Below are 257,832 nucleotides of genomic sequence, written 5' to 3'. Positions count from 1 at the left end.
CACCCCCACCCAACAACCCCCCAACAACCCCACCCAACAACCCCCCAACACCCCCACCAACAACCCCCCAACACCCCGCACCCAACAACCCCCCCAACATCACCCCACCCAACAACCCCCCACCCAACAACCCCCCCAACACCCCCCCACCCAACAACCCCCCAACACCCCCCACCCCCAAACCCAACAACCCCCCCAACAGCCCCCACCCCCCCACCCAACAACCCACCCAACAACCCCCCCAGCACCCCCCACGCCCCCCACCCAACAACCCCCCCAACACCCCCCACCACCCCACCCAACAACCCCCCCCACCCAACACCCTCACCTCACACCCAACACCTCACACCCAACACTCCTACCCCCCACCCCACACCCCCCACCCCCACCACCATGTCCACCCCCCACCCAACACACCCCACGCCCACCCACACCCCCACCCTCCACCGCCCACCCACACCCCCACCACCCCCACCCACCCCCACCCCACCACCACCACCCACCCCCATCCACCCCCACCCCCCACCCAACACCGCCTACCCCCACCCCCACCCCCACACAACACCCCCACCCAACACCCCCCACTCAACACCCCCACCCCACCCAACACACCCACCATCATCCAATACTATTCAACATCACCCAAAACTTATTCACCATGGCCCAAAATGTATTCATCACCACCCAAAATCTGCTCACTATCACCCAAACTCTATTCATCATCACCCACATTCTAGTCACCATCACCCAAAATCTACACATCATCACCCAAGTTAGATTAGTCGCCAGGACCGGATGGGATGTACCCCAGGTTACTGTGGGAGGCGAGGGAGGGATTGCAGAGCCTTTGGCGATGATCTTTGCGTCATCAATGGAGACAAGAGAGGTTCCGGAAGATTACAGATGCTGTTCCTTTATTCAATAAAGGGAGTAGAGATAGCCCTGGAAATTATTGACCGGTGAGTCTAACCTCAGTGGTGGTAAGTTGAGAGGCAGGATTTATGAATATTTGGAGAGGTATAATATTGAGAATAGTCAGCGTGGCTTTGTCAAAGGCAGATCATGCCTTACGAGCCTGGTTGAATTTTTTGAGGATGCCACTAAAGACACTGATGAAGGAAGAGTAGTAGATGTGGTTTATATGGACTTCAGCAAGGCATTTGATAAGGGCCCCCATGCAAGGCTTATTGAGAAAGTGAGGGGGCATGGGATCCAAGGGGACATTGCTTTGTAGTCCAGAATTGGCTTGCCCACAGAAGGCAAAGAGTGGTTAGAGATGGGTTATATTCTGCATGGAGGTCAGTCACCAGTGGAGTGCCCAGGGATCTGTTCTGGGACCCTTACTCTTTGTGATTTTTATAAATGACCTGGATGAGAAGTGGAGGACTGGATTGGTAAGTTTGCTGATGACACAGAGGTTGGAGGTGTTGTGGATCGTGTGGAAGGATGTCAGAAGTTAGAGCGAGACATTGACAGGATGCAATACTGGGCAGAGAAGTGGCAGATGGAGTTCAACCCAGATAAGTGTGAAGTGGTTCATTTTGGCAGGTCAAATAGGATGGCAGAATATAATATGAATAGTAGGACTCTTGGTAGTGTGGAAGATCAGAAGGATCTTGGGGTCCGGGTTCATAGGACGCTCAAAGCAGCTGCGCAGGCTGAAGCTGTGGTTAAGAAAGCGTATGGTGTACTGGCCTTCATCAATCGAGGAATTGAGCTTAGGAATCACAAGATAATGTTGCAGCTGTATAGCGTCCTGGTCTGACCCCACTTGGAGTACTGTGCTCAGTTCTGGTCGCCTCATTACAGGAAGGATGTAGAAGCCGCAGAAAAGGGTGCAGAGGAGATTTACAAGGATGTTGCCTGGATTGGGGAGCATGCCTTATAAGGATAGGTTGAGGGTGCTTGGCCTTTTCTCCTTGGAGAGATGAAGGATGAAGGGTGACCTGATAAAGGTGTATAAGATGTTGAGAGGTATTGATCGAGTGGGTAGTCGGAGGCTTTTTCCCAGGGCTGAAATGGTTGCCACAAGAGGACACAGGTTTAAGGTGCTGGGGAGTAGGTACAGAGGAGATGTCAGGGGTAAGTTTTTTCACAGAGTGGTGAGTGTGTGAAATGGGCTGCCAGCAGCGGTGGTGGAAGTGGATTCAATAGGGTCTTAAGAACAGAAGAAATAGGAGCAGGAGTAGGCCATCTAGCCCTTCGAGCCTGCCCCGCCATTCAATAAGATCATGGCTGATCTGAAGTGGATCAGTTCCACTTTCCCGCTTTCTCCCCATAACCCTTAATTCCCCTGTCTGTCAGAAACCTCTGTACCCGTGACTTAATATATTTAGCAAGGTAGCCTCCACCACTTCAACGGGCAGAGAATTCCAGAGATTCACCACCTTTTGAGTGAAGAAGTTCCTCCTCAACTCCGATCTAAACTGCACCCCTCCTTATCTTGAGGCTGTGTCCTCTAGTCCTGCTGTCCTTTCTAAGTGGGAAGAATCTCTCTACCTCTACCCTATCCATCCCCTTCATTATCTTATACGTCTCTATAAGATCCCCCCTCATCCTTCTGAACTCCAACGAGTACAGACCCAATCTATTTAGCCTCTCTTCATAGTCCAACCCCCTTATCTCCGGTATCAGCCTAGTGAACCTCCTCTGCACTCCCTCCAAGGCCAAAATATCCTTGCGTAAGTGCGGCGACCAAAACTGCACACAGTGCTCCAGCTGCGGCCTCACCAGTGCCCTGTACAGTTGCAGCAAGACCTCCCTGCGTTTATATTCAATCCCCCTCGCTATAAAGGCCAGCATCCCATTTGCCTTCCTGATCACCTGCTGCACCTGCAGACTGGGTTTTTGCGACTCATGCACAAGGACCCCCCAGGTCCCTCTGCACTGTAGCCTGCTGCAGCTTTTCGCCCTTTAAATAGTAATCCCTCCTACTATTACTTCTTTTAAGAGACTTTTCGATAAGTACATGGAACTGAGTAAGATAGAGGGTTATAGGTAAGCCTAGTAATCTCTAAGGTAGAGACGTGTTTGGCACAATTTTATGGGCTGAAGGGCCTGTATTGTGCTGTAGTTTTTCGATGTTTTCTAAAATCTCTCCACCACCCAAAATCTACTAATCACCACCCAATATTTACTCACCAACACCCAAAATCTACACATCATCACCCCAAATCAATTCGTCATCACCCAATCTATTCATCATTGCCTAAAATTTCACCCAAAATCTAATCATCACCCAAAGTTAAAGCTTCGATGCTGCTTTTGGAACTGAGGTGATGTGGAGATGCCGGCGTTGCACTGGGGTAAAACAGAAAGAAATCCCACAACACCAGCTTAAAGTCCAAACAGGTTTACTTGTAGCAAAAGCCACAAACTTTCAGGTCAGCCTGTCCCTTCATCAGGTGGGTGGGAATTCTGATCGTAAAAATGACACAAAGACACAAACTCAGTTTACATGCATAATGGTTGGAATGGGAGTCTTTACAGCTAATCAATTCTTAAAGATACAGACAATGTGAGTGGAGAGAGCTTTAAGCACAGGTTACAGAGATGTGTATTGTCTCCAGACAGGAAAGTTTTTGCAAACCCAGGCAAGTCACGGGGGTTACAGATAGTGCGACATGAACCCAAGATCCTGGTTGAGGCCGTCCTCGTGTGTGGAACTTGGCTATCAGTCTCTGCTCAGCGACTCTGCGCTGTCGTGTGTCGTGAAGGCCGCCTTGGAGAATGCTTACCCGAAGGTCAGAGGCTGAATGCCCGTGACCACTGAAGTGTTCACCAACAGGAAGGGAACAGTCTTGCCTGGTGATTGTCGAGCGATGTTCATTCATCCGTTGTCGTAGCGTCTGCATGGTCTCCCCAATGTACCATGCTTCGGGACATCCTTTCCTGCAGCGCATCAGATAGACAACTTTGGCCAAGTTGCAAGAGTATTTACCATGTACCTGGTGGATGGTATTCTCACGTGTGATGATGGTATCCGTGTCGATGATCCGGCATGTCTTGCAGAGGTTGCTGTGACAGGGTTGTGTGGTATTGTGGTCACTGTTCTGCTGAAGGCTGGGTAGTTTGCTGCGAACAATGGTCTGTTTGAGGTTGTGTGGTTGTCTGAAGGCAAGAAGTGGGGGTGTGGGGATAGCCCTGGAGAGATCTTCGTCTTCATCAATGATATGTTGAAGACTCCGGAGAAGATGTCGTAGCTTCTCTGCTCCGGGGAAGTACTGGACGACGAAGGGTACTCTGTCCACCGTGTCCCGTGTTTGTCTTCTGAGGAGATCGGTGCGGTTTTTCGCTGTGGCGCATCGGAACTGCCGATCTATGAGTTGAGCACCATATCCTGTTCTTATGAGGGCATCTTTCAGGGTCTGGAGGTGTCTGTCACGATCCTCCTCATCTGAGCAAATCCTGTGTATACGGAGGGCTTGTCCATAGGGGATAGCTTCTTTAACATGTTTAGGGTGGAAACTGGAGAAGTGGAGCATTGTGAGATTGTCTGTGGGCTTGCGGGACAGTGAGGTGCTGAGGTGACCGTCCTTGATGGAGATGCGTGTGTCCAAGAATGCAACTGATTCCGGAGAATATCCATGGTGAGTCTGATGGTGGGGTGGAACTTGTTGATGTCATCATGTAGTTGTTTCAGTGATTGTTCACCATGAGGCCAGAGGAAGAAAATGTCATCGATGTATCTAGTTTATAGCATCAGTTGAAGATTCTGTGGAGTGAAGAAGTCTTGTTCGAACTTGTGCATGAAGATGTTGGCATATTGAGGTGCAAATTTGGTCCCCATGGATATTCCGTGTGTCTGGACAAAGAACTGGTTGTTGAAGTGAAGACATTGTTGTCCAGGATGAAGCGGATGAATTGTAAAATTGCATCTGGAAATTGGAGTTGTCGGCATTGAGTACTGAGACAACTGCAGCAATGGCATCGTCGTGGGGGATGTTGGTGTAGAGCGCCGAGACATCGACTGTGACGAGGACTGCTCCTGGTTCAACTGCTCCATGTGTGCTGAGTTTCCATAGGAAATCCATAGTGTCATGACAAAAGCTGGGAGTTCTTTGTACAATGGGTTTCAGAATGCCCTCGACGTAGCCGGAGAGGTTCTCACATAGGGTCCCATTGCCCGATACGATGGGATGGCCGGGTGTGTTTGCCTTGTGTATCTTTGGGAGGCAGTAGAGGTCTCCAATGCGGGGAATATGTGGAATGAGAGCACGGAGGGTGCTCTGAAGGCCCGGATCAAAGGTCTTGATCAGATTGTTGAGTTGACGAGTGTGTTCTTTGGTCGGATCTGCGGTTATCTGTCTGTAGTGTTCCTCGTTGTTTAGTTGTCGGTACACTTCTTTACAGTAATCCGTTCTGTTCAGGATGACGATGGCCCCTCCTTTGCTGGTTTGATGACAATGTTGCGGTTGGTCTTGAGAGCGTGGATGGCGTTGCGTTGTGCTTGGGTGATGTTCGGGGCTGTCTTGTGAGCACGGTTGATGAATCTGGTGTTGACGCACTGCCTGATGGTTTGGGCATACAAGTCCAGTCGAGGGCAGCGGCCTTCCGGAGGAGTCCAATTGGACTCTTTCCTCTTTGGTTGCTGCACTGTGGATCTGTCGGTTCATTGGCTGTCTCACTGTATTCGCTGTTGGCCTCTTGGGGTTTGTGGAAGAACTCCCGCAGCCTCATTCGCCTGATGAATTCCTCTGTGTCCGCTGCGAGACTGATGGGGTTCATTTTGGTGGTGGGGCAGAAATTGAGCCCTCGGCCGAGAACTTTGATTTCATCTGGTTGAAGTGTGTAGTCCGACAAGTTGACAATAGACTTCCCTGCGGTGGTTCTGTTTTCTGCTGTGGTGCCGGGGGAGGCTTGGTTGCTGCTGGTGGTGATGCCGAGTTTCTCAAGTTTCCTGTTTTTGGTGAGCATGTAGGTGGTGAGTTTCGCAGAGTTTTGCAGTTGGTCTGTGACCTGAGCGCAAGTTGAGAATATGAATTCTATCTTGGCTTCCAGGATGCGGCATTTACTGTAAATCTGGTGTATGGGGTGGTTGAGGAGTGTGAGAGAGGTGCAACGGCAAAGTCTCTCAGCGTAGCCTGTGTTATAGGTTGACCTGAGTGGCTTCATGATTTGTAGTCCTTTCGGTATCTTGTCTGCTTTTTTGCATCTTTGTAGAAACTTGATGTCTGTGTCGATGTGCGCGATCTTTTTGGAGATCCTCTCCACTTGGATCAGGCAGTTTGCAGCGTCGATAGTCGTCATGATGTGGAGATGCCGGCGTTGGACTGGGGTAAAACAGAAAGAAATCCCACAACAGCTTAAAGTCCAGACAGGTTTATTTGTAGCAAAAGCCGCAAGCTTACGGGACAGGCTGTCCCTTCGTCAATTGGGAACTCCCAGCTACCTGACGAAGGGGCAGGCTGTCCCGAAAGCTTGTGGCTTTTGCTACAAATAAACCTGTCTGGACTTTACATAGAACATGTAACACGTCTCCTGAAGGTCCACGTCTGCATCAAGTGTTTAGAGCTGCAGCGTTTGAGGGCCCAGGTCAGGCAGTTAGAGCTGCATTTAGAGGATGTATTTCTGGTCAGGGAGAACAAGGCAATAATGGATAAGAACCATGGACAAGTGGAGATCCCAGGGCCTGGGGGGAGGCAATGGGTGGGTTATCATTAGGAAGGGGAAAAAGAAGAAGAGTCCTGGTCCAAAGACCACCCCAGTGGCCCCCCAAAAGGCATCAACAGGGGTACAAAAGGTAAGACAGGAGGACCAGAATGCCTCAGAGGGAAGGAAGGGGGCAATGAGATAGTGGTGGGGGATGGGAGGGTCAAAGGAATAGATAGGCGGTTCTGTGGACAAAGGTGGGACTCCAGGATGGTAGTCTGCCTCCCTGGAGCAGGGGTACAGGACGTTTTGGAGAGGGTAGAGGGAATTTTGAAGGGCGAAGGAACCCAGACTGATGTAATTGTACATATAGGAGAGAAGGACGCAGGAAGGAAGAGCAGGGAGTTGGGGGCCAGGCTGAAGAGCAGGGCCTCCAGAGTGGCATTCTCTGGGCTGCTACCAGTGCCTAGTAACAGTGGGGCTAGGAATAATGAGGTCCTACAGCTGAATGCGTGGCTGAAGGATTGGTGCAAGACAGAGGGTTTTACATTTGTAGATCATTGGGAAGTATTTGTAAGGGAAGGGCACCTGTACAGGAGGGATGGAGAACATTTAAATGGGAAGGGCACGAATATCTTAGCTGGGAGGTTAGCTGGAGTGTTTCAGCAGAGTTTAAACTAATATGGAGGGGCGGGGGGGGTGGTGTGACCAATAGCTCAGTAGGCACTGGGATTGGGAGCGAGTTGGGTGCCAGGGTAAGTTTGGATGAGAGGAAAATTCTCTGGGAGAAGGAGGATCTGAGTGGGGGAGTGGTGTTGTTAGTTAGGGAGCAGATCACAGCAGTGCAGAGGGAGGATAATACAGAGGAGTTAGGGATTGAGTCACTGTTGGTGGAGTTGAGGAATAGGAACGGGGCAATTACGATGCTAGGGGTGTACTATAGACCACCCAACAGCCCGCAGGCAGTGGAAGAAGGTATATGTAGAGACATTTTGGATAGGTGCAGAAAGAAAGGGGTTGTTGTAGTGGGAGATTTTAATCTCCCTGGGGTAGATTGGAAGGTGCCTAGAGCTGGGGGTTCGGACGGGGAGGAATTTGTAAAATGTCTACTGGAAGGGTCCTTGGAGCAGTATGTAGATAGCCTGACTAGAGAGGGGGGCTATACTGGATTTAGTTCTGGGTAATGAGCCAGGTCAGGTGGTTGAGGTTGCAGTAGGTGAACATGTGGCTAATAGTGACCACAACTCTGTCTACTTTAGAATATAATGGAAAAAGATGAGTGCTGTCCTAAGGGGAGGGTGCTAAATTGGGGGAAGGCTAGGTACAGCCAGATTAGGCAGGAACTTAGACATACTGATTGGGATAGGCTGTTTGAGGGCAAGACCACGTTCGGCATGTGGGAGTCTTTCAAGGGAAAACAGAAAAGGTTGCTGGAAAGACATGCCAATTAAGAGGAAGGATGGGAAAGGTAGGATTAGAGAGCCGTGGATTACTAGAGATATTAAGGACTTGGTCAGGAAGGAGAGAGAGGCGTATGGGAACGGAGAGAGCACTGGAGGAATATAGAGAGAGTAGGAGGGAGCTCAACAGGGGAGTTAGAAGGGTGAAATGGCTTTGGTGGATAGGATTAAGGAAAATCCAAAGGCATTTTACTCATATGTTAGGAACAAAACGGTGGTTAGAGGGAAAATCGGTCCTCTCAGGGACAGAGGAGGGGAATTGTGCTTAGAGTCCGAGGGAATGGGGGAGATCCTGAATGAATACTTTGCATCGGTATTCACAAAGGAGAGGGGCTTGATGCCTGGTACAGTCTTGGAGGGAGCTGTAGACCAGTCGAAAGAAATATCCATTACGAGGTAGGAAGTGTTAGGGCTTTTAGGCAGCGTAAAAACTGATAAATCTCCGGGGCCCGATGGCATTTATCCCAGGCTGCTTAGGGAGGCGAGAGATGAAATTGCTGGGCCTCTGACGCAGATCTTTGTCTCTTCTTTGGACACAGGTGAGGTCCCAGAGGACTGGAGGATAGTGAATGTGGTACCATTGTTTAAAAAGGGTAGGAGGGATAACCCGGGTAACTATAGGCCAGTGAGTTTGATGTCAGTGGTAGGAAAGTTGTTGGAAAAAATTCTTAGGGATAGGATGTATGAGCATTTAGAGCGTTGCAATCTGATTAGGGATACGCAACATGGCTTTGTAAAGGGGAAGTCTTGCCTTACGAATCTGGCAGAATTTTTTGAGGAGGTGGCAAAAACGGTTGACGAAGGACGAGTCGTTGATGTCATCTATATGGATTTCAGTAAGGCGTTTGACAAAGTCCCTCATGGTAGGCTGGTAGAAAAGGTTAAGGCACATGGGATACAGGGACAGGTATCTAGATGGATTGAGAACTGGCTAGGTAACAGGAGACAGAGAGTAGTAGTGGAAGGGTCCTTTTCTAGCTGGAGGTCTGTCACTAGTGTTGTGCCGCAGGGCTCAGTACTGGGACCTCTTCTATTTGTAATATACATAAATGACTTGGAAGAGGGGGTTCATGGTGTGTTCAGCAAGTTTGCAGATGACGCAAAGATGGCTGGATTGGTGGACAGTGAGGAGCAGTGTCTGGCAATACAGCAGGATATAGATAGGCTGGTATATTGGGCAGATAAATGGCAGATGGAATTTAATCTTGATAAATGTGAGGTGATGCATTTTGGAAGGAACAATGTAGGGGGGAGTTATACGATAAAGGGTAGACCTATAAAGAGTATAGAAACACAGAGGGATCTGGGAGTGCACGTGCACAAGTCTTTGAAGGTGGCAACACAGGTGGAGAAGGTTGTGAAGAAAGCTTACGGTATGCTAGCCTTTATAGGAAGGGGTATAGAGTATAAGAGCTGGAGTCTAATGTTGCAGTTGTACAGAACGTTGGTTAGACTGCATTTGGAGTACTGCGTCCAGTTCTGGTCGCCTTACTACCGGAAAGACATGGAGACCCTGGAGAGAGTGCAGAGGAGGTTTACCAGGATGTTGCCTGGTATGGAAGGACTGGGTTGTGAGGAAAGATTGGGCAAATTGGGGCTATTTTCCTTAGAAAGACGGAGATTAAGGGGGGATCTAATAGAGGTGTATAAGATAATGAAAGGCATAGATAAACAGTGGCAGGCTTTTTCCTAGATTGGAGACAAATATCACAAGGGGTCACGGGCTTAGGGTGAGGGGGGAGAAGTATAATTTGGATACTAGAGGGAGGTTTTTCACACAGAGGGTCGTGGGGGTATGGAATGCGCTACCAAGTAAGGTGGTGGAGGCAGGTACGCTGGACTTGTTTAAGGTTTACTTAGATAGACACATGAGTGAAACAGGGATGGAGGGTTATAGGAGACGGTTTTAAAAAGGGTCAGAGCCTCGGGACGTTACTGGAAATCTAATGCTACGTGTTGATGTTTTTCTCTTTTACTCCGCGGGTGTGTCAGTCCACCTTGTTGTCTAACGAGGGGCATGCACACGGTGGGTCGTGCGTGGGCTGCTCTTGGATGTTTCGAGAGTAGCCTAGTACTTCGCGTGGTGGTGTGTGCTTAAACCTGGACCAGCAGATGGGCACCACAACAGCTCAGTGACTAGCACTGTTTGCTGTGCAGATACATGGATTTGGGCCGGTGTCTGTGGGAATTTGCGCATTCTCCCCGTGTCTGCGTGGGTTTTCTCCGGGTGCTCCGGTTTCCTCCCACACCCCAAAGATGTGCTCTTAGGCTGATTGGTGTAACAAATTGTCCCTAAATTATTCTCCCCTTAATCTGGTTTCCAATGGGGGGACCATAAGCATAGACACGGGTCAAGGGTGGAGGAGGAAAAGCACAATGTTAAAATGGCGGTGTGGGCTCGTTGGGCCAAAGGGCCTGTGTTCTTTGTTCTAACATTGAACATTCCAGCACAGTACAGGCCCTTCGGCCCTCGATGTTGCGCCGACCAGTGGAACCAATCTAATGACCCTCTAACCTAAACTATCCCAATGTTATCCATATGTCTATCCACTGACCATTTGAACGCCCTTAAAATTGGCGAGTCCACAACTGCTGCAGGCAGGGCATTCCATGCCCTTACTACCCTCTGAGTAAAGATGGGAAAGAGATTCACAGTGCCCATTCACAATGACATTCCCGGTTGTATTAACCCACATTGGGAAAGGGTGCCATGGTCACTTACTGGTGTTGTGGGATTTCTTTCTATTTTGGGATTGAGAGCAGTGTCTCTCTTTTCTCCTCTGAATTAGGAGTCTCGTCACTGTCTGGAGTTGAGTTTCTTGGAGATTCTTCTGTATGACAGTAGATCATTCTGTGAGAGGTGCTGTTTTGAAAACTACTGTATGGAGCTCTGTCCAGAATGTTAAAAGACTGAAAACCCAACATCATGTGAGCATATTTATTTTTGTGCTACCTAATTCTGTATGTCTATGGGGATATGCTTTAAATTGGAACAACAGAGATAGCTAGCTGTTAAGGATCATGCTTTGCCATGTCAATGTATTTTAATTGATTAAAAAGCTATGCTATTTATTTTTGTTGTATTCTCACTGTTCTTAAATGATGTTTATTATGTTAAAGCTTCCTGGTGGATCACTTGAATCATACCTGGAGTGAAAAATCTTATGCTCACCCTGATGCCAAAAATCAAACTCAAAAGTTGATGTCTAGACTCATACTCCTTGGAGTTTCTGAGAAGCAGCAGTGTAACCACTGTGCCGTCTAAGTAACCCATCAAGTTCGTACAGGTCCCATCTCCCTCAGAACAGTTCTAATGTCCCAGGAATCTGAAAATCTCCCCCCACGCTTTTTTTTAGCTATATATTCATTTAATATATTCTGCTGTTTCTACTCTATCACATGGCACGAATCGTAATGCTGAGGTAACTAACTTGAGGTTCTACTTTTCAACTTGCTTCCTCAATCCCTATATTCTGTTTTTAAGCCCTCATCCCTATTTTTACCCATGTTGTTTTGTGACAATGTGTACCATGACCACTGGCTGTTCATCCTGCCCCCTTCAAAAGGTCCCCTAGCCACTCTCAGATATCCTTGACCCTAGCACCAGGGAGGCAACATATCATCCTGGAGTCTATTTTGCAGCCACAGAAACGCCCATCTATTTGTCTTATAATTGAATCCCCTGTGACGATTGCATTTCTATGCTTTTTGCTGCTCCCTTGTGCAACAATTGCCAGAGAAGAGTTCTGCACTGCTTGCCTACTCCTCTTACTTTGCCTGATGGTCACCTATTCCCTTCATGCCTGTGGTGAGCGAGCTTGCGGTGTGATCACCTCTCTATATTGAAAGTATCTACAATACTTTCAGCCTTACAGATTATAGATAAAATGCCTACAGTGCAGGAGGCGCAATTTGGCCCATCAAGCCTCAACAATCCCCATCCAGGCCCTATCCCTGTAACCCACGTACTTATCCAGCTAATCTCCCTGACACTTAGGGCCAATTTCGCACGGCCAATCCACCTAACACACATATTTTTGAACTATGGGAGGAAACCGGAGCACCCGCAGGAATCATAAAATCTACAGTGCAGCAGGAGGCCATTTGGCCCAATGAGTCTGCACCAACCACAATCCCACTCAGGCCCTACCCCACAACCCCATGCATTTTACTCTAGGTCGTCTCCAACACCAAGGGGCAAGTTAGCATGGCCAATCCACCTAACTCATCTAAACTGCACATCTTTGGATTGTGGGAGGAAACTGGAGCACCCAGAGGAAGCCCACACAGACATGGGGAGAATGTGTAAACTCCACAAACTCACCCAAGCTGGGAATCGAGCCTAGGTCCCTGGCACCGTGAGACAGCAATGCTAACCACTGTGCCATCATGCTACCCCAAACCCATACAAACTAAAGAACAACTTACAAACACCATAAAGATAGTCCTTTGAGGCCGGAATTGAACCTGTCTGCCTGGCTCTGTGAGGAAGCTGTGCTAACCACTGTGCTGCCAAATGTGGATGCTTCATGGTATCCCCAGCTGCCGCTCCAATTCTGAGACCCAGGCTTCCAGGAATTGCAGCTGGAGATACTAGCTGCACATGTACTGGTTCTGGGAACTGGAAATATTCCTGGCCTCCCACATGGAGCAAGAAGAGCAGATCACAGTTTGGAACTCTCCTGCCATGTCTTACCCTTTAAGTTGATTTATTATTGTCACAAAGAATATCAGCTCAGGCCCTTCTTCTCCATGCTGTTATTATAGAATATATTTCTTACAATCAATAAATCACAGAATAATATCTTAACAATTATAACCAATAGCAGTATCTACCTAACTACTCACCCAAGCAGCCTTTTGGATTTACTTAAGACATGTAAACTTGCACTCCACTCTTTCTCACAGTCTTTAACGTCAGCTCTTTTCTCTCCTTACAGATGCTGCCAGACCTGCTGAGATTTTTCAGTGTTTTCCCTTTTGGTTTTAAGCACTTGGTTGACAGAGGGGAACCAGTGGATGTGGTGTTTTTAGATTTCCAGAAGGCGTTCAATAAGGTGCCCCACAAAAGGTTGCTGCAAAAGATTAAGGTGTGCAGAGTTGGGGGCAAAGTGTTAGCGTGGATTGAGGATTGGCTATCTAACAGGACACAGAGTTGGAATAAATGGGTGCTTTTCCGGTTGGCAGTTAGTGACTAGTGGCGTGCCGCAGGGATCGGTGCTGGGGCCTCAACTACTTACCATTAACATAGATGATCTGGAGGAGGGGACCCAGTGTAGGGTAACAAAGTTTGCAGATGACACAAAGATGAGTGAGAAAGCGAATTGTGTGAAGGACACAGAAAGTCTGCAGAGAGATTTGGATAGGCTGAGTGAGTGGGAGAAGATCTGGAAGATGGAGTTGAACGTTGGCAAGTATGAGGTTATCCACTTTGGAAGGAATAATAGTAAAATGGATATAAATGGTGAAAAATTACAACATGCTACTGTGCAGAGGGACCTGAGGGTCCTTGTGCATGAATCGCAAAAACCCAGTCTGCAGGTGCAGCAGGCAATCAAGAAGGCGAATGGGATGTTGGCCTTTATAGCGAGGGGGATAGAACATAAAAGCAGGGAGGTCTTGCTGCAATTGTACAGGGTACTGGTGAGGCCGCAACTGGAGTACTGTGTGCAGTTTTGGTCCCCTTATTTGTGAAAGGATATATTGGCCTTGGTGGGAGTACAGAGAAGGTTCACCAGGTTGATACTGGAGATGAGGGGGTTAGCTTATGAGGAGAGATTGAGTAGATTGGGCCTGTACTCATTGGAGTTTAGAAGGCTAAGGGGTGATCTTATGGAGACATATAAGATAATGAAGGGGCTAGTCAGGGTAGAGGTAGAAAGATTCTTTTCACTTAGAAAGGAAACAAGAGCTAGAGAGCACAGCCTCAAAATAAGGGGGAGTCAGTTTACAACAGAGTTGAGGACGAACTTCTTCTCCCAGAGGGTAGTGAATCTCTGGAACTCTCCGCCCATTGAAGCAGTGGAGGCTACCTCATTAAATGTGTTTAAGTCACAGGTAGATAGATTTCTGAGCAATAAGGGAATTAAGGGTTTATGGGGAGCAGGCGGGTAAGTGGAAATGAACCACTATTAGGTCAGTCATGATTTTATTGAATGGCGGGGCAGGCTTGAGGGGCTAGATGGCCTACTCCTGCTCCTATTTCTCATGTTCTTATGTTGTGATTTTAGGTTCTTCTTTCCTCCTTTGTCCTTCTGCTTTATTCTCTAATTGTTATCTTCTTTAGTTATTTAAGTTTCAGCTATTTAAACACAGTCCTAATATCAGTCACTTACCAACCAGCTGACCACTTTCCTGCGATATCACTCTTGGATTATTTTCAAACTCAGCACATTCTCTCTATCAATATCCTGGTGAGGCGTGTCCCTCACTGGTCCGGAGCTCTCCACTGCCCGAAGGTGAGTGAATGCCCCTCCCCTGTGCTCTCCGTCACTGTCCCAGTGAAGCATGTCCCTCGCTGGTCAGTGCGCTCTGCTAGCCGAAGATAAGTGAGGGTCCTGAGCCTCATGCTCATAATGTCCTCCGCTCTCCAAAGATAAGTTCTTCAGTGAAATAATTAACATCTTCAACACTTTCTCAAAAATGTTTTTATTCAATAGTATTTAAACATGGTTGACTAGTATTTAAAACACTGCTAAGCAGGCTGTTTACATGTTCGAATACCACCCTGTAATAAATTGATGCATGTAGAGTGGATATTACAGAAAAGACCCCATTGCGCATGCTTGTAACACAGTCTGCTGCCCTTGAAAACAAACAACCATCACCCGAATTACCATCATATTGTAACAATAACTGAATTCATGCACTGATGGCCAACATCAGATGAGACCAGGTCCTTCCCCACACTGCACATGAAGCAGACACTGTGCCATACCTGGCAGTTCTCTGAGCAGCGTCCCTGTTCAGAGCGATTTTATCATTGGCACTGGTCTGAGTTTGGCTTCAAACCCAAACTCAATTTACAGTTAACTTGCTCAACCAAAGCATGAAATTCAGATCCAGTGATACCCGTCAGTTGGGTTGATCCAAACTCAAGCTCCAGGAGTGCCATTTGTGCCAATAAGAGGACTAGTCCTCTCACTGCTTTCATTGATTTCTGTCTGGGGGCTCTCCACCACCAAAGTTATTTCATCAACTAGCTCACAGTTAGGGTTAGAAAAGGCTGACAATGGCAACATTATACGATGCATTTCTCTTTCACTGGCTCGCTGCTCCTGCTCTTTCTTTAAGTCTTGGACCCTGAAATAAAATTAGATCAAAGCGCTTTAATCCCACAAACTGTAGAAGTATTTACATGGCACATTTAACAGAGTAAATTGTCCCAAGTTATTTACAGGAAAGGTATCAAACAAAACGTGGCAATCAACCACATAACTGAATACCAGGACATATAGCCAGAAATCTGAGAGAGGTTGTAGGCGGTACCTTGGAACCAGAAGAGAGAATTACAGAGGGAGGCACATCTCAGAAGACTATGCGGTTGGAGGATGTGGTGAGGAGCCTTGGAAACATACAAAATAGGAGCAGGAGTAGGCCATTCGGCCCTGAGAGCTGACTCCACCTGCCTTGGATGGGTAAGTGGAGCTGAGACCATGAAAAGATCAGCAATGATCTTACTGAATGGCAGAGCAGGCTCGAGGGGCCAGATGGCCTACTCCTGCTCCTTGTTCTTATGTTCCACCACTCATGATCATGGATGATCATCCAACTCAATAGTCAAATCCTGCCTTACCCTATCTATTTCTGTCTTCAAGCTATTCAATGACCTGGCCTCCACAACCCTCTGTGGCAATGAGTTCCTGATTCACCACCCTCTGGCTGAAGAAATTCCTCCCCGTGTCTGCTTGGGTTTCCTCCGGGTGCTCTGATTTCCTCCCACATTCTGAAAGATGTGCTGATTAGGTGCATTGACCTGAACAGACACCGGACTGTGGTGACTATGGGAATTTCACAGTAACTTCATTCCAGTGTTAATGTGAGCTTTACTTGTGGCTAATAAATAAACTTTAACTTATTCTAGCCCTTTAGAAATGAATGCTAACATTGAATTTGCCTTCCGAACATCCAACTGAACTTGCATGTTAACCTTAAGGGAGTCTTGAACCAGACTCCCAAGTCCCTCTGTGCATCAGATTTCTGAAGCTTTTCTCCATTTAGAAGATAGTCTACGCCTCTATTATTCCTACCAAAGTGCATAACCATTCATTGAGTACTTTCTTGTCAAACTACTCTTTCCAAATGTATCAACTCTCACTTTTCAGGGTTAAATTCCACCTGCCACTTATCCGCCCATTCCGTCTATATCTTCTTGTAGCCCAGACACTCCATCTCATTGTTAACCACCCGGCCAATCTTTGTTCATAGAATCATAGAACCCTACAGTGCAGAAAGAGGCCCTTCGGCCCATCGAGTCTGCACCGAACACAATCCCACCCAGGCCCTACCCCCATATCCCTACATATTATACACACTAATCCCTCTAACCTATGCATCCCTAGACAGTAAGGGGCAATTTCTTGGCATGGCCAATCAACCTAACCCACACATCTTTGTTCATCTGCAAATTTACTAATCCTATCCTCCACATAGTCATTAATGTCATTAATATAAATGATAAATAATAGCGGACCCAACACAGATCCCTGTGGTACGCCACTGGACACTGGCTTCCAGTCACTAAAGCAGCCTTCTGTCATCTCCTACAACTGAGCCAATTTTGAATCCACTTGATCAAATGACCCTGTGTATCCCATGTGAATTTACCTACTTTACAAGTTTCCCATGTTGTCAAAGGCTTTACTGAAATCCATATAAACTACATCAACTGCACTATCCTCATCTGCACATCTGGTCACCACCTCAAAAAATTCAATCAAATTTGTTATGTGTTACTGCCCTCTGATGATACCTTGCTGACTATCCTTGACCAAGCTTTGTCTCTCCAAGTGGTGATAGATGCTCTCCTTCAGAAATTTCTTGAATCGTTTCCCTACCACTGACATGAGACTCACTGGTCTGTAGTTCCCTGGTTTCTCTCTACAACCCTTCTTAAATACAGGAGCCACATTAGCTGTTCTCTATACGTATGGCAGCACCCCTGTAGTCAGACAGGAATTGGAAATTTGAGTCAGAACCCCTGCAAATGCCAAGCAGCCAAGGTCACAATTCATTTGAATCTGGAGATTTATCTATTTTAAAACACCTTCAATATCTTGTCCTTGCCTATGTCAATTTGCTCAATAGCCTCAAAGTCTCTCTGCCTGAATTCCACACCATCGTCCTCATTCTCTTGGGTGAAGATGGATGTGAAGTATTCATTTAACACTCCACCAATGCCCTCTGGCTCCACCCACAGATTGCCCACTTGGTCCCAAATGGGCCCTACTCTTTCCCCTTCCCATTGATATATTATAGAATATTGTGGGATTTTCCCTACTTTTACCAGCCAGGTCATATTCCCACTTTGCTTTTCTAATTGCTTTCTTAAGCTCCACTCTGCACTTTCGATACTTCACTAATGCCTCCAACGATTTGCTCCTATTGCACTTTTTAAAACCCTTTCTTTTTCTCATTGTATCCTGAATATCTCTGGTCATCCATGGTTCTCTGGGCTTGCACCTTCTCTACTTCATTTTTGAATGCCCCCCCACCCCTGCTATCTTGTACATTTTCCCATTAGTATTTGTTCCGGTCTACCCTGGTCAGTTAGAACAAAGAACAACACAGCACGGGAAACAGGCCCTTCGGCCCAAAAAGCCCGCGCTGCCATTTTAACATTGTGAGTGCCCTCCTCTACCTATGACCTTTGTCTATGCCTATTGGACTCCACAATAAAGGAATTATAACCAGATTGAGGGAAGACTAATTTAGGGACAATTTGTTACACCAATCAGCCTAAGAGCACATTTTTGGGGTGTGGGAGGAAACCGGAGCACCCAGAGAAAACCCACACCAGCACGGGGAGAATGTGCAAATTCCCACAGACACCGACCCAAATCCATGTGTCTGCACAGCAATAAGTGATAGTCACTGAGCTGTCATGTTGCCCGTCAGTTGGTCCAGTTTAAGCGTACACTGACGATGTGAAGCACTATTCCCTGGTAATGTAAATGGGTATAGTACGATAATAATGTTTTTCTCTTTTCATTCACAGGTTTTAAGTCGGTCCACCTCGTGTCCAACGAGGGGCATACACGCGATGGGTCGTACTGGGGCTGCTCTTGGTTGTTCAGGATTGGCCTAGTGCTTCATGTCGTTAGTGTGTGCCTAAACTGGACCAGATACTTGCGTGGGTTTTCTCCGGGTGCTCCGGTTTCCTTCCACACCCCAAAGATGTGCTGTTAGGCTGATTGGCAGGAATAAATTGTCCCTAAATCAGTTTCCCTCAATCTGGATGGCCATAAAACATTAGACAGGGGTCGTGGGTGGAGAGGGGGACTGGTGGTGTTGAGAAGGCGGCGTGGGCTCGTTGGGCCGAAGGGCCTGTTTCCCAGGCTGATTTTGTTCTTTGTTCACTAGGCAACTCTCGAAGCAACATCCAAGAGCAGCCCTCGCACGACACACCACGTGTATGTGCCCCTTGTTGGCAGTTCCTGTCTTATTTTACCAAAATCCATTCTCCCTCAATCCAAAACCTTTCTTTGCAGCTTATCTATTTCCTTGTTCATAACAAGCTGAAATGTTGTGATCGTTATCACTCAAATACTCCCCCATCACCTCAACCACCCGTCCAGCTTCATTCCCCAGAATCAGGTCCAGTACAGCTCCCTCCCTTATTGGACCCTCCACATATTAAGTTTAAAAAGTTCCACAGCACCACATTTCAAGAAATCTACTTCATCCAAGTGCTTAACACTATGTACATCCCAGTTAATGTTGGGAAAGTTGTAATCACTGAATGTAATAATCCTATTACATAGAACCCTACAGTGCAGAAAGAGGCCCTTCGGCCCATCGAGTCTGCACTGAACACAATCCCACCCAGGCCCTACCCCCATATCCCTACATATTTTACCCGCTAATCCCTCTAACCTAAGCATCCTAGTACAGTAAGGAGCAATTTTAACACGGCCAATCAAACTAACCCACACATCTTTGGACTGTGGGAGGAAACCGGAGTACCCGGAGGAAACCCACACAGACACGGGGAGAATGTGCAAACTCCACACAGACAGTGAACCAAGCCAGGAATCGAACCTGGGTCCCTGGAGCTGTGAGGCAGCAGTGCTAACCACTGTGCTATTGTTATTGAGTTTACACACCTCCAAAACTGAGCATATATCTGCTCCTCAATCCCTTCAAGAAATGTTTCCCAATCCACAAATAGATTGTCAATTATTCCTTTCTTGAGGTTCAGGATCCTAGTCTCAGAATCAACGACACCACTCTCCATCTTAATGAAGAATTCATAGTCAGAGAGTTTTATAGCACAGAAAGAAGTCCTTTGCCCGTGTCCATGACAGCTACCAAGCACCTATCTATTCTAATCCCATTTTCCAGCACTGAGTCTGTACTCTTGTATGCTGTGGCATTTCAAGTGCTCATCCAAATGCTTCTTAACTGTTGTAAGGGTTCCTGCTTCTCCCATCCATCATATTCTGCCTGCTCTAATATTCAGTGCCGTGCTTGATTCTGGCCCTTGATTTCTCTGCTTATTACTCTTCTTATTCCCCTTACTCTCTTAGTTATTGTTAGTTTAAATACACACTTAAACACACAGTTAGGAATCTTAAAACAGGTTTTCTAGATAGTGGAGCACATGGTGACTGGACAAATAGGACATGGTGCATGTTAAGATACAGTCAGTATAGTTCTGAATGAACTTCAGTTCATGGAGGCTGCAAGGTGGGAGATTGCCAAGGAAAGCAGTGGAATAGTTAAATCAAGAGATAATAAAGATACTGATAATGGTTTCGGCAAAAAATGAGCTGAGACAGGTCAGAGATAGGCAAGACTATACAGCTGGGAGTAAGCTGTGTTGTGATGAAACATTTATAGGCTTCATAAGGTCACCCAGGATGCCAAAGTTTTAGGCAGTTTGATTCAGCCTCAGGTTCAGGGAGAGGAAAGGAATCAGAGGCTAGGCATCAAAAACAAGCCCTTCAGTCTCTCAACATTTAGTTGGAAAAAATTTTTGTGCATCCAGTATGGATGTATATCCTTGGACTTTCTATCTGATATTCAAGAATGGCTGGGGACTAGTTCACAGATTAAAATGCTGACATCTGATTGACACTTTGGAAGAGGAGGTCATTCAAGAATGAGGTAAGATGGAGCCATGTTTACCTATGCAGGGCAAAACTAGAATACTTCAGTGTCATACAGCCTCTATATCAGACCTCGAATAGAATAAGAGGACTGAGTCACAGCCCATGGAGTGTAATTCACCACCGATTTTTGGAAGAGAGAGGAAGATTGATGTCGACATTCTGGACTTCAAAAATAGCAGGAATCACCAAAGTACTGGGATATATTTGAGGGAACAGGCATAAGAATGGAGAGAAGTGGTTGAAAGGGGACTCAGACTGCATTTAACACCGCAAGAGTTACTTGCCAGAAAGGCAGTCACAGGAGGACTCAGGCTACCGTGGGAGGCCAAGTTTAGGAGAGCAATCTCTCCACAGGGAGCGCCAAAGCCACTGAGAGGAAGCGATAGCGTGGAACATGCCAAGAGCAGCAGAACTGCACAAAAGGTGGCTAAAAAATATCAAAGGAAACAGGAAATGATGGGCTGATTCAGGACAATGGAGCCTTTCAAAGAAGATATGGAAAGCTGGACGCTATACATGGGCTGTTTCAATTCTCTTTAAAATAAGAAAGAGGAGGAACTTACAGTCACAGTGCTCATAAGCACTACAGAAAGTAAAATGTTCACAAAATTAAGAAGCCTCATACAACCACAGAAACCTGCATTAACACAGAATCCTGACAGTGCAGAAAAATGCCATTTGGCCTGTCGAGTCTGTACCGACCACAACCCCACCCAGACCCTATTCCCGTAATCTCACATATTTACCCTGCTAATCCTCCTGACAGTAGGGGCAATTTATCATGGTCAGTCAACCTAATCCGCACACCTTTGGACTGTGGAAGGAAACCGGAGCACCCAGAGGAAACCCACGCAGACACGGGCAGAATGTGCAAACTCCACACAGACAGTGACCCAAGGCAGGAATTGAACCGACATCCCTGGCACTGTGAGGCAGCAGTGCTAACCACTATGCCAGCATGCTGCAGAGAATCCCCTAGCAGAGTTCTGTGAGATAGTAAGGATTCATTATGCCTCAAAGCCACTTCTGATAGCAGAATGGTTCCAATTTTATAAGAGAATGCAATTGTAAAGTGAATCCATTGTGCAGTTTGTGGCTGGATTGAAGAGACAAGCAGAGCACTGCGCACTTGCTGCTTTCCTACAGGATGCTTTGAGGGATTGTCTGGTGTGTTTGCTTCACCACAAAGCAAAACAACAAAAACTGCTGACAAAAAAAGTTTTAATTATATAGTGGTTTTTGAGGTGGCTACTTCCATGGTACTGGCTGCAAATAAAGCAACACAGTTGGGTGTCAGTACCTTAGTACAAAAGTAGCTGAAGACAACAGAACATGGTGTCAACTACAGCATGTCACCACTGTGGCACGTCCAACCACAAAGAGCCCACATGCTGCACTCACAAAGCCCCAACTGTAGGGTGGAATTAAAAGAGGAAAAGGGGAGTTGGAGAGACACAAACCTGAAGACTAAGCACGAAATATATGCTGCTAGGGGGACAGGGAAGAGGCATGAGAACCCAAATTGACAGAATTTCTTTTAAATATTTTAGCGGTTAGAGAAGAAGCCAATAGATTCTGGGACTTCGCAAAGTTGGAAGGGAAGGTAATGAAAATGGAGGTAGATATGGGGGGGGAACTGGTACCACTGATCCCGGACTCAGCGAACAGATACAAGCTAAAAACACTGCAGTTGCCTTCAAAAATCACCTTACACACTTACATGGAGCAAATAATGCCACTGAGAGGATATGTGGCAGTAAAGGTGCAACTGAGAGACCAGAGTGAGGAACTAACATCGTCAAGGGTGACTACCCTGCCTGGTTTGGATATTCATGGCTACGTAAATTAAAATTAAACTGGAGCATGGTAAAAACAAAAGCTGGCAGATTCAAACACATTCCAAGAAATCCTGAAAAAAAGGATATATTTAAAGGGACCTGAGTGAGATGAAAGGGGTCGAGATAAAGATTCAACTAAAATCAGTGACTCATCCAAAGAGCCTGAAGGCACATCCGGTGCCATATGCACTTAGGCCGGAGTAGTGTGTCTGTTCAATGTAGGGACAGTGGAAGCAATGTGGACCAGCAAATGGGCTCCCCCAATTGTGCCATTTTGAAGACTGACAGCCCGGTGAGGATCTGTAGGGATCTCAACTGTAAACCCTGCACTTGGTGCAGACCAATACCCACTTCTTCTTATCAAGGACTTGCTTAGTAGGTTGGCAGGAGAGGAGAAATTTTCAAAAATGAACAGAGAAATGGGGTAAAAAGGAAGATGGTGTTGCACTATTAAGGAGGCAATTACTGCCATAAGGAGAGATGATATCTTGGAAGCACCTTCAAGCGACGTTTTGTGGGTAGAACTTAGGAATATAAAGGGGGCACCCAAAGAGTCCGTGGGAAATAGAGGATTAGATATGTAGACAGTTCACTGAGGCAGTTTGGTTGGTAAAATGGGAAGGTGACTTTTTTTCTAAATGGGGAAAGACTTTGGGGTGCTCTGCTGCACAGGGATCTGGATGTCCTCGTTCATGAGTCACAGAAAACTAGCATGCAGGTACAGTAGATAATAAAGAAAGAGAATAAAGTGTTTGCATTTATAGCTGAAGGAATAGAATATAAAGCTAAGAATATAATACAAGGCATTGGTGAAGCTGCACCTGGAATATTGTGCACAGTTTTGGTCCCCTTACTTGAGGAGAGACGTAGTGGCATTGGAGGCAGTTCAGAGGAAGTTCACTAGATTGATTCCAGAAACGAGGGGTTTGCCGTATGAAGAGAGATTGAAGAGTTTAGGGCTATACTCTCTGGAATTCAGAAGAATGAGGGGAGATCAAATTGAGGTATTCAAGATGATAAAAGATATGGATAAAGTAGATGTGGAGTGGATGCTTCCTCTTGTGGGGCATCCTAGGACGAGAGGTAAGGATAAAGATAAGGGATAGCAAATTTAAAACAGAGTAGAGGAGAAACTAGTTCTCCCAAAAGGTTGTGAAAGGCTGTGGAATTCGCTACTCCAAAGAGCGCTGGATGCTGGAACAGTGAGTAAATTTGAGGAGTTAGGCAGATTTCTAATTGGTAATGGGTTGAAGGGTTATGGGGAGAAGGTAAGAAATGCGGATGAGGAGCATATCAGCCATGATTGAATGGCGGAGTGGACTTTATGGGCCGAATGGCCTAATTCTGCTCCTATATCTTATGAACTTAGGGTGTGTAAGAATAATAATCGGATAATTATACATGGAGATTTCAACTTTCCCAACATAAATTGGGATAGTCATACTGTAAAGGGTTTAGAGGGGATGGATTTCTTAAAATGTATCTGGGCAGTTCAATCTGCACAAGGCCCAACGGGGGATGAGCAGTGCTGCATCTGGTTCTGGGGAGCAAAGCCAGACAAGTGTTTATTTTGGCAGTGGGTGAGCATTTTGGCAATAGCAATCACAACACGGTATGGTGCAAATTTGTTATTGTCAAGGAGAAAGATAGCCTGCACAAGACGGCTTTGAATTGGGGGAAGTCGAATTTTATTAAAATATAGAAGGAACTGGTCAAAATTTACTGGTAACAGCTCCTTGCAGGAAAGTCTACAACAAGGCAGTGGGGGCATTCAAAAATGAACTGGACAGAGTACAGACAAAACAGGGGGTGGCACAGTGGTTAGCACTATGGCTTCACAGCGCCAGTGACCCGGGTTCATTCCCAGCTGGGGTCACTGTCTGTGTGGAGTCTGCAAGTTCTCCCTGTGTCTGGGTTTTCTCCATTTGCTCCAGTTTCCTCCCACAGTCCAAAAGAAATGCTGGTAAGGTTCACTGACCGTGCTAAATTCTCCCTCAGTGTACCCGAACACACGCCAGAGTGTGGCAACGAGGGGGATTTTCACAGTAATTTCATTGTAGTGTAAGCCTACTTGTGACAATAATAAAAAAACTAAACTTGAAACATGTACCCTTTAAGGGGAAATGGAAGATAAATAAGTTCAGAAACCCCGAGGTTCTCAGGACAAATACAGTAAGAAGTCTCACAACACCAGGTTAAAGTTCATCACCTCCGACCTGGGAAAAAGCTTCCCACTGTTCACCCTATCTATGCCCTTCATAATTTTATACATCTCTATTAGGTCACCCCGCATCCTCTGTCTTTCTAGAGAGAACAACCCCAGTTTGCCCAACCTCTCCTCATAGCTAAGACCCTGCATACCAGGCAACATCCTGGTAAACCTTTTCTGCACTCTCTCCAAAGCCTCCATGTCCTTCCACACTGGTAGTGTGGTGACCAGAACTGGACGCAGTATTCCAAATGTGGCCTCACCAATGTTCTATATAGCTGCAACATCACATGCCAATTTTTATACTCTATGCCCCGCAGTCAATTTGAAAACTTTGCTATCTCCTTGGTTTATGACATGTGGCCATTATTTCCTAATCCTCACTGGGTACAGGTGAGGTGAGGTCTGCTAACGTTGTACCTTTATTTAGAAAGGGATTGAGGGATGGACTGAATAATGACAAACTTGTTAGTCTGATCTCGGTGGTGAGCAAATTATTAGAATCAATTCTGAAAGACAGCATAAATGTCACTTAGAAAGGCATGGATTAATCAAGGACAGCTGACATGGATCTGTTAAGGATTTGTTATTTTATTGAATTTTTGAGGAAGTAACAAGAAGGATTGGGAAGGTAGTGCAGTTGATGTGACCTACTTGGATTTTAGAAAGCTTTTTGACAAGGTCCCACATGATAGATCAGTTAAAAAAAACGTTCATGGGATCCAGGGGAATGCAGCAAACAGGATACAAAATTGGCTTACTGACAAGGAAGTAATTTTTGATGGATGTTTTTGAGACTGGAAGGCTGTTTCCAGTGGGGTGCTACGGGATTTAGTACTAGACCCCTTGCTGCTTGTGGTACACATTAATAATTTGGCCATAAATATAGGAGTATGATGAAGAAGTTTGAAGATGACACCATAATTGGCCCATGGTTGACAGCAAGGATTGTTGCAGGCTGCAGGAAACTATCAATGGACCAGCTAGGTGGGCAGAAAAGTGATAAATGGAATTCAACCCAGAGAAGTGAGGAGATACATTTGGGGAAGTCAAACATGGCAAAACACTACATAATAAATGGGAGGACACTGAGAGGTGTAGAAGAAGTGAAATATTTTGGGGTCAATGCCCATAAGATTGTAGGAAATGTTGATAAGGAGGTTCAAGGTCAATTAAGAAGGCATATGGAATTATTTATCAGCCTAGGTGTGGAATGTAAGAGCAGTTCCAGCAGGAGCTGGAACTATATAAATATAAATATAGGCCACAGCTTGAGCACTGTGTGCAGCCCTGATCACCTCATTATAGAAAGGATGTAATTACACATTAGAGATTCACAAACATGTTGCCAGGACTACAGAATTGCAGCTCTGAGGAAAGATTGGACAGGCTGGGATTGTTCTCCTTGGACCAGGAGGCTGAGGGGAGATTTGATTGAGAGGTATAAAATTGTGAGGTGTGGATGGGAAGACCATAATTACCCCAACAAAGACTAGAAGCCATAGGTTTGAAGTGATTGGGTCACTGTCTGTGTGGAGTTTGCACATTCTCCTCGTGTCTGCGTGGGTTTCCTCTGGATGCCCCGGTTTCCTCCCACAGTCCAAAGATGTGGGGGTTAGGTTGTTTGGCCGTGCTAAAAATTGCCCTTAGTGTCCTGAGCTGCGTAGGTTAGAGGGGTTAGTGGGTAAATATGTAGGGGTAGAGGAGTAGGGCCTGGGTGGGATTGTGGTTGGTGCAGACTCGATGGGCCGAATGGCCTCTTCCTATACTGTAGGGTTTCAATGATATTTCTATGTTTGGTTGAAGGGTTAGAAGGGAGATGAGGAAACATTTTTTTCAACAAGGTCTGGTACTTGGTGCCTGAAAGGGTGGCGGAGGCACAAACCTCATTTAACTCACTTAAAGGTGTCTGAACATGCATCTCAAGTCCTATAATCTGCAGGGCTACAAACCAAATAGAGAATAGGACCACGCTGTGGCTTGTTTTTCAGCTGACACAGATACAGTGGGCCAGATGACCTCTTTCTGTGTTGTAAACTACAGAAGGTAATAAAAACAGTAAGAGCTGCTGCAGTGGAGAATCTTCAGTGAATGACTGACACAGAAGTCAAATTAACCATCATCCCTCATACAGCACATGCAATCCTCTACTCCATTATGTCCCATATAATGTACCTTATTGTATCTCAATGGACTTCTGTGTCTGATACATCCTTACCGTTTGTAGATGTAGCCCAAGGTGATGCCAACACCCAACAAAATTATAATGGTCATCATTCCAATTGCCATTCCCTGACCTGAGAGATAAAAGTACACCAATGTTAAACCATGGAAAGAGGATTGGGGAAGAGCAGAAACCTCAGTCAAATCCTTGTAATATACAACCTTCCCCAAGCCTAGAGTGTGACCCAATCCCACACTCTCCTGGGTAGTTGGCCAGCTACAAGAAAACAGCTCAGAGTTTGGGTATTGGGAAATCACAAACATAGAAAATAGGAAACAGAAATAGGCCCTTCGAGCCTGCTCCAGCATTCATTATGATCCTGGCTGATCATCCAACTGAAGAGCCTGATTCTGCCTCCGCACCCCCCCAACCCCATATCCTTTGATCTCTTTCTCCCCAGATATTTCTTGAAAACATACAATGTTTTGGCCTCAACTGCTTTTTGTGGTAACAAATTCCACAGGGTCACCACTTTCAGGGTGAAGACATTTCTCCTGATCTCTGTCCTAAGCAGTCTACCCTGTATCCTCAGACTGTGACCTCTGGTTCACTATTAGAAACATCCTTCTTGCAATTACTTTGTCTAATCCTGCTGGAATTTTATAGATTCTAATAATCGCTCGCTCACCCCCCCCCCCATTTCTTCTATGTGTGAATACAATCCTGAGTCAATTTCTTGTTGTACGTTCATTCTACTATCCTTGGAATGAATCTGTTAAACCTTCCCTGCACACCCCCCAGAGCAAGAACATTCTTCCTCAGATGAGGAGGCCACAACTGCACACAATATTCCAAGTGTGGCTTCACCAAGGCCCTGCACAATTTCATTAAGACATCCCTACTCCTGTATTCGAATCCTCCCAACATACCTATTGCCTTTTTCACTACATGTTGTACCTGCTTGCTTACCTTCAGTGACTGATATACAAGGACACCTAGGTCTCCTTGCACATTCCCCTCTCCTAATTTATAACCATTCAGATAGTGATCAACCTTCCTGTTTTTGCTACCAAAGTGGATAACCTTTCATTTATTCAAATTATACTGCAGCTGCCATTTATTTGCCAACTCACTCAACTTGCCCAAATCACACTGAAGGGTAGAACCATAGAACATTACAGCACAGAAACGGGCCTTTTGGCCCTTCTTGTCTGTGCCGAACCATTTTTCTGCCTAGTCCCACTGACCTGTACCTGGACCCTCCACACCCCTCTCATCCATGTACCTGCCTAGGTTTTTCTTAAATGTTAAAAGTGAGCCTGCATTTATCACTTCATCTGGCTGCTCATTCCACACTCCCGCCACTCTGTGTGAAGAAGCCCCCCCTAAACTTTTCCCCTTTCACCTTTAACCCATGTCCTCTAGTTTTTTTCTCCTCTAGCCTCAGTGGAAAAAGCCTGCTTGCATTCACTCTATACCCATCATAATTTTATACACCTCTATCAAATCTCCCCTCATTCTTCTATGCTCCAGGGAATAAAGTCCTAACCTATTTAACCTTTCTCTATAACTCAGTTTCTCAAGTCCCGGCAACATCCTTGTAAACCTTCTCTGCGTTCTTTCAACCTTATTAATATCCTTCCTGTAACTAGGTGACCAAAACTGCACACAATTTTCTAAATTTGGCCTCACCAATGTCTTATACAACCTCACCATAATATTCCAACTCTTATACTCAATACTTTGATTTATAAAGGCCAATGTACCAAAAGCACTCTATGACCCTATCTACCTGCCACTTTTAGGGAATTATGTATCTGTATTCCCAGATCCCTCTGTTCTCCTGCACTCTTCAGTGTCCTACCATTTACCTTGTATGTTCTACCTTGGGGTTGTCCTTCCAAAGTGCAATACCTCACACCTGTCTGCATTAAACTCCATCTGCCATTTTTCTAGCTGGTCCAAATCCCTCTGCAAGCTTTGAAAACCTTCCTCACTGTCCATTACACCTCCAATCTTTGTATCATCAGCAAATTTGCTGATCCAATTTACCACATTATCATCCAGATCATTGATATAGATGACAAACAACAATGGACGCAGCACTGATCCTTTGGCACACCACTAGTCACAGGCCTCCACTCAGAGAAGCAATCCTCCACAACCATTCTCTGGCTTCTTCCATTGAGCTAATGTCTAATCCAATTTCCAACTCTCCATGTACATCTAGCGACTGAATCTTTCTGACTAGCCTCCCATGTGGGACCTTACTGAAGTCCGTGTAGACAACATCCACTGCCTTCCCTTCATCCACTTTCCTGGTAACCTCCTTGAAAAACTCTAATAGATTGGTTAAACATGACCTACCACGCACAAAGCCATGTTGACTCTCCCTAATAAGTCCCTGTCTATCCAAATATTTGTAGATCCTATCTCTTAGTACTCCTTCCAATAATTTACCTACTACTGATGTCAAACTTACCGGCCTATAATTTCCCAGATTACATTTTGAGCCTTTTTTAAACAATGGAACAACATGAGCTATCCTCCAATCATCCGGCACCTCACCCGTGGATACCAACATTTTAAATATATCTGCCAGGGTCCCTGCAATTTCAACACTAGTCTCCTTCAAGGTCCGAGGGAACACCCTGTCTGGTCCTGGGGATTTATCTACTCTGATTTGCCTCAAGACAGCAAGCACCTCCTCCCCTTTAACCTGTATAGGTTCCATGACCTCCCTACTTGTTTGCCTTATTTCCATAGACTCCATGCCAGTTTCTTTAGTAAATGCAGATGCAAAAAACCCATTTAATATCTCCCCATTTCTTTTGGTTCCATACAAAGCCAACCACTCTGATCTTCAAGAGGACCAATTTTATCTCTTACTGTCCTTTTGCTGTTAATATACCTGTAGAAGCTCTTAGGATTATCCTTCACCTTGACTGCCAAAGCAATCTTATGTCTTTTAGCCCTCCTGATTTCTTAAATAGTTTCTTGCACTTTTTATATTCCTCAGCCATCTTATTTGTTCCTTGTTGCCTATACAAGTCACACATCTCTCTCTTCTCCTTTATCAGACTACTGACAGGAACATACAAATTCTGCACTCTCAAAATTTCTCCTTTGAAGGCCTCCCACTTACCAATCACATCCTTGCCAGAGAATAGTCTGTCCCGATCCATGCTTTTTAGATCCTTTCTCATTTCTTCAAATTTGGCCTTTTTCCAGTTCAGAACCTCAACCTGAGGACCAGATCTATCTTTATCCACTATCTATCTTTATGATCACTGGAACCAAAGTGTTCCCCAACACACACTTCCGTCACTTGCCCTAACTCATTTCCTAATAGGAGATCTAATATCGCATCCTCTCTCGTTGGTACCTCTATATATTGATTCAGAAAATTTTCCTGAACACATTTTACGAACTCCACCCTGTCTAGACCTTGAACAGTATGGGAGTCCCAATCTATATGTGGAAAATTTAAATCCCCTATATTTCCGGCAGTTGTCAGCTATCTCTCTACAGATTTGCTCCTCCAATTCTCGTTGACTATTGAGTGGTCTATAATACAACCCATTAATGTGGTCATACCTTTCCTGTCTCTCAGCTCCACCCATATGGCCTCGATAGACAAGCCCTCTAATCTGTCCTGCCTGAGCACTGCTGTAACATTTTCCCTGACTAGCAATGCCCCCCACTCTTCATCCCTCTGCCTCTATCACGTCTGAAACAGTGGAACCCTGGAACATTGAGCTGCCAGTCCTGCCCCTCCTGTAGCCAAGTTTCACTAATGGCTATAAAGTCATAATTCCATGTGTCAATGTCTTCCTCACAGCTCGCCCTCTCACCCAGTTTTAGAACATAGAACATTACAGCGCAGTACAGGCCCTTCGGCCCTCGATGTTGCGCTGACCAGTGGAGCCAATCAAATGACCCTCTAACCTAAACTATTCCAATGTTATCCATATGCCTATCCACTGACAATTTGAACGCCCTTAAAGTTGGCGAGTCCACAACTGCTGCAGGCAGGGCATTCCACGCCCTTACTACCCTCTGAGTAAAGAACCCACCTCTGACATCCGTCCTATAACTACCACCCTTAATTTAAAGCTATGTCCCCTCGTGCTAGCCATCACCATCCGAGGTAAAAGGCTCTCACTGTCCACCCTATCCAATCCTTTGATCATCTTGTATGCCTCAATTAGGTCACCGCGTAACCTTCTTCTCTCTAATGAAAACAACCTCAAGTCCCTCAGCCTTTCCTCATAAGACCTTCCCACCATACCAGGCAACATCCTGGTAAACCTCCTCTGCGCCCTTTCCAATGCCTCCACATCTTTCTTATAATGCGGCGACCAGAACTGTACACAATACTCCAAGTGCGGCCGCACCAGAGTTTTGTACAGTTGTAACATGACCTCAATGCTCCGAAATTCAATCCCTCTACCAATAAAAGCCAACACACCGTACGCCTTCTTAACAACCTTATCAACCTGGGTGCCAACTTTCAGGGAACTATGCACATGTACCCCGAGATCTCTCTGCTCGTCAACACTACTAACAGTCCTTCCATTAGCCCTATATTCTGTACTCCTGTTACTTTTACCAAAGTGAATCACCTCACACTTTTCCGCATTAAACTCCATCTGCCACCTCTCAGCCCAGCTCTGCAGCTTATCTATGTCCCTCTGCAAACTGTAACATCCATCCTCATGTCTACAACTCCTCCAACTTTGATGTTGTCAGCAAATTTACTAATCCATCCTCCTACACCCTCATCTAGGTCATTTATAAAAATGACAAACAGCAGTGGCCCCAAAATAGATCCTTGAGGTACACCACTTGTAACTGAACTCCAGGTTGAATATTTCCCATCAACCAGCACCCTCTGTCTTCTATCAGCTAGCCAATTCCTGATCCAAACTGCTAAATCACCCTCAATCCCATGCATCTGCATTTTCTGCAGTAGCCTACCATGGGGAACCTTATCAAACGCTTTGCTAAAATCCATATACACCACGTCAACTGCCTTACCCTTATCTACCTCTTTGGTCACCTTTTCAAAAAACTTGATAAGGTTTGTGAGGCACGACCTACCCTTCACAAAACCATGTTGACTATCCCTAATCAATTTATTTCTCTCTAGATGATTATAAATCCTATCCCTTATAATTCTTTCCAAAACTTTGCCCACAACAGAAGTAACGCTCACCGGTCTATAACTCCCAGGATGGTCTCCCCTTCTTAAACATTTGCTATCCTCCAGTCTTCTGGCACTATACCTGTAGCCAATGATGACATGAAGATCAAATCCAAAGGCTCTGCAATCTCCACCCTAGCCTCCCAGAGAATCCTAGGGTAAATCCCATCCGGCCCAGGGGACATATCTATTTTCACACTTTCAAGAATTGCTAACACCTCCTCCTTACGTACCTCAATCCCATCTAGTCTAAAAGCCTGTATCTCAGTATTCTCCTCAACTACATTGACTTTTTCCTGTGTGAATACTGATGAAAAATATTCATTTAGTGCCTCTCCTATCTCTTCAGGCTCCACACACAACTTCCCACTGCTGTCTCTGACTGGCCCTAATCTTGCCCTAACCAATCTTTTATTCCTGTGAGAAGAGATTGGAGAAACTTGAAATGAGGAGAAATTGCTATGAGGAGAGATTGGAGAAACTTGATTTGTTTTCACTTGAATGTTGGAGGTTGAGGGTGACCTGATAGAAGTTTACAAAATTATGAAGAGCATGGACAGAGTGGATAATCAGAAGCTTTTTTCCAGGCCAGAAATCTCAATTGGCTTGTCAGCTACGACTCTCACCAACTTTTACAGATGCACCATAGAAAGTATTCTTTCTGGTTGTATCACAGCTTGGTGTGGACTCCTGTTCCTGCCCAAGACTGCTAGGAAGTACAAAAGGTCATGAATGTAGCCCAATCCATCACGTAAACCAGCCTCCCATCCATTGACTCTGTCTATACTTCCCACTGCCTCAGGAAAGTAGCCAGCATAATTAAGGACCCACGTGCCCCGGATATTCTCTCTTCCACTTTCTTCCTTCAGGAAAAAGATACAAAAGTCTGAGGTCACGTCCTAACCAACTCAAGAACTGTGCGCAGTTCTGGTTGCCTTACTACAGGACGGATGTGGAATCTATTGAGAGGGTGCAGAGGAGATTTACAAGGATGTTGCCTGGATTGGGAGGCATACCTTATGAAGATAGGTTGAGGGAGCTAGGTCTCTTTTCCCTGGAGAGACGAAGGTTGAGAGGCGACCTGATAGAGGTTAAAAAATGTTGAGAGGAATAGATAGGGTGGATTCTTGGATGCTATTTCCCAGGGCTGAAATGGTCGCTACGAGAGGACACAGGTTTAAGATGCTGGGAAGTAGGTACAGAGGAGATGTTAAGGGTAAGTTTTTCACTCAGAGGGTGGTGAGTGTGTGGAATCGGCTGCCGTCGGTGGTGGTAGAGGTGAACTCGCTGGGGTCTTTTAAAAGACTTCTGGATGAGTACGTGGGATTTAATAGGATTGGGAGTTACAGATAGTTCTATGGCCTAGTAGGTATGGATATGATCAGTGCAACTTGTGGGCCGAAGGGCCTGTTTGTGCTGTAGTGTTCTACGTTCTAAGAACGGCTTCTTCCCTGCTACTGTCAGACTTTTGAATGGACTTATCTTGTATTAAGGTAATCTTTCTCTGTATCCTAGCTGTGACTGTAACACTACATTCTGCACTCTTTTGTTTCCTTCTCTGTGAACTGTATGCTTTGTCTGTACAGCGCATAAGAAACAATACTTTTCACTGTACGTTAATACATGTGACAATAACAAATCAAATCAAATGAAATCCACTACTAGGGACACAGATTTAAGATAAAAGGTTTAAAGGCAAAGTGAGAGGCACGTTACTTTTTTTTTAAACAGAGGGTGGTAAATGCTCTCTCCTCATTTAAAAATCTACTCAACTTTTTCTACAATGCAAAGTTTTTTTTAAAGCAGGTATGTTTTTGAAAACCTGGCATTTTGTATATTTCTCATGAAAACTATAAGAGGTTAAGAAGTTCCACAATTTCTCCAAACCAGGCAACATCCTGGTAAACGTTTTCTGTACCCTCTCCAATGACCTTCTTTCCATTATAAGGTCAGAGTGGGGATGTTCACTGATGATTGAAGAATGTTCACAACCATCCATGACTCCACAGATACTGAAGCAGTCCACGTCCAAATGCAGCAAGACCTGAACAATATCCACAATTGGGTTGACAAGTGACAAGTAGCATTCACACTATGTAAGCGTCAGACAATGACTATCTCCAACAAGAGGGAATCTAATCATTGCTCCATTACTATCACTGAATTCCCCACAATCAACATTCTGCCAACATTAACTAGAAACTGAACTGGACCAGCCATATAGTCAGAGGCTGGAAATCTTACAGCAAATAATTACTGCCTGTCCTGTGGTCCAGAACTTGTCATGCCCCTGGCCAAGCTGTTCCAGTAAAAAGTCTGACAACACCAGGTTTTAGTCCAACTGATTTATTTGATAGTAAACTCACAAGCTTTCGAGGGGACTCCCTCTTCGTCAGGTGAATGGAGAGTTCTGGCCTTGGACAGAGCATATAAAGCACAGACAGTTTAGAGATTACTGCTCTGTAAAAACTTGATGTCTGTGTCGATATGCGCAATCTTCTTGGAGATCCTCTCCACTTGGATCCGGCAGTTTGCGGTGTCGATAGTAGTCATGATGTGGATGTGCCGGCGTTGGACTGGGGTAAACACAGTAAAAAGTCTGACAACACCAGGTTTTAGTCCAACAGATTTATTTGATAGTAAACTCACAGTCCAACGCCGGCACATCCACATCAAGCTGTTCCAGTACAGCTACAACATTGGCATTGGCCTTGCAGCATGGAAAATTACCCAGCTGTGTTCTGTACATAAGAAAATAGACAATTCCAACCCAGCCAATTACTGCCCACACAGATCAAGATTAGCACATTCCAGGACCTCTGGAATGGTGACCTTGTCCTGCCAAGGATACATGACATAGTAATTGTGGAAACTGTTCAGCCTTCCCTTGTCTAGAATGTTATCCAACTCTATCTACTGTAGAGGACACAGGATTGTACGCTGTCAGTTTAGTATTTTCAGTCACTTTGCTGTTGTTTCTCACACACTCTCATCTGTCACACGAGCACTTTGAAAAATGACACCGATTCAAAACAAATCAAACAAAATCTTTAAACTGACATCAGTGAGGCATTAGGGACTTCAGCAACATCAGAATTATATTCAACCATAATCCTTAATCTCATGGTCAGGTATATTCCTCACTTTACCATTACCATCAAGCCAAGGGATCGATCCTGATTTTGTCAGCAGTACAGAAGGAGCAGCAACTGGCATACCTAAAAATGTGGTGCCAACCTGTGATGCTACAGCACAGGACTGTATGCATGCTACAGAATGAAAGCAGGACATATTAGAGCAAAGCAATCCCCAAACACCGATTCAGATCAAGGCCTACAATACTCCCAAATCCAATTGTCAATGAAATTGGACAATTAACAACTAATGGGAAGAGGTATACAAATATCCCCATTCTTAGTGGCAGGAGAGCCCAGTACCTCAGTGTAAAAGACAAGAATGAAACATTTGCAACAATCTTCGGTCAGAAGTGCTGAGATCACGATCCATCTTGGTCTCATCCTGAGATTCCCAACATCAACATCAAGGAGGCTAGTCTTCATCAATTGCAAATGCTCCACATTATCAAGAAATTGCTGGAGGCAATGGAGAGAGGCAATGGTGACAGACCCGCTAATAGTACTGAAGATTTGTATTCCAGCCAAGTTGACCCAGTGTAGCCACAGCACTGGCATCTATCCAAAAATGTGGAAGATTGCCCTGTAATCAGGGCAACCAGGCAAGTCCAATACAACCAACTGACTCTTCTATCAGTTTACCCTCAATCATCAGCAAAGTGATGGAAGATGTGGCTGACTGTGCTATCGATTAGCATGTACACAGCAATATTCTGCACACCAGTACTCAGTTTGGATTCTGCTAGGACAACATGGCTCCAGACTTCACTCTCAGCTTGATCCAAATGTGAATGATAAGGTGGTGAATTTCAGAGGTGAGAATGACATAAAGGCAGCTTTTGACCACGTGTGGCAAAATCTAAGCAAGCGAGAATTAGGAAGAAAGTTCTCCACTGCATATAGTCATATCTAACACAAAAGAAGACGATGTGGAGATGCCGGTATTGGACTTGGGTTGGGCATAATAAGAAGTCTCACAACACCGGGTTGAAGTCCAACAGGTTTGTTTGAAATCAGGAGCTTTTTTGAGCACTGCTCCTTCATCAGGTGAGTGGAGAGGTAAGTTTCATAAACATGGCATAATTGCAAGATAATGGTTGGAATGCAAGTCTTTTCAGGTAATCAAGTGTTTACAGATACAGACAGTGCGAATGGAGGGAAAGTACCCGCAGCAAACTACCCAGGCTTCAGGAGAACAGCAACCACGACACCACACAACTCAGCTACAGCAACCTCTGCAAGACATGTTGCATCACAGACATGGACACCACCATTCACCAGGTACATATTCATGTGACTCGGCCAATGTTGTCTATCTCATACCTTGCAGGAAAGAATGTCCCCAGGTGTGGTACGTTGGCGAGACCATGCAGACACTACAACAACGGATGAATGGACACTGTGTGACAATCTCCAGGCAGAAGCGTTCCTTTCCTGCCAAGGAACACTTCAGCAGTCAAGGGCATTCAGTCTCAGATCTTTGGGTAAGCATTCTCCAAGGCGGCCTTCAAGACAATACAGAACTGCCGAACAGAAACTGATAGCCATGTTCTGTATGCATGAGGATGGCCTCGACCAGGATCTTGGGTTCATGTCATACTACATGTAATGCCACCATTTTGACCTGCGCTTGCAAAATCTTACTAACTGTCCTGGCTTGAGACAACTTACATCTCTCTAACTTGTCATTATCCCGCTCTCCACTCGCATAACTGTAAAGACTTGATTACCTGAAAAGACTCGCATTCCAACCGATATCCTACATTTGTGTCTGTGTCTATCTATGCTGTGTTTGTGAAACCTATCTCTCCACTCACCTGATGAAAGAGCAGTGCGCTGAAAGCTCATGATCCCAAATAAACCTGTTGGACTTTAACTTGGTGTTTTGAGACTTCTTTCAAAAGAAGATGGTCATGGTGCTTGACGATAATCACATAGCTCCAGGATATCACCACTGGCGCTCCTCAGGGTAGTGCCTTAGGCCCAACCACCTTCAGCAGCTTCAACAATAACCTTCCTTCCTTCCTCAGAAGTTGCAATGTTCAGTCATGATTTCACCATTTTTAAATGACTCCTCAGACACTGAAGCAATCACTGCATGCATACTGCAAGACCTGAACAGTATCCAGACTTCACCCAATAAGCAATGACAACTAACAGCCATAGCAGACATGACTCATTTCCAAAAACAGAGAATATAACAATTTCTCCTGACATTCAATAGCATTACCATTGCTGGAATGCCACGATCGACACCTGAGGGCTTACCATTGACCAGAAACTTAACTGGACTAGTCAAAGTTGTGAAAATGTCTAATTTCATGATAAGTCTTAGTTTGAGGAAAGAAGTCTATAAAATGTAGAATAAACCAATTTCCCTGGGGGAGGCTGGTAAAGAGATTTACAGTAATTGCAATTCAAAGGATGGCCTTTTAATAAGGTTAAAGTTGGAAACGTGAAAACATTACAAAATTTTTGAGTTCTTGGTAGAGAGAGCTAAGATGTTTACAGTTGTCTTCATATGGAACATCAATTATTGATATGGTTTCCCATTACAAAGGAAATTTACAGAAATAGGTATAAGGAGTTTAAATCTCTAACCGAGACATCCTTGGTATGTGACTTCACTGTGGGGACAGGTTGCAGGAAGATGGTTTTCTTAGTTTTGGGTCGTATCTGTGTGATTTCTTATAGAAGCAAGCAGTTGAAGCATGAGAACAGGAAGAGAAATTGGTCAGGAATTGTGGACCCAAACTAAAGGACTATCAGAAACCAAGTGATTTTGGAGTCACTGAGCAAGGCCCATGCTTCAGCTGAGGTATCCACAATCCTAAGGTGCTTAAGGAGAGTTGGTGGGTCACCAAGCTGACTGCAAGTGGAAATACCCCAAGAATACCTACATGTCGAAGAATAGCAGGAACATCGAGAAGAGCCAAGTAGATTCCTAAGAGCTGTGACACATCTTGGTTTGATCGCAGGAGAAGTGCAATAACCCTCCAGATCTTGTTTCAAGGAACTCTTGGATGGAAATAAAAGTAGATGGGGAGTTGTGTGCTGTTGAGATTTTCAAGTTTAAAGTAGAAGTTTTTATGAAATATAGTGTTAGTCGCACTTGTTTTGTTTAAGCCTTGTTTCTCACCCTCAAACTGAATATGAAATTCTATAATGTTGTGATCATTCTTCCCTAGAGGATCTTCGTTATGAGATTAATTAACATTGTCTCATTACATAATATCAGTTCTAAAATAACCAGCTCTCTGTTCGGTTCCGTAAGAAACTGTCCCGAATACACTCTTCTAAACAAAAGGAGGAGATAATCATTGACTTCAGGGAGCGTAGTGGGCTATCCCACTGTGCACTGATTGCTCCCCAACATTGTAGAAAAATAGCGCATTCATTCACTCTACCATATCATCATAAGCCCCCTCATCTCCAACTCAGGAAGCATACCTAGAATTCCAAGATCCTTCTTCTGTTTAGTAATTTGCCCCACAGGCTGCTTAGCTCCAGTGACTGGTTGCTTCACAGTATGGTCACTTTTGGATGGTAGAGATATGACTTGATCATCAATCTGACCTGTTCTCAATTGAACATTCACCGTTTCCAGCTCTGCTGTTATGGGATTAAGATCTTCATTCAAAGAAGTACCTAATGAAAAGACAAGAAAGGAAATCAAATGATCAAGGAGTAGGGAGTAAATTACCATTTATACATTGGAAAACCTGATAAACATCACCAGACAGCAAAAATAACAAGGGGCAAGGACCACAGATAGTTGACTGGAACCATCACTGTTCCCTCGTTATGGAGCATGTTGATTCAATCTGCAGCATTGCTGCAGTTACACTTCTTGTTTGGGTTTGGACCACGAGTGTTGACAGGACGACTGGGTTAAGGAGGCACCATAGGCTCTCTTGCCCCAGCATCAAGGTCAGGCAGAGGTTAAGTAGATGGAATCTAGGATGAGGGTGAGAAGGAGAAAATAGAAACATGGGAACAGGAGATTAGACCTCAAACCTGCTCAACTATTCAATTCAATCATCGGTGAATATACTTGCCTAACAAAAACCATCAATCTCAGCTGACCCCCCAGCCTCAACAGTTTTTTTTTGAGTGGGGAGGAAATCAGTGGTTTTATTCACTGAAGCTGGAGGAAACATTTGAGAATGAAGGAAATTATTGTGGAAAAATTCTAAAATAGCATTTCAGTTAACCATCAAGACTTACTTAGATAAATGTCAGGTATCAAAGATCCAAGAGGTGGCAGTTTTAGCTGACATCTATGATATTCTACAGACAGGTACATGTGGGGAAATGGTCATATGGGAATCAACAAAGAAACCAGAGGAACAACAAAGAATCTAACTGATGGGAATACAGATGTTCTAGTGAAGAAAAATAATGCTGTATACTATAAAATGAGTAAAAGTAAACTGCTATTCTTTTACTTCGTAAGACAAGGCCTATTGTTACAAGCTGAATGGTAAACTGGTAGCAGTAATAGGAATGCTCAAGGTATCTCAGCAGGAAATAAGAATTGGTATTAAAAACCAAAGCAATGTTATAGGCAAAACATGTTCCTTCAGAACCTATTAGAATGTGGCTCAAGATATGCAAGATAATTTTTCTTTGACGACTGCTATAGAATCAGACTATTGGAAGTTTTGAATGTTGTCGCAAAGGGAAGAATGTTCTCTCACTCAATTAAAAATCTAAGAGATACTGCAGCAGACCAGTCATTGATGATGTTGTGTTCTGGATAGTTTAATAAAGGAAAAGATATTTAAAGAAGATATTCATAAAGTTTATCAACATGTTCCTTTGTGCAGTCAATTTACAAATGGAATTGTTACAGTAGCAACTGTTCTGCATTCACCTATCGAAATTATTGATTTTATTCTGGGTAATGATTTGGCTAGCGAAGACAGTAACTAGGCAACAACTGTATTACAGCAAGCTTTTGATCATGCTGATCTTGCCAAATTCCAGAAAAACTTACTGTGGCCAAAAATTGTTGATAACGAGTGATCGGAGGAAAAACTCATTATTACAGAGAACTAACTTTCAAACAAGAAAGAAAAATTTGTGAATGAAAAATGAGAATTGATTAGAACAATTGAGCTTCAGTCACAGAACCTTTACAGAATAGGTAGCTACTCTGACCCATCGAATCTGCACTGGCTCACTGAAAGAACCTTTGACCTAATCCCACTCCCCTGCCTTATTTCTGTAACCTTGCACATTCTTTCTTTTCAGATAACAATCTAATTCCCTTTTGATCACCTCAATTGAACCTGCCTCCACCTCCCTGTCAAGAAGTTCATTCTAGACTCCAATCATCCTCTAGGTGATAAAGATTTTCCTCACATCATTTTTATTCCTTTTGCCCATTATTTTGAATCTGGGCCTCTAGATCTTGATGTACGCATTAGACAGAGCAATTTCTGACTATTCACCTTATCCATATCCTTCAGGATCTTGAACTCCTCTCTCAAGTCTGCCCTCAGCTTTCTTTTCTTCAAGGAAAATTGACCTAACCTCTGCAATCTATCCCCATGGTGTTACAAATGGAAGATTGATCTCGGAGAACTAATATTCAACCACTCAAAGTGAAGTACCTGCCTTCATAATCTGTTGAAGTGTGTGAGAAGGGGGATTATCTGCACTTCAATAGCTTTTAGTGGTCAAATCAAAATAAGGACCTGACACACACACACACTGTAAAACCAACAAGAAACATTTTATTTATCTAACAGTAAACAAGTTGAATAAACTATTTACAAAGCGAAATAAAACACTATTCTAATGGAATGCTGTTTAGATAATTACAATTCCCAATTAAGAAAGTCATTCCCAAATTTTAATCAGGTTTGTCATCTTCTGGGACCTTCTGTCTTCTTTGCTGACTTCTTCTGTGTTCTGTTGGTACCTTTGCAATTGAGATGAGCCTTTCTTTTGATAGATAAATGTGGCTGTTACACTAGCAGAGAACAGTTACTGTCTGTCTAAGTCTCTCTCTAGCTGTGATCTGTGGTAGCTGCTGGCAAGTCATCTTCTGCCATTTTTCAGGAGCTGGGATCTGGTTTTAAACCCCCGATGACATACCAAAATTCACATAATAGGATTGGTTTACAGGTTATCAAAACATTAAATTCAAATCCGATAGGTTGCTGCTATTCAAATGTCTATTTAAAATTGATTGGTTAAAATTCAAAAACAACATGTCACCTTGGCAAGATTACTGCCTAGGCTAGCAATACATTGTTTCACGCTATGCTCCCTGTGTACTTGTGTTCATGGCTGCATCTAAAAAAACTACCATTTTTTAAAACAGACAATGCAATTTTACATCTCTTAACATTTTTACAATATTTTTTATAATTTTACAAACACTAACTTCACAACAAAATCTACAAGTAGAATACCTGACTGGGGACTTGGAATGTCTAAAACATAAACTTAAAAATCATAGAATCCTACAGTGCAAAAGGAGGCCAATTGGCTCATCGAGTCTGCACCGATTACAATCCCACCCAGCCCCAATCCCCATGCATTTACCCTCGCTAGTCCCGCTGACACAATGCGGCAATTTAGCATGGCCAATTCACCTAACCCGCACATCTTTGGATTGTGGGAGGAAACTGGAGCACCCAGAGGAAACCCACGCAGAAACTGGAAGAATTTGCACACTCCACACAGTCTGCTACCCAGGCTGGGAATCGAGTCCGGATCCCAGGTACTGTGAGGCAAAAGTGCTAACCACTGTGCCGCCCTGAGGGCCCATCATCTCTGATTTAAAAAGTTAAAGATCGTATTAACATAGCGAATCCTAGGCAAAAGACATTTGTATTACATAACATGACTGACATTGAAGAGGGGAAGATTGCCAGGGTATTGGGTTGAAGCCACACCAGCAAGGATACAAGGATAAGCTGGTCAACCTGCTGCTGAAGAAATCTCGAATGTAACTACCTGCAATAGGCCTTGAAAAGATTATATCCAAAAACCACGTAATGGTTGGTCTTCTATTCAGAGTTTAAAGAAAGGATGTAGGAGAAATGTTCGCATTGAGTTAAGATAATGCTATGACGTTCAATTTCTGCCAATCATACTTATCACATGAACTGATTTGTATTTTGGTTAAACCTTTGTAATTGTGCAATAAGGCATGTGTAGTTGTTAAGTTTTATAGCTGTAGTTCTTATAAAGAAACCTTCACTTCCCTTCGTTTTATAGAATCCTACAGTGCAGAAGGAAGCCATTCAGCCCATTGAGCCTGCATGACAAAAATCCCACTCAGGCCCTATCCCCACATATTTACCCTGTGAGCGTAAGTTGATAGGAATTCAGGACTGACGCATTTCTGGAAGGATGAAGGATAAGTGTGGCAAGTTTTGGAAAACTAGGATAATGAGAAATATTGTGAGCCTAGATTCTTGGCTTGGGTCACTGTCTGTGTGGAGTTTGCACATTCTCCTCGTGTCTGCGTGGGTTTCCATCGGGTACTCCGGTTTCCTCCCACGGTCCAAAGGTGTGCGGGTTAGGTTGATTGGCCATGCTAAGAAATTGCCCCTTAGGGTCCAGGGATGTGGAGGTTAGAGGGATTAGTGTGTATAATATGTAGGGTTATGGGGGTAGGGCCTGGGCAGGATTGTGTTCAGTGTAGACTTGATGGGCCGAAGGACCTCTTTCTGCACTGTAGAGTTCTATGATTCTAAAGAGAAAAAGGAAGCATTTGTCAAAGCTATGAGGCTGGGAACACACGAAACAAGTGTGGAATACAAGGAAAGTAGAAATAAACTTAAGCAAGGAGTAAGAAGGGCTAAAAGGAATCACGCAAAAACACTGGCCAGCAGGATTAAGGATAATCCCAAGGCTTTTTGTAGATATAAAAAGCAAGAGGGTAGCCAGGGAGAGGGCTGGCCCACTCAAGGACAGGGGGGAGAATCTATGCGTGAAGCCAGGAGAAATGAACAGGGTACTAAATTGCATCAGTATTCACCAAAGAGAGGGACTTGGTGGATGGTGAGTCTGGGAGAGGGTGTGTCGATTGTTTGAGTCACGTTGAGATCAAAAAAGAGGAATGGGGGTTCTTGAGAAACATTAAGGTAGACAAATCACCAACGCCTGATGTACTCCAAAATACTGAGAGAGGCAAGGGAGGAAATTGTTAGGGCCTTGTGAGAAATCTTTGTATTGGCTACAGGGGAGGTCCCAGAGGACTGGAGAATAGCCAATGTTGTTCCTTTGTTTAAGAAGGGAGCAAGAATAATCCAGGTAATTACAGGCTGGTGAGCCTTACATCAATGATAAGGGAATTATTGGAGATAATCTTTGGAGACAGGATTTGCTCCCACTTGTAAACAAGTGGGCACATTAGCAAGAGGCAACATGGTTTAGTGAAGGGGAGGTTGTGTCTCACTAACTTGATTGAGTTTTTCGAGGAAGTGACAACGATGATTGATGAGGAGAGGTCTGTGGATGTTGTCTACATGGACTTCAGTAAGGCCTTTGACGAGGTCCCTCATGGCAGACTGGTGCAGAAGGTGAAATCATATGGGATCAGAAGTGAGCTGGCAAGGTGGACACAAAACTGGCTATTTTAAAACAGAGGGTAGCATGGAAGGGTACATTTTTGAATGGAGGGCTGTGACAAGTGGCGTTCCACAGGGGTCAGTGCTGGGACCTTTGCAGTTTGTAATATATATAAATGATTTGGAGAAAAATGTAAATGGATTGATTAGTAAGTTTGCGGACGACACAAAGGTTGGTGGATTTGCAGATAGCGATGAGGGCCATCAGAGGATACAGCACGATATAGATCAGTTGGAGACTTGGGCGGAGAGATGGCAGATGGAGTTTAATCCAGACAAATGTGAGGTAATGCATTTTGGCAGAGGGATCTGGGTGTACAGGTACACAGGTCACTGAAAGTGGTAATGTAGGTGGAGAAGGTAGTCAAGAAGATATACGGCATGCTAGCCTTCATCAGCCGGGGCACTGAGCTTAAAAATTTGCAATGTTGCAGTTTTATAGAACCTCAGTTAGGCCGCACTTGGAATATAGTGTTCTATTCTGGTCACAATACTGAATGTGGAGGAAGGATGTGGAGGCTTTGGAGAGGGTACAGAAAAGATTTACAGGATGTTGCCTGGTATGGAGGGCATTAGCTATGAGGAGAGGTTGGAAAAACTTGGTTTGTTCTCACTAGAATGACGGAGGTTGAGGGGCAACCTGATAGAAGTCTTCAAGATTATGAGGGGCATGGTCAGAGTGGATACTCAGAAGCTTTTTCCCAGGGTGGAAGCTTTTTCCCTAGGGGGCACAGGTTTAAGAACAAAGAAAAAAGAACAAAGAACAAAATCAGCCCGGGAAACAGGCCCTTCGGCCCACTGAGCCCACGCCACCATTTTAACATTACCAGTCCCCCCTCCACCCACGACCCTTATCTATTGTTATGGCATTCCACATTGAGGGAAACTAATTTAGGGACAATTTATTACCTCCAATCAGCCTAATAGCACATCTTTGGGGTGTGGGAGGAAACCGGAGCACCCGGAGAAAACCCATGCTAGCACGGGGGGAATGTGCAAACTCCCACAGACACCGGCCCAAATCCATGTGTCTGCACAGCAATCAGTGATAGTCACTGAGCTGTCGTGTTGCCCAGCATCTGGTCCAGTTTAAGCGTACACTAACAACATGAAGCACTAGGCTATTCTCGAACATCCAAGAGCAGCCCTTGTACGACCCATCGTGTGTACGCCCCTCGTTGGACAACAAGGCGGACCGACTTAAAACCTGTGAGTTAAAAGAGAAAAACATTAGTATCATTCCTCATCCTTTTACATTACCAGGGATGTCCCAATGCTAATGAACCTTATTTAAAACAATCTCCTATATCCTCCCATCTCCAACCCACTCATGTGCCTAAGTAACTCTTAAACAACTCCAGCATGCCTGCCTCCACCACCTTACTTGGCAGAGCATTCCATACCCCCACTACCCTCTGTGTGAAAAACCTCCCTCTAATATCCGTGTTACACCCTCCCCCCCTCACCCTAAGCCTGTGGCCCCTCGCACTGTGTGTCTCTAACATAGGAAATAGCTTACCACTGTTTATCTATACCCTTCATAATCTTATATATCTCTATTAGATCCCCCCTCAGTCGCTGTCTTTCAAGGGAAAACAGCCCCAATTTACTCAATCTTTCCTCATAACCCATTAAGGTTTAAAGGAGGTGTACGAGGCAAGTTTTTTTACTCAGAGGGTGGTGGATGCCTGGAACTTGCTGCTGTGGGAGATAGTGGAAGCTGATACACTAGTGACTTTTAAGGGGCATCTTGACAAATATATGAATAGGATGGGAATTGAGGGATACGGTCCCCGGTAGGGTGGGGGTTTTAGTTAAGTTGGGCAGCACGGTCGGTGCAGGCTTGGAAGACCAAAGGGCCTGCTCCTGTGCTGTAATTCTCTTTGCTCTTTGAATCCCCCTGACACTAAGGGACAATTTAGCATCGTCAATCAACCTAACCTGTACATCTTTGGAATGTGGGAGGAAACTGCAGCATCCTGTGGAGATCCACGCAGACACAGGGAGAACATGCAAACTCCACACAGACAATGACCCAGGCTGGAACTGAACCCAGGTCCCTGGCGCTGTGAAGCACCAATGCCACATATTGTCCTATACCTCTCCTTTCTTCCAAAGCAGAGGTATGATGAGGCAGCTTTAAATTTAGTTAAGCTTTTTTTACAATTATAGCTTGGGGCAGCACAATGTTTGGCACTGCCGCTTCACAATGCCAGGGACCCAGGTTCGATTCCCAGTTTGAGTCGCTGTCTGTGTGGAGATAGAATATTTTCCCCATGTCTTATGTGGGTTTCCTCCTGGCGTTCTGGTTTTCTCCCACAGTCCAAAAGACATGCTGGTTAGGTGCTTAATCCTCTCTCAGTATGCCTGAACAGGCACCGGAGTGTAGCAACAAGGGATTTTCAAAGTAACTTCATTGCAGTCTTAATGTAAGCCAACTTGTGGCTAACAAATAAAACTTCAGAAGTACAGTTCTTGTCAGGTGGTAAGAATTGGGGAAAATTAAGATTAAAAACAAAATGAAATAATGGACAAAAGAAAATAAAACATGGAGTTGATTCAAGACAGATGTCTGGAGAAATGATGAGATGTGAAATAGCTTCCAATTAGAAAAATAAGAGTTTACAAACGTGACAAAAGCTAGAGCTACTCGGGAGGGTTTAAATTAGTTTGACAGCGGGGTGGGACCCAAAGCAGTAGGGAGACAGAAGAGAAGATTGAGGACAGCACAGAAGTTAGAGAGCACATTAAGGCAGTGTCAGTAATCCTAGCACCAGACAGATCGGGCAAAAGCAGGACAGAGAACAAGGGAAGCCCAGATTAAACTGCATTTATTTCAGTGTAAGAGGCCTGATGGGCAAGGCAGATGAATCAGGGCATGGATGGGTATATGGGACTGGGACATTATAGCTATTACTGAAACACGGCTAAAGGAGGGACAGGACTGGCAGCTTAATGTTCCAAGGTACAGATGCTACAGCAAAGATCGAACAGGAGGCAAGAGAGGAGGGGAAGTTGCTCTTTTGATTAGGAAAAACATTATGGCCAAACTAAGAGGGGATATATCCAATGGTTCGGCCACTGACTCCATATGGGTAGAACTGAGAAATAAAAAGGGTGAAATCACTTGTACTATAGGCCCCCAAATAATCAGCAGGAAATTGAGGAGCAAATATGTAAGAAGATTATGGATAGCTCCAACAAAAATAGGGTGATAATAGTAAGGGATTTTACCTTTCCAAAAAATTGACTGGGACAACCATAGTATTAGAGGATTGGTTGGAGAAAAATTTGTTGAGTGCATTCAGGGGGAATTTCTCATTCAGAATGTGGATAGCCCAACTAGAGACGGGGCAAAACTTGAACTCCTCTTAGGAAATAAGGAAGAGCAGGTGACAGAAGTGTCAGTGAGGGATCACTTTGGGACCAGTGAACATAATTCTATTTGTTTTAAGATAGCAATGGAGAATGACAGTGAAAATTCTAAATTGGGGCAAGGCCAATTTTGATGGTGTCAGGCGGGAACTTTCAAAAGTTAACTGGAGGAGTCTGTGGGAAGGCAAAGGGACATCTGGTAAGTGGGAGCCTTTCAAAAGTTAACCAAGGTTCAGGGTAAGCACATTCTTCTCAGAGTGAAGGACAAGGCTGGCAGAAGCAGGGAACCCTGGATATTGGGGTCCTGGTCAAGAAGAAGTAGGCACATGACATGCATAGGCAGCTGGGATCAAGTGAATCCCTTGAAGAGTATGGGGGTGTAGGAGTAGGGTTAAGATAGAAATCAGGAGGGCAAAAAGGGGACACGAGTAAGGCACGTTAAGGATCAACAAGACCATCTTATGTGTGGCTCCACAAGAAATGAGTGAGATCCTAAATAAATATTTCTCATCACTATTTACTATTAAGAAAAGCATGGATGTTGGGGAATTTGGGGAAATAAATAGTAATGTCTTGAGAAGTGTACATATTACAGAGGAGGTGGTGCTGGAAGGCTTAAAGTGGATCAAGGTAGATAAATCCCCGGGACCTGATGAAGTGTATCCCAGGACACTGTGGGAGGGACTAGGGAGGAAACGGGTCCCCTAGCCGAGATATTTGAATCATCAATAGTCACAGGTGAGGTGCATGAAGATTGGAGGGTGGCAAATGTTGTGCCTTTATTTGAAAAAGGGTTGCAGGGAAAAACCTGGAAACTACAGGCCAGTGAGCCACACATCTGTGGTGGGTAAGCTGTTGGAAGGTATTTTGAGAGACAGGATCTACAGGTATTTAGAGATACAAGGACTGATTAGGGATAGTCAGCATGGCTTTGTGAACGGAAAATCCTGTCTCACAAATTTGACTGAGTTTTTTGAAGGGGAACCAAGCCAGGTCGATGAGGGCAGTGCAGCTGATATTGTCTACATGGGCTTTAACAAGGCCTTTGACAAGGTACCGCACGGAAAGTTGTTGCATAAGATTAAATCTTACGGGACCCAGGGTGAGGTATCCAAATGGACACGAAATTGGCTTCTTGACAGAATGATGTGGAGATGCCGTCGTTGGACTATGGTAAACACAGTAAAAAGTCTGACAACACCAGGTTTAAGTCCAACCGATTTATTTGATAGTAAACTCACAAGCTTTTGGGGTTTGTCCCTTCGTCAGGTGAATGGAGAGTTCTGGCCTCAGCATTATGAGAGGCTGGATAGATTGGGTGCTTTTTTCTCTGGATTGTAGAAGGCTGAGGGGTGATATTATAGAGGTCTATAAAATAATGAGGGGCATAGATCAGCTAGATAGTCATTATCTTTTCACCAACTTAGAGGAGTCTCAAACTAGAGGGCATAAGGTTTAAGGTGAGAGGGTCAAAAGGGTTCGGAGGGGCAATATTTTCCACACAGAGAGTGGTGTGTCTGGAACAAACTGTCATAGTAGTAGAGGCAGCTATAATTTAATCTTTTAAAAAGTGTTTAGATAGTTACATAGGTAAGATGGGTATAGAGGGATATGGGCCAAATGCAGGCAATTGGGACTAGCTTAGGGGTTTAAAAAAAAGGGCGGCATGGATAAGTTGGTCGAAGGGGCTGTTTCCATTCTGTAAACCTCGATGATTCTATAAGAGAAAACAATGAGGCTATAGAAGGGGTAACATCTAAGTGGAGAGATAAGGAAATAAGGGCAGCACGTGGTGGCCTCACAGCACCACAGTCCCAGGGTCACTGTTTGTGTGGAGTCTGCACATTCTCCCCGTGTCTGCATGGTTTCCTCCAAGCGGCTCGGTTGATTGGCCATTCTAAATTGACCCTACAGTCAGGGGATTAGTAGGGTAAACGTGTGCAGTTGTTGAAATAGGGCCTGGGTGGGATCGTGGTTGGTACAGACTCGATGGGCCCAACGGTCTCCTTCTGTTCTGTGGGGATTCAATGAAATAGACACATATCTGCCAAACACTGACTCAACAGGATAGATGATATCAAAGGGAAGGCACAGTGGTTAGCACTGTTGCTTCACAACTCCAGGGTCCTGGGTTCGATTCCCGGCTCGGGTCTGTGTGGAGTTTGCACGGTCTATGCCCTCTATTTTTACCAGGATGCTGCCTGGTATGGAAGGACTGGGTTATGAGAAAAGATTGGGTAAACTGGGGCTCTTCTCCTTAGAAAGACAGAGATTAAAGGGGGATTTGATAGAGGTGTATAATGAAGGGTATAGATAGAGTCAACAGTGGTAGGCTTTTTCCTTGATTGGAGACAAATATCACAAGGGGTCACGAGCTAAGGGTGAGGGGGGAGAAGTATAATTTGGATACTAGAGGGAGGTTTTTCACACAGAGGGTCGTGGGGGTATGGAATGCGCTACCAAGTAAGGTGGTGGAGGCAGGTACGCTGGACTTGTTTAAGGTTTACTTAGATAGACACATGAGTGAAACAGGGATGGAGGGTTATAGGAGACGGTTTTAACAAGGGTCAGAGCCTCGGGACGTTACTGGAAATGTTACTACATGTTAATGTTTTGTTTCTTTTACTCCGCGGGTGTGTCAGTCCACCTTGTTGTCTAACGAGGGGCATGCACACGGTGGGTCGTGCGTGGGCTGCTCTTGGATGTTTCGAGAGTAGCCTAGTACTTCGCGTCGTTGTGTGTGCTTAAAACTGGACCAGCAGGTGGGCACCACAACAGCTCAGTGACTATCACTGTTTGCTGTGCAGATACATGGATTTGGGCCAGTGTCTGTGGGAGTTTGCGCATTCTCCTGTGGTTGCGTGGGTTTCCTCTGGGTGCTCCGGTTTCCTCCCACACCCCAAAGATGTGCTCTTAGGCTGATTGGTGTAACAAATTGACCCTACACTATTCTCCCCTGAATCTGGTTACAATAGGGGTACAATTTGCATACACACGGGACAAGGTAGGTGTAGGAAAATGCTTTGTTAAAATGGCGGCGCGGGCTCGTTGGGCCGAAGGGCCTGTTTCCCGTGCTGTGTTGTTCTCTGTTCTCCTGGTGTCTGCGTGGGTTTCCTCCGGGTGCTCCGGTTTCCTCCCACAGTCCAAAGATGTGCGGGTTAGGTTGATTGGCCATGCTAAGAAATTGCCCCTTAGTGTCCAGGGATGCGTAGGTTAGAGGGACTAGTGGTATGATATGGGGGTAGGGCCTGGGTGGGATTGTGTTTGGTGCAGACTCAATGGGCCGAAGGGCCTCTTTCTGCACTGTAGGGTTTCTATGATTCTATGATATAACTGTCAAACATTAACCAAGAGGGAGATACACAGCTACTACCTGAACCACAGCAGTGGCAGATATTGTCTCCCAAAAGACATAGCTTTCATTGTTTTGACTTTTGCTGAACCTGAAGACTATTCCCTAGTCTTAACATGTGTGTGGTAATTATTTGCTGGATTGATTTAATATTGGATGTTGTTTGGGAAAAGGGATGTCTCAGAATTCAGGAAACAAAGATAGTTGGTGACCAAGGGATAGTTTCATGTAAAATTGTGTGTATATTTAAACTGCAGAACCATAGAATCCCTGAAGTACAGGATTCAATCCATCAGGTCTGCGCCCTCTCTCTGAAAGAGCAACTTACCCATGCCCATACCATTCCAGTAACCCCACACGTGTCCTTGGCTAAAACACCTAACCTACACATTTTGGAACATGAAGGGGAAATTTACCATGTCCAGTCCACCTAAATGCATATCTTTTGGACTGTGGGAAAAAACTGGAGCATCCAGAGGAAATCAATGCAGACAGGGAAAATGTGCAAACTCCACACAGACAGCCAGGACTGGAATCAAACCCACGTCTCCCTCGCTATGAGGCAGTAGTGCGAACCACTGTGCCAGCCTAAGTGCTGCAGTTTTTAAGAATGCTTGTCATTTGTCTTTTGTTTTCCTTTTAAGTTCATAGAATTATACATTGCAGAACAGGCCGTTCGGCCCATTGGGTCTGCACCAACATGTGAGGAACACCTGACCTCCCACCACTCCCATTTACTAGCAGTTGGCCCATACTCTTGGCTTTCATGACAAAGAACTAAAGAACAAAGAAAATTACAGCACAGGAACAGGCCCTTCAGCCCTCCAAGCCAGCCCCGACCATGATGCCCGACTGAACTAAAACCCCCTACCTTTCTGGGGACCATGTCCCTCTATTCCCATCCTATTCACAATTTGTCCAGATGCTCCTTAAAAGTCACTATCGTATCTGCTTCCACTAACTCATCCGGCAGAGAGTTCCAGGCACCCAACACCCTCTGTTGCCTCATACATCCCTTTTAAACTTTGCCCCTCACACGTTAAACCTGTGCCCCCTAGCAATTGGCTCTTCCACCCTGAGAAAAAGCTTCTGACTATCCACTCTGTCCATGCCCCTCATAATCTTATAGATTTCTATCAGGTCGCCCCTCAGCCTCCATCATTCCAGTTAGAACAAACCAAGTTTCTCCAACCTCTTCTTATCGTTCCTCCTCCATACCGGGCAACATCTTTTCTGTACCCGTTCCAAAGCTTCTAGTAGTGTGACAACCAGAATTGAACACTATACTCCAAGTGCGACCTAACTAGGCTCTATAAAGCTGCAATATGACTTGCCAATTTTTAAACTCAATGTTCTGGTCAATGAAGGCAAGCATGCTGTATGCCTTCTTGACTACCTTCTCCAGCTGCGTTGCCATTTTCAGTGACCTGTGTACCTGTACACCCAAATCCCACCGCCTATCAATACTCTTAAGGGTTCTGTTATTTACTGTATATCTATCTGTATTAGACCTTCCAAAATGCATTACGTCACATTTGTCTGGCTTAAACTCCATCTGCCATCTCTCTGCCCAAGTCTCCAACCAATCCATATTCTGCTGTATCCTCTGACGATTCTCGTTGCTGTCCGCAATTCCACCAATCTTTGTGTCATCCAGAAACGTACTAATCAAACCATTACATTTTCCTCCAAATATTTATAGAACATAGAACATTACAGCGCAGTAATCAAGGCCCTTTGGCCCTCGATGTTGCACCGACCAGTGGAACCAATCTAATGACCCTCTAACCTAAACTATTCCAATGTTATCCATATGCCTATCTACTGACCATTTGAACGCCCTTAAAGTTGGCAAGTCCACAACTGCTGTAGGCAGGGCATTCCACGCCCTTACTACCCTCTGAGTAAAGAACCCACCTCTGACATCCGTCCTATAACTACCACCCCTTAATTTAAAGCTATGTCTCCTCGTGTCAGCCATCACCATCCGAAGAGAAAGGCTCTCACTATCCACCCTATCTAACCCTCTGAACATCTTGTATGACTCAATTAGGTCACCTCTCAACCTTCTCTCTAACGAAAATAACCTCAAGTCCCTCAGCCTTTCCTCATAAGGCCTTCCCACCATACCAGGCAACATCCTGGTAAACCTACCTTATATGTATTACGAACAACAAAGATCCCAGCACTGATCCCTGAGGAATGCCACTTGTCACAGCCCTCCATTCAGAAACCTTCCACCGCTATCCTCTGTTTTCTATGATTTAATTTGACACATGTATTAGCATACAGTGAAAAGTATTGTTTCTTGCATGCTATACAGGCAAGACATACTGTTCATAGAGAAGAAAAGGAGAGAGTGCAGAATATTGTATTACAGTTATAGCTAGGGTATAGAGAAAGGTCAACTTAGTACAAGGTAAGTTCTTCCAAAAGTCTGACAGCAGCATGGAAGAAGCTGTTCTTGAGTCGGTTGGTACGTGACCTCAGACTTTTGTATCTTTTCCCTGATAGAAGAAGGTGGAAGAGAGAATATGTAGGGTGTGTGGGGTCCTTAATTATGCTAGCTGCTTTGCCAAGGCAGCTGGAAGTGTAGACAGAGCCAATTCTGTATTCTGACCCCTGAGGAATGCCAATTCTCACAGCCCTTCATTCAGAAACACACCTTCCACTGCTACCTCTGTCTTCTATAACTATAACTAACGCCGGCATGTCCACATCATGACTTCTATAACTGAGCCAGTTTTGTACCCACCTTGCTAGCTCACTTCTGATCCCATGTGACTTCACCTCTGCACCAGTCTGCTATGACGGACCTTATCAAAGGCCTTACTGAAGTCCATGTAGACAACATCCACTGCCTACCCTCAATCATCTTCGTCACTTCCTCAAAAAACTCAATCAAGTTAGTGAGACATGACCCCCCCCTTCACAAAAACATGCTACCTCTCACTAATACGTCCATTTATTTCCAAGTGGAAGTAAATCCTGTCTCGAAGAATCCTCTCCAATAATTTCCTTACCACTGATGTAAGGCTCACCGATCTGTAATTACCTGGATTATTACCCTGCTTAAACAAAGGAACAACATTGGCTATTCTCCAATTCTCTGGGACCTCCCCCGTGGCCAGTGAGGGTACAAAGATTTCTCTCAAGGCCCCAACAATTTCCTCCCTTGCCACTGTCAGTATTCTGGGGTATATCCCATCAGGCCCTGGGTATTTGTCTACCTTAATGTTTCTCAAGAACCCCAATACCTCCTCCATTTTGATCTTGACATGACCCAAACTATCTACACACCCTTCCCCAGACTCATCATTCACCAAGTCCTTCTCTTTGGTGACTACTGACACAAAGCACTCATTTAATATTTTGCCTATTTCCTCTGGCTCCACACATAGATTTCCTCCCTTGTCCTTGACTGAGCCAACCCTCTCCCTGGCTACCTTCTTGCTCTGTATATATTGTTATACATATACTTCATAGAGATATATGTATAATAACAAGTCTTGGGATTTTCCTTAATCCTGTTAGCCAATGACTTTTCGTGACCCCCTTTAGCCCTCTTTACTCCTTGCTTAAGTTTCTTGCTCCTTTCTTTGTATTCCACACTTGCATTGTGTGTTCCCAGCCTTGACAAATGCTTCATTTCTCTCTTTGACTAGGCTCACAATATTTCTTGTTATCCAGGGTTCCCGAAACTTGCCATTGTTATCCTTCATCCTTACGGGAACGTGCTGGTCCTAATTCCTATCAACTTATATTGGAAAGCCTCCTATATGCCAGATGTTGATTTACCTTCAAACATCTGCCTCCAATCTACATTCTTCAGTTCTTACCTAATAGTGTTGTAATTAGCCTTCCCCCCAGTTTAGCACCTTCACCTGATCTTTATCTATCAGCACTTTAAAGCTTATTGAATTGTAGTTACCGTTCCTGAACTGCTCCCCTGCTGAAACAGTGACCGCCTGGCTACGGTCATTCCCCAATACCAAAGAACAAAGAACAACACAGCATGGGAAACAGGCCCTTCGGCCCAACCAGCCCGCGCCGCCATTTCAACATTGTGAGTCCCCTCTCCACCCGTGACCCTTGTCTATGCTTATGGCATTCCACATTGGAAACCAGATTGAGGGGAGACTAATTTAGGGACAATTTGTTACACCAATCAGCCTAACAGCACATCTTTGGGGTGTGGGAGGAAACCGGAGCACCCGGAGAAAACCCACACAAGCACAGGGAGAATGCGCAAACTCCCACAGACACCGGCCCAAATCCATGTGTCTGCACAGCAAACAGTGATAGTCACTGAGCTGTCATGTTGCCCAGCATCTGGTCCAGTTTAAGCGTACACTAACAATGTGAAGCACTAGGCTACTCTTGAACATCCAAGAGCAGCCCTCGCACGACCCACCGCGTGTATGCCCCTTGTTGGACAACAAGGTGGATCGAAGCACCTGTGGATTAAAAGAGAAAAACATCAATAACATGCACATCTTATGCAAACATTAAAGGGAATCCCCAGAAGCTCAAAAGTAAAACAAGTGAGCCAGAAAATATGTTGGAAGGTCCATAGGAATCAATTGATTCCCAGGGACGTCCCAAGGCTCCTGATCCTTATTTAAAACAGTCTCCTATATCTCTTCATCTCCATCCCGCTCATGTGCCTATCTAAGTATCCCTTAAACAATTCCAGCATGCCTGCCTCTACTACCTTGTGTGAAAAACCTCCCTCTAACATTGAATTATACCTCGCCCCCCCCTCACCCTAAACCCGTGGCACCTTGTGATGTGTGTTTCCAATCTAGGAAAAAGCCTGCCACTGTTGATCTATACCCTTCATAATCTTATATACCTCTATTAGATCTCCCCTCAGTCTCCGTCTTTCTAGGGAAAACAGCCCCAATTTGCCCAATCTTTCCTCATAACCCAGTCCTTCCATACCATGCAGCATCCTGGTAAACCTCCTCTGCACTCTCTCCAGGGTCTCCACGTCTTTCCAGTAGTAAAGCGACCAGAACTGGATGCAGTCCTCCAAATGCAGCCTAACCAACGTTCTGTACAACTGCAACATTAGACTCCAGCTCTTGTACTCTATACCCCTTCCTAGAAAGGCTAATATACCTTAAGCTTTCTTCACAACCTTCTCCATCTGTACTGCCACCTTCAAAGACTTGTGCACTTGAACCCCCAGGTTCCTCTGCGTTTCTATACTCTTAATAAGTCTACCCTTTATCATATAACTCCCCCCTACATTATTTCTCCCAAAATGCATCACCTCACATTTATCAGGATTAAATTCCAACTGCCATTTATCTGCCTAATATATAGCCTATCTATATCCTGCTGTATTGCCAAACACTGCTCCTCACTGTCCACCAATCCAGCCATCTTCGTGTCATCTGCAAACTTGCTGAACACACCATGAACCCCCTCTTCCAAGTCATTTATGTATATTACAAATAGGAGGTCCCAGTACTGAGCCCTGAGGCACACCACTAGTGACAGACCACCAGTTAGAAAAAGACCCTTCCACAACTGCTCTCTGTCTCCTATTACCAAGCCAGTTATCAATCAGGCTCATCTTTCATCGACCATTTTTGTCACCTCCTTAAAAAATTCTACCAGATTCACAAGGCAAGACTTCCCCTTTACAAAGCCATGCTGCGTATCCATAATCAGATTGCAACGCCCTAAATGCTCATACATCCTATCCCTAAGAATCCTCTCCAAAAACTTCCCTATCACTGACATCAAACTCACTGGCCTATAGTTACCAGGGTTATCCCTGCTACCCTTTTTAAACAACGGTACCACGTTCACTATCCTCCAGTCCTCTGGGACCTCACCTGTGTCCAAAGAAGAGACAAAGATTTGCGTCAGAGGCCCAGCAATTTCATCTCTCGCCTCCCTAAGCAGCCTAGGATAAATTTTGGCCTTGGAGGGAGTGCAGAGGAGGTTCACTAGGCTGATACCGGAGTTGAGGGGGTTAAGCTATGAGGAGAGGCTGAATAGACTGGGCTTGTACTCATTAGAGTTTAGAAGGATGAGGGGAGATCTCATTGAGACGTATAAGATAATGAAGGGGATGGATAGGGTAGAGGTGGAGAGGTTCTTCCCGCTCAGAAAGGACAGCAGGACTAGAGGGCACAGCCTCAAGATAAAGGGGGGGCGGTTTAGATCAGAGTTGAGGAGGAACTTCTTCACTCAAAGGGTGGTGAATCTCTGGAATTCTCTGCCCGTTGAAGTGGTGGAGGCTGCCTCGCTAAATATATTTAAGACGTGGGTAGGTAGGTTTTTGGTAGGCAAGGGGATTAAGGGTTATGGGGAGAAGGAAAGTGGAACTGATCCACTTCAGATCAGCCATGATCTTGTTGAATGGCGGGGCAGCTTTCGACTGGTCTACAGCTCCCTCCAAGACTGTACCGGGCATCAAGCCCCTCTCCTTTGTGAATACTGATGCAAAGTATTCATTCAGGATCTCCCCCATTCCCTCGGACTCTAAGCACAGTTCCCCTCCTCTGTCCCTGAGAGGACTGATTTTTCCTCTAACCACCCTTTTGTTCCTGACATAGGGGTAAAATGCCTTTGGATTTTCCTTAATCCTGTCTGCTAAAGCCATTTCATGCCCCCTTTTTGCCCATCTAACTCCCCTTTTGAGATTCTTCCTACTCTCTCTGTATTCCTCCAATACTCTCTCCGTTCCCAGTTGCTTAGACCTAACATACGCCTCTCGTTTCTTCCTGACCAAGTCCTTAATATCTCTAGTAATCCACGGCTCTCTAATCCTACCTTTCCCATCCTTCCTCTTAATTGGCATGTCTTTCCAGCAACCTTTTCTGTTTTCCCTTGAAAGACTCCCACATGCCGAACGTGGTCTTGCCCTCAAACAGCCTATCCCAATCAGTATGTCTAAGTTCCTGCCTAGTCTGGCTGTACCTAGCCTTCCCCCAATTTAGCACCCTCCCCTTAGGACAGCACTCATCTTTTTCCATTATATTCTAAAGTAGACAGAGTTGTGGTCACTATTAGCCACATGTTCACCTACTGCAACCTCAACCACCTGACCTGGCTCATTACCCAGAACTAAATCCAGTATAGCCCCCCTCTCTAGTCAGGCTATCTACATACTGCTCCAAGGACCCTTCCAGTAGACATTTTACAAATTCCTCCCCGTCCGAACCCCCAGCTCTAGGCACCTTCCAATCTACCCCAGGGAGATTAAAATCTCCCACTACAACAACCCCTTTCTTTCTGCACCTATCCAAAATGTCTCTACATATACCTTCTTCCACTGCCTGCGGGCTGTTGGGTGGTCTATAGTACACCCCTAGCATCGTAATTGCCCCGTTCCTATTCCTCAACTCCACCAACAGTGACTCAATCCCTAACTCCTCTGTATTATCCTCCCTCTGCACTGCTGTGATCTGCTCCCTAACTAACAACACCACTCCCCCACTCAGATCCTCCTTCTCCCAGAGAATTTTCCTCTCATCCAAACTTACCCTGGCACCCAACTCGCTCCCAATCCCAGTGCCTACTGAGCTATTGGTCACACCACCCCCCCCCGCCCCTCCATATTAGTTTAAACTCTGCTGAAACACTCCAGCTAACCTCCCAGCTAAGATATTCGTGCCCTTCCCATTTAAATGTTCTCCATCCCTCCTGTACAGGTGCCCTTCCCTCACAAATACTTCCCAATGATCTACAAATGTAAAACCCTCTGTCTTGCACCAATCCTTCAGCCACGCATTCAGCTGTAGGACCTCATTATTCCTAGCCCCACTGTTACTAGGCACTGGTAGCAGCCCAGAGAATGCCACTCTGGAGGCCCTGCTCTTCAGCCTGGCCCCCAACTCCCTGCTCTTCCTTCCTGCGTCCTTCTCTCCTATATGTACAATTACATCAGTCTGGGTTCCTTCGCCCTTCAAAATTCCCTCTACCCTCTCCAAAACGTCCTGTACCCCTGCTCCAGGGAGGCAGACTACCATCCTGAAGTCCCAGTACGCCCCTTCCCTGGTTGGACTATCTACATACTATTTCAGGAAGCCCTCCTGGATGCTCCTTACAAACTCCGCCCCATCCACGCCCCTAGCACTAAGCGAGCCCCAGTCAATATAGGGGAAGTTAAAATCTCCCACCACAAAACCCTGTTACTTTTACGCCTTACCAAAATCTGCCTACATATCTGTTCGTCTATCTTCCACTGGCTGTTGGGTAACCTATAGTAAACCCCCAACATTGTGACTATACCCTTCCTATTCCTGAGCTCTACCCATATTGCCTCTCTGTATGAACCCTCCGAAATGTCCTCCCACAGAACTATGATATTCTCCTTAACCAAGGGTGCAACTCCCCCACCCCTTTTACATCCCCCTCTATCTTGCCTTAATCATCTGTATCCTGGAACTTTAAGCTACCAATCCTGTCCTTCCCTGAACCAAGTCTCTGTAATAGTAACAACATCATAGTTCCAAATACTAATCCAAGCTCTAAGTTCATCTGCCTTACCTGTTACACTTCTCGTATTGAAATAAATGCACTTCAGTCCATCAGAACCTCTTTGATTAGCAACTACACCCTGTCTACTCTTTCTTACTGGCTGCATATTCTGGTTTCCCCTTCAGTTAATTCACCTTTGCTTTGATTCCCACTGCCAAATGAGTTTAAATCCTCCCATGTGACACCAGCAAACCTCCTGGCCAGAATATTTGATGCAACCTGTTCTTCTTCCACAAATCCCACCTGCCCCTGAAGAGATCCCAATATGATCACAATATGGTTGAATTTCTGATGCAGATGGAGGGTGAGAAAGTAGGGTCCCAAACCAGTGTCCTCAGCTTGAACAGAGGGGAGTATGATAAGATAAGGGCGGAATTGGCTAATGTAGATTGGGGGCGCAGATTGTTTGGTAGGACAGCTGAGGAACAGTGGAAGATTTTTAAGGAGATCTTTTTCAGTACTCAGCAGAAATATATTCTGATGGTAAAGAAAGACTGTAAGAAAAGGGATAACCGGCCGTGGATAGAACATAGAATAAAACAGCACAGAACAGGCCCTTCGGCCCACGATGTTGCGCCGACCAGTTAAAAAGCAATGACCCTCTAACCTAAACCAAACCCTTTCCATCCATAAACCTATCCACGGATCTCTGAAACGCCCCCAAACTAGGTGCATTTACAACTGCAGCAGGCAGGGCACTCCAATCCCTCACCACCCTCTGGGTAAAGAACCTACCCCTGACATCCGTCCTATAACTAATGCCCCTTAATTTAAAGCTATGCCCCCTCGTGCTAGCTTTCTCCATCCGAGGAAAAAGGCTATCACTGTCCACCCTATCTAAACCTCTAATCATCTTATATGTTTCAAAAAGGTCCCCTCGTAGCCGCCTTCTTCCTAACGAAAACAACCTCAAATCCCTCAGCCTCTCCTCATAGGACCTCCCCTCCATACCAGGCAACATCCTGGTAAACCTCCTCTGCACCCTCTCCAAAGCCTCCACATCCTTCCTGTAATGTGGGGACCAGAACTGCACACAATACTTCAAGTGCGGACGCACCAGAGTTTTGTACAGTTGCAACATGACGCTGCGGCTCCTAAATTCAATCCCCCTACCAATAAACGCCAAGACACCGTATGCCTTCCTAACAACCCTATCTACTTGATTCCCAACTTTCAGGGATCTACATACACCTAGATCCCTCTGTTCATCCACACTATTCAGAGTCCTACCGTTAGCCCTATACTCTACACATCTGTTATTCCTGCCAAAGTGAATTACCTCACACTTTTCCGCATTAAACTCCATCCGCCACCTCTCGGCCCAGCTCTGCAACCTGTCCAAGTCTCCCTGTAAACTAAGACACCCTTCCTCACTATCTACCACACCTCCGACTTTGGTGTCATCAGCAAATTTACTAATCCACCCAACTATACCCTCATCCAGATCATTTATAAAAATTACAAACAGCAGTGGCCCCAAAACAGATCCCTGAGGCACACCACTTGTAACTGAACTCCATGACGAATACTTACCATCAACCACCACCCTCTGTCTCCTATCTGCCAGCCAATTCCTGATCCAATTTCCTAAATCACCCTCAATCCCATACATCTGCATTTTCTGCAGAAGCCTTCCATGGTGAACCTTATCAAACGCCTTACTAAAGTCCATATATACCACGTCAACTGCCTTACCCCCATCCACCTCTTTGGTCACTTTCTCAAAAAACTCAATAAGATTAGTAAGGCACAACCTACCCTCCACAAAACCATGCTGACTATCTCCAATCAATTCATTACTCTCCAAATAACTATAAATCCTATCCCTCAATTTTTTCTAAAACCTTACCCACAACAGAAGTAAGACTCACCGGTCTATAATTCCCGGGGAAGTCTCTGTTCCCCTTCTTTAACAATGGGACAACATTCGCTATCCTCCAATCTTCTGGCACTATACCAGTGACCAACGACGACCTGAAGATCAGAGCCAGAGGCTCTGCAATCGCCTCTCTTGCCTCCTAGAGAATCCTAGGGTAAATCCCGTCCGGCCCAGGGGACTTATCTATTTTCAAACCCCCAAGAATATCTAGCACATCCTCCTTATCAACTGCAATACTGTCCAGTTTACAACCCTGTAACCCAGTGTTCTCCACAGCTGCGTGAACACCGAAGAGAAATATTGGTTCAGTGCCTCTCCAATCTCTTCCGGTTCCACACATAACTTCCCACTGCTGTCTCTAACTGGCCCTAATCTTGCCCTAACCAACCTTCTGTTCTTAACATATCTATAGAACGCCTTAGGATTCTCCTTAATCCTATCAAAGTCTTCTCATGTCCTCTTTTATCCCTTCTTAACTCACTCTTTAACTCCCTCCTAGCCAATCTAAAGCTTTCCAGCGCACTACCTGAGCCCTCAAGTCTCATCCGGACATAAGCCTCCTTTTTCTTTTTAACCAGCAAATCAACTTTCTTAGTGCACCGAAGGAAATAAAGGAGAGTATTAAATTAAAAACTGATGCGTACAGAGTGGCTAAAAAATAGTGGGGAATTAGAAGATTGGGAAAGATATAAAAAAAAACAAAGAATGACTAAGAAAGTGATAAAGAAAGGAAAGATAAGACTATGAAGCTAAACCAGCTCTAAACATAAAAAATGATAGTAAAAATTTTTACAAATATATAGAGGAGGAGGAGACTGGCTAGAGTGAATGTTGGACCCTTGGAGGATGCGAGGGGGATTTAACGGTGGGTAACGAGGAAATGGCTGAGACTTTAAATAAGTTTTTTGTGTCGGTCTTCACAGAGGAGGACACAAATAGCTTACCGAATATTAAAGATAGAGGGATGGTAGGAGATGAGGCCCTGAATACAATTACTGTTATTAGAGAGGTAGTCCTTGGTAGACTGACGGGACTGAAGGTAGACAAGTCCCTGGGACTGGATGGAATGCATCCCAGGGTTCTGAAAGAAATGGCAGAGGTGATAGCAGATGCCTTAGTAATTATTTATCAAAATTCGCTGGACTCCGGGGAAGTGCCGGACGACTGGAAAATAGCTAATGTTACGCTGCTGTTTAAAAAAGGGAGCAGACAAAATGCAGGGAACTACAGGCCGGTTAGCTTAACATCCGTAGTTGGAAAAATGTTAGAATCCATCATCAAAGAAGAAATAGCGAGGCACCTAGAAAAGAACGGTTTGATCAAACAGAGGCAGCACAGATTCGTGAAGAGAAAATCGTGTTTAACGAATTTACTGGATTTTTATGAAGATGTGACTGGTGCGGTAGACAGAGGGGAACCAGTGGAGGTGGTGTTTTTAGATTTCCAGAAGGCATTCGGTAAGGTGTCTCACAAAAGGTTGCTGCAAAAGGTTAGGATACACGGAGTTGGGGGTAAGGTGTTAGCGTGGATTGAGGATTGGCTATCTAACAGGAAGCAGAGAGTTGGAATCAATGGGTGCTATTCTGATTGGCGGTTGGTGACTAGTGGCGTGCTGCAGGGAGCAGTGCTGGGGCCCCAACTGTTTACCATATACATAGACGATCTGGAGGAGGGGGCTGAGTGTAGGGTAACAAAATTTGCTGATGACACGAAGATGAGTGGAAAAACAAATTGCATGGAGGACACAGAAAGTCTGCAGAGGGATCTAGATAGGCTGAGCGAGTGGGCGAGGACCTGGCAGATGGAGTATAACGTTAGCAAATGTGAGGTTATCCACTTTGGCAGAAATAATAGTAGGAGGGATTATTATTTAAAAGGCGAAAAGCTGCAGCATGCTACGATGCAGAGGGACCTGGGGGTCCTTGTGCATGAATCGCAAAAACCCAGTCTGCAGATGCAGCAGGTGATCAAGAAGGCGAATGGAATGCTGGTCCACTTCAGATCAGCCATGATCTTATTGAATGGTGGGGCAGGCTCAAAGGGCTAGATGGCCCTACTCCTGCTCCTATTTCTTATGTTCAATGATCCAGATATCTGAAACCTTCCCTCCTATACCAGTTATTTAGGCACATGTTGAGCTGTACTATTTTTCCTATTTCTAGTCTCACTGGCACATTACTCAGGAAGTAATCCTGAGATTACAACCCTAGAGGTCCTGTTTTTTAACTTCCTCCCTAACTCCCTAAACTGCTGTTGCAGGGCCTCATCACTCTTTCTACCTATGTCGTTAGTACTTCTCCTAGAATGCACCAGTGAAGTCCCTCAGCTATCTTTACTGGATATGCCAATTGATCATTCAGGTACTTTATAAAGAATGTAAGGCAACTGCCTCTACCACGCTCCCAGGCAGCATATTCTAGACCATCATCACCACCTGGATAGAAACCTCCTGCCCCTCAGCTTGAACCCATATCCTCTCATGACTGCCCCTTCAACTCAGGGGAACAGCTGCTCCTTATGCACGCTGTCCATGCCCCTCAAAATGCTTTACACCTTCATCAGGTCCTCTGTCAGTCTTTACTGCTCCAACGAAAACAACCCAAGCCTGTTCAACCTCTCTTCATAATGGTAGCATCCTGGTGAATCTCCTCTGCAAATCTCCATTTCCCAGGGCTGAAATGGTCGCTACGAGAGGACACAGATTTAAGGTGCTGGGATGTAGGTACACAGGCGATGTCAGGGGTAAGTTTTTCACTCAGAGGGTGGTGGGTGAATGGAATTGGCTGCCATCGGTGGTGGTGGAGGCGGCGAACTCGTTGGGGTCTTTTAAGTGACTTCTGGATGAGTATATGGGATTTCATAGGATTGAGGATTATAGATAGGTCTAGTAGGTAGGGATATGATCAGCACAACTTGTGGGCCGAAGGGCCTGTTTGTGCTGTAGTTTTCTATGTTCTAAACACGCCAAGGTCTCTTTGTTCCACAGAACTCCTCGTGTCCTACCATTCATTGAGTACTTTCTTGTCAAATTACTCTTTCCAAAGTGTATCACATCACACTTTTCAGGGTTAAATTTCATCTGCCACTTATCTGCCCATTTGACCATCCATCTACATCTTCTTCTAGCCCAAGGCACTCAACCTCACTGTTAACCTCTTGGCCAATCTTGGCAAACTTACTAATCCTACTCCCCCACACAGTCATCAACATCTTTTATATAAATGACGAATAATAGGGGACATTATTATAGGATCCCTGTGGTACACCACTGGATACTGACTTCCAGTCACTAAAGCAGCCTTCTGTCATCACCCACTGTCTCCTACAACTGAGCCAATTTTGAATCCACTTTATCAAATGACCCTGTATCCCATGTATATTTGCATTCTTTATAAGTCTCTCATATAAGACCTTGTCAAAGACTTTGTTGAAATCCACATAATTACATCAACTGCACTAGCCTCATCTACATGCCACGTCACCTCCTCAAAAGATTCAAACAAATTTGTTAGATATGATCTCCCTGTGACAAAGCCATGCTGACTATCCCTGACAAAGCTTTGCCTCTCCTTCAGAGTTTTCTCCAATAGTTTCTCTACCACTGATGTGAGATTCACTGGTGTATAGTTCCCTGGCTTATCTCTACAACCCTTCTTAAATTGTGGAACTATATTAGCTGTTCTCCAGTCCTCTGACACCTCCCCGTGACCAAAGAGGAATTAAAAATTTGGGTCAGAGCTCCTGCAACTCATCCCTTGCCTCCCACATCAGCCTGGGACACAATTAATCCAGACCTGGAGAATTATCAGGAAGCTGTGAGATTTTGAGGGTGCTGACTATGACAAGAGGTTGATTAAACTAGGATTGTTTTCACTGGAAAAACAGAAGCCGAGGGTGGATAGTCAGAGGCTTTCTCCCCGGGTGGAAGCAATCACAAGGGGGCATAAGTTCAAGGTGAAAGGGGGAAAGTTTAAGGGAGATGTGCGGGGGAGGTTTCTCATGCACAGACTGGTTGTTGCCTGGAACATGCTGTCAGGGGTTGTGGTGGAAGCAGGCACATTAGCAACTTTTAACAGGTATTTAGATGGGTACCTGAATAGAGAGGAAATAAAGGGATATGGGCCGAGTAAGGGCAAAAGGTTTTTTTTCAGTTAGGTCATTGTGATCTGCACAGGCTTGAAGGACAAAAGTGCATATTCCTGTGCTGTACTTTGCTTTGTTCTTTTAAGCCTGCCAACACCGCCAATATCTTATCACTCCCTATGTCGATTTACTCAGGAAACTTTCAGTCTCTCTCCCCAAATTCCATACCTTTATCCTCATTCTCTTGGGTGAAGACTGCTAGAACATAGAACACTACAGCACAAGCAGGCCCTTCTGCCCACAAGTAGCGCCGATCATATCCATACCTAGTGAAGCATTCGTTCAACACTCTACCACTGCCGTCTGGCTCCAATCACAGATTGTCCCCTTGGTCCCTAATGGGCCCTACTTTTCCCCTGGTTATCCTCTTCCCATTGATATACTTACAGAATACCTTGGGATTTTCCCTCCTTTTACCAGCCAGAGCTTTCTCATATCTCTCTTTGCATTCCTAATTGTTTTCTGAAGCTCCACGCTGCACTTTCTAAAGCTCACTAATGTCTCCACTGACTTGCTCCCCTTGTACCTGCTAAAAGCCTTTCTTTTCCTTCTCGTCACATTCTGAATGTCTCTGGTCATACATAGTTCACTGGGTTTGTTACTCCTTCCTATCACCCTAGAGGGAGCATGCTGGTGCCATCAGTGTACCACCTCCATTCCATTTCCTTTTTGAATGCAACCCCACCCTGTCCCATTCCTCTTCTATAGATTTCCCATTCGTAGCTGATCCCAGTCTACCTTGGCCAGATTCTGCTGTGTTTTACTAAATTCTACTCTCCCAATCCAAAACCTTTTTTTTGCGACTTGTCTATTTCTTTGTTCATAACAAGCTTAAATAGTACCATGTTAATAAATATTCCTTATTAATTGTTCATATAACGGCTGAACGGTTCCGCACTAAGTTGTACATTGTTCCTCACATTATACCAAAAGAAAACACCACTAAGACCCTGTGCTCCAAGTTATCCATCTGGATAATGGGACACACTCGCATTCACCATCAGCAGGATTCATAACACAGGCCTTGGGGTCTCCTGCGCATTTACCGCCCAGGAATTAGCTGAAACATGCTGTTTTATTTCTTCATGTTTTTGGATCTTCTGCACGTCAGCTGGAGAATAGCAGCACATATGCAGTTTGCTGATTTCACCGACATCAAGCCTGGACACAGACCTGTGCACAGAGAAATTTGTGCACAGAGAAATTTTATTTTTTTTACCTTGTTTCTGCTTTGTTCATGCTTTAAGCCTACACTAAGTATTTAAAGTTTTTAGTATAGAATCTTCCTTTGTGGGCATGATTGTGCTTAGATATGATTGCACTTTATTAATAATTATATAATCAGTAATACTGATAATTATATCATCAGTAATATTGTTAACTGTAAATGTGGACTTCTCCCTCCCTAGCCCCCAAGGAATTTTTTTGCACATCATATTCACAGCTGGTGATTTGACTGAACATGACTTTGAGCAAACGGTGCGACTGTCACAGAGCTCCCTGTCACAGCTACAGAGAACATCATCTATCTCCCTGATTGAACTGCCTCCAAAATACATCCCTCTTCACTCCACCCAATTGAATGGCATATTTCATCATAACTCCATGGTCAGTCTGCTCATCCCCTTGCAGTCCTGCTCTTCACCTCGTACTACTTGAACAAAGGCTCCTCCATCTTTCAATCTTTCCTCCTCAATCTCTGTGTTCTTCTATGCATACTTCCTTCTTCAGTGAAACAGCAAGCACATGTGGCAACTGAACATAAGAACATAAGAAATAGGAGCAGGAGTAGGCCACCTAGCCCTTCGAGCCTGCCCCGCCATTCAATAAGATCATGGCTGATCTGAAGTGGATCAGTTCCACTTTCCCGCTTTCTCCCCATAACCCTTAATTCCCCTGTCTGTCAAAAACCTATCAACCTGTGACTTAAATATATTTAGCGAGGTAGCCTCCACCACTTCAACGGGCAGAGAATTCCACAGATTCACCACCCTTTGAGTGAAGAAGTTCCTCCTCAACTCTGATCTAAACTGCACCCCCTCCTTATCTTGAGGCTGTGCCCTCTAGTCCTGCTGTCCTTTCTGAGCGGGAAGAATCTCTCTACCTCTACCCTATCCATCCCTTTCATTATCTTATACGTCTCTATAAGATCCCCTCTCATCCTTCTAAACTCCAACGAGTACAGACCCAGTCTATTTAGTCTCTCTTCATAGTCCAACCCCCTCATCTCCGGTATCAGCCTAGTGAACCTCCTCTGCACTCCCTCCAAGGCCAATATATCCTTGCGCAAGTGCGGCAACCAAAACTGCACACAGTACTCCAGCTGCGGCCTCACCAGTGCCCTATACAGCTGCAGCAAGACCTCCCTACTTTTATATTCAATCCCCCTCGCTATGAAGGCCAGCATCCCATTCGCCTTCTTGATCACCTGCTGCACCTGCAGACTGGGTTTTTGCGACTCATGCACAAGGACCCCCAAGTCCCTCTGCACCGTAGCACGCTGCAGCTTTTCTCCCTTTAAATAGTAATCCCTCCTACTATTATTTCTGCCAAAGTGGATAACCTCACACTTGCTAACATTGTACTCCATCTGCCAGGTCCTCGCCCACTCGCTCAGCCTATCTAGATCCCTCTGCAGACTTTCCACACCCTCCGCACAATTTGCTTTTCCACTCATCTTTGTGCCATCAGCAAATTTCGTCACCCTACACTCAGCCCCCTCCTCCAGATCATCTATATAAATGGTAAATAGCTGAGGCCCCAGCACCGATTCCTTCACTATCAAAACCCTGGAACTCCCTCCTAACTACATTATGGATGTACCTACGCCACATAGGCTGGAGCGGTGGAACAGACGAAGGAGCAGTGCTCCGAAAGCTAGTGGCTTTTGCTTTCAAATAAACCTGTTGGACTTTAACCTGGTGTTGAGAGATTTCTTACTGTGGTTGAAGTAGCAAACTCACCATCACCTTCTCAAGGGCAATTTTTCAAACTGGAGGCCTGTGACCAGCAGTGTGCCTCAGGGGTCAGTGCTGGGCCTGCTGTTATTTGTCATTTACATTAATGATTTGGATGAGAATTTAGGATGCATGGCTAGTAAGTTTGCAGGTGACACCAAGATTGGTGGCAAAGTGGACAGTGAAGAAGGTTGCCACAGGATCCTGGTCAATTGGGCTCGTGAGCTGATGAATAGCACGTGGAAATTAATTTAGATAAATGTGAGCTGATGCATTTTGGTAGATCGAACCAGGGCAGGGCTTACTCAGCTAATGGTAGAGTGTTGGGGAGAGTTATAGAACAAAGAGATCGAGGGGTACAGATTCATAGCTCATTGAAAGTGGAGTCACAGGTAAAAGTAAAGTTTATTAGTCACAATTAGTCTTACATTAACACTGCAATGAAATTACTGTGAAAATCCCCTAGTCACCTGTCTAGGTACACTTAGGGAGAATGTGGCATGGTCAATTCACCTAACCTGCGTATCTTTGACTGTGTAAGGAAATCGGAGCACCCGGAAGAAACCACACAGACACAGGGAGAATGTCCAAACTCCGTACAGACAGTAATCCAAGCCAGGAATCGAACCCGGGTCCCTAGCACTGTGAAGCAGCAGCAGGCAGAGCGGTGAAGAAAGCATTCAACATGCTTGGTTTCATTGGTCAGAACATTGGGACGCCTTTTTGAAATTGTACAAGACATTGGTAAGACCACTCTTGGAATACTGTGTACAGTTGTGGTCACCTCATTATAGAAAAGATATTATTAACCTAGAAAGAGTGCAGAAAAGATTTACTAGAATGCTACTGGGACTTGATGGCTGGAGTTATAAGGAGAGGCTGGATAGACTGGGCCTCTTTTCCCTGCAGTGTACAAGACTTAGGGGTGATAAGAACATAAGAGCACAACATAACACACTTAGACAGTTAGATTGGTAGGATGGTATAGAGGGGTTATGGGTCAAACACGAGTGATTGGGACTAGCATGGGACAAGTTGGGCCAAAGGGCCTGTTTCCATGCTGTGAACCTTTATGACTCTAATTAAGGATCAGCAATAAAAAGCTGGCCTAGACAGCGACACCCAGGTGCCATACATTAATTTTAAAAAAGCACATTATGTCTGCACAGCTCTCAACATAACTTGCTCTTGTACTCTGTGCTCTTATTTATTATCCTGGGATATTGTCTGCTTTATTAACAGCTCTCAACTGCCACCTTCAATATCTTCAATACACCATGGTATCTGCTGCTATACAATCAATCTTTTGTTTTATGTTATTTCTCTATGATCTGCTACAAAAATCAATGACTGATGATTCATCGAACAATGCAGTTTTTTTTATGTTTGCCGTTCCCTGATTTCCAGTTACAGTCTCAACTGGACCTATTTTTAGAGGTCCACATTACTCTTAATCATCCTCTTCCTCTTAATGTGTCCAGGAAAACATTTAGTGTTATCCTGGACGTCTTGCTTAGGTTTTTCTGCCTACACTTTTTTGTAACTATTTTTAAACTATTTCCATTGTATCTTTCTGCTATTCTTTACATTTCTCCCAATCAACTGAATTTCTATTGATCTTTGCGTATGTATAAGCCCCTTCTTTTAACTTGGTACAACCTCGAACTTCCCTTGTATAATTAAACCACTTTTCTAAACAAGTATTGTTGTCATCTTCAATGACACATTCTATGAAACCCAGGACCTCTGACATGCTCAATGCCACGCTCAGTGTACAGAAGTTGGACATAGGACATTAAAGATCTGCCTTACTGTTACAGGCTCCAATACCACAGGATTGTCGAACTGGTCTTCTATCACCAGGGGCCTTCACATAGCACCAGGGCCCATCCACACCATCTGGATTTCGACAGAAATGGTGGTCTCCCACACCTGTTGTTTTTCACATTTTAGCAATGTTAGATCAAAGTTTGCTCAGTTTAACATAGAAAAGATGTTCCAGACTTCAATTACTCTCAATACCTGTCACACTGTCTGGATACAGAGTCAAGTTGTAATCACGCTCACTGTGTATCCAGTTCACACATTTCATTCCTTGCGATGTCATTAGCTGCTCTCCTCTGTAATTTATCCCATTGGAAAGGATACAGTCTGGAACACATAATTGATGGAGCAATCACAATATAACTCAGCTATTATTATTGTGTCAGATTCTTAGCCTTCAGAAACTCCGTACATCATCCATTACCACCCCACCCCATATCCAACAGACCCACGCACAGATCCCTAAGTTCCCTCCCCCATATCTGTCAAACCCCTCCTTTGTATTCCAGAGACCTCAACTTCCTGTGCCCACATCATGTTCCCCCTTCAGGAGTTCTTAATTGTATACTAATTTTAACTTGATGTGGGTGGTGGGCATTAACACAGGATTCACTCTGCTCCTCTGAATAGGAATAAACTGAAACTGATCAGTCTAGGAGGCGCATTCAGGCAATGTGCATCTCTGTAAATAAAAGCTTATAAAGATTGGCTCCAGGTTTATCCTTTCCCATCTGGCTATCTGTACCATCGCACAAATAAGCCCATAATCTCCCCACTGCATACCTGCAGCTCCCCTGCATATCACCCAGTCCCTTCACTCCTTGTTTCCCGACCCCCCTCATCCCACGCCCACTAGATCCCTCCAAATGCCCCAGTCTTATTCACTCCTCCACCAAACATGTTCCCCAATCCAACGTCCCCAAGTCCAATTCAGTTGTCCGTGTCTCCCAGAACCTTCTAACTCATGGCTTGGGGAACATGTTTGGTGGATGAGTGAATAAGACTGGGGTGTTTGGAGGGATCTGGTGGGCATGGGATAAGGCGGGTCAGGGAACAAGGGGTTCAAAGGGACTGAGGGATACGCAGGGGAACTGCAGTATGCAGTGGGGAGATTATGGATTTATTTATGTGATTGTACAGATAGCGAGGCGGTAAAAGATAAAACCAGAGCCAAGCTTTATAGGCTTTTATATAGAAGCAATTTCATCCACTCAGTCTATGTTTACCATGTCCACAAATCCCTTCTGAACCCCTTGTTCCATAGAATGCTTTTCATGTGCCTGACGCTCTGTGACCCCTTATCCAATCTCTCTTCATTCTCTCTCTCCCCATCTTGCCTGCTCTTGGATAGATTTCACAATGTACTGCTCTAAAAAGCAATACCTGATCAGGGCTGCATTGTGGCACAGCGCCAGGGACAAGGGTTCAATCCCTGGATTGGGTCAGTCTGTGTAGAGTATGCACATTCTCCCCGTGTCTGCATGAGTTTCCTCCGGGTGCTCTGGTTTCCTCCCATAGTCTGAAAGACGTGCTGGTTAGAATACACTGGCCACGCTAAATTCTCCCTCAGTGTACCTGAATAGGCATCAGACTATGGGGACGAGGGGATTTTCACAGTAACTTCATTGCAGTCTTAACTTGTGACTAAAAAATTCATAAACTGATGTACAGCAGAAATTCTTCCTCTACGCTACCCTTTTGGTCTGTCCAGTCAATGTGCAGGTTAAATCTCTCATGATAATTGCAGTTCCCTTTAAACACACCCTTCATATTTCCCCATGTGCGCTCTGACTTCTTGAGAGGTCACTTGTTTGCCTGATGGCCAACGAGGGGCATACACGCGGTGGGTCGTGCGAGGGCTGCTCTTGGTTGTTTTGAGAGTAGCCTAGTGCTTCACGTCGTTAGTGTACGCTTAAACTGGACCAGATGCTGGGCAACATGACAGCTCAGTGACTATCACTGTTTGCTGTACAGATACATGGATTTGGGTCGGTGTCTGTGGGAGTTTGCGCATTCTCCCCGTGGTTGCATGGATTTTCTCCGGGTGCTCCGGTTTCCTCCCACACCCCAAAGATGTGCTCTTAGGCTGACTGGTGTAACAAACTGTCCCTAAACTAGTCTCCCCTCAATCTGGTGCCTGGGTGGAAGACGGGACTCACAATGTTAAAATGGTGGCATGGGCTCGTTGGGCCGAAGGGCCTGTTTCCCATGCTGTGTTGTTCTTTGTTCTTTCTGGGGTCTATTGTCTTCCTTCCCCTGCTAAAAATGATTTTAACTCCAACCGATTCTACATCACTATCGACTGCCTTTATATCATGACTCAGCACTGCTCTGAAATCTTCCTTAACAACACTATCCCACCTCTATTCCCCTTTGGCCCTTCCTTTTGGAACATTGTATACCCTGGAATGTTGAGCACCTAGTCCTAACATTGTAAGGAGGTAACCCCCAGAATGTTGACGGTGTACAGCCATTGAATAGAGTCATAGACGTTTACAGCACGGAAACAGGCCCTTCGGTCCAACTTGTCCATGCCGCCCTTTTCTTTTTTTAAAATTCTAAGCCAGTCTCAATTGCTCACATTTGGTCCATATCGCCCTATACCGATCTTACCTACGTAACTTCTAAACACTTTTTCAAAGACAAAATTGTACCCACCTCTACTCAAGTGGGACCTGTACAAGAGAGAGGGGTTACACCTGAACTACAAGGGGGCCAATATACTTGCAGGGAGGTTTGCTAGTGTTATTGGGGAGGGTTTAAACTAGATTTGCAGGGGGATGGGAACCAGAGTGCCAAAGCAGATGGTGGAGCGGGGATGAAAATAAATGATGTTAATAGTTCATGCAAAAATGCAAATAGAAGGGTTGTGTGTGGTGGTAATAATCTTCTGAGGTGTGTCTATTTCAATGCCAGGAGTATCGTGGGGAAGGCAGATGAGGTGAGGGTGTGGATTGACACATGGAATTATAGCCATTAGTGAAACTTGGCTACAGGAGGGGTAGAACTGACAGCTCAATGTTCCAGGGTTCCGATGTTTCAGACATGATAGAGGCAGAGGGATGAAGGGTGGGGGGGGGGGGGGGGCGGCTTTGCTCGTCAGGGAAAATGTTACAGCAGTGCTCAGGCAGGACAGATTAGAGGGCTTGTCTATCGAGGCCCTATGGGTGGAGCTGAGAAACAGGAAAGGTATGACCACAATAATGGGTTGTATTATAGACCACTCAATAGTCAACGAGAATTGGAGGAGCAAATCTGCAGAGAGATAGCTGACAACTGCAGGAAACATAAAGTTGTGATAGTAGGGGATTTTAATTTTCCACACATAGCTTGGGACTCCCATACTGTTAAAGGTCTAGACGGGGTGGAGTTTGTAAAACGTGTTCAGGAAAATTTTCTGAATCAATATATAGAGGTACCAACGAGAGAGGATGCGATATTAGATCTCCTATTAGGAAATGAGTTAGGGCAAGTGACGGAAGTGTGTGTCAGGGAACACTTTGGTTCCAGTGATCATAACGCCATTAGTTTCAACTTGATCATGGATAAAGATAGGTCTGAACCTCGGGTTCCCTCAATCTGGATGGCCATAAAACATTAGACAGGGGTCGTGGGTGGAGAGGGGGACTGGTGTTGAGATGGCGGCGCGGGCTCGTTGGGCCGAAGGGCCTGTTTCCCGGGCTGATTTTGTTCTTTGAACTGGAAAAAGGCCAAATTTGAAGAAATGAGAAAGGATCTAAAAAGCGTGGATTGGGACAGGCTGTTCTCTGGCAAGGATGTGATCGGTAAGTGGGAGGCCTTCAAAGCAGAAATTTTGAGGGCAGAGTTTGTATGTTCCTGTCAGGATTAAAGGCAAAGTGAATAAGAATAAGGAACTTTGGTTCTCAAGGGATATTGGAACTCTGATAAAAAGAGAGATGTATGACATGTATAGGCAACAAGGAACAAATAAGCTGGCTGAGGAGTATTAAAAAGTGCAAGAAACTATTTAAGAAAGAAATCAGGAGGGCTAAAAGACATAAGATTGCTTTGGCAGTCAAGGTGAAGGATAATCCTAAGAGCTTCTACAGGTATATTAACAGCAAAAGGACAGTAAAGGATAAAATTGGTCCTCTTGAAGATCAGAGTGGTCGGTTATGTAAGGAACCAAAAGAAATGGGGAGATATTAAATGGGTTTTTTGCATCTGCATTTACTAAAGAAACTGGCATGGAGTCTGTGGAAATAAGGCAAACAAGTAGGGAGGTCATGGAACCTATACAGATTAAAGAGGAGGAGGTGCTTGCTGTCTTGAGGCAAATCCGAGTGGATAAATCCCCTGCACCGGACAGGGTATTCACTCGGATGTTGAAGGAGACTAGTGTTGACATTACAGGGGCCCTGGCAGATATACTTAACATGTTGGTATCCATGGGTGAGGTGCCAGATGATTGGAGGATAGCTCATGTTGTTCCGTTGTTTAAATAAGGCTCAAAAAGTACTCTGGAAAATTACAGGCCAGTAAGTTTGATGTCAGTAGTAGGTAAATTATTGGAAGGAGTACTAAGAGTTAGGATCTACAAATATTTGGATACATAGGGACGTTTTAGGGGGAGTCAACATGGCTTTGTGCGTGGTAGGTCATGTTTAACCAATCTATTAGAGTTTTTCAAGGAGGTTACCAGGAAAGTGGATGAAAGGAAGGCAGTGGATGTTGTCTACATGGACTTCAGTAAGGCCTTTGACAAGGTCCCGCCTGGGAGGTTAGTTAGGAAGGTTCAGTCATGGAACATAGAACATTACAGCACAGTACAGGCCCTTTGGCCCTCAATGTTGTGCCGAGCTTTGTCCAAAACCAAGATCAAGCTATCCCACTCCCCATCATTCTTGTGTGCTCCATGTGCCTATCCAATAACCGCTTGAAAGTTCCTAAAGTGTCCGACTCCACTATCACAGCAGGCAGTGCATTCCACACCCCAACCACTCGAGTGAAGAATCTACCTCAAACATCCCTCCTATATCTCCCACCATGAACCTTTTAGTTATGCCCCCTAGTAACAGCTACATCTACCCAAGGAAATAGTCTCTGCACGTCCACTCTATCAATCCCTCTCATCATCTTATAAACCTCGATTAAGTCGCCTCTCATCCTCCTCCTCTCTAAAGAGCCCCAGCTCCCTCAGGCTTTCCTCATAAGACCCACCCTCCAAACTAGGCAGCATCCTGGTAAATCTCCTCTGCACTCTCTCCAATGCTTCCACATCCTTCTTATAGTGAGGTGACCAGAACTGCACACAATATTCCAAAAGTGATCTCACCAAGGTCCGGTATAGTTGCAGCATAACCCCACGGCTCTTAAACTCTAACCCCAAGTTAATAAACACGAACACACTATAAGCCTTCTTCACGGTTCTGTCTACTTGAGTGGCAACCCTCAGAGATCTGTGGATATGAACCCCAAGATTTCTCTGTTCCTCCACATTCCTCAGAACCCTGCCATTGACCCTGTAATCAGCATTTAAGTTTGTCCTACCAAAACGAATCAACTTGCACTTATCAGGGTTAAACTCCATCTTCCACTTTTTGGCCCAGCTCTGCATCCTATCAATGTCTCTTTGCAGCCTGCAAGAGCCCTCTACCTCATCCATAACTGCACCAATCTTGGTGTCATCAGTAAATTTACTAACCCACCGTTCAGCCCCCTCTTCCAAGTCATTGATAAAAATCACAAACAGCAGAGGACCCAGCACTGATCCCTGTGGTACACCGCTGGTAACTGGCCTCCAGTCTGAAAATTTTCCCTCCACCCCATCCTCTGTCATCTATGAGACAGCCAGTTACTTATCCAATCAGCCAAATTTCCCTCTATCCCACACATGAAGAAGATAAGGAGGCGTGAGCCTACCATGGGAAATCTTATCAAACAGCTTACTAAAATCCATGTATACAACATCAACAGCTTTACCTTCATCTACACACTTAGTTACCTCCTCAAAGAATTCAATCAAATTTGTGACGCAGGACTTACCCCTCACAAAACCGTGCTGACTATCCTGGATTAAGCTGCATCTTTCCAAATGGTCATAAATCCTATCTCTCAGGACCCTTTCCATTAACTTACTGACCACGGAAGTAAGACTAACTGGCCTATAATTACCAGGGTCATTCCTATTTCCTTTCTTGAAGAGAGGAACAACATTCACCACTCTCCAGTCCTCTGGCACAATCCCCGTGGACAGTGAAGACCCAAAGATCAAAGCTAAAGGCTCCAAAATCTCATCCCTTGCCTCCCGAAGTATTCTAGGATGTATCCCATCTGGCCCAGGGGACTTATCCACCCTCAGGGTTATAAAATTGCTAATACATCTTCCCTCAGAACATCTACGTTGTCCATCCTATCAGCCTGTATCACACTCTCATCCCCAAAAACATGGCCCCTCTCCTTAGTGAACACTGAAGAAAAATATTCATTCAATGCCTCTCCTATCTCTTCTGACTCCATGCACAAGTTCTCACTACTATCCTTGACTGGCACTAACCTCACCCTGGTCATTCTTTTATTTCTCATGCAAGAGTAAAAAGCCTTGGGGTCTTCTTTTATCCGACCCACCAAGGACTTCTCATGCCCCCTCCTAGCTCTCCTAAGCCCTTTCTTTAACTCACTCCCTGTAACCCTCAAGTGACCAAACTGAACTTTGTTTTCTCATCCTTACATACGCTTCCTTTTTCCTCTTAACAAGACATTCAACCTCCTCTGTCAACCATGGTTCCCTCACTCGGCCATTTCCTCCCTGCCTGACAGAGACATACCTATCCACGACACGCAGTATTTTTTCCTTGAAAAAGCTCCACTTTTAGTTTGTGCCTATACCTGACAGTTTCTTTTCCCACCTTATGCACTCTAATTATTGTCTAATTGCATCATAAATTACCCCTGCCCCAATTATAAACCTTGTCCTGCCGGGTGACCCTATCCTCTCCATTGCAATGATGAAGGACTCCAAATTGTGGTCACTATCTCCAAAGTGCTCCCCCACAAACAAATCTAACACTTGGTACTGGGTAATGAACCGGGCCAAGTGAAATGTGGCCCCACTTCTTGTGGGCTTATCCACATATTGTGTCAGGAAACTCTCCTGCACTCACTGTACAAAAAATGTCCCATCCGAACTAATCAACCTATAAAGGTTCCAATCAATATTTAGAAAGTTAGTCACAAAAGTATAGGTATAGTCACTAAGTATACATGGAGAGGTAGTAAATTGAATTAGACATTGGCTCAATGGAAGAAGCCAGAGAGTATAGTGGAAGATTGCTTCTCTGAGTGGAGGTCTGTGACTAGTGGTGTGCCAAAGGATCAGTGCTGGGTCCATTGTTGTTCGTCATCTTTATCAATGTTCTGGATGATAATGTGGTAAATTTGCTGATGATACAAAGATTGGAGGTGTAGTGGACAATGAGGAAAGTTTTCAAAGCTTGCAGAGGGGTTTGGACCAGCTAGAAAAGGGGGCTGAAAAGTGGCAGATGGAGTTTATTGCAGACAAGTGTGAGGTTTTGCACTTTGGAAGGACAAACCAAAGTAGATCATACAAGATAGGACATTGAAGAGTGCAGTAGAACAGAGAGATCTGGGAATACAGATACATAATTCCCTAAAAGCGGCGTCACAGGTAGATAGGGTCATGAAGAGTGCTTTGGGTACACTGGCCTTTATAAATCAAAGTATTGAGTATAAGAGTTGGAATATTATGGTGAGGTGGTATAAGACATTGGTGAGGCTGAATTTAGAGTATTGTGTGCAGTTTTGGTCACCTAATTACAGGAAGGATATTAATAAGGTTGAAAGAGCACAGAAAAGGTTTACAAGGATGTTGTCAGGGCTTGAGAAACTGAGTTACAGAGAGAGATTGAATAGGTTAGGACTTTATTCCCTGGAGCATAGAAGAGTGAAGTGTGATTTGATAGAGGTGTATAAAATTATGATGGGTATAGATAGAGTGAATGTAAGCAGGCTTTTTCCACTGAGGCTAGAGGAGAAAAAAACTAGAGGACATGGGGTAAGCGTGAAAAGTTTAAAGGGAGTAGAGGGGGCTTCTTCACACAGAGAGTGTGGGAGTGTGGAATGAGCTGCCAGATGAAGTGATAAATGCGGGCTCACTTTTAACATTTAAGAAAAACTTGGACAGGTACATGGATGAGAGGGGTGTGGAGGGATATGGTCCAGGTGCAGGTCAGTGGGACTAGGCACAAAAATGGTTCAGCAAAGCCAAGAAAGACCAAAAGGCCCGTTTCTGTGCTGTAGTGTTCTATAGTTCACCATCTGCGTGAAAAAATTACCCCTCTGGACACTTTTGTATCCCTCCCTTCTCACTTATACCTGTGCCTTCTAGTTTTAGACTCCCCTGCCTTTGGGAAAAAATATTGACTATCTAGCTGATCTGTGCCCCTCATTATTTTATAGGCCTCTATAAGATCACCCCTCAGCCTTCTATGCTCCAGAGAAGGAAGTCCCAGTCTATCCAGCCTCTCCTTATAACTCAAACCATCAAGTACTATGGGGGTAGTTAGATGCTCTCAATGCCAATGGGGTGTAGTTCGATGCTCTCATTTTGGAGACAGTCATGGCCTGCCACTTGTGTGCAGTGAATGTTATGTGCTGCTTATCAGGCCAAGTTGAATGTTGTCGTGGTTTTGCTGCATTTGGACACAGTCTACTTCAATATGTGAGGAATCCTGAATGGTGCTGAACATTGCACAATCATGTATCCTATGGCATTTCAAGTGCTCATCCAAATATCTTTAAAGAATATTTCAAATTTCAAGGAAATAAATGTTAATTCCACCAATAATATTGAACCTATCAGATGTAAACCTGCCTTTTCAATTCAGATGAGAACCATTCACAATTTGTTGATAGTTAAAAACTTCTAAGACCAGACTTCTGACAAAATTTGCATTCATATTCCCAGACCTGTTTTTAACAGATGGACAGTTTTCTCAATGAGGCTGAAAGGTTTAACAGACTGTTAATGTTTTGGTGAAAGAATAACTGGAAATCCCATATTTCAAGAAACAATTCAACAGGGTCACTGAACTCCTGATCTCTTGGTCCAAACAATGACCATCATAAGAAAAGTTATTCTAACTAGGAAAGACCTACAAAAATAGCTTGCAATCAAATTAGTATCTTTGCTTCAACGTTTCTTGAAATACAGGATTTCTAGTTGTCCCCTGCCCTGCCACCCCTCCTCCTCCTCCACCCCCGCTCTTTCTCCATCGCTTCCACTCTCCCCGCCCCTCCCTATTCTGCTCCCTCCCTGCCCCCTCCCCTCTCTCCCTCCATCCCCTGCGCTCTCCCCCTCGCCTCACTCCTCCCTCTCCCTACTCTGCCCATCCCACTCTCCTCCTCCACCCCACCCCCACTCTCGCCCTCCACCCCTCCCCCTCTGCCCCACCCCCAACTGCTCTCCCCCCCCACCGCGTCCCACTCCATTCTCTCCCCCCACCTTCCCCCTCACTCTCCAGCCCCCAGACCACCAACCCCTCCACAATCTGTCCCTCTGCCCCCCCGCCCCAAACTCTCCACTCTGGCACCCCCCCACTCACCCTTCTGCCTCCCCCACTTTCCCCACTCCCCGGTCTTCCCCTTCCCTTCCAACACCCTGTCCCCATCTTTCCCCCTGCCCTCTTCCACAATGGCCACCCACCCGCAACCCCCCCCCGGCCCAACCCCCTTCCCCTCCACTTCCCATCCCCCTCTCCCCCCCACCCCCTCTCTCCTCCTATTCCCTTCTCTCCTCTCTCTCCTCCACCCCCTTTCCCCTCCCTCCCCCTCTCTCACACACCCCCCACTTTCCCCCCTACCCACCCCACTGCCCCCCCTCCCCTGCCCCCCCCCACTTACCCCTCTACCACTCCCCACACCTCCCCCGTAGCCCTCCACTCTCCCCACTCTCCTGCTCTGCCCCACCCCTATACACCCCTGACATCCCCACCTGCTCCCCACCCCAACTCTCCCCCTTTGCCCCCCATTCTCCCCATCCCTCTCTCCCTTTTCATCTCCCCTCTCTCCCCCATCCCACCCCCAACTCTCCCCCCCAAACCCCCACACCCCCCATCCCTCCTCTCTCCCCCCCCACCCCACTCTCCCCCTCTGTTGCCTCCCATTCTCCCCCTCGCCCCAACCCCACTCTCCCCCCTCCTGTCCCCTACCACCCCCCCACTCTCCCCTCTCAGGTGCCCATATTTCCCCCCTACACCTCCCTCTCTCTCCACCCTCCTCCCCCATCCCATCTCTTCCAATGCCCTTCTCCCCACTCCCCTTCTTCCCCCTCCCTCCCACTCCCCTCTTTCCCCCCCTTCTCCCACACCCCTCCCCTCCTTTCCCTCCCCTACCTTTCCTCCCCCTCTCCCTCCCCTTCCCCTCCCCATCCATACCCCCTCCCCCATTCCCACCCCCACCCCTTCTCACCCCTCTTCCCACCCTCCCCCTTTCCCGCCTCAGCTCCCCCCTCAACGCCCTTTCCCCCTCCCACCCTAGCCCCTCACCCTCCATCCATCCCTCAACCCCCACCCTTCCCCCCACTCTCCTTCACATCCCACCCCTCCTTCCCAACACCCCCCCAACTTACCCCCTTCCCTAACACCACCCCCTACACACCCATCACCCCCCCACCACCAACCCCTCCCTCCTCCTTTCCCCCTCCCTCATCTCACTCCCTCCCCTCCCCTCTCTCACTTTTCCCCTTCTGCCTCTCCCTCCCCCTTCCACTCGCCCCCCCCTTCCACCCCCCTCAGCCCCCTCGCCCCCACCCACTGTCCCCCCTCACCCCCTCATACCCCAACCCCACCCCCCACCCCCCACCACCCCCGCCACCCTCACCCCCCATGTACCCCACCCCCCCGCCCCCCTCACCCCCACCCTCACCCTCGGCACTGCGCAGGCCCAATTGCAGGATCAGCGCCACCAGCCGCAGCCCCGCCGCCATCTCCCCTCAGCCGGTAAACAACCTCCCCCCGCACCGCTCCCGCAGGGTCCTAGTGCTCACTGCCCCGCACCGCTCCCGCAGGGTCCTAGTGCTCACTGCCCCGCACCGCTCCCGCAGGGTCCTAACGCCTACCGCGCCTGCTCAGCACTGCTGGGATCTTCACACAGCTTAACACTGCCAGAGACCCCACTCAACAGTCTCAAACAATGATGGAATACAAGAATAAGATAAAGCATCTAGTGAACTGGTGCAACAACAATAATCTTTCCCTCAATGTCATCAAAAAAAAAGATTGTAAGAAGCATAGATGAGAACATGCCCCTGTCTACATCAACAGAGGCAAAGTAGAAATGGTCGAAAACTTCAAGTTTTTAGGCTTCCGGATCATCAACATGTCCTGGTCCGTCCAAAAGCCCACCAATGCCTCCACTTTCTCAGAAGACTAAGGAAATTTGGCATGTCTGCTACAACTCTCACCAACTTTTACAGGTGCACCACAGAAAGCATTCTTTCTGGTTGTATCACAGTATAGCTCCTGCTTTGCCCAAGACCACAAGAAACTATAAAGAGTCATGAACAAAGTCCGTCCATCTTGTGAACCAGCCTCCCATCCATTGGCCCTGTCTACACTTCCCGCTGCCTCAGAAAAGCAGCCATTATAATTAAGGACCTCATGCACCCCGGACATTCTCTCTTCCATCAGGGAAAGATACAGAAGTCCAAGGTTATGTACCAACCGACTCAAGAACAGCTTCTTCCCTGCTGCCATTAGATTTTTGAATAAATCTCATGTTAAGTTGATCTTTCTCTCCATTCAAGCTATGACTCTAACACTACATTTTGTACTCTCATTTCCTCCTCTCTGAATGGTATGCTTTGTCTGTATAGCATGCAGGGAACAATACTTTTCACTGTATACTAATACATGTGACAATAATAAATCAAATCAAAAAGTCAAACCAGGGACCTGGGTCAATTCTAGCCTCGGGTGACTGTCTCTATTTGCATATTCCCCCCATGCCTGGGAGAGTTTCCTTTAGGTGCTCTGGTTTCATTTCCTTTTCATATTCAAGCTGTTGTAATCATTTTGCCCTTTGTTTCTCTCTCTCTTTTTCCTTGTTATTGTCTCTAATTCAAACTACTTCAATTATAATTGAATAGAACATAGAACACTACAGCACAAACAGGCCCTTCGGCCCACAAGTTGCGCCAATCACATCCCTACTTACCAGGCCTATCTATAACCCTCAATCCCATTAAATCCCATATACTCATCTAGAAGTCTCTTAAAAGACCCCAACAGGTTCGCCTCCACCACCACCGACGGCAGCCGAATCCACTCACTCACCACCCTCTGGGTGAAAAACTTACCCCTAACATCATCTCTGTACCTACTCCCCAGCACCTTAAACCTGTATCCTCTTGTAAGCGACCATTTCAGCCCTGGGAAATAGCCTCCGAGAATCCACCCTATCTATTCCTCTCAACATTTTATAAACCTCTATCAGGTCACCTCTAAACCTTCGTCTCTCCAGGGAGAAGACACCTAGCTCCCTCAACCTATCTTCATAAGGCATGCCTCCCAATCCAGGCAACATCCTTGTAAATCTCCTCTGCACCCTCTCAATAGCTTCCACATCCTTCCTGTAGTGAGGCGACCAGGACGCGCACAGTATTCCAAGTGGGGTCTGACAAGGGTCTTAAATGAACGTTAACTATTTCCAATCACTTTGACTGTGTTTCTGGCAACACTATCTGACAAAAGCAAAAAAACTGATAAAGGGAGAACATAATATAAATACCATCTGATAAACATAAAAATGGACTGTAAAATCTTTGAAAGGTATGTAAAAAGGAAGTATGGCTAAGAAATGGGTTATTCTCACATTGGCACACCGTGGCTAGTGGGGCATCCTAACTTGGACCTGGATGTTCACAATACACATCAATGATTTGGATGTGGGGATCAAATATAACGTTTCCAAGTACAATACAAAGCCAGGTGGGAAAGTGTGTCACAAAGAACATGTAAAATGGTTACAGGAGCATTTGGGGAGACTGACTGGGCAACAACATGGCAGATGGAATATAATGTGGAAAAATATGAGGTAATCCATTTTGGTGGAAGGAATAAATGTGCAGAGTATTTCCAAAATGTTAAGAAATTAGAAAGTGTAGATGTACAAAGCGATCTGGGTGTCTTTAGTCCATAAATCACTTAATATGCAAGTGACACAAGCTATTAGGAAGGCTAACGGAATGTTAGTTTTTAATCACAAAATAGGATTAGTGAGTCTTACTTCAATTATATGGGAGCTTGGTTAGATCACACTTGAAGCACTGTGTGCAGTTTTGGTTCCCTTACCTCAGAAATGATATTATTGCCATAGAAGGATTGCAATGAATGACAGGTCTGTTATAAAGAGATTTGGGTAAACTGGGTCTGTATTCTCTACGGGTTATGAAGAATGAGAGGTGATCTCAGAATAGACAAGGTAAGATGTTTCCCTTGGTCGGGGAGTCTAGAACCAGGACAATTTCAGGATAAGGAGAATGCCACTTAGAATCAAGTTGAGGAGAAACACCGACACACATAGGGTTGTGAATCTTTAGGATTCTTAACCTCAGAGGCTTCTGGAAGCTCAGTCAGTGTGTTTAAGGTAGAAATTGATAGATTTCTGATCAACAATAGCATAAAAGGCTATGGGGATAGTGCTGTCAAAGACATTGAAGTGTCCAATCAACCATGGTCATACTGAATGTTGGAGTGGGCTCGATGGGCTGAATGGCCTCTCTCTGTTCTGGATATAAACCACTCCGATTTCAGTAACTGCATATCTATTCATTAGCAAAATTTCTTGCTTGCAGATTCTTGTTCTGACTGCAAGGTGGTGGTAATTTGATATATAAAACCCCTGAATGACTCAGGGGTAAACTTATCATGATTACCTGTCACTCAAATGATAAACTACCTATATCTGTCAACTGGATTCAAACCTATAACACTCCCAGGTAACCAGCATTCCATATATAAAAGCATGGAGTTCCCAAACATGTCACTCCCTCCCAATGCGTGGTACGTGGAACTGTTTGGAATACCAATGTGCTCTGACCAAGTTTTGTACAGCTGAAGCATGACTTTTGAAGCTTGTATTCCAGTCCTCAAGGGATAAAAGGCCAGCATTTTTGATCTTTTCTGCACCAATGGTCCATGTAGCTAGATGCCACCTCGCTCCTCCAACCACAGGACTCCTTGTGTTTGCCCCTTTTCATCATTTAGAAAGCACATTCACTTAATCTAAAGATCTTTTAATGTTAGACTTCCATCTACACAGATTACAATACCATCTATGTTTGTGGCATCAACACATTTGGATACATAACCTTCTATCCCATCATGGGTTGTTAATAGTGATTTGTTGAGGTCCCAAATCAAATCTTTGTGCAACACCAGTATCACACCCTGCCAGAGTACCTGCTCATTACCCCTGCTTGGAATAATTTTGCTTAGCCAATTTTCAGAGGGAGAGAGAGAGAGACCAGTGCTCAGTGTAACTGAGGAAATTTGATCACAGACAACTAAATAATGACAAGTTTAAATGAAGAAAAACCCCATGACAAAAGGTAGCACAACTTGAGCACTGCGTTGCAGTCTCAGTCACCTCATTATAGAAAGCATGTAATTGCATGAGAGAGAGATTCACAAGGGAGTTTTAAAGTTTATTTAATATTGTCACAAGTAGGCCCATGTTAACACTGCAATGAAGTTACTGTGACTTGCGGTGAAGGATCCTCTTGGAGAGAGTGATCATTGTATGGTGGAATTTCTGGTGCAGATGGAGGAGGAGAGAGTGGGTTCCCGGACACGCGTCCTTTGTTTGAACAGAGGGGAGTACGGTAGGATGAGAGAAGAATTGGCGAATGTGGACTGGGGGAGTGCATTGGAGGGAGGGTCTGCTGAGGAGCAGTGGAGGATCTTTAAGGAGATCTTTCTTGGTGCTCAGCAGAAATTTATTCCGATGGTCAAAAAGGACTGTAGGAGGAGAGGTAATAAGCCGTGGATAACGAAGGAGGTGAAGGAAAGTGTTAAATTAAAAGCGGAGGAATTTAGAGTAGCTAAGAGTAGTGGGCGAGGTTTAAATGTCAACAAAGATTGACAAAGAAGTTGATAAAGGAGGGTAGGAGAAACTATGAAGCTGCGCTAGCGCTTAATATAAAAAAGGATAGCAAGAGTTTTTATAAATATATAAAAAGGAAGAGGCTGGCTAGGGTGAACGTTGGTCCTTTAGAGGATGAGAAAGGGGACCTAGTGGTAGGGGATGGGGATATGGCTAAGGTATTGAATAACTTTTTTGTTTCTGTCTTCACGGAGGAGGACGTGAATAATTTGCCGGGTGTTAGCGATGGAAAGGTGGTAGGACTGGAGGGTCTTAATGACATTACTGTTACTAGAGAGGCGGTGCTCGACAGACTGGAGGGGCTGATTGTGGACAAGTCCCCAGGACTGGATGGAATGCATCCGAGGGTTCTGAAAGAAATGGCGGAGGTTATAGTGGATGCATTGGTGGTTATTTTCCAGACATCGCTGGATTCCGGGGAAGTGCTGGAAGATTGGAAAACGGCTAATGTTACGCCGTTGTTTAAGAAGGGTGCCAGGCAAAAGGCAGGGAATTATAGGCCGGTTAGTTTAACGTCTGTGGTAGGTAAAATGTTAGAATCCGTCATTGAGGAGGAAATTGCGAGGCATCTTGAAGGGAATTGCTTGATAGAGCAGACGCAGCACGGTTTCATTAAAGGGAAGTCGTGTCTGACAAATTTACTGGAGTTCTATGAGGATGTGTCTAGGGCGGTGGATAGAGGAGAGCCGGTGGATGTGGTCTTTCTGGATTTTCAGAAGGCGTTTGACAAAGTACCTCATAAGAGGTTATTGCAGAAGGTCAGGGGACTTGGAGTTGGGGGTAGGGTGTTAGCGTGGATAGAGGATTGGTTGTCAAACAGGAGGCAGAGAGTGGGGGTCAACGGGTGCTATTCGGATTGGCGGATGGTGACTAGTGGAGTGCCCCAGGGGTCGGTGCTGGGGCCTCAGCTTTTTACCATTTATATAGATGATCTGGAGGAGGGAACCGAGTGTAGGGTGTTGAAATTTGCGGATGACACCAAGATTGGGGGAACGGCAAATTGTGCGGAGGGTGTGGAGAGTCTGCAGAAGGGTCTAGATAGGCTGGGTGAATGGGCCAGGAAATGGCAAATGGAATTTAATGTTGGCAAGTGTGAGGTGGTCCACTTTGGTAGGAAGAATGGTAGGAAGGACTATTACTTACGTGGCGAAAAACTGCAGCAGGCGACGGTGCAGAGGGACCTCGGGGTCCTTGTGCATGAGTCGCAAAAACCCAGCTTGCAGGTGCAGCAGGTGGTCAGGAAGGCGAATGGGATGCTGGCCTTCATAGCGAAGGGGATTGAATATAAAAGTAGGGAGGTCTTGCTGCAGCTGTATAGGGCATTGGTGAGGCCGCAGCTGGAGTACTGTGTGCAGTTTTGGGCGCTGCACCTGCGCAAAGATATTTTGGCCTTGGAGGGAGTGCAGAAGAGGTTTACTAGGCTGATACCGGAGTTGAGGGGGTTGAGCTATGAGGAGAGGCTGAATAAACTAGGCTTGTACTCGTTGGAGTTTAGAACAATGAGGGGAGATCTCATTGAGACGTATAAGATGATGAATGGGATGGATAGGATAGAGGTGGAGAGACTCTTCCCGCTCAAAAAAGACAGTAGGACTAGGGGGCACAGCCTCAAGATAAAGGGGGGGGGCGTTTTAGAACAGAGTTGAGGAGGAACTTCTTCACTCAAAGGGTGGTGAATCTCTGGAATTCTCTGCCCGTTGAAGTGGTGGAGGCTGCCTCGCTAAATATTTTCAAGAAGCGGGTTGATGGGTCCTTGATAAGAGAGGGGATTAAGGGTTATGGGGAGAGGGCCGGAAAGTGGAACTGAGCCACGACAGATCAGCCATGATCTTATTGAATGGCGGGGCAGGCTCGAAGGGCCAGATGGCCTACTCCTGCTCCTATTTCTTATGTTCTTATGTAAAATCCCCTAGTTGCCACACTTCGGTGCCTGTTTGGGTACACTGAGGGAGAATTTAGCAAGGTCAATGCACCTAATTGACACGACATCCCGACTGTGGGAAGAAACCCGCACAGATGGGAGAATGCGCAAACTCCACAGTGACCAAGCTGGGAATTGAACCCAGGTCTCTGGTGCTGAGGCAACAGTGCCACCGTGCCATGCCAGGCCAAGGGAACTGCAGGTCTGAAGAAAGATTGGATAGGCTGAGGTTGTTCTCCTTAGAATAAGAGACGGAGTGGAGATTTGATTGAGAGGTACAAAATTATGAGGGGTGGATGGGAAGGAGTTATTTACATCAGAGATTGGTGACCAAGGGGGCATTAATTTAAAGTGATTGGTAAGGATTAGAGGAAAAATGTTTTCATGCAGGGGGTGGCAGGAGTCAGTAAATCGCTGCCTGGAAGAGTGGAGGCAGAAACATAACTTGTTACAGGGCACCTGGATACACATCTCACGTGCTGGAACCTGCACGGCTACAGACCAAAAGCTGAAAAATGGGACTAAGCCAGCACAAACACAATTGGTCAAGTAGCTGCTACATGTGTTTAAAACCTCTATAATTTCTGATGCTAAATCCATTAGTAAAAAAGACAGCAAGGTGCGAGGAAGATACAAAAGGAAATAGGAAAGGAATAAAGATCAAGTCAGTGAGCAACACAGTGACAGGACAGAGAATCATGAAATGAGAGATTATTCGTCTTGGTAGAAACAATAGAAAATCAAAATATTTTGTAATAGTGGACAAATTTTAAACATTGTTGAGAGGGATTTGAGTGTCATAGAATCCCTACAGTGCAGGGGACTACCATTTGGCCCATCAAGTCTGCACTGACTCAGCATCTTACCTAGGTCCACACTTGGGCAATTTACTAAGACCAATCCACCTGACCTGCACATCTTTGGAGCACCAGGAGGAAACCCACACAGACACAGGGAGAACATGTAAACTTCACATAGTCACCCAAGGCTGGGATCAAACCCAGATCCCTGGCACTGTGAGGCTGCACAGTTGACCACTGTGCCACCTTGTTGCACTTGTAAAAGCACAAAATTAGAAAGGGAAATAGCTCTCCTTCCCTGGGCACATATTATTTCATTTAAAAGCCCCAGTATCCCTCGATTAATTGCGCCCTAAAACACACACCTTTGTATTAGATGGCAACCTGTGAACTGATTGCAGAGGGTTCAATGCAGAACAACATGCTGACAGTACACTCCTGACAATTTGATAAAGGAAGGCTGAATATATTGAGAAGTACCAATGAAAAAGGTCACAACAGGAAGGAAGTCATCTCCACCTTAGAATTTATTTGGCATTTTAATGAATATTATTAACAGCAACATGGAAACTCAAAAGGTGCTGCCAATAAAGTGAAAAATGGAAACTCCTGAACACATACATGGATCTATTAACAGTATCAAATTTAATTTCTACATAATATTTCACCAATTATCAAAATCTTTCCACTGCTACAGTAAGATCAATTACAGACAAACTCAGTACAAACATCTGGCAACTGCAGTATTTGAATAGATTGCGTGCGTGCGCGTCTGGTTGTGCATTGAGTATCGAGGGGAGAAATTGCCAAACAATAGGAAGGTAGTGACTGCATAATTCCCAAACTCTCCACCTGAATGAGAGTTTTCCAACAGCTGTGTCCACATATCAACATCTCAATCATTGGAATGATTACAGCAGAGGGAGGCCATTTGGCCAGACTTGCCTGTGCTGGCTCACTGTCGGATAAGTTTACCTCGTGCCACTCCCCATAGCCTGACATAGTCTTTCTTTCCACATTATCTAATTCCCTCTTCAGACTGTCTATCTCCATGACACTCTTGGGCAGTATATTCCAAATCCTAACCAGCGTGAGGAAAAGTTTCTCATGTCTCCATTGCTTCTTTTCAAATCACCCGAAACCTTTGCCCTCGTGTGTGTTTCTTCCCCATGGGAACAGTTCCTCACTATCTATCTGCTCTGTCCAAACCCCTCATGATTTTAAATACATCCATTAAATATCCTCTCAACCTTTGCTTTTCCAATGGAAACAATCCCAACCTCTCCAGTTAGTAACTGAAGTTCCTCATCCCTGGAACCATTTTTGTGAATTGTTTTTTCATCCTCTCCAATGCATTCACATCCTTCCTAAATTGCAGCCCCAAGAATCAGACAAAAATCCAGCTGAGGCTAAACCAGTATTCCATACAAATGTAATATAAAATTGCTCGTATTCCATGTCCCTATTAATAAAGCCCAGAATACTTTCTTTATTACCTGCTCTCTCCACCTGCCCTGCCACCTTCAATAATTTATGCAGAGATATACACCCAGCTGTGTTCTTGCATCCCTTTTGGAGCTGAATCCTTTGTTTTAGTCTACGTTCTACTTCATATTTCTGTGTTAACTTCCATTTGCCACTCGTCCACTCATTCAACAAATCCACATCTGTTTGAAATGCCACCCTGTCTTCCTCAGTTCACAATACTTCCAAGTTTTGTGTCATCCACAAATTTTGAAATTGTGCTCCATGTACAAGGTCTAAATCATTAATGTACATCAGGTAAAGCAAACATCTTCAGGGAACCCCACTACAAACCTTTCCCCATCCAGAAACACTTCTATTTCTTGTTACCCAGCCAATTTCATACCCACATTGCTAATGTCTCTTATCCCATGAGCTATAACCTTGCTCACAAGTCTGCTTGTGGCACTGTACAGAATACCATCTATAGCGTTAACCACATCAATTACCTCTAAAAAAAAACTCCAGCTAGTTAAGCACAATTTACCCATAAATACATACTGGCTTTCCTGAATTAACTCATTCACAAGAGACTATTAATATTGTTCTTAATTATAATTTTTAAAAGCTTTCCCATTCCCAAAGTTAAACAGACTAACCTGTTTTTGTGGGTCTTATCCTTACACACAATGTTTGCAAGTCTACAATCTTCTGGCACCACCCAAATCTGAGGAAGATTGGAGAGTTATGGTCAGTGCTTCCACAATTTTTGCTCATTTCCCTTACTATCCTTCGATGCATCTTAGTTGGTCCTGGTGTCTTAGAATCATAGGATCCCTACAGCACACAAGGAGGCTATTCAGCCCATCGAACTTGCACCAACAACAATCCCACCCTATTCCCATAACCTCAGATATTTACCCTGTTAATCCCCCAAGAAACTAGAGTCAATTTAGAATGGCCAAATCAACCTAACTCGCACATCTTTGGATTTAACTTCAAAGAACCTATCCGATACCTCCTTTAAATAGTTGTAGTGTATGAACCCATCTTCTCTTTCACCATGTGCTGTACAGAATCTCCTTCCTTCGTAAAGACAAATGCAAAGTATTCATTTAATACCACAGCAATGTCCCCTGCCCTTTTGCCCCTTTTTGGTCCTTAATAAGTCCCTGTCCTTCTTTTCCCACCCTTTCACTAGTGTTAGCCTTTGGAAGACTTTTGGATTCCCTTTTATGTTCTCCGTTAACTTCTTTTCATATTCGCTCATTACTTTGCTTTTTTAATTCTCCTCTGAATGTTTTATATTAGGCGATTTCTCGATTGTATTATCTATCTGACATCTGTCCTAAGCACTCTTCATCTCAATCTCAGTCTCTTTCTTCATCCAAAATACTCTGGATTTGGTTGCCCTACTTTTTCCTGTGAGAATATACCTTACCCGCTCCAAACTATCTCCTCTCTAAAGGTAGCCCATTGTTCACTTACCATTTTGCCTGCCGTTCTCAGACTTCCGAGTTCATTACCCTGGACTGTTCCTTGTCCTTTTCTATGGCCAACCCAAAACAATGATCGTTGTTCTCTAACTGTTCCCCAGCAATAATATTATTAATATCAACCAATGACTCAATCCCAAGGATTAACATGCTGATTAGAAATGTAGCCAACCAATATCAACCACATCAAAATCATTGATCATATCAAGATTAACAGTCAATACTATCAGCTGCACCAGTAACTTATTGATCAATATCAACATTAATATTGCTCAATGCATTAACCAGTATTGAACTGAAATCAACATGATATTGAAAGTTTCCAGTGAGCAGGGTAATGGTGCACTGCCTTTTGTAACCCGAAATTATAACCCTGCCACCATTTGGTACCCCTGCCCAAAAACTGGACTGGGAGCACAACTAAAGTACAAGGACCCAATCCTTCCATACTCAATGCCGGGAGCACAGCCCACTTCCAGTTTATTCAACAAATTGCTATGATACTGGACTATGATACCGGACTATGATACCTTTTGCACTAATATCCCAAATTCAGACTCTCAACTCCTGTTCTAGTTAAGTACTCTGCCCCCATCACCCTGAGCGTGCCAAAACCACCAATGCGCAATGAGATCCTGAGACAGCCTGCAAACTCCCCTCCCCTCGCTGCCCCTGCCCATCCAGAGGGGCAGTAACCCACCTTAGCCTGTGTTCATCCATGGCTCACCACCATCACACCCCCTCAAAATACCCTGAAGCAGGCATTTCCAGTGTACAGCTCAGTCCCGTCATTCTTGTGTCCCAGTGACAGCACAGCACAGCATCGTGCTTGCACTATCACTCAGCTCTTTCCAACGGTGGGCCCCATCAGTTCCTAGCCTGAAAGCTCTGGTTATGGGAGAGCTTTGTGATGCTAATATATATTCAGCATGCAGAACCACTACCTCCTCGAGTCTCTTCCAGCTTCTCAATTACAAACCCTGAATTCAGATGTCTATATTTAAAAATACACAAAAACCAGCCACCCATTAGCTTCTTAAAGTCCTATTGTACCTGTCTCCAGGGAAATGTGCTGCATTCCACCATCAATATATACAGAAAGGAGCAACCCGTTCATTGAAACAGGAAAATCTGACTGCTCGAAACCAGAACTAAAGCCTTTCATCACCTGACTAGTGTTTGTCTGTACAGCACTGTGCAAACTTCTGCTCTGACTCCAAAAAAATGATAAACCCATCCATTTATACAACAGTATTTATTGAGGAATGACTGCTTAGTGCTCCACTCTCTGAGCCGGTGTCGTGCGGCACTAGCAAGGTACAGCTGTCAGTTGAATCCCCCAGCTCCTCTGTGACAGTTGGTAGGGTAAAGTTTGCGGCAACTGTCTGTTCTCCAACAGCACCCTCTGCCAAGGGTAACTGGCTGCTTGGCTCGATCACCTGTCCATGATTACCATCTATAAGGCAAAAAAAACTTTCACTTTATTTTCCATATGGCACTATGAAAACACAAAAAATGTTCTGAGAGAAACAGCTGAGTCGCTGAGGATGCCTTGTGCATATAGTTCATTCCATTACAGGCAAATAAATTTGGATCTTTTGACAGATCTGTTTGACACCAACAAACCCCAATGCAGAATGCTGGGAACAAAGCCTGGAGCCAGTACAGAATGTTGAGGTTTTTAAAATTTATTTATTAGTGTCATAAGTAAGACTTATATTAACACTGTAATGAAGTTACTGTGAAAATCCCCTAGTCGCCACACTCTAGGACCTGTTCGGATACACTGAGGGAGAATTTAGCATGGCCAATGCACCCTAACCAGCATGTGTTTTGGACTGTGGGGGAAACCGGAGCATCCTGAGCAACCCATACAGACACGGGGAGAATGTGCAAACTCCACATAAAGAGACCCAAGCTGGGAATTGAACCTGGGTTCCTGGCACTGAAGCAGCAGTGCTGACCGCTGTGCTACCCCACAAGGACAAGGGGAAACAGATCAACAATTCAGGTGAAAATCTGCCATAGGCTCTTCTGGATGCAATGTCATTCTTGGATTATTTCAGATAACCAGTAACATTTCTCTCAATTATTCAATGCTCAGAATTAAAAACAAACCATTAAATACAGTATGCAGCAATTTTTGGTCTCCAGAGAATCCCTCAAGTCCAGTCTCTTTCTCCTACTCACTCCCCGTATCCTTTCACATCCAATCCAGTCACATTTGCTGCTCACACTCTGCCAGCCATCCAAATCTAACCCCTCTCTGCTACTCACTTGCCATAACAGATTCACTTTAATCCTACTCTGCTCTACCCCACCCCCAGTCTAATCCCATTCTCACACACACTCCCCTTACCCTCTTAGAGCCCACCCTGTCTAATCCCACTCACACACACCCCTTACCCCCTCGGAGTCCACGCAGTCTAATTCCAGTCTTCAAAAACTGTGGACACCTTTTAATATCCTATCCAGTCTCATCCCACACTTCTCATGGTCTTTACTATCTCAGCCAGTCTAACTGCACTCTCCAGTTCACTCCCCGTACTTTTTATCATCCCATTCCTATCTAGGGACCCCATTAATCTTGTTTGTCATCCATCACAGATATTACAAGGGGTGATCAAGCAACAGATTGAGAGGTTGGACATACCATGGCTAACACAAAGCATGCTGTCTGGATTGATGGACACTTCGTATGGAGGTGGTGGCTCATCAGGATGTTGAATGTCAGGGTATTTATAGGCTGTATATGGAGGTGGGGGATCATGGAAGTGGAATGCTCCTCCCTCACCGTCATCAGAAAGATGTAAAGGTGTTAAACCTGACCCCAGACTATCTGGGCCATAATCAAAGCCTGGCATTCCACCCCGGGCAAGGTTCAAATGATGCACTGTGAAAATAAAAGCAGAAAGTTAACTCCAAGCAAGTTAGCAACAACCCACAGATAGAAATAGTCTCATCAGTGATTAAGGGCATTCGGAGCTGAGTTGGATAGCTGATAGCATGCTGAACATCCAACAGAATCAAACCTTTAATACAAATAGGAAATGAAAGAAATACTCAATAGGTTATGCAGAACCTGCTGGAAGAGAAATAGTTCAGAAACTTTCCACTTTGCTCTGATTATTGCTTTTTACTTTAGGAGTCAGATACGTTTTAGGAAACAGTTCTGCCTCATCTTCCCCCCACTCTTGAGATGTTTAACTCAAGAGTTAACTTCATTTGTCCTTGTTTAGCAGAGGAAATAGGAAAGCAGATAAAACACAAGAAGCAGGAACTATTTGGCCCCTCCAGCCTGCTCTGGCTGACCTGATTGCAGTCTCAACTTCACTTTCCTGTCTGCTCCACATAACCCCTGACTTCATGTCAAAGATCCAACTAACTCAATCTTGACAAATTCACTAATCCAGCCACCACAGTTGTCTGGGGAAGAGAATTCCAGAGACTAAAAAAATTGGGAGACCCTTACTTTTGAAACTGTTTAGACTTCCCCACAAAGGGAAACATCTTCAAGCACCCACCCTGTCACGTGCCCTCAGACAAGACTCAATAACTGTTCAACACTTCCACCATTTGTGGGTTTCCCACTGTTAATTCCCCATTCTCACTCTCCAATGGGTGGTCTTACAAAGAACATTACAGCACAGGAACAGGCCCTTCAAGCCTGCACCGACCATCTACCTGACTTAACTAAAACCCCCTACCCTTCCAGGGACCATATCCCTCTATTCCTATCCTATTCATGTATTTGTCAAGACGCCCCTTAAAAGTCACTACCGTATCCACTTTCACTACCTCACCTGGCAAAGAGCTCCAGGCACCCAATACTCTGTGCAAAAAATCTGCCTCGTAATCTCCTTTAAACCTTGCCCCTCACACCTTAAACCAGTGCCCCCTCATAATTGACTCTTCCACCCTGGGAAAAAGCTTCTGACTACCCACTCTGTCCATGCCCCTCAATCTTGTAGGCTTCTATCAGGTCGCCCCCAACCTCTTGCAGTAAACTTTGCGGTATGTTTAAACATGGGCACACTGAAGACACTGAAAAATTTTTGCGGATGTTCATTGTTAGAAATTTTCTTGAATCCAATTCACCAGAAGGTAAAGTCACACAGGACCAGAGGTGAGCTGGCAAGAAGGATATAAAAACTAGCTTGGTCCTAGAAGATAGAGGGTAGCAGTGGAAGGGTGTGTTTCTAAATGGAGGGCTGTGACTAGTAGCGTTCCTCAGGGATCAGTGCTGGGACCTTTGTTGTTTGTAGCATATAGCGGAGGAAAACGTAACTGGTTTGATTAGTAAGTTTGCGGATGACACAAAGGTTGGTGGATTTGCGGATAGCAATGAGGACCATTGGAGGATACGGCAGGATATAGATCAGCCGGAGACATGGGCAGAGAGATGGCAGATGAAGTTTAATCCGGACAAATGTGAGGTCATGCACTTTGGAAGGTCTAATACAGGTAGGAAATATACAGTAATTGGCAGAACCATTAAGAGTACTGATAGGTAGGGGGATCTAGGTGTATAGATACACAGGTCACTGAAAGTGACAATGCAGGTAGAGAAGATAGTCAAGAAAGCATACGACATGCTTGCCTTCATCAGCCAGGGCACTGAGTTTCAAAGTCAGTCATGTTGCAGCTTCATAGAACCTTAGTTAGGCCGCACTTGGAATATAGTGTTCAATTATGGTCACTACACTACCAGAAGGATGTGGAGACTTTGGAGAGGGTACAGAAAAGATTTACCAGGATGTTGCCTGGTACGGAGGGAATTAGCCATGAGGAGAGGTTGGAGAAACTTGGTTTGTTCTCACTGGAACAATAGAAGTTGACAGGTGGCCTGATTGAATTCTTCAAGATTATGAGGGGCATGGACAGAGTGGATAGTCAGAAATTTTTTCCCTGGGTGAAAGAATCAATTAATAGGGGGCACAGGTTTAAGATGTGAGGGGCAAGTTTTTTTTTTACACAGAGGGTGGTGGGTGCCTGGAACACACTGCCAAGGGAGGTAGTGAAGCAGATATGATATTGACTTTTAAGAGGCAGCTGGACAAATACATGAATAGGATGGAAATAGAGATATGGTCCCTGGAAAGTAGGGGGTTTTAGTTCAGATGGGTAGCTTGGAGAACCTGTCCCTGTGCTGTAATTTTCTTTGATCAATTCTGTTGTTGGGTATCACTTATGTTTAGTTCTGTTAGACCTCCTGCTAGCTTTGCACATAGATCCTCAATTTTTGGGTTTGGAAACCTTTCCAGTTTGGCTGCTTTGATGAGACGATTTATTTGTGGTCTCCACAAATTCGGACAGTCCTGTCCGATTTCAACTCAGGCAAGATGGGAGCAGCCAATTCAGGAAACTATTGGCATAACGATTCCTAATTTTTCCAAACATTCAATTTCTTCTCAGCTTTTTGATGCAATGCATATTGGGGCGGCACGGTAACACAGTGGTTAGCACTGGTGCCTCTCAGCATCAGGGACCCAGGTTTGATTCCCAACTTGTGTCACTGTCTGTGCGGAATCTGCATATCTCTCCCCATGACTGTATGTTTCCTCTGGGTGCTCCGGTTTCCTTGCACAGACCAAAGCTGTGCTGTTTAGATGCAATGGCCAAGCTAAATTCTCCCTCAGTGCACCTGAACAGGCAGAGTGTGGTGACTTGGGGATTTTCACAGTAACTTCATTGCGCTGTTAATGTAAGCCTGCTTATGATATTAATAAATTAACTTTAAACTTTTAAATTTAATCTGGCACTGGGCAAGTTCAAAATATTTTGGGGTAACATCCAAATTAAATTTTCGACTTAATGCCGAGCTCTGCCTAATTTAGTTTGAGAAACCTCAATGTTTTTAAAAAAATTATAAATTACCATCAGATATACTGATGACTAGCCGATTCAGTTTTATTTAATGTAACCAATCTCATCCCATGAGACGAGCCCTTGGCCTTTTGCAACAATGATCTGTAGTTGAGTAGACTGGTGCTGTTAAGTGGCTGGTGCAGTAGTAGTTCCCAAAATGTTTAGGGATTCCCTGTATAGGTGGCCAGTCTAGCTGTTGAATTCCTTAACTTTACAGATTGAACTCTGTATTGAAGGTATTTAAATGTTTGCTCCCCTACGATGGGAACAGAAGCGCCAATATCCACTTCCACGCTTAGTGGGCGGTTGTTTACCAGGGGTATCTTTACTATAGGATCCAATTTTTGACATTATTCAATTGATATCGCTCAGATTCCTCTTCTGAATTATTTTCCAAATTATACACTGGAATCCACATCTATTTTTGGTTTAAACCAGGTGCACTCTGTTTGTCTCGGCACTTGATTCATAAGTGGCCTCCAATTGCAGCCAAAACAAAAAAAAAAAATCCCAAAATTAACATTTTTCCAAGGGGTCATCTTCCCCCAAACCTACAACATTCAGAATTTCTGGTTTGCTGGCCTGTCTTGCTCATCGAGTTTCTGCTTGGTCACTTCTGTGTACTCAACTCCATTGTCCAAACTTGCCAAAACTTTGCACCGTATCCGATTCATCTCACCTGTATGCATACACTAACTCAAGACGTCTCTCTCTGCACTCTCACAGTCGTCACTTTCGTAGAAGATAGGAACAGGAGGCGGCCATTTGGTCCTTCAAGCCTGCACCACCATTCATCACAATCAAGGCTTATCATCTAACTCAATAACCTAATCTTGCTTTTTTCCCATAACCTTTGCCCAAGTGCTATATCTAACCACTTCTTGAATACATTCAGTGTTCTGGCATCAACTACTTCCTGTGGCAATGAATTCCACAGGCTCACCATTCTTTGGGTGAAAATATGTCTCCTCATCTCCATCCTAAATGGTCTATCCTGAATCCTCAGACTGTGACCCTTGGTTCTGGACTCCCCCACTATCGGGAACATGCTCCTTGTCAAGCCCTGTTAGAATTTTATAAGTCTGTGAGATTCCCCCTCATTCATCTGAACATAGAACATTACAGCACAGTACAGGCCCTTTGGCCCTCAATGTTGCACCGACCAGTGGAACCAATCTAATGACCCTCCAACCTAAACTATTCCAATGTTATCCATATGTCTATCCAATGACCATTTGAATGCCCTTAAAGTTGGCGAGTCCACAACTGCGGCAGGCAGGACATTCCACGCCCTTACTACCCTCTGAGTAAAGAACCTACCTCTGACATCCGTCCTATAATTACCACCCCTCAATTTAAAGCTATGTCCCCTCGTGTTATAGCCATTACCATCCGAGGAAAAAGGCTCTCACTGTCCACCCTATCTAACCCTCTGATCATCTAGTATGCCTCAATTAGCTCAATTAGGTCACCTCTTAACCTTCTTCTTTCTAATGAAAATAACCTCAAGTCCCTCAGCCTTTCCTCATAAGATCTTCCCACCATACCAGGCAACATCCTGGTAAACCTCCTCTGCACCTTTTTCCAATGCTTCCACATCTTTCTTATAATGCGGCGACCAGAACTGTACGCAATACTCCAAGTGCGGCCGCACCAGAGTTTTGTACAGTTGCAAAATGACCGGCTCCAAAATTCAATCCCTCGACCAATAAAAGCTAACACCATACGCCGCCTTATCAACCTGGGTGCCAACTTTCAGAGATCTATGCACATGTACACCGAGATCTCTCTGCTCGTCAACACTACTGAGTCCTTCCATTAGCCCTATATTTTGTACTCCTGTTACACTTATCAAAGTGAATCACCTCACACTTTTCCGCATTAAACTCCATTTGCCACCTCTCGACCCAGCTCTGCAGCTTATCTATGTCGCTCTGCAAACTGTAACATCCATCCTCACTGTCTACAACTCCTCCGACTTTGGTGTCGTCAGCAAATTTACTAACCCATCCTTCTACACCCTCATCTAGGTCATTTATGAAAATGACAAACAGCAGTGGCCCCAAAACAGATCCTTGAGGTACACCACTTGTAATTGAACTCAGGTTGAATATTTCACATCAACCACCACCCTCTGTCTATCAGCTAGCCAATTCCTGATCCAAACTGTTAAATCACCCTCAATCCCATGCATCTGCATTTTCTGAAGTAGCCTACCATGGGGAACCTTATCAAACGCTTTGCGAAAATCCATATACACCACGTCAACTGCCTTACCCTTATCCACCTCTTTGGTCACCTTTACAAAAAAACTCGATAAGGTTTGTGAGGCACGACCTACCCTTCACAAAACCGTGTTGACTATCCCTAATCAATTTATTTCTCTCCAGATGATTATAAATCCTATCCCTTATAATTCTTTCCAAAACTTTGCCCACAACAGAAGGCTCACTGGTCTATAATTCCCAGGATGGTCTCTACTCCCCTTCTTGAACATGGGGACAACATTTGCTATCCTCCAGTCTTCCGGCACTATACCTGTAGCCAATGACGACATGAAGATCAAAGCCAAAGGCTCTGCAATCTCCTCCCTAGCCTCCCAGAGAATCCTAAGGCAAATCCCATCCGGCCCAAGGGACTTATCTATTTTCATACTCTCAAGAATTGCTAACACCTCAAGTACCTCAATCCCGTCTAGTCTAAAAGCCTGTATCTCAGTATTCTCCTCGACGACACTGACTTTTTCCTGGATGAATACTGATGAAAAATATTCATTCCGTGCCCCTCCTATCTCTTCTGGCTCCACGCACAACTTCCCACTGCTGTCTCTGACTGGCCCTAATCTTGCCCTAACCAATCTTTTATTCTTGACATACGTGTAGAAAGCTTTAGGGTTCTCCTTGATCCTATCCGCTAAAGTCTTCTCATGCCTTCTTCTAGCTCTTCTTAACACTATCTTTAGCTCCTTCCTGGCTAATTTGTAACTCTCCAGTGCCTTAACTGAGCCTTCATGTCTCATTTTTACATAAGCCTCCTTCTTCCTCTTCACCAGAGATTCAACTTCTTTAGTAAACCACGGTTCCCTTGCTCGACCACCTCCTCCCTGCCTGACAGGTATATATTTATCAAGGACTCGCAGTAGCTGCTCCTTGAACAAGCTCCACATTTCAAATGTTCCCAGACCCTGCATTTTCCGACTCCAACCTACGTATCCTAAATCTCACCTAATAGCCTCATAATTACCTTTCCCCCAGCTATAAAGAACATAAGAAATAGGAGGAGTAGGCCATCTAGCCCTTCGAGCCTGCCCCGCCATTCAATAAGATCATGGCTGATCTGTCGTGGCTCAGTTCCACTTTCCCGACCTCTCCCCATAACCCTTAATCCCCTCTCTTATCAAAAACCCATCAACCCGCGTCTTAAAAATATTTAGCGAGGTAGCCTCCACCACTTCAACAGGCAGAGAATTCCAGAGATTCACCACCCTTTGAGTGAAGAAGTTCCTCCTCAACTCCGTTCTAAACCGCCCCCCTTTATCTTGAGGCTGTGCCCCCTAGTCCTTCTGTCCTTTCTGAGCGGGAAGAGTCTCTCCACCTCTATCCTATCCATCCCATTCATCATCTTATACGTCTCAATGAGATCTCCCCTCATTCTTCTAAACTCTAACGAGTACAAGCCTAATTTATTCAGCCTCTCCTCATAGCTCAACCCCCTCAACTCCGGCATCAGCCTAGTAAACCTCCTCTGCACTCCCTCCAAGGCCAAAATATCCTTGCGTAAGTACGGCGACCAAAACTGCACACAGTACTCCAGCTGCGGCCTCACCAATGCCCTATACAGCCGCAGCAAGACCTCCCTACTTTTATATTCAATCCCCCTCGCTATGAAGGCCAGCATCCCATTCGCCTTCCTGACCACCTGCTGCACCTGCAAGCTGGGTTTTTGCGACTCACGCACAAGGACCCCTGCACCGTCCCTCTGCACCGTCGCCTGCTGCAGTTTTTCGCCACATAAGTAATAATCCTTCCTACCATTATTCCTACCAAAGTGGACCACCTCGCACTTGCCAACATTAAATTCCATTTGCCATTTCCTGGCCCATTCGCCCAGCCTATCTAGATCCTTCTGTAGACTCTCCACACCCTCCGCGCAATTTGCCGTTCCACCAATCTTGGTGTCATCAGCAAATTTCGACACCCTACACTCGGTTCCCTCCTCCAGATCATCTATATAAATGGTAAATAGCTGAGGCCCCAGCACCGACCCTTGGGGCACTCCACTAGTCACCATCCGCCAATCCGAATAGCACCCATTAGTCAATGGGTGCTATTCGGATTGGCGGATGGTGACTAGTGGAGTGCCCCAGGGGTCGGTGCTGGGGCCTCAGCTATTTACCATTTATATAGCTATAACTTCTGCCCTTCGGTATATGCCTATCCCTTTTCATCGCTAAGGTAAACGTAACCGAATTGTGGTCACTATCGCCAAAGTGCTCACCTACCTCCAAGTCTAACACCTGGTCTGGTTCATTACCCAGTACCAAATCTAATGTAGCCTCACCTCTTGTTGGCCTATCTACATACTGTGTCAGGAAACCTTCCTGCACACATTGGACAAAAACTGACCCCTCGAAACATGCTTGAACTATAGCTTTTCCAGTCGATATTTGTAAAGTTAAAGTCCCCCATAACAACTACCCTGTTATTTTCGCACCTATCCAGGATCATCTTTGCAATCCTTTCCTCTACATCTCTGGAACTTTTTGGAGGCCTATAAGAAGCTCCCAGCAGGGTGACCTCTCCTTTCCTGTTTCTAATCTCAGCCCATACTACCTCAATAGACAGATCCACATCATACGTCCTTTCTGCCACCGTAATACTGTCCTTGACTAACAATGCCACGCCTCCCCCTCTTCTACCACCTTCTCTGCTCTGACTGAAACATCTGAACCCCAGAACCTGCAACAACCATTCCTGTCCCTGCTCTATCCATGTCTCTGAAATGGCCACAACATCAAAGTCCCAGGTACCAATCCAGGCTGCAAGTTCATCCACTTTAATGCATATGCTCCTCGCATTAAAGTATACACACTTCAACCCACCCTTCCACCTGCCAATGCACTGCTGTGACCTAGAAACCCTATCCATGACCTCCCTATTCTCATCCTCCTGTACACTGGAGCTACAATTCAGGTTCCCATCCTCCCTCTGAATCAGTTTAAACCCCCCCCCCCCCCCGAATAGCATTGGCAAATTTCCCCCCCCCCAAGATATTAGTACCCCTCTGGTTCAGGTGCAGGCCATCCCTTTTGTAGGGGTCCCACCTACCCCAGAATGAGCCCCAATTGTCCTAGTATCTGAAACCCTCCCTCCTGCACCATCCCTTTAGCCACGAGTTCAAACGCTCTCTCTATTCTTCTCCACGCTATCCCGCAGCACAGGTAACAAATCAGAGATAACAACTGTTTGTTTTAGCCCTAAGCTTCCACGCCAACTCCCTGAATTTCTGCCATACATCCCCATCCCTTTTCCTACCTATGTCGTGGGTGCCTATGTGAACCACGACTTGGGGCTGGTTCCCCTCCCCCTTAAGGATCTCGAACACTCGATCAGAGATATCACAGACCCTGGCACCTGGGAGGCAACATACCAACCGTGAGTCTCGCTCGTTTCCATGACTCTCCTATCTGTCCCCTTAACTATGGAATCCCCAATCACTAATCCTGTTCTTTTCTTCCCCGTTCCCACCTGAGCATCAAGGACAGGCTGTACTCCCGAGACCTGTACTCCATGGCTTACCCTGGTTGAGTATTCCTCCCCAACAGCATCCAAAACAGAGTACTTATTTTGAAGATGAACAGCCTCGGGGGATCGCTGCTCTGACTGCTTCTTACCCCTTCTAGCAGTCACCCACGTACCACTTTTTAGGAGTAACTATCTCTCTGTAACTTTTATCAATAGCTGCCTCTGCTTCCCGAATGATTCTTTGTTCCTCCAGCTCCAGGTCCCTAACATGGTCCTCAAGGAGCTGGAAATGGATGCACTTCCTGCAGGTGTAATCAGCTGGGACACTACCGGTGTCCCTCACCTCAAACATCCCACAGGAGGAACATTGCACTGCCATCCCTATTACGTCCCTTACCAAGAAACAACAAAAAAAAACTTACCTGCTCTCACTCCGAGTCTCTCACTTTTTTTAGGTTAGAGGAGGGGGGAGGATGGGATACTCTACATGTGTAGAGTATCGGGATTCCTCACCGTTCCAATTTACGGGGGTCGAGAAAAAAAAAGCTACTACCCAGGCCTCCTTGTGACTACTTCCGGTATCCGGTTTAAAATTTTTAAAAAACTAAAGACGTTAGTTTACCCACAAGCTCTCCTCTCACCAATCGCTGCCTCTCTGATGTGCTCCCAAGGAACAATGAACTCCAGTGAAAACAATCCTAACCTTGTCAATCTGTCCTTGTACATCAGTCTTGTCGCCTCTGCGTCTCCCCCAACCCCCGAATCAACCTGGTAAACCTTCACTGCACTCCCTCAAGAGCAAGAACATCCTTCCTCAGAAAAGGAAACCAAAATTGACAATATTCTAGCTGTGGCCTCACCAAGGCCCTGTATAATTGTAACAACACATCCCTGCTCTTGTACTCGAAACCTCTTGCAATGAAGGCCAACATGCAATTTGCCTTCTTTACTGCATGCCTACCTTCAGGGACTACTGCACAAAGACACCCAGGCCCTGCTGCATACTTCCCTCTCCCAATTTACAGCCTTTCAGGTAAGAATCTGCCTTCTTGTTATTCACATTGGAAGCAAAAACCTCAGATTTATTCAAGTTATACTGCATTTGCTAATCTTGCCAATTAATTTGCCAATGGGGATCTAATAGAGGTATATAAGATTATGAAGGGTATAGATAAACAGTGGTAAGCTATTTCCTATGTTACGGACACAGTACGAGGGGCCAAGGCTTAGGGTGAGGGGGGAGAGGTATAACACAGATTATTAGAGGGAGGTTTTTCACACAGAGGGTAGTGGGGGTATGGAATGCTCTGCCAAGCAAGGTGATGGAGGCAGGCACACTGGATTTGTTTAAGAGTTACTTAGACAGGCACATGAGTGGGTTGGAGATGGGAGGATATAGGAGATTGTTTTAAATAAGGTTCATTAGCATTGGGACATCCCTGGTAATGTAAAAGGATGAGGAATGATACTAATGTTTTTCTCTTATAATTCACAGGTTTTAAGGCAGTCCGCCTTGTTGTCCAACGAGGGGCGTACACGCGATGGGTCGTACAAGGGCTGCTCTTGGATGTTCGAGAGTAGCCTAATACTTCATGTCGTTAGTGTACGCTTAAACTGGACCAGATGCTGGGCAACATGACAGCTCAGTGATTATCACTGATTGCTGTGCAGACACATGGATTTGGGCCGGTGTCTGTGGGAGTTTGCGCATTCTCCCCGTGCTTGCGTGGGTTTTCTCTGGGTGCTCCGGTTTCCTCCCACACCCCAAAGATGTGCTATTAGGCTGACTGGAGGTAATAAATTGTCCCTAAATTAGTTTCCCTCAATGTGGAATGCCATAATCATAGATAAGGGTCATAGGTGGAGGGGGGACTGGTAATGTTAAAATGGCGGTGCGGGCTCGTTGGGCCGAAGGGCCTGTTTTTGTTCTTTGCCACTCAACCTGTCCAGATCACGCTGAAGCATCTCTGCATCCTCGTTACAGGTCACCCTCCCACCTCATCCAAATCATTAATATATATTGTGAATAGCTGGGGTTCCACTACTAATCCCTGTGGCATCCCACTAGTTACTGCCTGCCAATTTGAAAAGACCTCATTGTTTCCAGAGGAGCAGTTGGAGTGGTGATTCAGTGAAGAGAGCTCGTCGGTAAGAGGGATTTTTACCTCACTTTCTTCGGAGTTTTTTTTCCTAAACCAGGAGTGTAAAACCAGAAGTAGGCCTCAGTGACACCTGGGAAGTTTTTTTTTTGCCCAACAAATTTGAACAGGGAGGAAAGCCAAGACTCTACACATCTAGAGTTTCCCACCCTCCCCCTCCTCTAACCTAAAAAAAGACTTGGAGTAGAGCAGGTAAGCTTCCTTCTTTATTTTTATTTCACGTATTCCTCTAACCTAAGGGGGTGAGGGAATATCAGGTAAGGTCTTTCTTTCTTTTTATCTAGAAGGAATGGCAGGAAAGGCAGTGCAATGTTCCTCCTGCAGGATGTTTGAGGTGAGGGATGCTGTCAATGTCCCTGCTGGTTTCACCTGTGGGAAGTGCACCCATCTCCAGCGCCTCAAAAACCGTGTTAGGGAACTGGAGCTGGATGAACTTCGGATCATCCGGGAGGCAGAGGCAATCATAGACAAAAGCTTCAGGGATTTAGATACTCAATGAAAATAGAATGGGTGATGGTGAGAGAGGTTGGGGAGGAAGCAGCCAGTGCAGGAATCCCCTGTGATCGTTCCCCTCAGCAACAAGTATTCAGCGTTGGATACTGTTGAGGGGGTGAGCTACCAGTGGTAAGCCACAGTGACCAGGCCTCCAGAACTGAGCCCGTCCCTGTGGCTCAGAAGGGAAGAGGGGAGAGAGGAGAGCAATAGTAATGGGGGGGGCGCAATGGTTAAGGGAAAGGAGGTTCTGCGGCAGCAAGAGACTCACGGATGGTATGTTGCCTCCCGGATGCAAGAGTCAGTGATGTCTCGGACCATGTTTTCAAGATCCTTAAGGGGGAGGGAGATCACTCACAGGTTGTGGTGCACATTGGTACCAACGCTGTAGGTAGGAGGGGGGATGGGGATTTAAAATAGGAATTTAGGGAGCTAGAGAGCCAGGACAAAGCATGTTGTCACCTCTGGTTTGTTGCCGGAGCCACATGCTAGTGTGTTGAGGAACAGGGAGAGAGTGCAGATTAACAGGAATGGTGCAGGAGAGAAGGTTTCATTTACTTGGATAATTGGGGCACATTCTGGGGAAGGTGGGACCTGTACAAACAGGATGGTTTGCACCTGAACCAGAGGGCCACCAATATCCTGGGAGGGAAAATTGCTATGGCTCTTCGGGGGGTTTTAGGCTAATTTGTCAGGGGGGATGGGAAAATGAACTGTCATCCAAAAGCCAATGAGGGTCATGAGGTACTGGGGAAGGTATCAAGGTCGCAGGAGTGTACAAGCAGACAGGATGGTGGGTTGAAGTGTGTCTACTTTAATGCATCAGGAATAAGGTAGGTGAAATTGGAGCATGGATTGGTACTTGGGACTATGATGTTGTGGCCATTAGAGATATGGTTAGAACAGGAATGGTTGTTGGCAGTGTTTTCAAGATCCTTAAGGGGGAGGGAGATCACTCGCAGGTTGTGGTGCACATTGGTACCAACGCCGTAGGTAGGAGGCAGGATGGGGATTTAAAATAGGAATTTAGGGAGCTAGAGAGCCAGGACAAAGCATGTTGTCACCTCTGGTTTGTTGCCGGTGCCACGTGCTAATGTGTTGAGGAACATGGAGAGAGTGCAGATTAACAGGGATGGTGTAGGAGAGTATAGATGTTTCAGTAAGAGTAGGGAAGGCGGTAAAAGAGGTGGAGGGGTAGCATTGTTAATCAAGGATAGTTTAACAGCTCAAACGCATTTCGAGGGCGGTCTGCCTACTGAGGTAATATGGGCTGAAGTCATAAATAGGAAAGGATCAGTTATGTTGATAGGAGTTTTCTATAGGCCCCCAAATAGTAATAGAGATGTGGAGGAGGAAACGGCAAAGCAGATTATGGATAGGTGTGGAGGCCACAGGCTAGTTATCATGGGTGACTTTAACTTTCCAAATAGCGATTGGAACGTTTATAGGTTGAATAGTTCGGACGGGACACTTTGTACAGTGTGTGCAGGAGAGTTTCCTGACACAATATGTGGATAGGCCAACAAGAAGTGGGGCCACATTGGACTTGGTACTGGGTAATGAACCAGGCCAAGTGTTAGATTTGTTTGTGGTGGAGCACTTTGGAGATAGTGACCACAATTCGGTGTCCTTCATTATTGCAATGGAGAGGGATAGGATCACACAGCAGGGCAAGGTTTGTAATTGGGGCAGAGGTAATTATGATGTGATTAGGCAAGAATTAGGGAGCATAAGATGGGAACAGAAACCATCAGTTGTGAGCACAAACGAAAAGTGGAGCTTTTTCAAGGAACAAATACTGATAGGTATGTCCCTGTCAGGCAGGGAGGAAATTGCCGAGTGAGGGAACCATGGTTCACAAAGGAGGCTGAATATCTTGTCAAGAGGAAAAAGGAAGGCTTTTCACTCTTATGTGAGAAATAAAAGAATGACCAGGGTGAGGTTAGGGCCTGAGAAGGTTAGTAGTAGGAACTTGTGCATGGAGTCAGAAGAGATAGGTGGTGTTGAATGAATATTTTTCTTCAGTGCTCACTAAGGAGAGAGGCCATGTTTTTGGGGATGAGAGTGTGATACAGGCTGATAGGATGGAGGAGGTAGATGTTCTGAGGGAAGATGTACTAACAATTTTGAAAAACCTGAAGTTCGATAAGTCCCCTGGACCTGATGGGATACATCCTAAGATACTTTGGGAGGCAAGGGATGAGATTGCAGAGCCTTTAGCTTTGATCTTTGGGTCCTTAGTGTCCACAGGGATTGCAGAGTGGTGAATGTTGTTCCTCTCTTCAAGAAATGAAATAGGAATGACCCTGGTAATTATAGGCCAGTTAGTCTTACTTCGGTGGTCAGTAAGTTAGTGGAGAGGGTCCTGAGAGATAGGATTTATGACCATTTGGAAAGATGCAGTTTAATCTGGGATAGTCAGCACGGTTTCGTGAGGGGTAAGTCCTGCGTCACAAATTTGATGAAGGTAGAGCAGTTGATGTCGTATACATGGATTTTAGTAAGGCATTTGATAAGGTTCCCCATGATAGGCTCACGAAGAAAGTAAGGAGGTGTGGGATAGAAGGAAATTTAGCCAATTGGATAAGTAACTGGCTGTCTCATTGAAGCCATAGGGAAAATTTTCAGACTGGAGACCAGTTACCAGCGGTGTACCACAGGGATCAGTGCTGGGTCCTCTGCTATTTGTGATTTTTAATCAATGACTTGGAAGAGGGGGCTGAAGGGTGGGTTAGTGAATTTGCTGATAACACCAAGATTGGTGTAGTGGATGAGGTGGAGGGCTCTTGCAGGCTGCAAAGAGACACTGATAGGATGCAGAGCTGGGCAGAAAAGTGGCAGATGGTTAAATGCAAGGTGATTCATTTTAGTAGGACTAACTTGAATGCGGATTACAGGGTCAACTGCAGGGTTCTGAGGAATGTGGAGGGAAAGAGATCTTGGGGTTCATATCCATAGATCTCTGAAGGTTGCCACTCAAGTGGATACAGCCGTGAAGAAGGCTTGTAGTGTGTTAGTGTTTAATAACAGGGGGTTTGTGTTTAAGGAACATGAGGTTATGCTGCAACTATACCGGATGTTGGTGAGACCACATTCGGAATATTAATAGAATATAGAACATTACAGCGCAGAACAGGCCCTTCGGCCCACAATGTTGCGCCGACCAGTTAAAAAACAATGACCCTCTAACCTAAACCAATCCCTTTTCATCCATAAACCTATCCACGGATCTCTTAAACGCCCCCCAAACTAGGCGCATTTACAACTGCAGCAGGCAGGGCATTCCAATCCCTCACCACCCTCTGGGTAAAGAACCTACCCCTGACATCCGTCCTATAACTACCCCCCCTTAATTTAAAGCCATGCCCCCTCGTGCTATAATTTTTTCTAAAACCTTGCCCACAACAGAAGACTCACCGGTCTATAATTCCCAGGGACGTCTCTGTTCCCCTTCTTAAACAATGGGACAACATTCGCTATCCTCCAATCTTCCGGTACTATACCTGAGACCAACAACGACCTGAAGATCAGAGCCAGAGGCTCCGCAATCACCTCTCTTGCCTCCCAGAGAATCCTAGGGTAAATCCCGTCCGGACCAGGGGACTTATCTATTTTCAAACCCTCGAGAATATCCAGCACATCCCCCTTATCAACTGCAATACTGTCTAGTTTACACCCCTGCAACCCAGTGTTCTCCTCAGCTACATTCATGTCCCCCTGCGTGAACACCGAAGAGAAATATTGGTTCAATGCCTCTCCAATCTCTTCCGGTTCCACACACAACTTCCCTCTGCTGTCTGTAACTGGCCCTAATCTTGCCCTAACCAACCTTCTGTTCTTAACATACCTATAGAACGCCTTAGGATTCTCCTTGATCCTATCAGCCAAAGTTTTCTCATGTCCTCTTTTAGCCCTTCTTAACTCACTCTTCAACTCCCTCCTAGCCAATCTAAAGCTTTCTAGTATGCAATTCTGGTCACCTCACTATAAGGAGGGTGTGGAAGCATTGGAGAGAGTGCAGAGGAGATTTACCAGGATGCTGCCTGGTTTGGAGGGTAGGTCTTATGAGGAAAGGTTGAGGGAGCTGGGGCTTTTCTCTTTGGAGCGGAGGAGGATGAGAGGCAACTTAGAGGTTTATAAAGATGAGGGGGACAGGTAGAGTGGACATGCAGAGACTATTTCCTCACACAGATGTAGTTGTTACTAGGGGGCATAACTATAAGGTTCATGGTGGGAGATATAGGAGGGATATCCGAGGTAGATTTTTCATTCAGTGGTTGGGGTGTGGAATGCACTGCCTGCTGTGATAGTGGAGTCGGACACTTTAGGAACTTAAGCGGTTATTGGTTAGGCACACGGAGCACACCAGAATGATAGGGAGTGGGATAGCTTGATCTAGGGTTTGGGCATAACTTGGCACAACATCGAGGGCCGAAGGGCTGTACCGTGCTGTACTTTTCTATGTTTCTATGACCTATTAATGTCTACTCTTTGTTACCTCTCCGACAACCAGTTTTCTATCCATCTCAATACCCTTCCCCCAAAACCACGTGCTTTAATCTTGCACAATAATTTCTTGTGCAGGACTTTGTCAAACGTTTTCTGAAACTCCAAATGTACCACATCAATGGCTCCCCCTTGTCAACTCTACCAGTTACATCTTCAGAGATCCAGCAGATTTGTCAAGCATGATTCATCCTTCATAAATCTATGCTAACTCTGTCCAATCCCACCACTGCTTTCTAAATGCTCTGTTATAAAGTCCTTAATAAGGGATTTGAGAATATTCCCCACTACTGATAGGCTTACTAGAATATAATTCCCTGTTTTCTCTCTACCTCCCTTTTTGAATAATGGAATGACATTAGCTACCCTCCAATCTGCAGGGACTATTCCAGAGACTATAGAATCCTAGAAGATGACCACCAATGCATCCACTATTTCTAGAGCCACTTCCTGAAGTATTCTGGGATGTAGATTATCAGGTCCTGGGGATTTATTTGCCTTCGATCCCATCCATTTTCCCAGCATTATTTCTCTACTAATATTGATCTCCCTCAGTTCTTCCCTCTCATTAAATCTTGCATTCTCCAATATTTCTGCTGTCTGATTCATATCCTATTTTGTAAAGGCAGAACCAAAGTATATACGCAGTTGCTCAGCCATTTCTTTGTCCCCTATTATACATTTGCCCATTTTTATCTGTAGGGGATCTACATTTATCTTCACCAACCTCTTTCTTCAGGTCAAAATATAGAAAATAGAAGCAAGAGAACGCCATTTGGCTCCTCGAGCCTACTCTGTCATTCATCATGATCATGGCTGATCATCAAAATCCATAGCCTTAACTGTCTGGTACTGATTCTCTACAGTCTTACCTTTCAACTTATTTTTCCAGTTCACTTTAGCTTACTTGATTCTCATAACCGAGTAACCATCTTTTATTTAATTTTGAGATGCACTTCTCACCCCCAAACTAAACATGAAATTCCATAAATGTTGCCCAGAAGCTCCTTTGGTACCAATTCATTAAAAAATAGTCACAAGTAAAGCTTACATTAACACTCCAATGAAGTTACTGTGAAATTAATTAATCTTGTTGCACATTACAAGGCCTAAAAGAATCTGCTCCATGGTGTTGCAAGAAGTTTTCTGAATACATGCTACAAATTTATCTTCCAGGTTAACTTTTGCCAATCCGATTTGTTCAACCTAGACAGAGATTAAAATCACTCAAGATTATTGCAGAACGTTCCTAACAAGTTCCCAATATTTCTTCCTGTCTACTCTGCCTACAGTGCAGCTGTTAACGAGACCTACAAAATACTTCCACAAGTGACTTCTTACCTTTGCTACATCTACATCTTCTGAACTGACGTTCTTTCACTGCTGGAATGCCATCCTACGTTAGAGTTATCCAACCTTTTCCTAGCTTCTTACCCTTCCAATCCTCATATATTCAAGTCCTAGCCTTGGTCACCTGGCAACCAAGTCTCTGAAATGGCTTTCAGGTCATATATATTTATTTGCAATTAATTCATCCATGTTGTTTTGAATGCTGCACATATCCTGATCCAGAGTCTGAAAGTCTGACTTTTTCCACTGCAAATTGTAGCCGTATCTGCAAGTGCACCTATTAAATGTATACTCCCTGTCCCTTTCTGCCCCACTGGTTATTACCTATGTCGTGACCCTGTTTTACCACCTTGACCTTTCTCAATTTTAGCACATCTCCTCTCATGAGATTCCTCATCCACACTATTTAAAGTCCTAAAGCCTAGTTTTTATGGCTGGTGGAATGCTGGCCCCAGCACAGATCAGGTGAAGACCTTCTTAACGTTACAGCTCCCCTTTCCCCCTGAATTGCTGCTGGCACCCATGAATCAAAACAAATTTCTCCCACACCACTCTTTCAACTCTCTAATCTTATTTACCCGATGACAGTTTGTTTGTGGCTCAGGAATTACAAATTTAGTGGTGCTGCTCTTTAATTTAGCCGCTGATTGCACATAATCCTCAGACCTATATCATTGGTATCCATGTGAGCCATAACTGGATTCCCCCATCATTCTGCAGGTTCCTCTTTAAACCTGAGCAAGTGTTCCAAATCCTGCCACTGAGCAGACAATACTCTGCGGACTCTCACTCTTGCGTGCAGGAACTGTATCCATCTCTCTGTTGTCCCAGAAGGTGGCCATTTGGCCTATCGAGCCTGCATCGACAACAGTCCCACCGAAGCCTCAGCCCATATATTTACCCTGCTAGTCCAGCTGACATTAAGGAGCAATTTAGCATGGCCAATCAACCTAGAGGGAGGGGGGAACCGCAGCGTCCGGAGGAAATCCACGCAGACATGGGGAGAACATGCAGACTCCACACAGGCAGTGATCCGAGGCTGGAATTGAACCCAGGTCCCTGGTGCTTTGAGGCAGCAGTGCTAACCACTGTGCTACCATGTTGCCCCACTCGAACAGCTCCCTGAAAAGGAGATTAGTAGCGCAATCCAAGACACATCTAATACAGTTGGAAATGAAGTGCTTCCACGTTTGTTGCAGTATTTGCATATCAACCGAAACACATCCACATTTCGGTTTCTAACAGAGACAAAGTGTTTGAAAGAGGAAATACAGAAAAGAACTTAATGTAAAATTTATCACAAATAGGCTTACATTAACACTGCAATAAAGTTGCTGTGAAAATCCCCTAGTCACCACACTCTGGCACCAGTTTGGGTATACGGAGGGAGAATTTAGCACGGCCAATGCGTCTACAAGCATGTATTCCAGACTGTGGAAGGAAACTAAAGCACCTGGAGGAAAACCTACAGAGACATGGGGAGAATGTGCTGACTCCGCAAGACAGTGACTCAAGCCAGGAATTGTACACAGGTCCCTGGCGCTATGAGACAGTAGTGCTGACCACTGTGAGTATTTTAAATTCAGCAAGCTGAGGAACATAAAGGCTTGACTAAAATGGGTAGTACACGATACAACCAGCTGAATAAGTTAAAGCTACTGATGTGAGAACTGCAGGCCAGTGTCTATGACTTAGAAACAACAGTCTTGAAATGATAAATTTCAATTGTTAAACGAAGAGTCTTGCAGCAGTGGGGTTGAGTAAGGACAGTGAGACACAATCATGTAGAAATGAAAAGGAAGAAAACTTGGTAATGGAAAGGATGTGGACTTTGAAAGAATCAAGACACAAAGATTTCACTTTGCCCGAGTACACAGCTAGAATTAGAAGTAAAACTAGACAAGACTAGGAAGAGTACGTTGCTTCAATCTTTTTTACTCATTCCCTCTTGTTCAATCTGTCACCCATCACGCCACACTTCATTCTTCTATCAGATACTCTGCCTTTAAAATCTTTACCCAAATACTCTCCTGTCATTTGTCATTGCCTCCTTATAGCATCAAACCCCACCTCACTCTAGGATTACCCTCCTGCTGTGTCTTCTTCATCAGTTTCCTCCCTGTCCCAGTCATCTCAACCACTCACCTTGCTCAATGCCAGCAGATCAAACACTGCCTCTCCATGAACTTATTGTGGATGACAGAATTGACATCCAGGATTTCCTGTAAAACAGATTAACAGATAATGCTACCTTACCTCTCACTGCAACCTCTCTGCTTTGTGGACCTCATCATTTAGACACTCCACTGCCTCTTCCTCAATCTGAATTATACCTCCTCATCTCTCCTTTAAATTCTGTCTACCAATCCTCCCAAGCCTCTGAGTTTCTCAAGATAATCTTGTTCCATTAGTCCCTACACCAAAAAACCTAACTTCAATGATTTCACTCTTCATTTTAATTTACGCACTTCTGCAACCACTGCCTACTGCTTTCTCTTAACTCCTTTATTGCTCTATAAACTCTGATTCACACCCTCTCAGTTTTGTCATGTCCACTGGCCTCATCACTCCTACATGCTCAAACACTGATCAGGCCATTTCCATTTCCAGCCATTTTCTGTATTCCTACCATTCAGCTAATCTTCATTCTGCAAGAACCCTACTTCACGATGCTCAGCACCATGTCCATCACTTGGTTCCACTCTTGCTTCCTTGACCATATTCTCCAGTTGAAGCTGATCTTCTTATCACAGCAATGATTTATTCAACACTTATCTCATTCTCATCCACAAGCTACTCATTGGACATAAAGGCAGTTTACGTATCCAAAATGACAACACCCAGCTCTCCACCAGCTCCGATATCACACTGCTTGTACAATACCTGGTCCCAACTGAGCCCTTTGGAAATGCATCATGGACTGTGCCAGAGAAATTCTATACCCTCCCTGACTTTATTGCAATCTTCAGTTTACTCAAACCCATCCCAATCTGAGTGCCGTTACCATCCTCTCCAGGTGGAGTTTGAATCGTGACCCGATTTACAGAAAGGAGTGCTACACATTGAGGCCGCTGCAAGAGATGCAGGCGATATTATAGAAGCATATCTACTGCCGTATAAAAATTCAGTATAAATGGTCTGCATGGAATTGCTAGGGACAGCATTTCAGAATACTGGTGCAAAATAACAGCTTACACTGATATAAATGCTAGTGCAGTACAATGACCCGCAGTACTTCGTAGGACAACGTGATCAAACAAAAACTGACATCAACCCACATAAGTAGATATTAGGGCAGGTTTTAAGGATCGTCTAAAAAGAGGATTCAGAGACATTTAGGGAGGAAACTGCAGAGTCCAGACCACGAAAAGCACAGCTATCAATGGTAAAGTAATTAAAATCAGGGGTTAGGAGATCAGAATTGCAAAAGCACAGAGATCCCAGAGGGCTGTAAGGCTGGAGAAAATATCAGAGATGGCGGGGGCAAGACCATGGAAGAATGTGAAAACAAGGACGAGAATTTTTAAATCACAGTGTTGCTGCACCTGGAGGCAAAGTACACCACACAGCACAGGGGCCAGAGAGCAATGGGACGTACTGTCAGTTAAAATATAGGTAGTAGAGTTTGGGATGACGATAGAAAGGGAAGAGCAGCCAGCAGTCAAGTCCAGAGGTTGCAAAGGTATGGATTATGGGTTCAGCAGCAGATGAGCTCTGACATGCTCCAGGCAAACATGCGGGGGAGGAAATAGGTGCTCATGGTCATGGACAGGATACGAGGTCAGAAATAGAGTTCAGGTCAAATAAGATTCCAAGATTATGAGCAGTCTGGCTCAGCCTCAGATGGAATTAGGAGTCATTAGCTAAGGAATGTTTGTAGTAAAACTGGAGACAGTAATACTGGATGTTGGACAAGCAACAGACACAATGGAGGAAGATGAAGGTGGATGTCATGATTATCAAAGAGTATGTGACAACACTAACATAGTACGAACAATATAACGAGGGATACAATATTTACAATATAATACATACAGTTGCCCCCGATGAGAGATTCTATTCTCTCTCTGCGTCTCTGTCGCAATCGGTGAACCATGAAAAGCAGCAGTGAGAGGATGAGGAAGGAGGAGATACAACTTACAATCAAACGCATTCCACTCGCCATAGAGTCAAAAATACTGCTGCCACCTGTGGACACAAGTATTACGGGACAGTTATACTCAACAGATGAATCACACAGAGACTGTCACACATACTCAGCAATTCTGACAGAGAGCAATGATCTGTGCCACACAACAGCCATTTCTACAGAGCTCACCATGACAGTTCAGGGAGAGCCAGCTGTGGTGGAGCAGGCACAGAACAATAAGATTAACAATCCAAAAGAGAGATACGGCAGGATAGCATAGTTTGATGCAGCATATATCTTGTCTCCTGTGGAACTTGAGGACACATCTAGTATCTTGAACATGCACATGTGCAGGAGATGTCAGCTGGTGTTCAGAATTTGAGCAGCTGTTGGCGAGTTACTATCACTGTGACATACCCATAGGAATGAGTTTTGCGGATAGATATGGTCACCCTGCAGGGAGGGGGGAAATGGGTCCAGAAAGTCAATTATGAACAGACATATAGAGGAGTAATCTGAGCACATTCTACTTTCCAATCAATATTCAGCTGTGAACACTGATGAGAGTAATAGTTCATCTGGGAGTGCAGATGTTCAAGGCATCAAAGCTAACTCAGCTGTGCAGGGGGGGCGGTCAGGAAGAAGATTGGAAAAGCAATCACGATATGGCATTGGAGAATTCTGAGAAGAGACAGGCATTTCTATGACGGCACTCATGAAGCTAGGTTGATATGCTGACTCCCTGGTGGTACCAATGACAGAGGTAGCGAGAAGGGATGTAGTCCGACAGTTTAGGGAGAGCTTAAAGAGCAATCTCTGGGTTGTTTCCAGTACAACATGCTAGTCAGTAGAAGAACAGGAGGACAGAGTAGATGAATATATGGTTGGAGGTAATATCAGAGGGGACAAAGGTGCACAAAGGACGCTAGAGCAATAGATGCAATGCATTTGAGATTGCTTCTCATGAACCCCTCTTGAACACATCTGTTGCTTACAGTTTCGAACTAGATTGTAGCAATCGACAAATCCAGCCTGGGAATTCACACCCAAAGATTGTGGAGCTTCTCACCTTACTCTCTCCTTCCTTTCCACCAACAATCTTCAGGCTTTTAACCCCAGTCAGTGCTCCCCTGCTACACTTGAGGACCTGCATTCACTCAATCATGCCTACATTTTTGAACAATGTTGTCGCCGACCTGCTTTACCTGGGTCGAGGCAGGTGAATTTGCAGCATTCCTTCGGATCTTTTTCATAGTGTTGACAGCCTTGGGGCCGCTCACACAGAGCTGCTACACACATTTCAGGTTCACCTTTGTGGCAGGTGCAGCTCAAACATGGGTCATTGCCCTTAGGAGTAAAGTATTTGCCCTCGTCCACCACGTTGTCTTTTATATCCACACAGGTTTGACCTAGAAAATAAACATATAGGTAGATGCAGATTGTCATGATGAGTCAGTAACCCCGTCATTTAAACAGAACTGTGCAACAGCTCCCCTCTCTCAAAAATTACTAAGAGGTTTAGAGGAATGTATTCAGGCATAATTTTACTGCTTTAAGTGGCCAGATATTGAGCTGTGATGTAGAGATGCCGGCGTTGGACTGGGGTAAACACAGTTAGAAGTCTCTCAACACCAGGTTTAAGTCCAACAGGTTTATTTGATAGTAATCCCACAAGCTTTTGGAAACGGTGTTCCTTCGTCAGGTGTGAGGAAGGCTCTGATCAGAGATGGGCATATAAAGACACAAACAGTTTACAGAATACTGATTAGAATGCAAGTCTTTGCAGGAGGTTAGCAAATCCAGTGTGTTTAACCGCCCTTAAATATAGGAAATCGGAACAGGAGGCCATTCAGCCCTTTGAGCCTGCTCCACCAGCCATTGTGATCATGTTTGATCATCCAACTCAATACCGTGCTCCCACCTTCCCCTCTATCCTTTGATCCCTTTAGCCACAAGAGCCAATTCCTTCTTGAAAGCATGTAATGTTTTGGCCTCAACTACTTTGTGGTAGAGAATTCTACAGGCTGGCAACTCTTTGGATAAAGACATTCTCCTATTCTCAGTCTGAAAAGGTTTGTATCCTGAGACTATGACTCCTCGTTCTGCACACCCTCACCATTGGGAACATCCTGCATCTATCCTGTCTGGTCCTAAAAGTTTAAGTGATCTCCCTTCATTTTTCCAAGTCCAACAAATATAATCCGAATCAACTCAATCTCTTCCCATTGCAGGAATGAGTCAGGTAAACCTTCGCTACACTCTCTCAACAAGAGCATCCTTCCTCAGGAGCAAGACAACCCTGCTCCTGTACTTGAATCCTCTCGATAACAGGCAACATGGCATTTGCATGCACTTTGCATGCTTACTGTCAGTATTGGCGTACAAAGACACCCAGGTCTCGTTGCACATTCCTCTCTCCTAATTTATAGCCAAAGATATTAAATAATATGCCTACCTGATTTTGCTACCAAATTTGGTCGTTTTCAAATAGCATTAACTCCAAAAACATTTCCCCTGTCTTACCAACCAATACCATTGTTCCATGTAGGTTCAGTTGAAATTTGCATTTTGAATACGACATTTGTTTGTTGCAAATCATGAGTTTCGTCCTGCACTGTCCACCTGGAGTATTAGATCCTTCACTCGTACTCTTATAAGACAGCACTCCTATACACTCCCTGGGTCTAATCTACAAAGACTATTGTAAACCCATTAATTAAATCCCCAATACTACATCTTGCTGCTTTTCCCCCTTCCTGACAAGCTGTTGGATTTCCCCAGTGCAAGACTGAACCTCAGGGGCCAAAAAACATTCAGATGCCTCCAACTGCCCTGACGACCCACTCAGCAGTGCCCACTTCAAATGTGACTGCACCTATGAGAACACAACCTGATGAGGAACTGTGCCATGCAAATACCAACTGGCAAACCCAGCCCTGCTGATCCTGCAAAGTCCTCCTTACTAACATCTGGGGGCTTGTGCCAAAAGTGGGAGAGCAGTCTCAGACTAGTCAAGACTGACGTTGTCATTCTCACAGAACCATACCTTACAGGTAAAGTCCCAGGCACCACTATTACCATCCCTGAGTATGTCCTGTTCCACCATAGACCAGCAGAGGTGGTATTCAGCCAGGAAGGCTTTGTTCTGGAGTCCTCAACATCAGCTCTGAGGTTTCATGGCATCAGGTCAAACACAGGCAAGGAAACCTCCTCCCGATTACCATGTACTGTCCCCCTCGGCGGATGAATCAGTACTCTTCCATGTTGAACACCACTTGGAGGAAGCACCAAGGGTGGCAAGTACGCAAAACGTACTCTAAGTGGGGGATTTCAATGTCCATCACTGAGAGTGGCTCAGTAGCACCAACACAGACCAAGCTGGCCGGGTGCGAAAGGACATAGCTGCTAGACTGGGACTGCGGCAGGTGGTGAAGTAACTAACAAGAGGGAAAAACATACTTGACCTTGATCTCATCAGCCTCACACAAACACATCTGCTCATGACAGCATCACTGGGTTTGACTGCTGCATGGTCCTGTCTTCACATTGAGAATAACCTCCATCATGTCGTGTGGCACTAACATCGTGCTAACTGGGACAGACTTCGAACAGATTTAGCAACACAAGGCTGGACATCAATGGGGCACTGTGGGCCATTAGCAGGAGTGGAACTGTACTCAACAATAATATGCAACCTCATGGCCCAACATATCTCCTCTAACATTACCATAAAGCCAGGAATCAACCTGATACAATGGAGAATGCAGGTAGGCATGTGAGGAGCAAAACCAGGTATACCTAAAAATGAGGTGTCAACCTGGTGAAGCTACATCACAGGACTACTTGCATGCCAAACAGCAAGTGATAGACAGAACTAAACAAGCCCACAACCAACAGAGCAGATCTAAGTTCTAAAGTCCTGCCACATCCAGTCGTGAACAGTGGTGGAAAATTAAACACTCACTGGGGGAGGAGGCTCCACAAATATCCCCATCCTCAAAGATGGGGGAGCCCAACACATCAGTGCAAAAGATCAGGCTGAAGCATTCACAACAATCTTCAGCCAGAAATGCTGAGGGCATGATCTATCTGGGACTCCTCCAGAGGTCCTGAGCATCAGAGATGTCAGTCTTTAGCCACTTTGATTCATCCACATATTAAGGACATACGAAGGCGCTTGATAAGAACACAAGTACATAAGAAAAAGGAGCAGTAGGAGGCCATCTAGCCCCTCGAGCCTGCCCTGCCATTCAATAAGGTCATGACTGACCTGATAGTCGTTCACTTCCACTTACCCGCCTGCTCTCCATAACCCTTAATTCCCTTATTGATCAGAAATCTACCTGTGACTTAAACACATTTAATATGAGGTAGCCTCCACTGCTTCAATGGGCAGAGAATTTCAAAGATTCACTACCCTCTGAGAGAAGTTGTTCCTCCTCAACTCTGTTCTAAACTGACTCCCCCTTATTTTGAGGCTGTGCCCTCTAGCTCTTGTTTCCTTTCTAAGTGGAAATAATTTCTCTGCCTCTACCCTATCTAGCCCCTTCATTATCTTATGTCTCTATAAGATCTCCCCTTAGCCTTCTAAACCCCAAAGAGTACAGGCCCAATCTACACAATCTAAACTCATAAGTTAACCCGCTCATCTCTGGTATCAACCTGGTGAACCTTCTCTGTACTCCCACCAAGGCCAATATATCCTTTCGCAAATAAGGGGACCAAAATTGCACACAGTACTCCAGTTGCAGCCTCACCAGTACCCTGTACAATTGCAGCAAGACCTCCCTGCTTTTATATTCCATCCCCCTCGCTATAAAGGCCAGCATCCCATTCGCCACCTTGATTACCTGCTGCACCTGCAGACTGAGTTTTTGCGATTCATGCACAAGGACCCCCAGGTCCCTCTGCACAGTAGCATGTTGCAATTTTTTTACCATTTAAATAATAATTCATTTTACTATTATTGTTTCCAAAGTAGATAACCTCACACTTGCCAATGTTATACTCCATCTGCCAGATCCTCACCCACTCACTCAACCTATCCAAATCTCTGCACACTTTGAATCCTCCACACAATTCGCTTTCTCACTCATCTTTGTGTCGTCAGCAAACTTTGTTACCCTACACTCAGTCCCCTCCTCCAGATCGTCTATGTACATGGTAAACAGCTGAGGCCCCAGCACCGATCCCTGCGGCACGCCACTAGTCGCCGACTGGAAAAGCACCCATTTATTCCAACTTTCTGCTTCCTGTTAGATAGCCAATCCTCAATCCACACTAACACTTTATCCCCAACTCCGTGTACCTTAACCTTCTGCAGCAACCTTTTGTGAGACATCTTATCGAATGCCTTCTGGAAATCTAAAATCTGCTGGTTCCCCTCTGTCTACCGCACTCGTTACATCTTCATTAAAAATCCAGTAAATTCGTCAAACACGACTCTCCCTTCGTGAATCCATGCTGCAAATGCTTAATTGAACCATTCTTTTCCAGGTGTCCTGCTATTTCTTCTTTAATGATGGATTCCAGCATTTTCCCAATACAGTCATTAAGCTAACCGGCCTGTAGTTACCTGCCTTTTGGCTACTTCCTTTTTTAAACAGCGGTGTAACATTAGCTGTTTTCCAATCAGCCGGCACTTCCCTGGAGTACAGCAAAATTTTGATAAATTACAACTAACGCGTCTGCCATTACTTCTGCCATTTCTTTCAGTGCCCTGGGATGCATTCCATCCGGACGTGGGGACTTGTCTACCTTTAGTCCCATTAGTCTACCAAGCACTACCTCTTTAGTAATAGTAATCGTCTTAAGGTCGTCACCTCCTACAGTCCCACGACCGCCAATTTTCAGTAAGCTATTTGTGTCCTCCACTGTGAAGACCAACACAAAAAACTTGTTTAAGGCCTCGGCCATTTCCTCGTTTCCCATTATTAGATCCTCCTTATCTTCTAAGGGTGCAACATTTACTTTAGCCACTCTTTTCCTTTTTATTTGTAAAAACTTTTACTATCAGTTTTTATATTTTGTGCTATTTTAGTTTCATAATGTAGCTTTCCTTTCTTTATCACTTTTTTTTAGTAGTTCTTTGTTGTTTTTTAAAACTTTCCCAATCTAATTCCCCACTAGTTTTGCCACTCTGTACGCATCGATTTTTAATTTAAAACTCTCCTTTATTTCCTTCATTATCTACAGCTGGTTATCCCTTTTCTTACATTCCTTTATCACCGGAATATATTTATGCTGAGTACTGAGAAAAATCTCCTTAGAAATTCTCCACTGTCCTATCAATTAATCTGTGCTCCCAGTCTACATTAGCCAATTCCGCCCTCATCCTATCATACTCCCCTCTGTTCAAGCAGAGGACACTGGTTTGGGGCCCTACTTTCTCACCCTCCATATGTATTAAAAATTCAACCATATTGTGATCATTCATCCCAAGAGGATCCCTCACAAGAAGATCTTTAAATTTTACCTGTCTCATAACACAGGACCAGATCCAAGATAACTCGCTCCCTCGTAGGTTCTGTAACGTACTGTTCGAGGAACCTATCCTGACAGCATTTTAAGAACTCTTCCTCAAGTCCACCGTGTCCGACATGAGTCAGCCAATCAATATGCAGGTTAAAATCCCATGATTATCACCGTTCCGTTTTTGCATGCATCCATTATTTGCTTGTTTATAGCCCGCCCCACCTCGAAGTTATTATTTGGGGGCCTATAGACCACACCCACTACTGACCCCTTACTATTCCTTATCTCTACCCACAACGATTCCACATTTTGCTCCTTAGAACCTATATTGTCTCTCGCTACCGCAAAGATACAGCAAATTGATACTGCAAAGGCTATGAATGCTTATAATATTCTGGCAATAATACTGAAGACTTGTGCTCCAGAACTTGCTGCACCCGAGCCAAGTTATTCCAGTACAACGCTAGTATCTAGCTGGCATTGTTGAAAATTGCCCAGCTAAGCACTGCACACAAAAAGGACAAATCCAACCTGGCCAATTACCACCTCAGTCTACTCTCGATCATCAGAAAAGTAATGGAAAGGGTCATCAATAGAGCTAGGCTATTAATCCAGAACAGCCAGTTAGTGATGACGGCAACGCCAATACTGAGAGTTCAATTCCTGTGCTGACTGAGGTTATTCATGAAGGCCCCCCCTTCTCAACTTTGCCCTCGCCTGAGATGAACCTCAGGTTAAATTACCACTAGTTAACTCTCCCCTCAAAAGGGGAGAGCAGCCTATGGTCATCTGGGATTATGGTGACTTTAAATATTCATACCTCAAGTGCCAGGCAATGACCAACTCCAATAAGAGAGAATCTAACAATTGTCACTTGATGTTCAATCACTGAATTCTTTCTTATTCACTTGTGGGACATGGGCGGAGCTGGCTGTCCAGCATTTACTGCCCATCCCAAGGACAGTTGAAAGACAAAAACATTGCCGTGGCTCTGGAGTCACATGCAGGCCAGACAAGGTAAGAACAGCAGATTTCCTTCCCTAAAGGATATTAGCGAACCAGATGGGTTTTTCCGACAATCAAGACTGGTTTCATGGTCATCAGTAGATTTTTAATTATAGATTTTTTTTATTGAATTCAAATTCCATCACCTGCTATGGCAGGATTTGAACTCGGGTCTCAAGAACATTAGCTAAGTTTCTGGATTAATAGCCTGGCAATAATACCACTAGGCCATCGCCTCCCCCACTATAACATCCGAGGGGTTACCATTGACTAGAAACTGAACTGGACTAGCTTTATAAACACTGCGGCAGTTCTGAGGCTAGGAATCCTACAGCAAGTAGCCTCACCTCCTGACTCCCCAAAGTCTGTCCACTATTTACAAGGCGCAAGTCAGGAGCATGACGTAATACTCACTTGCCTGGATGAGCGCAGCTCAATACCATCTAGGACAAAACATCTCATTTGATTGGCACGCCACCCACAAGTGTTCACTCTCTTCACCACCAACGCACATTAGCAGCCCTAGATACTATCTACAAGATGCACTGCAGATTTCTTAGACAGCACCTTCCAAATCCACGACCACTTCACCTTGAATGACAAGAGCAGCAGATACCTGGGAATACCACCAGCTGGATGTTCTCCTCCATCACTCACCATCCTGACCCGGAAAGACTTCACCATTCCTACATTGTCGCTGGGTCAAAATCCTGGAACTCCCTAACAGCACTGTGGGTGTGCTTACAGCTCATGGACTACAGAGTTTCAAGAACGCAGCTCATCACCACCACCTTTGCAAAGGCAATGAGGATGGACAATGTATGCTGGCCTAGTCAGCAATGCCCATATTACTTCACTGCATTAAAAAGTTAGGAGAAAATAAAAATGCAACAGTTGTGGTTCCTAATGACCAGCAAGTGATCCATCCTGCGTGTAACAGGGGACAAACTGAACATATACTTGCAGCCCAAGTGGAGGAGCAGAGAAGGGGATGCTTCTTTGGAGTCACGATCCAGAGACTTTTCCTCTTGTGCCCTCCCATAACATAGCGGTTATAATCCTGAGATTTTTAAGAAAGGTTCAGATTTTAAGAGTAAACAGCAGGCTGGAGGTACTGATATGCAAGAATGAACTCACTTCTTTTGCAAAGAAATGCTGACTTTTCGTTGCAGTTCTCTGCGTACCAGCTGTGTAAGCCATGGTGTCGCAGGCTGGGGAAGTGGGAGCATTGCAGCTGAGCGCATAACACGTTCTCTTGCTCAGAGATGGTCATCCCAAAAAACGTTACCTTCTCTGGGGGAAGGAACACTTCTGTGGAACCTAGGGAACAAAAAAAAAGCACTTAATCCTGTGAAATGCACCTCAACTGCATTTTGAAAAAAATAGAAGTGGTGGGGACAAACCTCCCAAGGTTTTTGGGGGGAGAGAGAGAGAGAGAGAGAGAGAGAGGAGGACGACGTGGGGTGGGGAGACGAGGGACGAGACACAAGACGGGAAAAGGCGGGGCAGGGGCTGGAATTAGGATGAAATCTTGCCTGAGGATGGGGGTGGAAATGATCTTGCAGGATGGAGCACCTTCCACCATACTTACTGCTCTTGTAGGCTACTTCCCACTGGCCCTGGAGTGAGCTGCGACTTCGGTTGGTTACCATGTATTGATAGCCAACCCAGAACCTGGAAAATAAAGAATGCCACAGATGCAGAACGGATTCATCGTCTCCAGTTACAGTTCCACCTGGAAAGCTGCTTCGCAAACTTGAGGCTGACAGAATAGGGAGGTTAGTGTCAGCTTAGATTTTAAAAATATTGGCTTACAGACAGAAAACAGTGAGTCACTATTAATATTTGGTTATTTTAGGTGGAGGATGGTGGACAGTAGCAATCCCATAGGTCAATGATAGAACCACGGCATTTTGATACATATAAAATGACTTAGATTTTGCACTACAGAGAAAAATTCTAATATTTCTCAATGATGTGAGAACCAGTGAGGGTTAAACAATTGAATCCAATAGGACAGAGATAGGCAGCCAGAATGGGCTGACCAGACACAGATGGTGAGAGAAGAGGCGATGAATTGTGACAAAAGGGATTGTGAAGGCAATGTAGATTTAATAGCTAAAAGCAAATTACTGCAAATGCTGGAATCTGAAATCAAAACAGAAAGTGCTGGAAAATCTCAGCAGTTCTGGCAGCATCGATAAGGAGAGAAAAAAGCTGACATTCTGAGTCCAGATGACCCTTTGACAAAGCTGAAAGATGCTGCCAGACGTGCTCAGATTTTTCAGCGTTTTCTCCTTTGATTATGAACGTCCAATCTATATACACAGGTTAAGAAATCTGGCTCTGACCAAGATGCACAACTGATGTCATCAGGTGAAGTAACAATGAATTTATACCGATCCACACATACTGTCCCACACAAAAACCCCTACAGTGTAGGTACACGCACGCTCCCCCCAACCCCCTCTTTCTTGCGCGGATACATTTAATAGCACTGTGCAAAAAAGCTGTCAGCTTAAATCGCCTAGAGCCTTCAGTCTGGAGTAATTCTTGAACTTACAGCCCTGTGACTCAGACAACTGAGCCAGTGTAGACATAGCCAATGTACAAGGGTTGAGGGACACAGATTTTAGTTTCAGAGCAAGGGACGCTGGGGGATTGTGAGGAAGGTCTTTTTTAAAATCAAAGGCACTTGCCTGTAAGGAAGCAGAAATGTGTGATTTTGATGAATTAGATAGCTATTTGAAGCAAATAAATTTGTCAGTTACAGGGAAACAGGGTTGGGCTGAGTGGATTTCACTGCAGAGAACTTGTACAAGAGCAATCTGCCAAATGGCCTTCCTCCATTTCCTAGTCAGAGGACAGAAAGGAAAATATACAACTACATTAAGCTGGCCACGCTATAAAATTATTTGTTCTCTAAAAATGAACATGATTTTACCCTGACAAGCAACAAGTCATTTCCTAGCAATATATAACTTTCAGAAAAGCAGCAGGGACCTCACTATCTTTAAAGAACTGCTGGTGACTGCTGACAATCAAATGCCAAAGAAATACTCTCTAACATTTCTACAGCAGAGCTCTGGCCAATGGAGACAATATGTCTGCAATGGCGAAAAGGGACACTGACTCCTTTAAGATTCATTCCTGGTACGTGGGTGTTGCTGGCTGGCCAGCATTTACTGATTTGATTTAATGTAATTAATTATTGTCACATGTACCAACATACAGTGAAAAGTGTTATTGCACACTATACAGACAAAATATACTGTTCATAGAGAAGGAAACGAGATAGCACAGAATGCCACCTCAAAAAGAGAAGAGTGACCATAATTTGGAGGAGTTCTTCATTAAGATGGAGTGTGACGCAGTTAAGTCTGAGACTAGGGTCCTGAACTTGAGGGAAACTAACTTTGATGGTATGAGATGCTAGGATAAGCCGACAAACAATATCTAAGGGGTTGACAGTGGATAAGCAATGGCAGATATTTAAAGAACACATGGATAAACTTCAACAACTGTACATCCCTGTCCGGCATAAGAGTAAAACGGGGAAGGTGCCTCAACCATGGCTAACAAGTGAAATCAGGGATAGTGTTAAAGCCAAAAGGAGGCATATAAATTGGCCAGTAAAAGCACCAAATTTGAGGACTGGGGAAATTTAAAATTCAGCAGAGGCGAACAAAGGGTTTAATTTAGAAGGGGAAAATGAATGAGCGTAAGCATGCAAAAAACAAAAATTGACTGCAAAAGCTTCTGTAGATACATGAGGAGAAAAGGACTGAAGACAAATGCCGGTCCCTTACAGTTAGAATAAGGTGAATTCATAATGGGCAAAGAGATGGCCGACCAGCTGAACAAATACTTTGGAACTGTCTTCACTAAGGAGGACACAAATAACCTTCCAGAAATACCAGAAGGCAGATCTAGCATGAAGGAGGAACAGAAGGAAATCCTTGTAAGTCAGGAAATTATATTGGAGAAATTGCTGGAACTAAAACCCGACAAGTCCCTAGGGCCCGACGGGCCCAACGTTCTGCATCCCAGAGTACTTAAGGGAGTGGCCCTTGAAACAGCGGACGTGTTGGTGATCATTCTCCAGCATTCTATAGACTCTGGAAGCATTCCAGTAGATTGGAGGGTAGCTAATGTAACCGCACTTTTGAAATACGAAGCGAGAGAGAAAATGGGGAACTATAGACCCATTAGCCTGAAATCAGTGGTGGAAAAATGTTGGAGTCAATTATTAAGGATGTAACAACTGAGCATTTGGAAAATAGTGACAGAATCGGTCCAAATCAGCATGAATTCACTAAAGGAAAATCACGCTTGACCAATCTTCTGGAATTTTTTGAGCACGTGCCCAGTAGAGTGGACAAGGATGAACCAGTGGACGTTGTCTATCTGGACTTTCAAAAGGCTTTGGACAAGGTCCCACAAAAGAGATCAATTAAAGTTTATGGCATCAGGGGTGATGTACTGACGTGGATAGATAACCAGTTGGCAGACAGTAGGAAATCTTTTCAGAGTGGCAGGCAGTGACTGGTGCAGTATCGCAGGACTCAGGGCTGAGACCCCAGCTGTTCACAATATACATGAATGATCTGAACGAAGGAATTGAATGCAGTACATCCAAATTTGCAGATAAGCTGAGTGGCAATGTGTGGTGTGAGGAGGTTGCTAAAAGGCTGCAGGACGACTTGGATGGGCTGACTGAGTGGGCAAATACAGTATAATGTGGATAAATGGGAGGTTATCCACTTTGGTGGCAAGAACAGAAAGGGAGATTATCTGAATGGTGCAGTTTAGGTAAAGCAGAAGTGCAACGTGACCTAGGTGTCATGGTAGAAGTCGCTGAAGGTTAGTGTGCAGTTACGGCAGCTGGTGAAGAAAGCTAATGGTATCAATTACTAGGTTCGAGGGGCAAGGTTTAAAGATGATGTATGAGGCAGATTTTTTAATACAGAGAAGTGGAAGTGGATACGGTAGTGACTTTTAAGGGATGTTATGACAAGTATACGAATAGGATGGGAAAAGAGGGATATGGTCCCCAGAATGGTAGGGGGTTTTAGTTAGGTCAGGCAGCATGGTCGGTGCAGGCTTGGAGGGCTGAAGGGCCTGTTCCTGTGCTTTAATTTTCTTTGTATTCTGGCCTTCATAACAAGAGGATTTGAGTATAGGAGTAGGGATGTCTTGCTGCAGACTGATTCCAGGATTGGCAGGACTGACAAATGAAGACTGGATTGACTGGGCTTGTATTCTCTGGAATTTAGGAAGAATGAGAAGGGATATCAGAAACATAAATTCCTGATGGGACTGGACAGGCTGGATGTGAGAAGAATGTTCCCAATGTTGGGGAAGTCCAGAACTAGGGGGCACAATCTAAGCAGAAGGGGTGAGCCATTCAGGGCTGAGATGAGGAGCAGCTTCTTCACTCAGAGTTGTGAACCTGTGGAATTCTCTCCCACAGAACACTGTTGGGGCCAGTTCATTAGATATGTTCAAGAGGAAGCTGGACGTGGCTAGCTTGTGGCTAAAGGGATCAAGTGATGTGGAGAGAAAGCGGGAGTGGGATACTGAAACTGCATGATCAGCCATGATCATATTGAGTGGTGGTGCAGGCTCAAAGGGCCAAATGGCCTACTCCTGCATCTATTTTCAATGTTTTTTTTATTGCCCAGTAAGAAGTCTCACAACACCAGGTTAAAACCCAACCAGTTTATATCAAACAAACCTGTTGGACTTTAACGTGTTGTGAGACTTCTTACTGTGTTTACCCCAGTCCAACACCGGCATCTCCACATCATTTTTTATTGCCCACCAGAGGGCACTTGAGAGTCAATCATATTAGTGAACCAGATGGGTTTTACGACAATCAACAATCCCAGATTTCAAAAACAAATTGAACCTTTTCACTATCTGTTGTGGTGGGACTTGAACCCAGGTTCAAGACCCACCACAACAGATTATCCTGCATCTCTGGCTCACTAGTCAAATGACAATACCACTACACCACTGTCTCCTCTATTTAAATACTTCAAGATTCTAGGTTTATGCCTTACACTATTTTATCTGCACATGCCTTCACCCACTGAGGAAGTCTTTAGGTTCTGGAAAGACAGATCATACAGCAATGGTCAGTCTGTTTCCCACTGAAGGAATACACCAGTGGACTTTTCATTCTGGGCTCTGAACTCGCACGAAACTATAACAAATTTTTACCCTGTACCACAGTCCACCCTGCCCATTCCACCCACTTAGCCAACCCTCTTCACCTTCCCATTATTCACCCCCTCTGAACTCAGCCCTCAGCTGCACTCCTTTTATAGTGCCCTTTCACCACACTGACATATTCAACTTTACCCTGCCTCTCTTGCCCATACTCCCTTCACTCCAAATCCCTCATTCTCTCTCCACGCCTACACTTTCTATCACCATCTCACCTGCGCTGGTCCTTGTGGCTCACTGGCTGTTCTTCCAGCTCCCATTCTTCAGCCAGTATGAAACGCAGCTCCTGATCAGTAGTGAAGGTAGCCAGTGATCCATTCGCTTGCTGACATTTCTGGACAGCATCCCAATAATTCTCACTGTTCAAATACACTCGGTAACAGCTCGCTGTCCCTGCATAGTGATGCCAGCCTGTTGGGCACTTCCCTATCAACAAAAGAGATCCTGTTTGTCGGCTGTTGTATCACACTATAATAGAGGTGCGCACAGTACAAAATTCAAAGGGTACACCATATTCATTGGAGAAAAATGCAACAACAATTCAGCACAGTGGGCCATTTAGCCCATTGCAGTTCAAAAGAGCCAATGTAAACTCAATCAAGTTAGTTGCACCCCCCCATTCAATCCCCTTTCTCAAAATGTTTCTCCAACAATTGTTTATCCAATTCTCTTCTGAAGGCCAATACTGAATCTCCAAACGTCATCCGGTCAAGCAGTGAATTGCAAATCCTCACTTCATTATGCATTCGCGGATGTGGGCATCACTGCACAGGCCCATATTTATTGGGCATCCCTAATTGCTCTTGGACGGAGTGTCTTGCAAGGTCATTGCAGAGACAACTACATTGTTGTGGCTCTGGAATCACACGTCAGCCAGGTTAGGTTTCCTTCCCAAAAGGAAACTAGTGAACCAGATGTGTCAGTACAACATACAGCACTGATTTCATGGACATTAGAGTTTTCCGATTCCAGGTTTTTGAAACAATTCAAACTTCACCACAGAACATGGTAGAATTTGAACCCAGCTTCCCATATCTTGACCCGCTGCCCTGATGCGGAGCTATGGGTCTCTATGTAACACTGAGGTACATGTCTGTCAATGCCCAGATTTGGGATACAGTCCTGCTTGGTGTAAAGTTTAATGTTGTGTAACACTGGGCAACAACACAATTGCGAGCTCATTTCTGCAGTATAAAATGGGTACATTATACCCATTGAAATCATAGATTTCAAATGGGTATAATGCACCCATTTTATATTGCATTTTATATCATAGATTTCAAATGGGTATAACGTACCCATTTTATATTGCAGAAATGAGCTCGCAATTGTGTTGTTGCCCAATTGTGTTATAGAAATCAGAAATCCTACAGTGCAGTAACAGGCCATCTGGCCCATCGAGTCTGCGCCGACCACAATCCCAATCTCCGTATCCTTACTAATATTTACCCACTAATCCCTCTAACCAATGCATCTCAGGACACTAAAGGGCAATTTTAGCATGGCCAATCAACCTAACCCACACATCTTTGGACTGTGGGAGGAAACTGAAGCACCCGGAGGAAATCCACGCAGACACGAGGAGGATGTGCAAACTCCACAGTGGCCCAAGCTGGGAATCGAACCCAGGTCCCAGGTGCTGTGAAGCAGCAGTGCTAACCACTGTGCTACCGTGCCACCCTGTATCCCAGTGAGACTCGGCACCTTCAAGAACTTTCCCCCAGTGAGAGTCAGCACCTTTTGGAACTGTACTTCAGTGAATATCAATCTCTCTGAAGTCATAAGTGCTATGTTGGATAATGACAACGTTTAATTGAGATTGATACAGTTCCAAATCTCAAGCTAGTTTCCCCACCCGGTTATATGTGAAATTCTGAGAGCCCTTCCTATGCTTGGATTTTGAAGGGCTGTGTGTTCAGCTTACATCATGAAACAATAACCTACGGGTGAAATGAAATGGCTGACCCACGTTGACAGGGTAGAAGTGGGTGTCTTCAGCTCCTCTGCCACGTCCATGTTTCAAGTCCACAGTTTCCTTCACGTGGTGTACCCGGTGATCACCAATCACACCTACCAAGAAAAAGAGGCACTTGCTGAAATTAGGACAACTACTCTCACCTCCTCAACCATCAAACAACATTGCATTTTCTAAATCTTTCATATAGCAAAACTTTCCAACGTATTTCAGCAAGAATATTTGTGATGGTATGTGCCTGTAAGAAATGTATTTATATTATGTTTCTTGAGGGGTCTGCTTAAAACTCAGCTCTATTTTAGACAATGCCGATTTGTCTGCACCAGGCAGCTCATATGCTGAGAATGCAGGCTAATGATTGATTTAAGCTCAGTTCAATCTGAATGAATACATTTTTACTTATTTGAATTTCCCCCTGGGGTTTCAGAATAAGGTTTTAATTAGATTGATTGACCAAAATGTCACGTAATTAAGGGAAGGAACTAAGCTCACAGGGAAAAGCAAGGAGGCTGTGATAGCAGTTACAGAGGAGATCCATCAGGGTGTTGCCTGGGATGGAGCATCTGAACTATAAGGAGAGACTGGATAGGCTTGGATTGTTTTCTGAAAGCGAAAGGCTGAGGGGGGGACACGGTTGAGGTATGCGGTTCTCCCATGCTGACGGTATAGTTAAGAAAGCCCGTCAATGTCTCTACTTTATCAGAAGACTAAGGAAATTTGGCACATCAGCTACGACTCTTCTCAACATTTACAGAAGCACCGTGGAAGACCTTTCCGGTTGTAATACAGCTTGGTATGGCTCCTGCTCTGCCCAAGACTGCAAGAAACTACAAAAGTTGTGCATGCAGCCCAATCCATCATGCAAATCAGCCTCTTTTCCATTGACTCTGTCTACACTTCCCACTGCCTCGGCAAAGCACAGTAAAAAGTCTGACAACACCAGGTTTTAGTCCAACCTATTTATTTGATATTATCAAATAAATAGGTTGGACTAAAACCTGGTGTTGTCAGACTTTTTACTGTGTTTACGCCAGTCCAACGCCGGCATACCCACATCATCGGCAAAGCAGCCAGCATAATTAAGACCTACGCACTCCTGACATACTACTTCTATTAGGAAAAAGAACACGTCTGAGGTCACATATCAACTGACTCAAGAACAGCTTCTTCCCTGCTGCCTTAAGAGTTCTGAATGGACCTACCTTGCATTAGATCAATCTTTCTCTACACCCTATGACTGTAAAATGACATTCTGCACTCTCTCTCTCGTTTCCTTTTCTAGGAACGGTATGCTTTGTCTGTATAGCATGCAGGGAACAATACTTTTCACTATACCAATACACGTGACAAAAAAAAATCAAATCATCACCTCTGTGCATCTTTTGATATATATCAGCTCCCGGTTCTGCACTGTTTGATATTAAAATTTTCTTTCATTTCAATTCCTTCAACCATGTCTTCGTGTCTATTCTCCTCCTGGTCCACTATCCTCAAAAATGCTGTTCCAATTCTACCATCCCTAGTTTCCATTGCGATGGTCCAGTGGTATTATCGCCGGATTATTAATCCAGAAACTCAGCTAATGTTACAGGGACCTGGGCTCCAATCTCACAACAGCAATGCTGGAATCTGAATTCAATTAAAAAAATGAGAATCTGCTGATGACAGTGAAAGAATTGTCACTTGTTGGAAAAAGCCATCTGGTTCACTCATGCCCTTTTGGGAAGGAGATCTGCTGTCTTTACCTGGTCTGACCCACATGTGACTCCAGAGCCACAGCAATGTGGTCAACTTTCAAGTGCCCTCTGAAATGGTCTAGCACTCAGTTTCAAGGGAAACTAGGGATGGACAATAAGTGCTGGGCAGCCAGCGACACCCATGTCCCACAACTGAATTTTTCAAAAAGGGGGGAAACCAGGACTGGTGGCTGGTGATCTGGACACTTAAAAAACTTGAAGCTCTCAATCATTTCAGCTTTCTTCCCGTTAACACAGGAAAAAGTCTGACAACACCAGGTTACAGTCCAACCGATTTATTACAGTCTAACCAAATAAATCGGTTGGACTGAAACCTGGTGTTGTCAGACTTTTTACTGTGTTTACCCCAGTGCAACGCCGGCATATCCACATCATGCTTCCCGTTAATGCAGTTCTCCACTACATTTCCTAAAGTCGATGACAATCTCCTTTGTTTTGTTGGAAAGATTATTGTCGCCGCGCCAATTCACCAGATTGTCCGCTTCATTCCTGTACTCTGTTTTGTCATTGTTTGAGATCCAGCCCACTATGGTGGTGTTGTCAGCAAACTCGAAAATCAAGTTGGAGGGGAATTTGGCAACAGGAGAATAATAGGGGGCTGAGAACACAACATTGTGGGACAGGTGTTGGGGATGAACGTGGGAGGTGTTATTACCTATCTTTACTGATTGTGGTTCAATTCCCAGCTTGGGTCACTATGTGCGGAGGCTGCATGTTCTCCCCGTGTCTGCGTGGGTTTCCTCCAGATGCTCCATTTCCCCCCACATTCTGAAAGGCATGCTGGTCAGGTGCATTGACCTGAACAGGCACCGGATATGGCAACTAGGAGAATCCCAGTCACTTCAATGCAGCCACCTGGACTCTTGCTTTGCTACAGAGAACAGTGTCAATCCCGTTTATTATATTGTCGATTACTCGGAGCTGAAACTCCTCAAGCTGCAGACATTTACATCAGATGTGTCTGCCCTGGATAACACTGAGCTTCCACATGCTACAGCCTTGACAAATCAGCTGTCCTGCCTTAAATAATAACTTATTTTATTCAGTTATTTATACTTATATATTGATTAATCTGATCACAAATTCTAGTACTATTTAACCCTTAAGATACTAACCAACAATTCACTTCCTCCCATAGTAGAGCAAAAACCAATTTCTCCAGGGTGAAAATATTAGAACAAACAACTGAGTATCTCCCTCAGCTCACCAATTTTCCACACTCCATTTGAGGTCGCACTGCAGAGCTGGCCACACAGAGAATGTCTGAATTTATATGTTCCAAACAAAGGGACTAGCTGACCCCAGGTACAAGACCAACTTTGGCCAGTTTTCTGCATCAACTATTCCAGCTCCTGCTAGAAGATAGCTTCAATCTCAATGCTTAGCTCCCTGAATAAATTTAAAGTTAAACAATACTTAGTTAAATGTTAAACACAAAATACAAATTGTAGATATTTATAAAGTTATTTAATTTCCCTCAGCTACAAAAACGTGTCAAATGCCTGACTGAAGAGCCTCTGGCTCTGATCTTCAGGTCGTCGTTGGTCTCAGGTATAGTATCGGAAGATTGGAGGATAACGAATGTTGTCCCATTGTTTAAGAAGGGGAACAGAGACTTCCCCGGGAATTATAGACCGGTGAATCTTACTTCTGTTGTGGGCAAGGTTTTAGAAAAAATTATTAGGGATAGGATTTATAGTTATTTGGAGAGTAATGAATTGATTGGAGATAGTTAGCATGGTTTTGTAGCAGGTGGGTTGTGCCTTACTAACCTTGAGTTTTTTGAGAAAGTGACCAAAGAGGTGGATGGGGGAAAGGCAGTTGACATGGTATATATGGGTTTTAGTAAGGCGTTTGATAAGGTTCACCATGGTAGGCTTCTGCAGAAAATGCAGATGTATGGGATTGAGGGTAATCTAGGAAATTGGATCAGGAATTGGCTAGCAGATAGGAGACAGAGGGTGGTGATTGATGGTAAATATTCGTCATGGAGTTCAGTCACGAGTGGTGTGCCTCAGGGATCTGTTTTGGGGCCACTGCTGTTTGTAATTTTTATTAATGATCTGGATGAGGGTATAGTTGGGTGGATTAGTAAATTTGCTGATGACACCAAAGTCAGAGGTGTGGTAGGTTGTGAGGAAGGGTGTCATAGTTTGCAGGGAGACTTAGACAGGTTGCAGAGCTGGGCCGAGAGGTGGCGGATGGAGTTTAATGCGGAAAAGTGTGAGGTAATTCACTTTGGTAGGAATAACAGATGTGTCGAGTATAGGGCTAACGGGAGGACTCTGAATAGTGTGGATGAACAGAGGGATCTAGGTGTATGTGTACATAGATCCCTGAAAGTTGGGAATCAAGTAGATAAGGTTGTTAAGAAGGCATACTGTGTCTTGGCGTTTATTGGTAGGGCGACTGAATTTAGGAGTCGCAACGTCACATTGCAACTGTACACAACTCTGGTGCGGCCGCACTTGGAGTATTGTGTGCAGTTCTGGTCCCCACATTATAGGAAGGATGTGGAGGCTTTGGAGAGGGTGCAGAGGAGGTTTACCAAGATGTTGCCTGGTATGGAGGGGAGGTCCTATGAGGAGAGACTGAGGGATTTGGGGTTGTTTTCGCTAGAAAGAAGGCGGCTAAGAGGGGATCTTATTGAAACATAGAAGATGATTAGAGGTTTAGAAAGGGTGGACAGTGATAGCCTTTTTCCTCGGATGGAGAAAGCTAGCACGAGGGGGCATAGCTTTAAATTAAGGGGTGGTAGTTATAGGACGGATGTCAGAGGTAGGTTCTTTACCCAGAGGGTGGTGAGGGATTGGAATGCCCTGCCTGCTGCAGTTGTAAATGCACCTAGTTTGGGGGCGTTTAAGAGATCTGTGGATAGGTTTATGGATGAAAAGGGATTGGTTTAGGTTAGAGGGTCATTGTTTTTTAACTGGTCGGCGCAACATTGTGGGCCGAAGGGCCTGTTCTGTGCTGTAATGTTCTATGAAATCTGTAGACAACATCCACTGCATTACCTTCTTCAATTCTCCTTGTTACTTCCTCAAAAATTCCTATTTGGTTAGTAAGGCATTACTTTCCCTTAAGACCAGACTGATGATCCCAGATTGATCTATACCTAAGCAATAGTTTATCCTGCCTCTTTGCCCAACAGAAGTCAGATTGACCAATCAATAATTAGTTGGCCTATCTCCCATGCCCCTTTTAAACAATGGTACATTTTTAAGCCTCCAATCCTCTGGTAACTCACGAGTATCAAGTGAAGATCAGAAAAAAGTCCTTAGAGCATCCACTATGTCACCTCTGGTGCCCTTGGACTGCCTGACAATCACCCATTCCCTTTCTTCCATGCTTCTAGCCTGCAGTTGACCACTTCTCAGAATGTGCCATCGATGTAGCTCTCAGCCTCGTGGATGCACTATGGCAATTCAAACCCTCACTTCTGCTCTAAAACCTGGAGCTCAAATTTCTGCAGCTGGTAACACTTCCTGCACGTGGTCAGTTAGGTCAACAGTAGCATCCACAACGATCCACATACTACAAAACATGCATAACAAATGACAAAGCCATGTCTTCACTTCATTTAAATAAGTTTTATTTAACTCTGGTTCACATATTAGTTTCATTTGACCTTAACTTAAACCTTCCAACTACTGATCAATCTGACTAATACTTAACACAGTAAAGCATTATTTCTGTATCTCAGCTTGGGGTGGCTTCTGCTCTGTCCATGATTGCAAGAAACAAAGAACAAAGCCCAGTCCATTATACAAACCAGCCTCCCATCCATTGACTGTCTACACTTCCGGCTACCTCGGAAAAGCAGCCAGGATAATCAAGGACCCCATGCACGCCAAAATACTCTCTTCCGCTTTTTGCTGTCAGGAAAAGATATAAAAATCTGAGGTCACGTAATAACCAACTCAAGAATACTTTCTTCCCTGCTGCCATCAGACTTCTGAATGGACCTAGTTCGTATTAAGTTGATCTTTTTCCACACCCTAGCTATGACTGTAAAAACTAGATCCTGCACTCTCTCCTTCTCCATGTACGCTGGCTTTGTCTGTATGGCACACAAGAAACAATACTTCTCACTGTATACGTGTGACAATAATAAATCAAATACTTCACAAGCAGCAATAAACTTTACTTAAAGCACTTCTTTCCCCCATGCACTGAACCCACCCCCCCAACAGAATATAATTCGCCACTGATTCAATCTTCACCTCACTCAGGCAGTCTCGTATTTCTTTTCTGGTCGTGCAGTTTTAAAAGCCTCCCTCCTACTAAGACCCCCTGATGAGTCACAAGCTAGTTTAGTCTGGTCCCAGGGGAGGTAGGAAGTTTCAGTCAAACAGCTTGCTGTCAAGGATAATTGCTTCAGCTTCCCCAGTCATAACTTTGCAACTCCTGCCCTTGCTGCTGCTCCAATCACAGATTTGTCACTGGAGCAGCAAGCTGGGGAGGGAAATCTGTGATTGGAGCAGCAGCAGCATGGATGCTTACTCGCTGCTCTTCTGAACAAACTGTGTAATGTTTTCCCACTCTCTGCACCTGCGCTTCAGCCAGGACCAAAGAATCAATTCTGGAAATATTATACTCAGGCATCCATCCTTGATTCTGCTACCCCCTTTTTCACAGGTTACTAGTGATGTCTTGAAGGTGAATGTACCTTTCTCTCCCATGTATCTTGAACACTGACTTACGCAAGACAAACAAACAAGCAGGGTCAAGCGAATTTTGGCACATATTTTTTAGTTAGCAGAAGGCTTAAAGGGTGTTTTTTTGATTGAAGTTAGTTATCCAATAAGAGTCATGTGATACTAGTAGAGGGAGGAACTAAACTTGTAGGAAAAACTAGTTTCATTTGCACTCAAAGAGCACGTTCCAGATGCTAACCAATCACCACGTGAACAAGATTTGCCTCAAGTTACTTTTGCTTCATTTGCCAGTTACCTTACATCTGTGCCTCTTCGTTTTCATGAGCAGAAACAGTTCCTCCTTATTTATTCTGTCCAAACCCTAGAGGATCTTAAAAGCCTCTCATCAAATCTCCTCTCAACCCTCTTTTCTCCAAGGAAAACAATCCCAATTTCTCCAATCTATCTTCATAACTGAAGTTCCTCACCCCTGGGACATTATTCTTGTGAATCTTTTCTGCACTGGATCCAGTGTCTTCACATCCTTCCCACTAAAGTGTGGTGCCCAGAACTAGGCACAATATGCCAGCTGTGGCTGAACCAGTGATTTCTAACCTGTTCAGTAACAGGGCACATCTCAGTAAGACAAACAATTCCATGGCACACCCACATTTTTTCAGCTGACTCAACTGCTCATAGATACCCCATAAAGTAATAGCGAACTGACAGGACCAATCACATACAAGGGGCAGGCCATAGGGTGCACAATTCAGCAATCCGCAAATAAAGTGTTTCCTCATTGTGAGGTCATTCATCCCGTATGCTCAGTTTAAGCCAGCATTCAAACTGAACTTCAGTTTAATTCAAAACCATTATAATCAATAATTCCAGTTAAAATGCCAATTGGTATTAAAGATGAAGACATACTAATCAGTGCCAACCAGAAAAAACTGTCATGCTGATATAACTGGTGCCCACACTATATGAAAACCTCTTACATTTACCAAGTTAAATATCAAACGTAAACACTAAAGTTAACTTATTGCAACGCATTGTACACACTTCTAATCGCAACAGGTGGATTTAATTTCAGTGCTTTATGAAATGCTTATCATTTACATGCTCTCCTTTAACAACATGGTTTACATTGACATCATTGTGTGATATAGCTGTTACATGTCCGTGCTATATACCAAATGACAGGCAATATATTACATAATGACTGCATGTTGCAAGATTGTTTTCTGTAGGTTTTTTTTTTATACAACATGATAGATGAGGTGTAAGAAGTCCAAATTTTGTTTGTGCTTTTTAGTGTTTCTTGTGTGGAACTTTCATCCATAATATTTGATTCTTTGCGTACATGTGAAAATGATTAGCTAAAAGGTATTAGAACAAATCCCCTCAACATCTTTCTATTTTGTATCACTGAGCATACTTCAATTATACCTTAAATCACTAACCCTTGGGCTAAGGACATGTTGTATATTTTCAATTAATGGATGATTTTATTTATACAAATATTATTCCTTCCAAGCCAATTTTCCAGTTGCTCTTTATCTCGGGCTCTGAGTATTTGCATCATCTCCTATAGAATCCCAGAGTAAGAATCATAGAATCACTGTAGTGGGGAAGAGGCCATTCACCCATCAAGTCTGCACATACACAGTATCTTACCCAGGTTCTCTCTTTCACTCTATCCCAACCATGGCTAATCCATCTAACCTACACATCTTGGGACACAAGGGGCAATTTAGCCTGGCCAATCCACTTACCCTGCACATCTTTGGTCCATGGGAGGAAACCCACAGACACGAAGAACGTACAGTCACCTGAGGCCAGAATTGAATTCAGGTCCCAGCAGTGCTTACCACTCTGCTGCCCCTAGGACTCCAGGAAGCAGGTGCAGCTTCTCACCGGTTATCGCATCTGTGGAGGATTTCACCATCTTGCCTGGCGCTGCTGGCTCCTCAGCCCTCCCCCCAATTCAAAATATGTTGCTAATGTCCCTTTCTTTTCATGAATCATAATTTTACCTAGAAGTCTGTTGTGCTGCACTGTATTAAATGCCTTTTGATCAAAGCAGCTCTTAAACTTTAACTTATTTTGGATCTTTTACATATTCTAGTCAACTTAACAAACCAGAACATCACAGATAAAGGAGATATTCATAGATTTCATCTGAAACACACATTCCCACAACTTATAGTGCACCTGGACAATCCAGCTCATCACTGCCATCTTCACAGGTCTGCCAGCCATCGCAATGCCAGGTTAGAGGAATACACTGAATAGTTCCAGTATTACAAGCAAACTGTCCAGGGGTACAGCGCAGCTCTGTGGAAGGAAAGACAACCTCTTATCAAGCAGCAATCATCCAAATCCCATTCCTGCACTCCTTGCAGTTTTTAAGTAAACTACTGTCAAAGTTATTCCTTCACAATGAGTACTTAAATAGTGGGAAGAACTATCAGGAAGGATTCCCAATTAACTCTACACACAGTTAGAGAAAGAAAGCCTTCAAACGCTGGGAACAAAAAAAAAACAAATTACTATACTTAAAATAAAACAGGAGGGGTCAGGCCAAATGGAGAGCCCCATCAATGGGCCAAAGCGAATGAGGACCAGCCCACATTAGGTAATGTCTTCTCAAATGAGCCAGATTAATTCTAAATTCATTAAACGGTTGTAAAGAACATAAGGTTCATGTAACAATCTGACTTCATATACCAGACGTTCATCACAAAAGGAGTCTGTAGACCTTTATCGGAACTGTACCTGCCAATCGTCCAAAAAAAGTTTACCTTTTTTCAGATACTGGCAGACATGCTGCTTGATTTTTGCTTTCATCCCTTGAATTTCAGTTGTTGGGATACTAAAAACATTCCACCAATAACAATGTGCATTTTTCCATGTTCAACTTTGGGAGGTGGAGCTAGTATAAACTGGAAGGGTTACTCCTGGGCAGGACCAGGACTGATGTCCTTGGGGGGAGTATTTGCTAAAGTAGTTGGGGAAGATTTAACCTAAAATGGTAGGGGAAAGGAGAATCTATATAAGGAGTTAGAAGTGGGAAATCAAGGACAAGAACAAAAAAAAATAAGAAAAGTGATAGGCAAAAAAAAAATCAAGGGCCAAAATCAAAGTTAAAATTTAATCACTCCAATGAAATTACTGTGAAATTCTGCTGATTGCCACACTCTGGCACCTGTTCAGGTCTTTCAGACTGTGGGATGAAACCAGGGCACCCGGAGGAAACCCACGCGGACACAGTAAACCCCACACAGACAGTGACCCAAGCCAAGAATCAAGCCTGGGTCCCTGGCACTGCAAGGCAGCAGGGCTAACTACTGTGCCACCCAAAGGCCACAGTGAAAAATAATGGGAACAGGACAAGCAGTGTTAAAAAGATAAGCTTTGCTTTGTGCTTTAATGCATGGAGCATTTGCAGTAACACGGTATAATACAGTTGGGATTACAGAGGCATGGCTGCCAGCTGACCAGGGATGGCAGCTATATTCCGTATTTAGAAATGACATACAAAAAGGAAAAGGCAGTTAAGTTGCATTGCTGGTTAAAGAGGAAATTAATGCAATAGTGAGAAAAGATATTAGCTCTGACGATGCAGAATCTGTACAGGTGGAGCTGAGAAGCAAAAGACGTTAACAGGGGTTACTTACAGACCTCTAAACTGTAGTGATGATCTTAGGAATGGCATTAAACAGGAAATTAGAGACATATGTGAACAAATAACATCTGTAAATTATGGGTGACTTTAATCTGCATATAGATCAGGCAAATAAGTCACAATACTACAGAGGATGAATTCCTGGAATGTGTATGGATGGTTTTCCGGACCAACATGTTCAAGAACCCACAACAGAACAGGCCATCCTAGAATGGGAATCGTGTTATGGAAAAGGAATAATTGGCAATCTAGCTGTGTGACACTCCTTGGCGGTGAGTGCCCATAATGTGAAGGAGTGTAACATAGTTGATTGAGACTAGGGTACTGAATCTCAATCAATTAAGGAGTTATGATGATATGAGGTGCCAGTTGGCTATGACAGATGGGAGAATGTTAATTAAAGCAATGACAATGGATGGGCAATGGCAAACATTCACAGAGTGCATGGATGAAGTGCAATAATCATTCATTCCTGTCTGGTGCAAAGATGACCAAACTATGGCTTAGGACCATAGAATCCCTAGTGCAGGAGACCATTCAGCCCATCAAGTCCACACCAATCCTTCAACTGAGCATTTATTCCCATAACCCATGCACTTGAGCCATTAATCCACTTAACCTACACATCTTGGGACACGAAGGGGCAATTTAGCATGGCCAATCCAGCTAACCTTCACATCTTTGGAGAGTGGGAGAAAACCCATGCAGATACAGGGAGAACGTGTAAACTCCACAATCACCCAAGGCTGAAATCAAAGTTAAAGTTTATTTATTAGTCACAAGTAGGCTTACATTAACACTGCAATAAAGTTACTGTGAAAGTCCCCCTAGTCACCACGCTCCGACACCTGTTCAGGTACACTGCGGGAGAATTTAGTATGGCCAATGCCGCCTCACCTGCACATCTTTGGAACTGTGGGAGGACACCAGAGCACCTGGAGGACATCTACACAGACACAGGGGGAACCTGCACGCTCCACACAGACAGTGACCTAAGCCGGGAATTAAACTCAGGTCCCTGGCATATGAGGCAGCAATGACCATGCCACTCAATGTGCAAATGCATGGAAATTACAGTACAATGTGCATAAATGTGAAGATAATGGTGGCAAAAACAGTAAGGTTACAGATTGAGGGGGGAATGTGCAACAAGACCTTGGTGTCCTCGTACACCAGTTGCTGAAAGTAAGTATACAAGTGCAGCAGGTAGTAAAAAAAAAGCAACTGGTAAGCAGCCCGTCATAGTGACAGGATTTGAGTACAGGAGTAATTATACAGGGCCTTGGTGAGGCCACACCTGGATCAGTGCATGTAGTATTGGTCTCATCTCTGGAAGAATGTTTTTGCTACGGAGGATGTGCACTGAAGGTTTACCAGACTGATTCCTGGGATGGCGAAACTTTGAAATGAATAACAAGACAAAAGATTATGCAACGAATAACGGAACAGAGAAACTCAGAGGAAAGAGGGATCTTGGGGTGCTTGTCCACAGATCCCTGAAGATGGCAAGGCAGGTTGCTTGGGATGGAGCATGTGAGAGCTATGCAGACAAGCTGAATAGGTTCAAGTTATTTTCTTTAGAGCAGAGAAGGCTGAGAGGGGGACCTGACTGAGGTGTATAAAATTATGAAGGGTATGGACAGGATAGATAGGAAGCAGCTGTCCCCATAATGAGGCAGCATAATTTTAAGGTGAGATGCAGGAGGTATAGATGAAATTTGAGGAAATGAATTTTCACCTGAAGGATGGTGGAAGTCTGGACTACTCTGCCCGGGGAGTAGTCAAAGCAGGAAAACTCACAACCTTTAAAAAGTATGTGGATGAGTAAATGAAATGGCGTATAACCTTGAATATGACAAGTCTGCAAAGTGGGATGAGTGTAGATTTAGTGTAGTTCTGTTAGTGCAGACTTGATGGGCCAAAGAGCATCTTCTGCAATGACTGACAAATGGGGAGAGATAGAGTTGGTCAGATTATATTCACTAGATTTCAAAAGAATGAATCATAGGACCCTGACAGTGCAAAATGAAGCCATTCAGCCCATCAAGTCTGCACCAACAACGCCAACCAGGCCCTACCCAATTAACCCATGTATTTACCCTGCTAATCCCCATTTGATTTGTCACATGTATTAGCATCGTTTCATGCGCGCTATACAGACAAATCATATTGTTTATAGAGAAGGACTTGAGAGTGCAGAATGTAGTGTTGTAATCATAGTTAGGGTGTACAGAAAGATCTTAGTGCAAGGTAGGTCCGTTCAAAAGTCTGATGGCAGCAGGGAAGAAGCTGTTCTTGAGTCAGTTGGTACATGACCTCAGACTTTTGTATCTTTTTCCTGACGGAAGGAGGTGAAATAGAGATTGTCCGGGGTGCATTGGGTTCTTAATCATGCCGGCTGCTTTGCCGATGCAGCGGGAGGTGTAGACAGAGTCAGTGGATGGGAGACTGGTTTGTGTGATGGATTGGGCTATGTTCATGACCCCTTATAGTTTGTGATCTTGGGCAGAGCAGAAGCAATACCAAGCTGTGATACAACCAGAAAGAACGCTTTCTGTGGGGCAACTGTAAAAGTTGGTAGCTAATGTGCCAAATTTCCTTAGCCTTCTGACAAAGTAGAGGTGTTGGTGGATTTCTTAACTATAGTGTCAGCATGGAGGAACCAAGGCAGGTTGTGGTGATCTGGATATCTAAAAATTTGAAGCTACACTTCCACTACACTTCCTAAAGATGATGACAATCATTGTTTGAGATCTGACCCACCACGGTGGTGTCATCAGCAAACTTGAAAATTGAGTTGGAGGGGAATTTGGCCAGTCTTAGGTCCATAAGGAGTAGAGCAGGGGGCTGAAAATGCATTTTTGTGGGGCACTGGTGCTGAGGGTGATCGTGAAGGTGGTGCTATTGCCTCTTCTTCCTGACTGTGGACCTGTTGCAGCGGTAGGCGTACTCTAGTAGATCCGGATAGTCCAGGAGCTGGAATTGATTCGTGCCATGACTAATCTTTCACAGCACTTCACAATGATGGATGTCAGAGCTATTGGACGATAGTCATTAAGGCACTCTGCTTGGCTTTTCCTTGGTACCGGATGATGGTCATCTTCTTGAAGAAGATAGGGACCTCAGATTGGTGTAAGAAGAGGCTGAAGATGTCTGCGAATACCCCTGCCAGCTGATCCGCGCAGAGTCTGAGTGCTCATCTGGGTACCCCATCTGGGCCAGTCGCTTTCTGTGGGTTGACCTTCGAGAAAGCTGCTCTGAAACCTGCAATGGTGACCTCAGATACAGGTTCATCCAGAGATTCCAAGGGTGGAGGACACACTCTCGCTGACCTCTTGCTCAAAACAGGCATAGAATGCATTCAGCTCATCAGGGAGGGGTGCATTGGAGGCAGCGATTTTACACGCCTTCATCTTGTAGCCTATTATATTTTGCAGACCTTGCCATAGTTGGCGGTTGTCTGCCTAGCTAGCCTGGGACTCTAGCTTGGTCCAGTACTGTCTTTCGGCATCTTTGATTGACCTCTGTAGATTATATCTGGCTTTCTTGGATAGGTCAGGGTCACCTGACATGAACATCTCAGACCTAGACTTCAGCAAGCAGTGGATATCTCTGTTCATCCACGGTTTCTAGACACTATGGGGAATTCACCATGTCCAATCGGCCTATACTGCACATCTTTGGACTGTGAGAAGAAACTGACGCAGACACAGGAAGAATGTGCAAACTCCACAAACACTGACCCACCTACCTACCTCACACTAAGTTGATCTTTCTCTACACCCTAGCTATGACTATAACGCTACATTCTGCATTCTTTTCTTTCCTTCTCTATGCACGGTATGCTTTTTCTGTACAGCACACAAGAAACAATATTTTCCACTGTATACCAATGCACGTGACAATAATAAATCAAATCAAACCAAGGCCAGAATTGAATCTGGATCCCTGGTGTTGTAAGACAGCACTACTAACCATTGTGCTGCCCCAAGACAGATGCAAGAAGGTTGTTCCTGATGGCAGGGGAGTCCAGAAACCAGGGTTATATTCTGAGGATAGTGGGTAAACTATTTAGGACTGAGACGAAGAGAAATGTCTTCACCCAGAGAGTGGTCAGCCTGTGCAATTCTGTACCACAGAAAGCAGTTAAGTCCAAAACATTGTATGTTTACAAAACATGGTGGTTAACACTGCTGCCTCACCGCATTAGGGACCCCAATTTCAATTCCAGGCTTGGTTGACTGTGGATTTTTGCACATTCTCCACACATCTATGTAGGTTTCCTCTGGGTGTTCCAGTTTCCTCCCATAGTCCAAACACTAAAGGTTAGGTGATTTAGCCATGGTAAACACACAGGGTTACAGAGATTGAGGGAGGGTCCCAGGGTGGAGTGGGTGGGCTTGTTTGAGGGTCAGTGCAGTTTCAATGGGCCAAATGGCCTACTTCTGAACTGCAAGGATTCCATGTTAGAAACTATAAGAAGTTATATATAGCTCTTGGGGCCAAAAACTCAAAGGGAATAGGGGTAAAGCAGGAACAGGTTGGTGTTCAGCCATGAACACAATAAATGCCGCAGCAGGTTCAAAGGGCCAAATGGCCTACTCTTGCCCCTATTCTCCATGCTTCTTTGCAAAATACTCACCTGATAAAAGTCTAGCCAGTCCAAGCCGCGTGCCTACATGAAACAGAGAACAAGCAGTTTAAAAACTGTTAACCTGGAGAGCTACACTTATCAGTCAGAAGGACTTTGCCAGCTAACAGTCTGAAGGACTTTGGTTGGGGACTACCCCCTCTCCAGTAATGCTGAATTTGTTAAAATGGTTCTCTTCTCCAAACCAGTCTGTGTATAACCATACTTCCTTCATCTCCTTGTCTCCATTTCCAGTGATGGATTATCCACCAGTATTCATTCCCACAGCTACCTCAACTACAGCTCCTCACACCCTATTCTCTGTAAGGACTCCATCCCATTCTCAGCTTATCCACCTTCTCTGTTCCGATGATGTCACCTTCAGAAATGGTGCTTTTCATACGTCTGTTTTTCTTTACTTAGTTGCGATTTCTCCCCTACCTGTGGTAAACAGATTTTAAGCTGATTTAACCCATTTCCCACAATTCTGTGCTCACCCAATAACAGAATCCTCCTTATCCTCACTTTTCACCCCACCAGCCTCCACATACAAAGCATACTCTGTCATTTCCACCAACTGCAGCACAATGCCATCATGAAACACATCTTCCCCTTACCCTCCTTCAGCATTTTGCAGGGGCCACTCCCTCCCTGGCACCCTGGTCCACTTCATCCTGCACAACAGCCCATTAACACTGCAAAGAAGTCACTGTGAAAAATCCCTAGTCGCCACACTCTGGGCCCTGTTTGGGTACACCGAGGGAGAATTTAGCACGAGCAACACGTCTTTCAGACTGTGGAAGGAAACTACAGCACCCAGAGGAAGCCCACACAAACACTCTCCCTCAGTATACCCAAACAGACACTGGAGTGGTGACGAGGGAATGAGATAGAGAATCTGGTGAATTGGTACAACGACAATAATCCCTCCTCGGTGTCAACGGGATGAAGGAGATCGTCATCGACTTCAGGAAGCACAGTGGAGAACACACCCCAGTCTGCATTAACAGGGAGGAAGCAGAAATGGTCGAGAGCTTCAAGTTTTTAGGTGTTCAGATTACAACAACCTGTCCTACTCCCTCCATGCCGACACTATAGTTAAGAAAGCCCAATACCTCTACTTTCTCAGAAGACTAAGGAAATTTGACGCCAGCTACAACTCTCGCCAACTTTTACAGGTAAAGCAGACAGCATGCTTTCTATGGTGCATCACAGCTTGGTATGGCTCCTGCTCTACCCAAGGCCACAAGAAACTACAAAAGGTCATGAATGTTGCCCAATCCATCATGCAAACCAGCCTCCCATCCATTGACTCTGGGAGGCTGGATTGCAAGATGGATTGGGCAAAGCAGCCAGCATAATTAAGGACCCCACGCACCTAGACATTCTCTCTTCCACCTTCTTCCATCAGGAAAAACATAGAAAGTCTGCTGTCACCTACCAACCGACTTAAGAATAGCTTCTTCCGTACTGTCATCAGACTTTTGAATGGACCTACCTCGCACTAAGTTGATCTTTCTCGACAGCCTAGCTATGTCTGTAACACTACATTCTGCATTCTCTCATTTCCTTCTGTAGGAACATTATGTTTTGTCTGTATAGCGCACAAGGAACAATATTTTTCACTATGTTAATATATGTGACAATAATAAATCAAATCAAAATTTTCACATTACCTTCGTCGTAGTCTGAATGTAAGACTACTTGTGACTAATAAACTTTACTTTGCACAATCACCCAAGACCAGAATTGAACCTGGGTCACTGGCAACGAGGCAGCAGTGCTAGCCACTGTGCCACTCTTGAGGGCCTATCATTTGAGATTTAGAGATCATATGAAACTTAAGAAAAAAACCACATAAAATTGTACAAAGAGTGATTCCTCCCCTTTGTATCATCTCCCACCCTCTCCCCAACTCTAGATGTGCCCCCATGCCCCTTCCCCTAAACAATCCATCTCTCTCCCACCCCCTCCCCCAGACACCGCCAACATTCCCCCCAGACACCCCCAGCATTCTCCCCCTCCCCCAGCATTCTCCCCCTCCCCCAGCATTCTCCCCCTCCCCCAGCATTCTCCCCCTCCCCCAGCATTCTCCCCCTCCCCCAGCATTCTCCCCCTCCCCCAGCATTCTCCCCCTCCCCCAGCATTCTCCCCCTCCCCCAGCATTCTCCCCCTCCCCCAGCATTCTCCCCCTCCCCCAGCATTCTCCCCCTCCCCCAGCATTCTCCCCCTCCCCCAGACACCCCCAGCATTCTCCCCCTCCCCCAGACACCCCCAGCATTCTCCCCCTCCCCCAGACACCCCCAGCATTCTCCCCCTCCCCCAGACACCCCCAGCATTCTCCCCCTCCCCCAGACACCCCCAGCATTCTCCCCCTCCCCCAGACACCCCCAGCATTCTCCCCCTCCCCCAGACACCCCCAGCATTCTCCCCCTCCCCCAGACACCCCCAGCATTCTCCCCCTCCCCCAGACACCCCCAGCATTCTCCCCCTCCCCCAGACACCCCCAGCATTCTCCCCCTCCCCCAGACACCCCCAGCATTCTCCCCCTCCCCCAGACACCCCCAGCATTCTCCCCCTCCCCCAGACACCCCCAGCATTCTCCCCCTCCCCCAGACACCCCCAGCATTCTCCCCCTCCCCCAGACACCCCCAGCATTCTCCCCCTCCCCCAGACACCCCCAGCATTCTCCCCCTCCCCCAGACACCCCCAGCATTCTCCCCCTCCCCCAGACACCCCCAGCATTCTCCCCCTCCCCCAGACACCCCCAGCATTCTCCCCCTCCCCCAGACACCCCCAGCATTCTCCCCCTCCCCCAGACACCCCCAGCATTCTCCCCCTCCCCCAGACACCCCCAGCATTCTCCCCCTCCCCCAGACACCCCCAGCATTCCCCCCCACCCCCAGTCACCCCCAGCATTCCCCCCTCCCCCAGACACCCCCAGCATTCCCCCCCTCCCCCAGACACCCCCAGCATTCCCCCCCACCCCCAGTCACCCTCTCCCTCAGCCTCCCCCAGACACCCGCCCCTTCCCCACAAACACTCACCCACCCTCGGTCCCCCCGGCCCTCCCACCCAGCCCTGTCTCAGTGTCCCCCCCCTCCCCGCCATTTCCATCGTCTGCTTCGTCCCTCTCGTGTCTCCCCCACTCCCCATGTCTGTGGGGGTCTGTCTCTCGCGCTCTCCGTCCCTCTAGGCCTCAGTCTAGCCTGGGCCTCTGCTTCCTATTCGGGCCCGCACTCACCGGGCCGCTCGGGCTCCGCCACGGCTGCGATCAACACCAAGAGCAAAGGGATGTGGTCTTTGGGCCACATTTATCCTGTCGGCATCCTCCGGCCGCCAGCCGCCCCCGGCCCCGCGCTCAGGCTCCGGGAGACACACAAGATGGCGGCGGCTCGGCGGAGAGCATGCTGGGAGTGGGCGGGGCCTGTATCCGAGAGGCGGGGTTTGCTGCCTCGGGGCGGGGCCTGTATCCGAGAGTCGGGGTTCGCTGCCTCGGGGCGGGGCCTTATACGGGGGGCGGGGTTGCTGCCTCGGGGCGGGGCCTGTATACGGGGGGCGGGGCCTGTGTAGGGGGCGGGGGAATGGAAAGGTATATGTGTGTGGGTGGGGTGAGATACATGTCAGTGGGGAGGAGATGTGTATAGGTGTCTATGGGGGGGGGGTGGAGTGTATACAGTCCCTTTAAGTGTGAGGGTCAGCCTGCCCCTGGGGGGGATCAGTGTGGAACCCAGTCTAGGATTTGAGTGTAGACAGTGACCACCCGTAATAAAGATTCCCCATGTCTCAGTTACAAGGCCAGCTTTGTGGTTCTTTAATAAGAACATTCACAACAACTGGCAACCAGGCTGCTTGACATTCCATTCTGGCCAAGGGGGAGGGGTTGAGCATTGCTCTGGACTTCCTAGGACAGCACTAGAAAGGACCTGAAGTTTGGCAAATCCGGCTGTCGTGTGTGAATAATCTGTTTCGGGGGAAAGTAGCACTTGCCTGGGAGCCAGCTGAAAATGTCACAGGAAGTGATCGCCAAGAGGACTCAGGATGTAGGCAATGGTGGAAGGAGGTTGCGGGCTTCAACTTGTATGGTGGGAAAAATTCCTGCTGATGGCAAAACAAAACAGTGGCCAGATTTGGTGCCACAGGTCCTTTCATCAAAGAGCTGGATACCTTATAGAATGCTTCAGTGCTTATCTGACATCCAATAAGGTGGGCAATGACCTAGGTGTACCAGTTTTCCTGAGTACCATAGGGAGCAAGACCACCATTGTTTTAAGAAGCTTGTACCACCTAAAAAGACTTACCAAGAATTATGTGACGTGATCAAAGATCACTTCACTCCCAAGCCACTGATGATTGCAGAGCATTTCAGATTTTACAAGTGAGGCGAAGTTGAAGGGGAGTCCACTGCTCAATTCATAGAATCCCAACAGTGCAGAATGAGGCCGTTCAGCTCCTTGAGCCTGCACCGACGACAATCTCACCCAAGCCCTATTCCCCATAACACCATGTGCATAGCAACTCTGAAGAGACTGACAAAGCACCACATGTTCAGAAACATATTCCAGGATACCTTATGGGACCAGTTGGTTTGTGGCCTCCGGTTTGAAACCGTCCAATGGAGGTTATTAATTGAACAGAATTTAGAATTTCAGTCTGCTTTGGCAATCATAACTTACATGGAAGTTGCTGCCAAAGAAGCAGCATGGTTGGGTATCAATGCCCAGGCACACAGGTTAGCAGGGGCCCCGCAGAGATTGGTGCCGCAAGTGGATTGCTAACAATGTAGTAGGATAGGCCACAAGGAGTCACATTGCTGGACACAGCAGCCCTGCGGGTTGGTCACACTTTCTGAATTGCCAGATGCGACTCAGCCCAGAGAGGGAAACAAAAGAAAGTATTTAGAAGGATAAAACAAAAAGGTCCATGCTCGTAGGCTTACGTGGATAAGCCTACAAGAAGAGAAGCTGTACTTGACCTGGTGCTGGCTAATGAACCAGGACAGGTGTCAGATCTCTCGGTGGGAGAGCATCTCGGGGATAGCGATCATAATTCTATCTCCTTCACGATAGCATTGGAAAGAGGTAGGATCAGGCAGGCTAGGAAAGTGTTTATCTGGAGTAAGGGGAAATTTGACGACATCAGGCAGACAATTGGATGAATAAACTGGAAGGAGGTGTTCTTGGGGAAAAGTACTGAAGGAAGGTGGTGGATTTTCAAGGAATGTTTGTCTGGAGCTCTGCACGACAAAGTTCTGATGAGACAGGGAGGTTTTGGTAGGTCGCGGGAGCCGTGGTGCACGAAGGTTGTGGGGAACCTGGTCAGGAAGAAAAGAGATGTGTGTAAAAGGTTCAGACAGCCAGGAGATGTTAAGGATCTAGAGGAGAATACGCGTTGTAGAAAGGAGCTTAGAGAGGAAATTAGGAGAGCCAGAAGGGGTCATGAGAAGGCCTTGGCGGGTAAGATTAAGGAGAATCCCAAGGCCTTCTACAAATATGTGAAGAGTAAAAGAATGAGAAGTGAAGGGATAGGACCTATAAAAGGTGAAGGGGGAAAAGTCTGTGTGGAACCGGAAGAAATGGCAGAGGTGTTTAATGAGTACTTTGCCTTGGTATTCACGGTGGAAAGTGATCTGGGAGGTTGTACTACAGGTTTGCGGCAGTCTGAAAAGATTGAGTATGTGGATATTAAGGAAGCGGATGTGTTAGAACTTTTAAATTCTATCAAGATAGATAAGTCGCCGGGACCGGATGGGATGTACCCCAGGTTACTATGGGAGGTGAGGGAAGTGATTGCAGAGCCCCTGGCGATGATCTTTGTATCGTCGATGGAGATGGGAGAGGTTCCGGAGGATTGCGGATGTGGTTCCTATTTTCAAGAAAGGGAACAGGGAAAGCCCAGGAAATTACCGACTGGTGAGTCTGACCTCAGTGGTTCGTAAGTTGATGGAGAGGATTCTGAGGGACAAGATTTATGAGCATTTAGAGAAGTTTAGAATGATCAGGAATAGTCAGCATGGCTTTGTCAAGGGCAGGTCGTGCCTTACGAGCCTAGTTGAATTCTTTGAAAATGTGACTGAACACATTGACGAAGGAAGAGCGGTGGATGTGGTTTACATGGACTTCAGCAAGGCGTTTGATAAGGTCCCCTATGCAAGACTTCTTGAGAAGGTGAGAGGGCATGGGATCCAAGGGGCTTTGGCCTTGTGGATCCAGAACTGGCTTGCCTGCAGGAGGCAGAGAGTGGTTGTGGATGCGTCTTTTTCTGCATGGAGGTCAGTCACCAGTGGAGTGCCCCAGGGATCTGTTCTAGGACCTGTTTGTCATTTTCTTAAATGACCTGGATGAGGAAGTAGAAGGATGGGTTAGTAAGTTCGCCGATGACACGAAGGTCGGTGGTGTTGTGGGTAGTCTGGAGGGATGTCAGAAGTTGCAGAGTGACATAGATAGGATGCAAGACTGGGCGGAGAAGTGGCAGATGGACTTCAATGCCGATAAATGTGTAGTGGTCCATTTTGGCAGGACCAACAGGATGCAGGAGTACAATATCAAGGGTAGGAGTCTTAGCAGTGTTGAAGAGCAGAGGGATCTTGGGGTCCGGGTCCATAGGACTCTTAAATCGGCCTCGCAGGTGGAGGATGTGGTCAAGAAGGCGTATGGTGTACTGGCCTTCAGTAATCGAGGGATTGAGTTTAGGAGTCGGGAGGTAATGCTGCAACTTTATAAGACCCTTGTCAGGCCCCACTTGGAGTACTGTGCGCAGTTCTGGTCACCTCACTACAGGAAGGATGTGGAAGCTATTGAGAGGGTGCAGAGGAGATTTACAAGGATGTTGCCTGGATTGGGATGCATGCCTTATGAAGATAGGTTGAGGGAGCTAGGTCTCTTCTCCCTGGAGAGACGAAGGTTTAGAGGTGACCTGATAGAGGTTTATAAAATGTTGAGAGGAATAGATAGGGTGGATTCTCGGAGGCTATTTCCCAGGGCTGAAATGGTCGCTACGAGAGGACACAGGTTTAAGGTGCTGGGGAGCAAGTACAGAGGAGATGTTAGGGGTAAGGTTTTCACTCAGAGGGTGGTGAGTGAGTGGAATCGGCTGCCGTCGGTGGTGGTAGAGGCGAACTCGCTGGGATCTTTTAAAAGACTTCTGGATGAATATATATTTCATGGGATTGGGAGTTACAGATAGTTCTATGGCCTGGTAGGTGCAATTTGTGGTCCGAAGGGTCTGTTTGTGCTGTAGAGTTCTATGTTCTATGAAGGTGGAAGAATGTGTGGGATGCATGGGTCCTTAATTATGCTTTGTCGAGGCAGTGGGAATGTAGACAGAGTCAATGGATGGCAGGCTGCTTTGCGTGACTGATTGGGCAACATTCATGATCTTTTGTAGTTTCTTGATGTCTTGGGCAGAGCAGGAGCCATATCAAGCTGTGTTACGAGAAAGAATATTTTCTATGTAAAAGCATCAGTAAAAGTTGGCATAATCATTGGCATCTTGACTTGGAAGAGGGCACAGCTGTTGGATTGCCTTTCTTGCCAGTAGATTTGGAGGATCTTGCAAAGGCACTGCTGATGGTACCTCTCCACTGCTTTTAGGTACCTATTGTAGGTTGTCTAAGTCTCCGAATCATACAAGAGCATGGGATTCACCAACGCCCAGTAAACTATGACCCTAGTGTCAGCTTTGAGATAACCTTTTCCAATTGGTCAATTTTGAACGTAGCACATTATGGGCAATAATAAATGTTGTCAACTCCATCTGCCTACTTCAAGAGGAGACTCACAGATCCAGAAAACGGTCCACGTTTTGAAGGATTGCATTGTTGATCTTATCAATGTACTGTGGGAGTTGGTTGAAAAGCAGCTTGGTTTTCCATGTTGTTAGACTATCAAGGAGACCATTTCTGTACAATGTAAAAGAAATCCTTTTGTATTGTGTAATCCTGGAGGGTTAAAAACATGAGAGACTGACTGGCCTGGGCAGGCAACAGTGACCGATGCATCTTCGTAGTTGGATTGGTTCAATCAGGTGCAAGCTGTGGTTTCGTTCAAGTTTGATCTGCAAAACGAGTGTAAGAAAGGATTCCATACGCACAAACGTTGTTGAAGCTTTTGGTCAGGTCCTCAATTCGACATTCAAATCTCCTAAATCCAATTCAAAGTGCTTCTTAACTCCAAGAGTTTCTTCCCTTTCCCAACATTTCAAAATGTGACTGAACACATTGACGAAGGAAGAGCGGTAGATGTGGTTTATATGGACTTCAGCAAGGCATTTGATAAGGTCCCCCATGCAAGACTTCTTGGGAAGGTGAGAGGGCATTGGATCCAAGGGGCTTTGGCCTTGTGGATCCAGAACTGACTTGCCTGCAGAAGGCAGAGAGTGGTTGTGGTTGGGTCTTTTTCTGCATGGAGGTCGGTCACCAGTGGAGTGCCCCAGGGATCTGTTCTGGGACCCTTGCTGTTTGTCATTTTCATAAATGACCTGGATGAGGAAGTGGAGGGATGGGTTAGTAAGTTCGCTGACGATACGAAGGTTGGTGGTGTTGTGAATAGTCTGGACGGATGTCAGAAATTGCAGCGAGACATAGATAGGATGCAAGACTGGGCGGAGAAGTGGCAGATGGACTTCAACCCGGATAAACGTGTAGTGGTCCATTTTGGCAGGACCAATGGGATGCAGGAGTACAATATCAAGGGTAGGAGTCTTAGTAGTGTTGAAGAGCAGATCTTGGGGTCTGGGTCCATAGGACTCTTAAATCGGCCTCACAGGTGGAGGATGTGGTCAGGAAGTCATATGGTGTACTGGCCTTCATTAATCGAGGGATGGAGTTTAAGAGTCGGGAGGTAATGCTGCAACTTTATAAGACCCTTGTCAGACCCCACTTGGAGTACTGTGCGCAGTTCTGGTCACCTCACTACAGGAAGGATGTGGAAGCTATTGAGAGGGTGCAGAGGAGATTTACAAGGATGTTGCCTGGATTGGGATGCATGCCTTATGAAGATAGGTTGAGGGAGCTGGGTCTCTTCTCCCTGGAGAGACGAAGGTTTAGAGGTGACCTGATACAGGTTTATAAAATGTTGAGAGGAATAGATAGGGTGGATTCTCGGAGGCTATTTCCCAAGGCTGAAATGGTTGCTACGAGAGGACACAGGTTTAAGGTGCTGGGAAGCAAGTACAGAGGAGATGTTAGGGGTAAGTTTTTCACTCAGAGGGTGGTGAGTGAGTGGAATCGGCTGCCATTGGTGGTGGTGGAGGCGAACCGCTGGGGTCTTTTAAAAGACTTCTGGATGAGTATATGGGATCTAATGGCATTGGAAGTTACAGATAGTTCTATGGCTTGGTAGGTATAGATGTGATTGGCGCAACTTGTGGGCCGAAGGGCCTGTTTGTGCCGTAGTGTTCTATGTTCTATATTTCCTGCTGACATTTAAACCAGAACTGTCTTTCAGGGTGAGGGATTTTCCTCAAGAGTCTCTCTTTTGTGTAAGCTAAGCAAATTTTCAAGCCTTCTTCCAAGTCCTCACACAAGTTTGGCCTTTCAATCCAGGCACAATGTTCTGTCTGCATCCCGGGAGGGTGAAACAGAAACTTTAGCTTCTTTCCCTGACCCTGACAGGTGAGCTGTGCCTGTGAGCTCTCAGGGATATCTCAGAAACTCTTCCTGTCTTTAAGTTCCATGGCAACATGAGTGAAATCAGCCCTGTATCCTGGTAAAAATGCTGATTGATGAGATTCCAAATCTCTTTCATCTTAAAAGTAGATGGACGGTTTAAAGCATAACTGCTTTAACCTGACATTCTGGAACACCTTCCTGAGACTTCAGATACCAGCAGTCTCATCACTGTAAACACTGATGTTGTGCCATTGTTTCAAAGTGTGAAAACCTTAAACCGTCTCAGCTAAACAGCACCTGAGCTCTCTGTCAGCTCTGCTCAAAAACAGGTCAGCTGACCCCCTTCATTTTATTCTGAATTAAAATCACAGTCCCAAGACATAATCTTATAAAAGCTTGCATTTGTAACATCCTATACTCATATTATGACCATTGTGCCATCATCTGTATGTCACAACACAAACATTCTTTTTAGATCCATCACAACCGCAGTTGCCAGCTTCAAGACGGTGACTTACTAAAGTTACTGTTTGTGAAAATAGTCTCTTTCAGGGCTGAAGGGTACTCGGAACATTAGCGTGCTGTGCAGAAGTGCCTCTAGCTTGTTTCCATGGCGTTTGTGAGTGGGTAAAAGGTAGCTAGGTAGTGTGCAAACACGTATTGATGTCACAACACCATGGATGACGGGGTGGTCCTGAAAAAACGGGGCTACACACTGGGCGTCAACCTGGGCGAGGGGTCATATGCCAAAGTCAAGTCTGCTTACTCTGACCGTCTGAAGACTAATGTGGCTGTTAAAATCATTGACAGGAGGAAAGCTCCTGCTGACTTCCTGGAGAAGTTCCTGCCCCGTGAGTTGGAAATCTTGGCTCTGCTCAATCACCGTTACATTGTGAAAACCTTTGAGATTTTTGAGACTTCAGATGGCAAGGTTTACATTATCATGGAGTTGGGCGTTCAGGGAGATTTACTAGAGTTTATTAAAACCAGGGGAGCCTTGCCTGAAGAAGTGGCACGTAAGATGTTTCGTCAGTTGGCACTGGCTGTCAAGTACTGTCATGAGCTGGATGTGGTCCATCGGGATCTCAAGTGTGAGAATCTTCTCCTCGATAAGGACTTCAACATCAAGCTCTCGGACTTTGGTTTTGCCAAACGATGCACTACAGACGATCAGGGGAGACCCTTGCTGAGCAAAACATTTTGTGGCTCTGCAGCATATGCAGCGCCTGAAGTACTGCAGGGTATTCCTTACCAACCCAAAGTGTACGATGTTTGGAGCCTTGGGGTGATTCTTTTCATCATGGTGTGTGGATCTATGCCGTACGATGACTCCAATATTAAGAGAATGCTGAGGATTCAGAAGGAACATAGAGTAGATTTTCCTCGGTCAAAAGTGGTGCCTGCAGAGTGCAAGGAGCTGATCTATCGCATGCTTCATCCCGACACCACCAAACGTCTCACTATTGAGGAGGTTCTGGAACATCCCTGGCTCTTCACTGCCAAGATGAAAGAAACCAGTACAACCAAGAAAGTGGAAGCCAGTACAGAGAAGAGGGAGGACAAGCAGCATGCGCACCCAAAGGAAGATAAACATGAAGGAAAGAGTGAGCATAAACGTGATCCAAAGTACCAATGGGAAATTGAAACAGGCCATGAATGGGTGGATATGAAACATGAGGCAAAACATGAATGGATGAACATGAAACGGGACAAGGCAGATGGCAGGTATGAGGCACATGCTGAGTCCAAGGAGGAGACAAGACACGAGGGCAAATCTGACTTCAAGGACAGAGTCCCCCCTCAGGCAAAGTCTGAGGACACAAAGAACCAATCAAGGAGTACACAGAAAGCTGAGCACAAGAATGGAGGGTCAAGGCAGGAAAGGTCCGCAAATCAGGATACCAAAAGTGAAGCTGAACCCGACAGCAAAACAGAAACAAAGGGCAGCAGACGCAGATCGAGAAGTCTGAGAATGATTGATGAAGACCATCCTGATGATAGTGAGGTCTATCCCGACCAGGAGAGCTTTTTAGAGGCACAGAGCAAGGCAGAGCTGAAAAAAGTTAGTTCCAGAAAGTCAAAATCTGTCGAAAAAAAGGGCAAACATTCAAGCAAATCTCGCGCCTAGATATCCAGAAACAAAAAGTTCAAACATCCCGTATAAATCCATCTGAATGAGTCAGCTGTTTCACTGCTTAGAAAACATCTAATAAAGATCCAGGAAGAAACCCAGAAAGCTTTGGTATTTAGTGAGGTCTCAGCAGTGTTTGTAATGTGCCCACACCTGCTGAATTACATTTATTTGCTCCTTATTTGAAAATTGTCACCCTTTTATTGAAATCCCTCCACAGCCTTGCCCATCGTCCTTCCTACCTCACTGTGTAATCTCCTCCAGCACACCCTCACTCCGAGCTCTCTGCCCTCCTTCAGTTCTGGACCCTTTCAACATCTTCAATTTTAAGCATTTTATGATTGGTAATCATGCTTTCAATCATCAAGGTTCTACTGCTGTAGGATTTTCTCCCTAAATCTCTCAGCCTTTCCATTTCATTTCCCTACATTGAGACACTCCTTAGAAGTTTTATATTTAACAAATTCTTGATCACCTGCTCGAATATCTATGTAGCTTGATGTCATAGTGTGTTTGAGAATACTTTTGTGAAGCACTATTTGACTATGACCCTCTGGAGTGAGAGGAAGGAGCAACATGCCCAGAGGGCCATGAATGACCAGAGATATTCAGGATACAATGAGAAGGAAAAAGGATTTTAAAAAGTTCAAGGGGAGCGAATCAGTGGAAGCATTAGTGAGGTATAGAAAGTGCAGGATGGAGCTTAAGAAAGCAATTAGGAAAGCAGAAGGATACGAGAAATTTCTGGCTGGTAAAAGTAGGGTAAATCCCAGGATATTTTGTAAGTATATCAATACGAAGAGGATAACCAGGGAATGATTAGGGTCCTTTCGGGACCAAGAGGGCAATCTATGGGTGGAGCCAGAAGACATTGGCAGAGTGTTGAATGAATATTTCACATCCATCTTCACCCAAGAGAATGAGGACAACAGTTATGGAATTCAGGGAGGCAATGAGGTTCTTGAGCAAATTAATATAGGAAGGATGAGGTATTGAAGGTTTTGGCAGCCTTAAAAGTGAATGAATCTTAAGTCTGGGTGAATTGTGTCCTGGGCTGTTGTGGGAGGGAAGGGGAGAGATTGCAGGGGCTCTAACCCAATTTTTTAATTCCTCTCTTGTCACAGGGGAGGTGTCAAAGGACTGGAGAACAGCTAATATGGTTCCACAATTTAAGAAGGGTTGTAGAGATAAGCCAGAGAACTACAACTAGTGAGTCTCACGTCAGCGGTAGGGAAACTGCTGGAGAAAATTATTAAAGGGAGCATCTATCTCCACTTGGGGAGGCAAGGCTTGATCAGGGATAGTCAGCATGGCTTCGTCAGAGGGAGGTCTTGCCTAATAAATATGATCGAATTTTTTGAGGTGGTGACCAGGCGTGTAGATGAGGGTAGTGCAGTTGATGTAGTTTATTTGGATTTCAGCAAAGCCTTTGACAAAGTTCCACATGGGAAATTTATAAAGAACGTAAATTCGCATGGGATATAGGATAATTTGCTAAAGTGGATTCAAAACTGGCTCAGTTGAAGGAACAGTAAGAAGTCTGACAACACCAGGTTTAAGTCCAACGAGTTATTTGATAGTAAACTCACAAGCTTTCGGGGTTTGTCCCTTTGTCAGGTGAATGGAGAGTTCGCCTGACGAAGGGACAAACCCCGAAAGTTTGCGAGTTTACTATCAAATAAATCGGTTGGACTTAAACCTGGTGTTGTCAGACTGCTTACTGTGTTTACCCCAGTCCAACGCCAGCATCTCCACATCATCAGTTGTAGGAGACAGAGGGTGATGACAGAAGGCTATTCTAGTGACCAGTTGCGTACCATAGGGATCTGTACTGGGTCCCCTTTTATTCAGAATTTATATAAACAACACAGGTGACCACGTGGGGGTACAGGATTAGTAAATTTGCGATGATATAAGGATTGGCCGGATGGTTAACAGTGAGGCTGAGTGTTTTGGGCTACAGGAAGGTACAGATGGGATGGTCAAATGGGCAGATAAGTAGCAGATGGAATTTGAAAAGCATGAAGTGTTATACTTCGGAAGGAGTAATTTGAGATGGAAATACTCAATTAATGGTGTTCACAAGGGAGTTCTGTGGAACAAAGGGACCTTGGCATGTTTGTTACAAGTCTCTGAAGGTGGAAAGGCACGTCAGTAGGATGGTGAAAAAGGCATACGAGACACTTGTCTTTATCAATCGAGATACCGATTACAAATTAGGGAAGGCAAGTTAGAACATAGAACATTACAGCACAGTACAGGCCCTTCAGACCTCAATGTTGTGCTGAGCTATGTCCGATCCCATGATCAAGTTATCCCCTCCCTATAATTCCGGAGTGCTCCATGTGCCTATCCAATAACCGCTTGAAAGTTCCTAAAGTGTCCGACTCCACTATCACAGCAGGCAGTGCATTCCACACCCCAACCACTCTCTGAGTGAAGAATCTACCTCAGACATCCCTCCTATATCTCCCACCATGAACCTTATAGTTATGCCCCCTAGTAACAGCTACATCCACGCGAGGAAATAGTCTCTGCACGTCCACTCTATCAATCCTTCTCATCATCTTATAAACCTCTATTAAGTCGCCTCTCATCCTCCTCCGCTCCAAAGAGAAAAGCCCCAACCTTTCCTCATAAGACCTACCCTCCAAACCAGGCAGCATCCTGGTAAATCTCCTCTGCACTCTCTCCAAAGCTTCCACATCCTTCTTATAATGAGGTGACCAGAACTGAACACAATATTCCAAATGTGGTCTCACCAAGGTCCGGTATAGTTGCAGCATAACCCCACGGCTCTTAAACTCAAACCCCCCCCATTAATAAACGCTAACACACTATAAGCCTTCTTCACGATTCTATCCACTTGAGTGGCAACCTTCAGAGATCTGTGGATATGAATCCCAAGATCTCTCTATTCCTCCACGTTCCTCAGAACCCTGCCGTTGACCCTGTAATCCACATTCAAGTTTGTCCTACCAAAATTAATCACCTTACATTTATCAGGGTTAAACTCCATCTGCCACTTTTCGGCCCAGCTCTGCATCCTATCAATGTCTCTTTGCAGCCTGCAAGAGCCCTCCACCTCATCCACTACTCCACCAATCTTGGTGTCATCAGCAAATTTACTAACCCACCCTTCAGCCCCCTCTTCCAAGTCATTGATAAAAATCACAAACAGCAGAGGACCCAGCACTGATCCCTGTGGTACACCGCTGGTAACTGGCCTCCAGTCTGAAAATTTTCCCTCCACCCCATCCTCTGTCTTCTATGAGACAGCCAGTTACTTATCCAATCAGCCAAATTTCCTTCTATTCCACACCTCCTTACTTTCTTCACGAGCCTACCGTGGGGAACCTTATCAAACGCCTTACTAAAATCCATGTATACGACATCAACTGCTCTACCTTTGTCTACACACTTAGTTACCTCCTCAAAGAATTCAATCAGATGTGTGAGGCAGGACTTACCCCTCACAAAACCGTGCTGACTATCCTGGATTAAACTGAATCTTTCCAAATGGTCATAAATCCTATCTCTCAGGACCCTCTCCATTAACTTACTGACCACCGACGTAAGACTAACTGGCCTTTAATTACCAGGGTCATTCCTATTTCCTTTCCCGAAAAGAGGAACAACATTTGCTACTCAAAATGCAGTTGTATAAAACCATGTGCAGTTCTGGTCACCACATTATTGGAAGGATTGCACTGGAGAGGTGACAGTCTGGAATGCGCTACCCGGGAGGTTGGGAGATGAGAGTTGCTTCACATCCTTTAAAAAATACCTGATGAATACTTGGCACATCATAATATTCAAGAGCATGGTGGTTCTCACATGTTGGTGCAGACTCAATGGGCCGAAGAGCCTCTTCTGCACGGTCTGATTCTATGTTAGGTGGCAAATCCACCTAACCGGCACATATTTGGACTGTGGGAGGAAACCCACACAGACATGGGGAGAATGTGTAAACTCCACACAGACAGTGACCCAAGCCGGGAATCGAACCCGGGTCCCTGGTGAGCAGTGCTAACTACTGTGTCACCGTGACACGATATAGAGGTGATACTAAGCTCTCAGCCATGATTCAGTTGGTATTTTTCTCAGCATGGAGAAAGGCAATCGGTTCAAGTTGCACTCCTGGACTTGAGTACAAGAATTAAAGCTAAGGCTCCAGTGAGAAACTGAGGCTCATTGAGGAATTGAAGAAGAGTTGCATTGTCAGATGAGATATGAAACAGAGGCTCCATCTGTACAAGATCCCAGTAGTATCTCAGAAGCAAGCAACAAGGGAGTTCCTTTTGGTGTGCAAGCCAATATTTATTCCCCAACCAACAGCACGTTAAATTGATCTAGTCATCACATTGCTGTTTCTGGGCAGTGCTTTGACAAACTGGCTGCGTCTTTCCAACATTACAATGGTGATTACACTTCATTCACACTTTATTGGCTGGAAAGAGTGGCCATGTAGGCACTAGAATCATAGGCACTATATAAATGGAAGTCTTTTTTCTCCATTTACAACTAGTGACTAAAGCAAAGACCCAGGGACTGACAACACACAGGTCAGTAACTGACAGAAAAGAAGTCACATTCCGCTCAAGGAACAGGAGTCTGGTGAATAAGGAAATAGCATGAGGAATGGTAATCTATGAATCCAAATGCTGGTGGCAAACTGGTTCTGGTAATATATGCAGTTTCAGCAAGCTAAAGGCAGACTTCTTGCCTTGGGCAGCTTTCACCTCTTAACTGAAGCCAGTCCAGCCAATCACTTGTACCTATTCATACAGCTCTATTCATGTCTACTCTCTCAGCCTACCGATGCAGTCTGCCTCTAATTGTGGTCATTCAGTTTAAGCAGCTTTGTGCTGCCAGTCCTGAATGCTGAGATCATATTCCAGCATTGCAACCTGTGAAATTTAATTCAATAAATCTGGTTAATTGGCATTGGCAGTGGGAAAATCACCATGAAATTTGCCAGCTTCCCCTAAAACCCCAACTGGGTTAAGTCACGTCCTCCAGAGGATACCTGTCCGGCCTGTGGGTGACTGCACTCTCTCAAAAATCATGGAGATTGGCAATATGCACTGTGCAACGCTCAAGACAACAAATACTCAACTCTTTACAGCCTTTTCATCAAAATAATGTTGAAACTTCAGAAATTAGTTTTACGTTTAATACTTGGAACTTCCACATTGAATTTCACATCTTCCCTTCCCCTTCTTCTAGATGCTCAGAGATGCAGTGTGAATTTGTAGCATTTACAGTTCTAGAATTTATTACAGGGACTCAAATTAATTCAATAGTTGACTGATGATTGGCTAACAAATATAACAGAATATTGTCAACCACTGCATCATCCACCAGAATGTGAATTTATTCTATGTCTGGGAAACTCACCATTTCTGGATCAATTGAAAAATTGTAACAGTAATAAAGCAAATACAGATAGGGGTATGGGGGCCAGGGGAGGAGGAGGGTTGCTCACTATCTTCTGTCAGAAAGCAATACCAAAGTGTCACATTGAACCAGTATCCAGCCTGGTGGAGAGCCTCTTTTACCCACATCATTCAGCTTGAAGTGCCGCAACTTCAGAATCCCAAAGATATCCACAATATCCACTGCAGCGGACATGACACAGGGAAAGTGGGAAAATGGGAAAACGGAGTGAGAGACAGTGTGAATAGTATATGCAAAACAGGGGGTGGGCAGTGTGCTTTACAGAGGGGGGAGTGATGAACAGGTGGGTCAAGAGAGAGAACTAAAGCCTTAATTTTAAGGCATTGTAACACGGTCTCCTCCTGATTCAAGGTTCATGTGCTGACAATATAGGGAGAAACGAGTGTTGTTTGGGGTTTAGGGGAGATATGAACACAGAAGACATTAATAAATAGTGATAATATTTTCCACAGTTCCAACTGAAGTTATATGACAGACAGTGAGATATTGAAGCAGTGGCAATGGATCACACAGAGTACATAGTAGAATAACTGTGATTGAGCTCACGACAACACTGACTGCAAGATTGTTACTATCTCATTTCAGAGGATCACAGGTTATAACGGAGCTGGCAGCCACTGAGCTGAAAGCAGCAATGGGTCCAAGTCACGCAAAGAACTTTTAGAATCAGAAAGGATATTTTGGCAGGAAAACTGGTGAACGTGGATGTGAATGCAGATGAAATCATCCTTCATTCTCAAATAATCCCATTAAGAATCGAACAAATCAGTTTGATTTCCAGTACATCTTGGTCATTATGTTAAAGAAGTGTAGAGCTGTGGATGAACATGCCCACCAGCACTAGGAGAAGTCAGACACTTTCTTTCTCTTGGGTAACTGCAGTAAGTTGTCAGTGATAGAAGCTGGGTCCTGGCTGCTTGGGGTATGCTTGGTACTGAGTGCATTAGGAGTTCCAGCAGCACACGGTGTTTTGCACAATGGTGTTAGTTTGTGTGCCGGGGTAGGTGTGTAACTAGCACGTAAAGCTCTGTCTGTGTACTTGCTGGAGGTCCTGTTAACAAGACGCTGCAGGGCTGGTGACATCACAGGGCTGATTCCATGTGGAGAGAGACTGGCAAAAAGAAACAGAATTAAGTCCACAGTTCCCAGGATCCTCCAAGGCTCACAAAAATATTTATCAACAAATTACACTTCATATATTTTATATTCGTCTCCAGGACAAGCTTATCTTTTCAACTTGTATTGTTCAGAGTGCCCTGCTGCCCATCAGCACCTGTACTTCCAGTTGTATATTCCCCTCACCCAACTCTGCCTGTGCACCAACTTTCAATGGGTGTGGATCAAATGTCCACCCATCAGCATTGCTCCACAATAGTCAGTGTATAATCCTGCACGATCCCTGCAGACAGTTTAACAGTGGAGTGTGTTGTAGTCATCACCCTGCGCCCACAGGCATACAATGCTGTTAAAAACAAACACCAAGCTTGATTTCACGCAAGCAGAACACAGTATCTCCTGAGCAGGCTACTTTGCTGCAGCCCTGGGGCTGCTGGGAGTGGTAATGATCCAATAAAGTTGTTTCAATGAATGCCAAAACCTTCTCAATGCTGAGAATTCAAAGTAAAGCGTACAGGGAAATGAGAGAGCAACTGATCAGCTCCCTCCACTCTGTGCAAGGTTTGTGCTCACCTTAAACGGGAACACACTCAATCCAGGCTCGAACTATCCTCTTTCCACACACCCACCCGCGGCAATTGAAAATATGTCACATCAAAAGAATCATTAAACCATTCTGCTGAATAATGCACCATGGAATAACGTTACCAGGAAACAACTTTGCAGTGCATAATCATTGAAAGCAGGATTAATCCAGGCAGGGGAACATAGAACATAGAACACTACAGCACAAACAGGCCCTTCGGCCCACTAGTTGCGCCGATCAGTTGTATACCTACCAAGCCATAGACCTATTTATAACCCCCAATCCCATTAAATCCCACATACTCATCTAGAAGTCTTTTAAAAGACCCCAGCGAGTTCGCCTCCACCACCACCGATGGCAGCCGATTCCATTCACTCACCACCCTCTGAGTGAAAAACTTACCCCTAACATCTCCTCCGTACTTGCTTCCCAGCACCTTAAACCTGTGTCATCTTGTAGCGACCATTTCAGCCCTGGGAAATAGCCTCTGAGAATCCACCCTATCTATTCCTCTCAACATCTTATAAACCTCTATCAGGTCGCCTCTCAACCTTCGTCTCTCCAGGGAGAAGAGTCCCAGCTCTCTCAGCCTATCTTCATAAGGCATGCCTCCCAATCCAGGCAACATCCTTGTAAATCTCCTCTGCACCCTTTCAATAGCTTCCACATCCTTCCTGTAGTGAGGCGACCAGAACTGCACACAGTACTCCAAGTGGGGCCTGACAAGGGTCTTATAAAGTTGCAGCATTACCTCCCGACTCCTAAACTCAATCCCTCGATTAATGAAGGCCAGTACACCATACGCCTTCTTGACCACATCCTCCACCTGCGAGGCCGATTTAAGAGTCCTATGGACCCGGACCTCAAGATCCCTCTGCTCTTCAACCCAGCTAAGACTCCTACCTTTGATATTGTACTCCTTCATCCTATTGGACCTGCCAAAATGGACCACTACACATTTATATGCGTTGAAGTCCATCTGCCACTTCTCCGCCCAGTCTTGCATCCTATCTACGTCACGCTGCAACTTGGCTGACCGCAACCCCTTAACTCTGACCCTATGACCTCAGACTGACCCACTCCCCACATCGTGAAGCAGCAGTTAACTTAGCTCAGGCCACCCGGCCTGCCTGTAACCCCACCCACCTGGTCCACCCATAACCCCACCCACTGGGCCTGCCTGTAACCCCGCCCACTGGGCCTGCCTGTAACCCCGCCCACCTGGTCCACCCATAACCCCACCCACTGGGCCTGCCTGTAACCCCGCCCACTGGGCCTGCCTGTAACCCCGCCCACCTGGTCCACCCATAACCCCACCCACTGGGCCTGCCTGTAACCCCGCCCACTGGGCCTGCCTGTAACCCCGCCCACCCGGTCCACCCATAACCCCGCCCACCCCACCCACCCAGCCTGCCCGAAACCCCACCCACCCAGCCTGCCCGAAACCGAGCCAGCAGCAATAAGCCGGCCTACCAATTCATGGTCTTTCAGAGATCTGAGCACAATGATCAGTGCAGGTAGGATGTCTTACCTGACCAGATTCTGCGTGGCCTTCCGTAGAGCTTCCTGCTTCTTGGATCTGTTCTTGGCAGCGACCTCATTAACCATTTTTAGGCCCAACCTCTCTCTCCGGCCAGGTTCCAGAATCTGTGGTAAGGAGGCACACACAGATTAGAGGCAAACAAATAACACTGACTACACAGGGCGCAACACGGAGGAGGTGGAGGTGGAGGGGGAGGGGGCAGGGGGAGGAGGAGGAGGGGGGGCAGGGGGGAGGAGGAGGGGGGGCGGGGGGGAGGAGGAGGGGGCAGGGGTGGGCAGGGGGGGAGGAGGAGGGGTGGGCAGGGGGGGAGGAGGAGGGGGCGGGGGGGAGGAGGAGGGGGCAGGGGGGGGAGGAGGAGGGGGCAGGGGGGGAGGAGGAGGGGGGAGGAGGAGGGGGGGGCGGGGAGGAGGAGGGGGGGGCAGGGAGGAGGAGGGGGGGGCAGGGGGGAGGAGGGGGGGGCAGGGGGGAGGAGGGGGGGGGCAGGGGGGAGGGGGGGCAGGGGGGAGGAGGGGGGGGGCAGGGGGGAGGAGGGGGGGGGGGCAGGACGCCACGTCAAGGCGTGGGTGGGGGGGGGGGGCGGTGGAGCAGAGGGAGAGTTTTGGACGCAGAGTGGGCAGAGAGAGAAGCTTGAACCCAGAGGGAGCAGAGGGAGTGCGTTAGACCGAGAGGGAGCAGAGGGAGTGCGTTAGACCGAGAGGGAGCAGAGGGAGTGCGTTAGACCGAGAGGGAGCAGAGTGGGAGCGTTAGACCGAGAGGGAGCAGAGTGGGAGCGTTAGACCGAGAGGGAGCAGAGTGGGAGCGTTAGACCGAGAGGGAGCAGAGTGGGAGCGTTAGACCGAGAGGGAGCAGAGTGGGAGCGTTAGACCGAGAGGGAGCAGAGTGGGAGCGTTAGACCGAGAGGGAGCAGAGTGGGAGCGTTAGACCGAGAGGGAGCAGAGTGGGAGCGTTAGACCGAGAGGGAGCAGAGTGGGAGCGTTAGACCGAGAGGGAGCAGAGTGGGAGCGTTAGACCGAGAGGGAGCAGAGTGGGAGCGTTAGACCGAGAGGGAGCAGAGTGGGAGCGTTAGACCGAGAGGGAGCAGAGTGGGAGCGTTAGACCGAGAGGGAGCAGAGTGGGAGCGTTAGACCGAGAGGGAGCAGAGTGGGAGCGTTAGACCGAGAGGGAGCAGAGTGGGAGCGTTAGACCGAGGGGGAGCAGAGTGGGAGCGTTAGACCGAGGGGGAGCAGAGTGGGAGCGTTAGACCGAGAGGGAGCAGAGTGGGAGCGTTAGACCGAGAGGGAGCAGAGTGGGAGCGTTAGACCGAGAGGGAGCAGAGTGGGAGCGTTAGACCGAGAGGGAGCAGAGTGGGAGCGTTAGACCGAGAGGGAGCAGAGTGGGAGCGTTAGACCGAGGGGGAGCAGAGTGGGAGCGTTAGACCGAGGGGGAGCAGAGTGGGAGCGTTAGACCGAGAGGGAGCAGAGTGGGAGCGTTAGACCGAGGGGGAGCAGAGTGGGAGCGTTAGACCGAGAGGGAGCAGAGTGGGAGCGTTAGACCGAGAGGGAGCAGAGTGGGAGCGTTAGACCGAGAGGGAGCAGAGTGGGAGCGTTAGACCGAGAGGGAGCAGAGTGGGAGCGTTAGACCGAGAGGGAGCAGAGTGGGAGCGTTATATTGTGGGCCCGTTGAGGACTGAAGTGAAGGGTTTGCTATCTGGATGCTCCTTACGTGGTTTCTCCTTTTTTATACTCCACCTTAAACGCAGGTCCTGGTGTCCTGTCGACAGGAGCACTTTCTGAGCTCTCCACACGAAATGGCGTGCCTTCAATCTCACCCCATGTCATCATTGGGGAGTCATCAACACCTGCAGGGACACAAACTGCATTCAATGACACAAAATCTAATGACAAAATATATGTGTATCAGGTAGACAATATTTGGTAGCAAAATCCACTAGCTTTCGGGGCGCTGCTCCTTTGTCAGGTGAGTGTGAGTTCTGTTCACAAACAGGGCATATAAAAACACAAACTCATTTTACAAAATAATGGTTGGAATGTGAGTTTTTACAGGTAATCAAGTCTTAAAGGTATGTGAGTGGAGAGAGTGTTAAGCACAGGTTAAAGAGATGTGTATTGTCTCCAGACAGGACAGTTAGTGAGATTTTGTAAGCCCAGGCAAATCATGGGATTACAGATAGTGCGACATGAACCCAAGATCCCGATTGAGGCCGTCCTCATGTGTACGGAACTTGGCTATCAGTCTCTGCTCAGCAACTCTGCGCTGTCGTGTGTCATGAAGGCTGCCTTGGAGAATGCTTACCCTTCGATCAGAAGCTGATTGCACATGATGGCTGAAGTGTTCGCCAACAGGAAGAGGACACTCTTGCCTGGTGATTGTCAAGTGGTGTTCATTTATGCGTTGTTGTAGCGTCTGCATGGTCTCCCCAATGCACCATGCCTTGGGACATCCTTTCCTGCAGCGTATCAGGTAGGCAACAACGTTGGCCGAGTTGCAAGAGTATGTACCTGGTGGATGCTATTCTCACGTGAGATGATGGTATCCATGTCGATGATCCAACATGTCTTGCAGAGGTTGCTGTGGCAGGGTTGTGTGGTGTTGTGGTCACTGTTCTCCTGAAGGCTGGGTAGTTTGCTGCGAACAATGGTCTGTTTGAGGTTGCGTGATTGTTTGAAAGCAAGAAGTGGGGGTGTGGGGATGGCCCTGGTGAGATGTTCGTCTTCATCAATGACGTGTTGAAGGCTCCAGAGAAGATGCTCTGCTCCGGGGAAGTACTGGACGACGAAGGGTACACCGTCCACCATGTCCCATGTTTGTCTTCTGAGGAAGTCGGTGCGGGTTTTCGCTGTGGTGCGTTGGAACTGTTGATCGATGAGTCGAGCGCCATATCCAATACAATGGGACGGCCAGGTGTGTTTGCCTTGTGTATCTTTGCACTCTACACCAGCATCCCCCACGATGATGGCATTGTTGCAATTGCCTCGTACTCAATGCCAACTGCCAGTCTCCAGATGCAATTTTACAATTCATCCACTTCATCCTGGACCACATTGTACATTGGGGAGACCATGCAGATGCTATGACAATGGATGAATGAACACTGCTCAACAATCACCAAACAATAGTGTTCACATCCTGTTGGGGAACACTTCAGCGGTCACGGGCATTCAGCCTCTGATCTTTGGGTAAGCATTCTCCAAGGCGGCCTTCATGACACACAACAGCGCAGAGTCACTGAGCAGAGACTGATAGCCAAGTTCTGCACATATGAGGACGGCCTCAACTGGGATCTTGGGTTCATGTCGCACTATCTGTAACTTCCACAACTTGCCTGGGTTGCAAAATCTCACTAACTGTCCTGTCATGAGATAATACACATCTCTTTAACCTGTGCTTAATGCTCTCTCCACTCACACTGTCTGTACCTTTTAAGACTTGATTACCTGTAAAGACTAACATTCCAGCCATTATTTTGTAAATTGAGTTTGTCTTTATATGCCCTGTTTGTGATCAGGACTCCCATTTACCTGATGAAGCAGCAGTGCTCTGAAAGCTAGTGGTTTTTGGTACAAAATAAACCTGTTGGACTTTAATCTGGTGTTGTGAGACTTCTTACTGTGTTTACCCCAGTCCAATGCCAGCATCTCTACATCTTGTTTTCTTTAGAGCAGAGAAGGCTGAAGGGGGACATGAGGCCAAGGAGTAATTAGATATAGCTCTTGGGGCTAAAGGGATCACGAGATACGGGGGAAAGCAGGGTCAGGATATTGAATTTGATGATCAGCCATGATCAGAACGAATGGCAGAGCAGGCTTAATGGGCCAAACAGCCTACTTCAATCCTTACTTTCTACATTTCTATGACTGAGGTATATAAAATTATGAGGGGTATGGACTGGGCCAATAGGAAGCAGCTGTTCCCCTTGGTTGAGGGTCAATCTCGAGGGGGCATAGTTTTAGAGTGAGGGGCAGGAGATTCAGAAGAGATTTCAGAAAAAAGTATTTTATGCTTTGGGTGGTGGGAATCTGGAATGCACTGTCCGAGAAGGTAATGGAGACTGGAAACCTTACTACCTTTAACAAATATTTGAATGAGCACTTGAAATATCATAACATTCAAAGGTATGGAGCAAGTGCAGGAAAATGGGATTAGCGCATGACTTTAGTGGTAGTTATTGTCAGTGCAGATCCAATGGGCTGAAGGACCTTTTCTGCCCTGTATGGCTCTGTAACTCGAAGGTACCTGGAATTCCAGGCTAAGCTTGTAACCTTGGCCACCACTACACAAAGCAGAGCAAGTGGGAAGCATTTGATTGCTTTTCGTAGCAACTTGTTGCCACTTTGTCTGCACAACCGTGACTACGCATCCAGTGAATTCCTCCAAATACCAGTCCTCCTTCTTAGAGAGAGTTATGCAAGCTGACAACATATGAGCTCTTACCTGGAGCGGGTGAAGGAGTCCCCACAAAGCCATAGCCATTCACTTTGGGTGATTCCTGGGGGATCAGCTCCTTCCCATCAGGCCCCACTTTGCCCTGCTTAAACTTCAAAATAAAAAAAAAGTGTCGTTCAGTCATTGAGCACACACCCACAACAACAGGCAAAAATAGGAAAGGGACGCTGCTCCACACTGCTATTCAATTCCCCCTCAACACAATAATTAGAACTCACAAGAGCTGGAGTCTGCTGCAAAAGGATTGGATCCAGAAGCTGAAGCAATGGAGGAAGGGGAAGGAAAGAGGGAGGGAGTGAAAGGTGGGCCCAGGGGTTCTACACGAGTTATGTCTGCCTGCTGCTGCTAAGGCTGCAGTGTGGTGGGATCTTGCTTTGTATACCTGTGCATTCAGAGCTGCTGCTTGCTGCAGCTGCGACTTGCTTAGAGCTCGACTGAACGGATCACCCTGGAAACGGGTGTTTTTGTGAATCACTTCACGAGGTTTCTTGAAGAGCTCATCATCCTTCACTCCTGTAAAATAAAGCAAGAGAACAGCAGCAGTTAGCATGCAAAATGGTGAGGAGCTCAGAGAGAGGACTTTGTACTCAGCCCCATGCTCAGTTTGTAGGATTGGGAGTGCCCAGGATGAAAATGCACCACAGTCAAATTACAGCTAAAGCAGCCAACTCCATTCTGGGCCTTAGTACCACAGGCCGACCAGGCCCCGCGCACCTCTCAGCATTCTAATCTGATGGACCTTCAAGATCCAAGCTGGAAGCTACACTCAGCACTCTAGTTACAGAACCCTCACATGATGCAGCAAAGGATGGGGAACACAGGGAGGCATGTGGTAACCATGGAAACATAAAATACACCCATTTTGACACTTCACCCATAATTCTTTCTAATCTTTCGCCACCAGGTACGTGGTACATTCTCTTGCAACTCGGTCAATGTTGCCTACCTGATACACTGCAGGAAAGGATGTCCTGAGGCATGGTACATTGGGGAGACCATGCAGACACTACGACAACAGATGAATGAACACCGCTCAATAATCACCAGGCAAGAGTGCTCCCTTCCTGTTGGCGAACACTACAGCAGTCACGGGCATTCGGCCTCTGATCTTCGGGTAAGCGTTCTCCAAGGCGGCCTTCACGACACACGACAGCGCAGAATCGCTGAGCAGAGACTGATAGCCAAGTTCCGGACACATGAGGACGGTCTCAACAGGAATCTAGGGTTCATGTCACACTATCTGTAACCCCCATGACTTGCCTGGGCTTGGGAAATCTCACTAACTGTCCTGTCTGGAGACAATACATGTCTCTTTAACCTGTGCTTAACCCTCTCTCCACTCTCACTGTCTGCATCTTTAAGACTTGATTAGCTGTAAAGACTCGCATTCTAATCAGTATTCTGTAAACCGTGTGTGCCTTTATATGCTCTGTTTGTGGTCAGAACTCCCACTCACCTGACGAAGGGGCAAACGCTGAAAGCTAGTGGCATTTACCACCAAATAAACCTGTTGGATTTTAACCTGGTGTTGTGAGACTTCTTGCTGTGTTTACCCCAGTCCAACACCGGCATCTCCACATCATGTTCTCACATCACCACTGGAAGGCTATCTAGCCAATCAGCTCCAGCTTGTTGCGAGGGTAAGTTAATTAAGACCATCAGACACATGAAGATTCCACTTCCAACATTCTGGCCTGCATTCAAAGCTTGGCCTCACAGACAAATGATCAATTTGTCTACACTCTCCACCTCACACTTCCAGCAGCAAACCAATTGTCACATTTCCTGGTGTCATAATTTAGCTTTTGGATGTTGTCTATATGGACTGTAGCAAGGCCTTTGACAAGGTCCCTCATGGCAGACTGATACAGAAGATGAAGTCACGTGGGATCCACAGTGAGCTGGTAAAATGGATACAGAACTAGCTTGGCATAGAAGGCAGAGAGTAATGGTGGAAGAGTGCTTTTCTGACTGGAGATCTGTGAGCAGCGGTGTTCTGTGAGGATCAGTGCTTGGACCTCTGTAATATATATAATTATTTATAAATGATTTGGATGAGCCTGATTTGTAAGTTTGCAGAGAACACCAAGCTGGGGAAGCTGCAGATAGTGAGGACGGTTGCCAGAGGAAATAGATAGGTTGGAGACTCTGGCAGAGGAATGGCAGATGGAATTTAATCCAGATAAAGTCCTACATAAGACATTAATATGTGAAGTTAAAGCACAAAGAATTGGAGATAATATATTAGCATGGATTCAGAGTAGGAATAAATGGACTTCTTTTGGAATGGAAACTGGTGACTAGTGGGGTCCCACAGGGACCAGTGCTTAGGCCCCAGCTATTCACAATATATATCATTAATTTGGACGCGGAAATCAAATATAATATTTCCAATATAAAAACAAAAAATGCTGGGAAATCTCAGAGGATCTGACAGCATGTATGGAGAGAGGACAAAGCTAATGTTTTAAGTCTGTAATATTTTCAAGTTTGCTGATAACACAAAACTGGATGAGAATGTGAATGGTGAGCGAATGGACAAACACATAGCAATGCAGTATAACGTGGATAATTGCGAAGTTATTCATTCAGAAAGAGGAACAGAATGGCAGAGCATTGTTTAAATAGTGATAGATTAATAAATGTTGATGTGCAGAGGGACCTGGATAACCTTGCACACCAGTCCTGAAAGTAAGCATCTAGGTATAACAAGCAGATAAAGAGGCAAATGGTACGTTGGTCTTCATTGCAAGAGGACTTGAGTACAGGAGCAAAGGATGCCTTACTGCAGCTGTACAGGATCTTGGTGAGATCACACCTGGGGTATCGCACGCAGTTTTGGTCTCCTTACCTTAGAAAGGGTATACTTGACATAGAGAGTGTGTAGCGAAGAATTAGACTGCTGGAATGGCAGGAGTTTTGAAGAATGAGAGGGAATCTCATTGAAATGTATAAAAGTCTAACAGAGCTGGACAGACTCGATGTAGAGATGATGTTTTGTCTGCACCTGCCACAATCCCACCCAGGCCCTATCCTCATAAACACATACATTTACCCTTGCTAGTCTCCCTGATATTAGGAAGCATTTTAGCATGGTCAATCTGCACATCTTTGGATGGGAGGAAACAGAAACACCTGGAAGAAACCCATGCAGACACAGGGAGAACGTGTAAATTCCGCACAGTCAGTGACCCAAGCCGGGAATCAAACCTGGATCCCTGGCACCGTGAGGCAGCAATGCCACTCCAGTCTCTAAATATATTTAAGAATTAAAAGGAATTTTAAACACTAAAGGTGTCGAGGGGTGTGGGAAGAGTGCAGGAGTATGATGCTGAGACAAGAGGATTATCCATGAACAGATTAAACAGTGGAGCAAGCTCGATGGGCTGAATTGCCTACTCTTGCTCCCAGTTTCTATGAACTCAAAGAAACTGCATGCCCTGAATGGGATGTTGATTTGATTGTAACATCTGAAAAGCACTTCATCTTCAGAAAACAAAAGACATGTACACAGGCGGGGCTGTTAGCAGGAAGAGGCCACTTTGGTTGTATTCCCAGTGCTCAATCTCTGCCCCTTCACTTCACACTACTGTGACATTGCCTAGAAACACAATACTGTCAAGCTGCACAAGGACTGCAGGTATACAGAAATTTTTGACCAGTGAGGAAAGGTCCTGCTTTCTTCTGGCATTCACACCAAATGAGTCCATCAAGTGTCAGCTAAACTCTGCTGCTTCTTGCTCTATCTCAGGATGTTTCAGCATAATCACCATTACCTGCCCTTACCTCAGCACTAACAGGGGCAGGTCGCATCAGTACTGATTCAGAGACTCTCTCCTGTAACTAGCAAGTGCCAAAAGAGCCATGCATTGGCAAAGCATTCACCCAAACAGGACAAAAGTGTTCGGGCTGATCCTGCGACTTCTGGTCTGACAATGTCTGACAACTCTGCAACTCCACGTGATGGCAATTAGCTTCTCACTAAACAGGGCCAGAGATTATGACTAGGAAATCAGTCTGCTCCTTACCTTCTGGGTAATACATCAGAACATTTTTGGCTTTATACTCCCAGGTTTCTACTCCTGCTTTTCCAGTCTCAATAGCGTGGATCTGGGCTGACGGCAGTGCCAGCATTTCTTCACGACGCTGGAACAAGAAACACCAACACATTCAGCATGGAATCCCATTCTACACTGTGACCCTCACAGGGATGGGGTCCTGTGAAACCCCACAGCAAAGCAGTCACTTCCCCTACCCAATTCCTCCTCTGGCCTATCACCATTGTCCAAATTCTTGGTCTATGTTACTGGACAGAGGCTCTATGTTTACTTTATGCCTCTTTAAGCAGCTGGAGACACAGCTCTTCCACAACTCAAGTGGTTTGTCTCGTTGGTGGGATTGGGACAAACTGGGCCCAAATCTTAGAAACAAGTCTCCTGGAAGACAGAAGGCCCTGGGCATCTGTTTATAAAGAGGCAGCACCATTGGTCATCTCACTTCCAGTGCATCCCAGAACTATCTGATCATCGAATAGGAGACCGTATTGTCATTGGTTGAGGACTTTATTACCAAGCAGCACAGAGTTAGTGAACATTTAGAAAGCAGAAGACAACATACCAGCTTTGACTCTTCTTCTGCCTCATACATCCAGGCATGTTTGATCTTATTCCTCTCTTCAGCAATCTCTATGATCTGCTTGAAGGAGGCATTATCTTCACTGGTGCTTCTCCCAAAGAAGGTGTCCAGAGTTGGCAACTCCTTTGCTTCTTCTTTCTTATCTTTCTGTCCTGGAAAAAGAGAGAAACACCAGTCAGTCATTAAGGTAGATACAAGTACTGAGCTCAACACATTACTGCGCATTTATTACTGTCCACCAGATGTAGGTGAAGAGTTTCTACTGATAAAACAGAGATGTACTTCACATCAGAAAAATCACCGTCATCAGCTGCAAGCCTTCCATCTTGTCCAGCTTTACTTTGTGAAGATGGAGATCCTGGAGCAACATCCGGTGTTTCAAAAGTAGCAGGAGTGAGATCTGAAAATGATCAGAGCAGAAACAGGCAGAGTCAGGGTCACCAGAGTAGCCAGTCCCAACATACAGGCTGGAGCTGCGAACCTTGAACCCCAAGCCCCAACGTGCGGATTGGAGCAGCAAAACTGAGCCCCAAGCCAACTGGACCTCAGGCCGTCTGGACCCTAAGCTCCAGTAGGAGGCGGGAGTCAGAAACCTGAGCCGTGAGCTGACTGGACCCCGGGCCAACTGGGCCCTGAGCCACAAATTGAGAGGAGACACACTTACAAGCTGCAGGAGTTCCCAAGTTTGGCTTGCGTAGTGAAGAACCATACTTTATAGTTATTTCACGCATCTTTTCCATGTCACCACTCTCTTCAGCCTCCAAATATTCTCTCTGAGCACGTAACCTTTCCACATCAGGGAAAAAGTCTCGCTGGATAATTTCTTCCAAATTCTGTTGGATAAAATGCAATGTTCAGTCATGATACAACACGGGCAAAAATTAACATCGAGGATTTTGGAGTGAATATGAGGTTGGCGCTGGGCGCTAACTCACAGGGGTTTAGGACTGTGAATCCCCATTACAATTTTTTTGAATTATCCGAGATGAAAAGCTTTGATCGCATGTCTCTTTTTTTCAGCAATGCACTCGGATGAAGGAGTCAAAGATTGTTTTGTGAGAGGGTAATGAAGGTAAGAGCAACATTTGGATGTTGCCTGGTTGTGACTAGTAGACTGCCATAACAGCAGGGTGGCAGACAGATCAAAATGTGGCAAGTATGAGGTTATTCACATTGACCCAAAGAATAGCGAAGCAGATCTGTTTTTAAAAAAAGGATTGAAGCTTTTAAAAGTCTATGTTCCTCAACTCTTGGGTGTTCTCATACAAGAAACAAAATTATCAGGCAATTAGCAAGTACAGCAAGCAATCAGGAAAGCAAAGGAAAGCATGTTGGCATTCATTGCAAAGGGCACTAGAGTATTAGAATAGGAATACAGGAATAAAGATGTCTTGCTACAGGAGGGACATATTTGTATTGGAGGTATTTGAATTGTAAAGGATCACTCGATAGAGAGTAAGTTCCAGGATTTTGACCCAGGATCAATGTAAATAACTTCTTTACTTTTTATTCTACACCAGTGAAGGAATGGCGATATACTTCAAAGTCAGGATGATGGGTGTGATGTTACTGTGTCGTTAAGAAATGTATGTATCATGTTTGTTGTACAAAATCTGTTTTAGTAGTTTGTTTTATTATCAATGCCATTTTGTCCATATGCAGTTGCCCTGTACTTTTACTGTTTTACTGCACCTGTTGACTACCCGTCTTTACTAAAAAGTCTACCAGTCTTTACTAAAAAGACTGAAGTCATGCACCAGCCTGCCCCTCATGCACCGTACACAGAACCCATAATCACAATCAAAGGGCAGAAACTACAGGCAGTGGACCAGTACACTTACCTTGGCAGCAGCCTCCCCCAAGCAGTGACTATTGATACAGAAGTTAACTGCAGAATAGCAAAGGCAAGTTCTGCTTTCAGTAGACTTCGTCCCACTGTATGGGAATGTTGAGAAATCAGCCTGGCAACAAAACTGAATGTCTACAGGGCAGTGGTACTCACTACCCTCCTGTATGCCTGTGAAACGTGGACTGTGTATCGAAGGCATGCAAAACAGCTCAATCATTTCCACATGACTTGTCTCTGCAGAATATTATGCATCCAATGGCAAGACAAAGTACCAGACACTGAAGTTCTCTCTAGAGCGAATCTACCATCAGTCCACACACTGCTGATGAGAGCACAGACCCAGTGGGCAGGTCATGTCATCCGTATGTCAGACCAGCGCATACCCAAGCAGCTCCTTTTTGGGGAACTCTCTGCTGGAAGACGCTCACATGGAGGGCAGAAGAGACATTACAAAGACACGCTCAAGGCCTCCTTGAAGTCGCTTGACATTGACACGACCACCTGGGAAACGCTGGCACAAAACCACCCTACCTGGTGCTGCCTCATCCACAAAGGCTGTCAAGCTCACGCAACAAGGTGTATTGCTGAAGCACAACATAAGTGCGAGCTGTGCAAGTTCAGAGCCACCAGTGCAACAACTACAGTGTCTACACCAGTCTGACCAATATGTGCCAGGACATTCCGTGCCTGAATTGGCCTGATCGGTCACCTTCAGTCACACCGCAACCAGCCTCAAAATGACTAATGGTGTCAAGGTCCTTATCGATGACGATGGATGAACAACTGTTATTGCAGCAGCATCAGTAATCCTAACTGCTAGAATGTTTGTCTTGATCTGAACTAATGCTGGTGTTTTCTCATGGGGTTTTGAAAGTAGAACTTGATTATACTGATTGACAGAAAAAAATCAGATGGTCGAGTGGAGTTTGGCTCACAGAGAAACCCAGTTCAGTTGCTTTTTGCGAACTGTGGAAAAGAGTAGCAGCTGAGAGTCAAGTCTGGAAACTGGGATCTGGCAGAGACTGGGTTTATTTATCAGAAGTTCTGCTGTTTGAGGATATATCCATTGCTGAAAACTGTCCAGGACTGTTAAAGATGGGAAATCTAACATCCACATGAGCAGAAATGTGTTTGGTGCTAACTGGTTTTGGAAAAGGATTTATGTCTATGGGGGGGGTTGCTTACATTGGAACCATAGAAATTACTATTTATTAAGAATTATACTTGGTCACTGGTTGAGTATTCCAATTGTGAATTGAATTTTGTTGGGGGGTTTTTGGGGGGGGATTTTTTGGTGTTGTTTTCAGGGGGGTGTTTGTGGGTCGATGTTGTGGGACGGGGGTGACTCTGGGGGGGGGGGGGGGAGAGTCCCGTACTTTAATCTTTAACTCTTCCATTTACCCCGATATAGGTTTCCTCATCCAAGATCCGTTTCTTCCGCCGTCCGTTGGCTGGAGTGTCGATGGCGGCTGGGCTCCCGCTCCCTCTCCCGGACTCGGCCCCCATTCGGTTACATTCCGCTTTCCTTTCGCTTCCCATCTCCAGGGCCTGCTGTCCGTGTCACTGCGCCTGCGCCGGGGCCTGCTGTCCGTGTCACTGCGCCTGCGCCGGGGCCTGTTGTCCTTGTCACTGCGCCTGCGCCGGGGCCTGCTGTCCGTGTCACTGCGCCTGCGCCGGGGCCTGTTGTCCTTGTCACTGCGCCTGCGCCGGGGCCCGCTGTCCGTGTCACTGCGCCTGCGCCGGGGCCTGCTGTCCGTGTCACTGCGCCTGCGCTGGGGCCTGCTGTCCGTGTCACTGCGCCTGCGCCGGGGGCCCGCTGTCCGTGTCACTGCGCCTGCGCCGGGGCCCGCTGTCCGTGTCACTGCGCCTGCGCAACGCCGCACAGCAGAGCCTACCGGGAGGAGTGAAGTTATCCCGGCATCCTCTCCGCGAAGGCCATTCAGCCCCTCCTCCTCGTACCAGCCCCCTATACATTCACCATCCCAGAGAGACATTACAGGAAAATTTTAAGTTTATTGTATGGCACCAAACTGCTGTTAGGGTCTGTCTTCAAATTACGGTAAATTATTAAAGCTTCATTTTTAAACGAGTAGCTGTAATTGAGATACGCCAGGATTCAGGGAAAGTTTGGGCAATATACTAAAGTAATATAATTAATCCAAAATGGAATAAAGTTAACATGAGGGAAATAAAGTTAAGACATGGGAGGGCAATTCAGTCGAGTGAATGCATGTCCTGTAATATGTGGAAAGTCATGGATGTTCCCGGGGTTCGAGATCACCACGCATGCAGGAAATGCTATGGTCACAGGAACCTGATTATCGCAATGTGAACGGTGGTGTCTGGAGTTGGGGGTAGGGTGTTAGCGTGGATAGAGGACTGGTTGTCAAATAGGAGGCAGAGAGTGGGGGTCAATGGGTGCTATTCGGATTGGCGGATGGTGACTAGTGGAGTGCCCCAGGGGTCGGTGCTGGGACCTCAGCTATTTACCATTTATATAGATGATCTGGAGGAGGGAACCGAGTGTATGGTGTCGAAATTTGCTGATGACACCAAGATTGGGGGAACGGCAAATTGTGCGGAGGGTGGGGAGAGTCTACAGAAGGATCTAGGTAGGCTGGGCGAATGGGCCAGGAAATGGCAGATGGAATTTAATGTTGGCAAGTGCGAGGTGGTCCACTTTGGTAGGAATAATGGTAGGAAGGATTATTACTTACATGGAGAAAAATTGCAGCAGGCGACGGTGCAGAGGGACCTCGGGGTCCTTGTGCATGAGTCGCAAAAACCCAGCTTGCAGGTGCAGCAGGTGGTCAGGAAGGCGAATGGGATGCTGGCCTTCATAGCGAGGGGGATTGAATATAAAAGTGGGGAGGTCTTGCTGCGGCTGTATAGGACATTGGTGAGGCTGCAGCTGGAGTACTGTGTGCAGTTTTGGGCGCCGCACTTACGCAAGGATATTTTGGCCTTGGAGGGAGTGCAGAGGAGGTTTACTAGGCTGATGCCGGAGTTGAGGGGGTTGAGCTATGAGGAGAGGCTGAATAGATTAGGCTTGTACTCGTTAGAGTTTAGAAGAATGAGGGGAGATCTCATTGAGACGTATAAGATGATGAATGGGATGGATAGGATAGAGGTGGAGAGAGTCTTCACGCTCAGAAAGGACAGTAGGACAAGGGGGCACAGCCTCAAGATAAAGGGGGGGCGGTTTAGAACGGAGTTGAGGAGGAACTTCTTCACTCAAAGGGTGGTGAATCTCTGGAATTCTCTGCCCGTTGAAGTGGTGGAGGCTGCCTCGCTAAATATTTTTAAGACGCGGGTTGATGGGTTTTTGATAAGAGAGGGGATTAAGGGTTATGGGGAGAGGGCGGGAAAGTGGAACTGAGCAGCGACAGATCAGCCATGATCTTATTGAATGGCAGGGCAGGCTCGAAGGGCTAGATGGCCTACTCCTGCTCCTATTTCTTATGTTCTTATGAGTCACTGTGGTGCATCCACAAGGCTAAAAGGTGGGTGCATAACACATTCAGAGAGGTGGTCACACCATAGCTTAGGACTCAGGAAGTAAAGAGGGAATGGGTGACATCAGGCAACCCCGGAGGATTTGCAGATAGTGCAAGGGATCCCCTGGGGTCCTGCTCACAAATTGATTTCCCATTTTGGAAGCTAGTGAGGTTACTGGTTCCTCAGAGTAGTGCATTTGGAACCAGATTTGTCAAACCAGGACCAACTCGGCTGTACCGGAGGGGAGGAAGAAGAAAGTAAGAAACATAGGAGCATAGAACATAGGAGCAGGAGGAGACAATTTGGCCCTTCGAGCCTGATCCGCCGCCATTCATAACATAAGAACATAAGAAATAGGAGCAGGAGTAGGCCATCCAGCCCTTCGAGCCTGCCCCGCCATTCAATAAGATCATGGCTGATCTGTCGTGTCTCAGTTCCACATTCCCACCCTCTCCCCATAACCCTTAATCCCCTCTCTTATCAAAAACCCATCAACCCGCGTCTTAAAAATATTTAGCGAGGCAGCCTCCACCACTTCAACGGGCAGAGAATTCCAGAGATTCACCACCCTTTGAGTGAAGAAGTTCCTCCTCAACTCCGTTCTAAACCGCCCCCCCCCTTTATCTTGAGGCTGTGCCCCCTAGTCCTACTATCCTTTCTGAGCGGGAAGAGTCTCTCCACCTCTATCCTATCCATCCCATTCATCATCTTATACGTCTCAATGAGATCTCCCCTCATTCTTCTAAACTCTAACGAGTACAAGCCTAGTTTATTCAGCCTCTCCTCATAGCTCAACCCCCTCAACTCCGGTATCAGCCTAGTAAACCTCCTCTGCACTCCCTCCAAGGCTAAAATATCCTTGCGTAAGTGCGGCGACCAAAACTGCACACAGTACTCCAGCTGCGGCCTCACCAGTGCCCTATACAGCTGCAGCAAGACCTCCCTACTTTTATATTCAATCCCCTTCGCTATGAAGGCCAGCATCCCATTCGCCTTCCTGACCACCTGCTGCACCTGCAGGCTGGGGTTTTGCGACTCGTGCACAAGGACCCCCAGGTCCCTCTGCACTGTCGCCTGCTGCAGTTTTTCGCCACGTAAGTAATAGTCCTTCCTACCATTTCCTACCAAAGTGGACCACCTCGCACTTGCCAACATTAAATTCCATTTGCCAGTTCCTGGCCCATTCGCCCAGCCTATCTAGATCCTTCTGCAGACTCTCCACACTCTCCGCGCAATTTGCCGTTCCACCAATCTTGGTGTCATCAGCAAATTTCGACACCATACACTTGGTTCCCTCCTCCAGATCATCTATATAAATGGTAAATAGCTGAGGCCCCAGCACCGACCCCTGGGGCACTCCACTAGTCACCAACCACCAATCCGAATAGCACCCGTTGACCCCCACTCTCTGCCTCCTATTTGACAACCAATCCTCTATCCACGCTAACACCCCACCCCCAACTCCATGCCCCCTTACCTTCTGCAATAACCTCTTGTGAGGCACCTTGTCACTGCATGCTGCCTTCTGAAAATCAAGAAAAACCACATCCACCGGCTCTCCTCTATCCACTGCCCTAGACACATCCTCATAGAACGCCAATAAATTTGTCAGACACGACTTCCCCTTAACGAAACCGTGCTGCGTCTGCTCTATCAAGCAATTCCCCTCAAGATGCCTCGCTATTTCCTCCTTGATGACGGATTCTAACATTTTACCTACAACAGACGTTAAACTAACCGGCCTATAATTCCCTGCCTTTTGCCTGCCACCCTTCTTAAACAACGGTGTAACATTAGCCATTTTCCAATCCTCCGGCACTTCCCCAGAATCCAGTGACATTTGGAAAATAACCACCAAGGCATCCACTATCATCTCCACCATTTCTTTCAGAACCCCCGGATGCATTCCATCCGGTCCTGGGGACTTGTCCACAATCAGTCGGTCCAGTCTGTCGAGCACCGCCTCTCTAGTAACAATAATGTCATTGAGACCCTTCAGTCCTACCACCTTTCCATCACTAACATCCGGCAAATTATTCACATCCTCCTCCGTGAAGACCGAAACAAAAAAGTTATTCAAGACCTCAGCCATTTCCCCATCCCCTACCACTAAGTCCCCCCTCTCATCCTCTAAGTGTCCAACGTTCACCCTAGCCAGCCTCTTCCTTTTTATATATTTATAAAAACTCTTGCTATCCTTTTTTATATTAAGCGCTAGCCCAGCTTCATAATTTCTCCTACCCTTCTTTATCAACTTCTTTGTCAATCTTTGTTGACATTTAAACCTCTCCCAATCCTCTTCTCGCCCACTCACTATAGTCATGGCTGATCATCCAACTCAATAGCTTAATCCTGCTTTCTCCCCATAACCTTTGATCCCATCTGCTCCAAGTGTTAGATCTAACCACCACTTGAATGCATTCAATGTTTTGGCATCAACTACTTCTGTGGTAATGAATTCCACAGGCTCACCACTCTTTGAGTGAAGAAATGACTCCTCACCTCCAGCCTAAATGGTCTATCCTGAATCCCCAGTCTGGTTCTGGATTCTGCCATCATTGGGAATATCCTCACTGCATCTTCCCAGTCTAGTGCTGTTGGAATTTTATAAGACTCTATGAGATCCCTGTCATTCATCTGAACTCTAATGAAAACAATCCTAACCTAGCCAATTTGTCCTCATACGTTAGTCCCACCATCCCTGGTATCAGTCTGGTAAACTTTTGCTGCACTCCTTGAGAGTAAGAACATCCTTCCTCAGAAAAGGAGACCAAAACTGCACACAATATTCTAGTTATGGCCTCAGCAAGGCCCTGTATAATTGCAACAACACATCCCTGCTCCTGTACTCGACACCTCTCGCAGTGAAGACCAACATACCTTCTTTACCACCTGCTGCACCTGCATGCTCACCCTCAGTGACTGGTGCACAAGGACACCCTGTCCCGGTCCACACACCCCTTTCCCAATTTATGGCCATTCAGAGCAATAGTTACAGGGGATTCATCAATACGGGGAATAGACAGGCAATTCTGTGGTTGTAGATGTAACTCCAGGATGGTATGGTTCGTCCCTGGTACCAGGGTCAGGGATATCATAGAGTGGTTGCAGCACATTCTTCTGGGGAGAGTGGTGGTCCACATTGACTTAGGTAGGAAGGGGAATGGGGCCCTGCAATCAGAAATGAGAGAAATTAGCAAGCAGGACCTCAAATTTAGTAATCATCAGATTACTCCCAGTGCCACATGCAAATGAGTACAGAACTAGGAGGATAAGGCAGATAAATGCATGGCTGGAAAGATGATTCCTGAGTCACTGGGACTGGCTCTGGTGGAGATTGCATTTGTACAAGCCAGATGCATTGCATCTTAACAGAGGTGGGATCGAGTTTCTTGTGGGCCATTTTGCTAGTGCATTTGGAAAAGTTTGAACCAAACTCGATGGAGGTGTGGGAACCAAGAGAGAATATTATAGATGAATTTCTGGATGCACAAAATACACCGAGAGACAGATAGCACTGGTATAGCTTCCGCAAATTTTTGGGATATTATTAAAAGTCATTTGGAAAAATGTGGGTTGATTAGGAAGAGCCAGCATGGATTTCTAAAGAGAAAATCATGTTTAACTTGCTGGAATTTTTTGAGGAGGTTACAGAAAGGGTTGATGAGGGTAATGCTGTTGATGCGGTGTACATGGACTTTAAGAAGGTGTTTGAAGCAGATTTGTGAGGAAAGTTATAACTCATGAAATAAAAGGGATAGTAGCAATGTGGGTACAAAATTGGCTGAACAATAGGAAGCAGAGGGGAATGGTCAATTATGATTTTTGTGGATTTGAGGAAGATTTTTAATGTTCCCTAGGAATCAGTACTGGGACCCTTGCTTTTCCTGATTATATATTAATGATCTCGATCTTATGGGCATCAAGATGGCACAGTGGTTAACAGGGTCCCAAGTTTGATTTGGCCTTTGGTGTCTGTGGGGAGTTTGCATGTTCTCCCTCTGTCTGCATGGGTTTCCTCCAGCTGCACCTTGGCATTCAGAAATGTATAGATTGGATGGATTGGACATGATACAGGGGTGGGGATATGGGGCTAAGCCTGGGTGAGATGCTCTTTCAGACATTCTGTGCAGACAGGATGGGCAGAATGGCCTCCTTCTGCTCTGTAGGTGTTCTGTGGTATCTTGGTGTGTAGGGGACAATTTCAAAGCTTATGGATGACATAAAACTTGGAAGCATTGTAAACTGTGAGGTGGACAGTGTAGAACATCAAAAGACATGGACAGGCTGGTGGAGTAGGCAGATAGGTGGCAAATAAAATCAGTGTGGAAAGGTGTGTGTGATGCATTTTAGCTTGAAGAACATGGAGAGACAACTTAAGATATGGGCACAATTCTTAGAGATGTAGAGGTTGCTGGGTGTATCTGCTCATTGATCATTGAAGTTGGCAGGACAGTTGGAGAGAGAGAGGTTAATAAAATACATTCTGGGCTTTATTAATAGAAGCACAGAGTACAGAAGCAACAAAGTTATGCAAGTCACTAATTAGACACCAGTTGGAATATTGTGCAGAGAAGGGTATAGGGTGCCACATTATAGGGAGGATGTGAACACATTGGAGAGAGTGCAGAAGCGGATTACAAGAATGGTTCCAAGGATGAGAAACTTCAGTTATGAGGATAGACTGGAGAGGTTGTGACTGTTCTGTTTGGAGAGAAGAAGGCTAAGAGGAGATTTAATAGAAATGTTGAAAATCATGAGGGTGCTAGACAGAGTAGATAAGGAGAAACCGCTTCCACTCATAAAAGGATCAAGAACGAGAGGGCAAAGATTTAAAATCATTTACAAAAGAAGCAAATGTGATGCGAGAAGAAGCTTTTTTCCACCCAGCGAGTGTTTCGAGTTTGGAATGCACGGCCCGGCTGTCTGGTGGAGGCAGATTCAAACGAGACATTGAAGAAGGCATTAGATGATTATTTGAATAGAAGCAGTGTGCAGGAGTACTGGGAAAAGGCAGAGGAATGGCGCTAAGTCATGATGCTCATTTGGAGAGGCAGTGCAGACACAATATTTTTTGTAAACAGCTTGTGCACTCTCTCCAATGCATTTACATCCTTCCTATAGTGTGGCACCCAGAACCCAACACAATATTCCAACAGGTATCTCACTAATGTTTTGCATAAGTTCAGTATAACCTCGTTGCTCCTGTCCTCTGTGCTCCTGTGTCATAACAATTCTGTGAACTCGTGAACGCTAATAAAAAACATTCACTTCTTTGCAGATCATTTGCCAATGCGTTTTAATCTATGATTCCTGATTGACCCCCTCAGCAGAGGGAACTTTACCTGAACATTATACACAGAAATTAAGTGTTGTACATTGGTGAAGCAAATGGAGGGATCTTGAAGCTTGCATTTAACGTAACACTTTTCAAAAGTTTCAACTATGCACAGTTCCAAATCTAGCCTTGCGTGGGAACTCGTCCATTCAGGCTTGCCGCATTCCGAGTTCTGTCCTGGACTGTATGTTGACCAAGGAAAATATACTTTATTTTGCGGACAGTGTCACACCAATCCACTGTTGATCCTTTACTCTGTCACATACCTTACTCTACAATGTATGCTGGTATGGTCATTGAATACAACACAGTCTTGCATTTTGACAGTTCTTGCACAAGCTTGGCTTGTCACTTGTGAAGAAAATGATCATGGTTTTCTATTTCTGGTACTTGGGTTGCGTTTTCCTAGTGTTTCTATTCAGCATGTTTCTGATCGACAATGTTAGCATACTGGTTCTTGTGCATATTAATATATTATTATATTATTAATATAACCATTTCAGCAATCTTGTTTGGATAAGTCATCTGTTTCTTTCTCTGCCCGAATTGCTGCTTTCTCTAGTTCCTGGAGTGATTCCTATAGATTAGAAAAGAGCAAATGTGACACCACTGTTCAAAAAAGGAGGTAGACAAAAGGCGGGTTACTATAGGCTGGTTAGCTTAACTTCCCCCTCCGATGAAGGCAAGTATGCCATATGCTTTCTTTACCACCTGTGCTGCCACTTTTAAGGATCTGTGGACCTGTACTCCCAGATCTTTGTGTGTCTATATTCCTGATTGTCCTGCTGTTGATTTTATAGCTCCCACCTGATTTGGATCTACCAAAATGCATCATCTCGCATTGGTCTGGATTAAATTCCATCTGCCATTTCTCCGCCCAATTTTCCAGTCTGTCTATATCCTGCTGCATTCTCTGACAATCTTCATCTCTATCCACAACTCCACCACAGTTAGTATCACCTGCAAACTGGCTAATCAGACCAGCTACATTTTCTTCCAAGTCTTTTATATATATATTACAAACAGCATAGGTCCCAGTCCTGTTCTTTGCAAAACACTACTAGTTACAGACCTCCATTCAGAGAAACACCCTTTTACTGCTATTCTCTTCTATGGCCAAGCCAGTTCTGAATCCACCTAGCTAGTTCACCCCTGATCCCATGAGTTAATCTTTTTCACCAGTCTGCCATGAGGGATCTTGTCAAAGGCCTTACTGAAGTCCATGTAGACAACATCCACAGACCTCCCCTCATCAATCATCGTTGTCACTTCCTCGAAAAACTCGATCAAGTTCATGAGACACAACCTCCCCTTCACTAAACCATGTTGCCTCTTGCTAATATGTCCGCTTGTTTACAAGTGGGAGCAAATCCTGTCTCCAAAGATTATCTCCAATAATTCCCTTATCACTGAAGTCAAGCTCACTGACCCATAATTATCCTAGTTATCCTTGCTCCCCTTCTTAAATAACAGGACAACATTGGCTATCCTCCAGTACTCTGGTACCTCACCAGTAGCTAACCAAGAGGTCCAGCAATTTCATCCCTTGTCTCCCTCAGTAATCTGGGATAGATGTCATCTGGCCCTGGGGATTTATCGATCTTAATGCTTTTTAATTCACCTAACATTTCCTACCTCATAATGATATCTTGTTCTAAAAGGTTTACACACGTCTCCAAGACACCATTCCTTTGTGAATACCAATGCAAAGTACATAATAGTGCTCTAATTCCAGTTCCTTCACTGCTTGCTGATGAATTAGCTTCTTCTACTTTTTCCATAATTTTTTTCTCCCAGCTTTGTGAAAAACTCCTCAGAGGCTGGTGTCCCTTCACCACATTCCCTTAATTTCCAATCTTATCTCCACTTCTAAGAGCGCTTCAGGTCAGAAATCAAAGTCAGAATCTGGGGTGTCAGTAGCCCTGACACTCCTCATTATATATGCAGATGAGACTCCTTGATTGAGCAGGCAATCATTACCTCATTACCAATCTTTTTGGCCAACCAAATTAACAAGGGGACAAATTAAAACGGGCAGCTCACAAAAGGAAGGGAACCACCCGAAACAAAAGACAAAGTGGAAAGGAAACTTAAAATATCAAATCAAAATCCGATTAAAGGGGTCAATAATGCACCCCAGTCCCTGCGGTGCCCAGTGGGCAGGGCACAGAAGGTGTTAATAGTACCCTCAGACATTGCATATTACCTCATTTCAATTAAGAAGCTCATACTCCAAGAAGCCAACCTTCTGGGCTTCATTGAGGTCATTACACTTTGATGCAGCTGGGACGATTCGCATTTCGATTTGACTCAACTTTTTACCTCATTTCCTATTTGCTGTAGTTCTTGGTTACAACTCTTTTCTTCATTTTTACTGCTTTTTTTTCTGTGGCTTGTCTGATTACAGCTTTATCATTTGCATGTGGTTGATTGCTACAACTTCAGGACCTTCTAATTTCAATACAAAAGGATGGCAGGCAACTCAGTTTTGCTTTCAGCTCTTTATTTAGTAATTTAGAGTCTTCTGGTGCCCAATTCCTGGAGTCTTTCAGTATTTCATCCACCCTGGAGCCTTTTGCTGCCTCCTCTGAGTCTGCTGTGGTCCTTAGGGTTCAAACAAACATCAGTCTGTCTTATTTTCTTCAACTATATACAAAATACTTCTTCCTTTCAATCTTTCCTTCTGATTTTTCTCTTTTTTTATGTTGGCCTGTAACTTGTTGGGTCCCCACTGTTGGATCTGGGGAGTACCCCAAAGATGCGCTGGGCAATCCCTCTCAGAATTTCCTAAATAAGGATTTGTATGGCAATTGTCCAGAAGCATTAACTTTCCCTGGACAATTGTGCTGCACTAGGAAACATCTGACAGTGATTTAATTTTGGATGGTTCTGCCAGGGTTACGCTAATAGTTACTCAGGAAGAGATAGAAATAAAACTTCTTCGAACTTTAGTGTAAGTATTTTCGACACTCAGACCGAGCCCCGCATGACATTTCCCCCAGCTCCTCCCACCCAAAACCTGTGGGCCTGACCCAAGCTAATCTGACCCCCTGACTCATTTGTACCCCCCTGACCCAAACTCATTCCCACTCCTTGAACCCACCCCCCACCTGATGTCCAGCCTACCCCAAAGCCATCTGTCCTGATCTCTAATGCCTCTACTCCTTGACCTCCAGCCCACCCCAACCCACCACCCTTCTCACAATCACTCAAATCCCATCCATTCATCTTGCACACTTCCCTTTTCCCTGACCTGTCGATTTCACTGGATCCTTTAAATTTGTCTGCTTTACGGCAGCAAGTGCAGGCCCCCGAAACTGCTGCTGCTGCTGGATTACACTGGGACCTGCAGGAACTCTCATTGCAAGCCACAAGTGAATTCAGCCACTTGAGCTTCCAGCACAATTTTTGAGAGCTGGTAACAAGGCTTTAAAGCGGGCCATTGCTTTCTGACACTAGTCAGAAGTTATGGCAACTTGAAATTACAGTTGTCATATTATTATTACTATAATAATCATTCTTCAAAAAAATTGTTGTTTTGCTGTTGTGAATGTGTGGCCTTTTTAGGGGAGCCATCCTGGAGGCCACGTGATCGGGCTGGACCCTATGGAAAGGCACAGTGGAGAGCCAAGCCAATTGGGTGCAAGGGATGGGTCCTGGTTGGGGAGGAACCTCGGTTGGAGTCAGGGAGCAGAACAGATTGGACGTGTATTACAGTCCTCTCTGAAATAAACCTGCATCACATGAAGCCACAAAAAATCAATTTCAAAATTATTATACCTGTTATGTCTAGAATGTGACTTTGAACTTAAGTGAAAGGGACTTTCACAACAAGATACGGCAGCATTTGCCATATTTTGGCAAAGTGTCATCTTGGGTGGGAAAAGCAGAGGGTAACCTGCTGGTAATGTTGGTGGGGTTTCCTGCCGTATTTTTTAAATACGGTGGGACAAAACAAACATGTACAAACAGTGCAGAAGAAGAAGGCCTTTCAGCCTATTAAAGCTGCATCAATAACAATCCCACCCAAGCCTTATCCCTGTAACCCCAGGTATTTACCCTGCTAGACCACCTGACTCTAAGGGGCAATTTAGCACGGCCAATCAACACATCTTTGAACTGTGGGAGGAAACCGGAGCACCCGGAGGAAACCCACGCAGACATGGGGAGAATGTGCAACTCCATACAGACAGTGACCCGAGGCCGGAATTGAATCCGGGTCCTTGATGCTGTGACATGTTAACCACTGTACCACCATGGGGAGCATGAACTGGATTCAATTAGAATTTGGCCTTTGGTGCAAGCAAGGAATGGATTTGGGTTTCCCTGGTCCATTCCCAGCTTTGACTTTGTATTTTTAATGATGGAGTAAAACAAAAAGTAGGAGACCTTGGCTTCGACTTGTGGCCTAGCTCACTGAACTGATAAACTACAAACCCAGAGCAATGCTTTGGGGTCCCTGGCTCAAATCCCACCATGGTGGGTGGTCAATCCTGCGGCAGGCATGACTGAGCTGAAAATATATATAAATAGGAGCCCTTAAAAGTGTGTGAAGATTGACCACAGTTCTATTTTTCTGGTTTTCTGGAGTATTCTGGCCTAAAGTTGAAAATTTCAGCTGGAGAGCTTCAATCCCATTGGCCAATGACAAGAAGCAAGTGAAAATGATGGGGTATTAATGTTCTCTGAACTGTACACAATGGAGAGGATTTATTGCTGCAGGCTCATCCCAGCAAAGAGAAACAAAGCTTGGCATTTCCAATGAGAAGTATTTTCTGAGACAGGTGCCTAACAGTTGGATATTGATGAAGGTTTGGATCTCCTGTTCATCAACGAAATCTGTAAGAAAGATGATGGTGTAAATGTCTGAGACTTAGTCAGAATGTGGTCGTTTTTGGAAAACAGATGGACTTGAATGCATTGTATAAAAGGTTGACAACATTTAATTTCGGATTCCTGGATCAGTAATAGTAATTAAGTTGCTGGTTTGTGCTTGGCTATCTCATATGGACAGGCTACTGTTTGAACTGATGTTTGGTCCTCAGAGGTGTTGGATCAGATATCCGCAGATTTGAAAAGAAGTCCTGGAAAAACAGTCATTTCTTAATCCTTCAAGAAACACGTGGTGCACCCGACAGTGACAAAGAAAACCGGACTCAAATATCGTCAAAGTTCAAAATGGTCCCGATATTTATTCCAAACATCAATACAAGGAAAGAGAGGCAGACGGGGGGAGATAAGGATGAAAACACCTATAGCAGATGTGGGTACTAGAGTAGAGGACAACATTCAGACAGCAATAATAAATCCCAAGGAGCAGTTAATAATTGCTTTAGATATGACTTAAGAACTGGGTAGGGTTTTAAAACAGAGAGGATGAAGAGAATTGCAACTGGATTTTATTGTGCCTGTGTGACTGTGACGCTAGCTGTGTCTCTGTCACCGACCCCAGCTATCAGGAGAATCCATCCAGGGAGGATCAGCTGACCTGCGGCTATTTAATGGCTGGTTGGCCTTTAACAGACTGAATGGTGGACTTCCTGCCCACAGAGCTCCCTGCCAATTAGAGGTGAGGAGCTGCCTGCACTGGAAGAGGCGAGTGGTGATGGATCTACCCCAGCAGCAGCTTTAGGGTCACCTCAGGCATCAGGCTATGTGAGAGTTGATGGTCCTGGGTTGGAGAGTCCATGGGAGAGGAGAAACTGTGGTGAGGGGGAGGGGAGGTGCTCTGCTGAGCTCAGGGAAGCCGAGTGGATGGTGTTCTTCCTATGGTTAGCCCAATCCTAGTGATGGTGGGATGACACCTTTAAATGGGATTAATTGCCTGAATAAGGGTGTTGGGTGGCCCACTGGCAGATAAGGTGCCTGATGCAACCCCCATTGCTGGTAAAAGTGTGGTGGAGGCAGGTACGAATGGATAGATGACAAGTCACTCATTGGTTCTTATGTACCAGCAGACCCTCAGACCCATCAACATGGGGGGAAATGTATAAACTAGTCAAAGAAGCTTGAGTCGTGTGCTAAATGTGTTGGTCATCAATTTATTTAACTGCAGAGTTACGGATTTTTAAAAAAAAATTACAAATTGAGGGCGCCGCTCGCTTGGTCAGCATTTATTGCCCTTGTTCATAGAATTGCTCTAGTACAGAAGGAGGCCATTCAGCCCATCGAGTCTGCATCAAGTACAATCCCACCCAGGCCCTATCCCCGAAACCACACATTTTTATCCCACTAATCCCTCTGACCTATGCATTCTGGGTCACTAAAGGGCAATTTAGCATGGCCATTGCACCTAACCCGTACATCTTTGGACTGTGGATGGAAACCAGAGCACATGGAGGAAACCCACATGGACATGGGGAAAATAAGCAAACTCCATACAGCCAGTGACCTAAGCCAGGAATCGAGCCAGGTCCCTGGAGCAATGAGTTAGCAGTGCTTGCCACTGTGCCACCCGAGCTGCCTTCTTGAACTGCTGCAGTCCATAAGGTGTAGGTACACCTACAGTATTGTTAGGGAGGGAGTTCTAAGATTTTGACCCAGCAACAATGAAGGAACGGCGGCGATATATTTCCAAGTCAGGATGGTGAGTGAGGTGGAGTGGAACCTCCAGGTGATGGTGGTATCTGCTGCCCTTGTCTTTCTAGACGGTAGTGGGCATGGGTTTGGAAGGTGCTGCCAAGGGAACCTTGGTGAATTCCTGCAGTGCGTCTTGTAGATGGTACACACCACTGCCATTGTGTGTGGATGTGGTGCCAATCAAGTGGGGATGCTTTGCATCGGGTGGTGTCAAGCTTCTTGAGTTGTTAGGATTGCACCCATCCAGGCAAGTGCAGAGTATACTGACTTGTACCTTGAAGATGGTGGACAGGCTTTGTGGAGTGAGGAGATAAGTTACTCGCTGCAGGAGTCCCAAGGCAGAATTTTCCCTTTTTTTGGCTTAGTTTCATTTTGGGCAAGAGAAGTACTGAATATCCCGCAGGTGATGTGGAGAGTTTTCACACTGTATTTTTAGGCACATTGGAATTTTATTTCCACCAGTTTAACGCTGCGCCTGTGGTGGGCTGACTCTAATTAATCCCAGTATCAGCTCAGCTCTTCAATCGAGGTGGTGTGGGGGGGGGGGGGTGCGGGTGCAGGGAGTGGGGGGAAGAGTTCCATTTAAACACCTCCCCACACTTGTTCTAAGTCCAGTCAGAAGGATATGCTGCTGGGAAAGTTGCCCAAGGTTCTCTGAGGGAGAACGGACCCAAATGCTGGATGGGTGGAGGAAAGGGATTGGTTTAGGTTAGAGGGTCATTGCTTTTTAACTGGTCGGCGCAATATTGTGGGCCAAAGGGCCTGTTCTGCGCTGTAATGTTCTATGTTCTATGTTTTATTCTGTACCCTCAGACTGGCACTAGACCACCAGGAAGATCACCAACTCCACACGGGAGGTGTTGGCAATGCTGACCAGTGCCAGCTTCATGCACAAGAGGACGGGTATCCAGTGCAGGAAGAGGAATTATCTCCTCTGTGTCAGAGTAAGTCACTCTTCCCATTTCTCAATACTCATTCACTCACCCTCCCACACACTCCTTCATCCCTCTGTGGCTACTTGCCTCATCACATCCCATCCCCCACTCGCCATGCATCCTCACCATCTGAGCCAGCACACGGTGTGTTTACACACTCTCCATCTGTCTCCTTCCAGGACAAGCTGGCTCACAATAAAAAGAGCAGAGCACAGACTGGCAGGGGAATGCCTGAACTGAAAATCCTCTTGCTCCAGGCTGCTAGGAAGACAAGGACCCCTGCTAGCTGAAGGCAAAGTGGGCTTGAGGAAAATATCAGAGCCCGGAACACAATCCTCCACCTGGCCAGCTTCACGGAGTTTCCACTATCCAATCCTAAAGCCCCTGCCACACGCTAATAGTGTTTCCTTTCAAAGAACAAAGAAAAATACAGCACAGGAACAGGCCCTTCAGCCTTCCAAGCCTGCGCCAATCATGATGCTCTAACTAAATTAAAAGAAACCCTTTCTGCCCTTCCTTGGTCTGTATCCCTCTATTCCCTCCCTAGTCAGGGCAGCACAGTGGCACAGTACTCAGCACTGCTGCCCCACAGTGCCAGGGATCCGGGTTTGATTCCTGGCTTGGGTGACTGTGTGAAGTTTGCACATTCTCCCCATGTCAGTGTGGGTTTCCTCCCACAGTTGAAAGTGTGCGGATTAGGTGGACTGGCCATGCTACGTTGCCCTTTAGTGTAAGGGAGGCAAGCTAGGGTAAATGCATGGTGAAATGGCGATAGGGCCTGGGTGGGATTGTTGTGGGTGCAGACTTGTTTGGCCAAGTGGCCTCCTGCACTGTAGGATTCTATGATTCATGTATCCATCCAGATGCCTGTTAAATGTTGTTAATGTGCCGGCTTCCAGTGCCTATCTGGCAGCGCATTCCTGGTACCCACCACTCCCCTGCACATCTCCCCGAAACTTCCCCCTCACCTTCAACCTGAGCCCCCTCAGAATTGACACTTCCACCCTTGGAGAAAGCCTCTGACTAACCACACTGGTTAGTGGCATAACCGTCTATCAGGTCTTCCCTCAGCCTCTGTCTTTCCAGTGAAAACAATCCTAATTTATTCAACCTGTCCTCACAGTCAACACCCTCAAGATCAGGCAACATCCCGGTGAACCTTCCTTGCTCTCTCTCCAAAGCTTCCACATCCTTCTGGTTGGGTGGTGACCAGAACTGCACGCAATATTCCAAATGCTGCCTAACCAAGGTTTTATATACCTGCAACATGATTTCCCAACTCTTGTACTCAATGCCCTGGATTAAGAAGGTAAGCATGCCATATGCCTTCTTAATCACCTGTGTTGCCACTTTTAGGAACTGTGAAAAACTGCAGCAGGCGACGGTGCAGAGGGACCTCGGGGTCCTTGTGCATGAGTCGCAAAAACCCAGCTTGCAGGTGCAGCAGGTGGTCAGGAAGGCGAATGGGATGCTGGCCTTCATAGCGAGGGGGATTGAATATAAAAGTAGGGAGGTCTTGCTGCAGCTGTATAGGGCATTGGTGAGGCCGCAGCTGGAGTACTGTGTGCAGTTTTGGTCGCCGCACTTACGCAAGGATATTTTGGCCTTGGAGGGAGTGCAGAGGAGGTTTACTAGGCTGATGCCGGAGTTGAGGGGGTTGAGCTATGAGGAGAGGCTGAATAAACTGGGCTTGTACTCGTTAGAGTTTAGAAGAATGAGGGGAGATCTCATTGAGACGTATAAGATGATGAATGGGATGGATAGGATAGAGGTGGAGAGACTCTTCCCGCTCAGAAAGGACAATAGGACTAGGGGGCACAGCCTCAAGATAAAGGGGGGGCGGTTTAGAACGGAGTTGAGGAGGAACTTCTTCACTCAAAGGGTGGTGAATCTCTGGAATTCTCTGCCCGTTGAAGTGGTGGAGGCTGCCTCGCTAAATATTTTTAAGACGCGGGTTGATGGGTTTTTGATGAGAGAGGGGATTAAGGGTTATGGGGAGAGGGCGGGAATGTGGAACTGAGCCACGACAGATCAGCCATGATCTTATTGAATGGCGGGGCAGGCTTGAAGGGCTAGATGGCCTACTCCTGCTCCTATTTCTTATGTTCTTATGTGGACCTGCACACCCAGATTCTTCTGCCATTTGTAGAATAATTCACAGCTAAATTTGATCCTCCAAAATGCATCACCTTGCATTTGTCCAGATTAAACTCCATCTGCCATTTCAGTGCCCGAGTCTCCAATCTATCGATATCCTAATGTAATCTCTGACAATCCCTGGCACTAACAGCAACTCCACCAATCCTTGTGTCAAAAGCAAATTTACTAATCAACCTCCCCACCCACCACATTTTCCTCCAGATCATTTATATATACTACAAACAACAGAGTTCAAGCACTGATCCCTGCAGAACACCACTAGCTACAGATTTCCATTCTGAAAAACACCATTCCACTGCTACCCTCTGTTTCCTATAACCAAGATGTGGACATGCCGTTGTTGGACTGGGGTAAACACAGTAAGAAGTTTCACAACACCAGGTTAAAGTCCAGCAGGTTTATTTGGTAGCTAGTGGCTTTTGCTATCAAATAAACCTGTTGGACTTTAACCTGGTGTTGTAAGACTTCTTATTGTGTCCTACAACCAATATCCATCTAGCCAGCCTGCCCCAAATCCCATGTGATTTTAGTTTTTGTACGAGTTTGCCATGTGGGACCTTGTCAAACACCACACTAAAGTCCATCTACAGCCCTTTCCTCATCGATTATCTTTGTCACCTCTTCAAAGACGCAAATAAATTGATGAGACGTGACTGTCCCTGTGCAAAACCATGCTGCCTGTCACTAAGTAGTCCATTTTCTTCCAAATGTGCATATATCCTGTCCCTCAGTATCTTCTCCAAAAGTTTCCCCACCACTGATGTCAGGCTCACTGGTCTATAAATTCCTGGATTATCCCTGCTTCCTTTCTTAAAAAAGGGAACATAATTGGCTATTCTCCAGTCTTCTGGAACCTTGGTTGTGGTCAAGGAGGATGTGAAGATATCAGTTAAGGCCCCAACTATTTCTTCCCTTGCCTCCTGGGAATAAATCCCATCCAGCCCCAGGGACTTGTTGGCCTTACTGCAATTTAGGACACTCAACACTTCCTCCTTTGATATATTGACATTCTCCACAGTGTTCACACACCTATCTCTGACCTCAACATCCATCATGTCCTTCTCCTTAGTGAATACCAGTACAAAGTACAAAGATCTCACCCACTCCCTGTGGTTCCACACATAATTTCCCTCCATTATCCTACTCTTTTTCTTGCTACCCTCTTGCTCTTAATGAGTCCAAGTCTCACCGAGCCGGAGACTCCAAAAGCTTGTGCTGCCAAATAAACCTATTGGACTTTAACTTGGTGTTGTGAGACTTCTTAGTGTGCTTACCCCAGTCCAGCACCAGCATCTCCACGTCTTGAAGACCAGGCCAGAGAGCATCTCAGATGGATTCACAGATATTCCCACCGAAGAACTGCCCCAACTGTCACCCACACTCTCCACTAGTGCAGAGACTCGCACCTTGGTAGGAATTATCTATAAAATCCGAGACTCCTTACAGAGAGAGGCTATTTGACCCATCAAGCCTACACTGACAACAATTTGACCCCATACCCGTAATATCATGTATTTACCCTGCTTATCTCCCTGACAGTAAGGGGCAATTTTACATGGCCAGTCATGTAACCCACACATTTTGGAGGAAACCGGAGAACCCGGAGGAAACCCATGTAGATGTGAGGACAATGTGCAAACTCCACACGGACAGTGACCTGAGGCTGGAATTGAACCTGAGTTGCTGGCGCTATGAGGCAGCAGTGTGAACTGTGCCACCGTGTTGCTCATAAGTAGTCAGGCTTCTGGGTCACTCACTGGTGAAAACCCCACTTCTGATTACTCACAACAGGCGAAGGAGACATTGGCATCCCAATGGTCTGGCATTCAGAGGCTGGGACACTGCTGAGCACCAATCAGATGACCAGCCTTTGGAGTTGAGCATGCCTCAGCTACTGCAGCTCCAAAAACAGAGTCAGGAACTTCAGGAAGGGATGTCAGCTACAATCCTCAGGCTGCAAGGCCGACTGGAGGAATCCCATTGCCTTCTTTCTGAACCAATCATGCCAACACTCCAAGTCAAACAGGCCAACATTGTGAGGGGGTAATCCCATTGGAGACTGTAGTGCAGGATGGCACAGGCGCTTGTGGGCATCCAAGGGCGCCAATGCTAGAGGGTGACAAGGCTTCTGGATCACACTCCAGCTGCTGCCTATCCCAAGTAGGAACCAAGGGGTCCTTGAGCATCCATGGGAAGGGGAAAGATCAGCTGGTGCAGACCCCAGGATCTTCCACCCAGTATACCTGGGAGTGTCCAGCTGATCTAACCCCACCCCGTTCTCCCACCCCAACCGTGTGACCAACACAACTCCAGCACTGAACAGCAAGGAGGTTGGCACGCCAGTGCTGCCTGTAGGCACACCAGGTTCCTCCAGATCTCGGCCCTTTAGAAGACGCTTACCAACATCATCTCAGCCAACAGGGTGTTGCAGACGTCAATCCACCTCCATCTCAATTCTGGATCCTGGGGAAACGCCAAGATGTAAGGTTGGGAAGGGAAAGAAATTATAGTATCACTGAGTGGGCATGGGTGTTTTTAGCCGCCAGTACATAGTGAGCATTACGTTATCACGTAAGAACCCTTGTATTGCAATAAACCTAAGCTCCTGCTCCCTCTGAGGGCCTCCCTGCTCTCATTCAATTGCTCCATAATCTCCCCCACACAGAGCGGCCTCTACCTCAAATATAAAGGCTGGATTCTGACCAATAGTGCTGCTTTTGTGAGGATGGCAGCTCACTAGTTAGTGTTCCCTCTGACAGGACACAGTTATTCCAGCATCACCCGGACCACGGGGAAACCCCACTTTCTATTTGTGGTCAAGCCCACCACTCAAGCAAGTCGCTTGGGTAAGTCTAAACTCAGCAAAGGGAACCCAGAGGGTGCACTCCCAGTGAGAGTCTCTCCCCTGTCACACACAAGCACCCTCATTGGCTCAGTCTGATGGAGGGGTTGGGGTCAGAAGTCACTGCGACCGGGTGTGGGGGGAGGAGAGGGGGACTCGGTTGGTGCAGTGAGGGGGAGGAGGGGTTTGGAGGTCGGTGCAAACAGCTGGTTCGATGTGATTTGGGGTCAATGTGAGGAAGCTTTACAGATGTTTCCATGGTGACAGTGACTTTTCATCATGGTTCTGTCTGGCCAGTTTAATTCTGATTCTCTTGCGGTGAGGTCCGGTTCTGTCGTCTCCACTTTGCTCTTCGGTTTTTGAACCAAACCTGTCAATAGACAGCAGACTGCGGTTACCAACCGAAGCAGGATGCCAGCAGCACGCTGGCTACTCCTGGGGTCTATAGTTCAGCTGCATTCCACGCAGCTGAGTACAGTAAACACATTGAACCTGTCACAATCTCAGTTCTGCACTAGGCATCATATTACTGGACTGGACACACCACACCACTGTGGGGCATCTGACAATGATCAGGTGAAAAGCCCCCATTGTGACTAACCCTTGTTGCCCCATGAATCAAAACACTCCTTGCCTCGCCTTTCTATTAGGCCCACATTTAATTCTCCTTGCTGCTTAACGCTATGCCTCTAGGCGTTTGGTTCAGGTCACAATCCACAGCAGATTATCTTTGATATTCTGTATTTTAATTTGGACTTCAATTCCATTACCTTAGTCAGCAGAACATTATTCCTGGTTCCACCCATGCCATTGGTTTGTACAGGGAACATTAAAGCTGGTTCATCTCCAGCCACAAGGAGATGTCTTTAACTCTAGCACCAGGCAAGGCTCACACCCCCTGCACCCCTGTATCCCAGCTACCATCCCGCTGAGCGTACTGTCTCCCATCACTCTTCACTCTCTTAATTGAATGGCATTTTTCACTTTGGTGCCTTGCTCTGTTGGTTTATCCACCCTGCTGCCCTTGTTCTCATCCGTACTGGCGGCAAACACATTGTCAATATCAAGGTCCTTTTCAATTGCAGCCAGGGATGGACAGTATGTGCTGATCAGAATGATACCCACATCCCATGAAACAAATCTGACAGGATCAGCAGAATACAATTCATCAAAGTAAGGAAATAGTGGAGTTCTGATGAAAGGTCATGACTCTCTTTAACTCTGATTTGCTCTCCTCAAATCTGCTGAGTTTTTCCAGTATTTTCTGTTAATTAGATGCACAGACAGTGTTTTGTGTGAATGAGACATCGGTCCTGAGATGATCTTTTGCCGCCTTGAATCTGATCCTTTGTACTACCACCATTTAAACGTGGTTTCTGGCTGTGTGCTCGATATATGAAGATATTAAAACTCACTTCCAAATCTTGAGCGTATCATTCAATCTGATGCCTCAAGTGCAGACTGAAGGAATGCTGTATTGTCACAGTGCTGTCATTCTAATGAAGCATTAAAACCAGGGCTCTGTCTAACCTTTGAACTGAGTGTAAAAAATCCCATGGCACTATTTTGAAGAAAATCAGAAGTCCCAGCCAATGTTTACCCCTCAATCGCTGCTGTGTTACAACAGTAATGACCCTTCCAAAACTACTTCATTATTCATAAAATGTTCAGATGACTTAATATTAGGATGCATAAAAGTGCAAATCTTTTCATTCTTTCTTGAGAAAGGGATCAGGAGTAAAGGGTGAGGATCCAGGGACTGGATTCATGGTGGTGAGATGGCAGGTCGGGAAGATGAGTTCAGGAGTTTAACTGGAGTTGTGAGAGTTCAGGGAAGAGATCAGGAGGGAGGGATCAGTGATTCCCTTACCTCTACTCTTTCCTCCCGCAGTTGCACTTGTTTGGCCAGCTGTTCCCGGCTCACGACATCTGGGTACTGGTTGTGTTGGAAGAAGTCCTCCAGGGTTGCTAGCTGCTCCTCAGTAAAGATGGTTCGATGACGGCGAGTGCGTTTGTAGAGCTGATGAGATTCATGCAGCTCTCCCATTGGCCCAGCTACCTGCAAGAGAGGTGGGGCCAGCATTTGGACCCAGTGAGAGTCACACACTGACCCAGTATTAATGTCAATGAGGGAGTGTGATAGTAGTGACCCATTCAGGCCCCCAAAATATTCCAGTGCTCATTGGTAATCTCGATCTCTGTTTCATCTAATTATGTTCTTCCCATAGGTCTTAACATCCTTGCTTAACAAAACCCTAACATTCTCAAAAGTGAAATTTTCAATACTGTCTCCTACCTCCTCTTCAATTCCCAACTGCTTTCCATAGGTTGCCTCCACTGCATGCATTCTCAGCTTCAACTTTAACCAACAGTCTCCGTTCCTTCAGGAAGCCCATGGAAACAACATTAATACTGGCTTCTTCATGTGAGTTACCTCCTCTAAAAATTACAACTAGATTCAGTGGACAACACTTGTAAATCCACGCGAGCTCCCTCTGATCACTTCATATTTATTCAAGTGTTCACTAACACTGTCCCAACAACAGATTTGAATAACTGTCTCTTGGGTAATAGAACAATCAATATTGAATTGATCCCTTGGGCCATTTTGCCTCATTCTCTGGAAAGGAAAGGACTATCCACTAACACAGCTTCCAGGGTGAGCTGTGAGGAGGATATAGAGATGCTTCAGTGTGATTTGGACAGGCTGAGTGAGTGGGCAAATGCATGGTAGATGCAGTATAATGTGGATAAATGTGAGGTTATCCACTTCAGTAGCAAAACAGAAGGCAATTATTATTTGAATGGATGCAAATTGAGAGAGGTGGATACTCTGCGAAACCTTGTGTCGTCGTACTTCAGTTGCTGAAAGTTCAGGTACAGCAGGCAGTAAAGAAGGCGAATGGTATGTTGGCCTTCATAGTGAAACTGTTTGAGTATAGGAATAAGAACAAAGAAAATTCCAGCACAGGAACAGGCCCTTCGGCCCTCCAAGCCTGCACCGACCATGCTGCCCGACTGAACTAAAACCCCTTACCGTTCCGGGGACCATATCCCTCTATTCCCATCCCATTCATGTATTTGTCAAGAAGCTCCTTGAAAGTCATATCGTATCCGTTCCCACTACCCACCCCGGCAGCGAGTTCCAGGCACCCACCACCCTCTAGGCAAAAAAAAAATTGCCTCGTACATCTCCTTTAAACCTTGCCCCTCGCACCTTAAACCTGTGTACTCAAGTAATTGACTCTTCCACCCTGGGAAAAAGCTTCTGACTATCCACTCTGTCCATGCCCCTCAATCTTGTAGACTTCTATCAGGTCTCCCCCTCACTCACCGTTGTTCCAGTGAGAACAAACCAAGTTTCTCCAACCTCTCCTCATAGCTAATGCCCTCCATACCAGGCAACATCCTGGTAAATCTTTTCTGTACCCTCTCCAAAGCCTCCACATCCTTCTGGTAGTGTGGCGACCAGAATTGAACACCATATCCCAGGTGCAGCCTAACTAAACTTCTATAAAGCTGCAACATGACTTGCCAATTTTTAAACTCAGTGCCCCGGTCGATGAAGGCAAGCATGCCGTATGCCTTCTTGACTACCTTCTCCACCTGCATTGCCACTTTCAGTGACCTGTGTACCTGTATACCCAGATCCCTCTGCCCATCAATACTCTTTAGGGTTCTGCCATTTATGATATGTTTCCTATTATGTTAGATTTTCCAAAATGCATTGCTTCAGAGTTGTAAGGATTAAACTCCATCTGTCATCTCTCTGCCCAAATCTCCAACTGATCTATATCCTGCTGTATCCTCTGATGGTCCTCATTGCTACCCGCAAAATCACCAACCTTTGTGTCGTCCACAAACTTACTAATCAATCCAGTTATATTTTCCTTCAAATTATTTATATATATTTCAAACTGCAAAGGTCCCAGCACTGATCCCTAAGGAACACCACTTGTCATAGCTCTTCATTCAGAAACACACCCTTCCACTGCTACCCTCTGTCTTCTTCGACTGAGCCAGTTTTGTATCTATTTTGCCAGCTCACCTCTGATCCCCTGGGACTTCACCTTCTGCACCAGTCTGCCATGAGGGACCTTGTCAAAGGCCTTACTGAAGTCCATGTAGACAACATCCACTGCCCTACCCTCATCAATCATCTTTGTCACTTCCTTGAAAAATTCGATCAAGTTAGTTAGACACAACCTCCCCTTCACTAAACCATGTTGCCTCTCGCTAATACATCCACTTATTTCCAAGTGGGAGTAAATCTCGTCTCGAAGAATCCTCTCCAATAATTTCTCTATCACTGATGTAAGGCTCACCGATCTGTAATTACTTGGATTATTCTTGCTACCCTTCTTAAACAAAGGAACAACATTGGCTATTCTCCAATCCTCTGGGATCTCCCCTGTAGCCAGTGAGGATACAAAGATTTCTCTCGAGGCCCCAGCAATTTCCTCCCTTGCCTCTCTCAGTATTCTGGGGTATATCCCATCAGGCCCTAGGGATCTGTCTACCTTAATGTTTCTCAAGAACCCCAATACCTCCTCCTTTTTGATCTCAAAATGACTCAAACTATCTACACATTCTTTCCCAGACTCATCGTCCACCAAATCCTTCTCTTTGGTGAATACTGACGGAAAGTACTCAAAGAACAAAGAAGAACAAAGAAAATTACAGCACAGGAACAGGCCCTTTGGTGCAGGCTTGGAGGACCAACCATGCTGCTGGCTGAACTAAAATGTCCAACCCTTCCAGGGACCATATCCCTCCATTCCCATCCTATTCATGTATTTGTCCAGATGCACCTTAAAGCTCAGTCTCGTATCAGCTTCCACTACCTTCCCTGGCAGCGAGTTCCAGGCACCCATCATCCTCTGCCTAAAAAATCTTGCCTCGTACATCTCCTTTAAACCTTGCCCCTTGCACCTTAAACCTAGGCCCTCAAGTAATTGAATCTTCCACCCTGGGAAAATGCTTTGACTATCCACTCTGTCCATGTCCCTCATATTGTTGTAGACATCTACCAGGTCTCCCCTCAACCTCCGTTGTTCCAGTGAGAACAAACCAAGTTTCTCCAATCTCTCCTCATAGCTAATGCCCTCCATACCAGGCAACATCCTGGTGAATCTTTTCTGTACCCTCTCCAAAGCTCTTTCTGGTACTTTGGCGATCAGAATTGAACACTATATTCCAAGTGCAGCCTAACTAAGATTCTATAAAGCTGCAACATAACTTGCCAGTTTTTAAACTCAATGCCCTGGCCAATGAAGGCAAGCATGCCAAATGCCTTCTTGACTTCTTCTCCACCTGTGTTGCCACTTTTGGTGACCTGTGTACCTGTACACCCGGATCCCCCTGCCTATCAATACTCTGAAGGGTTCTGCCATTCACTGTATATTTCCTATCTGTATTAGACCTTCCAAAATGCATTACCTCACCAGATTAAACTCCATCTGCCATCTCTTCGCCCACTCATTTAATACCTTGCCCATTTCCTCTGGCTCCATGCATAGATTCCCTCCCTTGTCCTTGAGTGGGCCAATCCTCTCTCTGGCTACCCTCTTGCTCTTTATATATGTATAAAAAGCCTTGGGATTTTCCTTAATCCTGCTGGCCAATGCTTTTTCATGATTCCTTTTCGCCCTCCTTACTCCTTGCTTAAGTTTTTTCCTACTTTCCTTGTATTCCACACTTGCTTCATGTGTTCCCAGCCTCCTAGTTTTGACAGATGCTTCCTTTTTCTCTTTGACTAAGCTCACAATATCTCTCGTTATCCAAGGTTCCCAAAATTTACCATACTTATTCTTCATCCTTACAAGCAATATGCCAATCCTGAATCCCTATCAGCTTATGCTTGAAAGCCTCCCACATGCCAGATGTTGATTTGCCCTCAAACATCTGCCCCAAACCTACATTCTTCAGTTCCTGTCTAATATTGTTGTAATTAGCCTTCCCCCAGTTTAGCACCTTCACTTGAGGACTAAACTTATCTTTCTCCATCAGTACCTTAAAGCTTACTGAATGGTGGTCACTGTTCCTGAACTGCTCCCCACATCGACAACCTGGCCAGGCTCACTCCCTAGTACCAGGTCCAGTATGACCCCTTCTCAAATTGAACTATCTACATATTGTTTCTTAGAAACCATGGAACCCTACAGTACAGAAAGAGGCCATTCAGCCCATTGAGTCTGCACCGACCAAAATCCCACACAGGCCCTACCCCCCATATCCCTACATATTATACCCACTAATCCCCCTAACCTACACATCTCAGGACACTAAGGGGCAATTTTATTAGCATGGCCAATCAACCTAACCCGCACATGTTTGGACTGTGGGAGGAAACCGGAGCACCTGGAAGAAACCCACGCAGACACAAGGAGAATGTGCAAACTCTACACAGACAGTAACCTGAGCCGGGAATCGAACCTGGGTCCCTGGAGCTGTGAAGCAACAGTGCTAACCCACTGTGCTACCGTGCCGCTCTCCTGGATGCTCCTGACAAGCTCTGCCCTATCCATGCCTCGACCCCTGAGTGAGCCCCAGTCAGGGGAAGTTAAAATCTCCCCCCAAAACAACCTATTACTTTTACACCTTGCCAAAATCTGCCTGCATATCTGTTCCTCTATTTCCCGCCAGCAGTTGGGTGGCCTTTAGTTAACCCCCAACATTGTGACTGCACCCTTCCTATTCCTGAGCTCTACCCAGATTGCCTCTCTGTATGAACCCTCTGAGGTGTCCTCCCACTGCACTGCTATGATATTCTCCTTAACCAATAGTGCAACTCCCCCATCCGTTTTACATCCCCCTCTATCCTGCCTGAAACATATGGCTTTATAGTTATACGTTGAGCTGTGCGATCTTCCTATTCCTAGCCTCAGTGGCACAGGGAGTGATCCTGAGATTACAGCCCGAGAGGATCTGCTGTTTAATTTTCTACCTAACTCCCTAAACTGCTGCTGCAGGACATCATCACTCTTCCCACCTACGTCGTTAATATCAATATGTACCATGACCTTCTCCCTTCAGAGTGCTTTCTGCCCCTTCAGAAACATTCTGGACCCTGGCACTTGGGAGAAGGGAACATACCATCCTGGAGCCTCTTCCATGTCCACAGAAGCACCTATCGGTACCCCTAACTATCGAGTCCCCTCTAACTATTGCTCTGGTGCTCTTTGTCCCTCCCTACTTAACAATAGAGCCAGCTGTGGTGCCACTGCTTTGGCTGCTGCTGATGTCATCCTCTGATGGGCCATCCTCCTCTCCCCCCCTCCCCTCACAGCAGTATCCAAACTAACACTTGTTAGAGAGGGGTACAACCACAGGGGATTCCTGCACTGACTCCCTGCCCCTTCTGGCAGTCACCCGTCTATCTGCCTGTACCTTGGTTGTGACCACGTCTCTAAAGCTCTTATCTGTGACACTTTCTGCTGCCTTCATGCTCCTAAGTGCATCCAAACTGCTGCTCCAAACTATCTGTAAAGTCTGTAAAGAGTTGCAGTTGGGTGTACTTCCGGTAGACGTTATCGTCTGAGATGCTGGAAGCATCACGGATCTCCCACATCTACAAAGTGCAGCACTTAATCCCACTGACCGACATTTCTTGCACCAATTAAATGATTTATGAAAAATTATAAAACTCTTACCTCCACTTTTACCTTCTCACAATGGCCTTTTTTTTTGGAATGTTCAAAGAATGTTTTCCTGCAGTTGTATTGGTGAGGCCACATCTGAAGCACTTTGTGCAGTTTTGGTGCCCTTGTGTTGGATTAGTGGGGTAAATACTTAGGGTTACAAGGATAGGGCCTGGATAAGATACTTTGTCAGAGAGCTGATGCAGACTCAATGGGCCGAATGGTCTCCTTCCGTGCTATAGGGATTCTATAACTTGCCCTTCATAAAACTATGCTGACAATGGTAGATTAAACTATGTCTTTCCAAAAGTTCAGTCATCTGCTCCTTCACAATTTATTCCAGCAACTTCCCCACCACAAAAGTCGAGCTAATCGGCCTATAGTTCCTACTTTTTGCCTCTTTCCCTTTTTGAATAGGGGTATCATATTAACATGTTTCCAATCCACCAGACCCTTTCCAGAATCCAAGTAATTTGAATTTTGTTTGTAACTGGTTGTTAAATCCATGAGAATTCACTCAATTTTTTCCATTGTTATTCACTCCCAGGTATTTGTTATTCTATAAATGACCTAAATTCAATTCCAATCCGTAACTCACTCAGTAGTTGTTTTCTGAGATGTGAAATACCAAAATGCTACAGATTTCAGCTTACATCTTACTGCTGGTGTTGTTTCATACAGAACTCAATTGGATTCCTTGATTTGGTTCCGGTCTCACTCCCTGGATATCTCTTGTTCTTTATATAAGCTCCATCACCTGCCTCACCCCTTAATTCGATTCCAGTTTGTTCTTATTCCTGTATATTCGTTATCTTAAACCCAACAATTAGATTCTGGCCTGCATTGAATTTCTGGAGTTATTGATTTTTAAAATAATTTTTAACTTAACAAACGTGCAAGTTCTAAAAAAAGTCAAATTCGGAAAGGTTAAGGTGCTCTGCTCTGTTTCAGTTCTTCTCTATAAAATCAAATTAAAATCAAATTACTGCCTCGTTGAAATCCAGTCTGGAATTTACTTTGGGTATTGGTTATTCCATGTAAAATCCACGCAGATTCCTGAGTGGATTCTAGCCTGAAACTATCCCAGATATCCATTATAAAAACTATCTGAACCCCTTAATTATATTTCAATCAGTATCTTATTCTCAGGTAACCATTATTCCTTGTCAAATTCAATTAATCCCTTCAATTATATTCCAGGTGTACATTCTCCTTGGCAACAGTGATTTAAATCTCACAATGTGGTAACTCACTCTGAGACAGTGTCAACTATTACCTGTTATTGGCGAACAGTCTTGTGCATTGGCTCCAATATGGTTATGGCAGTGAGTACAGAAGCAGACTCCTTGTATGGCAATGCCTCTTCGTGGTCCTGCTGCAGGTGTGGATAACAGCTGTGAAATTGGGTGCTGTACAGCTGATTCCTTTCTGGATAATGTCAATGGATGAAACAATGTGGAGGGCTGTGAGGGACACTGTCTGTCTCGCTCCAGCCTCTTCACTGAGCTAGATAAGATGCTCTCAATGGTGAACAGGCTCCTGCTGTAGGCTATGACAGGACCTGGAGCTGGCACAGCTGGTACTGTCATCGCTCCAGATGTTTGGAGTAAGTGTGTGTGTGTGTCTGAAGTTGTTCTGTGTTTTATACTCCCCATCTCTCAACCACCTCATTCTCTCTCACAGCTCACGTGTTCCACCTAGAAATAATCTCTAGACAGGACAAACTTCACAATAAAACATTCCGACTAATCTTCCTAGCTTTACTGAGCTGGATTGCAGATGTAAGATTTGGTTAATCTTCACCATTCACTCACTTGGAGATCTGATTTACCCTGAAATGAGTTCGGATGAAAAATTCTTAAAAGATAATAAGCCTGGGCTGGGGTGGGAGGGGTTTTTGAGGCAGGACCATCCCAGTCACAGTGAGGACATCTTTAACCCTTCAGTCCAGAGTAACAACTTCTGTAACAAGAATCTGTGACCATAGAGAGGGAAATCCAAGTGAAATTTTGGCAACGCTACTCAGTCATCTTGCTCCAAGTGCATGAATATCTATAATCATGTGTGTGCATCTGTATTTGCATAATGTTGCTTGTGTTTGTATCTGTGTCCTGTGAATTCTCTCTCAAACTCTCACAACACTTCTTCAGCTGTACAATGGAACCATCTCCCTCTAGCCTGTCCTTTCTCCACACAACTGCACATTTGTGAAAGCACACATACATGCCTATGATGCATGCATACATGTGCATACACACAGGTGCAACATGCACATACACACATGAGCAAACACTAACAATTATTTAAGGCATCAGTGTGGAACTTTCAGCTGAGTAGTTTCTGATTTAGAATCAGAGAGATTTACAACATGGAAACAGGCCCTTCGGCCCAACTTGTCCATGCCGCACTTTTTTTTAAACCCCACAGCTAGTCCCAGTTACCTGCATTTGGCCCATATCCCTCTATATGCATGTTACCCATGTAACTATCTAAATGCTTTTTAGAAGACAAAATTGTACCAGCCTCTACTACTACCTCTGGCAGCTTGTTCCGGACACTCACCACTGTCTGTGTGACAGAATTGCCCCTCTGGACACTTTTGTATCTCTCCCCTCTCACCTTAAATCTACGCCCCCTTATTTTAGGCTCCCCTACCTTTGGGAAAAGATATTGACTATCTAGCTGATCTGTGCCCCTCATTATTTTATCGACCTCTATAAGATCACCCCTCAGCCTTCTGCGCTCCAGAGGAAAAATGTCCCAGTCTATCCAGCTTCTCCTTATAACTCAAACCATCAAGTCCCTGTAGCATCCTAGTAATTTTTTTTGCACTCTTTCTAGTTTAATAATATCCTTTCTATAATAGGGTGACCAGAATTGCACACAATATTCAAATGTACCCTTACCAATGTTTTGTACAACTTCAACAAGACGCCCCAGCTCCTGTATTCAATGTTCTGACCAATGAAACCAAGCCTTCTTCACCACTCTGTCCATCTGTGACTCCACTTTCAAGGAGCTCTGAATGTGTACCCCTAGATCTCTTTGTTTTGTAACTCTCCCCAATTAAGTCCAGCCATGGTTCAATCTACCAAAATACATCACCTCACATTTAACTAAATTAAACTCTATCTGCCATTCGTCAGCCCACTGGTCCAATTGATCAAGATCCTGTTGCAATCTGAGATGACCTTCTTTGCTGTCCACTATGCTACCAATCTTGGTGTCATCTTCAAACTTACTAACCATGCCTCCTAAATTCTTAGCCAAATCATTAATATAAATGACAAATAACAGCACTGATCCCTGAGCACACCACTGGTCACAGGCCTCCAGTTTAAAAAACAACCCTCAACAATCACCCTCTGTCTTCTGTCATTTCCACTTCATTTGTGTCATCAAGCCAATTTTGTATCCATTTAGCTACCTCCCTGAGATTTAACCTGTGCAACAACCTACCATGCGGTACCTTGTCAAAGGCCTTGCTAAAGTCCATGTAGACAATATCAATTGCACTGCCCTCATCTACCTTCTCAGTTACCCCTTCAAAAAACTCAATCAAATTTTCTTTTGTTACTGTCGAGTTATTGAAAGGATTTTTATGATAGTGTTGGAGAGTTCTGAAAAGACCTGTTCATAAGAACATTGGTTGTGGAGATCAGTCATCTCAGCTCCAGGACAACTGCAGGAGTCCCTCAGGGTAGTGTTCTAGACTCAAAGATCTTCCCTGAAACATAAGGTTGGAAATGGGGATGTTCGCCAATGATTGCTCCACGTTCAGCACTATTCGTGACTCCTCAGATACTGAAGCAAACCGTGTTAACATGTAACAAGACCTGGACAGTATTCAGGCTTGGACTGACAAGTGGCAAGTAACATTTGCGCCACACAAATGCTAGGCAGTGACCATCACAGATAATCTAACCACTGTCCCTTACATTCAATGATATTACTATCACTGAACCCCACTATCAGCATCTTTGGGTTATCATTGATCAGAAACTCAACTGCATTTACCATGCAGTGGCTACGAGAACAGATAAGAGGCTAAGAATATTGTGGTGAGTAGCTCACCTCCTAACTCCCCAAAGCCTGCCCACCATCAACAAGACACAAGTCGGGAGTATGATGAAATACTCCCTTGTTATCTGGATGGATGCAGCTCCAACAGCATTCAAGAAGCTTGACACCATCCAGGACAAAGCAGCCCACTTGATTGCCCCCCATCCACTCCCTCCACCAGGAATGCTCAGTAGCAGCAATGTGTACTGTCTACAAGATGCACTGCAGAGATTCACCAAAGATTTTTCAACAGCATCTTCCAAACCCATAATCACTTCCATCTAGAAGGACAAGGGCAACAGTGTCGGGGGGATTAACAGAGTAAATATGTGGGGTTAGGGGGATGGGGCCTGGCTGGGATTGTTGTTGGTGTAGACTCAATGGGCTGAATGGCCTCTTTGTGAACCGCTGGGATTCTATGATGTCACAGAGCGGCTGAAGGGAAGTACTTTGGAGGAGGCTGAAGAGCCAGAGGTTGTTGTCCATGTTGTGACTGATGATATAAATAAGAAAGGATCCGGCAGTTATAAAGTATTGCACAGACTCCATTATTCGAAAGCAATGTTACACAGAATCTATCATACAGTGTCCCCGTCATAAATGTAAATCTGACAAGGGCATCTCCATGCATCTTTTTTGGACATGTCAAAGCTAAGATTTAAGAACATAAGAACATAGAAGTAGGAGCAGGAGTAGGCCATCTAGCCCTTTGAGCCTGCCCCGCCATTCAATAAGATCATGGCTGATCTGAAGTGGCTCAGTTCCACTTTCCCGCTTTCTCCCCATAACCCTTAATACCCTTGTTAGATATTTGAGTTAGATATAATCCAATGATATTCTGGATATATGAATGGGATTTTCCATTTGATTCTGACATCACTGTATTGGAATACTTGATGCCCCAACAGAATCACAGAATTGTTACTGTATAGAAAGAGGTCATTTGGCCCATCGTACCTGTGCCAGCTCTCCAAATGAGCATCATGACTTAGTGCCAGTTCCCCATACCCCACATTGTTTCGCTCCAAATAACCATCTCATACCCTCTTGAATGCCTCAATTGAACCTGCTTCCACCACACCCCCAGCCAGTGCATTCCAAACCTCCAACCACCCTCCGGGCAAATTTTTTTCTCACATCACATTTGCTTCTTTTGCAAATCATTTTAAATTTCTGCTCTCTCATTCTTGATCCTTTTACAAGGAGGAACAGTTTTTTCCTAATTATCTAGCACCCTCAGGATGTTGAACATTTCTATTAAATCTCCTCTTAACCTTCTTGCCTCTAAGGAGAACAATCCCATCCTCACCTCATGACTGAAGATTCTTGTAAACTTCTGCACTCTCTCCAATGCGTTCACATCCTTCCTATAGTGTGGTACCCAGAACTGTACACACTATTCCTGCTGGTGTCTAATAAAAGTTTGTCATAATCTCCTTGCTTCTGTACTCTGTGCCCATATTAATAAAGCCCAGAATGTGTTAACTGCTCTCTCCACCGGTCCTGCCACTTTCAACAGTCTTTGCACAGATACGCCCAGCACCCTCTGCTCATGATTTGATTTGATTTGTTATTGTCACATGTATTAGTATACATTGAAAAGTACTGTTTCGTGCACGCTATACCAACAAAGCATACCGTTCATAGAGAAGGAAACGAGACAGTGTAGAATGTAGTGTTACAGTCATAGCTGGGGTGTAGAGAAAGATCAACTTAATGCAAAGTAGGTCCATTCAAACATCTAATGGCAGCAGGGAAGAAGCTATTCGAGTTGGTTGGTGCACGACCTTTGAATTTGATTTGATTTATTATTGTCACATGTATTAGCATACAGTGAAAAGTATTGTTTCTTGTGTGCTATGAAGAAGAGCATGCCGTTCATAGAGAAGGAAACGAGAGAGTGCAGAATGTAATGTTACAGTTATGGCTAGTGTGTAGAGAAAGATCAACTTAATGCAAGGTAGGTCCATTCAAAAGTCTGATGGCAGCAGAGACCTGAGACTTTTGTATCTTTTTGCTGATGGAAGAAGGTGGAAGAGAGAATGTCTGGGGTGTGTGTGGTCCTTAATTATGCTGGCTGCTTTTCCGAGGCAGCAGGAAGTGTAGACAGAGTCAGTGGGTGGGAGGCTGGTTTGACTAAGGGGTTGACTACATTCATGACCTTTTGTAGTCCCTTACTGTCTTGGCAGAGCAGGAGCCCATACCAAGCTGTGATACAACCAGAAAGAATGTTTTCTATGGTGCACCTGTAGAAGTTGATGAGAGTCATGGCTGACATGCCAAATTTCCTTAGTCTTCTGAGCTGGGAGCAGCTCAAAAGACTAAGGAAATTTGTAGGCCCAGGCCACAGAGTTTGGAGAAGAGTTTCATCAGAATAATGGTGTTGAAGGCTGAGCTGTCGTCAATAAATAGGAGTCTGACATAGTTGCCTTTGTTATCTGGGTGTTCCAGGGTTGAGTGCAGGTCCAGGGAGATGGCGCCTGTGTGGACCTGTTGCAGCAATAGGCAAACTGTAAGAGATCCAGGCAGTCCAGCATCCCTTTAGGAATTTACTCCTTATTTTATATTATCTGTCCATGTTCTTCTTTCCAAAATGTGTCACTCCTTCCAAAATGCACTTCCCCGCACTGAACTTCGCCTGTCATCCATCTGCCCACCAGCTTGTCTATATCTCCTGAAATTCGACACTCTCCTCCTCACAGTTTACAAATTTTGGATCATCTACAAACTCTGATAACAAGATCCAGATCATTTGATTATATCAGGAAAAGCAAAGGGCCCAACACCAACCTTGGGGAGCACCACTAAAAACCCTTCCTGAACTATAATTTTTCTCACAAGTCTGTTGTGTGGCACTGTATCGAGTGCCTCTGTTCCCTTTCAGACAGCAGAGAGTTTTCAGTACTGCCCCATCATGTCATTGATTGCTTTTGTTCAGCGCCAAGGATTTTATTTCAAAAATGCAATGCTTTCCTTATCAAAGGAATTAGAAGGTTTAAGGGAGGCCAATTCGCAAAACTGTCAGTGAGAGAGAATGGACCAGGATCACAGTGAATGCTTCTCAGCTCAGTCATTCTACATCCTGTAATAGCTATCACCTCCAGCTTCAATATTCAGTTCAAGCTGCACGGATCACATCTTAAAACTCAGTATTTTACAAAGAACTGGCCTCTTATCAATTGTGTATGGTTTCAAATACTTGCAAAGCTGTTATAGGGAATTAATAACATTTAATCTGCTTTCACCGTCAGTTTATGATAGGCGTCTGTCAGAAGAAAACCTAAACATAATTGAGGCACAGAGATTTGCTGATGGGGGAGAGGGGGTGAGGTGGTAGGAAATATTGAACAGGCACACTGCAGAGAGGCATGGACACGGAAAGGTAACACCACCTATGGCCACACAGTGTAACTATCACACAGCAGAGGGGGTGACTGGAATCTGTAACATGTGAAAGCCAGCACGATATACCAGGTCACAGACAACCCACCCATAGACCAGGAATATCCTTCCCTAGTGTTTTAGGGAACTGTTTGAAGGATTTAGGATAATCTAGTATTAAAATACATCAGAGTAGCCTAATTTATAAATGAATATAGTTTAGAAAAAGCACAGTGCCAGGAGTTAAGGTACTGTTTTACATAGAAACACATATAACCCACTGACAAAGAATTTAAACACATATTTTTGAATATTCTGTGCATAGAACATAGAACATAGCAGCACAGTACAGGCCCTTCGGCCCTCAATGTTGTGCCGAACTATGTCCAAACCCAAGATCAACCTATCCCACTCCCTATCATTCTGGTGTGCTCCATGTGCCTATCCAATAACCGCTTGAAAGCTCTTAGCCAACTACAGGCTGCCCCAAGGCATGGTGGGATATAGCTGAGTAAAAAGAACCAAATTCCTTAAAAACGATACAGCTACTAAGTGAAGTAGAAAGAGACCCTTATCAGTGTGGGTCGCAGATAGTTCCAGTGATCCCAGACAGCTGGATGAAAAGAGTGATACAAATTTTCCTGATAAAGAATTACTCAGTAGACAGTAGGAAAAGGAACTATTGAACTCTACGTATTTGAGGTTGCTCGGACAGTGGGTAAAAACTTTATGGACTTATAGATTCTCATGCTGCTAGAAGAGGAAATGTTATTGGTCATGGTAAATGACTCATAATAAATGATTGGCTTGTCCAGCATGAATGAATAAAAGAGGCAGGCAGATGATTTTTGCAAAATTGTAATTGTACTGCTGAAAACAATGCAATTTCGATTAAGTTTGGACTGCCTCAAGACCATTTTCCCACACATGTGGATCAGGCCTGGATAATAAAGTACATCTCCGAGATTGGCACAGTAAGAAGTCTCACACAACCAAGTTAAGTTCAACAGGTTTATTTGGTGTTACAAGCTTTCAGAGTGCTGCTGATCACTCACCTGATGAAGAGCAGCGCTCCAAAAGCTTGTGATACCAAGTAAACCTGTTGGACTGGAACCTGCTGTTGTGAGACTTCTTACTGTGCCCACCCCAGTACAATGGCAGCATTTCCATATCCAAGATTGGTGGCATAGTGGACAGTGGAAGAAGGTTATCTGGGATTGCAATGGGATCTTGATCAATCTGGGCCAGTTCACTGGTGAAAGGCAGATGGAGTTTAATTTTGATAAATGTGAGGTGATGCATTTTGGTAGATCGAACCAGGACAGGAATTAATCAGTTAATGGTAGGGCGTTGGAGAGAATTACATAACAAAGAGACTAGGTATACATGTTCATAGCTCCTTGAAAGTGGAGTCACAGGTGGACAGAGTGGTGAAGAAGGCATTCGGCATGCTTAATCTCATTGGTCAGAACATTGAATACAGGAGTTGGGACATCTTGTTGAAGTTGTACAAGACATTGGTAAGGCCACACTTGGAACACAGTGTGCAATTCTGGTCACCCGACTATAGAAAGGATATTATTAAACTAGAAAGAGTGCAGAAAAGATTGACTAGGATGCTACCGGGACTTGATAATTTGAGTTATTAGGAGAGGCTGGATAGACTAGGACTTTTTTTCTGGAGCGTAGGAGGTGATCTTATAGAGGTCTATAAAGTAATGAGGGGAATAGATCAGCTAGATAGTCAACATCTTTTCCCAAAGAGAGGGGAATCTAAAACTGGAGGGCATAGATTTAAAGACATAGGGAAAAGATCCAAAAGGATCCAGAGGAGCACATTTTCAGACAAAGGGTCTGGAACAAGCTGCCAGAGGTCGTAGTTGAAGCGGGTCTTTTAAAAAGCATTTAGACAGTTTCATGGATACAATGAGTATAGAGGGATATGAGCCAAATGCGGGCAATTGGGACTATCTTAGGGGGTTAAAAAAATGGCGGCTTGGGCAGAAGGCCCTGTTTCCATGCTGTAAACCACTATGACTCTACAATTACTTTCTCCAAATTCTTTGTGTTTGCTGAGCTATAATTATGTAATAACTCCATGGAGATGAAAGTCCTGTCACCAAGTTACTTTATTTACACCACACATCTGTACACAGCCAGCTCTCCAGTTGCTGCCTGCTGAATGCAGGCTGGGAGACTGACACACCTGCTTTAAATCAGGGGCATGAGGCTCCCTCATTTAACCATCAATTAGGATTCATCAGGTAGCTCTGTTGAGGAAAAGCCTCCTGCACCTGGTATTCTCGGCAGTCTCTCATCCAAGTACTAATCAGGCCTGAGTCTGCTTAGTTTCTGAGATCAGATGAGATCAGGTATTTTCAGACCAGTCTGGGCATGGGCAAGGAGGAATCATCAAGTAGCAAGCCAACCCCATCAGCCTGGCTGAAGTCATCCCCCCCCTTCCCCCCGAGAGTCCGAGGAATCCCCTCGGTTTGCTTCCCTCGGATCTTTTCCTCTGCTTGAGCGCTGGCTCAGGATCCTCCAACTCGGCGTCTGATGTTGGCGGCATGTAAGGGTTGGGCATACGTCCCTTCTGCAGCGGATGCCAGCGGTCTGATTTCTCGTCCACTTCAGGTGGGAGGGGAATCGCTGCGGCTTCATCCCGTGTCCATTTCGGACCCTGAGGTCCCCATCAAGGGTGCAGGGGGGTGGGGGGGGTGGTTCTTGCTTGTCAAGGGGGTCTCTGCTCATCCCTAGGGCTGCAGGGCGACGCAACTCCAGATGGGTGGAGAGCTTGAGACTCGGACCTGGTCCAGGTGTTTCCTTACCTCTGTACTCAATAGGATACCGGTCCGCTCCTGGAATTGACTATTCCGGTTACCCAGATGGGTCTATTTGTATAATTTCCAACCCAAACTCCCTCCCCCACTTCAAAGTGCCTCTCTCGGTGAGTGTTTTTATGGCCCCTACTTTGGGCTTCCTGGTGTCTTTCCATCTTTTGTCCCAGGTTTGGTATCAGCAGGCTCAGTCTGGTGAGGGGTTGTCTGCCCATCAGTGAGTCTGCTGGTGCAGTTCCCGTGGTGGCGTGTGGAGTGCTCCTGTATTCAAATAACCACCTTGAGAGTTTTATCTCGAATGAGGCAGCTGGCTGCTTTTCAACCCAGTCTTTGATATCTGGACTGCTCTCTCTGTTAGCCTGTTTAATACCAGGCGATAAGGTGCTGTCTTGATGTGTCGGATCCCATTTGATTTCATAAATTTTGTGAACTCTAGGCTGATGAACAGTGAACCGTTACCGGAAACTAATACCTCAGGGATCCTGTGTGTTACGAATGAGGTGCGCAGTTTCTCAACAGTTGCCGTCGTGTTTGCCGACTTTAGTTTATAGACGTCTAAACACTCTGAATGTGCACCTATTATCACCAGAAACATGGACTCCATAAACAGGCCTGCAAAATCGGCAGGGAGTCACGGCCAGGGTCTCCCTGGCCATTCCCACGGGTGCAGTGGGGCTGCCGGCGGTGCCTTTTGCCCCTGTTGGCACTTCTGGCACTGTTCTACCAGTGTCGCCATGTCTGCGTCCAGACCAGGCCACCAGACATAGCTCCTGGCTACCATCTTCATTGTTGACACTCCAGGGTGGGGTAGTTTGGCCAGTATGTCCTGACAGCCCTGCCTTGGGACAATAACCTGTGTTCCCAAACAGCAGGATCCCGCCTTCTTCCATGATGTGTCTCCTTCTGCTCCAGTGTGGGTGGAATCGTGGATGGACCAGTCTTTCCAGCTGCCTTGTTAGCTCCAGGTGCTTTACCGTCGCCAGTATGGGGTCTTTCTGTATCCATTGGCGTATATTGTGTGCATCCACCAGGAAGGTATCCAGAAAGTTTAACGTTCTCACGGTCTCTTCCGTTCTGGGAATCATAGAACCCTACAGTGCAGAAAGAGGCCCTTCAGCCCATCGAGTCTGCACCGAACACAATCCCACCCAGGCCCTACCCCCATATCCCTACATATTATACCCACTAATCCCTCCAATCTATGCATCCCTGGACACTAAAGGATGATTTTAGCATCGCCAATCAACCTAATTTGCACATCTTTGGACCGTGGGATGTCTGGTAACGACAGCTGGCATAAGGCATCGGCATGTGTCACTGTAGTTCCAGGTCGGTGCTCCAATCGATACTGATATGCTGCCAGCAATAATGCCCAACACTGGATCCGGGCTGACACTATCAGCCTTTGTCTTCCTTCAGTAGACCCAGCAAGGGTTTATGATCTGTTACAATTGTAAATTTTCACCCACATAAATACTGGTGAAATATTTTAACTGCGAAGATTTCCGCCCGTCCTTCCTTTTCAATCTGGGCATATCTTCACTCTGCCAGCGTCCTGGAGGCGTACACTATTGGCCCTCTTGTCCATTCTGCCACCTGTGTGCCCACTCCATATGGGGATGCATCACAGGTGATTACTAATTTCTCCTTGGGGTCATAATGCACTAATACTTTTTCAGATGAGAATTGCTGTTTAATTTTCTTGAAGGCCTTGTCCTGGTGGGCCAACCATTCCCAAATTTGTCCCTTTTTTAGCAGCTGGTGGAGAGTATGCAGAATGGAGGCCCTATTCTGTACAAATTTCCCATGGTATGTTACCAGTCCTAAAAACGAGGGTAGTTCCTGGATGCTTGTGGGAGATGGGGCATCTTTTATTGCTCACACCCAATCCTCCAGAGGGTGTAGGTCTGACTTATCCACATTGTACCTGAGGTAGGTTACTTGTGGTGCTAAAAAGGTGCATTTCTCCCTTTTCAAACACACTCCCACCGCTGCAAATCTCCTCAGATTGCTCCAGGTTCTGTAGAACTTTTCAGTGTATTTATTGTGGCGATTTTTTGCGAATCCTCATCCAGCTGTAGTTGTGGGTATGCATGGCTCACGTCCAGTTTTGAGAATCGGAGTTCTGCCAGCTTTGTGTGTAGGTCCTCAATCCTGGAACCTGGGTATTTGTCTAGCTGAGAATAACGATTTATTGTCTGTTTGAAATCACTGCAAAGGTGCACTGAGCCATCCAGCTTTAAGGTAGGAACCTCGGGTACCCCCCCCCCATTCCGCAAACTGGACCGGTTTTATTATTCCTTCGTGTGGTAAACTTTTGATTTCTGCATCAACATTTTCCCTTAATGCAAATGGTACTGGTCGGGCTTTGTAAAACTTTGGGACAGCCTCTGGGTTGATGTGCAATTTTGCCTTGACACCTTTGATTGTCCCTAGCCCTTCCCAAAGAACCTCTGGATATTTGCTCAGGGCCTCACTCAGGTGACCATTTTCCAGCTGGCTGGATCTCTTTTAGCCAGTTTTGCCTGATAGGCTTGATCCCGAACCTTCCATTACTATTAATGGGAGCCTAACTAATTATTTCCCATAAGCAACTGGCACAGGGGTTGTACCCATCACTTTCAGTGGTTCCCCTGTATAGGTCCTCAGCCTTGCTGTAGTTTTGGTCAGGGCTAAGGGTTGGAATCCAGTGCGTATCTTCTTAAACACTGTCTCCCCTATGACCAATACGGCTGCGCCTATGTCAACCTCCATTAAAATTGGACATCCATTCAGTCTCGCTGACAATCTGATGGGTTGTAATTTTATCAGTTTACAGTTGGTGGTCCGTCACGGCACCTGCCACACAGAAGCTGATGGGCTGCTGGACATGTACGGCCACAAAGTGTAAAGGCGGTCGAGTCTGCATGCTCTGTCTTCACATGAGTGAAGGCTGTGGAGCCAGGATGGAGATGTCTCCCGATGTCCACCAAGATGTGGGTCCCAAACAGGTCCCACAACTTCACCACTGCCGGGGTGCACTGCCAGGGGCCGGTGCGGTTCCGAGCCTCGAGATGCAGTTGAAATCTCTCCCGAGAACAATGCTTTCGCCCCCTTGGATTGTGTTGAGATGAGCAGACACTTTCTCAAAGAAAGTCGTTTGCTACAGTCCAGCGGTCGGGGCGTAGACATTCAGGATGTGAATGACCATGCCCTACTCGTGGACTGTCAAATGCAGCAATTGGCCTGGCCTCTCCTTGACCCCCAAGATCTCTGACTGAAAATGTGAGGCCAACAAGATAGCCATCCCATTAGAAGTGAGCGTGAGGTGGCTCACGTAGACTGCACTTCGTCTCCCGGAATGGTACGAGTTTCTTGCAGGAAACACACTGCATACTTCCCACTCTGGAGGACCGAGAAGTTTTGGAATCTGCAGAGCAGCTCACTGCTGCCGATGACATTGAGGCTGGCTATGGTCCCCTTCGTATCAGCAGCTTTGTGCTCCCGTCACCACATGTGACAATAACAAATCAAATCAAAATATATTTTATTGATTTATTAATCACTCAATATTTATTGATATTGAGTTTATTGATTGGGTTTATTGATTATTGATCACTCTATGGTGGTTTATTGATTATTGATCACTCTACAGCATTTTATTGATTATTCTATGGGGGTTTATTGACTACTGTTCATTCTACAGTGGGTTTATTGATTATTGATCACTTTATAGAGGTTTATTGCTTATTGTTCACTCTATGGGGGTTTATTGATTATTCTATGGGGGTTTATTGACTATTGTTGATCATTCTATAGAGATTTATTGCTTATTGTTCACTCTATGGGGGTTTATTATATGGGGAATTATTGATCACTTTATAGGGGTTTTGTTATTCACTCAGGACTTTATTGATTATTGTTCACTCTATGGTGGTTTATTGATTATTGATCACTTTATAGGGGTTTTATTGATTATTGATCACTCTATAGTGGGTTTATTGATTCCTCTGTGGGGTTTATTGATTAGTGATCACTCTATAGTGGGTTTATTGATTTCTCTGTGTGGTTTATTGATTTCTCTGTGGGGTTTATTGATTAGTGATCACTCTGTAGTTGGTTTATTGATCTCTCTGTGGGGTTTATTGATTAGTGATAACTCTACAGTGGGTTTATTGATTTCTCTGTGGGGTTTATTGATTAGTGATCACTCTACAGTGGGTTTATTGATTTCTCTGTGGGGTTTATTGATTAGTGATCACTCTACAGTGGGTTTATTGATTTCTCTGTGTGGTTTATTGATTAGTGATCACTCTACAGTGGGTTTATTGATCTCTCTGTGGGGTTTATTGATTAGTGATCACTCTATAGTGGGATTATTGATCTCTGTGTGGGGTTTATTGATTAGTGATCACTCTATAGTGGGTTTATTGATCTCTCTGTGGGGTTTATTGATTAGTGATCACTCTATAGTGGGATTATTGATCTCTGTGTGGGGTTTATTGATTAGTGATCACTCTATAGTGGGTTTATTGATCTCTCTGTGGGGTTTATTGATTAGTGATCACTCTATAGTGGGTTTATTGATCTCTCTGTGGGGTTTATTGATTAGTGATCACTCTATAGTGGGATTATTGATCTCTGTGTGGGGTTTATTGATTAGTGATCACTCTATAGTGGGTTTATTGATCTCTCTGTGGGGTTTATTGATTAGTGATCACTCTATAGTGGGATTATTGATCTCTGTGTGGGGTTTATTGATTAGTGATCACTCTATAGTGGGATTATTGATCTCTGTGTGGGGTTTATTGATTAGTGATCACTCTCTATAGAGGTTGTATTGTTCTGAGTCACTGACAGCTTTTCCCGGAGTTGCTCCTCCGGCCACTGGTGGCGCTGCCGTGGGCGGACCTTTCAGCGAGTGGCTGTGGAAATACCGGCCGAGGAGCAGCATCAGGTAGAGGGGCCGAGTGGCCGGAGCCTGTCCCCGCGGGGGGCGGGGAGTGGGTACAGTCTAACCCCGGTGGGGAAGGGGAATGTGATCAGTGACCTCCCTCCCGCACTGGCCGGTTCCTCACCGCCGCACTGTCTGTGTGCCGGGGGCCGCTCCCGGGAGAGGGCCCGCCCGGCCCGGGATCCACCACCCCCCCGGGATACACCCCCCCCGGGCCCGGGACACACACCCCCAAACCCGGCCCGGGATCCACCACCCCCCCGGGATACACCCCCCCCGGGCCCGGGATCCACCACCCCCAGCCCCCACCCCCCGGACCCGGGACACACACCCCCAAACCCGGCCCGGGATCCACCACCACCCCGGGATCCACCCTCCCCCACCCCCGGGCTCCACCCCCCCCGGGCCCGGGATCCACCACCCCCCCGGGATCCACCCTCCCCCACCCCCGGGCTCCACCCCCCCCGGGCCCGGGATCCACCCCCCCCCCCCGGGCCCGGGATCCACCCCCCCCCGGGCCCGGGCCCGGGCCCGGGACACACCCCCCCCCCCGGGGCCCGGGACACCCCCCCCCCCGGGGCCCATCCAGCCCCCCCCGGGCCCCCCGGGTCCACCCCCCCCTCCGGCCAGGACCCACCCCCTCCCCCCCCCAAGGATGCAGCCTCCCCCTCCCCGCCCGGGGTTCCCCCTCCCCCTCCCCCTCCCCCTCCCCCTCCCCCTCCCGTTGCAGACTGGACTTCGCTTTTGTGTCTTCAGTTGGGAACAGTGGTTAAGCCCCTGCATTCAATGATGTGACAAGTGCCATCATACCCATTACCTGTCTGCACTACACACTCACTAAACTGATGGGCGACTGGTTGAATGTTTCCAGTGGGGTTGTGGTAGTTTATATTAATGATATGATTTAGTTCATTATTATTGTCCCATAGATTAGTATACAATGAAATGTATTGTTTCTTGGAGGGAGAATGCAGAATGTAGTGTTACGCTGATAGCCAGGATGTAGAGAAAGATCAGCTTAATATGAGGTCATAAGAACATAAGAACATAAGAAATAGGAGCAGGAGTAGGCCATCTGGCCCTTCGAGCCTGCCCCGCCATTCAATAAGATCATGGCTGATCTGTCGTGGCTCAGTTCCACTTTCCCGCCCTCTCCCCATAACCCTTAATCCCCTCTCTTATCAAAAACCCATCAACCCGCTTCTTAAAAATATTTAGCGAGGCAGCCTCCACCACTTCAACGGGCAGAGAATTCCAGAGATTCACCACCCTTTGAGTGAAGAAGTTCCTCCTCAACTCCGTTCTGAACCGCCCCCCCTTTATCTTGAGGCTGTGCCCCCTAGTCCTACTGTCTTTTTTGAGCGGGAAGAGTCTTTCCACCTCTATCCTATCCATCCCATTCATCATCTTATACGTCTCAATGAGATCTCCCCTCATTCTTCTAAACTCTAACGAGTACAAGCCTAGTTTATTCAGCCTCTCCTCATAGCTCAACCCCCTCAACTCCGGTATCAGCCTAGTAAACCTCCTCTGCACTCCCTCCAGGGCCAAAATATCCTTGCGCAGGTGCGGCGCCCAAAACTGCACACAGTACTCCAGCTGCGGCCTCACCAATGCCCTATACAGCTGCAGCAAGACCTCCCTACTTTTATATTCAATCCCCCTCGCTATGAAGGCCAGCATCCCATTCGCCTTCCTGACCACCTGCTGCACTTGCAGGCTGGGTTTTTGCGACTCATGCACAAGGACCCCGAGGTCCCTCTGCACCGTCGCCTGCTGCAGTTTTTCGCCACGTAAGTAATAGTCCTTCCTACCATTCTTCCTACCAAAGTGGACCACCTCACACTTGCCAACATTAAATTCCATTTGCCATTTCCTGGCCCATTCGCCCAGCCTATCTAGATCCTTCTGCAGACTCTCCACACCCTCCGCACAATTTGCCTTTCCCCCAATCTTGGTGTCATCAGCAAATTTCGACACCCTACACTCGGTTCCCTCCTCCAGATCATCTATATAAATGGTAAATAGCTGAGGCCCCAGCACCGACCCCTGGGGCACCCCACTAGTCACCAACCGCCAATCCGAATAGCACCCATTGACCCCCACTCTCTGCCTCCTATTTGACAACCAATCCTCTATCCACGCTAACACCCTACCCCCAACTCCATGTCCTCTGACCTTCTGCAGTAACCTCTTGTGAGGTACCTTATCAAACGCCTTCTGAAAATCCAGAAAGACCACATCCACCGGCTCTCCTCTATCCACCGCCCTAGACACATCCTCATAGAACTCCAGTAAATTTGTCAGACACGACTTCCCTTTAATGAAACCGTGTTGCGTCTGCCCTATCAAGCAATTCCCTTCAAGATGCCTCGCAATTTCCTCCTTAATGACGGATTCTAACATTTTACCTACCACAGACGTTAAACTAACCGGCCTGTAATTCCCCGCCTTTTGCCTGGCACCCTTCTTAAACAACGGCGTAACATTAGCCGTTTTCCAATCCTCCGGCACTTCCCCGGAATCCAGCGACGTCTGGAAAATAACCACCAAGGCATCCACTATCACCTCCGCCATTTCTTTCAGAACCCTCGGATGCATTCCATCCGGTCCTGGGGACTTGTCCACAATCAGCCCCTCCAGTCTGTCGCGCACCACCTCTCTAGTAACAGTAATGTCATTAAGACCCTCCAGTCCTACCACCTTTCCATCGCTAACACCCGGCAAATTATTCACGTCCTCCTCCGTGAAGACAGAAACAAAAAAGTTATTCAAGACCTTAGCCATATCCCCATCCCCTACCACTAGGTCCCCTTTCTCATCCTCTAAAGGACCAACGTTCACCCTAGCCAGCCTCTTCCTTTTTATATATTTATAAAAACTCTTGCTATCCTTTTTTATATTAAGCGCTAGCCCAGCTTCATAGCTTCTTCTACCCTCCTTTATCAACTTCTTTGTCAATCTTTGTTGACATTTAAACCTTTCCCAATCCTCTTCTCGCCCACTGCTCTTAGCTACTCTAAATTCCTCCGCTTTTAATTTAACACTTTCCTTCACCTCCTTCGTTATCCACGGCTTATTACCTCTCTTCCTACTGTCCTTTTTAACCATCGGAATAAATTTCTGCTGAGCACCAAGAAAGATCTCCTTAAAGATCCTCCACTGCTCCTCAGCAGACCTACCTTCCAACGCGCTCCCCCAGTCCACATTCGCCAATTCTTCTCTCATCCTACCATACTCCCCTCTATTCAAACAAAGGACACGTGTCCGGGAACCCACTTTCTCCTCCTCCATCTGCAACAGAAACTCCACCATACAATGATCACTCTCTCCAAGAGGATCCTTCACCTCAAGGTCCCTAATTCTACCCGCCTCATTACATCGCACCAGATCCAAGATAGCTCGCTCCCTCGTCGGCTCCAACACACACTGTTCCAGGAAACTATCCCGGCAGCATTCCAAGAACTCCTCCTCGAGCCCACCTCGTCCAACATGGGTCGACCAATCAATATGCAGATTGAAATCCCCCATAACTACTGCCGTCCCATTCCTGCACGCCGCACTTATTTGCGCGTTAACAGCCCGCCCCACCTCCAGATCATTATTCGGGGGCCTATAGACGACACCCACCAGCGTCTTCCTCCCTTTGCTGTTCCTAATCTCCACCCACAACGATTCCACTTTCTGCTCTTTGGCTCCGATATCATCCCTTGCTACCACCTTGATGCTGTCCTTAATCAGCAGAGCTACGCCACCCCCTCTTTCCTCCTGCCTATCCTTCCTAAACACTTGATAGCCCTGTACATTCATCTCCCAGTCCCTGTCACCTTGCAGCCACGTCTCTGTAATGGCCACCAGATCGTATCCATTTGTGTCGATCTGCGCCACCAGCTCATCCACTTTATTCCGAATGCTTCGTGCATTCAGATAAAGCGCTTTCATCCCAGCCTTCTTCTGGACCCTATTTGCCATAACGCCACCACTTGGGACATCCTCAGCCTCTTCCCTTACCTGTACCCTATCCTTAACTGTAGACCTCCTAACATCACCTACCCTCGCACCCTCCCCCCCCCTAATTAGTTTAAAGCCCTGTCTACAGTCCTCTTTACTCGATTCGCCAGCACTCTGGTCCCAGCACGATTCAGACCAACCCCATCCCGCCCGAACAAGTCCCACCTACCCCAATACTGGTGCCAATGCCCCATAAATTCGATCCCATTCCTCCCACACCAATCTCTGAGCCACCCATTCACTTCCTTTATCCTGTCAACCCTACGCCCGTCTGCACTCGGTTCAGGCAGTAGCCCAGAGAAGACCACCTTGTCGGTTCTACTTTTTAATTCCATTCCCAGCTTCTCATACTCCCTCCCCAGATCCTCAGTCCGCACTTTGCCTACGTCGCTGGCACCCACATGTACCACCACAACTGGGTTCTCACCCTCCCACTCCAGATTCCTCTGCAGCCCAGCTGCGACATCCTGTACCCGAGCACCAGGCAGACAACACACCCTTCTGTGCACTTTGTCATTGTGACAAAGGACAGTGTCAATACCCTTCACCCCACTATCTCCAATCACTACTACGTTCCTTTTCCCCTTCTCTTTGCCTATGTCCTGCTGCATCACTGTACCGTGTGCAGTTTGCTCACCAACCTCACCTGCCTCGTCCTCTTCCAGAGTGGAAGCAAGAACCTCAAACCTGTTATGCAGATTAAGAGGCTGAGGCCTCCGCTCCTCACCCCCCTTCCTCCTCCCAGCAGCCCCCTTTTGTTCCTGACCCTTAGATTTAGACAGTCTAGAGGGGGTGGATGTCACTTGCACCCCATTGACAATGGCACCCTCTCTCCCCCTGATGAGCCTCAGTGTCTGTAGCTCAGAGGCCAGCTCATCCACCTTGAGCTGGAGCTCCTCCAGCAACCTGCACTTACTGCAGACATGGTCACTGGGAAGGACCCTGGGGTCCACCAGTTCCCACATCATACAGGAACCGCACATCACATGCCCCTCCATTATTCAATATAATTTGTTGTGGGAAAAAATTTTTTCCTTGTTTCTTGCTGTAGTAGGTTTGAAAAAAAAATTTTTTTTTTTCCTTGTTCTTTCCACCTGGCCTTTTTACCTTCCAGCCCTTTTTGATATTAAGCCCTAATAGCTCACTCTGCTTCCCTCTCACTCCGCTGCCCGCTATCTACACCAGGCCTCCTTTTAAACTTGGCGCTGATTCAAAGCTGATGGGCCACAACTGCCTGATAATCACTCCCTCACAATTCTTAAAGCAGTAAATACAATAAGTAAATGCTTTAAACAGTTCTACAAAGAACAAAGTGCTTTAAACTTATTTTAAACAGGTTTTTAACAGGTAAAGTCTTAGCTTTCTCTCTGATGCTCCTTCCTCGTCTGCTCCAGCAGGTCGGTCCATTTAAAAGTCTGATAGCAGCAGGGTCGGTTACTATACATCATCTGACTTTTGAGTTGTTGCGCTGGTGGCTCTGGACTTACGCAGCTTGCACTTAAGTTGTACTTCAGCAATACATCTTGCTTCGTGAGCTTGACAGTCCTTGTGGATGAGGCAGCGCCAGGTAGAGCGGTTTTGTGCCAGTGTTTCCCAGGTGGTGGTGTCAATGTCAGGCGACTTCAGGGAGTCCTTGAGTGTGTCTTTGAAACGTTTCTTCTGCCCTCCATGTGAGTGTCTTCCAGCAGAGAGTTCCCCAAAAAGGAGCTGCTTTGGTATGCGCTCTTTGCAGTAACCTGCTCTGTTCAGGATGACGATGGCCCCACCTTTGCTGGTTTGATGACAATGTTGCGGTTGGTCTTGAGAGCGCAGATGGCGTTGCGTTGTGCTTGGGTGATGTTCAGGGCTGTCTTGTGAGCGCGGTTGATGAATCTGGTGTTGATGCACCTCCTGATGGCTTAGGCATACAAGTCCAGTCGAGGGCAGCAGCCTTCCGGAGGAGTTCAATTGGACTCTTTCCTCTTTGGTTGCTGCACTGCGGATCTCTCTTCGGTTCATTGGCTGTCTCACTGTATTCGCTGTTGGCCTCTTGGGGTTTGTGGAAGGACTCCCGCAGCCTCATTCGCCTGATGAATTCTCTGTGTTTGCTGCGAGACTGTTGGGGCAGAAATTGAGCCCTTGGCTGAGAACTTTGATTTCATCTGGTTGAAGTGTGCAGTCCGACAAGTTGACAGTAGACTTCCCCGCGGTGGTGCTGATTTCTGCTGTGGTGCTGGGGGAGGCTTGGTTGTTGCTGGTGGTGATGCCAAGTTTCTCAAGTTTCCTGTTCTCGGTGTGCATGTAGATGGCGTAGTTTCTTTGTCTCATCTACTTGGCAGAGTTTCACATCTCTACATCATGACTACCATCTGAGCCGGGATACAGGGCGCAGTTGTCGGCAAAGAGAAAGTCTCTCAGAATAGTCTCCTTCGTTTTGGAAATAGCTTGAAGTCTCCTCAGGTTGAAGAGCTTCCCATCCACTCTGTACTTGAGGCTGATTCCAGCAACACTGTCCTGGAAGGCATCATTCAGCATGGCAGTGAACATCATGCTGAACAGTGTGGGTGTGAGCACACAGTCTTGTTTGATGCCATTGGTGACTGGGAATGCCTCAGAGGATTCTCCGCCATCCAGTACTCTGGCCATCAGGCCATCATGGAACTGGTGTACCATCTGAATGAATTTGGCGGGGGAGCAGCTGAACATTAACATGATCCTCCACAGGCCTTGTCGGCTGACAGTGTCGAAGGCTTTCGCGAGGTCAACAAAGGTTGTGTAGAGCTCGTGATTCTGCTCCTGACACTTCTCCTGAAGTTGGCGCGCAGCAAAAATCATGTCAATAGTCCTGCGACCTTTGCGGAAACCACACTGTGACTCTGGAAGCAGGCCCAGCTCCAGATGAGTGACCAGACGATTTAGCAGGACTCTTGCGAGGGTTTTTCCTGTGATGGAGAGCAGCGAGATTCCTCAGTGATTGTCACACACTTGCTGAGGTGTACGATGGAAGCATCTTTATGTTCCTGAGGAATGGATCCTTGCTTCCAAAAGGACTGGAACAACTCAGTGAGCTTCTCGATAAGTGCAGGACCAGCAGCTTTATAGATCTCTGTGGGTATGACATCTGCCCCTGGGGCTTTGCTGCAGGATAGATGGCTGACAGGTTTCGTGACCGGCTACTACCGGTGGGTCATCCATGGCGCTGTTGATATCAACGTGGGGAATCCTGTCTATTGCCTCATCGTTAATAGATGACGGTGGGTTGAGGACGGCTTCAAAGTGTTCAGCCCATCTCTGCAGGATCTGAGCCTTCTCTGTAGTGACAGTTGTACCACCTGTACTCAGGAGGGGGAACTTCCGAGAGAATGAGGTCCGTAGAGTGTTGAGGGCTTCATAGAACCGTTTCAAGTCGTTTCTGTCAGCGTATTCCTGTATTTTATCTGCCTTGGCGCTCAGCCAGGCATCCTTCATTTTACGCAGTTTATTCTGGACTGTCCTGCGAGCACTGGTAAAAGCATTTTTCTCAGCAGCTGAAGATGGGTCGTTCTGACAGGCCCGGTGAAGATGGTGCTTTTCAACAAGTAGAACCTGTATCTCCTCAGCATCTCCGGGTGCTCCGGTTTCCTCCCACACCCCAAAGATGTGCTGTTAGGCTGATTGGCAGGAATAAATTGTCCCGAAATCAGTTTCCCTCAATCTGGATGGCCATAAAACATTAGACAGGGGTTGTGGGTGGAGAGGGGGACTGGTGGTGTTGAGATGGCGGCGCGGGCTCGTTGGGCCGAAGGGCCTGTTTCCCGGGCTGATTTTGTTTTTTTTTGTTCTTTTATCATTCTCATCGAATCAGTCCTGCTGCTTACGGGTGGAAGACCCGAGCGCCTTCAGTGCAGATGAATGGACAGCATCCCTGAAGCGTTCCCAGTCATCCTCAGCGCTGCCTGTGAGGTGTAGGTCAGCAAGCATGATTTCTAAGTCTTCAGCCAGTGCTGAAGCTATGCTGGGGCTCTTTAGCTTGGCCGCATTGATTCTTTTCGTAACCTTGCTTCCTTGTGGTCGCCTCTTGGGTCTGATGCGGAGCCTCATTTTGGAGACAATGAGCCTGTGATCTGTCCCGCAGTCAGCACCACACATGGCCTTGATCACTCTGACACCCTGCCTGTCTTTTCTCCTGACAATGACATAGTCGATAAGATGCCAATGCTTAGAGCGGGGGTGCATCCAGGGGTCCTTGTTCCAGGTAGGCAGACGGAAGGTTGTGTTGGTGATGAGGAGGTCGTGTGCTGCACAGGTCTTCATTAAGAGTAGGCCGTTACTGTTACACTTGCCCAGTCCACGCCTCCCAATGACTCCCTGCCAGGTTGCAGAGTCATACCCTACTCTTGCATTGAAATCACCAAGCAAGATCAGCTTGTTGGTACTGCTCACTGCTGATAGTAGGGTGTCTAGTTCTTCATAGAACTTGTCTTTCGTCTTGCCTGGGTTGTTCACTGCGCATAGGCGCTGATCAGGGTGGCTTGACTTCTGTAGCGGAAGCTGTAATGTCATAAGCCGGTCATTCACACCCTTGGGTAGACTATCAAGTTTCTGAACAAGGTGACTCCTGACGGCAAATCCAACTCCAGCATCACGACGCTCATCGCTGCTGTGACCGCTCCAGAAAAAAGTGTATCCACCTCCAGTTTCAGTCAACTGATCTACGTTGGCAAGACAAGTTTCGTTCAGAGCTGCAATGTCAATGTTGTATCTTGCAAGCTCTCTGTCAACTAAGGCTGTTCTTCTCTCTGGTCTGTCTGCTGTAGGGTTGTCCAAAAGCTTGTGCACGTTCCAGGTGCCAATGGTGAGCGGTGTCACCTTGTGTTTTATTTTGTTTGTTCGACTGCAAGATGGGATCCCCGCCAGCCGTGGTAAACTGGCCAGGGTGCAGTGAAGCAGGCAATGTTTAGGGCACCTTTTCTAGCCCCTTCCTCATTCTACGGAGGTGAGCAGTGTGTTCCTGAAGAGGGCTGCTCAGTCGCCCAGGTAGACGCTGAGTTTCACTGCTGCTTCGGTCAGAGGAAAACGACCTTTAGATCTGAGCCGCCTGTGTGCAGATCCGTGACTACATCTCCCAGTGTATCCACACCTGCTGCTTCGTCACTCGCCCATCACCACTGGACTTCAAGGGTTGAACAGGGTGATGATGGTGTCAAGACTAGCGCTTGATTTGGATTAGAGTGAGGGAGAGTTGCCCAGCTTCAGCCTCACTCTCTCTTCCCAATTCCCATCTAGATTCAGTGGCAAGACAAGAGTCAAGACAGCTGGAGATGGGACTAGGTGCCATGGATGACCAGGATGTCTTTGTATCTTGTCCTGCTCTTCACGTTCTACGATGCTTGCAGAGACTGCCTTCTTGGCCGTTGGACTTTCCATTGGACTCGTCCGCTCAATCGCCAGAGTCTGACTTCCCGTGCTGGGGTAGACATCTCCCTATCTCACTGAGGGTTGAGAACCATCGGCCTTCCTCACTTGGTTTAGCCGGCTTGTCGAGGCCATTGCCCGGGGTGTGGCCGCTGTCGCGTGCAAACAGCTACGGGGAGCCACAGGTGAGAGCTGAGTCCCAGGTGGGGACAAAGGGAGGATAAACTGCCCTGAAAGGACGTGACATGTTCCCCTATCAGAGATACTACCCCTCTCTGAGACCCCATACACCCTTATTCAGCTCATTTGTGGGGCACCTCACGCACTGGAACCTGCAGGGATACAGATCAAACGCTGGAGAATGGAGTCATGCTTGGGCTCATTTTTCAGCGGCTGCAGTCACTATGGACAGAATGGCTTGCTTTTGTACCATGATTTTTTTCTATACTTTTGTAAGTGTCTGGGAGGGAGGAATGTGCAGCGGTGTGGGGAGAGAGGGGGTAAGTGGCAGCATGTGAATTACTCCTTGAGAGACAGACAGACAGATGGCTGCCTGCTGTGCTGTCACAATCAGTAATTCTAACCTAACCCCAAAAAAGGCAAAAGATACGATGTGTTTCAGCTACCGCAGCCAGTGCCTTCAAACCCCTGCTTGGTCCATTTGGATTGGGAACAATCTTTGTGTTTTCTGGTACTGCTGTATTATTCTTGCATTTTTAAGGATGTTGTTAAGCCCTTAAGCTCAGCAGGGCATCAACTCTGTTCTCATTTGAACTTCTGGGAGCGAGTGCGAGGAAATAATTTATTCTTTTGTGAGATGTAGGCTTCACTGACAAGGCTAGCATTTGTTGCCCAACCCGAATTGCCCTTGAACAGAGTGGCTTGGCCATTTCAGAGAAAAGTTAAGAGTCAGTCACATTGCTGTGGCTCTATAGAACATTGAACATTACAGCGCAGTACAGGCCCTTCGGCCCTCGATGTTGCGCTGACCAGTGGAACCAATCCAATGACCCTCTAACCTAAACTATTCCAATGTTATCCATATGTCTATCCACTGACCATTTGAACGCCCTTAAAGTTGGCGACTCCACAACTGCTGCCTCCAAGTCTAACACCTGGTTTGGTTCATTACCCAGTACCAAATCCAATGTAGCTTCACCTCTTGTTGGCCTATCTACATACTGTGTCATGAAACCTTCCTGCACACATTGGACAAAAACTGACCCCTCTAACGTGTTTGAACTATAGCTTTTCCAATCGATATTTGTAAAGTTAAAGTCCCCCATAACAGCTACCCTGTTACTTTCACACCTATCCAGGATCATCTTTGCAATCCTTTCCTCTACATCTCTGGAACTTTTTGGAGGCCTATAAAAAACTCCCAACAGGGTGATCTCTCCTTTCCTGTTTCTAATCTCAGCCCATACTACCTCAATAGACAGGTCCACATCAAACGTCCTTTCTGCCACCGTAATACTGTCCTTGACTAACAATGCCACGCCTCCCCCTCTTCTACCACCTTCTCTGCTCTGACTGAAACATCTGAACCCTGGAACCTGCAACAACCATTCCTGTCCCTGCTCTATCCATGTCTCTGAAATGGCCATAACATCAAAGTCCCAGGTACCAATCCAGGCTGCAAGTTCGTCCACCTTATTGCATATGCTCCTCGCATTAAAGTATACACACTTCAACCCACCCTTCCACCTGCCAATACACTGCTGTGACCTAGAAACCTTATCCATGACCTCCCTATTCTCATCCTCCTGTACACTGGAGCTACAATTCAGGTTCCCACATATAGGCCAGATTGGGTAAGGACGGCAGATTTCCTTTGCTAAGAGACATTAATGAACCAGATGGGTTTTTCCGACAATCAACAATGGTTTAATGATTCAGTGGATTCTTAATTCCAGAAAGTATAAATCCCACCCTCTGCCATTGCTGGATTCGAACCTGGATCTCCAGAAAATTAGCTGAGTTTCTTGATTAATGGTCTAGCGATAATACCACTTGGCCATTGCCCCATTATTATTAGTGAACCAAGTGGGTTTACAACAATCAACAGTGGTAACTATTACTGAGATTAGCTTTTCAATTCCAGATTATTCATTGCTTTTTAAAATGCCACCAACTGATGTGGTGGGATTTGAACCCTTATCCCTGGAACATTCGCCTGGGCCTTTGGGTTATAAGTCTAGTAACGTTACTTTGGAGGTGATCAGTATTTGCTCTGTACACTCTTGAACATGGGGCTGATGGACCAGTATCTCTACTTTGCTCCTGGGAAATGTTTTTCAGTGTTCTTAACAGAAGCTGTTCAGACCAAACACTCTTGATTTGAGGAATGAGCCTTCATTGATCTACAGGAGTGTTCGGTCTTGGAATCGATCTGCCTTCAGATTAGTCACATAAATTAACTTAAATAATGCTTTCGATTCTGTGGGCAGAACCCCCATGGAAGATTCTACAAGATGTGGCATGCCTGACATCTTCCTGAGACATATTGGGGAATCCATGTAATAATCCAGATGTTTGCCAAGGAAAACCATCAGTCTGAATTTCTGCGCCACATCTGGAGTGTGTTCTGGCTGGAGTCTTCTCCAGTCATGTCACGGACAAGATCTTCCACTCCACCTGTGCACATATCCAATCAGAACTCTGTACCCAACACTAACCGTGCAGGTGATAACCCTCTCCATGGATAGGGTGTGCATTCTCCAAGGACAGACAATCTGATGATATTGAACAGTTCCAGCAATAATGGAGCAGCTCTTGGTCTGGTGTTAAATAGGAAGGTGACAATCATACTTGGAATATAGCAGAGCTCAATCCTGATATCAGATTGTACATCTGAAACAGTGAAGCTGGAGTTTGAATGAAAGGTTACAGAGCTGAAATGTTGACTTTGTTTCTCATTCTGTAGATGCTGCCAGACTTGCTGAGCTTTTCCAACATTTTCTGGTGTTGAGAAATTGGAACTGTTTCTAGTCTGTAGTCAAATAGACTGCTGGTAATCAGATAGTTTATCATAACCCCCAGTACAAGAACCAGACTTGAGACTGATGTCATCTTTAATCCTCATTCTTGCTCACTCCCTTCACATCAGAACAATTAGTGAGGGTGACTCTGTCCTGAGTGAGACAGACTAAGCGAGTATATTTGGAAATTTCATGCATAACAGGAAAGAGATGCTCTTCAGCTTTTGGGGAGTGGTCTTACTCTGAGAGAGTAAGGAAGAAGAAGATGCATGATGTCCAAATTTACAGATGATACAAAGTTGGGTGGGAGGGTGAGGAGGATACAGAAATGCTTCAGCATGATTTGGACAGGCTGAGTGAGTGGGCATATGCATGGCAGATGCAGTATAATGTGGATAAATATGAAGTTATCCACTTTTGTAGCAATAATAGGAAGACAGATTATTATTGACGTGTAAATTAAGAGAGTTGGATACTCAGCAAGACCTTGTCCTCGTGCGTCAGCCACTGAAAGTTAAGCACACAGGTACAGCAGGCAGTGAAGAAGGCAAACGATATGTTGGCCTTTATAGTGAGAGGATTTGAATGTAGGAATTGGGATATTTTATTGCTGTTGTGTAGGGCATTGGTGAGGCCACAGCTGGAGTATTGTGTGCAGTTATGGTGCCTTTATCTGAGGAAGGAGGTTCTTGCTATAAAGGGAGTGCAACAAAGGTTCATTAGACTGATTCCTGGGATGGCAGACCTGTCACAATAGACACTAAATTGGTTCAGATTATATTCATTGAAGTTTAGAGAGTGAGAGGAGATCACGTAGAAACTTATAAAATTCTAACGGGATTAGACAGAGTAGGTTCTGAAAGGATGTTCCCGATGGTGGAAGAGGGTCATAGTTTGAGGATAAGGACTGAGGTGAGGAGAAATTACTTCACCCAGGGAAAGGTGAATCTTTGGAATTCACTACCACAGAAAGAGGTTGAGGCCAAAACATGTGATTTGAAGAAGATATTAGATATAGCTTTTGGGGCTGAAAGGATAAGGGATATGGGGGAAAGGCGGACTCAGGAAATTGAATTTGATCAGCCATGATCAAAATGGATGGTGGGGCAGACTTGAAGGGTTGAATTGCTTACTCCTGCCTCTAGTTTCTGTGTTTTTAAATTGTTCTTTCCCTGCAGCTTAGCTCTACCCATTCACATGACTGTTTCTTGTCAATCAATCTAATTAAACGCTACTCTGAAACCCCTGGTGAAAAATCAAAATTAAACAAAAATACATTAGCTGAGATTTTAAAAAATCCCATTATCTAGGATCAATTATTCTCCTGCATCCTCCCCATGAAGCTGCCTGGTTGCAGACAGATCAGCACCAAGTAAACCAAAGCTGAATTTTAAACATCATCTGAAATAAATACGTTTCTGAAAAGCATATTATCATCACCGTTTGTAAACTTAAATAAGGCTAATTAGGGCATGAAAGAAAAGCTGGCTAAAATGAATTGATAAATTAGATTAAGGGAAAAGTCAACAGAGATGCAATCAATATTTAAGGGGAGATTTCAGAATGCACAGAATAGATACATTCCAATGAGTAAAAGATTCAAGGAACAGACACGTCATTCGTGGTTAACTCAAAAGGATAAAGATAGAATCAAACGGAAAGAAAAAGCATGTGATTATGTAAAGGTAAGTATACGGTCAGAATATTATAAAGAATATAAGGAACAGCAAAGGATGACTATAAGACTAACAATGTGGGAAAAATAAGAGTACAAGAGAAAGACAGCCAGAAATATAAAAACAGACCTTTTATAAATATTAAATAAGAAAAGTGATAACCCAATGATATTGCTTCTGTAGAAAGTGAGTCTGGACAATTGATAATGGAAAACAAGGAGGTGACAAATGAATTAAACAGGGATATTTCATCAGTCTTCACTACAGAAGATACAGAGGACAAACTCAGGAAAATTACAAGCGAAATGGTACTGAGTAAATAGTCTGGCTTGCTCCCCTTGCCTCCACCCACTCATACCCCCTCACTGTCCACCTGCCCACTCCCTCTCACTGCCCATCCGCCTGTTCCCCTTGCTGCCCATCTGCCTGTGCCCCCTGGCTGTCTGCGCCCCCTGGCCGTCCAGTGCTACCCATGCCACCCGCACCCCCCCAGCTCCTATTACCACAAGTCACTCTTACAGAAGGGTGACTTGATGGTTTGAGTTATTTGGAGAGACTGGATGGACTGGGACTTTTTTCTCTGGAACATAGAAGGCTGAGGGGTGATCTTAGAGAGGACTATAAAATAACGAGGGGCACAAATAAGGTAGATAATCAATAACTTTTTCCAAAGGTTGGGAGTCTAAAACTGAGAGTATAGGTTTAAGGTGAGGGGAGAGATACAAAAGCGTCCAAAAGGGCAATCTTTTCACAAAGGGTGGTAGTTGTCTAGAACAAGCAGCCAGAGGTAGTAGTGGAGATGGGTAAAATTTTGTCTTTTAAAAAGCATTTAAACAGTTACATGGGTAAGATGGATATAGAGGGATATGGGCCAAATGTGGACAATTGGGACTGACTTAGGGCTTTTAAAAAAAAGGGCATCATGGACAAGTGGGGCCGAAGGGCCAGTTTCCATGCTGGAAACCTCCATGACTCTCTGGTTTCTGACTCTGACTACACTTCATTGACTATAAAGCACTTTGAGAAGTCTCATTGACATGAAAACAGCTACATAATTGGAAGCCTTTCTTTGTGTGTTTTTTCCTTACAGGTTTGCTGACAGTCTTGTTTTGATGCTGATTTACAGGTCAATAAAAGGGGAGGAATGCAGTGATCTAGATGATGCAGAATAACCTGCTGGAGACACAAGGGGTACACAGTTATATTGTACACTCTAACTGGGCACTGTACATGTTAAGTGGATGGCACTTAGTCCTATCTCACTGATTCTGAACATGTTTATGTAACTGATAGTTCCTTTTGGCTCTGACTGCCAGCAGCAGGTCAATCCCACAGTGAAATGGACTTAGACAAGAGCAGCCAATGCTGTGCAATTAGACAAGGACTTTGATTTCCAGCCTGAGTGTTAATGTTGGGACTTATGGATAGCAAGTCCGAAAGATGTGCTGGTTAGGTGCATTGGCCATGCTAAATTCTCCCTCTCAAACAGACACTGGAGTGGCAACTAGGGGATTTTCACAGTAACTTTGTTGCAGCGTTAACGTAAACCTACTTGTGAAACTAATAAAAAAAACCAAGAACAAGTGCATTAGGAATTAGAGGCTCACGAGATAACAATTTAGCAGCTGCTGTACGGAAGGAGGAGCAGGAATCCTGTACGACAGAGAATACAAGGGGTTAAAACTCCTCCAATAACCTGGTTAACCTCGAGGTGAAAACTGTCCAAAAATTCGAGGCAGACTTTTCAGGAGTCGAATTGCAAAACTGATCCAAGTTCAGAACTCTTCTGCAAATGAGAATTGATAGTAGATCAATTAGGGATGGTGTGTTCGCACAATGGTTAGCACTGCTGCCTCACAGTGCCAGAGACCCAGGTTCAATTCTGGCCTTGGATGACTATCTGTGTGGAGCCTGCATATTTCCTTGTGTCTGCGTGGATTTTGTCCAGGTGCTCCGGTTTCCTCCCACAGTCCAGAGTTTGGCAAGTTAGGTGAATCAACCATGCTAAATTATCCCTTAATATCCCAAGATGCCGAGGTTAGGAGAATTAGCAGAGTAAATACATGGGGTTAAGGGGTAGGGCCTGGGTGGGATGCTGAAGAAATGGCTAAGTGGCCTCCTGCACTGACGGGGTTCTATGAATTGCTCATTTTAAATCTGAGATTGACAGATTTTTGTGTGTGTGTGTGTGTGTGTGTGTGTGTGTGTGTGTGTGTGTGTGTGTGTGTGTGTGTGTGTGTGTGTGTGTGTGTGTGTTTAATTCATACTTTGTGCAGCTCTGTCCTAACTCTTCACTTCCATGGTTTTCAGGTGCTGTCAGTGAATGAACTGAAGACAGGTATGTGTCACCTCACAATCAGACTAATTTGTGTTCAGTTAGAATTGAAGAGCTTGTCTAGTGACCATAAAACCATAATTGAAAACCTGGATCCCTGGTGCTGTGAGGCAGCAATGCTAACCATTATGCCACCGTCCTTACTTGGTCTGGTGTACGTGTGATTCCAGACTCCACAGCAACTGGTTAATGCTTTACTATCTATTCTTAAATGCTCATCAAAAAGTCCAACAAACCACTCAGTTCAAGGGCAATTCGGAATGGGCAACACATTCCGGCCTTGCCAACACTGAAAGAACAAAGCACAAAGAATCCAGTTATCAGTCGGATTCCTTAGTCACACTGACTTCCTCGACACTGTTCCAGGACAGGTACAGCACGGGGTTAGATGCAGAGTAAAGCTCCCTCTACACTGTCCCCCATCAAACACTCCCAGGACAGGTACAGCACAGGGTTAGATACGGAGTAAAGCTCCCTCTACACTGTCCCCATCAAACACTCCCAGGACAGGTACAGCACGGGGTTAGATACAGAGTAAAGCTCCCTCTACACTGTCCCCATCAAACACTCGCAGGACAGGTACGGCACGGGGTTAGATACAGAGTAAAGCTCCCTCTACACTGTCCCCATCAAACACTCCCAGGACAGGTACAGCACAGATTCATTGTCAAACTCCTCCTGTGCTGAGAATGATCTCAAATTTCTACTTTCTCTCCTGCCGCTCTATAAACTGTTCTCTTTTCAACATTGGCAGCTGGTATTGTTTAATTTCAATTGTTAAATCTGGAATTAAAATGTGGTCTCCATCACGGTGATCATGAAACTATCATCAATTTTTGTAAAAACCATTCTGGTTTGCTAACATCCTTTAGGGAAGGAAATCTGCCATCCTTACCCGGTCTGGCCTGCATGTGACTCCAGAGCCACAGCAATGTGGTTGACTCTCAACTGTTCTCCAGATTGGTTGAGGGAGTCACTGAGATCAAGGGGCAATCAGGGATGGACATCAAATGCTGGCACCCACATCAAATGAAAGAATAAAATAGTCAACTTGGTGATTTGTTGCCACTCAGAACCTGGATTAAAAGTGCCAGACATTTAGTTCAGTGTCAGACGATGCACACTGCAGCCAGAGGGGAATTTATTACATTGGCCTGGGCAAGATTTGAACCTAATGCGTGAGGTGGAAGTGCAAGGTTTGATCGAGCGCCCCACCTCAACTTGGCACTCTTCTCTTAAACATCCACCATACGAAGTAGACGCTCCTTCACTTGTTTCCAGTTGATGTTCCTGTCCTGTTGATCTGACCACTTTGTTCTTGTCTGTTGACCTGCTTCCCCTGTTCCCGTCCTGCTACCTGTTGACCTGACCCCTCTGTTACTATTGTGTTACCTGTTGACCTGACCCCTCTGTTACTATTGTGTTACCTGTTGACCTGACCCCTCTGTTACTATTATGTTACCTGTTGACCTGACCCCTCTGCTCCTGTCCTGCTCCTGTTGACCTGACCCCTTTGTTACTATTGTGTTAGAACATAGAAAAACTACAGCACAAACAGGCCCTTCGGCCCACAAGTTGCGCTGATATATCTGTACCTACTAGGCTTACCTATAACCCTCTATCCTATTAAGTCCCATGTACTCATCCAGAAGTCTCTTAAAAGAGCCTATTGAATTTGCCTTCGCCACCACCGATGGCAGCCGATTCCACTCACCTGCCATCCTCTAAGTGAACAACTTATCCCTGACATCTCCTCTGTACCTACTCCCCAGCACCCTAAACCTGTGTCCTCTCGTAGCGACCATTTCAGCCCTGGGAAATAGCCTCTGAGAATTCATCCGATCAATACCTCTCAACATCTTATACACCTCTATCAGGTCACCTCTCATCTTTTGTCTCTCTAAGGAGAAAAGACTGAGTTCTCTTAACCAATGTTGATGTAGTTGCTCTGTTCCTGCCCTGACTCTTTACCAGTTAGCTGTGTTAATTGACTGGATTGTGAACATTGTGGTTTGGGATTTTTATTGGGGATTTGGCATTATTGATCCAATATTCCTATCCTGTCACCTGCTCAGGGAATTATCTCATTTTTGAAGCATTTGGCCATCTGATGGGAAGGGTTGATTGGCTTTAACTGGTTTTGTATTCTTTCAGTGAGTGGCTGTGTGGAGAAATATCTGGGCTGCGGTACCTGTCCTGATCAGCTGGAGCTGCTGTTAAACCAAGTGTCTGACACCTTTAGTCACCTGTTGGAGTCAGAGAGCATAGGAAACCGAGATTGGGGTCAGCTGACTGTCAAGGTGAGGCATTCGCTTTGGCAGTGTTTACTGTCTTTGATTTGCTGTTTGGGGACCTGTCTTAGAACGAACAGTCACCACAAAAACCTCTGGAGAAAACTCCCGAGTAAGGTGTCACGTGTGCCTGATGTGCTGCATGACTCTCGTCACCCCTGAGTCCAGAGCTCAGGCTTTTGTTTTTAATATTTCAAAAATTCACTTTATTTAATCCAAATGTCACTCCCTCATTCAATAAAGGGTGTAAGGATAAGCACAGCAACTACAGGTCAATCAGTTTAACCTTGGTGGGGATGGAGGGAGCGCTTTTAGAAACAATAATTTGGGAAACAATTAATAGTCATTTGGGAAAAGGGGAATTTGAGAAGGAAAGCCAGTATGGATTTGTTAAGGGGGAATTGTATTGAGCTGACTGACAGGAGTTTTCCGATGAGGTAACAGAGGGAGTTAATAAGACAAAGTGGTTGATGTGATGTGATGTAAGTGAAGCAGTTTAATAAAGTGCTACGTTACAGGCTCACCAGAAGCGTTGGAGCTGATGAAATAAAAAGGACATTAGCAGCATGGTTTGACATTTGGAACATGCAGACTGGAGGAAGTTTAATGCTGGGAAGTTTAATGCGTGAGGACCCTGCATTTTCTCGTCCACATCGACTTTTAAGGGATTTTAGATATGCATATACAAAGACTAGAGGGATATGGACCAAGGGCAGGCTGAAGAGATTAGTTTAATTTGGCATGATGTTTGACACAATATTGTGGGCTGAAGGGCCTGTTGCTGTGCTGTACTGTTCTATGTTCTATATGTTTTTGACCTAAATCTGAGTGTACCAAGACAATTTCAGAAATAGTGGATGGCACAAACAATAAAATAAGAGATAAGGGGATATGGGGAACAGGTGGGAAGGTGAATTTGAGACGAGGCAGAGATCAGCCATGATCTGTTTGACTGGTGGAGCAGGCTCAAGGGGCTGACTTTGCCTACTTCTGTTCCTAATTCCTATGTACTGTGAGGAAGATAGTGAAGCTGGTGGAATGGGCAGACAGGTGAGAGCTGAAATTTAATGCTGAGTGTGTAGTGATTCACCTTTGTCAGAAGAGCAAGAAGAAACAATATAATTCTAAAGGAGTACTAATGTTAAGGTAATCAGCTGTACTCCACAAAGGCCCTCGGTATTTCTCTCCATTCGCGAATTCATGATTGTATAAAGCTGGAGAGACACCACTCCACAAATACAGAATGAAGCGAGGAGGTGAAGATTGAACCTGCACTTGGCATTAACTGCAACAGACTCTAACCAATTCAGCTAGTGACTATACTTGTGTCCAGGAGGTTGATGTGATTTGTCGAGTGCGTGGATGAGGAGGGTTAGCATGTTTTTCGCTCTTGTGCACTAGTTTGCTTCTCATTTTCAGTCCACATCACTGACTAACAGCAATCGCAAAAGAGAGCCAAATGTGTAAGTCTCTTCCTTTCTGTACACAACCTTTCTTTTATTCATTCGTGGGACATGGGTGTCGCTGGCTGGCCAGCATTTATTACCCACCCCTAGTTGCCCTTGAGAAGGTGGTGGTGAGCTGCCTTCTTGAATCACTGCAGTCCACATGCAGTGGTTGACCCAGATGCGGTTACGGAGGGAATTGCAGGATCCTGACTCAGCGACTGCAAAGCAGCAGCGATATATTTCCAAGTGAATGGCTTGGAGGGAACTTGCAGGTTGTGGCATTCTAATGTATTTATTGCCCTTGTCCTTCTAAATGGAAGTGGCCAGAGTTTGGAAGGTGCTGTCCAAGGATCTTTGGCGAATTTCTGCAGTGCATCTTGTAGACAGTGCCCACTGCTGCGACTGAGTGTCAGTAACGGAGGGAGTGGGTGTTTGTGGATGTGGTGCCAAACAAGTGGGCTGCTTTGTCCTCGATGGTATCAAGCTTCAGGAACCCTCCCTCACAGTGTGTACCCAAGATGTACAAAATTTAGACCCCCCACACTTCTGCAGGGTGATCCTTTTCAGACAGTGTTTTTCAGTGAAACCACTCAAGCAGGCAGCTGATGGGATAATATAATTTGAAAACTAAGCAAATGCCTCTGTGGCTTGAACCATACGTGCAGTGTGGTGTTCTTTGGTAGAATCCTGAAAGTAGATTAATACAATATCAGTTGATGGAGATTTGGTTTATTTTATGAATGTCTGGAGAGACAAAATACAGTTTCCAGTCAAAGTCACACTGATTTTCAGCTTTTGTTTGTAACAACGATAATAATGAGTTGTGCAGGTCAGTTATAGCAGTCGCTTGGCCCAGCTGAAGTCTAATCGTCCAGTACAGTCCAGAGTTATTGAACCTCATTTTCCCTTTGACTCTGGTACTCTTTCTGGGCATTTTTCTCCAGTCAGTAAGAATCAACTTAGTTTGCTGAATCTTGTCACAAATAATTACCTCTCACTGTCTATATGTTTGATTTGTTTCTGGCCCATTAGATCTGTCTTCAGATCTTTCAGGCAGCGCCTAAGAGTATTAGACATGCCATATGGAACGGGCAGCCAGGAAAGGAAGCCCTGCAAAGGATTGTGGGATTTCTGTTCCAAGTCATCATGGGACAGGTGAGTCATCTGCATGGTTACGATGAGTTTAGCCCAGTTCACGTTTATTGGCTCTGATTTTGGGGTCCAAACCTCTCTGATCCCTCCAGACTAGTCCAATTGATGGTTCCCACAACAAAGATTGAAATGAATTGATAAAGCAAGTTTAGTCACTGTTTCCTTCGATAGTGACTGGGGCAATCTTCCTTGGACTTGATGATAAAAATAAGAGAAGCAGGATCTGAGGTGTAATATCCACTGGGTCATTCGTGTCGAGGAAAAGCTGAGATGTTGTGTCCAGCTTGGGTTTTACAAATGGGCAGATTAGGGAAGAGGAAAAGTGTGACAGCTCCTGGTTTGTACAGTGTAAGTGATAGTGGAATGAACCTTCACATCAGTACAGATGATGCAGGAAAATGCAGATGTTCATAAAGGAATCTGGATGAAAAATTCATAGGATCACTAAGTGTCGATAAAATCAGAAGGAGAAGAGAGATTACATGAGAGAGTGAGAGGAATTGACTGTAAAAAAACTTTCTTTAATATCCTGTCAGGAACAGGAGCCTGACTTGGGCAGACATAGTCTTTGGGGAGAGCTGAGTTGTTGAGACCATAAAGGTGGATTTGACAAAGAGCTTCGGGAGGCAACATTTAAATTATAGGAACTACCTCAGATCAGAGGCAAGGCCAAGGCTAGGTATCAGGATTGAGAGGGAAGCTGGAGGTGAGGGGCTGTGGTGTGGGAGTAGTGCAGGCTTTCTCTAATCCTAATGGTGTTGTTTGTTATTGCAGAATTCACATATAGACAGTCGACTCCTGGCCGGTACAGCGCTGGTGAAGCTGATTAACAACACCCCTCAGCCATACCTTGGGGCGGTGGCTGCCATCCATGCCCTACAACTGACACAGGAAGGTTAGAAATTGTTTCAGATTCTCAGACAATAAGTCCAGATAAACAAGGGTGCTTGACTTGTCCTGATCCCATTGTTTTGCACATCTCCTACTGCAAGTTTTCAGTCTGGATTCCTGTTCTCTGGGCTCAAAGAAGGCTTTGATAACTTTGTTCAAAGAAGTATAATAGCTTTCAAAAAGGACTTGGATCATTGTTGGAGGAGAAAAAGTGTAGGGTTATGGGGAAAACTCAGAAATGAGATTAATTGGATAGCATGATTGGCAGAATAGCCTCCATCTTTTCTGTATCATTCCATAATTTATTTTGCCGTTATCTTACGGTTCTGACTATAAGTTAAGTGTGTACCATCAACAAGATGCACCATAGCAACTTGCCAAAATGCCTTTAACAGCACCTTCCAAATCATGACCCTTACCAGCAAGAAGGACAAGGGCAGCAGATGCATGGAGGTAACACCACCTAGAGGTTCCCCTCCAAGCCCCCACTCGCCACCCTGACTTTGAAATAGTACTTCACTGTAGCTGGGTCAAACTGCTGGAGTTATCTTCCTTACACTCTGTGGGTACACCTACACCACATGGACTATAGCAGTTTAAGAAGGCAGCTCACCACCACCACCTCCAGGGCAATTTGGAATGGGCAGTAAATGTTGATCTTGCCAGGGATATGCTCATCCCATGAAAATATTAAACAAGGATAGCGACTCGGGATTAACTTTTCTCTTTCCGCTTGGGGGACATTCAGACTCCAACAATGGAATCTACATTACGTGGCTCGTGAGTTGACTATGAAATGGGAGATCCCATTTTCATTGAGCTTGTGGGCTTCTTCTGTGTTGACATCTCACACGTTCATTTCTGTATTTTAAAAATGATCGTGCTCTAAATCAGAGCCCGATCAGATCTTTTTCCATTGTTTCTGCCTTGTGTGACCAGATAGAAGGAGGTGGTAAACTATTTACATACATAAAGTGCTTTTCAAATATCTCAACAGCCAACTCAGTACTTTAGAAGTGTAGTCATTGCTAGAATTTAAGAAACATGATGTGAAGATGCCAGCATTGGACTGGAGTAAACACAATAAGCAGTCTAACACCAGGTTGTTGTAGGTAAAAGACACCTCTGAGAATGCTAGTGAGTCAAAGTACATAGCTTTATTTCAAAAGCTTTTGGGAGAGACCCGGTACCTAACAGTGGTTTACCAGGCTTCTCACTAAACAAAATAGGTGTGGGTATTTGTACATCATGACTCTCAGCAGTCACAGCGCAAACTCTGGTATCAGTCAGGACCCACAACACTTCTGCTTCCAGTCACGACGCAACCCCTGGCTTCAACTATGACGCAGTCATCGATATAGTCTCGGTGGTGAGTATAAATTTATCATGGCGGGATCACAAGGACAGTAGGGACTCCCAGGATCCCTCATAAATGAATATATGACTGAGAGGGACAGGGTCATTAAACAGATGAGAAAAGGGGGGTGGGTGGTGACTCATCTCACCCATTAAACCAACAAGAGAAATGGTTGGAAAAAGAAAAGACAGAACTAAGAAAATTGGAGTTCTCTTAGTTCACCAAGTGGCCAGATTAATTGAACAAGTCTGAGTCTCGGATAAGAAACGGGCTGATGACAAAACAAAAATCAAAATGTTGGAATCGTGCAGTAGTGTTCTATTCTCCCTTCTCGCTCTCCCCTTCTAGGTCACTCTTATCAGAGTCCGGTGTCAGGGGTGATCAGATCCCTCCGTACCACCGCTTACACTCGTAAGCTTACCCAATTAAACCGGCTTTTCCTTCTACTCCGGCGATCACTCAGACAGTCTCTTTCTTACTCACGTCTCAACATCACAGTCCAGGCAACTTTCTCCAATCTCCACACCCATTTCAACATCCTGATCTTCGTGTGGGGTGGGGGCTACCCCGCTTAACAACCGGTCTAAGGATGGGTGTTTAAAAACAAATGCCTCCTTGTCTGTGTATGTTCAGTTCAGACGTCTGTCACACTCTCACAGACTCTCTTTACAGATGATCACCCATTGTAGTTTGACTCACCCTATTAAGTTCAGTATTTTATTCTGGTGCCCCGGTTGTGGCCATTCAACCGAGCCTGCAAACAGAATGCCGGGTTTCGGCACCAAATTGTTGGAGGTAGAAGATACCTCTGAGACTGTTAGTGAGTCGAAGTACAGTGGTTTTATTTTCAACAACTTTTGGGAGAGACCTGGTACCTAACAGTTGTTTACCAGGCTGCTCACTGAACACAAATCAGTGTGGGTATTTACACATCATGATTCTCAGCAAGAGTCACGATGCAAACTCGGGGATCAGTCAGGAGCCACAACAATTCCAGTCATGATGCAGCCCCTGGCTTCAGCCAGGACCCACAGTCTATCTGGCAGCTTCAGTCATGATGCAGCCATCGGTACAGTCACGATTCACAGCTTTTCCAGCAGCTTCTCAATTGAAGTAACTTGTGTGGCCGCAGCTTCCCAGCAGGAGTCGTGTTGTCAAACAGCTGTTATTGCTCTCTACCATCTGCAGCTGTTTAATTATGTTTAGTTAGTACAAACAGGTAAGGTTTGCAATGTCTGTAAAATAACCTTCACATTTAACTAAGTGTCTATATGGAAATGAAAGTTAAAGAATGAAAGACATGAACGAGAAAGAAAAACATGAATAAATAATTTATATTGATGCCAGGAGCAGTATAAGCTTGAGAAGATCAGCTATGAGGAAGAGTTATGTTTGTGATATATGCTGGGTACAAAATGCATTACATTCATTAACCCTTTCGCTTCTTCAATGTTAAAGTCCAACAGGTTTATTTGGTAGCAAAAGCCACTAGCTTTCGGAATGCTCCTCCTTCATCAGGCAAGTGGGAGTTCTGTTCACAACGCTTACCCGAAGATCAGAGGCCAAATGCCTGTCACTGCTCACAGGCATTCAGCCTCTGATCTTCGGGTAAACGTTCTCCAAGGTGGCCTTCACGACACACGACAGCGCAGAGTCGCTGAGCGGAGACTGATCGCCAAGTTCCACACACATGCAGACTATCTCAACCGGGATCTTGGGTCATGTCACACTATCTGTAACCCCCATGACTTGCCTGGACTTGCAAAATTTCACTAACTGTCCTGTCTGGAGATAATACACATCTCTTTAACCTGTGTTTAACCTCCTCTCCACTCACGTTGTCTGTACCTTTAAGACTTGTTTACCTGTAAAGACTCACATTCCAACCATTATTTTGTAAATTGAGTTTGTGTCTATATATGCCCTGTTTGTGAACAGAACCCCCACTCACCTGACGAAGGAGCAATGCTCTGAAAGCTAGTGGCTTTTGCTACCAAATAAACCTGTTGGACTTTAACCTGGTGTTGTAACTACTTTGCACACAGCAAACTCCCACAGCCATTGACCAGCTGACATATTTTTGTGGCATTGATTGAGGAATAAATATTGACCAGGACATGAAGGAAAACTCACTTGGCTTTATTAGAATTGGTGTCATGGTTTAATAGCTGTCTGAGCAGTCAGATGGGATTTCAGCTTAAGAATGTAAAAAGGACCACACAGTCCTTCAAACCTTCTCTATCTTTCAGTCATCGCTGAGCCCGGGCTTCAACTGCACATTCTCATCCACTCCCCATATCCCTCAATTCCCTGAGAGATCAAATATCTGTCTATCCCAGCTGTAAACATACGATGGAGTATCCACACCCTCTGGGATAGACAATTCCAAAGATTCACAGTTCTTTGAATGAAGAAATTTCTCCATATCTAATTTTTTTATTTGTATGGTCGAGGCAGCAGTTATAACTCACTGTCAAGATTACCAATCCATTCATCAGTTTCAGCTAACAGAGTAGGAGAAATTTTCTCTTCCCACCCACCTTGGGAATCGCAGGGGGGGTTGAGGGGCGGACCATGGAAAGGTCCATTGACCTCGGGTGGGATTTTCCAGTGTAGGGTTGAGTGCGGCTGGAAAATCTGGCTCAGTGCGAATGTTGTGGTGCTGCCAGCAATGGATCTCCCAGGGCAAGCACAGTAAAAAGTCTTACAACACCAGGTTAAAGTCCAACAGGTTTATTTGGTAGCACAACCCACAAGCTTTCGGAGCGCTGCCCCTTCATCAGGTGAGTGGGGGTTCTGTTCACAAACAGGGCATATATAGACACAAACTCAATTTACAGAATAATGGTTGGAATGCGAGTCTTTACAGGTAATCAAGTCTTGAGGTACAGACAATGTGAGTGGAGAGAGAGTTAAATGCAAGTTAAAGAGATGTGTATTGTTTCCAGCCAGGACAGTTAGTGAGATTTTGCAAACCCAGGCAAGTCTTGGGAGTTACAGATAGTGTGATGTGAACCCAAGATCCCGGTTGAGGCCGTCCTCGTGTGCGGAACTTGGCCATTAGTCTCTGCTCAGCAATTCTGTGTTGTGATTATTGCCACCTCCCAGAGCAGACAAGATGTGGCTGATGGTTTGACTTAGAGGTTGCCATCACAATCTGAGCTCGAAGAACATGTGGCCACATCTTTCTGCCTGTCCTCGAGATTTTCTATGGAAGATTGAAACCTGAAACTTCAGCACTCAGCCTGGAGTAGGGCCTGTGACAGTTTGTAGGAGACGGATTGGTGGCTGTGTGGGTCTTGTCGCTGGGGTTGTCAGCTGGTGACACTGTTTGAGGAGGATGCTTTCCCTGTGGACACCTGCCGGGTCAGTATGTGAGGCATAAGATGTAGAAATTAACAAACTAAAAGATATATTATTTGAAAAGAATGATATACAACAGAGAGTATAACAGAACAACTATCCAGGTCTACTCCAAACAATACCCTGTCTCCACCTGAAGCCTCACAGCTCTGGGGATGTTCCCGATTGGCCCAGATCTGTGCACGCACGCTCAATTGGTTCCAACCCAGTGATGTGGCCCAAGAAGGATTGTCCATTAAAGGGGCCATGTTACCACATTCCTCCCCCCTCTAACTCTTTGGATCTACAAAAAGAAAAACAGTTAACGCATAGACAGAGAAACAGCAATGTTACTGGAGGGACACTGGGGAAAAACGTTTCTCGAATGGGTTGGGGGGGTTGTTATCCAACTGGTTGGGGGGGGTTTGTCACTGAGCGGGTTGGGGGGGGTGTTGTCAAGCAGGTTTTGGGGGGTGTGGTTAATACTGATCGGGGGAATGAAGTTGAGGGTGTTGTGGGCATGTATTAATTTGGTTCTGGTAACTCCCTATTCTCAGTCCCTGGCTGTTACCTGTTTCAGAAGTTCAAGATTTGACCCTCGGAGGGCTGGAGATCACGTTGCCAGCAATGTTGACTGATGGCTTGGGGAGCTTGCTGATGTGCCGGGGCCTGATGAGCTGCAGTGAGAACGAGGTGCTGGTGTGTCAGCTTCCTGACTTCCAGAATGGGGTACAGTACAGAGACTTCTGTTGCTTCACATTAGCTGCTTTCAACAATGGCTGTGATACAGTAGCAAAAAATGTTCACCGCTTTATAATTTGCTTGTCAAAACAATAAGGTTGACAACATTGAATACTAAATGTCACATATTTATTAAACATAGAGGAATTAAATAGTGGTAATCACTGCAAAGCTTTACAAACGTCAGGAACATCAAAAACTCTGTCCTTCCAGTTGGGGCTCAGCACTTGCCTTCAGTATATTTCCCACTGTTCCAATGTGCACACACACAACTTGGACAACACGTTCTGTTCCATAACCCGCTGCTCTTGGTAAAGGGTGATTTTACGGCTTTAAGCTCAATCTTGTTCGAATGTAACTGGGGACAACTTTGTACTGGATGTAATGTGACCAATGGTAACAAGATGTGAGGGTCAGCTGACCCAGTAAGCCATGGAACCAATTATAGAGTGATGTAATAGTCAGCTGACCAGCTGAATCACGATAAATAAGAACCTGTGTAGAATTGTGCAGAGTTTCGAGTGTCTCAGGGTGAGGCCCCAAGTTTGGAATAACGATGTTTCTTAATTAAACCCTTTCTTTGATTTGTAAGCTGGAGTAAATTTTGTTCTATGTCCATTATCTGCATTTGAAGCCGTTCCTTCTGAAGAAACAAATCTTACCTTCAATAATTTATTAGTCACTGCATCTTAATTGACTGGGCATTCTTAATTCACTAAGTTTCTGTAACCACAATGTAAAATAAAACCAATAATAATGAAAGATAAAGTGATGCAAGCACAGATTAACCCTTTTCTGAGGATATACTAGGGCCACGCTCTTGGGACCCAGAAGGTCAGGGTGTGTTATCAGGGCTGGTTACGCACTCATTGAGTTGCAACATCCCAGAGGCCTTCCTGGGGTTCAAAATTCAGATACATTCCTGTTTCTGAGCTTCATAACAAGTTCAGCTGTAAAGCTCATTGATGGACATTTGCAGTGCTTGAGATATTATTACAGCTGAAAATCCCTTTGGCTAAAATGTAAAGAATGGCCTCTTCAGGACAGTGGGTACGTGTGTGTGTGTGTGTGTGTGTGTGTGTGTGTGTGTGTGTGTGTGTGTGTGTGTGTGTGTGTGTGTGTGTGTGTGTGTGTGTGTGTGTGTGTGTGTGTGTGAGAGAGAGAGACATGGCATTTTGTCTTTCTGTGTCAGTGCATGTGTGTGTTTGTTTGTTTTAATAAGACATGGCTGATTCTTTTCTCATCCCCATTCTCCTGCCTTTTTCCATAACCCCTGATCCCCTTATTAATCAAGAACCTATCTATCTCTGTCTTAAAGACACTTAGTGACCTGGCCTCCACGGCCTTCTGCAGCAAAGAGTTCCACAGATTCCCCACTCTCTGGCTGAAGAAGTTCCTCCTCATCTCTGTTTTAAAAGACCATCACTTTAGCCTGAGGTTGTGCCCTCTGGTTCTAGTTTTTCCTACGAGTGAAAACATCCTCTCCACATCCACCCTATCCAGGCCTCGCAGTATCCTGTAAGTTTCAATAAGATCCCCCCTCATCCTTCTAAACTCCAATGAGTACAGACTCAGAGTTCTTAACCGTTCCTCATACGACAAGCTCTTCATTCCAGGGATCATTCTTGTGAACCTCCTCTGGACCTTTTCCAAAGTCAAGATATGGGGTCCAAAACTGTTCACAATAGTCCAAATGAGGTCTGACCAGAGCCTTATACAGCCTCAGAAGTACATCCCTGTTCTTGTATTCTATCCCTCATGACATGAATGTTAACATTGCATTTGCCTTCCTAACTACCAATTGAACTTGCACCTTAACCTGAAGAGAATCTTGAACACGAACTCCCAAGTCCCTTTGTGCTTCTGATTTCCTAAGCATTTTCCCATTTCGAAAATAGTCTGTGCCTCCTTTCTTCCTTCCAAAGTGCATTATAACCTTTTCCACATTGTATTCCATCTGCCACTTCTTTGCCCACTCTCCTAACCTGTCCAAGTCCTTCTGCAGCCCCCTGCTTCCACAGTACTATCTGTCTACATATCTTTATATTATCTGCAAACTTAGCAACAGTGCCTTCAGTTCCTTCCTCCAAATTGTTAACGTATATTGTAAAAAGCTGTGGTTCCAGCACCGACCCCTGAGGCACACCACTAGTCACAGGCTGCCATCCTGAAATAAGACCCCTTTATCCTACTCTTTGTCTTCAGTCAACCAATCCTCTATCCATGCTAGGATCTTACCCATAACACATTGGGCACTTAACTTAAGTTTTGTCTTTCTGTTTGTGTGTGTTTGTATGACTGTGTTTTGTCTTTGTGCATGTGGGAGAGACTGTGTTTTGTCTTTGTGTGTATGTGACTATTTAGAACATAGAAAAACTACACACAAACAGGCCCTTCAGCCCTCAAGTTGCACCAATCATATCTCTACCTACTAGGCTTACCTATAACCCTCAATCCTATTAAATCCCATGTACTTACCCAGACATCTCTTAAAAGACCCTATCGAATTTTTCTCCACCACCACCGACAGCAGCCGATTCCACTCACCCACCATCCTCTGAGTGAGAAACTTACCCCGACATCTCCTCTGTACCTGCTCCCCAGCACCTTAAACCTGTGTCCTCTCGTAGCGACCATTTCAGCCCTGGGAAATAGCCTCTGAGAAACGACCCGATCAATACCTCTCAACATCTCATAAACCTCTATCAGGTCACCTCTCATCCTTCGTCTCTCCAAGGAGAAAAGACCGAGCTCCCTCAACCTATCCTCACAAGGTATGCCACCCAATCCAGGCAACATCCTTGTAAATCTCCTCTGCACCCTTTCAATAGCTTCCACATCCCTCCTGTAGTGAGGCGACCAGAACTGCGCACAGTACTCCAGTGGGGTCTGACCAGGGTCTTAAAAAGCTGCAGCATTACCTCCCGACTCCTAAACTCAATCCCTCGATTGATGAAGGCGAGGACACCATACACCTTCTTAACCACATCCTCTACCTGTGAGGCCGATTTAAGAGTCCTGTGGACCTGGACACCAAGGTCCTTCTGATCCTCTACACTGCTCAGAGTCTTACCCTTGATATTATACTCCTTCATCCCATTTGACCTGTCAAAATGACCACTATACATTTATCCGGATTGAAGTCCATCTGCCACTTCTCCGCCCAGTCTTGCATCCTATCTATGTCACGCTGCAACTTCTGACATCCCTCCAGACTATCCACAACACCTCCAACCTTAGCAACAGTGCCTTCCGTTCCTTCCTCCGAATTGTTAACGTATATTGTGAAAAGCTGTGGTTCCAGCAACGACCCCTGAGGCACACCACTAGTCATTGGCAAACTTACCAACCCATCCCTCCACTTCCTCATCCAGGTCATTTATAAAAATCACAAACAGCAAGGGTCCCAGAACAGACCCCTGGGGCACTCCACTGGTGACCGACCTCCATGCAGAAAAAGACTCATCTACAACCACTCTCTGCCTTCTGTGGGCAAGCCAGTTCTGAATCCACAAAGCAATGTCCCCTTGGATCCCATGCCCCCTCAATTTCTCAATAAGTCTTGCTGAAGTCCATATAAACCACATCCACCGCTCTTCCTTCGTCAATGTGTTTAGTCACATTTTCAAAGAACTCAACTTGACTCGTAAGGCATGACCTGCCCTTGACAAAGCCGTGTTGACTATTTTTGATCATGCTAAACTTCTCTAAATGTTCATAAATCCTGTCCCTCAGAATCCTCTCCATCAGTTTACCAACCACTGAGGTTAGACTCACTGGTCGATAATTTCCTGGGCTATCTCTATTCCCTTTCTTGAATATAGGAACCACATCCGCAATCCTCCAGAACCTCTCCTGTCTCCATTGACGATGCAAAGATCATCGCCAGGGGCTCTGCAATCTCTTCCCTCACCTCCCACAGTAACCTGGGGTACATCCCATTCGGTCCCGGTGACTTATCTATCTTGATGCTATTCAAAGTTCCAACACATACTCTTCCTTAAAGTCCACACACTCAAGCTTTTCAGTCTGCTTAAGCCTGCACTACAACCACCCAGATCATTTTCCATCGTGAATACCGAGGTAAAGTATTACGTAAGAACACAAGAAATAGGAGCAGGAGTAGGCCATCTAGCCCTTCGAGCCTGCCCCGCCATTCAATAAGATCATGGCTGATCTGAAGTGGATCAGTTCCACTTTCCCGCTCTCTCCCCATAACCCTTAATTCCCTTGTCTGTCGAAAGTCTATCTACCCGTGACTTAAATATATTTAGCGAGGTAGCCTCCACCACTTCAACGGGCAGAGAATTCCAGAGATTCACCACCTTTTGAGTGAAGAAGTTCCTCCTCAACTCTGATCTAAACTGCCCCCTCCCTATCTTGAGGCTGTGCCCTCTAGTCCTGCTGTCCTTTCTGAGCAGGAAGAATCTCTCTACCTCTACCCTATCCATCCCTTTCATTATCTTGTACGTCTGTATAAGATCCCCCCTCATCCTTCTAAACTCCAACGAGTACAGACCCAGTCTGTTTAGCCTCTCTTCATAGTCCAACCCCCTCATCTCCGGTATCAGCCTAGTGAACCTCCTCTGCACTCCCTCCAAGGCCAAAATATCCTTCCACAAGTGCAGCGACCAAAACTGCACACAGTACTCCAGCTGCGGCTTCACCAGTGCCCTGTACAGTTGCAGCAAGATCTCCCTGCTTTTATATTCTATCCCCCTCGCTATAAAGGCCAGCATCCCATTTGCATCTTGATCACCTGCTGCACCTGCAGACTGGGTTTTTGCGACTCATGCACAAGGACCCCCAGGTCCCTCTGCACCGTAGCATGCTGCAACTTTTCGCTATTTAAATAATAATCCCTCCTACTATTATTCCTGCCAAAGTGGATAACCTCACACTTGCTAACATTGTATTCATTAAGTACCTCTGCTATTTCTACTGGTTCCGCACAGACTTCCCCACCATCACATTTTATAGGTCCTATTCCTTCACATCTCATCCTTTTACTCTGTGTTTTGTCTTTCTGTGTCTGTGACCGTGTTTTCTCTGTGCATGACAATTTTTTTAGTGTGTGTGTGAGACGGTTTTGTATGTGTGCTCGTTATTGACTGTTTCTCTGTGTGTGAGAGAGTGAGACAGTTTTGTATGTTTGTGATGGAGTTTTAAGAGTGTGCGCTTGTGATGGTGTTGAGCGAGTGAGACGCTGTTTTGTCTTTTGTTGCTGTTAATCATGTGACAGCTATATATTGTTTTCTTCCAGGCCTGCGTCTTGCTGGAAAAGCTCTTCCCCGTTATATTGACTCACTGTGGGGACAAAAGGAACCAGATTCAATCCCGTGCTTTTGAAGGTCAGATGTTCTGAGAATCTGTTCAGCACAGTTAGTCATAATCTCTGGCCCATTGTTTCCATCCCCAGGATAAGATTCCCAGGAATAACTGAATCAGGAAGATCAGAATTCCATTGGACAATTGCTTTGCAGTGGGAACCATTCCAAATTGCAAATTGAATTATACACTTTGGATTTTATTGATGGTCTTGAAGCAATAAGATCAGAAAGTTCAGCACAATTCACAAATCCATGTCCAAATGCAACAAAATCTGGACAATATCCAGGCTTGGGCTGACATGTGGCAAGTAACACTCACGCCAGATAAATGCCAGGCAATGACCATCACCAATAAGAGACACTCTAATCACTGCCTCTTGACATTCAATGCCATTGCCATCGCTGAACCTCCCACTATCAACATCCTGGCAGTTACCGTTGACCAGAAACTGAACTGGGCTAGCCCTATAAATACTGTGGCTATCAAAGCAGGTCAAAGGCTATGAATCCAGCAGCATAATAACTCACTTCCTGACTCCCCAAAGCCTGTCCACCACCCCCAAGACACAAGTCAGGAGTGTCGTGGAATACTCTTTACTTGCCGAGATGGGGCAACACCAACGCTGCAAAAGAATCTTGACACCAGCATGGACAAAGCAGCCCGCTTGATTGCTATCCCTTCCACAAACATGCATTCCCTTCACCACTGACAACCAGTATCAGCTGTGAGTACCATCTACGAGGTGCACTGCAGGAACTCACCAAGGTCCGTTAGACAGCACCTTCCAAACCCATGATCACTACTATCTAGAAGGACAAAAGCAGCAGATACCTGGGAATACCATCACCTGGAAGTTCCCCTCCAAGCCACTCACCATCCTGACTTGGAAATACATTGGCCATTCCTTCATTGTCACTGGGTCAAATTCCTGAAACACCCTCCCTAACAGCACTGTGGGTGTACCTACACCTCAGAGACTGCAGAACATAGAAGAGTACAGCACAGTACAGGCCCTTGCGTCCTTGACGTTGTGCCGAGCTATGTCCAAACCCAAGATCAAGCTATCCCACTCCCTATCATTCTGGTGTGCTCCAAGTGCCTATCCAATAACCGCTTGAAAGTTCCTAAAGTGTCCGACTCCACTATCACAGCAGGCAGTGCATTCCACACCCCAACCACTCTGAGTAAAAAATCTATCTCGGACATCCCTCCTATGTCTCCCACCTTATGGTTATGCCCCCTAATAACAGCTACGTCCACCCGAGGAAATAGTCTCTGCACGTCCACTCTATCCTCTTCATCATCTTATAAACCTCCATTAAGTCGCCTCTCATTCTCTTAAGAACATAGAAGTAGGAGCAGGAGTAGGCCATCTAGCCCTTCGAGCCTGCTCCGCCGTTCAGTAAGATCATGGATGATCTGAAGTGGATCAGTTCCACTTCAGATCAGTTCCTCTTCCGCTCTAAAGAGAAAAGCCCTAGCTCCCTTAACCTTTCCTCCAAAGACCTACCCTCCAAACTAGGCAGCATCCTGGTAAATCTCCTCTGCACTCTCTCCAATGCTTCCACATCCTTCTTATAGTGAGGTGACCAGAACTGCACACAATATTCCAAATGTGGTCTCACCAAGTATAGTTGCAGCATAACCCCACGGCTCTTAAACTCAAACCCCTGTTAATAAATGCTAACACACTATAAGCCTTCTTCACGGCTCTATCCACTTGAGTGGCAACCTTCAGAAATCTGTGGATCTGAATCCCAAGATCTCTCTGTTCCTCCACGTTGCATTGACCATGTAATCCGCATTCAAGTTTGTCCTACCAAAATGAATCACCTTGCACTTATCAGGGTTAAATTCCATCTGCCAATTTTCTGCCCAGCTCTGCATCCTGTCAATGTCTCTTTGCAGCCTACAAGGCCCTCCACCTCATCCACTACTCCACCAATTTTGGTGTCATCAGTAAATTTACTAACCCACCCTTCAGCCCCCTCTTCCAAGTCATTGATAAAAATCACAAACAGCAGAGGACCCAGCACTGATCCCTGTGGTACACCGCTGGTAACTGGCCTCCAGTCTGAAAATTTTCCTTCCACCACCACCCTCTGTCTTCTATGAGACAGCCAGTTACTTATCCAATCGGCCAAATTTCCTTCTATCCCACACCTCCTTATCTTCTTCATGAGCCTACCATGTAGTTGAACCTGTAGTTGAAGAAGGTAGCTCAGCACCGCCTTCTCAAGGGCAATTAGGGATGGGCAGTAGATGCTGGTCCAGCTAGTAACATCCATATCCCATAAATGAATTAAAAAGTAGTCAGTCAGAAAAAAATAGAAGCACTAAAAACTCTTTGAACTCCTGGCTAATTATAATACTCATGGCAAATTGACTGTAGTCCTTTATTTGTAAGTTGGACAAGGCAAACAATATAAAAGCGACGGTAAAAGCAAATTACTGCAGATGCTGGAATCTGAGACCAAAAGAGAAAATGCTGGAAAAGCTCGGCAGGTCTGGCAGCGTCTGTAAGGAGAGAAAAGAGCTGACGTTTCAAGTCCAGATGACCCTGTGTCAAAGCTTTAGTATCATTGAGAGATTTTGAAATGATACTTCTGTATTGCAATATCTGGGTCACTTGTATAAATATTTACATTAGAAACAAAGTTTCCCAATATCACAATTCTATAGTTATTTTAAATCTCTGTGATATCCCTGCAGATTTGTACCCCTATCTCTCCCTCACTATCTGAAAGTGTACAGAATGCTTCCAAGAAGAAAAAGAACAGGTATCATCAGTCATGCTTAGACAATGAGGCTGCCAGCTGTGTGAATGAAGTGAAATGCTAGTCAGATAGATTGACCCAGATAGATTTAGTGAAAGTAAGGGAACAACCAGTGGACATTAAATTAATTCAAGTGTACACGGACATTAATACAAGCCAACATGGAGATGAGGAGGTTGATAAATGTGTTAAAATTTGAATAACTAATGGAACAGGAGAATGGAAAGGTACGTGATTGTTATGGGAGACCGGAATAATATTGATGGTGGAGAAAGAAGCAACAAAAAAGGTAGGACCATATGGAGATACATGAATATCATGGATATCAGTGGAAAATGTTTGGCAACACAGGAAGATTTCAACTGGACAATATAATAGTGAGCCAAAGATACAGGAATAGTGTTAAGAATTGAAAAGCTTGGCTTAGAGCCGACACAGCCTCACATCCCAATTGTGTGAAAAGGATCCAATGAAGAGGATCCAAGTGGAAGCTGCAGAAAAAAGCGCAGCTGAAGAAGCTGAAAGATGTAAATGAAGAATTTGTAAAACAAAGCACTTGCTCAAAGAAATACCAGTGATCAAATTCAAAGAGGATCTCGAACAGTCTCGAAGAGGAGAAAGGACCAAGAATCTATATCTTAGAAAAGGTAGAGGAACAGAGAAAATGGAAGAATAGTAATACTGAAGAAGACAAGCTGAAATGCAGATTCTTGAATAACGAGTTAAGAGAAACAGAAAAGATATGAGAACGAGATTTAAAACAGCAGTGTGATATACTCAAAGAATTGGATGAACTAGGAAGGGTTGACCTTATGTATACAGAAGTAAATGAGATTAGTGACACAGAATGAAGAAGTAAACAACAGCAATAAAGAGAACGGAAAATGTGTTATTAACATCCTGATGACAGAAGAAAAGGATGGAAGGAACAGATTTGACGAACTATATGCAAAAATGAAAAAGCTGAAGTACTAGAGTGAGACAAGCAGTAATAAATGAGATCAAAACTGGAAAACCAGCTGAAATAGATGGAATAGCTAGAGAATTGAAAGATAAATGGGACCATGGGAAAGAGGTTTATTGAGCTGTTCAGAGATGTTTACTTCTTGATTTTTGATTTGATTTATTATTGTCACATTTCTTAGTATACAGTGAAAAGTATTTTTTTTTGCGCTTTACAGAGCATACCGTTCATAGAGAAGGAAATGAGAGAGTGCAGGATGTAATTAATACTACATTCTATTATAGCTAGGGTGCAGAGAAAGATCAACTTGGTGTGAGGTAGCTTCATTCAAAAGTTGATGGCAGCAGAGAAGTTCTTGTCTCGGTTGGTACGTGACCTCAGACTTTTGTATCATTTTTCCGACAGAAGAAGGTAGAAGAGAGAATGTCTGGGGTGTGTGTGGTCCTTAGTTATGCTGGCTGCTTTGCTGAGGCAGCGGAAAGTGTAACAAAGTCAATGGACGAGAGGCTGGTTTGCGTGATGGATTGGGCTATACTCACAATGTTTTGTAGTTT

At 45.6% G+C, this 257,832-nt stretch overlaps 6 protein-coding genes and 1 pseudogene across 13 annotated transcripts in view; 2 read left to right on the top strand and 5 right to left on the bottom strand.

The window, feature by feature from the left end:
* Positions 1-6,249, bottom strand: part of mycbp (MYC binding protein) — a 25,949-nt gene extending 19,700 nt beyond the window's left edge. Inside the window, exon 1 of the mRNA XM_080208559.1 lies at positions 6,167-6,249. Within this exon, the coding sequence (XP_080064685.1) occupies positions 6,167-6,249 (83 nt within the window). The remainder of the gene's footprint in view (positions 1-6,166) is intronic.
* An 8,434-nt stretch (positions 6,250-14,683) lies between these two features.
* On the bottom strand, positions 14,684-89,690 carry pik3ip1 (phosphoinositide-3-kinase interacting protein 1). 3 transcript variants are annotated; one of them, XM_080208626.1, is made up of 6 exons: positions 89,549-89,690; positions 69,759-69,887; positions 69,549-69,668; positions 38,385-38,582; positions 26,649-26,727; positions 14,684-15,353 (listed from the first exon to the last, which is right to left on the bottom strand). In XM_080208626.1, exons 1-6 carry the CDS (start codon positions 89,688-89,690, stop codon positions 15,146-15,148), a joined length of 876 nt encoding a protein of 291 aa, XP_080064752.1. In that variant the 3' UTR covers positions 14,684-15,145. The 3 variants fall into 3 exon arrangements, with proteins under 3 accessions (XP_080064752.1, XP_080064753.1, XP_080064754.1); XM_080208627.1 differs by lacking the exon at positions 89,549-89,690 and adding an exon at positions 80,466-80,553; XM_080208628.1 differs by lacking the exon at positions 69,549-69,668.
* On the bottom strand, positions 87,935-148,435 carry dgcr2 (DiGeorge syndrome critical region gene 2). 2 transcript variants are annotated; one of them, XM_080208624.1, is made up of 11 exons: positions 148,275-148,435; positions 145,043-145,075; positions 138,927-139,049; positions 130,288-130,413; positions 128,559-128,769; positions 123,704-123,786; positions 123,250-123,432; positions 115,839-116,042; positions 114,540-114,692; positions 93,039-93,278; positions 87,935-91,841 (listed from the first exon to the last, which is right to left on the bottom strand). In XM_080208624.1, exons 1-11 carry the CDS (start codon positions 148,342-148,344, stop codon positions 91,627-91,629), a joined length of 1,641 nt encoding a protein of 546 aa, XP_080064750.1. In that variant the 5' UTR covers positions 148,345-148,435; the 3' UTR covers positions 87,935-91,626. The 2 variants fall into 2 exon arrangements, with proteins under 2 accessions (XP_080064750.1, XP_080064751.1); XM_080208625.1 differs by lacking the exon at positions 145,043-145,075.
* Positions 148,436-155,114: 6,679 nt separating this feature from the next.
* Positions 155,115-156,768, top strand: LOC145356004 (testis-specific serine/threonine-protein kinase 1-like). The gene has a single exon (XM_080208558.1). It carries the CDS (start codon positions 155,317-155,319, stop codon positions 156,766-156,768), a length of 1,452 nt encoding a protein of 483 aa, XP_080064684.1. The 5' UTR covers positions 155,115-155,316.
* A 5,161-nt stretch (positions 156,769-161,929) lies between these two features.
* On the bottom strand, positions 161,930-177,975 carry ess2 (ess-2 spliceosome associated protein). Its single transcript, XM_080208622.1, has 10 exons — positions 177,805-177,975; positions 175,219-175,387; positions 174,856-174,954; positions 174,537-174,706; positions 173,948-174,065; positions 170,302-170,432; positions 169,908-170,010; positions 167,204-167,313; positions 165,465-165,580; positions 161,930-163,342 (listed from the first exon to the last, which is right to left on the bottom strand). The coding sequence occupies exons 1-10, from the start codon at positions 177,940-177,942 to the stop codon at positions 163,072-163,074; spliced, it is 1,425 nt and encodes a 474-aa protein (XP_080064748.1). The 5' UTR covers positions 177,943-177,975; the 3' UTR covers positions 161,930-163,071.
* Positions 177,976-215,120: 37,145 nt separating this feature from the next.
* On the bottom strand, positions 215,121-215,238 carry LOC145356201 (5S ribosomal RNA; annotated as a pseudogene).
* A 5,321-nt stretch (positions 215,239-220,559) lies between these two features.
* LOC145356032 (tRNA (32-2'-O)-methyltransferase regulator THADA) overlaps positions 220,560-257,832 on the top strand; it is a 177,160-nt gene continuing 139,887 nt past the window's right edge. For 4 of the 5 annotated variants that reach the window (XM_080208620.1, XM_080208618.1, XM_080208616.1 and 1 more), the window contains exons 1-8: positions 220,570-220,611; positions 235,740-235,840; positions 236,960-236,987; positions 239,139-239,284; positions 241,756-241,878; positions 242,650-242,770; positions 248,046-248,194; positions 253,470-253,557. In XM_080208620.1, coding sequence (XP_080064746.1) covers positions 235,808-235,840; positions 236,960-236,987; positions 239,139-239,284; positions 241,756-241,878; positions 242,650-242,770; positions 248,046-248,194; positions 253,470-253,557 — 688 coding nt within the window. In that variant the 5' untranslated portion in view covers positions 220,570-220,611; positions 235,740-235,807. Of the gene's footprint in view, positions 220,612-235,739; positions 235,841-236,959; positions 236,988-239,138; positions 239,285-241,755; positions 241,879-242,649; positions 242,771-248,045; positions 248,195-253,469; positions 253,558-257,832 lie in introns of all 5 variants that reach the window. The other variant, XM_080208617.1, reaches the window with a different exon arrangement.

The sequence above is a fragment of the Carcharhinus amblyrhynchos genome, chromosome 20 (genome assembly GCF_965287045.1).
Source record: "Carcharhinus amblyrhynchos chromosome 20, sCarAmb.v2.hapA, whole genome shotgun sequence".
Lineage (NCBI taxonomy): Eukaryota > Metazoa > Chordata > Chondrichthyes > Carcharhiniformes > Carcharhinidae > Carcharhinus > Carcharhinus amblyrhynchos.
The sequence above is the reverse complement of the archived record's forward strand: the minus strand, read 5'-3'. Positions and strand labels throughout refer to the sequence as shown.

Excerpts from the sequence above, each read along its gene's own strand:
- ess2 (XM_080208622.1), bottom strand. The coding sequence starts at position 177,942 with ATGGGAAGCGAAAGGAAAGCGGAATGTAACCGAATGGGGGCCGAGTCC. Across the intron at positions 167,314-169,907 it reads GACTCCTTCACCCGCTCCAG|GTGTTGATGACTCCCCAATG; the intron begins GTAAGAGCTCAT and ends GTGTCCCTGCAG. Across the intron at positions 165,581-167,203 it reads CACCAGGACCTGCGTTTAAG|ATTCTGGAACCTGGCCGGAG; the intron begins GTGGAGTATAAA and ends TCCTTACCACAG.
- LOC145356004 (XM_080208558.1), top strand. The coding sequence starts at position 155,317 with ATGGATGACGGGGTGGTCCTGAAAAAACGGGGCTACACACTGGGCGTC.
- pik3ip1 (XM_080208626.1), bottom strand. The coding sequence starts at position 89,690 with ATGCATCGAAGGATAGTAAGGGAAATGAGCAAAAATTGTGGAAGCACT. Across the intron at positions 69,888-89,548 it reads GATAAGACCCACAAAAACAG|ACTGTATCCTTTCCAATGGG; the intron begins GTTAGTCTGTTT and ends TATGTGTTCCAG. Across the intron at positions 15,354-26,648 it reads TTGGGCTACATCTACAAACG|GGTCCAAGACTTAAAGAAAG; the intron begins GTAAGGATGTAT and ends ATTTTATTTCAG.
- dgcr2 (XM_080208624.1), bottom strand. The coding sequence starts at position 148,344 with ATGTGGCCCAAAGACCACATCCCTTTGCTCTTGGTGTTGATCGCAGCC. Across the intron at positions 93,279-114,539 it reads ATCTCTCATCGGGGGCAACT|TGCATCATTTGAACCTTGCC; the intron begins GTATGTATTATA and ends TTATTTTCACAG. Across the intron at positions 91,842-93,038 it reads CATGCTTTGTGTTAGCCATG|ATGGTAATCATGGACAGGTG; the intron begins GTATGTCCAACC and ends TTTGCCTTATAG.